Below are 288,358 nucleotides of genomic sequence, written 5' to 3'. Positions count from 1 at the left end.
ATTCTCCACATACTGATCCTGTGTCTTCTCTTGGCTGTCTGAGGAGAGAAGAGGGGAAAAAAACCAAAAACAAACTTTAATTTGGTTTTATAGTTTTATTTGTCTGACCTGTGGGCCACAAAATGCTTCCAACTCTCATGAGTATTTTGGGGTCCTCATTCATGTAAATTTTACAAATACACTCCACTGCACTCTCTCCCTTGAAAAACAAAACAAAACAAAAAAAACCCCACACCAAAAACATCTAACTGATTTCCAACAGGCTTGAAAACCATAATACCAATTGAATTTTAACATGAAACTTAGAAACAACATAACTGCGGTGTATTTTAAAGTCCAAGTCCTTAATGTATGCAACTACCAAATGCTACACTCCAAACCTCATGGACTTCACAAAGCACTGCATGTACGGTTTTAGCAATACCATCAATGTCCACCCGAGACACCTACAGGTGTCTTTGACTTTTTGATATTCATTCACTGAATTACCTCAAAACACTACATTAAAAGAACAAAACCAAAAACTTGTAATGAGAACTGAACAAATTTTGTGCACCTTTTGTTTATCTTTTTAAATGGGGTATTACAGTAGTCTTATCCTAATCTCATTTCAATGATTATTCCAAATAAAACCTGACCACAACAGAACTCAGCCTGAATACTGAAAGATTTCTGCAGATATGTGTGTGCTTTGCATACCAGGAATTTATTAATGGTTAATAAAAGCATTATCAGAACTAAATTTTAAAGTTCATTTTGAGTCTTCACATGTAATAAAAGCCCTTCATAGTGAAACAAGTGTTGGAAAGAGTCCCATTTGTGTTTCTATTAGAAGAGCCTTAAAACAAAAGCTTTCTGGCTCTATAATTACCTTTTATCATCTGTTCCAGGTGTTCCCACAGAATATCACCCACATAGTCAGGTGCCAGTTCCAGGAAACGCTCCTTGCCCAGGTTGCACAAGTCTTGGCCACTCATAAGAAACTGATGGAAGTTTACATTTACCAAGCTAAACTCATTAGTAGCCCATGAAAGCCACTGGCAAACTTGCTGTTCAGTCCACAACCAGGGATCTGCAAGACAAAGTATTGCGCATTTAGAGATAACTCCTGACCTTTGTGAAATAATCTTAATTAGAAGGCAGTGAATGGACAAAACTGTTTACCCAAGTTGCTTAGTTTTGAATGAATACAGAATGAAACTACTGAATTAAAAAAAAAAAACCCAAAACGAAAAACAGTCCTCTATTGTTCTTCTGCATTCACTTGTAACCAGAGATGTCCTCAGCTTACTTGATTCTCTCTTATGCTGCCAAAGCATGAGCTCTTCATGCACCCATTTTTAATACCAGCAAGTCTGGTCTTTCCAAGTCAAGCTGTGTCAGATTCACATAGGATCCATTCTTGTATTTCCTACTGACATCATTCTTTCTCTTTTGAAAGAGCCGCTATTCAGCCTCCTCCTTAGCATTAAAACCAAAAATGCTTATAAATAGAAAACACTTACTATTTGGGATACCCAGCCGACACTGTTCCTTTGTGAAACCACTGAAAGTATCTTTCAAGGCCTGACTCATCACAGCCTTACTGCATGGGGTTAACAGAGGCAATTCACAGTTGTTAGACTCTACAAGAAAGAAAAGGGGTGGAGGGGAAAAAAAAAAAAGATACATTAACTTTTAGGCCAGTGAAAGGAGTGACAGGTTTTTGCTGCACTATCTGAAGAATAAGAAAAGGATGCTGGAAACTAGGTATTTTAGACCCAGAAACAGCTTTCTGATATATTCTTTGACTTAATATATCAACGCTAAAATCTCTATGCTACTAGTTGGATAGAAGTTGCATCACGCTAAATTAAAGTTCTGCAGCTTTCCGTGATCCTCCTTTACTCTTAGTACTTACATAAAGGGCCTTTTTTGCAGGGGAACTTGACTTTTTCTTTTTTAAGGAAATATAAGACTGCTTATTCCCATTTTGTCATCTATAGCTTGACCTCAGACTTCCTTATAACACCAGACAGTCCTCACTTAGTTTGAGAGCTAAGTAACTAATAGTGGGGTTGTGAAGAACCAGCTTGCACTATTTATTTCAATGGAATAGAAAGCAGTGTTTCAGATTAGGAAGCCTTTTACTGATACTTTGTGGTCAGGACCATTAAGCTAAGGGCAATTTGAAGACAACTTCAGCAATTCACAACTGCATCCCTGAACATTCGAGAGCCTCTGAGAACTCGCACACAAGGTTGCATTTGGAGGAGCTCTGCTGCACCAGCGTCATGTAACGGTGGCAGGGTATAAAAAGGTGATGAACTTGCCAGACTCCAAGTCAGTTCATAAAGCTGTGCAGCTCTTCTCGTTCTCCTAGACTGTCTACATGCTCCACTTGACCCAGCAAGTGGAGCTCATTACCAGCCTGTGCTTAACTTCTATTTTTACCACACCCATGCTCAATATCTGCTGGGACTTGCTTTGCTGACCAGAGCGGGTGACTGATTAGAATCACATTAGAACAAAGGACTGCTTTTCAGAGGCTTGAGGGTTGGGTGTTTTTCCTTCCTCAAGGGGAGATAAAGATAGTATAGGGTAAAATGTCTACATTTCAATAAGCCCTCATGTTTTGTCAGGGATTCTAGGCAAGGATTGTTAGAGAACTCTTGATAGGTTTGTCCTACATACAGACACAATAAAAAAAAAAAAGGATCTGTAAACATCCCCATCCCCGGGTTTTAATGTATTGAGTAAAACACCCTGGGATTTACAACCACAGTTTTCAAGAAAGGACCTTGCAGAGTACTTGCATTTTGATTATGGTTGAGATGTTGCAATTTTAAATTATTATATAATAAAATTATTTATCTATTTTTTAAATTCTCTTAGTTCTGTTTTTATACCTACTAAGGCTTCTTCCATGGACAGTCAGTCTATTAGGGAACTAAACCCCAGTTCCCATTCCTTTTCAGTACAGAGAATAGCAACTATCCACAGAACAACTCCCATGGGCAAAATCAAGCATGTACACAGAAGTCTGTGTACTAAACTACTTCTTTTTTGGGAAATCCATGTAAGGGCATAGCCATGAATTGGTAGTTAGACCCCACAGATTTCTGATCTGCTGACTGGAATAAGGAACCAAGCGAAGAGTTACCGTAAGAAGTAGAATCAAATCCTGTTGGCACTTCCTGAAGAGTTTGATCTTCATTTAGTGAGAAGAAGTATCCAGCAAAAAGAGAGTTTGAGCTATCAAAGGTGTCAAATGCTGGTTGACGCTGAAAAGCAACACAAACAAAAATATAAACAATGTGAGCATTTTGCTAGAGCACTATCGACTTCACGGCTGGAAAGTGCCTGGGTTAGGTTTCCTAGATTTGAAGATGATGCACAAGTACTACCTTCCATCAGCTAACTTGTGCCCTTGAAATATAAACACAATGATAGCATAGCTTGTTGTACGTTAATACAAAACACTTGATGTTCAGACCACAGTGCTAGGTGGGTGCCATGTTCTGCAGGTTGCAGTAAAGCCAAGTAAGGATATTCTTAGTTAACCTGCAAATGAGGTTTTAACAACAGGGAATGCACATGCGTGTGTACAGCTATTTATTTCTTTATTTCTAGTTATATTTTAAAGAAATCCTTATTTCCTTAACCCTTGAAATTGACTATTCACTTGATGAATACTTGATGGCAGAGGCAGGATCAATAATTATGGGAAAACAATTGCCAGTGCAAGACCTTGAGTAGATTTACTCTGTTTTGGGTTTTTGTTGTGTATTCTTTTTTTTTTTTAATAAAGGAAAAATTTAATCTGAACCGTATCACTTGAAGCCATACAGTCAGCTTTACAGGACCTGCAGACAGATACTACTCCTTTGATGTGACTTCTATACTTCTGTGTTACTGCATTTGCCAGCTACCACATTCTGCAGCCTTTCAAGTGCTCAGTGAAACACTGCTAGTTTGATTATACACAAAGGGATGAACAGGACTGATAAAAATGTTCCAGATAGAGTGGATTCTACTAATACTTTGGCAACATTCAATAAATATTGCTATATTTTAGAAACCTAATTTCTTTCAAACTTGACTTGTGTCAACTGTGTATGCTAGAAATACTAGCACTTTTACTAGATACACCACCCAGCCACATTAATCTTCAGGGGACAGAGGGAATGTTAACAGAGGAAGAAATAAATTTAAAAACAACTTATGCAACTTTCCTGTTCGTCACAAGAAAACTGTATCTGTAGTATCTAGAGGCATGGACAGATAAAAGTTGCCACTGAGATTTGTAAAAGCACCCGAGGATAGAATATTGTTCTGGAAAGCTACAGTTTGCTCATAGCAGCTACTGCAGTTCAGGGAGCTGGAGACAAAAGCAACTTGCAAATGCTTATTTGTTTTAGGCATCCACTGGTCTGCCAGCTTATGCCAAGGTAGGAGATTTAAATGAGGACAAGGTGAAGATTTTTCAGGGCAGTATTCATTTACGATGCACAAGCAATCTGAGTTATGTTACTGGAATAATAAACAAGTATTAACATTTCCTCACATTCATAGAATATTTAGGATTGGAAAGGACCCCAAAATCATCTAGTTCCAACCCCCCTGCCATGGGCAGGGACACCTCACACTAAACTATGTCACCTAAGACTTCGTCCAACCTAGCCTTGAACACCGCCAGGGATGGAGCATTCACAACCTCCCTGGGCAACCCATTCCAGTGCCTCACCACCCTAACAGGAAAGAACTTTTTTCTTATATCCAGTCTAAACTTCCCCTGTTTAAGTTTTAACCCATTACCCCTTGTCCGGTCACTACAGAAACTAATGAAGAGTCCCTCCCCAGCATCCCTATAACCCCTTTCAGATACTGGAAGGCTGCTATGAGGTCTCCACGTAGCCTTCTCTTCTCCAGGCTGAACAGCCCCAACTTTCTCAGCCTGTCTTCATATGGGAGGTGCTCCAGCCACCTGATCATCCTCGTGGCCCTCCTCTGGACTTGTTCCAACAGTTCCATGGCCTTTTTATGTTGAGGACACCAGAATTTTACACAATTGTACTCCAAGTGAGGTTATTCCCTACCTTTGCTTTTTATCTCACCACAAAATTTCAAGTGGCTTGGAGTCTTTTTGCGCCAGGTGCCTTTAATGTGCCATGTGTCATCCCCCTCCCCAATCTTCCCAAGTTACATTAACTCTAGTAAGAAATAAGGAACCATATTTTTAATGGCTGTATTTTATAACAGGCTGCAATATGTCCTAGTAGACACATTATGAAAGCATGCGCTCCACAGAAGAAAAGATAAACAGTACCATGCCTCAGCTAACTGGGTTCAGAAATCTCCATTGAACACTGTCTAACCAAGACAAATTGCGTACAGTCGATACCCCCACCACTAGAGTCAAAGCCAACCCGCAAAAGGCTCACATCTAAATGAAACATGTTAATAACAATTGCCAAACCTCCTAGTAAAAGATTCTTTATACATTGCTAGATAAAAAGCACTGACTCATCACTAGTACCTAGAAGAAAGGGCAAGTTCTTTCAACACCATCTGGAAACTCCTGCTTTTTGTGTAAATAGCTGACCCTTATCCTGAGTCACTGGAAAAAATGCTGTGGCATGTGAATGAGTAAAATCCATACTGTGCTAGTTTCATATTTCAAAAAGGAGAAAATTAATGTTTGAGCAGGTTCTTAATTTAATACTAAAAAAAAGGGGGAAACCCAATACACAATAAATTCTACCTGCCCTGCAACCCTACTATTTGGTTTTTCAACATATGTAAGAGCAATTATTACAGAACAAAATAAAATGTGAAAGCTACAAAAGAGTAGAATACAGGACTCTACATTGACTTAATTATATGACAACTGAATACTAAATAACTGCTTAGAACAACCACTGTGTTATAGAGCACACAGCTGTTAAGTTGGGGATCTCTTGTGGATTTTGTTGTTGTTGAGGGCAGGAGCATAAGCTAAGAGGGGACGTAAAGCATCAGAGAAGTTAGCATATCCATCTCACTAACTCATTCTTCAAAACATGAACATTCCTCAAAGTTAGTCAGAGTGGAAAGTGTCTTCCTAATCTTCATCTGGTTTACATTAATCAATGTCATGTAAAAAAAACTGATACTGAGATTTAAAACAACTTGTATAAATGGGGAGAAGGGAAGCCCTTAAGGACCTGAGTCTTTACGGTCTGCCTCTCCTTAGTCCTCAGCTGTGAGTTCCTTTCAAAACAAGGTAACAGACACAATCTATTGAAAGATAAATATATTTAATAACTATCTTTGTTTTCCTACAATGGATTAGAATTCCGTTTCACACAGTTGCATACAGGAAGTGAATAACCAACTTCTTTTTCTTCAGTGAAATGAATCGGATCTAACCAGTCATATCAGGAGAGCCCTTTGCCACTCTCATCATGTTAAATATATAAAGACCACCCCTACTGCAGGTCCTGTAACTTTTATTTAGGCAAAAGTGCTGTGCCAACTCCAATGAATTTCTTATGTACCTCTCATTTTCAAATTCTTCGGATTTAGGGGATGGAAGGAGGGAATCTCCTTGGGGGAAGAGGGTTGGGGGCATAACATTTACATCTTCCTATTTCAGTTCCACTTTTCACATCTCTACTGGAAGCAGAAATACTCTAGAAGATTGAAGCTTACAAGTAAATAAAACCTGAACATCTGTGTTCACGGTCATACAATTCCTGTGATGGTTTAATAAGAACACAATAAATACATTACCCGGGAGATGCCCCAATTGGTTTTAGAAGGCAACAGCTCAAGATTACTCACCTTGAGCATTCCTCTGTACATGTTAGACACAGGAGCTACTTGATCCATGCTCCTGATCCCAAATTCACTCATCTGAAAAAATAAGAAAGGTCACATGAAAAATCTTGCTACGTAGGAAGCAAACTTATTAACAAACGTATCCGACTGCTTCAGTACAGACTACAGAACAGCTCTCAGAATGAGATCCAGAGAAAGCTTCCCTTCTCATTGCTCACATCCCGACCACACAGGGCACAATTCCCATCTTGCTTACACAGCTTTTTAACTGGAAAATCTTTCACAGGCATTACTGATGTCAAAATGCTATGAAATGAGCAAACAAGAGGACGGTTAGCCTCTGATACCCAGTGTGAGGGCTTTTAGTACCTTATACTGTTAGTCTGAAAAGCCTACAGAAGTCCTTTATCCACCAAGAATCTATTGCTCTGTTTTCCAACTTTCACCCATTATCTTAACCATTCAGTTTTGTGCTATTTTTGCTTACTGTATTCCTGCTCACACACCATGATTCACTTTGGACTTTAGCTTTCAAATGAAGCAAGAAGAGACAGAGTGCTCACTGTGATACACCTTCATGTACTAACCCTTTCACCCTTTCATGAATAATCACTGAAGCCAATACCCACTATTAGCAACCTCCTTCCTTTACTAGGCAAAGCCTCACCCAACCATGTTATCTCACACATTTTGTAAACATGGGATTAGCATATTTATAAAGCTTTAGAGGGCTTAAGTTTTAATTGAAGAGGGCTTATTCAGTAAAATATCCTTTTTAAAGTGCTGATAATTGCACCACCATTAATATGTTCGTATTATTGAAGTTAAAGCTATACTGGATTGCCTGTATTACCAAGAACAGTGTTGTGTGAAGGCTGTATAACTTGTTATCCCATATATCACGTAAGGAAAAGAGTGATAAGATTCATATCGTTTTACTGGCCTTTGGGAGAGATCAAACGTAAGGAATAAAGCCAGTTTTATGGCCATTGTTCAGATTTATCATGATGCTGTAATTCAGGTGTTGGTGAATGATACCTTATCAGACTACACTGCAGCAAGTTGTCTTAACAATTTTTCTTCTCCTTTTTCACAGCACTGGGCTAAATTATCTTGCTCCACAGAAACTGCCTGAAAATGTGTGCTTGTATTTAAGCAGTCACATAGGACACCAGTAATATTTCCACAAAACTGTGATCACTTATTACAAACAAGTTCTCTCAGCCATATTAACACAAGGAGAAATAGAAATACAATCTTAAACTCAGAAAAAGAAGGCAAATCAGGAGCTTAACAAAATAAGCTCAGCTTAAAGTAACAGCACATTCAAAAGCTGTCCATATAAATAAAGAGGAAAATAAACACATTCAACAGCCAAAGACAAGGAACCCTTTTATCTTTTTATATAGCTGATCACTTGAAAAAAAATCAAGAGTCCTTAACCTGAGAGGCCCATTTCAACTTCACTGTTATCAGATGTATGGGGCTCATCATCAAAATAAAATATCAACTGACTCTGAAAGGAACATTTGACTTACACTTCATTAACGCTACCCCAAAAGCACAATCTACTGTAAGCCGGTTTTTGCCTCAAATAGCATGTACAAATATTTGATCTAAATTACACATCTCATTGAGCAGCAAAGAATTTTACACAGCATGAGTCTCACTCAGCAAGCATCCTAATCTTTTCATTAAATTTGCCGCAGTTTAAACAACTGTTTATCCTTGCATTCGGCTGGGTTTTAAAAAAAAGTATATGGCAATTTCTAACACTCTTTGCTTTGCCTTCGAAATCTGCCCTGATGCCTAGGGATAACTAGCTGTAAGCCTTACCAATCAGAAGGTATTTGTGAAAACATCGTATGTGTTTTCAGTGATTTTAGAGCTGATTCCCAGTGAGGGCTACAAATAAGATTTCTGACACTTTCATGTGCAGTCCTGGCCTCTACATCAATCCTGTTAGGGACCTCCCCACTGCTTAGAGGGACTAGAATTCTCTCCTTCCTGGGTTTTTTTGTTTCTTTGGAAGTGTTTTAGGGTCCTAAGACAAAAGGTTCACACAAAGTCTTCATTACACAACATTGCTCATTAACCCAAGGCACTCTACGGTAGCTTTCTCTACGGTAGGCTGCTTGTCTGTTCTGTGGCCTTGCCTGGGCACAACACAGCTTACGAAAAACTAGACACCAAGCTCCTTTCTCATAACACATGAAGATCTTTAGTATGTTCTGTAACACTCCTTTTTCCTTCCTCCAGCCAAATCCCTCATGTTTTTATGTATTTCTATAGCCCTCACTCATCGTACATCAGTTCTCTCCCCATCTGCAGTATGAGCTTCCAGTCCCAAGATCTGAAACCCTTACAGAGTATCACAAGATGAGTGGAGCTGAAATGTCAGGATGTCTTTCTGCGACACAAAGGATTAAAGACGGCTTTCTGCTGGACTTCAAAAGCTGCTGTTTTAGTTCAGAAGAGACACTAGGTCAGTGACTGGGCCTCACTTCCAACTCCTCCACTAATGCTGATGACTGCTACTTGCCAGCTATAATTGGTTTAACTGGCAGGACACCTTCTCCAACACCCCCGCATAGCTGAGTGGGTGAAGCAGAACAGGGTCAACAGGATCAGGCACTTATTAACTAATACTCCTGAATTCTGATCAACTTCTTTTCAGCAACAGCCAGGTGCTTGCCCACAGCTGGATTCAGCTAGGAACCATCCCCATGGAGAACTAAACCACACTAGTGCCCACAATGCATCTCCACTGGTTTTTGGTTGTTTTTTTTTTTTGTTTGTTTGTTTGCTTGGGTTTTGTTTGTTTGGTTTTTTTTTTTTACCCTTAACAGAGGTGTCTGGTTGGTGTTTTGCTTTTAAATGGTAATTTTCTTTTAGCCAAACCACCTTGGTACCAATAGGTTAAGACACAGCCGCGCTGCTCCTCCGTGCAGCTCTCGGGCTCCCCGAACAGGGATGAGCGAGATAGCCGGTATGACTTTTCGCACATATGACACACTCGCCCACATTAAAGTTTGATGGGGAAATCATTCAGCCCAGCGTTTTTCTGAAGTCCCTTTAAAGTACTAACCAAATCCAGAGCGCGCTGCCCATTAACCCTTCCCTGCCCGCCGCGCAGCCGCCTCAACCCCAGCATCCCGTTTCACCGCCGCTTCGGACGCGGCCCGCCCGCCTCCGGGATAACCTCACGGGGTGCTCTCGCCACCCTCTTAGCCCGCCGGCTCTCGCCATAGCCTCGGGAGAGGTCGCTCAGGCCGCGTTCCTCATGATAGGAGCCGAGGGCCGTGCCCGGCTCTCCCAGGCGGCCGCCAAGATCCCCCCATGGCCAAGATCCCCCTTCCTGTCGTCCCCACCTCACCTGGTCCCCGGCGCTCGCCTTGCTCCTCGGCGTCCCTCGGCGGCGGCACCGGCACCGTACAAGAGTCCAGAAAGAGAGTGGCCGCTGCCTCTCAGGGAGCCAAAATATCCTCGATGCGGCGGAGCCGGCCAACAACAACAGCAGCAGCAGCAGCGGGCTGATCCCAGCTGAGTCCCGGAGGAGGAGGAAGGGGGGCGGGAGGAGGGCCGGGAGGCGGGTGCCCGGCGGCGGGTGTGTGGGCGCTGGTGGCCGAGCCGCGGATGCCGCCGCCCCGTGCAAAGCCGAGCCGAGCCGAGCCGCGATCACCCGCGCTACGCCGTGCAGTGCCGCGCCAACCGCCCTCGCAGGCGCTCTTCAGCGGGCGGGGGGAGGAGGCAGCGGCCGGTCCCGCCTCCCCGCAAGCCCGGCCCCTCTCGCCGCCGCGGGACTGGTTGTTGTCGTGGGTGTCGCTACGGCTGCGCCGCTGGAGGCCTCGGTACCGGCAGGGTGCCGTTGTCCTGACCCTGGCGGTCGATCCTCCACTCGGCTGGTGCTGCGGGGCTTGAGGACAGGAACAGGCAGCCTTAGCTCGTTGAGAGAGACAGATTTAATTACGTTTTTTTCCTGGCTATATAGGAGATAAGTCACGCTGAACGTTTTCCGTGGTTATTTTTTATTAACACGCATCCTCGAGATAGATAAGGTCATGAGAATGAACCCATAAAATCCAAGTATCTGTACAAATAGTCTGTTTCCATAAGTAAACTGTGGTTCTTGCTGCTGTGGAAATTCAGCACTTATGTCATGTTGCACCTTCTACGATTATTTTGGGGAGTTCTTAATATAAAACTGGATGCAATGTGAAAGCTGCACTGACAGTTTCATCTTGTGAATTGCAGATCCAACTCCAAAACAGTGTTGGCGTTCCTCAGACCTTGACAAAATCTGGTAGCCCTTGGAAAGCTGCAAGAAGCCCTATGCCATCAAAATGAAAACCAGCTTTCTGTAAATGTGTTTGTCAAAGTGAGCCTCCCTTGAGAGGCTGGAGAGATGGTAGGGAGGCAGACCAGAGGCGTGGGTTGCTTGCCTTATTTGCTCAGAGCTCGTTGGAGCCATATGACCTTGTGGATGGACTCTCTTGTCACACTGCCTCCAACTGACTGCTTTTATGTGCTGCTGAACACTGTGTGCACCGAGCTGGGGGGACCCGTGTGTCTTTCCCAGCTCCCCAGCCTGGCTGCGCATTGGAGCCGGTTTCTGACAGCGTCTTGGTGTCGGACATGCCGTGTCTGCCAGCTATCAAGCTGCACGCTCCAGTTGGGAAGAAGCTACCGTGTGTCCATCTGTCCAGCAGCTCTTCAGCTGTGGGTGCTCAGGGAAGCTGTATGGCTGTGTCCTGCAGCACCTACCTCGCAGGTTCCAGATACAGCCCTTGGTAAACCACTGAGCTGTAAGGAGGAAACAATCTGGAGCTGCAGTTTCTTGTTGCTGCCACCCTCGACTTCTCTAGATTTACAGTGAACACCAGGGACCTAAACTGTGTGTAAAAAGTTGTTCTTTAAGCTTGCTATTACACCTTGCTTTATTTAAACTAACTCCCATTTCAAATTAACACTTGTGTCATATGGTTGTAACTTTTCTTGTAATAGGAGCCCAGCAACTGCTACTTTGCAATTCCTCACCAGGTTTCAACTGACCCTTTACCATATGCCTAAACTGTGATTATTTTTGCCATTAAAAAGCTATTTCTGGCCACAGCCAAAGCTGGACCATGCAACTTGTTACCCTGGAGAAAGATTCTCCAGTATTTCTTCCAAACTCGTCAGAAAGCTTTCTCTTTAGAACACCGGGATGTATTTCATTCCTTAAGGTCAAATGTTACTGGGCAAATTGTGACAGTCTACTTCGAGAGAAGTGTCTTAATTATGCCAATGGCATATCTTACTTCAGGAGAGTCCTGATCTAATAAGGCACCATCTGTTATAATCCTAAGGGAAACCATTAAAAACTGTATGTCAGCTGCATAGCAATTTTAATTATAACACTGACAAAAACAATTATGCCACCCTCTATATAGGGGAAACATCTGTCGAAAAGATAAGATGAAAGGCTGGGAGTTATTTATTTCTTATTAAATTCGTGTTCTGGCATCCAGAGCAAAATTATTAACGTGGCCTGTTTTTTCTCTATTAAGAGTCCTTATTTTTAGAGTAGTTCTTCTTACAGAAGAATATTTAATTTCATTACATACTACTTATAGTTAGTATACAAACACAGTTTTGCTCCCTTAGAAATGGTGCATGCTTTGTCGGCTGGAGCACGTGATGGATGAGGAGGGGCCAAGGGAGCTGGGTTTCATTAGTTTGGAGAAGAGCAGGCTAATGGGGAATCTTGTTATTTTCAACTACTTAATGGGAGGCTAGAGCAAAGAAAGAGCCAGGCTCTTCCCGAGGTGCACAGTTGCAGCAGGGGAAATGACAACTGGATATTTGGAAATAAATGTTCCCAGTGCGAGTGAAAGCTTCATCTGTGGAGAGTCTCCGGTCTAGACTGGCCAAAGCCCCAAGCAACCCAGGCTGAAGGTTGGAATAGAGGCCTGCCTCACCCCTCTCAGCCCAAGTTACTCTATAATTTTGTGATCCCTCTGCACTGCTCATTTTCAAAACATAGCAACTTAAAGCTAGAGAGTCAAAGAAAAAATAGGTTTGGTTTTGGTTTCCCTCTGTTTCGTACCTGTCTGGTTTGTTCTGTTTTAGGAATTGTCCATCCCCTTCACAATTTCTTTAGCTCTTACCTGTGCGTTTATGCATGTGTGTGTTGGCATACTGTCAGCCAGAGAGACAGAAGTTCTGTATGACCCTAAGAATAAGCATGGCATCAGCACCATGCTGCAAACTTTCAAGGTTGTTTGTTGTTTTTGCAGACCTACAGGTACTTTCTTGGGGTTTTTTTCAGGAGTGAGGGAGCACTAACTGTGGTACTCAAGAGTGAAGTGGCTAGAAAGGGAAAAGGAAAGAACAGGGGTAAAGACTAAAGAACTAATAGCTGCAAAGTGATTGCACTGGGGTTCTGTGGTAGTCCAGATAGGTAAGACTTTTTTCAGTCCTTCTTGCTCATCTATCTCTTGTTTAAAAGAGGCCCCACGCTGCAAGTGAGTGCTAAGTGGTTGTTTCTGGTTTTTTAATGATCTTTTTCTGTAATGGTGTCTCAGAAATATGCTGGAGAGTTACCTTCTTGTAGGGAATTAAGGCAAAGGATCTTGTTAACTTTAAGTATTTAAGTACATGACAATATGCACTGAAAGCAGTGGGTGGTTGTCTGAGGTGATAGTTTGCCCCCATATTTCTGATCTGAACAGCTGCAGTGCTAATTTGTGAGTTCACTGGCAAAGAGAGGGAGGAGAAGAGCAGCAGCTGATGGTCAGGGCATCTCAGGGGAGGGCTTCACTCTGTGTCTGCACATCACATTCTCACTGTGGCCACCAAAGAGGGGGAATAAGATCCTAAAAATGTAGAGGTTTAAAGCATAGACAGGGAATGCAAGTGGCAGGTATGTGGAAGAGCTGCATTGCAGCCAGTGCTCCAGAGCACCTATGACTTACTCCTCCAGAATTTCTCTTGCGCCACAGAAGAGGACACACAGGAGTGAAAACCCTGTCGTGCTGTCAAAGTATGTGTTGTGCGCTCATCTGCATGTTGGCTCAGCTCCTCCACCTGAGTATGTTTGGGGTGCACGTGTCCCTACTCCTCCTCCTCCTACTTGTTTTTCTCCTCCACCTTGTCCTGCTGTGGCCATGGGGAGCAGCATGGCTATGCTGTGCTGTAGCAGCCCTTGAGAGGGGAGCCCCATAGGTGTGTGGTGGGCACTCAGGGGTGCAGAATGGCTGATAGGCCAGCACCTCCTCATGCTCTTCCTTGCATCCCTACAGTACTGGGGACGCCTCGTTGTTCATTTGCATTCAGTGATATAAATAAACATAGTCATCCTGAATCTGAAAGAAAAGACTGTATTTTTGTGCCCCTAAAAGACAATTAACAATGAAGCTCCAGTAGTGACCGTCTGTAAGTTCACAGCATAAAGAGTCTCAGGAAATACCACCTTTGAAAAATAAAGGCCCAGCTATTTTGGTTTGAAATAGCAACTTCAAACAGGACGCTATTATGATTGAAACAAAGGATGAAACTCATTGACTATGCCATTCAAACACAATTAAACCAAAATATTTATACAGGGTCCAGGAAAGGGGGGTATCAAATGACCTTTCACTTTGGTGGATATTCTTTGCTGCTAAAATGAAGCCTTGCTGACCTTCCCCACTGAAATATTCTCCCCATGGTGTTTGGTGCACAAAGTGTGACCAGGATAATTTCTGTGAAGGCATCTCAGTGAGTCACAAAGTGTAGCAAGTTATTCATGTGCGTGTCATTATTCTAAGCACATGCAAACCAACATGAATAATTACTGTGGAGAAAAAAATACTATGTCAAAGTTGTCAGCATGTTCAGAAATTGCTACCTTTTGCCCATAAAGTGCTGCATTTCATGTTCATAAAACTCAAGGAAATTAAGTATACTGCCAGCTCTGTAAAGTATCAAAGTTTGAAGCCTTATGCTTCTGATTTTTTAGTTAAGTGAAAATGTTATAAGCATGCCTCAAATAATGTTGCCAGCGGACAGGAGAGATGCCTAACACATGAACTGTGGGATGAGGTCTCATATGACTGAAAAATTTAAGCCTCTACCTTTCATGCTAAAGCAGACGATTAGTCGTTAAACTAGCTAGTGCTTAAGAGATTGCTCATACCATTTTGGGTGTATTTAATTCATTTCATGCAGTCTGAGGCATAAAATAAAAAGCACATGTTAATATTTTAAGGCCAAGTGTATTCAGAAACAGCAGAGTTTAATAATTGCTTTTGGATGACTGTGTTCAAAAAAGTACACTTGAGCTTCCTTTAGCCTTTTCTTTTATCCTCTGCATTTCATGTACTGCTGGTTTCATGTAAGAATTACCTTGCTTGTGTACAGACGCCTGCTCAATGCTCTGTAACGTGCCCTTTATCACTACATTTGCTCTCCCACCTATGTGGGCAGCAGCATGCTTCTCTTACCAGTGAGGGCAGTACTTCATCTTGTGATAAGTATAGTTCCTCTCTTCTCCTCCACCATTACCAAATGATACATGAGTTTTGCATCATTCTGTGGTGGCTGTGAAAGTTTATGCTGGCACTTGGCATTTGTGATTTAAAATTTTACATTAGCCTTAGGTATATTGATAATGGTGTTTTTACCATGGAGTGGAAGACCCCATTGCCAGGAAACCTTGCTTGTTGCTGCTGCTCTTGTACTTCTGTTAAGTGGGAATTGTGTGAGCACTGGGTATATTTTTGGAACAGTGATTTAAGATTATTTCTTTTGTACTGACATACCCTAGAGTATGTGAGTGCCCGAGACCCAGCATAATTGAATTTCTTCATTTTTTATGCTTTCTATTACCTTCTTCATTATTCTCAACCTACTTCATTCTCATCTCTTACTTCCCAGAGCAAATTCCCCATTTGCTTTTTTATCTCTTTGTGTAGCTTTTTATCTTTGTGTAGCTTTGTATCTTTGTGTAGCAAGCAGTATAAGCCAAGCACGGGGTGGTGGTAGAACTCGTGGCACAGAAAGTGAGTGCAGAGTCTTATCTAACTGCTTGTATCTTTCTGGCAGGAACATACTACAATTTCATCCCTGTGTCCCTCTTACTTCATGTTTAGTGTGTATATACAGCCTTACATGAAGAGGAGAGTCTCTTTCTGGTCAGTGAATAAGAAGAATATCTCCATTTACACAATACTTTGAAATTCCTTCAGAGCCTGGCAGATGCTACGTGTTGGGACCTACAGGACATGCATTTTTCAGCACTAAGAGTGAGGGAGAAGTTGCTGGCCTCTTTTTTGACCTAAGCAAAAACTCAGGCATAGACCACTGTAGTCAGGATCATTCATCCCAGTCCATGGTGATGATCTCAGCCTGAAGCGACCAGAGCACAAAAACATCTATTGAGCAGCCTTGACTAAAATAACATCTATGTAAGAGCAATATCACATATTATTGACTTACTCTTCTGCTGGAAGACTGTTCAGGCCTTCCTATCTCAATGAATTCTACCGCAATCTCACATAAGTAGGAAAAGGAAAGGCAGTGCCAGCTTTAGCTATAAGTGGATGTGTCCATTGTGTCCACTGGTGCATACATGGGTAGACTTGGAAAACTGCCTGTCTTTGATTCACACACATCTTCTCTGTGAAGAATTGCTCTGTCTTAGCCAAGTTGGCTGTCTTTTTGCTTTTACTTCCCCAGGGGCATAATGTCAAATTAGTCATTTTTACAAGAGAGGGAAGCTTTATAACAGCCACAACATATATTCTCTGGAACACTGACAAGATAAATTCACTTCAAACAAATATAAGCAGTTGCTGTATTGTTGTATCTCTCCTGGTTTCTTTTTTCTTTTTCATTTTCCTTTTTTTTTTTTTTCTTTTTACAATGGAGCAGGTGCAATGCCTATATCTGTTATCAGTATGTAATATGGTTTAAGCAAACACTGAATTGCTCACGTTGTCTAGGTGTTGCATGTAGTCTATTAGTCATCTCATCTAGCGCTTATCAGAATGCAAAAAAACCATCATTTGAGATGAGTCATTAAGATTCATTAAAGATTATCTTTGTCATAACAGCAAATGAGGAAGAGATACAGAAGGGACAGGCGGGGGTATGTCTAATATTTGTGGGGAGCACGACATATGCCATATACCAGAGATCTTGAAAACAATACTTTTTGTAAGAGTATTATTAGCAGAGCAAAAATGCAATCTTGGGTGTGCTGATCGACCTTAGTCAACAAATTCTGTATGTGGAGTTTGAAGTAATTAGCTGGGGGGAGGAGGAACTGGATTATAGGGTATCAGGGAAGCTGATAGCCTGCACCAGTGTCAAACTGGGGTCAGACTGTAAGTCTTGCTTTGCACCATGTGCATCTTTGTTAGTGGCAGAAACCCCAGGGCACTGTGGTCCCTTTGCCCTGTTAGCAAAGTCCCCAGCAAAACAGACATTCCTGCAGGTTGTGACATGGCCACTCATGTGGCCGCATGTCCCCATCCTATGTGACTGTGGCTGTCTGGCCCTGCATGAAGCCCAGATGCTGCAAGCACTCTGCAGGTGCTTAATGACACACAGTACTGAAACCACCACCTCTGTGTCAACACTGGCCAGCAAACCCTCTGAGTGGGGCAGCCTATGCCAGGCTGGCACAAAACAAGGGGGAAATAATTTTCTCAGCCCATTAGAATCTGCTGGAGCTTAGGCAATGGTGTTTTTTTTTTTCCCCACAGGAACAACAAAATCAGTCTCAAAAAAACTTTGTGAAATTTATTTTGGAAAAAGAAAACCTATACAAAAGCAAAAATTAGCCATGATTGGTCAAATCCTTGCATTCTTGTTGCTCCTGGCTTTTTTGTTTTTTAATATGTTTTTATTTTATATCGCCTTTTTTACAAACAGTAGGGTTTGGTGGAGTTCAGGACACATCAAGCAAAGGCTTTATCTTGTGGGAAAGCACTGTAGGCAGTTTCACTCCACACAAATCTCCCTGTAGCTTTGTCCCCACCAGCATGAATTCCCGTCTGTGGGCCAGATGTGCTTTTCTCCTCATACAGATGAGTGTTTCCATAGCTGAGGAGTTGGTCCTGCTGACAGCACTGAGATTTCTGGAGTCACTGCTCATTTGCAGGTGTGAAGTGGATTGCTCTCTGACCTTGGGCAGATAAGCAGCCTTAGGAATTTGTTGCTCTTGTGCCTTTTCCCAGCATTGGAAATCTTTTCATTAGGGAGGAAATAAATTGCCCGCCTAATTTCTTATTAGGTGCAATCTCTTTACTTTGTCTTGGTACAAACTGGTTTTCTTAACGTGGCTGATGCTTGCCTAGAAGTCTTAAAATGAGCATATATATTCTACTATGACGTTTACAATAATAATTCTTTTGCTTTTTTATTGATGTCATCCAAATGATTGCTACCCACATCACAGCTTTAATGCTGTTCACATATGGAAACTGAACTTTGGAAGCAATACGCTCTTAGGTCTCACTTGGGCAAGATCTACTGATTTCCGTCAGGTTTCTTTAAGCAGAACCTGTATTGCTTTTAATGCTCCTAAACCCAGGAGAAACAAACTGTTGTATGGAGCTCTTATCTCAGTGGAACACACGCTTTGGCCATGCAGGAAACAGACTGAACAGATTTTAAAAGGTAGGGATTTTGATCTCGCCTTCACAGAAACCTCTTGTTTCTGGGAACCTGCACCCAGTGTGTGCCAGGGTTCAAAGTCGGCAATCATCACTGAGTATTTGTTCCCTGCACTTGGACCCTCTGTCCCTTCACCATGTCTTTGCAACTTGCAGCCCTGCCTCAAGCTGGTTGAGCTTTTGCTGCTTGCCGCTGGCAGCTTCCAAATCAAACACCAAACACATTTGGGGCAGTGCTGTGAAGATGCCTTCCATAAGAGACTTGCTGGAGGGCTCTCACCTGCAAGGGCCAGAATCCATGTAACAGCAGTGTCTCCTATTGTAAAAAGAAAAAAAAAAAAAAAACAAAAACAAAAAAAGAAACCAACAAGAAAAACCCGTTGAGGATTGTGTAGAAAATGTCCCATAAATTGTATTTCATCTGCTTCCCACATCAGACATTTTGAAGTTAAAATCTTCCCTCTCTTTAGGTCTCCATGTCCTGGGTCATTATACTGTCTAGTGGAGAGTTGTTACTGACAAAGACATGAATAGCTCTTAAATGAGAGCACTTCACTCATTTTGTGTTTTCAAGGATATTGAAAACACCTAAAGAAATTTAGTTTTTCTAGGATATTTCCTTCTCCAAGGTCTGCATGTATACCCTTCTCTTCCCTTGAAAGGAACATGTCCCTAAAGAAAAAGTTTGTTTATCAAGTATTTGTTACACAGGTTCATGCTGTCTCTGCAGGGATGTGTTTTAGCTTGGATTTAGCTTTCGGAAATGAGAGTCACAGAGTCACTCAGCCATTTTTATTTCTGGCTTCCTGTTACCCCAAACAACTTTTGAACCCTTTGGTCAACTTTAACCAAATCTGGGAAGGATCTTATGATCTGAGGGAAATACAGTTCTTACATGTTTTAGAAATAAGAGGCAGCAATGTAGATAAAAGACACCAGAGCTAGTGCCCCCATGGAGATAAAGGCAGAAACATGGTCTCAGCTGTATTTTTCTCCAGAGAATCACATAGGAAATAAATGCTATTCAACAAGAACCTTTGATCAGAGCTCACATCTTACTAGTCTTCAGATAAGAGATTGTATGTTATTTGAGATGAGATAAGCCACCCTAAGACGTAAATCACGGAAGCCAGGCATCATTTGTTCTCCAGCTCGCAGAACGAATTGTTGCTTTGGTGAAGTGTAATACTTGCTTCTGCTCGGTGGCTTCTCATCACTACGTAGGCCTCGTTTGAGCCAGCTCTCTTGGGATATTTGGTGAGATGTGAGAGGAGACCTGTTTCAGCTTTTTCTGAAGAGCAGAACTGGTAGGATCAGCCTTAAATCTGCTGCCAAGCCTACAAGTGGTGGGGCTGGGTGACTCCCAGGCTTTGGCTCCCAGACTTCACAGACTGATGCCAAATAGACTTGTTCCTGCCTAAATGAGATCAATAGTGACTGAAAGTCATGACTGTTTGAGGGCTATTCAAACTCTATTAATTAGTGAGTTGCCAGTTTAATTTGGAAGCTTATTTGGCAAATGGCCACTGCTATTGATACGTAGGTTTGCCAAATCTTACCAGGAACAAGTGAGCAGACACTGAAAGTGGGCACCTCTCCATCCCTAGAGAGTGAACCAGGTATGTTATTTCAGGAAGGTCGTGAGTGGCAGAGCACCTTCTGTGCTCTTCTCCTTGCTGTGGTAGTCTTCTGAATTTCAGTGCTCTCTACCTAATTCTTACCAGATTGCCATGCTTCTGATATTTCAGTATGGATGGTCTATCATATATATTCATTACAGAGAGGACTCGCCATATCTGGTAGTGGTGGGGTAGGAGATACTTTCATTTTTCTGGTATTTGGGGTACTAATCATCCAGGTGATATGATCTCATGTCTTTTAAGTGTGTGTGCTTAGCAGTGTGGAACCTGGGACACGCACATCTTTTGTCTTTGGGTTTAAAAAATAAATCTTTCCTGGTTATCTTTTTTGACATCTTTTGTAAACAGCAAATTCGAGAACAAACTTTGTAAAGCTCTTAACCCTAAATCTTCCTTATAAGCTGCAAAGGTCAAATTACCAATTATGCTCTCTGTTTGTTTTCATCCTCTGGATCTCAATTTTCATGCTTGCTTTTGCTCCCAGGGACTCTGAGGCTTTTAGTTAGGTCAGGTTTTGTACAGCAAAGCAATCCGTTCCTTTTCCAGAGGGCTGCCATCTGGTTTAAAGAAGGCAGTGAAGTGCAAGAATAGCTTGTTCTTCATAATACATAAGTGGCAGGTTTCAAGCCAAGGTTTACAGAAGGAGAAGTGAATTAATTTGCACAGGATAGCAGCTTGCTCCTGAACTCTTTTATTTAAAACACATTTTTTGTGCCCTCCAGAAGAAACCCAGTGGATAACCAGCTGCTTTGCATTTTTCAGGTGGAAGCAGCAGCAAAGTCATTCCGATCTGTATTGCACTGGGGGCTGTGGGACCAGGTGAGAAGGTACAAAAGCAGGCATGTAGGAAGGACTAAGTCTCATGAATCATGTCTTTGGTAAAGGCTGGAAGCCTGTGGCTAATGTGATGTAAAGCCTTGGGGAAAAAGGTGTTGAAGTGACAAACCGCGAGGATGACTTCAGCGGCAGCATTTTTAGTACAGCTTGCATGGGGAAGGGTTGAAGATGGAAGAGATGGAGAAAAGACTGCAACTGTTCAAAAGGAAGAGAAATGTCCCTTTGAAGAATTATGTCTCCTATTGCTTCTTTGTGGGATACTGGTTTAAAGCCTAGCAATAGTTAAATGAAGCATGTTTTCTGGTGTCTGTCCCTCATGGATTCCTGACTAATTCAAATTTTCTTCACAAGGTTTCCTTTTCAGTGTGGATACTAACAAAGTCTCACTCCTTTTCTTGGTTGCTCCTTTTCAGTAAGGGTATAAATGTAACACATTGGAGACCTTTGTCTTCTGCCAAATGTGACTGCAGTTGGCTAGGGAATAAAAATATTAAAGGTAAACAGTCACCTCAAACATTTTGTGATCACTTGTTTACTTATAAAAACATGATAAAAATAGCAAAATATCTGAATTAGCTGAACAGCTTCTAAATATTAGCTCAACACACCTTAATAAATTATGTACTGCATGTTTCACTTAAAAATATAGCATATTTAACTTTACTCTTTTGAGCTAAAATCATGCCAGAAATGGCTTTTGGTGAGTCAATAATTAAGAGAAGAGCTCTGATAGATACTATTAATGTATTGTGATGTTGGCTAAAGTTTTGGTTCCCTTATCGGGGCAATACAGTGCCTCAGCCATGGGAATGACTTCCCTGAGAAACGGTGGTATTCTGAAGTGGGTATTTGGATAGATATTTTGAATATTTGATAGCCTGCTCCAAGGTGTTTGGATGAGCTTGCCATTTAAAAACAAAATCAATAGTCATGCATGTCTAGGGAATAGTAAACAAAGTTGGAGTCATTCCTAATTATTGGGATACAGCTCTGTCATCAGCTCCTTCTCTAGATACTATTATTTATAGAGATAATTATTATGCAGTATTTAAATTTGGGATGTACACGGTTCTTTAATTGGGGACTGACCGTGTATTTGGTGATCTGGATTCCTATCCTTACTCATCCATCTATCATTTATAAAGATTATATATCTGGAACGTGACCTGTGCACATAATTACAATTAATTAAGTCACCAGCAGTATGCTGAAAAACTTGCATTTAAATCAGGGGTTGAATAATTAAACCAATTAGTTAGAACTGACTGTTTGTAATACGGCTTCTTGAAAATGTGGAATAATTGCTAATCTTCTAGACAGAGATGGACAGAACATCAGCCTGGTATTTAATTTTGTAAATATGAATTAGGTGAGGTGGTGCAAGCATGAACTCCATTATTTTTTTTGACTTTTCAGAAGCCACATGAAATGTTAAATGATGTGCAACCCAACGGATTGTTTGAGGGCATGGTAGGTTTAGGATGTCCACATGAATCCTCAAGCTATTAAAACATTTCCCTCTCTTGGCTTTCATCATTTTTGTTTATAATCCTTAATTTTTCTGGTTGGGACACTGACACTCAGAGAGTAACAGTGCTTCTTCCATGCCCTGCTCTTCTGGACACTGCTGCTGGTGCTTGTCTGTATGGCTGCATACAAGCTGCATCACAACAGGCTACCCATGGGCTCCGTGTATCCCTTAGCAAGCTCCCTGTTGATTATTTATTTCAGGGAGGCGGGAGGGAATCTAACACCCACACTTGTCAAACTCACCTCCCTGTCACCACGCGCTTGTTTGCAGGCTGTGGCTGGAGCAAGCACGCCACGTGTGGGGCAAATCAAGAGGAGGAGATCAGCTAGTGTGAAGAAACAGGACCCAGCCTCCCCTTGCTCCTCCCCAGCTTTGGTCAGGGCTGAAGAAAGGGCTCGCTGAGCCCCAGCCCAGCCCGCCGGCACTTTGCTTCCAGGTAGATGGCATAGATAGGGCATCTTTCCAGCATGAAGTGAGCACCCTGCCTCTACCTGGAGAAAGGCAGGTGACTCAGAGAGGGGTGTACATGAGGAGGTGTCTAAGCAAGCCAGCTCCACCGGGGGGGGAAGAGAGCCTGCCCTCAGCGGCTCGGTGTCTTACTCAATGATGTCGTCATGCAGTGATGGGTGATACTATCTGCATCTTTCCCAATGCAGTTGCAGGAAAAAAGTGTCATGATACCGACAAGTATCAATTGGGCACTCTTCAGAGGAAGGGCTGAGGACTTCCAAGGGCTGTGGTGGCACAAGCCCCTCCTCTCACAGTATAAGCCCAGGCACAGAGGAGGTCTCTGTGGTTTGAGGCTTCAGGCGTGAGCTGAAGGTCCACGCTGAGGATAGGTAGCTGTATTACTCTTGCCCCAGCATGTGCTGTCTAATGCCTTTTGTGCTTTTCCTTTGTCTCTGTAGCTGAGCCGATGATAGGCTGTACCTTGGACTGGTGAGTTTTTGTCTCTGTTGTCAGGCACAGAGGGTAGGATGTGCAGTGGCTGCACTGTTGGAAGGTGAACTCGCTATAAAACAGCCTTGATTTTACACAGATTTTAGTTTTCTGTTTTAAAAAACTGCTGTGGTTGTGGAACTGGAGACCAGTATAAGAGGTTCTGCTATGTAATTGAAAGCTCAGTTAAATAATTTATTGCGAGAACTCAGCTTTGATGCTTATAGCCCAAGAAAGTTGAGAGGATATTGCCAAAGTTTGCTCTCAGGAACACACATGCATTTTCCAGAACCTGAGTAACAGCTTTCTATGTTTTTCCTATGTCTTTTTTTTTTTTTTTTCCTTCAAATCATATTTGAATGAAGCACTCTACAAATTGCATGGAAGTTTTGTGTGCTTAACTTCAGGCATATGCACAAAGAAGCATTGGTGGGACCTTATCAGGACACCAAACGCACCTTTCTGCCCCAGGGCTTGGCTAAAGTAGGCTTTGTGCTCTTAAAGCAAACAGAACAATTCAGTGTCCTGTGGGGGATGGCTCCTAACCAATTTGGAGATATTTTTAGAAGTTGATAAAATGACTCCTCATAAAACAACACTTGGGCAGTTCAAAAGAGGAAATAACTGAAGAGACATTAGGAAAACCTTACTGTATTTTTAATTATCAGTCCTTTTGATGTTGTCAGCCCATACCATAAGCAACAGGAATAATTGTTTAACTTCCTTCCTATTTAATGTGGTCATTTTATGGCTTACAGAAATGGCTTTTGCTGGTAACACTTACCATTTTTGGCCATGGCTGTGATACTCACGGAGCCAGCACCCAACAGCATGCAGAAGCATCCTTCCCAGAGTGCGCAGGAGGATCCCTCCTTACCTGCTGTCGGCCATGGGCAGTTCCCCTCCATCTCCTCCTCCTGGCCATGCTCCCTGCAGCATGGCTGACACCAGGCTTCCTCCCACCCCAGCCCTAGAAAGGCTTTGCCCAGGTCCCAGCAGAAGTGGGAGATGTGGGAAGGCAAGGCGAGGGGAGAGTCTCTAGCTTCTGCTTTTATGCAGCCATGCATTTCCGAAACCTGTATCCTCACACTGTCACACAGTGTTTCTTGCAAAGCACTGCTCATTTGTGCCTCTCTGCTGCTCTCTGTTATTTTTAAGGAGAAATTGGCACTTATTAATAATTATTGCCGTAGCAAAGGCTCACTTCATAAAGTTGAGCTCAGCTTCATTGTCATTAGAGGTAGGACCTCAGGACAAGAAGAGCACTGCTGGGTAAATATTTGGCAGGCTGTATTTCTCTGGGCTGTAAGGCATATTGTTTTTCACAGGAAGTGTGCCTTCACCTCAAAAGAGCCCACTGGAGTTTCCGCTTGCTGGGGCTGAAATGTTCCCATGTACAGTATTGGCACATAAATAGCCAACTGCTGAGCTAGAGAGGGAGGCAGAACCCTCTGCTCCTCTGCTGGCTCTCATGAGGGTGAGAGGTTCTCTTTGGGATGGGACTTTGCAAGTGCACCTCAGAGCTTGCTGATGGATCTGGGAGAGGATCGCCTTTCTCACAGTGAAAGAAAAGGAGGCAGCAAACCCAAGTTTGCACAAATAAATCATTTCAGTGCAAATGGGAATAAGGTCTCAGAGGGTACAGGGGTACTAAAATGTACAGAAATGCAGGCCTAAAATTAAAGCAAGATTTCATCAGCTTCTACATTGTATACTCAAGACAGTTCAGTTGGCCTGTTCTCACTGAATTTGTCTGGTCCATGCCAGCTGAAGGTCTGGCACTGTGAATGAAGCCTGAATGTATTGCTCTTCTTTTTTTTTTTTTCTCCATTTTAATAGTCCTGATGGCCTGGGGCAAGATGTGCTCAGCTCTTCAGATAGAGTTGTCTTAGGTCAGTGTTATCCCGGAGTCTTTTTACATCACTTACGTACACTCACAAAGCAAAGGAGGACTTGGTATTCTTTCAGTTGAAATTCTTGCCCCTTCATGAGTTAAATCTTCTGAGAAGACAAGCAAAACATGATGCTATCTGCATATGCTTTCTGTTCGGTATGGCAGTTTGCAGGTCAGCACAGGGAGAAACCATGATACTCAATAGACTCCCAGCATACCATGGGGGTGGTCCTTAGGATATGGAATTCTCCGCCACAGTGTAGGGAAGATCAGATAAAGCAAGCAATTTGGTTTCCTTTGCCACTGACACCAGAACGGTGCTCTGAGGTTCTGACTTTGTGCTGGGGGGTGATGTGTCTGCTCAGCCAAGGAGATTCACATTCATCCTCAAGGCTCCATTGAGCCTCAACAGAAAGGATAATACTTAAAGCGTGATATTCCTATACATGCAGCTTGCTCAGAGAGGGAATTCAACTCCTGAAAGAAAGCTGGGGAATAGTGTCCTGCAAGAAGTCTCTGAGAAGGTTCCTAGGTATGAATGGGTTAGAACTAGATGATCTTCAAGGTCCCTTCCAACCCAAACGTATCTGCGATTCTATGATTCTATTCTTAAACTAGGAAGGTACACCACTCCAGCAGAACAATGTACCTGCTTCAGCATCCCTTCATTATTAACAGCAGCTCTGGGGATGACAGGCCAATAAAGACTGGGAGTGATACATAATGGAGAAAATTACCTGTTTTGAGAGACTTTGACATTCCTTGTAGCTTTCCCTTTTCCCAGTGATGCAGTGAAGGACATCTGCTACGGGAGAGCTGTAACCCCTGGAGAATTCCTCTGCATGCTAATAAACTCCAGCCTGAGCATTCACATCTCTATATTTGTAAACATTCTTATCTCTTCTTTGGGATATATACAAGCTGTACTGTACTAAAATGTTGTTATATTACTGCTGGCTGAGGCAGTTCATCATAATTTTTTTGTGTTTCACTCGTTGTGATTGTCACCAAATAACTTTAAATGAGACAATTTTTTTATTATGATAGCTGGTGAATATTGTGTTGGGGAAAATAAAAGCTAAAGTGGGAATTTTCTAATCAAAGTCACTGTTCCTTTTTGTTTGTAATCTGGCAAAAGACAACACACAAATGAAAAAGGACAGGTAGATGGATGAGTCAGTGTAAATAGTATCTAATGCTTTTGAAAGAAAGACTTGTATAAACACCTCGGTGTTATGATGAAATTTGCTACAGGTACTCATGATAAATGATTTTGTTAAACACTATTTAAGAGTCTGAGCAATCTTTGGAGATCTTCTTCTATTGTTACTGCATTAGTGGAACACATCTTTCAGATCTACCATGCAAACTGGGATGAGATTTTAGTATGGGTTCCTTTTTTTTGTTTTTCCAAAATGGAAACTATTTTAAAACTGCAAGTGCTCATTCATGCTTAGCACTTTGTGTAACTGGATTTAGAACAGTAATCTTGGCAATGCATTTTCTTTCCCTTTAAAATTCATATTTTCCCTTAAGTGGTGCAGCTTATAAATGTTGCTACTTGTATGAAGCCTTTTTTCCAGGTTACCAGTGAATCACTCCAGGCTGTGACCTTATCTGCTCATGCATCTAAACAGGGCTGAGACTAATCAATAATTGGTGAGATTTCATCACAGGGACTGTGGGTGCCGCAGGAAGCAGTTTGGTGATTAAGAAGTCGACACTCTTTCGCTCAGCCATTAATGAAACTCTGTGCCATCGAAGCCCTAACAGGACTCTGAAGCCTTTTGGATGTGATGTAAAATTGAGATCTTCACTGCTCATCATTCATAACTACCTCATGCCATTTTTTTATGTGTGGGAGCAAGAGTAGAACTATTCATCCAGGCAGTCCTGGCCAAACTTCAGTTTTGGTAATTGTTTTCTGCCTAGCTTCCCTCAGTTTCAATTTAGGCTGTTATCCTTCGCTTCCTAAGCCAAGGTGTCAAACTGCTGGTATGAGTGTTTCCCAGGCCAGCGCTGGGAACTCTGCCTGGTGGAGGGGGTTGCAATCACCCTGCCTCTAAACCTTATTGAGTATTTTGATGTCTTCTGGAAAGGCTGTTTCTGTGAAAGGCTGATAGCGTCGTGTGGAAACATCTGGACAGGGTGAGCTTTTCGGCTTCCTGGGCCGGAAAGACCTTAGTTATTGAGGTGCACAGATGTAGTCTGATCTGCAGTTTGATGTTTAGATCATAGACAAAACTCATGGGTTTTTTTCATCCTGTGACAGCCTCTGGGAATTATCAGTGTTGTTGTTGAAGTGCTCTGTAAAACACAAGAAGTAATGTCTGAATGCCATTCTTGTTTGTTTGTCTGCGATATATGTAAAGACAGCCTGGAAAGTTCCTGGTGTTTGTTCTTAGTGGCATTCTCTGATTGCCTCCCCCTCCCTGCTCCTTGTAGAGAAAATACAGGAGATTTAGCAGCTGATCTGCTGCTCCACCTCTACACTTCTGCTTCAGCATTTGCCTTCCAGGCACAGAGAGAGTGTCCGGGACATTTCTGTGGGATAAAAGGGAATTGGAGGTTGTGGGAAGGATGAGGAGGACAAAGACTTGATATTCCTGGTATTTCTGAGAATCACAGACTGAGTTGCCAATCAGGAATGTGGGCTGCTGAAGTGAGCACTAGGCTTTGGGAAGATTGCTGTTCCCCCACTCCTCAAGTAAACTAGTCAGGTTATGAAAATCCTTCTGATTATTTCTTTGCATCACAAGAAAGTCCATTTCCAGTCCCCCTTCTCAGTCCAGTTGCTGGTTTTGCCTGGGTTGCTTCTTTGCAGCAGGAAAATTCAAAGGTGCGGGAGAAGTCACTGCATGTCTTGAGCTAGAGCTAGAGCTACTCAGACAAAACCAGACAAAATCAGAGCAAAATAAGCTTATCAGAATCAGATTGGCTCAAGATGATTTAAGGGGTTTTGAATTCTGTGGAGAAAGTGAGAATCCTAAACACCTGGCTGAAGCCTGGGCTATGGATGCATTCTTTCTTCTGGCTGCAGCTCTGCCAGATGGAGCTCATCACTGCTTTCCCCATCCAAAATTATCCCTAGTCACATCTCCTGGTGGACCTGTTCCTCAGGCAGGGGTGGGAGCACTAAAATCTGGTGTTGTCAAAATGAGCAGGTTGCCTTGCACAATACATAAAGAAGGTCTTTGCGAACTGGATTCATGTGGTCCTCAAGGAGAGTCTACCTTGCTCTCCAGGACCTTCAGCGTGCTTCATCTTGAACTCAGTGACCTGACACTGCCATGCCTTAATTGTCCTTAGGGTTATCTTGCAGATAAGCTCTGAAAGGCAGATTGCATTTTCTTCTGCCAGCTGACGTAACTCACTGGTATGGAGAAGGGATGGTCCCGCCTGCCTTCTGCCTGCGTCAGGCAGCATCTGTGGTGCGGGAGTGCTGCTGCAGTCAGCCCCTCACCAGCTGCATTGGATGGATTTACATACTGGGTATCCCTGTGCCTCAGCCACCCAATACCTCCATTCAGGGTTGTCCTGTTGGGCCTGTTTGGGCGCACATTGTTTTTGTGGAATAGTGTCACCTGCAGACTCCCAGTGGAAATTTTTGTTCCTATGTCCTAGGTGCTACATAAAGAGATGAGGAGAAATAGACCCTGCTCAGACCTTTAAATATTGAGCCAGAAAAAGGCCATAGCTCCCCAACTATAGAACACATGTAACCACAAATAATATGATATAACCATACAGATTGAGGGCAGTGCTGAGCCCCATCAGAGCAAGTCCACATCTGCCTTTACATGGCCAGGGAAACACTCTAGAGTTGTGAAATTAAGACAGCACTGTGTTGTGTCTCGATGGGAAATTGAGGTAAAAAGGCTAAGCAACTTGTCTGTTTGCCTTATGCAACTGAGAAATGAGGCTGGACCTCTGTCTAGTACCCCTACAGCAAGCTGTCCATCATAGCTACCCAGGGTCTGAAGATTATCAGCTGCCTGAACTCATCCCTGCTGCTAAGGACCAGTTACTCCTGGTACAAACTGTAGTTTGAAGTCACGGCTTTATTTTTAGATCAGCTCAACCTCAGCCATAATTATGTTTATACCAATCAAGTATGTGGTAATGCTCACAGGTCTCTGACTAGTCCTTTAGTGTAAGAATTAATTTGCGGGGTTGGAAAAGGCAGAATGGCAGGTGTATCACGGTAGCATGTCACTGAGGTTTCACCCACCCGGTAAGGTTACTAAACAGTGACGTTCCAAGTGAAAGACAGCAGCAACAGCGGGTGCTTCATTTAAGAGTGGTGGTTCAGGCTTCTTCTGCACCCTCTCGTTTCAGACGGGGTCCTCAGGTCCTGACCATATCTTAGCCCAAACTTGTCAGGGAGCACCTTTTTAATGCTGCTTTATTAGAAAGTCAGAAGCATTTGTGGGATTGGTGTGGGAGTACAAAATTGTTTTCGGATGAGGAACTGAGTCAAAGTTTGTTGGCATCTCCTGTAGTGGCTGTTTGTGTGTAAACTTGAAACCAAACCAAGCAAAAAGAGTGAAACCGTCCAAGGCCTAAAATGTCATCTGGCAGTGAGGAGCACTGCAAATACCAGATTAGGAGAGCCCAGAACCAGCTGGCTGCCGTTCGTGCTGAAGTGTGTACTCACCAGACGTTCAAAAGCTGTCCATAAAGCCATTCTAAGCTCACTTGCTTAAGCTCCTATGGTCACCGCCACTCATTTTAGGGTCACAAGCAAGCATGAAGGGTGCTTCTGTTTAGCTGTAAGGAGGAAGGCAGGGAAAACAGCACAAAGTCAATAGTTATAGTGTCCTTTCTCCTGTGGTCCACAGCGAAGGCCCGACTTCTGCTCCCTCTGGAGTCAGTTTGCAAAGTTTATGCTGGTTTTCAGCAGGACCATGGTGAAACCAAAGTATAATGACAAGTCACAAAGGCTATATTAAAGACTGACGCATGCTCCCTAAGAAAACAGCTGTAGTGGCTTAAGAGGTTCTTGCCTCTTCTAGCTGTTTTGTTCCTACTCCTCTGATGGAGGTTACTGCTCCCAAAATGGTGCCAGCAGAAGGGAATGTGAGTTCATGCTCTGCTTTACAGCCTTCATATAAATCCGCTTTCCTGGAAAACAAGCCTGTTCGCAGTTGCAGGCTGTGAACGGGAGCAGGCAAACTACTGAGACACACACACACATGGCTTCTGGCACCTTCACTGTGGGGTGGCCATCTCCAGCACAAAGGCAAGCCAGCCAGATGGGGCTGATAAGAAACAGCAAGGTTTGTCAAAGCCCATTGTCAGAGCCTGTCATTATCCATTGTTCACTTTATTGAATGCAGTTGTGCCTATTGTGTGTCTCCATACTTGGTTTGACTTAAAAATTAGACCCCACATACAATAGATAGAGCTTCTTGGTCAGGAAGTGTTTTTTGTACATTCAAACACATGAGGCTTTGTTGTTGTTGTAGCAGCAGTATCCTGATATACTTGCTGTGATGATGGGTGAAGGAAGTTTTATTCTAAATATAGCTAATCTCACATTGGAAACATATCACTTTGAGGTGTGGAAGTAGCCATCACATATAAAATCTCAAATGTCATATGAAAGGGTGAATTTTAAAAGCCACCTTTGAAAAATTATCATTAAACCAAATCATACACAGCTTTCAACTCAGAGATATCAGTTTTTACACATACGCAGTTCCAGTGACCTTGATGGAGCTGTTTCCCAGTATAAGTAAAATCAGAAGTGGAACTTGCAACTACAGCAAATATGTCTTTGCACTGTACTTCAGAGAGATTAGTAATGTAACAGCCTCTGTCTAGTGTAGCTCTATCTCCTTTAATGTCTTCGTAAGTTAGAGTTTCTTCAGCTAAAGAACTCTCAGCTCTTGGCAACCTGCCCCATGACACTTACCTGGAGCTCTTTCAACCTTCGGTGACATTAGTTTCACTGTTGAGTGTGTAATTGACCTTACCCAGTCCCAAATGTGTTTATTATATCACTCATTGTGGTTCTTTTTTTAACACTGGTATTGCCCATCTCGGGAGGTCTATGCAATACATATCTCCATATACTTTCTTTAGTTGTGTGGACCATGACCAGGTGCTTTGATTTTTTGAGTATCCAAGGGCAAAGTGGTAAAAAAAAAAGGTATAGGGAAAAATATTAAACAAGAATTGCAGTCTCTGTGGTCTTTGTGAACTTAGTAGACTGCATAGGGTTTTATGCACATCTTTTCTTCTAGTGGTGCTTTTGCCATCTGGTTAATTTACAAGTCAAAGACTTCAAGCATCCAGTAGTTCAGCCTCTCACTTCATGAAGTCTTATTCTATCATGCTAATGCAGCTCACAGAAATTTACTTCAGAAGATAGACTCTTTAGTAGAGGGACTGGGAGATATATCTTGGTACTCATTTATTAGTCCTACTGTGGGTCCCATCCCAGTGGCAGGGTCTCCTGCTTAATTCACATGAGGTGGGTGGAATGTATAGCAGACTACCTACAGAAAAAGCAATCCACATTGTACATGGTTTCGGGTGGGTGCATTTATAGGAAGAGGGGAATTTCCTCCACTTGTGTCCAGGATTTTGAGACATGGCTCCATTTTTCTAATAATCAAGAGTGTTCAGTAAATAGCATAAACATCACAACTGAAGTAGTACCTCATCAACTACTGTGGAAAGGATGAAGACATTTAGATGGCACATAGATATAATCAGTTTTCAGCCATGGTATACAGTGAACTATTTTCAATGTAAAATCAAGGTTTTTAATGCAAGGAGGCATTTGGTATTTCCATTTTAACACTTCCTCAAAGTCAGTTGCAGCAAAAACCAGAAATCACAGTGTGCTTCTTCAAACCAAGACATGAAATAGTCAAGAACTTCTGCTATGAAGCAACAAAATCTCTCTGGGACAAAAATGCGACCTTTTTGTACTGCAACTGATGACATGCTTAAGGGCTTTTCCAGTTTGCTGTCAAAGAAAGGGTACATCTTCACTGCCGATTTAAATTCAACGTAATTAACAACAGTTTCATTTAGTTTATGTTTTCCCTCCCAAGTTACTTCAGTGTGGATAAAAGCAGGCCCTCCATGAAATGAAATGTGGGCAGTTGGTCCTGCACTCAAGCATGTATTGTGCTAAGGTTGCTGAGAGGTTTATCCTGCGGGGCCTCTGCCGGAATTTGACTAGTTTTATGATTTTTGACAGGGGTATTATCTCAGCACACAGGGTAGCTGGGGGTAGTAGCCATTAGTGAGTAGTCATACCCAGAAAGAGCAAAATTGCCAATATTGTTCTGTTAGCAATTGAAACTGTGTGCAAGGAAGCTAAGATTGGTTTGAAAGGTATTAAATGCAAGTAAAGATCTTTACATCTAAGTAAGCCTCAACTGAAAGGCAACACTCAGACTATATGTTTTGCAGTAAGGACAATCCCCAAGTATTTCTTTCTGAGCTACTTATTTTTGTTTCATTTATTAATGGCTTCACTGAAATTCCCTTTATAAGCAGATTTGGGGGGAATAATAGTACCAGGGAAAAGCCAACATAAGCAACCTCTCATCCTGCCTTTTAAAAATAAAAAATTAAAAATAAAGTCCACCAATAACAGTTTGTTCTTTGGTAAGGGGCTAATGGGATACAGAACTTGGCATGCTGAAACATCAACTGGAATGAAGATATTATCATAAAAAACACCTAAATCTTGACTTCATTAAAACCTATTTAATAGGTTCAACATTTTTTTCCTGGCCAAAATTTCTTGAGTTATGTAGTAAACTCTGCGTGCCTTATCCTCCAGGGTTATTTCCACACTCCATTAACAGGCTATAGCAGGTTTTTAAAATATGCAGCATGGTTTGGTGTGTACCTGGGAACAAGGAACAGAAAGTTCTTTTAAAGATTGTATGTACATATGTCTGTAGGCTGCATGAGCTTGCCTAAACAATTCACACCATTATCAAGGAGATCTTGGCAAAAACAAGAGAAAAAGAGATTCAGTAGGTTACATAACAAGTACATATCTCTTTCCTTTTTAAGCAATGACTGCTTCCACTTAACAAATGATATTTGAAGCATTTCATAAAAACTGCTAACAAAATCAACTCCCATGGCCTCTTCAGGAATGGAGTTGATTGCATGTGGGATGGTAAGACATTGGCTTCAGTTGCCTAATTTTCTGGATAATTCCAGATATTCACATTCCTGCAGATTTCAAAATTTGTGTTTATAAATATTAGATGGTAAGAGGCTGATACAGAAAGCATTAAGTCAGGAAGAAAAGTGGAAGGGCAAACAGTATTTTTTTTTTTCCCAGACCGAGACAGACTTAAGCATACTGTAACTTCAGGGAGAAATCTATTTGGAAATCCCCCCAGACAGCTACTGAACACGCACAGATCCTGTATTTCTGGATGTATGTGAATATTTCAGAATATTGGAGATGGTCAGATGATCAGATGTGGTCACAGGGTGGATGGAAGTGGGGGAATCAGAGTTCCAGTCTGGCTATCTTCCCCAGAAAGCTTTTGCCACTTATTTCTTCACCCTCAAATGCAGCAAAATCAAGATTTTTGGTAGAACTTATAGAAATGAAGTTTCCTAAATGCTTACAGAAATTTTTCACTTCGGGGACCACTGGGTATTGAATTTGACTGGAGTTCCAGGGTGACTGAAGGTTTTGATCTACACATTTGGTCTACTGTAGAAGAAAAGCCCTACTTCTAGAGGCCAAAAGCCAGTTGAGTGTTCCTGGACAGTGGACACAACTCAGAGCAGGGCGCAAGAAGGGGGCAGGCACATGCTCACGTTTCCTCCAATGCATCCTCCCTGCTCCTGGCAGTCACTGCATAGGGACTTCCTGGCCCAAAGGCCGTATTTGTGTTTTTTTTGCATTTAATAGCTCACAGTGGACTTTTCTTCCATGAATTGGACTAATCTTTCCAGTTATATTTTTGGCTCCCATAACATCCAACGGTAATGAATCCCACAGTGTAGCTATGTGCTTCCTGAAAAAGTATGTGTATGCATGCATGTGTGTGCATGTGTTTTAAACCTACTTCCTCTTCTCTCTGCAACACTCTGTGTGAGAAATGATGAAGGGGCATCAGTGTTTGCATCTTCCCAGTCACTGTCACACTCTCTCACTTGAACTAGACATGTTGTCTCTTGTGCAAGCCAAGGACTTCTTATCTACTGATAGCTATTCTTACCCACTTTGCACAGAAGCTGAACTTCCCTAGTTCTCCTTAATGTTGTTACAAAATCAAAGATGTGGGTGCATTTTCATTAACATGCCCTGGTTTGTATTACCTTAGGTTGTATGGCTGCTTACTGCTCGGTGCTGCCATACTTTGATTCCATAAGTGCCATTATTTTCCCCTGATAATGTAGCTTGTCTCTGCTCCTTTAAGCACCATCTCAGAATAAGAGCTTTGAAAAATGCAGGGCAGGCTTGATAGGAATCTATATTTTAAGTGCTGAGTTAGGTCCTCTGCTAGCCAAGACAAAAAAGCTCTGGAAAGAAAGTGCTTTGTCCAGAGGGGAAGAAGTGTCTTCTATCCCTTTCCCACAGTTAAGAAACAGCTTTTGTTGAGTTACAAGGAAAGTCACTTACATAATCTATGGTCAGAAAGCTGGGCTGGCATGCCTTTGAATGACTGGAAGTAGAACAAAGGCAAAAAAATAATATTGACATTTCCCAGCTGACCCCGAAATGAAAACCTCCCATTATGTTGGCACTTACTGCATGGCTACTGTGTAATTTGGTTTTGTTCTGGCTTCTGAAATTGACATTATCTTTATGTAATGGTCATTCTGTATGGGTTGCCTCATAGAAAACGCATCAATGTCACAGTTCTCATTTGCTTGGAAATACATCCCCCTGTGCTCTTCCTCAATCTCTCCATAGAGACTTGTTCTGCTTCCCCCCACTACACTGCTCTTTGCTCTGCCCCTCTATTTTAGGGGAGAAAATGAGGCATTCACCTTCCTCTGCAGAAAATGGCTTTCCATCCTTTGCCTGTTGGGCCTGGGTGGGAGCCAGTGCTGCAGACCTCTCAGTCGACAGGGTTGCATGGGCAGCAGCAGATCCCAGATCAAACTGGTCTCCCTGAGGTTCTTGGTGCTTTGTTGTCTTGGCAGTAGGACTGGAAACCCCACCGAGGTGCCAGCCAAATACAGTTCTTTCTGCTGCTTTGATATAAGCAAGCTTTCTTGCTGTGAAAACCAGAAGGAAGTGATGCTCTAGGGATGGTGAACTCCCTCTAGCCCAGACCTGCTGATGTTAGCACCTTCAAAAAGGGGGGGAAAGTCTGACTTGTTCTGCATGTGTGCAGTGGCTCTTTGGGGGATTTCCAGGTGGGCAAAGCACTGTGTTGTCTTTGTTGGCTATGAACTAGTGGTTTTAAATTTTATATATATATATATTTATATATATATTATTTATTTTGTGTGTGTGTGTGTGTGTGTGTGTGTGTGTGTGTGTGTTTACTTCATGCCTGGCAGTCCTGAGGAACTTTCCAGAATACATATTGTAAAACACAATCTTGATCTGGGTGGTCAGCTACCTGTGTGCCATCACCTCCAGGAGCTTCTGAAGGTGTCTGGAAGCGATCCGTGGGTCAGTCAGCGTGTCTGTGTGGGACAGGCAGGATAAGGTACATTCTACAGAAACCTCTGTAATTACTCAACCTTCTCCCGGAGTCTCTTCGGAAGGAATAGGATCCAGGAATCACCTGCTTACTCATGACCTGTCCTTAACAGTACCCTAAAAATCCACCAAATTCTAGCACTGTGCATATTTTGTACAGACAGACTTAAAGCTTTTGGTTTGTGTTAAGTGAAGACATGTCACAGCCCCAAGAAGAAGTATATTATGATAGAAGTCTGGGAGAGCAATTCTTCTGATTGTTTCAGAGGCTTGTGTGGGACTAATCCCAGACTATAAATTGTAGTGGTTACCTGGTAATTGGGAATATTTGCTTTGAAAAAGCCTTTGGGTGCAAGTTCTACACTGTGTTGTTATGTGTTTCAGCACCCCAATGGCATGATCATATATCTGGTATATTAACCTAACAAAAAGTTGTAAACCTCATTTCCTTAGTGGTCAGAATTTGAAAGCTAGCAAGCTATTTTCTTTGGTTCTGTGTAAACATGAAAGAAATGAGTATATCAGACAAATACAATAAAAAGTTTAGCACGTACAAATTTGTGTTAGTATAAATGCAAGGAATAGTACAAATGCAATAGGAATACATAAAAGTACATATGTGCATATGCTTATATATTTAAGTCTAAATGCATTAGGTGTATTTATATATGAAAAATATGGTATATAAAAATATTGAATGTTATTACATTCAGAAAATGCTTAATTCCACCATATTAATGCTTAAGTCCATCATATCTGAATAATTTGAAAAATGTCCATCATATTTGAAATATTGTCCATCATATTTGAAAAGTCATGGCAGTCAGGTGAAGCTCCCAACAACTGGAAAAAGAGAAATATAACCCCCCTTTTCAAGAAGGGGAAAATGGATGATCCAGGGAACTACATACCAGTCAGTCTCATCTCTGTGCCTGGCAAAATATTGGAACAGATTCTCCTGGAAGGCGTGCTAAGGCACATGAAAAACAACAAGGTGCTTGGTGACAGCCAGCATGGCTTCACTAAGCGGAAATCCTACCTGACCGATTTGGTGGCCTTCTATGATGGGGCTATGGAACTGATGGACAGGGGTAGAGCAGTTGATGTCATCTACCTGGATTTGTGTAAAGCGTTCGACACTGTCCCACATGACATCCTTGTCTCTAAATTGGGGAGACATCAATTTGATGAATGGACCACTCAGTGGATAAAGAACTGGCTGGATGGCCGCACACAAAGAGTTGTGGTCAATGGCTCAATATCCAGCTGGAGACCAGTAACGAGTGGTGTCCCTCAGGGATTAGTGTTGGGACTGATCCTGTTCAACATCTTTGTTGCTGACATGGACAGTGGGATTGAGTGCGCCCTCAGCAAGTTTACCGACAACACCAAGCTGTGTGGTTCGGTTGATATGCTGGAGGGAAGGAATGCCATCCAGAGGGACCTGGACACACGTGAGAGGTAGGCTGATGCCAACCTCATGAAGTTTAACCATGCCAAGTGCAAGGTCCTACACCTGGGTCGGAGCAATCCCAGGCACAGCTACAGGTTGGGCAGAGAAGAGATTCAGAGCAGCCCTGCGGAGAAGGGCTTAGGGGTGTTGGTCAATGAGAAAATGAACATGAGCCGGCTTCAGTGTGTGCTTGCAGCCCAGAAAGCCAACCGTATCCTGGGCTGCATCAAAAGGAGCGTGACCAGCAGGTACAAGGAGGTGATCCTACCCCCTACTCTGCTCTTGTGATACCTCACTTGGAGTATTGTGTGCAGTTCTGGTGTCCTCAACATAAAAAGGACATGGAACTGCTGGAACAAGTCCAGAGAAGGCCCATGAGGATGATCAGGGGGCTGGAGCACCTCCCATATGAAGATAGGCTGAGAAAGTTGGGGCTGTTCAGCCTAAAGAAGAGAAGGCTGCGTGGAGACCTCATAGCAGCCTTCCAGTATCTGAAGGGGGCATATAGGGATGCTGGGGATGGACTCTTCATTAGGGGCTGTAGTGATAAGACAAGGGGTAATGAGTTTAACAGGGGAAGTTTAGACTTGATACTTATAGCCAATGTGTATATCCAATATTTAATATACAAATTATAAATTTTTATATCTTACAGAATATATTATTAGAAAACATATCATATCATATGTAATTATATATTATAATATATAATACAATAATGTAATAGCAATATATAAGAATATAATAATATATAAGATGATATAAAATATCTAGAATGACAATTATATCTATTATATATTATATTTTATATATTATATTATAATATATAGATAAATATAAATATAAATATATTATAAATATAAATATATTCTTATAACCAATATTTACATACTTCTTATATCCAAGGAGGAAGTTCTTTACTGTAAGGATGGTGAGGAACTGGAATGAGATGCCCAGGGAAGTTGTGAATACTCCATCCCTGGCAGTGTTCAAGGTCAGGTTGGATGAAGCCTTGGTTGACATGGTTTAATGTGAGGTGTCCCTGCCCATGGCAGGGGGGTTGGAACTTGATGATCTTAAGGTCCTTTCCAACCCTAACTATTCTATGATTCTATGATTCTAATTCATCTTCAAGACTTAAAGAAATCTCTGCATAGAATTATTATTGACAATAAAGATTGATTTCTGCTCCTGATGTGAACCAGAGGAGAGATTTTCTGAGTCTTCTTAGATTGCATCTAAACTGTGCTGTTGTAGAAGGGAGAGAAACTGTCCTCAGTTTGCACAGCAGAACATGTACTTGATCCCCAAATTCTCTGCTTCAGGAGCATGAGTTGCTTATGTAAACTCCCTGTGCCCCTGCATGAGCTAATGGTTCCTAGCACCCCAGCTTTACCCCTCATCACACTATGAATACCTTGCAGTGGAATCATGATGTTCAGCTCCCCTAGCCCGCATCGGCACTTTGTCCAAGGGATCTCCTCAGGAGAGTCCTATGTTAGACAGCTTTCATGGGGATGCCAGCAGAGCCACAGCCTTCTCCTTCTCCCCATGCAGGATGCACGCTTGCCTGACCATCCCCAGTTTGGCTTCTGCCTTGCAGGGTCTGTGCTGTGCAGTGCTAAGCACTCCCGTGAGACTACAAGGAGACAGACCCACTGCATGGGAGGTACTTGGTCATATATGAGCTTACCAAAGTGCTCTCTCACTTTCTTGAGTGACAGTGGCCCACTGTCTGACACATTTGGGAGAAGTGTGATTTTCGTTACTCCTGCCTTCAGCTGTGTTCTGGATCATCACTTAATTTAGTATGTTAACCTCCACAAACTCATCACGAATCTTGGCCATCATTCTTCCTCTCCTCCTATTCTTCCTCTTTCCCTTCCCCATCCCTAAACTCCCTTATTTGCAATTATAGTCATCTTTAGTGAGGAGCAATGGCTTTTTAATTTTCCACCAGAAATGGAAGTGTGCAGTTATTATGCAAAGCAGCTTTCTTTTAATTCCCCAAAATTTCCGGTGTACACTGTAATCAGTCATTTTCTACTGTACATTTTACTGTCTGAAATTGTAAGCTTAGACCATTAGAAAGCCATAATAAATAATTCAGTGATTTCCTTTCAGCTTCATATTCTATTTTGCTGAATATGTTTGGAGGTGAAAATATCTCTCTGGAGGGGGATAATTTTAAGTTTAGTTTTCTAATTTGATTAAGGAAATGGCGCCTGCCTGTTTCATCTACAGGCAGGAATCTGAGTGCACCAGGGAGATGTTTAGATATCTGTGTAGGTGTGTTTAATATGTTCCGCCTAATTGTGTTTCCTTTTCACTAAATAAGAAAAATTGTAATGCAGTGGGACTAATCTTCCCATTTCCCCCCCACCTCCTTTTTCCTGGCTTTAATTGTCTTGCTCCTCACAGCACCAGCAGCACACCCTGGTAATGGATTCTGGTGGATCAAGGCATATCCCAGCATAGATGGCTGAAGCCAGCACTGAGATCCAGCCCTATGTTTTCATCCAAGAGGCACCACACAGCTGTATTTGACATAATTAAATCAACTCACCCATGTTAGAAGGAGGTTTTTCTGGTCAGGACATAGGTGTTGGGTTTTTTGAGGAGCTGTGTTATTTTAATAGTTTAACCAACTGGTTAAATGCGAAGACAGAAGTTGTGCTAAAACAATATGGCATGCTCTGATACTATTTTTTAAGGGTCTCTGTTTTGTTTTCTTCTGAAATTTATTTAATTCTGAGCTTATGAGGCACTGGCACAGGTTGCCCAGAGAAGCTGTGGCTGCCCCATCTCTGGCAGTGTTCAAGGCCAGGTGGGATGGGACTTTGAGCAACCTGGTCTAGTGGAAGGTGTCCCTGCCTATGGGAGGGGGGCTGGAAATAGATGGTCCTTAAGGTCCCTTCCAATCCAAACCATTCTGTGGTTCAACCGCAGGGCTGCACATGAGTTACTTCGTCAAATGAGATGTGATGCAAGGGACACGCTTGAAAACAGGCTGATTTGCCTTGCACAGGCTTCACTGCCTCTGAGAAGGACAGAAAAGTTACCTGCATCAAGGTGTACTGTCTGTTCTCTCCATCCCACGAGTAAAGGAGGGACCATCTTACACGAACGAGTCTTTAAAGACAGCAATTTTCTTCTGTTTCCATATGGAGTTGTGGCTAGCAATTCACTGTAACAAAAGAACAGATTTCACTTAGCAGCTTTTGGGAAATATTTCAGCATATTTTGAAGAAGTGAATGTGATAATTCATTTGAACAAAAACGGCCATGCGAGATATTAAAAAAAAGGAGAGAAAACACAGTGTGTAGCTACATAGAAGTACAGGTGGGCTTAAAATTCTGATTTTTTTCTTATGTAAGCTAAGGGTTCTTGAGTTTTCATTTAGATCCAGTGGGATGGATTTGCTCTATCTTTTCAAGCTGTTCTTTGAAACCATGAGAGCTCTAAACCCCAGGTCTTCAAAACAAAATGCAAAAATGAAAATCCTCATGTGGTCTCTTGGTTTCTGTAACTGGAGTTTGAAGGGGAGTAGGGGAGAGAGCAAACACTGGCATAGCTGCAGTGAGGCTGCAAGTATTGGCAGTGCTCTTCAGTGCATGGCAGGAGGGGGTGCCAGTGTGGGTAAGCACCTTCCACAAACTAATCTAAACTAGTCCTTGTTCATCTCTGTTTCTGCAGCAGTTGAAAGAACAGATGTGCCTAGCCTATGCAGTTCATACTTATCTATGTGGTCCTCCTGGATGATTTTGTTGCTATTAGTATATGCAAGGTTTATTGGCCTATATGTGTTTTCAAATGTTCGCTCTTTCTGCTCCTGCAGATATCATGACCACAAGTGCTCCTGTTTGTGTTTTGAAACATAAAGGTGAAACCCAAATTTTGTAGTGATGCTACTGATACCTGAGCACACTAATTATACGTACAAAACAATTCTGACCAATTCCTTATTTCGTTATGTAGCCTTGAGAATCATAATTGTGTTAATGCACACCTAAGCATGGTTTGTGACAGCTTCTCCCCAAAACATCCCGAGCTTTTCAGAGACAAATCAGTGCAATAAACAAAATAGTGCAGGTGAAGTGGCGAGGGCATCACAGTCAGCATTCAATCTGTGTTCCAGTTACTTTGCCTCTCCAGCTCATGGGGTTAACCTTGTAGGGCTGCCCTGAGGCTGAATAATCCAGTTGTACTTATATTGTTAAGCCTGTGCTGTGCTCAGTTTAGCAGCATCCATCCACACTGCAGCTTGATGCTCAAATGACTGATCAAATGACAGAAAGACTGTTGCTTTCCCCCTCCATTTTCTGTCTTCAGTGGCTGTACTGATAACAAGCTAGTCACTACTGACCCAGGATAAACTTTTGAAGAGTAATTAAAACACTTGTATTACCTCTGCCTCAGTATTACCCCAAATGTAAAGAAAGCCTAAAGGAGACCATTTTGGAAAATGCCCAAATTCTGCTGCAGGTAGAATAATTTTTTTTTTTGTCTTAATAGGTTATCGAAGGGCCTGAGGGCTTAGAGGAGACTGTGGCCCTAGGCCCCCACTTTATTCTGTCCCCGAGTGCTGCATTATTGTTTGCTCTCATGTCTCAATGCTGATGGCTTGTACCTTCTTGGGTTCACAGGTGCAAAATGTGAACAGGAGAGCATGGTGTTTCTCACCCAAGATGACCCATCCTGCAGATTAATGTGCTTTTGGGAAAGTGCTTGACTCCCCACAGGCTGTAGTCTGTTGTTTCCAGCTCTTTCATTTCTGTAGCACTGTCAGAAACTACTCAGCTGGGCACCTTTACCTGCTACAGTAGGTACCTTTGGTGAGGGACCTGGGCCTGTCTGAGGTGTGCTCTGAGCACCCTTTGCAGGCGGGGCACTGCAGAGGATTTAAGCACAGTGTCTGGAGACCAGTGGAGTTTTCATGGAAGCTAAGGACACCAGAGTGTGGTAGTGCTTGAAGCAGAGGGCACCTGGAAAATTCAGACCGATTTGAGGGATGGGCATCCTCTCTGGGGGAGGGAGGGGAGGTGTGGAGGAAGGTATTATTGGGCCATAAGCTATAGGTGGTCTTAAATTCTTTTTGAAGCCAGTCCTTTTTCAAGGAATGGTTTACCCTGCAGCTTTTGGCTGTTTTCTGAGGAAGAGAACTTCCTTCAAAGCCTCATCCTTTGTTCATGTTCATTGTTCCTTGGTTCTGCAGAGGACCAAAACCAGACATGCAAAAGCACCATGAAAAAATACAACTGGAGCATTCTTGGCATGACTTGGCATGTGGGAGCAGGGAGATGGGAAACCTGATAGGCTTCCAGACATGTTCTGCAGACTCAAGAAGTGCAAGCAGTTGATAAGCATCTGAACTTCTGTATGTTTATCTGAACTGAACTCGAACTCCAAGCCATTTCAGAGTTTACCTAGCAGCGGCTAATAATTACTAGAATGCTTGTTAAAATTGGAAAGTAATCCCAATAATTACTAAATAATTACTTAATTGGCAAAAAGACACAAGCTATATCCCTTATTTAAATTGTGCTTGCTCAGAAGTTTGGAGCAGACATTTGTCTCAGCAGACAGTCTAGAAAAACCTTTGAAGGAAAAAAAATTACTAATTCTCCTGTGCTTTAAAATTGTTGGGGAATTATCAAGCTGAAAAAACCCTACTTTATAAATAGAGAGGCAACAGATCTCATTCCATTTCTTGTACATCTTCTTATGCCATAGTAATACTGTGAAGTTACCTGCTGTAGTGATGTGAATCCAGTATTGTGCAACACCAGATTGTGCCCTGCACTTTAAAAGGTGGAGTGATATTATAAAAGGAAGGGCAGTCAGTAGAGGCTCATTCCTGTGAAAAATGTGTTTAGGATTCTGCCTAGGAACAATGTGGTTGGCTTTCTTGGTAAAACAAGTTATTTAATTACATAAATAGAACCTTTTTGGTTATGTAGGCTTAGTTGTCATTTACTACCTCTTTGGTGACGTTAAACTTTAACACGGTAACAGTGCGGTGAGCAGAGAGAACAGTTTCCACCCACATAGACAAACACTGATCTCTGTGATAAAGAAGAACAAACATTCTGATGGAGCAGTAAGAAAGAAATTGAACCTGAAACGAGAGGGTTATTTTTACTGAGCAGTAAAAGAAAATTAATCTTTCAACTAAGAACAGGGAAGGGCAAGGGGATGGCTTATCAAAATATTGTTTACAGGATAATAAATTCTCTGACTTCAGTCTGTAATATTTGCCCATTGGTTGTGCACAAAAACAACTCACTGACTGAGGTGAAGTTCTGGTCACAGCCGAATAAGTGGCAGCTCTGCTGCTGACTTCAGTAGAGGCAGGTATTTATAGCTGGAGAGCTGCACAGAGGCTCTGATGCCTTGTGGAGGTCTCACATGAGCAGACTGCCTCTTTAAGTCCTTCCTTGGCCAATGTCTGCTTGAAACTAAACGTGCGCTTCTGTGCTCTGCTGAACCTGGCTCTGAGGTTGACGACTAGACTGACATTTTAGAACAGTTTGAATCACTAATGTACAACAGGCTTTTGTTATTTAAGATGATCTTGCCTGTTTGGATGCCCATTCCCTTACCTAGAAGGGGCAGCCTTCTACAAGGCCTCCTTCACGTTGGTGAGCTCCACGTGAGATAGCATGTCCTGGGCTGAGCAGCGATGCTAGGAGCAGGGAGGGTGATGTGACCTGCATGATAGGGTCATGTCCCCACGTCACATGGCATAACCAGGCAGTGCTAACCTCTGGAAGGTAAAGGCAGATGAAAGCCTTTATATCTTTGGAACACCAAAAGATCGAGGTGTGTCAGTGGATCGGACGATGGGGCCATAACCAGCAAGTGTGATTTGTACTGTTGAAAAGAGTTAAAGTACTAACCATACCTTCAGTACTGAGGTACGTGGGTGCTTGGGAGGTGGTGGTGAGGAATAGGAAGAGATTAATCTGACCAAAAGTAGGTGTCCTCAATATCTGTGTCAGAGTTAGTCATCTAGGCTCCACTTACAGGCAGTGGGGAGGTTCAGACACCTGTAAGGTATGATTCATCTTCTTCTACTGCATGTATGAATCAGGTCAGAGGAATGGCCTCCTGCTAGCTTCTCTCCACTGTCTGTGAAAGGAGCTCTGTGTGATGTGCTATCTATGCAGGTATCTTACCTGTTGGCATGCAGAGGTAGGTCACGTGAAAACTCTGCCTTTGTTCTGGAAGCTAGCCATTTAGGAAATACATAACACACTTGTAGGACCAAATAAACAAAGCTCTGATGTGGTGTTCTCAAAGTGTAAATTCTCTATTCTTGCTATGTCCTATTGTGCGATCTTCTAGACAAACCATATCCATAATTTTCCTTATCAATCTCTCTCATCAAATCTGGCTTTCTAACGCTCAGTACAGTGTATGACAGCAACATGCTGCTACACATGATGTCATGATGCAAACAGATCTTTTTATACAGGTCATCTAAGAGGTGGTTACAGCCACTATTCCCATAATATCTTAGCATCTCATATATCTCCATACATTTGTCTTTTTAATATACAGATGTTAATTCAGTCTCCTCTACCTTCTGTCTTACTGTTCCTCTTGGCTTAGGAAGGACCTAGGGAGAATTATACTTACAGAAAGTCTCCCTTGGCTTTGAGCTGTTTCCCAGCAGGTCTGTTTGACTGTCTTCCTAAATCTCTATATGAGCAGTTATGAGTCTGTGGAGGAGGCAAGCAAACTCCATCTACTCCTGACCTTTGCCTGTTAACTGTGCCTCCTCTACATGATACAGAGAGGTTTTCCAACTCAGTCACTCTCAGCTACCAAGAGGTTTCTGACAGTCAGTAAATTACACCACAACTTCTACTCTTGCTTGGAGCTGGCTACTTGCTGCAAATATTCAATGTTGCTATTACATTAGATGAGGTTTTAATCACTGCCATAGGTAGTAGGGCAAGGCTTGGGGGACTTGTATGCCTTAGAAATAGATTTGTGTGGGGATAGTAATCACATGTGCATTCCAGAAGAATATTTCCTTCCTGAAAGGTGGCAAATTGAAGAGGGAAATAGTGGTTTGGTATCAGTGATTCTCTGTATAACAAACAAGCTAAGCAGCATCTGGCTTTGATGGGATTACCTGGAAGATCTTATCTTTGGTGGAAGGTGTGTGTCCTGCCTCAGGAAGTTTTGAAATGAAGATTTTTTTTTTACAGCTGTTCAAAAGTCAGTCAGACAAGTGCAGAATAAAATAATCACTTCTCATTCCAGCTATCATTCTACCTAGCTGAGTCTCATTCTTCCTTAATCTTTCAGGCTTTTATCCCTGGAGGTAGGCTCCCTTTGAAGAGCAGTAAGAATTGTCATTATTCGATTCATCTTTTCAAAGAAAACATCTTTGCATATTCCTCTGCCTGCCTCAGTTTAGATTGCCTCTAGTAAGTCTTTTTCCCTGGCTTTTCCTGGGATGTCCTCAGTTGTCGATGCGATGCAGCTCCAAGGCTAGGATGAGAGCAGTGTGAGTCCTCAATGCTCTCTGCCATGGTGGGGCAAGGTTCTTCTCTTCCAAGAGACACCATGGCCATCGTGCTTTGGAAATGTCTCCCTGTTGAAATCAGCAACATCAGAGTGAAGATGCAAGTTGGAACATTATAAAATCCAGGCTTGCTTAACAACCTTCCTGTGACATTAGTGACCTATATATGGAAAAAAGGGGAATGTCCCATGACAGTCAAGGAGCCTTTTGGCTTGGGAGCCACTGTAGTCTTTAAAAGCTACAGTGGAGGCAGGATTGTGGCCCCAGGCTGTGTGGACCCACTCTGTGCTGTGAGGGGTTCAGCTTGGTTCAGTACTACATGTGTTCCCTAAGTGCAAAAGGCAGAGACCCTTGAGTAGCTGCCAGACTTTGCTAGCAGGGTTTCAAGCACATCCATTCATGCTGGGATTGCATCCTTTATGTCTGCTTGTCAGTTCCCAAGTCTTCATTTGACACAAGGCTGCCCATCTAGCAAGAAGTTTATCTGCTGCCTCCCTCTCTTTCCAGGACCACATACAGCTTTCCCACATACAAACTTTTTGATTAAAGGTCTGTCATTTTTCCCAGACATCTCGAAGAAATGATTTTGTCTTGGCCTCCTTCATAGTTTCAGCATTCAGTCAGAAAGCAGCTCTTTGGAGCAGCCTCTGCTCACTCACCACAGACATGTACTTGTTCCCCTTTGGCTTCATAGTGGGCTTTATCTTTCTATTTTTGCTTCTAATTTGTTGACACTGAGAGCCTGCCTGGGTTTTGCAGGCTTTCCTGTAATGAGGCAGCCAGATTGTGAAAGACTGTGTCACAGCCTGGCTTGCTCTTGTCAGCAGCTTTTGTCTCCCCTCTGCAGTCAATTCTGTACCACTACTTTTGATTTTTGCTTTAGTTATTCCGGCTGGTTTTAGCTGAGGTTGCTTTCTCTGTTAGCAGAAAGATGATACAGTTCTGCTGAAGCCCGGCAATGGTAGCACATAATAGCAGTATGTATTTTTAATCTAGACTCAGTTTCTGTGTTTTACAGCACCAGGGAGAGTCTGTTCCTGTGTCTGAGGTGCCACTACAAGATGTGTATGATTTCCTGAGTGTTGATGATTGCAGTGAATTATCCCAGTTCTGTTTTAGAGCTGTTGCTTAGAGAGTTTTTAGTATTTATGTACAAAGCTAGCAAAAAAAAAGTCATCTTTCCCAATTCACAAAATATAAATTCTAAAGTTAGGTTTGCATCTAGAGTGGGCAGAATCAACTCCCTTCCCTCCCTGAAATCTCTGATAGATTTGTGAAATAGGTGCCACATGCAGGTGCATAGGTCTTACCCTGGTACAGTTCAACAAGGATGTCCCCTTGGCAAAGCTTGCCCAGCATTGCAAGGGCTCTAGGGAGTCATCAACCACCAAGGAGTCCATGCTCCCCAGTAGCCAGGGCACTCCATAATTTGAAGGGTTCCTGACTCCAAGGAAGACAGGCCAGGAGTCATGCTGCTCCTGAACCAGAGGTTGAATAAACACCCTGCTTCAGGCTAAGCAAACCAGCCTTTTTACTGAGAGTCCCTTTATATTGTAGTACTTCTCTGAAGAAGCACAAGGGGTAACTTTGGCCCTACTTAGTGGCAGAATTTAGTGCTAAGAGCGCACTCCAGGCAGATGTAGTGAAATAAAGCCTGAAGAAATTCATGTCTTGAGCTTCTTATGTTGTGAACTTCTGGAGCCCCCAGATTGCCTGATTTTGAAGCAGTTTACTGCTGGGTGTGTTTGTCTGCAGTGCTCTGGAATGAAGCACCAGGGATTTTGGGGTTGTCTCTGGGTGCTTTTTGAGGCTTTACAGACACTCTGTTCTACAAATCAGCCGATGGAGCTTGTGCATTACAATGTTTTTCTAGGAGACAGGCGACTCTTGCATGCTCACTTTGGCTCCAGGCAAGTTATTCTGCCATCCTCCTGAGCTCTCTTCAGAAGGAGCTCTGCTCCCTGCCCGGCAGTGTGTGCTGGAGAAGCATCCCTTTATACAAGCTTGCTGTATAAATCATGTATCATAAAGCAGACAACCAGACAGTGTTTTCTTCGTCTGCTCTGGTTGGGGCTCTGCATAGGAAGAGAACTTGCTCTGACAAGAGTTGAAATCTTAAGTTAGGGGAAGCACTGTAAGTGGAAACTGTTGAGTTTGTTCCTCTTTCTATGACACTATGTGGATTATCCTGAACTATAAATTGTGGTAAAATGAGGGAGGTAATGACCAAATCTGGGAAAATAAATTACTGCTTTTGTGTTACTGATATGCCAAAATTAGCAGGTGAAGTGGGTCTAAAAGAGTGATTTGGAGCTCTTCCTGATGAAACAGCCTCCCACTGAAGCCAGTGATGTCAGCTGGGGCTGGATCCAGCTCCTGCTTGCAGGAGTGGTGATCGTGCCTCTGACCAGCAGTGAGAGCATGTTGAACCCTCAGGAAAGCACACACATGTGAGCAGGCTAGACTCACAGAGCAAACCATGATTTAATTTTGCTACTGAGTGATCCTCATTACTATACAAGCAAATGGGCCAGAGTCCTATGTAAGTCTTCCTTCTGGGCTTCTTTTTTCATCTGATCACTGCTGGGAAGGATAAAAGATCCAGCAGAGAATGTAAGGAGTGGGAGAAATTACTCTGACATGAAGGATGCTTAAACTGTGTGTTGAATCTAAGCTTTTCTGTATAGTGCATTTCTGCACAAAGACCTTAGAAGAGGTTGGCTAATAAGACATCACTGAGTTTAGAGCTGTATATTAATTTATCACGATTTTGCCCCCAGTGTTATGACTGAGGATCTCCTGTAAGACTGCTGAAGGGGTTCTGTTGAATGGTTTGTCTTCAACTAGTAGAGCAGTACAATATCAGAGGGAAAAGTAAGCTATTTGCCTACTGCTCTAGCAGCCTGATAAAGTCCCATTGAATTTATTTTCCGTAAGTTGAGCAAGGATAAGCTATTGAACAAGAGGAACCAAGTGGGAATGACTAACATGCTGGAGTGTGCAGAAGTGAGCTCATGTCCCTGTGAGGATATTCTCTGTGTGTGTGGTTTTGGTTGTTTGGTTTGGGTTTTGGTTTGGTTGTTTTTGATGGTTGTTTTTTTTTTTTTGTTGTTTTTTTTTTTTTCCACTGGGAAACCAGAAGTAAAAATAATTTTTTTTTTTTTTTCTGAGCAATGCAAGAACCAAATCATGGTAACATTTCCTCATTTTCTGTTTCCTCAAGGAAGCGCTTAGTCAGTCTGATCATTCACTCTGAGACTTGTCCTTCGCTTCCTTTGCATTCTAGGAAGAAAATTATAAAAACTAAAAAGAAAAAAGAGAGTGTATGTATACACACACACATATCTATGTATCTATAGGTTACGTTTGTGGACTGATACCTGTTTGCAGAATGATAGCTCTTTCTGATCCAGAATGTTTTCATTTCAGTGAGGGAACTGATCAAAGTAATAATTAACCTCTTATAAATCTAAGGCAGGGTAACTGCCCATTTTTTCATTAGTCCAGGACTAAAAAAGGTTCTTGTAGAAGCTTATGCCCTTTGGAAGTGATTTAAGCTTTATGGAGGAAATTTCTCTAATTTCAGAATGGCTTTTTCCAGGCAGTTTAATGGTGTGAATGCTTCAGGTTGTCCAGTCATTTTCCTTCTGTGGAACTCTAGAGCTCTGTTTCATTTGTTGCTACATTTTGTTTGAACCAGCATGGAAAAAACAGGCAAGGTAGGACAGAGCAAATTGCCAATCAGAGTAATGGAAGATCCCTCCTAAGAGCAGGATTTGGTTCAGTGAATATGCATGGTAATGTTATCACTATTAAGGAATCTCTCTTCAGAGATGGCACTGATTATTTTCCATGGGAGGTGGGATGGGTCATTTTCTATGCTATTCACAGAAGATGCAAGTCCCAGGAGGTCTGGAGCAATAGACCTGTCTGAAGGAAGTCCAGGAATGAGAGGAACATTTTTTACACTGATCAGGCTTTGGCAAATTGTTGCCTCCCCCATGTTTGTCATCTTCCTCTCTATCATGTATGTATAGGTTGGAAAAAATCTTTCTTCAGAAGAACTGAAAAATTCAGCCTTTTCCTATGCGTGCTGTGTATCTGTAAAATATGGTTGTTGCTTTGGCAGTATGGCTGTTGGCCTTCTGTAGTTTGGTTATACAGTGTTTCTCATTTGTGGCCTTCTGTAGTTTGGTTATACAGTGTTTCTCATTTGCAATGCCGTGAATAATAGTGATTTTGCTATGAACAAAATATCTTTATATAATCGAGACAAATCCCTGGTATTAGCCACATCTCTCTGCAGCTGGAATGTCATGTGTCGACACCTTCCGTGTAACCTCAAACATGCTGTTACTGCTACCAAACTTCAGAAGTTTTTGGCAATACGATTTTTGATTTTTCAAGGTGAAAAAGACCAGGGATTTTTTTTATTTTATTTTATTTTTTTTCCCATGGTTAAAAAGGAAAACACTTTGTTTTTAGCCTGGACTGTTTTGCAAATCAGAATTTATTTTTTTACCCCAACTGTGGGTTTTACTACTTTCCTCCCTCTTCCCATTCTGAGGAGCTACTGCTAAAAAAAAATCTTTCAGTTGAGAATCACAATTTCTTTCAAGGTAGTTGAAGAAGGAGAATAGAAACCATCTGTGGCTGCTGTTAGTGAATAAGGACTCGGTCCTCAAACACTTTTGCACACAAATAACTTGATGGATCTAAGTAGCCACATCAAATGCTCTTGTAAAGTTATTCGTATGATCAAATGTTTTCATGATCAGTATCTAAATCATTGCTCTAGTTCTGAGTTCTTGCATGTTTCCCCATCTGTAAATCAAGGATATTGCAGGTTTCACTTGGTAAACACTTTGAAATCAATTAATTTAAAGCAGTATATATGAATGTGTCACTTATTAATGTTCGAGAAGGCATACTGGCCAAGAAAATGGGTATTTTCCACTTTTACAAGAAAGAATGACAAAGAACAATAGTTGAGAGATTAACTTGGAAAGCAATAAATAGTTCTTAAAAACAAATAATCCCATAAAAGTGATGCATGAAGAAAGGCAAGCCTCTAGAGAAATAGCAGAAAATGCAATTAAAGCAGGAGAAAAATGTTAAGTAACTTTATTTGTAGCAGGGGAACTTGCTTAGTATGATGTCTGTAGGGCTGCTTGCTTTTCTTTCCCTCCAACAGACAGAGCATCCATTATACTTTCAGGCACATTTTCTTGTTGATTCTCCTGCCACTCTTCCCCCTGTAAACCAGGAACAGCTCTGTTGATGCACATGGATTCACCCCTCTGTGAAAAAGTCAGGCCCCGTATATTTTGGTGTGACCCTTAAGGGGAAATCCTAGCCATACAGAAGCCAATGGCTAAAGTGCCACTGCCACCAGAGGAGCCAAGTTTTCCTCCAGGATTTTTTATCTTCCTGCTTTATACCCCATAACAAACATGTAACCTTTCACAGATTGCTGCGGCTGCTGTATTGGATAACTGATTGCTGTCCTGTACACCCTGCAACTTAATCTGCTCAAGAAGCAATTTCAAGTTCCGTGCCCTGTACTTTCTGTGTTCCATATATTTGATATCCATGCGTTGATGCTAGTGGTGCGGTGAGAGAGGTCACCCGGCAGCCCACTGGGATTTCTCCCTGCTATTTGAGAGTGGTTTGAAAAACTTGGTCTAGGAGGGCAGTGAGGAAAGAGAGGGTTTGGTTTTCTTCTGAAAGCATTCCAAAACATGTCGTGAGACACTATTGCTTTTCAGCTTGCTGTTTGTTAAGGTGATGGTTCGGGCTCAGTAACACAGGCAGCTCATGTATGTTTAGCCATCTGTGAAGGTCTCATAAATTAAAAGATGCAGGGCTGTAAAATGATACTGGAGTTGTTACCCTGCCTTGGGTTGTTGTGGTTTGGGTTTGTTTTTTTTCTATTTATAGTGCTCTTATGATAGCAAGTGCTTATAGTGCCACCACCTGGCTGAGACAGCCACTGTCTGCGCGGTCGGGTTTCTAATCTTGAAATGAGGGGTTTGCTGTTACTACAAGAAAATATGAGCCAGCCTTGTGGGATCGCTAACACCCCTTCCTCTTCTTGGCTTTTTGTTTTTGCTGTTTTTAGTGGTGGAGAAGGGTAATTTGAGGACAGCAGCTAAAATGACTGGCACTTGAGAGGGACTTACACCATCTGTAAAGGGTATGAATAGCTTAATTTATCCACTTGGTAAACTGTGAATATCAATCTTTGTTAATATTTAAAGCTATGTTTTAAGCTGGGATTCTTGGGTTTTAAATTTGGATGTGTTCTAATGTTTATTTAATATAAAATCCTTCTGTTTGTATTTAGCAATTCAAAAAAGGGTCTCTTTTCCTTTGCTTCACTGAATCAGTTAAGCTGAGCAGTGACATTACTAACTAGAATTACTTTTGCTTTCCAATTTTTGTTTTTTCTGTAGTCCAGTCCTGCAGGTGTAAATGCCACATGAACAATGATTATGGAATCAAGCATGAAAAAATGTATACAGTGTTTGTGACACCCTCCCCTCTTCAGTCATATGGCTTAACATGGAAGCCCTGCAACAAATACTGGTGGGGCAGGTAGTCCACTTGGCAAGTAAGTGTCCTAACAGCCTGGGCTGGTTTGCAGTTCCACTTTTTTCTGCCACTTGAACCCCCTTTGCACAAAGCACAGGGACATATGACAGTAACTGGAGGACAGAGTGGGTCCTCCATATGGGTACGTAATCTCAGTTCTTTTATGGGTTTCTTCTAAACAGCTACGTCGTGCAGGTGCCATAAGCAATTACCAATTTTATAGGATACTTGAATGAAACATTTTCAGAGGGGGAGATGTGGGTAATCTCCAGGCCCCGAGGAGTTGTTTCGTTTTTAATTGTGCATTTTAGAGTCTATGGGGCTCTGATATTTCAAGTTCTGTGCAAACAGCAAGCACACTGCTATCATTGTGTTCCCCTGCTCAGGGCTTGTGGCTGTATTACCTCATGATAGGCTTTTTAAGTCTTTTGGCCTCCTTCTTGGCCTCATATTTCAACACAACATGTGAAAGAGATGAAGAACGAGCTAAAACTCCCTTCCAACTTTCACAGAGTTATGGGCTATTTTATTTTTCATTTCATGTGTTTTTTAGCAACCTTTGGCTTTGCTAAAGCAGTACAAGCTAGGTGAAGATGGCGTGGAGGGAGGGGGTTTGCCTCCTAATGTCAGTGGTTTAACATATTTACCTTCACCTAAAAAGGTCGAGTTTTGCTGCCATTTGCTGCAAACAAAGTGAAGGTCTCTTTTCCATCATCCCTCTCCCCTTTGCAAATATCCATTTGTAAAGCATGGCCCACATGTTTCCTCTAAAAGAAAAGGCATCATGAATTGCCCTATCTGCACTAAAGGCTTTGTACTGCTTAATGTCAGTCAGTTACTCACTGCTGTAATGTTCTCCCAGGTCCTGCCCAGGCCCCTGGTAGAGCTGTCTGTGCTTGTGCAGGAGTCCCTCACCTCAGTCAAGAGCTGCCATGGGCTGAGGTTGGAGAAGCACCATTCACAGCGCTCAAAACCTGCCAGAGCTGGTGCCATCAGGGGTTGCAGTTCATCTGCCATGGCCTTTACAGCTTTTAAGGAAGTTTTTGGATGCCTGGATTTCCCTGGCCATGATTATTCAAGGAATAAAAGGGAAATGGAGCTCCACTGTAAGACCAAGACTGCTCCCTCTCCACATACTGTCCTGTCCTGGGCACTGCATAACTGCCAGTATCACTGTAGGAGAGCTGCCATGTCCAGCAGAAGGTGGGCAGCTGCTTGGGCTTCCCAGCCCCCCGCCACGGGCAGGAGTGGTGCTGGGGCTGGCAGGGATGCAGAGGAGCAGCAGGGCAGTGTGCTGCGGCTGCAGGACCAGCAGCTTCTTGCAGGCAAGGATGTAAAGCAGCAGAGCGGTTGAGCACATCAAACTGCTTACTCTCCAGTGCAAGTGCAGCCCCAGGACTGGTTACAGCCTGGGAATCATGGAAGCCCTTGAAAGCAAACTTAGTTATGACTTCACGTTTGGGCAAACCTGGGTGTTCATTTGTGGGTGACCCAGCCAAGACCTTCCTGTTCTTGTGACTATAGCCATCTGCTTGCCAGATAAAACTTCACACCTCCAAATTATGAATATTAAACCTTGGTCTTGAATGGAGAAAGGCAATTCCCATGGAAACAGTGATCAACATCAAAAGATGGGGTATGAGGGAAAGAGGGAAAAGAAATGACTGAATTTGTCTTGTGACCATTTCATCAAAGTATATCCCCGTGGCACGCTGCCAGGATGTTTGAGTTACAAGGCATGTGCTTGTGGACACCACAGTGCAGAACCAAGGGAGGCAAAGACAGAGGATGGAGCTGGGAGCGCTCAGCAAGCCTGAGGGCTGTGGGGCTACAGGGCAGAGGAGTCAGCTGATAAATGATGCAGTGTGCAGGGAAATTAGCGGACAAACAGAGGGGATCTGAGAGAACGAGACCTCACTCCACAGATAAGGTATGGAAGGGCTGGGGTCTTCACAGGATCTGTGAGGAAGGGCCAATTTAATATGGGGAAAAGCAATATTGCTGCAAGAAGTGCTTACAGCACAAGGCGCTTTTACAGTACAGTAACAGGCCAGTACAAACCCTGAAGCCTGTTCTCCATAGTGCAAATCAGCCCAGGTATACAGGAGAAGGTGGCCGTATAAGCTGGAAAACTTTCTTCCATGCTGTCATCTGGAACTGGTTGAAAGCAAAGTATATAAAGATGAGGAAAGGATGAGAGACTTTGCTTCTGTTGGGTAATTAAAGGGGAAAAAAGCCTCACCATCATAAAAAGGAATGGGATAAATCATGTCACAAAGAAATTTGTTGCTGTGGTTATAACAGTCTTCCCCCTTCATTAGAAAAATAAAAGCTAATATGGCTGAGATCGAGTATGACTGCAGCTTAGCTCCACAAAGGAAATAAAAATACAAGCACTGTAGCAGTCATAGAGGAAGGGGGGGGGAAGAGATAAAGGAGAACCCAGAAATGAGATGTGGGCAATTTGTTACTTGGTATCACATTTAAAAAAGATTTAGAGAGCCGGTACCCTCTCAAAGGAGTTCAGGCATATCATTAAAACCTTTAATATTGCCTTGACAACTCTTCTATTACTTGCATGTAGCTGGCTGATAAGTCAATATTTTTAACTTCAGCATTGCCATCTTTTTTGTTCCTTAAGAAAACTGTAGTTGATCTTGCACTAAAAAAGGGACGGGGAAAAAGAGAATTAAAATCCTGGATCCCCGAGATGCTTATTTATTTAAGATCGGAGCCAGGAAGCCTAACAAAGCATTAGAGGAGCCTACAGCTCCTCTCCCTGCTCTTCCTCCCCTTCCCCAGTTTGCTCCTGGAAAACATTTCTTGAGATTTGCTGTGTAGCTTTGCTGCAAAACCTGACTGCACATCTGTGGGTCCATAGGTTATCTGCCCAGGGACAGAGTTGAGCTAGACTGTGAAACCCATGCTCGCGACTTCAGGTCTGGTAGTCTGCTGACTTCAGTGGGGCTGCTGCCGTTATATGCTGTGTTTCAGCATGAGTAATGGTGTCATGATCTGGCCCATAAATTCTGGGTAATTTGTAAAATGCCTGTCACTATGTTATCTAAATAGCAATGGCATGTTGGAAACTGTTCTGGGCTGTTGCAGAGAAGAGTCTTCCCAGTTTGCCTCTCAACTGCAGCTCTGCTGTTATACATTGTAGTATGTTCCTTTCTAACCTTATATTAAGATCATCTGAACACTGTTCATGTTATGGTAAGCCATGATTCCTGGAGGAATTTTGATATTAAATGTCGGCAATAGACATAATTGAATAGAATAATAGATGTTGGAATAGGTATTAGAGAAGTCAGCAATTACCTCTTATGTTCTTGTGTGGTTTCCAAATGAATTAGTTTTCCCCTTCTTTACAGTTTTCATTTTTTTGTGCTTTTTTGGAGACTTTTTTGAGTGACTGATTTTCACTGGCACAATTCTATGGAAATCAGACTTCAAAGCTGTTATTGTTGTTCCTGGTTGTGCCCACAGTGTCTGTGCTTGCACAAACTCAATAGAAAATGCTTCCTTCACCATTTCCTGGTTTTCCATTCACGAGAGCATTCATGCCAGAAAACTTCTTGTGCTCCCCCAGCCTGGTGAGCACATGTGGTGAATTACCTGAGCAATTAAATGAAGGCACTTGTGTGAACCATGCACATGAAATATTCTTTGAAGATGTTCTGTGATCAAAGCAGAGAAAGGAAATAAAAATGAGTATGTTTGCTAAATATTGAATAAATTAAATGTGAGGGTACTGCAATGGAAAGGGAGAACATGTGTTCATGGAAAGAGGCTGTATCCGCTTCATATTCATGACAAAATATTTTCTGTTGTCCTGTTAACGTTTCTTGCAGGGGTTCCTGGTAGAGGAACTCAGGGATAAAGGAGCCTGAGACTTAAGGGGGGTTGTGTGCGTATTGTTATCATTAATTGTGTAATTGCTGGGACAACGTCAAATTTCTTTTCTCTCCAGAAGAAGAAACAGAACTAAGAAGGCTGCCAGGCAATACAATTGTACAGCACTGAAGGAACAATTGTTCTGAATATGTAGAAAAGAACCATTAAGCATATAAAATTTCTCTTTAGAGTTACCAGACTGGCAGTAAAAGGGACAAGTAAAAATCAAGGTAGGCTAGGTTTGAAATTGTTGATGGTTTAACCTTTCACCACAGATACACTGCCAGTTTGCAATCCCTTATAATTTACCTAATAAGTTTTCCCTGGATTGAAAATCGAGCTTTCATCTTTATACATGAGTTACAGAACTAGCAATAGCTTAGTTCTTACTGTTCAGTAGGTGTTCATTGTAGAATGAAATACTCTACAATAAAAACACAAAGCCCTCAGGTCACAGTTTCTATCTATTGTGAAGAAAGTCCCTTATAGATGTTGGAAAACAGGTTATAGTGGGGAATACAGCAGCACAATAAACAGTGAACTGCAGAGCACAGACTCAGTGTCAGAAAGGGAAAACCCCCTTGGGTATCTTGACTTATTCCAGTAAGTATCCTGCTTAACAGTGATAAGGTCCTAGTCTTGTTTTAACTACTAGTGGGCAGGCAGCAGTTCTTCACAGGAAGTGCAGTATTATTTGGCATTTCTTAAAATATCCAGTGGCAAGTTTAGTGAAGAATGTGATGCTGACTGTACATGGATATGAAGTTATGCTCTTGCTCAGATATGTGATTTTTCAAAGTCACAGTGAATCTAAGTGTGTGTGAGTGTGTGTTTGTCCAAGAGAAACTCAGTAGTTAATTTTCCAAAGTAATCTTTCTGGTTTCTTTTTATTAAATCAAAGTTAATTTCCAGATGTCCCTGTGTAAAATTCTGAATTAGGCTGCCTATCTATTAGGCTACCAGATATAAGTTAAAAAAGGCTAAACTTTCAAGTACATTTTATAGGAATAATAATAACTGCCTGGTTTTTGTGATTCCCTCTCATGAAAGATGAAAGGTGTGCTTCTCTTCATAAATAAGCTGGTGATTATATTGATCAGACTTCCATGCATGTAAATGACAGCAAAAGAAAAAGTGTAGCTTCTCTGTTTTCATAAACTACTTTCTGAATAGGACATGTTTCTCACCTTTTAACATGACCCTATTTGGTTTCACTTCATCAGATTTCTCGGTAGGTGACAGAGTCCCCGCAGCACAGAGACAAGGTGCTCAGGATTCTTCTGAACGTGAAATTCTGTTACTTCTTCTGACTAATCGGGGAGTTTCAGATTTTCTAATCATTCTCTTTTAGGTTGCCCCATTTATTTCAACTAAAATCTCCTTTAAAGAGGTACACCTCAAAATCCTTAATTTACAAGAACAGCGCTTCCTTCTGCTCTTCATATGCTGTATACATTAAGTACAATAATTTGCATGGAACCATGCTGTACCATTCTTAGAATGTGGTATAGTACTATCAATCAAGAAGGATCATCAACCAGGATTCTCAGACCTTGCAATTAAAGCACAGGTGTTGGCAGTAAAGCACTCCTGAGGCAGAGCTTTAACTTCATTTAAGACATGCTTACCTCAAACTGCCATGCGGGGTTGCTTGGGTGTGGAAATAAGCTGAAACAAGGAGGATAAGGGAAGGGAGCACAGCCAGATGGGATGCTTTCATACAGAATTGCCTATCAGGAAGAAATGTGTAAGCTTTCACAGTAACACTGGTGACCTCAGAGAGAAACTGGATGCCAGGGTTCCCTGTGATAGCTGCCCCTGAGCTCTCCAGGACATCTATTAGGGCTGCTTGTGACATGGGCACCGGCTGCCTTCAAGGGGGACAAGCTGTCAGGGAACTGCTGGGCAAGACCTGCTGCTTCATTTTTATGCCCCTCCTGCAACAAGCTGTCCTCTGCTGAGTCCCCTGAAATCTGCACCCTGACTCATAAAGAGGGGGGGTTCTTTTTATATTCTCATTAATATAAAGTAAGGTCTTTGTTTCCAGGACTCATTTTTTTTATGGTGGAGCACTCAGACCTGGGATCTAACCCTAACCCAGACCTGGCCATGAGAGATTGTGAGAGACACAGTGGGTGTTCAGCCAGTCTTTTATACCATTATATAGATATATTATATATCCATTTATATCACCACAGTGTTACTGACTTGAACCATCTCAATCAAGTTTAAAGTTATTAAGCTACAATCTCATGAAATACAAGGTGATGTTTCAAATAGTGCCATCTAAGGCTTATTATCCTAAATGTACATGCTTTACAACCCACCTTTTTATTTAAACTAACTAACCTTTAATTGCTGTGATTAGACTTCACAAGTGTGAGAAATCCATCAGCTGTTCTCAGTAGGTGCTTAGTATGCCTCCAAATCTGGTAATTTTGCTCTCTCAAAAACATTGTGCTTTGTTGTGTACTAATTTCCTTATACATTTACTAAACTACTCAGGAAGCATGAAGAATGCAGTCTTTGATTCCCTTAAGTGCATTCCCACAGATGGTAGAAATCGACGTATTCCATTCACAAATATGTGAGCATACTTCTTTATGAAATGATTGCGTATTATCTGCAAACCCTGTGGTGTCTGCACACATGCCTTTAACCCTGTTCAAGTAACTTCAAAGAATGAAAGCACTGTTGCTTTATAGACTACATTAAGTGGAGATTTATTAACATGTCTTAGTTGTGGACCCTGTAGTTCTTAGGAGAAACGGCAATTGTATGAAATCATGGATGGGAAAACTTCTCTGGAAAATAATGGTTTAAATATAGTGTTCCTTTCTGTTTTGGACTCAAATATTGATAAGCACATGTACACCTTCAATGACGAGTTAACACACAGAAAGCATTTAGTCATAAATATATGCTGTCTCTTCAAAGTACTAAACCTGTTTGCAATATTTAACAATAATCACAATGGAAAGTGGATAAGAAGATATATCATCTTCTAATTTAAACAGAGTAGAAAATAAAGTAATACCTATTATCCCATTTTAGAACTTGCACTAAATAGGTGAACAAGCCTGTTCTTTAGGGCCACCAAGATGATTAGGTGCTTGGAGCATCTGACATGCAAGGAGAGACTGAGGGAGCTGGGACTGTTCAGCCTGGAGAAGGGAAGGCCCAGAGTGGGTCTTATCCATGTGTATAAATACCTGATGGAAGGTAAATAAAGAGGATGGAGTCCAGCTCTTTTCAGTGGTGCCCAATGAAAGGACAAGAGGCAATGGGCACAAACTGAAATAAAGGGAATTCAACTTAAATCGTTTTTACTGTTAGGATGAAAAAACACTGTGAACAGGTTGCCTGGAGAGATTGTGGACTCTCCTTGCTTGGAGATGCTCAGACTCAAATTGGACCTGCTCTGACTGACCCTGCTTTGAGCCCAGATTTGGATTTGACAATGTCCAGAAATGCCTTCCAACCTCAGCTGTCTTGTGGTTCTGTGTTTCACTTTATTAATAGAGAATATTGTACCTAGAGGTCACAAAGGTCAAATGTGTGAGGTTTTCAGAAGATGAACATATGCAGTGTCCCCTCTGAACATGCTGTATGGCTGTTTTGGTCTTGTTGAGGGCTACATGAGTGAGAGGAGAACCATGCTGTGGAAAGCCTTCACTGAGGCAGTGGACCCTGTACTACAGAAACCTCCTTATTTAGGGGAAGTAGAGAGACCAGGCAAGACAGGCACTCTTTCCCTTGCCCTACTCCTGTGGGGAACAGAGATTCTCCCAAGTGGTTTCTGGGGGTAGATGCACTGTTTCGTTCACTCAGACTCCTTCAGTGGACTACTTTATCCAGCTTTGCAAAGAACACTTTTTTTTTTTTTTTTTCCATTAGGTCCATTTAACAGAGAGGAAAAGCTTTTGACTACTGTTTTTCTTATTCTGTCCCTGTGAGTAGATTACTGGCACACAGGTGGGAACCTGTGCAGTGTACTGGGACACGCTCTGCACTTTCTGTTCTTTGGTCACACACCAGGCATATAGTCCCCAGCAAAGCTTCCTTATTACCTGCCACAGTGGACATACCTGCAGGAAACTGTGGCTGACAGAGCTCATCACTCTTAATGCATACACAGATGTAGTCTGTTTTTTAATGCTCTTTCCCTCAGGCTTTAGTTCATGTGATAGCTTAGTTGCAACAGCTCTATATATTAGGGGTTTGGTGACCTTTCCTCCTCCCTTCCCCTGCAGTCTAGTCTTCAGCCACTTGAGATCCCAGCCTTTGCTTATGTGCTAAATGACAGAATATTTCTGTGTGTTTGGTATTTTCTGTCCCAGAATTTCCAGTCTCAGAGCAGCTATATCAAGCAGCTAATTCTTTTTTTCTTATTACCTCCATCTATTAATAATTGCAGTCTGCAAGAATTGGAACATTCAGTGTTTTTCCTAATGCAACACTCACATTCAATCCAGATTAGATTCCACCCCCACCACCCCTATTTATTTTAAGGTGCAGGAGAAAAAAAAAAACATGTCTAAAATAAGAGACTGTTTGTTTAAGCATGTAGCATATTTTGTGCAGAAATCTTAATTCATGCAGAAGAATTCTTAAAGACTTCTTTGTTATTAAGGTAGAGCCTGAACAGTTATCATGTCCTAATCATTCCTGTTCCCTGTCCCTGTCTCCTGTCCACAATTACTTACTGGGGATAAAGATTTTTGTTGTAGAAAATAGAAACCCTTCTTCCTATCCCACTTGTCAATAGCTGCCTCAGCCCCCTTCACAATGTCTTGCTTTTCTGATGCTGTGCTTTGACTTCAGTAAAATATCTGCTCAAAATGTTTTGGGGGTTCCCGTTTGCTCTGCAGCCTTTTTTTCTCATTTTATTTGCCTGGTTTCAGGCTGTATGAAATAGGAACCAAAGGGACTGATTGAATCATAAGGTTTTGCCTGACGTTGTGGGCAGTCGCTTTCTTAGACAACTGTGAGCTCAATTCCAGCTCAGCTACCCACTTTGCTGACCATTAGAAGAGTGAAGTTCTCAAATGGCTTTTGGATAGAAGCAATCTCATTCCCTGTTTAAATTTACTTGTAGCCAGTTCATATTTATTTTCTCTTTTGTCAAGTCTATCCTTTGCTTCAGTAGCTCAAATATCTCCCTAATTTCCTTGCAGAAAGCACTTATGCCTTTTCCCCCTTAGATCTGACTTTAGACTAAATAAACCCAGGTCTTTTAGCTTTGTCATCCTAGTAGCCATTCTTCACATCTGCTCTTATTTGGATGTTACTCTTATAGGAGCACTTGTACAGCAATGTTTGCAATACTGAAGATGAGATCTTAATATAAACATGGGAGCATTAACACTTCACCCTATACTGGCAGAACCTTCTGTTTGAATTAGTCTATTTCTGAGCTGTATCACAGTGCTGGTTTTTGTGAATTTAACACACCTGGGTCTATTTCTTGCTTCCCACTCATTTTCAGCTGAGAGCTGCCCAGCACACATGCTATTTCTGTGGATATTTCTTGGTTACTTGAGGGACTGGAAAATGTGGGACTTGTTTTCCTACATTGTGGTCTTTATTGGAGCCAAGCTGAGTTTGGAGACACCCTTACATCTAATGTAAGAATAGCCAAATGGGATCAAGTTTGAAGCCAACTTGTGAATCCTTTGTGCTTCATGCTCTACAGGCATGTATTCAGTAAGGTACTTGAAAATATCTCAGCAATTATGGGCATTTTTATATGAAGTATTTTATCATTTAAACATAGTCATTCGAGTGGCACAGCTCAGAACTACTACTTAAAAAGCTTCTTAAATATTATTGACCTTTTTATTTGTCATGACTGGTTTTGGAATGCTTATCCTTAACTATTCAGTGCTTTGGCCTTTAGCTAATACTTAAATATTCATGGTTCTTCCCCAAAAGAGTTGCTGAGATATCAGCACAGCCCAGAAAAGTCCTGTTATTTCTGAAGACTGACATAAATCAAGTGGAGTCTAGACTGGGTGTGATGCAGGATTGGAGAGTATAGGAGCAACTGTGGAAAAAGAAAATCTTACCTATCCCCATCGTACATTGAGAAGAAAATTTGTCAGGAAGAAATGTAAGCAAAATAAATCATAGCTTCACTATAAAAAATGCCTACAGTAAAGTGATTATTCTCTTCACTAGTATGATAGAGGAGCACTTCAGACACAGACAGAATCAGTGCTGATGTCCTGCATGCTGTTGCAAGGGCTCAGTAAAGGATGGAAAATTAAATAATCCAAGGGATAAGGAATTTCTTAGCAGCTTAATGGTGTAAGAAGTAGTGAAGGCAAAAAAATTAACTGAAACAAGAAACATCATGAGATAGATGTCTAGCCTTGGAAGTGCTAGAAGTCTTCTACAGTTGCCAAGATTTCTAGTTAGTCAAGATGAGATGTAAACTAGATGTCACAGAACTCAAGTGAGTGTGGCTATACAAATGACTCTGCAGTGACTGTGTAAAGTAGCACACAAAGGGCAAATGCTGCATAACAGCATGGCTAGTTTTCATGAATTTCTCCTCAATCTGCTGGCTACGTCTTCTCTGTGGCAGCTCTGGAATAACCATTCAGGAGTCCCCAAGACATCTAGAATGGCAGTTCTGAGAAGTGGGGCGGCAGGCAGTAATGAGTTATGCAGCATTTGTCTAACAACTAGAAACTAGGCAAAAATCCTTTATAGTAGGGTACAGAGGTGAAAGAGGCACTTTCTGCAGGTTTATTCTAGGCTGCGTTTTCTCCCTGCCCTGGCAACTTGTGATCTGATAGATTTGCAGAACAGGAACTGGAGATTTGTTCTCCTTGGTTTCTTCAGTATGCTGGATATTTTCTGCAACACAATACTCTCACAGTAGCTGGTCTGGTACGCAGGACTGTGGATCTTGCATTATTTCATAAGGGCTATAATTAAAGAATAATACTGATCTATTAATTTTATCTTTATGTTTTTACATATGAGGTTTTTACAGACTGAATTTTTATTTTAATATCTACGAAATAATGTTATGGGAATAGTCTGCAGTGGGATAGTGTTTTGCTACTCAAAATTTAGGAATACAGTATTCTATTTCTCAGTAGAGTCATCAACACCAGCTAGAGAAGGTAATCCTAAATATGTTGTCTGTATAGGATTTTCATGGACGCATTAAAACAGTTATTTTTAGTTCAACACTGTAATTTAAAGAAATTAGAAAGCATTATATATTTCTGCAAATCTCAATGGTTCACACAGCTTGATAGGTTTTAATTGTTTTTTCTACAGTATCATTATAGTAGTATGTGCTTAAAATAGTGAAAATACAAGTCAGAAATTAAACTTGAAGAGAATTTGTTGGCTTCGACAGGCAGATTCAACCTGAGGAGCTGTCAAATCTGATAAGCATGTTCAACATATAATGAAACTGAAGCACAGTGGAGTAAATTACATGGTTTTTAGACACTTCATGACATCTTTGTAAAACGTGTTAATGATTCAGTTAAAATAAAAAAGAAAAATAATCAGCAAACAAAAATATAAAAAATAAGGAAGGAAAATACTTCATCTCAAACAGTATTTGTTGGAGGAGGAGGAATACAGAAGAAGCGATAATGAGTGTTTATACTTGAGCATGACTAAAATATCAAATATGGAGATGTTTATACCTGGTAAAGCCATTTACACAACCAGCTGAATATTTTGTATGCATACAGTTTTTTACATAGAATATAAGAAATGAAAGTAAGCCAGGGCATTCTTCACAGTGTGCCTGTTCTGTCTTATGGCTTGAAAGAAGATTGAATAACTGAACACATCTCGCTGAAGATTAATGAAAGGAGAAATTACATGGACTTCTAATCTGAGTTTTAATGGAGATACAGTTTGTGGGACCTCAGTGGACTTAATATTTGTCTTTGTCATTTTTCCTTTTAGTTCTTGTGTTAATCTAATTAACACGAATAACTTTTTAACATACTGTATATTCTCAGTGAAATTCAACTCTACTTTTTGTTGAAGTTTGTTACAAGTTTTGCTAAAGTAAATGCCTAGATAGAGAAGGGAGACCCAGTTGATGCTGCAGCTGAAGGAGAGGCTTAAGCATTGGCTTATTCCATGTTAGATATCAGAAAACTGGCACAGGAAAGAAATCTTATGAAGCACCCAAAACCAGAAAACCCCTCAGCCAGACACACATTTGTTTGGGCAGCAGAGGATAGTAAAATGATAGAGGAGAGAAGCCCAGATGTCATTAGCTGCTGCTCACAATTCTCCTCTAAGGGACTGCCTGGAGGAGGGTCAGCACTTCACACTGCTGCAGTAGGAAGAGATACACACTGGTGACCAGCCATGGTCTAACCTAAGTACTGAGGTGTGACACACAATACACAAAAATCTGTGGCAAAAGGACCTTTCAAGATCAAAACGGGAGACATAGGAAAACTTGTGTTAGCTATACAAGGTAGAGTTTTCCACCATCCTCACCCTGTGGTATAAGTTTTTGGTGTTTGGAGTCAAATGAGCCCAGAGCTAAGTGAATTTTCTATGCTAGGGTACAACGGTGGAGTTCACTACTGTGCAGATAGACTGGCTGAACCCAACATGCTTGCTCACTGTGTTATTTTACTTTTTCTGTAGATTAGTAGAGGGTGTCTGAATTCACCTAAAAAAAAAAAATCTTGACTATTTATTAGAGGTTACCATAAACTTATAGACAGGATTTCATTGGCTCTTGTTCCATTTTGAAGGAGAAATGGAGTCAAAGCTCAGCTTTCATTTCACAAATGTGTTTATTGCTCCTGGTCTGTTTCTATGTGACCTCAGATAAAGTAAGCCAGAAAAAGTGGACATATCTGGTTAGAACAAGGTGAAGGTTTCAGCAGGTCTCACCATCCTCTAGTCCATATATATTTCTCATGTAAATGGACTCAATTTGGTCAAGACATCACCTTGAAACTTCTCTCAGCATCCTATTTCATTACGTGTACTGTTCCTGCAGCCATGTAGCATGGCTACATGATAGGAGACACACTGGTTTTTGGTAGGTGAGGCCGGCAAGTGCCACACCAGTAGCTTAGTAAAGCTCGTGGAAGAGTGCTAAACCTGTATCTATCAGGGGTATACTAGTCAGGGAGATAAAAAAATGGCAGGAATTCTTCAAGGAATTACAAATTTTAAAAGCTGACTTCCATTTGGTTTGCCTTTAAAATGCCTACTTCAACTGTTCCGTGTCTTGAAGATGGGTGGGAAGGATCTTTCCAAGCCAACAATACCCAACAAAACACACATAACTTCACTGTGAATGACTTGCCATCCTGTTCTTTAAGACTCTCACTCAACAAAGACCTCCCGTACACACTTAAACCTATCACTGTTGACTCAAAGTGTGTGCTTTAAGGTTGTCCTATATTCAAGTCAGTGACCAGTGCTGTCTGCGCATTCAGCATGCTCAGACACCACAATCATGAGGCCAGGGGAGAGAGGGAAATCTGAAGGACAACGCTTATGTGCTGGAGGACGCACTTCAATGACCCTCCTGTCAGTCCTGCCCCTTGGTCGTCTTCTTAAAACCCACAGACACCTAAAGCAAAAGGAGAAGACAGGGGCCACGCAGGAAGACTCAGCGTGTGGCAGTGGCCCTTCGCAGAGTTGGGGGTGGCAGCCAGCCAGAGCCGTGTGAACAGATGAATTATTGGTGCAGCCACGAGATCCAAGATGGGAGATGTGTCACACTGCAGATCTGTGTGACTTGGCAAGCACCCACTTGACAGGAGCTGTGGGGCCTGCTGGGTTTTCCACCACCCTTCAGATCCCTGGTTGTCACATTAATACCCTTTTAAATCAAACCTTCCTTCTCCAGTGATTGACTCTTACATCTTTTTTTCATCTCTCAGAGCAGCCAAACAGCATTCTGCACAGCTGAAAGCTATTCAGCTGCAGGACCAAGCACACGCTGCGAGGGAAGCTCGTGGCCTTTCTTGGTGGTGATGGCCAAATATGTGTGTAATGTGCTTAGTCTTCGTTAGCCCACACAGAGAGAGACCCTGCTCCTCTCTTGAACTTGGGCGTAACACGTTCCCTCCACCATCAGGCAGGCCAGATCTAGACTAATATTTTCTGTACAGTTAATTATGACAGGACAAGTGCTGTACCCCAGTGGAAATTTGCCACTTGAAAAATTGCCTAAAAATATATCCTACAGCGAATGTTTCTGTGCGTGATTAAGTGTGCATGTGGACTGTACGGTGCAGAGGGTTTCCCAAAAACAAATGTCTCGTCTAAGTCTGTTGGCAAGGTCGCACTGGTTTTTTAACAGTTTGTCAGCTTTTGTGTTATTTACTAATGGCTGGAATTACTCCATGATTCCTTTTCAAAAAAAATCCTGAAAACCTGCAAAGGTGAGGGGCCACAAAGGAAGAGAGAGGAGGATGGGGTGAAGCCAAGAGTTTTGTTTGCAAAAACGCTCCAGGGGTTAAGATACATTCTTTGCACTGCAAAAACTGGGGTCAGCTACTTGTTTTACCTCAGCCTTCATGCACTCTGTTGGAGCACCATTGCTGGACTGCGATCACTGCACAGAGACCCAAAGTACAAATCACAGGGAATGAGTGAATTCTGAAGCAAAGGTGATATGACCATTTCAGGCTGTCATCACTGAGCAGCAGGTCAAACTACTGCATGTTTGCTTCCATGAAGATCTGCCTATCCTGCTTTGAAGCATGCTCTCCAACACAGTGTTGAGGCCCCAGTGCAGAGCAGGTTTGAAGTAGAATCACTCCTTTCAACAGCCCGGAGCTGCTGGCTTAGTCCAAGTATTGTGTTAACCTGCCCTGTGAGGCACAAGGGGAGCAGGAGGTTTTTTGCATGTGCAGCACTGAAACAGGGTCACACTCCCATCTGGAAAGTGGGCTCCTGCTGAACATTCGGCTCAGCTCCTAGCAAACGCAGCCTGGGCTCTGATGCATTTGATGGCTTGCAGATTTCTCTGAAAGAATACTGTGTGGCTGGCAAACGAAAACACGGGAAAGGAAGGAAGGAGCATTGATTGCTTTTCAGTCCTTCTATGTTTGCCTCATCTCTTCCCAAACATGCAAAGAAATCTTGCAATGCCAAAGACCCAATGGGACATAAGGACGGAACATCACTTGGACTCATGGAGCAGATTTCAATGTAGACCTTTTTGTTTCCTCCTCAGACAGACTGGTGCAATTTGAAGGGCATAAGGAAAGCTGTGTGAATAGGAAAGCACCCCCCTCTGAAAGCATGTTCCCGTAAAATGTCTCCTGGTGTGCACCATCTCAGTGCTCCGAGCTGGATTTCTCTGAAGACGAGAAAGGACTATTGCAATAGCATCCTCTGAGACACATTAACACAATTCCACTCTGTGCTCATACAAGACTTACAATTCTGTGATCTGCCAGGGTTGAAGCATAGTTAGTCTTAGAAGCAGAGTTTTATAAAGGTGCTAACTGGTGTTTCATGGTGCCCCTGTGGTGTTTCGTTTTCATACAAGGCCTTATTTGGAGAAATGCTGCGTGAGCATTTAAAACAGTTACAAGGGCTGTTTGATCAGCCAGAATGGTTCCTTTGGGCAGTATTTTGGAAAAATAATATTTAAAAATTGCACTTTATAAAAATTCCGAGGACATATACTGTGAATTGTTGAATGTCAGCATAATACCAGCTTGAGAAACATTCTCTTCTTTAAATTGTGACAAAAGAACACAGAAATTAGAAGGAAGCCAAACTGCACAACTTCATACAGTGACACTTTTTAACAGGGCTTACACAGTTTTCTATATATCCCAGAACTAAGATTTTGAGGTGGGACGTTTTTTTATTTGATTGAATCCAAAGACACCTCCTTCTAGAATTAGATGTATTAGGCTTTCATGCATAGCTACTGCCAGGGGGAAACTGTGTGTTCCTTCAGGGTAGATTCACTTGGAGCTTTCCGAAAGGATTCATAAGAAAGACCCTATTTGTGTTCAAGCCCCAGCCTGCCTCACACCTCAGTGCTGTAACCTCTCACAGTGGATGCACAAATGTAATCTTGCAGGCGTCTATGTATTTTAGGAAGTGTGCCATGGCAATTGGGAGGTCCACAGACTTTCTTTTCCATGGCTGCAGAGGTGCCATAGGTTGTGCAGAGAGGTATCCAGGAGTGCAGGGGGAAAAGAGAAGGAGAAGCTGTCTGTATTCCAGCTTGTGTGATTTTTCCTTCTGACCTACAGCCATTCTTCAGTTCCAGCTAAATAATCTATTCTTCGTTTTCTGTCTAGCTTTTCTGTATCCTGTTAGGACTCCATCTGTGTGGTATGGTGCACTTCTGTGATATCCCACATGGAAAAAGGTAGCAAAAACCTTCCAGTTCCAATAAATGTTATCAGAAGATTTTCCCCATCCTGGAGCTGGAATATTAGTGGAATAGGAGCAGGGATCTCCCCTGCCCACCCTGGCAACAAAGTGCTATCAAACCAGTGCTTCTCTGGGCTGGATGAGAAATTTCATCCCAAATTGCAGAGCGCTTCCTGAGGTGGCATTAGTAAAAAGGGGACTTTCTTCTGAGAAGTTTTGGTGTGAATAGCTTGCAAAGGTTTAAGCAAGGGTTTCTGTCATCCAAAAATGGCAGTCACCACAAGCATTGAACTTTCTTTTGACTTCACTAGCAGCAGGCAGCTTTCCCAGCCAAATGGATTTAGGTCCTTAAACTGCTGCTGCTCTTCCTTTGACTGATGATCTGCTCACTTACTTCAGTGGGCTGTGTGCCACGTGCAGTACAGCTCTCTTTGGTCTAGGCTCTCTGTACACATGTCGCTGTGCTCTGCAAAGGGTAGTGTTCGCTTCTTAACCCTCAGATATCCTTAACTAACACTCAGTTGGAGATTAAGTTAGTTTTCCTGTTGAAACGCTCCCTGCCTTTCCCTTTTGCTTCATTCTTGAAGCTCTGTGTGATGTCACTTCTGTGGTTTTTGCTTTTTTTTTTTTTTTCTTTTTTTTTAAGTCTGCAGTTAGGTCAGTGTCAGGACCCTAATAGCAAAGAGGCCTCAATTGGTCAAACCACCCTCACCTGGTACCCTCCACCCATGAACCCTCTGCCCACTGGCCAGGAGCTCTATTTAAGCTCAGCCTGAAAAGTCCTCTCTCCTGCTGCTCCTCACTGACCTCTTGAGTGAACCCTGAAGCTGGTATGTTACTTGCCTTCTTTCAGATTGTTGATGGACCCTATTCATAAAGGCTCTGCCTGCCATGTTCAGATGCCATGGGGTGGTGCTCTGTTGGTGAGGGCACAACCTGTCCTGGGGTTCCCCTGAGCTCCTGGGTCATCCCTTCTGCATGGAGCAGTCCCACTCTTGCTGCTCTGTGGCAGTAATTTCTCCTTGTTACCTCCTGATCTTTCAGAAGAGAGCTCCGTTGCTGTTATGAAGCTAGAAAAAGAAAACTGGATTAAAATTCTGAACCAAATATGACCTTGAGATCATCTGGATTCAAGTATTTCCTTATTCTTTCGATAGATCTCTCCCAGCAGATGTTGGGCCCCTTACCATTAGTGTCTAAATGCATTTCAGATTTTTGTGGAAGTCTTCATATGGGAGCTTTTTACTTCAAGACCTACAAGATTTCCTTCAGGATTAATCCATGGTGCTTATCTCAGATCCAGGATCTTACAGTGTGTAGGCACTGTTCTGGGGAACCACTGATCACTAGTGCAGCATTCCTGTTTACAGAACTTCTAAATCACAAAAAAACAGGATGTGAAATGCATTTTCAGGAGAAGAGCCTTTACCTACTGGTGTTGACAGGGAGACTCTCATCTATTGGTGTTGACAGGGAGACTGTCATCTTTGCACTACCCTCAGAGCTACAAATGGTGCATTAATGAAACTGGAGCATGCTAGTGCACCTGGAATGGAGCACAAGTTGGTAGTTCTTTTCTAAACCCTGATGCCCATAGCTCAGTGGCACTTGTTTCTAGGGAAACACCCTTGTTACATAGTCACTGGGACTATGGAGGCGAGCGTCAACGATAGCTGCATCATCTCAGGTGCCTTGTTCAAAAAAGCTGTCTGCTTAGCTACTCTCACAAATTTTGGACCAATGTGGGTTGTCTTAGGGAAGTGGTAATCTTCTGGGAATGTGATCTGGAAGCAACAAAGATGATAATTAAGCTTAATATCCTAATAAGCCAAACCTCATTATCTCTTGAAGTCACTGTAGATTGAAAACAGCTCTGAAGGAGGAAGAACCTGTTTCATTCGTGAATGACCTATGAAAGTCTGTAGGAAAGAGGAGCAAGGAAAAAATCATTCTGGATGAAATACATGGTTGAGAATCTAAGCTGTCTCTGACCTTTGATCCCTAACAAAAGAAGAAATGAGCCTTAGCCAGTAAAAGCCATACAAATTATGATTCTCCTGAGGAGAGAAATATGGGATTGCTTCTTCCTGTATTTGTTACCATGACTGAAATAGGTTCAGGTATCATGGTGAGATTCCTGGGGTGTCTCTTCACAGACATGTGAGAGTAAGTTGTTCTAAATATTTTTGTTATCAGGAGATACGCATCTCTGCAGTTATTCTATTATCAGTGATATTTTTCTAAAATCTTGCAAAATCTTTTAAAATATCTGTCTTAAGGCGTTCATATGTAATAGGTTGTAGAGTTAGCAGAACAAGGGTCAGCAGTTAGACGCGGTTTGGTTACTTTAAGGTCTTCATTTCTGGTGTTTATTTTGCTGCTTTTGTTTCCAGCTACAGAACTAGATGGCAATAGCAAAGCACAGAATGACAGCCAGGTATAGAGTCATCCCCAGCCGAACACTTCCTGGGCTTCAGAGGACAGGGGGACATGACTGGCATCTTCTATAATAATTGCAATGACTTACTTAAAAATGTCACTGACCCATGTTTTTACACAAATGCACATGTGTATTCACAGTAGAGGAGAAACACTGTGGTACATCAAGATCTATGCTGGTGGATCTCAAGGAATGTAGAGTCTTTCTAAATTAATCTGATCCAGTTCAATAACAGATTAGCTTCCAGACAGGCAATTTTATTTTCTTGAAGCCTAAACAAGATGCGTAGGGCAAGTGCCTTTAGTACTTAAACGACCATCATAATGAACCCTTATTCGTAGAGGTAACATACGGAAAATTCCCTGCTCCTTGCCCCAAACCTATAATGAGATTCCTCCAGACTAAAATCACATATTGAAACTCCCCTTGCTCTGTGGAGCAGTGCCTGAGTCCATGCTACAGAGATGTTTTCCTTACATGTCTTCAGAGAGGTAGGTTCAATTAAGTGTGCTTTTGCAAATGGACACAAACATTTTGTGGCTGGGAAGAGCTACAGCCTAAAGGACATCCTTTTTTTCTCTTGTAGTGAGGATATCTGTTCATGGTAAATAGTAATACTTGCTTATCATGATACCTGGTAGTTTCACTTCTGATGTAGAAGAGCTCCATCAGGCTCTTTAGGCACCTAATCCCCACGGAAATAATTTCAAGTTGGGCATACAAATCTTTTGAATAATTGGGGCCCAAACTTCTGTTTGCTTGCAAATCTGTCTTCTCGATTCACACGTAATCTCTCAGTATAAAATCCAGTCTTTATACGTGTAGGGCCACATCTTGGCCCTAATGAAAGTCAGTAGTGGCTGATAACGAATAGTGCTATCTTGGTGACAATGAAAGATGCGTGAGTGAACAGAAAGCTTACAGTTCTATTAAGACCATCTAATCATCAACCTCACCTCTTACCACTGGAACAGAAACAGCTGCAAGAAGATAAATTTTTCACATTTGTTCATATGATTTCCAAATGTATTAATTATTTCTAGATGGTAAGACAGTAAACGTAAAAGATCGGGAACCTTGAAAAACATCTTTGAGAAGAATTTCCCTCTGTCTAATGAAGGGTCTAACATGCCCAAATCTGGTGGACCAGTTTAGCTCCTTCTGCTAAGCACACATCCATGGGTTTGATAACTTTCTGAAAAGGCACTGTTTAAAGCTGGCTGCATCAAGGAATTAAACATATAACATTGATAATGGGAATAACCTCAGAGACAGTGTATTTTTTGGTGATTGGAACACTCAGAATAATTTACTATTGTATGAAGTGATGCAGCTGGTTAGCTTAAAATACTCTCTTCCACATGGACAGAGAGATGGCCGCAGGAAGCAGTTCTAGAAAGCCATTTGCATTCCCATGTGGCTTGTTTTGCTAAATCAGTTGCAGCAAAAAGAGCTACTCCAAATGGTGTGTTTTTCCTGTCTTGGTTTATTTTGTACTTGTTCAATAAAATAGATTCCAGAAAAGACAGTGTTGTATAATTTTTAATAAGATTTGTTAAAAATAGCATGGCTGTGGTGAGAGGAATGACCAAAGGAAGTGATTTGTTTCCTGAAATCATTCCTTCTCCTTTACCAGTGACCTTTCCAAACACCAGCAGAAGGGAAAATAGTTACTTTATTTAAAATTCATCGCAAGCAGCAAGAGGGTAGCAGGGCTACCACAACTCTCATAAATTACACGCAAGCCTGACCTTCTGGAAGATGGGGCCTTACTTTGCTGAAGGACTTCCAGAGTTTGGTGCTGCTCCCTCCGACCGCAGCAGCACACAAAATATACAGTGGGGAGATACCTGGAGGAAGGTGGGGACCAAGCCAATTGCTCAGTGCTCAAGCCCAGGTCTGTCCATCTGCTTCAAACCTCTGTAGAGGCTAACTCAGGAAGGAAGCCCTTGCCCACAACGGTTCCTGCCTGTTCAGAAGGGGAACAGCTTGTGCCTTAATGTGGTCATGGCTCCCACTTTCATAGGTATCCCAATCCTCCATGGCAGCTCCAGTGTGCTCCCCTGGGAGAGTTTCCTGGCCTGCATGCCTTGGGTAGATGCTGCAGAGCCCTTGTCCTTCCCTCCCAGGAGGGAAAGCAGAAAAGCTGCCCCTGGCAAGAGCAGAGTGCTTTCAGATTTGTATTCTGCCTGAGGCATTCGGACATCTTTTTAATTCTTGTGTGCCCAATATTTCTCATGCAGGATTTCAGCAGGCATGGGCTGTGCAAACAGCAAAACATCTTTTTTTTTGCAGCCATGCGGTGAAGGGGAGAAGCCAAAGAAGGTTCTGTGGTGTACAGTGGTAAAATAATCAGCACAACAAGCCATATATTGTGACTAAAAGTGGCTGGTTCAGTGCAGTTCATCTCCCTAAACTGGGGAAGCTTCCTCCCATATCCAGAAATTATCATTTTTGTTCTAAAAGACTTTTCTGCAGGTCATGTTTGCCAGATAACTTGGCCAGTTATTCTGTGCTTAGTCCGTTTTAATAATAACAACAGCAACAAAACTTTACAAGATGTTCTTTCCTCTTTGTCTGGCAGGATTAACAGTTCAGCCAAGGTCTGACCGGCCCCTGGCTCCAGAAGTAAAGGACTCAAAGGCACTTGGAGGGAGCAGTCACATATCCTTGTTACTGGAGTGGGCTTTGAGGATTGCTTTTTCCTCTGTTCTCACTCAGAGTGGCACTGACCGCAGCCCATAGTGCCGAACTGGGCTCTCTTGCTGTTGGAGGAACTTGCTCAAGGAGTCTTATATGAAAAGCAAAGTCTGGGAGGGAGACAGACATACCAACAACATTTTCCCCTGAAAATCCACTTCTATATGTCTTGTTAGCACCGAAGGATTTGAAATAGCAAATCTTTGGAAATAGCTTGGAAAACTGTTTTCTCCCTTCCAGCAGTTGTCTTTAAGACAAAAAGAAGAGCATATGTCATTCAAACTGACAGAAACAAAAGAACAACTCCATCAAATTTCCTTCAGAACAGTTTTAGTCCATCACTGAAAGTGGTGAGCACGTTGCAGGAGCGGGGCAGAAAATGCACCATTAGTAGAGCCTGGGGAGAGAAGGTCAAGAGGAGCTGATGACGATGACAAGAGCTTCATCCTCAAGCCATGCAGAAAATTACTTTTTTTTTTTTTTTTTGGTTTTGGCTTTTTCTTTTTTTTTTAACCTTGCCTTGTCCATTCTAAACATTTCGTAGACACAAGAGTATAAACGCACAATCTCAGGGCCATGGGTCCTGCAAATACTCAAGCCTCTGCTTATCTTTACTCCCAGAGGCAGTTCCCATTGAAGATGGAAAACACACCATTTGCTTACAGCAACCACATAAATGCTGCCGGATGCATAAGCAAAATGAAGCAGGTGAGCCTGCAGACCGAACCACACTTCCAAGGAAGCCTGATTGAATTTGCCTTTTTTCTCACAAGGAGTCAGGATTAGGCCCTTGTTCTTCATGCTTACATACTGGATTTTCACCTTTCACGCTCCTGCAGTGCAACTGCCTGCTAAATTTAGAATACCTTTTTTAGAGGTTGTTTTATGAACACACACACACACACACAAAATAATTACATTTTATAAAAAACAAACGCAGGCTTTTGAAATGCCATTTGTGAAGAGTTCCAACTATGTATCACTGGCTTAGTTTCTAGTTCGCAGTTGCCATCTGAACATCTATTTTTCCAATCATTTAAGAAAAGTGATGTGTACATTTTTCATGTGTAATTAGGCAGCGTAATGTGATCTCTTGCTGCAGTCAAGCTGCCATGTGCCGTAGCCTCACTGAATAGCTTCCAGATTTCAACCCAATCTCTTCTGTCTAGACTCTACGTTGCTATTTTTTTTCTTTTTTCTTTTTTTTCTTTTTTTTTTTTTTCGCCTAGCCTAAAGCAGACTCCAATATAAAATGCCAAAACCAGAAGGTTTTGTCCCTCTTTCTCATAAAGACGTGGGACAGATCTGGGAGGCCCCGCCGAGAGCTGGGTCCCAGACTTTCATAAGACATGTGTCGTCTGAATCTGACATTAAAGATTGTGCAGGCATTTCAACAGGTCATGCACATGCGGGGGGGGAAAAATGCCCAAAAATATGGTTTTCATTAAGAAAGTGAGTATTTTTAGAGAGGTGTGGTTCAGTTCAGATGAAAAGGAAAGAAAGAAAAATGAAAGAGGCACAAAAGATCCCCAACTGCAACATTATTTATATTGCTGTTGAAATGCAGTGTGTTCTCCTTATAAAGCTGCTTTTGGGAGTGAAATAATATAGACTCTGCCAGAACCAGGTGCATATCATGTAGATTGTTTATAATCCAAGTTAAAGGATAGCAGATTTATACCAGAATGAACTCTCCACAGGGACTTTGGAGTTTAAGTGTACTGTCTTAATCTATACATTACCTCCTCAACAAAGTGGTTGTCTCAAACAAAAAAAGTAAAATACAGTTTCAATGAATTCACAGATAATTCCAGGGAGTTTTATCTAGTGTGATACAGTTTTAGACTGCTGATTGTGTTTGCAGCTTTTTATTTGACTCCAAGTTATTTTATTTCTGCGTCGAGAAATGAAAAAGATCAGAGAGTGATCACTTCCACAGAAAGATGCTTTTGTGCAATATAAGCAAAAAAGCTTTCCCTGGCTTGCACTTCTAGAGCCTTGTCCTGGGATTTGCTGCAGTTTGCATACACTGCAATGGCTGTTTCTACCCAAAGCAGAAAAGGCTCTTGTTTTTGTCAAGAAACAGAGTTGTGCAAAATTTTCTCCACTTTTTTTTTTAATTATTTTTCATTTTTAATAAACCCCCACCTTATATTTTCATCTATACTATTGTAACACCACACCTTAAGTTTTCCTTTTGCTTTCAAGTAGATGGCTATTCACCCATTAACAACATGTCCTTCTGTCCACTTTTTGTATTAATGGCAGATTGGTTGGACAAATAACATTTTCACTCCTTTCTGAAAGGAAGCACGCGGTGCTTGCTAAAAATGCCCATGCTTCTGCAGAGCCAACTGTTCTTTTCATTAAAAACCAATCCTCCTACTTTAGCAAACTTTTCAATACATTGGCCCATTTTCTCATTACAGTGAAATATGCAGTGCTTGAAATGTTTGAAATAATTGTGCAAATACTTTATCATATGTGTAAAGGAAAACTAAACTGAAAAAATACCTGTCCAAAATGAAGCTTCCTGTGAAATTCTAAACGATGGCAGCATTAAGTGCAATAATTTGATGATTGTTGAACTTTTAAAATTTCATTTTAAGCAAAATGAAACTTTTTTGTTCATTTGTCTGACATCTAAAATGATCATGGGAAGCGGTTTTCATCCTTCTGATTCAAAGAGAGCTTTGCAGAAATAATGCTAATTATTACTACTGTGTTTGGGTAAAAGGGAAAATGAAGCTTAGCAATGAACAGCCCTTCCTTTAGGATGCAGGATGGGCCAATAGGTACCTCTTGGTCCCCGTGGTATAGCTGTCCTGTGACACAGAGTGACACGCAGAGGCTGCTGCTGCGGTAGCATCACCCCAGGCAGCTATGCGCTGCTACTGCCGAACCTGGCTGCCTGGCTCCCTGTTAGCAATCTTCTCTCAGTTTTTCCTTTTACTTTCAACACGGTAGTGGTGTGGTATTTGCCACTGTTCAGATACTAAGAACTCTCTTCACTAAAACAGGGATTTTCTGAGCTGTAAATCAGGTCAGAATTTTGACAAAGGGGCTAAGGCAAGTGTTTGCAACTTTGCATTGGTAACAGCTTTTTTTTACAGTTTCTATCCTAGACTGTATTGATTTCATAAATCTTAATGCCAGATGGGACCGATTATGATAATCTAGTCAGCTGAATGGTAGTAGAGACTGTAGGATTTCTTATGGTTGTTTTGTGTCGCTGTCTTGCTATTATCTGTTGCACATTTCTGGACATTTCTCTTAATATTTTCAAGAATATGGAGAGCCTTGTCCTGATTATCATTCTGCTCACGAGTGTCACCAAATGTATGTGTAAGGTGAGCAGCAAAGGCTTTCTTCAGCCTTCATGCAAAACCATCCTTGCCCTGGGAAACTGACATCTTTTAGGAGCCACATTATGACAGATCATTATGTCCAGCACACCTATGCTATGTGTGTAGTTTGAGAAAATAAATCAGTTTTTGGTCTGAAGAACCTATTCTCATATTTTGCTCTAAAACCTCAGTGTCAGAAGCATATTTCAGCAGTGAGATATGTTTCTGAATACTTTGCTTTTTGCAATGAACCATGCATGTGAGCCTGGTCCCCTCTTGACCTACAAGCATCTTTCAGTGTTCACTAGTTAATTCAAGGGCTCCGATATAAAATCTAGGAAATCATGTGGGATAATCCAAAGTTTTCTGAGGCTGTAAGTCAAATATTGATGGGGCTCCAGCATGTAATGTTGGTTTTTTTTTTTTGTCTGTGACAGAACAAATAGACTTCACTTAATCCAGTCCAAATGGCTGTTCTGAATAAAACATGTTCTTCATTTCTCATTATTTCAGAAGATCACATCTGAAAGAAATGTGAAACATAAATTGTTTGTGCTGAACAACACTGAGAGATGTGGTGTTGGGACACACAGAGGGGATGTGCCACCAACCAGCCAGTGATGGGGACCTCAGTCAAGGTGCTGTCGTAAGAAGCATCTGCAGTGGCATGCCCATCCCCACACACAGGTGAGTTACCTTCATTACCAACTGCTGCAACTCCAGCAGCTATTTTAGAAGAGTAGCTTTAGCAGCCGAAAGTAGGGGGTGGGTCTCTCCCTTTGCTGTCTCATCCAGAGGGTGATTCAGTGTCACATCCAGCGTTGAGTCACCTTCTGCAGCAGCCTCTCCCTTCCTCTCCAGCCATCAGAGAGGGAGCCTTTGCTTGGGCACCTGCATCAGTGCCAGGCAATTCAGCAGAGAGAGCTCTGACCTGCCTGCAGCTTACATACATGTCATTTCTAGGGTATGCATCTAACTTGCTTGCACTACAGCCACAAGGTAGGTGTCAAAAGAAGAGTGTGTGTGTCCATGCATGTCTATGTGTGCACATAATTGTAGCTGTGGAAAATCAAGTATCTCCTATTTATATATTGATGAGCTTCAGGTTCCAGGGGAGGCTGTTTTTCTGCCACTGACTATAGTTTCAGATATTACTCTGTTTTATGACACAGACAGTGAAGAGATGCTAAGGAAAACTTGTGCTGAATTATCAAAATAAAAGAGAGGTGTAAAATTAGCTGCACAGAGATAGGTATAGGAAGACTCAAATCTGTATACTAACATCATATTTCTTAGAATCACGTATGTATGCAGGTCTGCTAGTCAAAGCCATGTGTACAGCTATACAGGTATTTGTGTATGAGCATAGGACCAATTCCACAGACCTGGAGGAAAAATTTAGATTTTTCCTGGTATCAAGACAAATGCAGGAAGTAGAGGAGCAGACTAATGTAAAGAAGAGAGACAATTAAAATAGTTTACAAATTTAAATCCTACAAAAATTTTACATATCTGGATAACGATTCTCTATTTGGTTACATTTATATTAAGCAATAGTCTCCTCAAGAGATCATTACACACCAGATAATCAAAGGGAATGCAAAAATGTAAAGGCATGAGTAAATAATAAGCAAGTAACTTTATGGTATTTAAACTTATTAATTGCTTTCTATTGAGCAGTGTAAGCTCTTTATCTTTGGCTGGTCCTTTCTTCATGTGTTATTTTATCTACAGCTTTTTATACTTAAACTCCCATTCTGATCCGAGTCATTTCTGTATGCCAGCTGAATTCTTCACCAGTTAATGTCCTTTCCAACCCTAACTATTCTATGATTCTATAAATAAATGCACAATTCAGAACTTATGACATTTTGTCACGTACCTTAACTTTATCTTTCCGGTTTTAAAAACATTTAAACTTTCAGCTTTCTTATTTGTAATTTTCACCATGGGGCTGAAGAATTTTGCAGTCCTTGCAAAGATGTGCTGCTCAGCAATTCTGTGTTGATTCACTAGATGAGTTATTATTCCTTGAGTTTAGGCAGTGACACAGAAAAATGCCCATTTGGAGAGGGGAGGGGATAAAACAGGAAAAGGCACAAGTTCTGCCCCTTACCTCAAACTGAGAATGAATCAGAAGTTTAGCTCTCGATGTAGAAATTTCCAGTTTATTTCATCATTACTCCCATCATAAGGCTGATCTTCAGCTTTATCTAATTTGGGACTTACCTGCCAAAATACAGGGGAAAGGGCTCTGCCTTACTTTGGAGAGTCATGACGATCAGGAGGGAATCAGGCAAGCATCCCAGCTCTCCCGTCACTCAGATCACATCTTTGACATGTTTTAATTTCTTCCATCACCACTTGTGGCCTCCTAAAAGCCCTGCTGAAATTCATGGGAGTCTCAAGTGTTCCCTGCACCTTCCCTGACAAAATACTGTTTTTTTAATTTTGGCTATCAGTTTAAACAGAAAAAAGAAAAAAAATGCACTAAAAATAAAAAACCTGAGCAAACAACAATTTCCCTTTCCTTTTAGCCAGTTAATTGGGGAACAGTGTGGATAGTTTTAGATCAGTACAGCACTTCCAAATATTGGTGATGAATATCCTAGTGACCAATATCCCACTGATTCAAATACCTTATCTAACCACATATTTAACCAGGTAAATTACAGTGGATCTCCAAATGAAATCTTTTCTTTTGGTGCCTTAAAGCTTTTAAGAAGAAATGATCTAATTAAAAGTGGTTATTATTATTCCCTAATTAAAAGTGATTCTCTCATAGAAGGGACTCCAGTGGTCTTCTCAGAGACTGACAAAACACTGTTGGTGTCCAGTCAGTGAGAAAATAGATCCATTAATGCCATTAAAAAGTCATTCTTTCTGGTACTTGAAAAATAGTTGCCCGTTCATATCTAGGCAATAGGATGTGTCTATATAACTGCCTATCTCTCTTTGTTTAAATGTCATTTTTACATAAGAGAACCTTTATTAGTGAATGTCATCCACACCTGTGAGAGATAATATTTGCAAAGGTGTACCCTTTCTGTTGCTAGGCTAGTTCATCTTAAATGGTATTTTCATAGGTACAGTGTTAATCCTTTCTGATTTTTCTGTGAAAATGGGGTGCTAGAATTGCATTTTGCCGAACAAAAATGTTACACAGTGTAAAAAATAAAATAGCCTCCCCTCTACTCATCCTCCTTTGTATCATAAGAAATAAATATCATTGATACACCCTATTGCATTGATAATAACTATGATCATAGATGTTACAAACTTTTCATTAATACCCTTTTTTCTTCAGTTGTGTTTCATGAACTGGAGTTTAAATACCTCTAAGATAGATAAATAAGTGCTGGAACTGTAGCCCACAGAGTGCAACTGGTTTGTTCAAACCCTTATGAGTTTGTGACCTGCCTAGAGCACAGTTTCCATGCTTCATCTTTTCTGTGCTCCAGTTCACAGCCCATCCCGCTAGCTTTTAAACACAGCAAACACCTCTCTTCTGTTTGTGTATGGGCATCCCAGACTTAACAGACTGAAAGCACTAGTGGACAAAGCACTGGGTTTTGGCATATATATTTGCAGGAAGTCAAAGATCATTCCTCCTGGGTTTTTTAAAACAGAAAGTTCAAATTTCTATGAACCTCAAATAACAACACAGTTAATGCCCAAGAGTAATGGAAACACAGGCATGTTGGTGAAAAATGAGGTTTAGGTGGACCCCTCCTCCAATTTTGAAATCCCACACCACTTGCCATTGCCTTCACCAGAAACTGCAGCAACCAGGCTCAAACCATGGCAAGCTTTGCAACCCTGAAGTGGTCCAGTCCCCAGTGAGAAGGTGGTCTCCCATTAAGAGACAGCAAATTATCCAAGACTGTGCTACGTTACATGATAAATGTATTTCCACAGTCTCATTGCTCTGAAATAAAAATGGGAAAAAAGTTGGTTATGAGTTGTTTTTTTTCTTGTCCCAGATGTGAATTTAGAACTTTTGATGGTGTGTTTCAGAGTTGTATTTTGAAAACTGTGTTTAAGGAGGTGGAAACCGATGTGAACGCTTTTTTCTTTTCCCATGACACTCCTGAATGAGAAGCAGTGCTCGAAGACCCACGCTTCATCTGCTGCTATCTGCAAGTTTCCTCCTTCCTCATGAGAAAAAGCTCCAAGGACAGGACTGCAGAGGACCCTGCTGCACAGGGCACTAGGGCCAGCTTTGGGGACAACCACCGAGACAGAGCAGCTGGTTGTGAGTGGACAGCTGCAGTGCAATGTGAACTGGGGCTGGCTGCAGGACGGGTTTTCTTGATGCCACCTTTGCCATGCAAGTTGGTGGTGCAGCAAGGGATGCTCCTGCCTCCCAGCTGGCTGGATCCTTCTCCCCTCCCTTTCCTACCTTGTGCTCCCATTGCAGAAGGAATGTCTTACTTTCTGCAGAAACATCACCTGAGGATTTTAGGTTACATGTGTAGGGTTGAAAGGATCAGCAGAAGATTGGTTTATTGGGCAGAGCTTTAAAACTCAGTCGCCAACTGCAGCTTGAAATGACAACACAGCAGCTTTGCACGATGAAGTACACCAGATCACCTCTTGCCCTCTGTGGTGGTGATTTGTTGGCACTGGGACTGCCTGCCCCTCAGCCTGAGAGTGACTGCACAGGACTTCGCATCTGAAGGTGATGCAGGAGAGATGTGGCAGCACCAGCACATGACCCCCCTGCTGCATCTCCTCAAGGAAGATACAGGACCTGTGGGCCTGACCATGGGTACTGTTCCTGCACCCACATTCCCCAGTGTGCAGCAAGAAGCTGACAGCATGCTCAGCATCCCCCTCTTTGTTACGCTATTCAAATTAACAGGAATTAGGCATTACAAAGTTTCAGAGAGCAGTCTATGCCCATCACGTTACTGAGAGCTGGTGCGTGTACACTATGGCAAAGTGGTACATGATAGGGGCTGCAGGACCCCCAGCAGCCCAACTGACCTGTCTGCTGCCATCCGGCCAAGCATTTTCTGTCCCCAGGTGAGGGGCAGCTCAGCCCACACCTCCTTATGGTGGTATCTAACTGCCCTGCTCCTCCTGGCCTGGGGCATCTCAACACAGCACTGCTGCTCACACCTGCTGCTACCAGCACATCATAAGGACAAAACCGCTGCTGGCCATACTTTGTTTTGGGGAGAAACTGGTTTGGGGGCTGTCTCCCTGCTAGATTTATGTTCTCTGAAGACTTAAGTACATTAGTGCGGGTAATCTCACTCCATTACCTTCTATAAAACTGAATCTGTAATTTCCTCCCTGGTGAGCATTTACCATAGCGAAATAGGCTACTATTTTCATATTTAACTCATTGGTAAGTCATAAAACCAGCTCAAGTTGTCTGCCCAAAGAGCAGAAGCTGCGGGACGGGACGGTGGGTTGGAACTTTTACGAGGCCTGGCAGCGTCAGCGCATTGAGCTCGGCATCGCCTCTCCGTTGCCCTGGCATCCTTATCGCATCCCCCCCTTCTGCTTTGAAATCGACAAAATTCAGCAATTTACAAGGCTTTTTAAAATCTGAGATGAAGCAATTAAATCTCCAGACTGGAGGATGTGAACCTTTAAAGGCCCTTTGCAGAATATCAAAAGAAAGAGAGGATTATATTTAGCAGGTGTGACAGCCCACGCAGGACATTTCATTGCGAAAGGAGCTGACATGAACCAGGAACCGATACTTAAATTAATATAAAACATCTTGGGGGAAAGGTGTTTTCTTTTCTTTTTTAAGCATTAGGAAATCATAACGTTTTCTGGCTTCTTCAAAAGCGAAAGGTCCAAATATACAGGAGTCATCTGGCATGTAAAATAAAAAGGAGGGGCAGAAAGGGGAGTGGGACACCTAAAACTGCTTAGGACAAGGTGGGGAGGTGAGTGCTGGGAGGCAGGGGTGCTATGACCAAATACCTGGCCAAGAAACCCAGTTGTGGTTCTTCCTCCCCTGCCTCACTTGAGGCTTTGCATCTGTCCCAGGGCAGGTTGCTCACGGCAGAGGGGCAGGACTGGGATGTGGGATCCTTCCCTGCCTGGTGCCTCAGCTAGGTCTGCGCCTGCTCTTGTGGCTCTCGGAGCTGCAGCAGCATCCTCTCTGCCACCACCTCCTCTTGTCATTTCCCTAACTCTGTGGAGACACAACCCTTCATTACAGGGGTGCTTTATTCTGATCACTCCGTTTCTATTCATATCGTAAACCTACCAAGCCTTGGAGTGGAAAATTCGAGTTGGTATTTTTGTGGGGAGGTGTCCACTGACTTCTTGCTTCATTCACTAGTGTGTGTTCCTAATTTTAACCAAAGTGCTCTGTTTTGATTTTCCTAAGCTGTGGATCAACTGCCCAAAAGCTCCAGTTATTTTCACACCCACTCAGTGAGGTCCACACAAGTGATGATGCCCATCCACAGCAGCCAAGGCTGTGGCGGTGGGGAAGGTGGGGTGGGCAGCAGCAGGGTCCCCCCTCCACACCATGGCCTGTTGGGGTCCCCAAGAGGTCTCCATAGGTAGGTGCTGCTGTGGCAGGTCTACCCCTCTTTTGGGGTATTTTTTTCTCTTTGCTCTGCTAATTTGTGGTGGAAGTGCCCCAGGTTGTTGCTCAGGTTCTTAGTCACCCTAAAATTCACAGTGGGAATAAAAGCCATCCTGCTGCTAGGGCCATTTTCTGAGGGAGGGAGGCGGGTGTGTGGTTGCTTGGACCAGTGCATTATTGGGTACCCTTTGGCATCGAGAGAGTTAAAGGTCCTCGACACCCACCAGCCCTGGTCTAAGCAGTGTCTAAAATCCGTCCTAGACCCGCTTTATTTCTTCCTTAAAAACAGGAAATGGAGCCCTGAAGGCTTTTTAACTGGAGAGAGAGTGAGGAGGGGGTATACTTACTCTGCCCATACCCAGCCCTGAGCCTGACCCAGACTTGGGGGTCTCTCTGTGTGTTTTTTTTATTTCTTCTCCTTTTTTTTTTTTTTTTCCCCCTATTATTTTGGCAGACTTTTTGGAATGTCTGGGAGCTAAGGGCTTTGCTTCATGGAGCAGAATTCTGAAGCAAGAAAAAGAGAAAGTTATAGACTAAACCACAGAAATGTAAACATGTCTGCAGCTAAAATAACTCCACTTTCATTGAAAACACTCCTCGCTCACAATCAGACTTCTGTGTGCTATGCTCAATAAAACTGCATGCTAATAGCAACCAATTAATACATTATGTAGTTCTGCTTTAAAAAATGAGACACTTTTAATTATTTTTTTAATTTTATTATTATTATTTTTAATTAAGGGACTACTGGCTTTCCTGCTTCATACGCCCGCTCTCAGCGCTGACCGCGGGCTGAGAAGCGCCGAGGATAGCGGCGGGCGATGCCCGGCAGTGCGGCGGGGCCGAGGCGTGCCCAGGGAAGGCCGGGGCAGCGCGGCGGAGGCGGCAGCGGGCAAGAGCTGCGCCCCGGTAAGGAGCACCGAGCCCGCGGGAGGGAGGGACGGGACGGACGGGACGGGGCTCACCGCCCGCTTCTCCCCTGCTTGCGCTGCTCGCCCGCCTCCCGTGGGTACGTGGGAGAGCGTGAGCGAGGTGAGTGCCGGTGTCACGGTGGGGACACATCCCTTCTCTCCCTTATCCCGCACAGCCGGGCAATGGGTCTCTCAGCCCCGTTTCGGCCGAACCAGTCTCCCCTGCCCCTCCCCTGTCCCTCTATTTCCGTGCATTCCGTTATTCATCTCTCTGTCCTCCGGAGCCCCGCTGCCACCTGGTTGGGGGCCAGGCTTTGACTTCACGTCGGGTCCTCGCAACAACCGCACGTTTGTTCTTCCCCTTAAAGCGCGTTCTTGTTCCCAGCGCCGGGAGGAGAAGCGACCCTCCGAGCCGAGCCCCCGCTAGCCCCGTGTCCTGCCCGAGCAGGTCCTGCTCACCTCCAGTTCCGCCCGGCCCCTCCCGCCTCCCCGTGCGGAGCGGCGGTGCCCTGGGCAGGGCGCGGGAAGCGGGGGGGCGGGGGTCCGGTGCTCCCAGGGGGGGTGCCAGTGCCCGGCAGGCGGTGCGAGGCCGCCCCGACGGCGGCGGGGGAGCGCTGAGGAGCGGCGGCTGCCCCGCTCGGCGATTGGCGAGAGGAAGAGGCGCACGGAGCCCGAGGCCAGAGCGATGGGCTGAGCCCGTCCCGACTGAAGTGACTCACTGCAGTCGGCAACGCCGCCGTCCCCTCGCCCGCTCTCTTACTCCCGCCCTCGCTCCAGCCGCCGGCGGCCGCTGCCTTCCCCCGGCGGCGCCCTCCGCGCCCCGACCCCGTCCCCTCCCGTTCCCTCCCGTCCCCCCCGCCTCCCCAGGGACTCCGGACTCGCCCGCTTCCCAGGCCTCGCCCGGTAAGTCCTTTCTCTCCGGGGCAGCGATAGGGCTGGGGGGACGAAAGGAGAGCCGGGCGCGGAGGGGGCGCGGCTCAGCCGTCGGGTCTTGGAGCGACGGGGAGTGCGGGGCAGCAGGCGGCGGGGCGGGCGCCCCTCACCGCGGCACGTCGGCGGCCGGAGCAGGACAGCCCCGAGGGCTCGGCCGGGTCGCGGGGCGGCAGCTGGAGCCGCGTATCTACTGCAGGCGCTCTTTGCCAGACTTCGCTTGTCCGACTTTCTACGGTTTTTAAGCATTAATGCTGTTTGTTTTAAGGATAGCTGATGTCTTTTCGGGCATCAGCCTCTGGAATTGTATCATCATCCCCACCCCCCCGCCTTCGCTTTTTTCCCTGGTTCGTAATAGCAGCGGTAGTGTGTTTGTAGTTCTTTCAGCAATTCATTGTTCAATTAACTGGTATCTCCATCAGCTTCACGAAAGCTGACTACCTCTTGCGCGTAGGAAACCTTTCAGTTGCCTGAGTTGATCTGAGGAGAGTTAGAGGTGTTTGTGGTACTTTTCAGAGTAAGCGCTGTGATACAATACACGGAGATCAGTTTTGGTGACCAGGTTACTTTGCTGTGAAGTCTGGAGTATACGTAATGATATTTACAAAAGCTGAAGTTGCAAGTTCTGGCTAACATAAACTTCCATTCATTGCTGCCGTTGCTGAGAAGCCAGGGTACAAGTAAACTGGCTCTTTCTCTGAGGAAGTTTTTATTTGTACTGAGAGTGTCATTCTGTGAATTAACACTGTTCTTTAGTTCTGAAGTAATAGTTTGGAAATTGCATTCTGCCCATGTAATTTTGAGTCCATTAGGAAAACCAGGATAGGTCTATGAACTGCACATGGAGAAATGTCACATTCCTTTGGTTTAACCCTTTAACCACTTCCCTGGTTTCACTGAAACGAGTGAAGTAGACAAAGACAGCTTCTCACTACGGTATGAAATGTGAACTTTCATCAGGTTATATGTATCAGGTATGCTATTTCAAGCACACCTGAACTGGTAGGAAAATGAAGGATGATAAATGGATTGTTTGACAACTTTCTAATTAAAAAGAAATAAACGTAGTAAAAAATAAACTAAACTGTACATAATATGGGACAAATATATTTTAATGTTGATAATTTTGCCCATTGCTTAAAGGACATTTGTAAAACCAAAGATGTGATATATTGGATTAGTCCAATAGTCAGTTTTTATTTTCTCTTTCGTACACATACATAGGCAAATGATGGCAAACCTGCCATGCGATTCTTTGAAAAACTAAAAGGAAAAAAATCACTACCTCCAAAACCATTTCAGGGTTTAGAGCTTTGACCAGCGTCTGTCCCCACCTCCCACAATTTAGTCCTAAAGTTAAACAAGTCATATAGTACTGGATAGAGTTACACATTACAGGAATTTTATAAATGATCTGTCAGTATAAGTCCTAGGTGTGATTAGTCAAGACTTTTTGCTCCTAAGGTGTTACTGCATTTGGATTGTAATTTATGTAGCATTTGGTTCTTAAAGATATGTTCTAATAGATATATACTTAGCATATTTTCCTTCTGGTAGTTTGTAAGTGGTAGTGACTGTGGCTTCTCTCTCTTTCTTTTAAGCAAATTTGACTTCTTCGTCAGGTACCAAATAAATCTGGGTGTATGGGTCCATTGAGGAGTCTCCGTGATAGGAACCGTGAGCTTAAAACAGATTGTTACTTGGAGGTAGTGTGTCAAGTGTACTTGTGTGTTAATAGACCTTTCCTATCTGAAATACTAGGCTGCACCCCACAGTTGTTAGCGTTCAAATGATGACTCCACCTAAGGCCTGTGCTTTCACCTTCACAGTATAGATGCATCTTTGCTACCTGCTCTCCTGTGGAAAGTTTATTTTCTGTGTGTGTGTATGGAGTTGTGTAAATGAATACAAACCCCTGGGGCTCCTGTTGTAATCCAGTTGATTTGAATAATGCCACATGGGCAAAATAGCTGGCTACTGAATGAGGCAAATCCTCCCCCATTGTGCTTTCTCCAGAACCCCAGTGCTTCGCTACCAAAAGGTGAGACTCACAGCATTGGTTCTCCCTCTGCAGAATACTGCACTGGACCACTTCACTGAGGTTCCTGTATAGAGCAGTTTTCTCCTCTTGGTTAAGTGCACTCCAGTGAGGATCAAAAACCATGACAAGCTTTTGCAGTGCTGTTGGTATCTGGTAGCTCTGAAACGTTACATGTTTCATTTCCTTCCTTTCCTTGCCTCTGCCTTACTAAATGCTCCAGGAGTTACTAGCAGGTAACAACAAAATAATATCAAATGTTTGGGTTGAAGTTAACCCTTTCCCTGAAATATCTATTGTGTTGTTTTTTTTCCCACTATCGGGAAGTTTGTTGTTTTATTTCAAGTGATTTTTTTATTATTATTTTTTCAGGAAAAGGCAGCCATAAGTTCAAACTGTACTTCTTTAAATCATGCAAGTAGCTCTGTGGAAATGGGTGTCCTGAACTGGAGGTGGAAGTTGTTAACAGGGGCATTGTGAGAAAAGGCCCTTTGGGCCTGATCCATTATCATCTGAGGTCGGTGGTGCAGGCTTAGCCCTGAGTGTCTGATGGTGCCCACTAGTTTTCTGTTGTACAGCTGGGAAGGCCAGGGACTAGTTTATACTTTGTGCGTCAGCTTTCCTATGCAGTTGGTTTAAAATGATTTTGTTTAGAAAAAAAGTTCATGTGGGTAAGATATTTTCAACCTGAATTATAATGATGTTTGTCTTGGGTTGAAATAATTACCTTTTGTGCAGTAACACCGCACTGTTTGTTATTATACCCACGACTGGCCACTTTCACAGCTACTAGAATACTTTCTGTTTCTATCCATGCACTTTTTGGCAGGCAGATTTCCCGGTAAAGTCGAGCATCATTTTGTCTTTCAGTTGAAGGTTTGTGTCGCGAGAATCTGTATCGCATTGGTGTTTTGGAAGGTAATGATATAAGTGGAGAAAATCTAATGTATTTCCTTCACAGCATAGTTAACTAGTGTAGGTAGAAAACTGGCTGTCTAAAATTACTTGGCTAAATTTAAATGTAAGTAAGAAGTAGGCAATAGGAAAAAAATTAAAGGGTATATCTAAATATGGAGTTGCGGACGTATCTGTTATATTTAAACTGCATTTTAACCTCTTCTATTTATATTTAGTGGTATGTGTGTAATCTGGAGGGCTTGATTGAATTCAAGAAATAGTAATTTCACAATAAAAAGCAAAGAATGTATCCTGCTATGAATGTAGTTCACGTCCTCGTCAATCGGTGTATATATCAAAACCGAAATGTATGCAGCGAGACATTTTTTATGTTGTACGAGAGGAAGAGTGGCATTTGATCTAAAGTAAGCATGAATGGATTTGCAAAAAGCCTGCTTCCCGTACTGCTATGGGAAGCGTGTCTCCTACTGACTTCTGTGGCACTTTTTCTTGCGTGGAGCATGAGGCTGCACTGCAGGGCTTGTTTTCATCAACTTACCATCGCCATGGCCCATTCTGAAATGCCGCTTTTTAATTTAGAAAGCTATCCTGGTAAGTGGATTGTCCTTGCATGCTGCTTGCATGAGATGAAATCCCTTCTTGGCACAACTTCATTCCAATAAGAAAAAACATATTCCAGGAACAAAATACATAGTTATTTTTGTTTGATAATGCATCATATAAATATTAATTGTCTGCCCAAAGAGAAAATGATAAACGTATGTTTTCATTTGAGCTGGAGATACAACAGGCTTTGACAGAGGATGGTTTAAACTAAGGGCATCGAATTGTAGCTGCAGAAGCTGTTCAGCAGAACTCTGAGTGACCACTTGTGTCTGGGAGGTTGCTGTTGTGCACAAGTGACTGGAAAGCTGGGGTCTTGGTTTTGAATTGAGGTTTTCTGGTTTGATTAATTTTAATGTGGACACTAACTGATATGATACCCAGGTGCTTAGTAAGGTGTCTTGGCAGTAGCAAAACTTCCAGCCTTCTCACTGTCCGCTAAAAGGCACTGGGCTTTTGCTGGTCCTTTTAGGAAGAAGGCAGCAGCTGCCTGGATGCTTAGACACTCTGTAGGATTGGTAGGATATTAAGAAGCTGCTGCCACTTTAGATGCTGCTCATGCTAACAAACATTGACTTCTGCTGTATTTCATATCTTCTGAATTTGTCAGGTAGTCTGCAGCTTTGAACTACACGTGCCTAATTAGCTGCTGATTTGAAAAGGCTGGCTTGTAGGAGATGATGAGCACCGGCAGGCCCAGTACTGCAAGGGGCAAGTTAAACAAATCTGAGCTTAAATGTGGTTTCAATCAGCTCCATTTAGACACCCAAGTTTTCAGCTTTCTCCAGGAGGTCCGTAATGAAACAGGCTTGTTTTCTTTTCACCTCGCAAAGAAACAGCAGCAGGAGAATTCTGATTGAGCTCGCACTGGCTGAATGGCTGGCGGCTGCAGGAGACCCATTCGGGGTGCTAGACTGGATGGGGCAGCGTAAAGGAGTTTGACTGGGAATGCTGCCTATGGCTAACACACAACTAGGTCTCTAATGAGAGGTGAGTGGGTCACAGCCATTGCTGCAGCACCTGGGCTGCTAGCTGGGGTGCAGTGGGGTGATAGAGGCAGGCCTGATTAAGACTCTGCAGGTGTGAGGGGGGTCAGGAGTAGGGTCCCTTCCTTCTTAACCTCTCCCCATCCCAAATATATTACCTGCTGAACTAGCAACTTTTCCATCTGCTTTTTACTGTCTGCTACAAGCAGTCAGTAAGGGTCTTTTTTTCTTTGCTAGTATTATGCTGTTAGTAAATATGCATTGCTTTATTAAGTTTTCAGGTCTTTTTCAGTTTTTTAGTGGTGGCTTAGGAGTAGCAGCTTGCTGCCCTATAAACTACTTACAACAAAATGGTTTGCGAAATCTGATTGATTTCTTCTCATTTGTAAGTCATGTAGGCTTACCAGTTTGAGCTTTTCAAACCTTCTGGCCTTACATTGAGTTTATTACTTTATTTTAGCTTATGAAGTATGGCTGCACACAGTGTATTCGACCTGATTTGACAGAAGCAGACTCTTTCAAGAGTCTCATTTTTTTTTTATACTCAGTAGCTATACTACATGCAGTGATTTGTTTTGGTGCAATTAAGCGCATATCTGAAAATCATGTAGATTTAGGAAATTGCACAATGTATCCTTTTCTGTAAATTACTTTCATTAAATGAGAACAAAAAATGAAATATGGCAATCAAACAGTTCACTTGAGACAAATTGTATTTATCTCATGGCTTACATTTTACTGTGTAACTAAAAAGAGCTTTATAAAGAAAGAAGTCCAGTAGCTATGCAGAAGGAAAGTCTTCTAAGCAAAAATTAGCTTTCTAAGGAGGCTTTGTCAGTTCTGAATAAACCCTGCAATAAATTTAAACCTGGTGTTTTAAAATTCTGTTTATAAAATACACTGCTCTCTGCAGAGTGCACAAATTATACACTAAGGATTTATAGTAAACTACCAAAGTAACATTAATAGGTTGCATCACAACGCGCACTGAGACGAAACTGCAAAACCTTGAAAAAGCAGCTGATTTGCAGGACGCTTGCAAAGCAGACATGGTAAAAGATCTCCATAATTTCTCCAAAGAACTGCTGTTACCCGGATTGTTCTTCAAAGGCTTAGAGAAGTTTTGGGGTTTTTTTTTTTATTTGCACAGGCTTGTGTCCACGGTATTCAAAGCAGGTTTGAAAAGGGAAAAATGAAAGATTTAATATTCAATTAAGATAAAGGATTTGACATCAGATTAAGATCTAGTTTGGTTCTGGTGGGTATCTTGTGCCTTTTCTTGAATTTCATTAGGTTTGCCCAGAATGAGAAGTTGAGAATTTGGGTTAGTGCTTTTTATTCCTTTGCTACATTTATTAGCTCTTTAGTACTTTCATGTATTTATAGCAAACAGTCTGTAACATGCTCTGTATCTCTTGCAATCAAGACAAGCCAAATTATCTGTCACCAATATGTGTGTCAACATCCTGAAACCACAAGGAGCACCTTCCTGGTAGGCACAACCAAGGCTTCATGTCAGCAAAGCCATTTATCACCCTCTGGAAATGAAGAGAGAAGGTGGAGAAATCTGAACCTGACATCTTGGTTCTTCTGTGTGAAGATGCCAGTTCTATGTGATGAGGCTGAAAAATGGGGTTTTTCAGGAGGTAGGTTTTAGGAGGGTAGGATTCACCTCACCTAGCTGTAGCCATCTAAAAATCAAGCATCTAGCTTGCAGTAGTTGTGTGATTTCCCTCCCTAGTCAGAGGACAGGTTTATCCTGCCAGTCTGAGTTTGGGAATGTCACTGAAAACGCAGACTCTGACCACCAAATTGGATAGGATTTTGGGTTGCAGGACTTGGTATTTTGGCTTTCAGATGGCTGGCATTGACTGCACTGAATTATGTATCCAGGGACCAACCCATGCCCCTGCAACTTATCCTAGGGAGCTACAGGAAAAAAAACATAAGTAAAAGTATAGCAGAGAGACCAGATGAATGTTTTAGTCTGACTGGGAAGGAATCATATTGTTTATTATTTTCATTTTAAAGTTGACCCAGTACATCACAGTTTCATTTTTACTGTCAAACTACCTTTTAGCCATCCAGTTTTATCACCAGCAATAGAAACATTAGGAATAGAAACAGAAAGTCTTTTTATGCTTTCTGCACTGCTGTCTCTTTTAACTTCATTTAAAAAATGAAAAAATGAAAATATTAACCATCTTTTTTATCATTAGGGCAAGATAGGAATGGATTAATACTGCTGTCTTTCTGTTAATATTCTGTTCTGCTCATAAAGGAAACTGTAATGTGTTTTTTTAACTGGTCCACTGTCTCATCCTGCATAAAAGGGTTTTACTAACCACATAGACAGTACTCCCAGATATATGTGTTCTCAAAGCACAACTGCGGAAAGCTTGCTTTGGGCTCAGAAGCAGTTTTTTGCCCCTCCTTGGTGTCTTGACGTGAAAGTTGTCCCTGCAAGGGGTGCAGCTGACCTCTGAGGATGCAGTCTGCAGGAGCCATCAGAAGGGAGGGAAGGGCCAGCTTTGTGTTTGTTATTTGCTTGTGATTTCCATGACACTTTATAGTAAAGACAGTAGTAACTAAATGTGGGCCCAGGGAGCTCAGGCTGTGGTTGGTCTGTAGAGCAGTAACATGGGGTGGGAGGTTCAGTTTGCTAAAGGGCTTAAGAGTCAGGGTGAAGGGAATTATAGCTCTCCTCCTCTCCTCTCCCTCTCGGTTAACACCACCCTGTGTGATGTGATGTGCCTGGAACGGAACAGGGAACCCAGTGGTCATTCAGCCACTCATAGGGGCACATCCAGCCCTTGTTTCTGCCTCTCATACTTAGTTAATGAGCCCCAATGGTTTTTGGTCTAGGGTAGGATTTATATAACTCCCTCTTTGCTGTGTTGGTTCCGCAGGACTAAAGAGGAGTGAGAAGTAGTAAAAGCCTATTTTTGGTCACTAAAGTAAGCAGACATGACTCAGAATACTCACTGGGAACAGATCTGCTGGATGAAAAGGTGCCATTTTTACATAGTCACTTTTCTGACCATGCCCTTTAAACTCTTACAAAAATAGAATACTTTCTCTGGCACTTCTCTTGGAAAGCAGAAATGGGAGTGAAAGCAAGGATGTTTGCTGCACTTCAGCCCTGGCTTTGCAACTGGACTAATTGTGTATCAGTTTTGTAAGGCATATGTAACATATGTTTAACACCAGGAAAAATAAAAAGGAGGCATTTGAATTTTGTGGGGAGGGGATTTGAACTTGGATAGCTTTACCATTTGTAGTGGAAAAGTGTGATTCCTAGTTCCTGCCTGTTAACGGCTGGATGAGTTCTGGGTAGCTCTCTGCGCTGATTTCTGGCATCCTCGTGTCCCTGCAGGAGTACAGCTCAGATCAGTAGACTCGTCCGAAGCACAGCGAGGCTCCTTTTGGCTGTTGACTCTGGGTTCCAATTGGACTATGTGAGGTGAGCAGTCTAAGCTAAAAATGAGCCTGAAACCACACTGACGTAATCTGTGAGTGTTTATGGACCTGTGAGGAAACAAATCATCCCTGGCAACCAGCATCCTGAAGTGGCAGCGTTGACACTCATGTGAGAGGCGAGTACCCCGCTTGCTGGTGGGATGAGTGTTTTGTTGGGGGATTTTTTATGGTTTGGTAGGAAGCTAGAGCCTGGCTGGTGGTCAGAAACTCAGAACCAGTGGTGTACTCCACCACATGTGCTTGTGGGTGTTTGTCAGTCCTGTTGTCCTCCCCTGGACCATTGGTCTCTTGAAAAGAAAAACAAGAAAACCATTTTAACATCTTTACCACCTTCAGTTGGTTTTACATGGAAAAAAACCCAACCCATAAATTCCTTTTCCTCCTTCATTCCAGAATAACCCATGAAAGGGTTTGAAACCTCTGAGTTTCTGTTCAGTGGATAAAATCTTGAACTTGCTGAAGTGGTTGAAGCTTCTCCATTGGCTTCTGAGAGGGCAGAGCTCTTCAGCTTAAGTGTTTATTCCTCATGTTTCCACTGGGCCTGGAAAGCCCTGGAAGTGTTTTCACTGTGGTGATTTCCTAAAGCCTTAATTCCCCCAGTTACTGTGGCATTTAAAGGCACTGTCCTTTTAGCATAGGAAACAGGCACTGCTTTTTCTCTTGATAAAATTTCCCTTGGAGGATATCAGAGAATTTCCACTTTCTCCGTGTGGGCTCATCTTTCATAGGGGAAGAGACATGGGTCATATACCTGCAGGTCTTATGACTCCCTCCTGCTCCATCTCTCACCTCCTCCCAGTCCCTGGGCAGCAAGAAGTCAGTGAAGGTTTGCTGTCAAGGTCTCTTGGTTTAGTTCCTCAGAGGGCCCGGTAGCTTCATATGGCAGCAAAATCCTACCTTTTCTGTTTTAAATTTGGAAGGCGTTTTGGATATGATGACATTTACAGCTGAAGTACATCACCTTTTATATATCAGCTCCTTCTCTTGCAGTGAGACAGGTGATTTCAATGGCCCAGGATGGGGAGGAAAAGCCCAACAGGCTTGGGGGACACACAAGATTGTCACTAACCAAACCCCAAATGACTGTGAAGATGGCTTTCAGCCCTGTTCGCATAGTGTCTAGCAGGGAGCTGAGACCACTATGGGGAAACCTTAAACCCCAGTTTTGAAATAGAGCTGGTTTAGAAGCTTTCTGTCTTCAGAAAACCTGTGTGCTTTCTCTTACCGGTGCTAGAGTTCCAAAAGACAACTCACCCAAGGAAGAGACAGCATGACAAAACACAGGGTGTAATGAAGCATGTTCATTCACCTGCCATCAGACTGGGTTTGGAGGTAGCACTCGGGTGCTGAGGGTCCCAATGCTCTGAGCACAGCCTGCCCTAGAGGGGTGCAACTAGGGCTGTGTTAGGGTTAGCCATGGGGTTTGGTACACTGGCATTTCATAACCACAATAAACTGAAGGGCTAGCTACAGTTTTTAAAGTTATACCCTCCTCTTTTTTTTGTGCATGCCTATCTGGCAGTTGTTTGCCAGGGGCAGAAGGAATGAATGAGGAGCTTAGCTTTTAGGTAAACAAAATGTTATTGTTGTACTGCTGTAATTACAAGCATTTTAAATTAGGTATCGACAGCAGCTGAGAACCAGTTCTCGACTATGCCTGCTGGCAGGCAATGAGTTGTCTACCAGCTCCTAAGGGGAGCCTTATTGCAGGCTGTGAGAATAACTCGTTAACCAGTTAGTCTATGGTGGTGTTACTCCACATATGGTCTGCGGGATGCTGGTGGTCTGGAAGGCATTAGAAAGTGGTCTGAGAAATGGCTGCACAAAAAAGGCAGAAATAGCCCCACATAGACCGATTTGCATTCCCACATCGCTAGCAGGTATGTGCCCATGTCAGCAAGTCACCCTCAGTCAGCAAACTGCGCTGGGATATAATTGCCTTAGCCCCCCGGCATGAGCCCAAATGGATGGATCTTGAATAATTGCATGTGAGGGGAACCTTTACTTGATCACACTGATGTGGAACCAGTCTTCCTTCTTGAAGGAGGATGAATACTTTGCCTCTTCTTTTTTTGTGTTTTTTGAAGCATGGGATGGGCTGAGGGATGCTGCTTCAACATCCATGCTGCTAGAGGTAATGAATGCTGTGGGGAAACGGATGGCGGCGAGCCCATTTCCTTCACAGTGGGAGGAAAGTAGTAATTCAGGAGACCATTAAACATTAGAAATACCTCTACAAGGTCCCTACAAAGATACACTCCATTTAGATTAAAGTCCCACAGGGCCAATTATCCTGGAAGAACATAAGAACTTAAACAAAAGCTGAGTTAGGTATGCTGCCCACCAATGGATTGGAGCAAAAATGGATGCAGTGAGAAAACACTCATGTATATTATGAAAGTGAGAACATTTAGAGTAGGTCTGTGTAATAACCAACTTTTAGTGTTCCCCCAGGATCAGTGTGCACAGGAAATATCTGTGGCATGCTTGCTTTTCCTGGAGATGACAGCAACCCTTTGGCAACCACTTTGTAATACGTGCTTCATACTTTTCAAAGTGTTGGGCTGTTGTTTCACGAATGTGCTTTGATTTTTTTGGTGTCAGAGCCTTTATGCTTGGCATTCTACCCTTCCTAAACTTGCTCATTCCCATTCCAACCCTGAACATTTCTCCCCTAGTGCCATTTGGTAGCTGTGATGGTGCATTTGTTTTTCTCCATTGGGATGGGACTTGAGGAAAAAGAGAAGCCAGCAAAAGTCACTTGTGCTCCTTGTGTGAAAGTAACCTCTATGGTCTCTGATGTCTGGGTAGCTTTGGACTCCTGGAGATGGAGGGCTAAGGCAAACAAATTTGAAACCCTTTGCTTCTGTGAATGTTTTCTAAGACTGGGCTGAGTAATTTGCACAAGACTACAAAGCAGAGCTTGATACTAGCATTGCGGTTAAAGTCTGACTTTGCTTCAGCTGCTAGACCACAATTTTAATTGAACATTTATCTATTTACAAGAAGACCTGAGCATTGGAGTGCACTGAACCTTCAGGCAAGAGATTTTGAAAATGAGTCAGAAGTGAGACACTGGAACAACAAGTTCCTAAAAGTGTTTACTGATGCAAATTGCTGTCTGATCTTGAAATGGCCTCTTCCATTTAACACCATAAAAGAACGTTCTTAAGAGAAGACACAATAAACAGTCTGAGGTCTAATAACTGAACATGCAAGCCTGAAAGGTTTTAAAATACTGCTTTCTTAAATAAGAGTCATTAACATTGTAACTGATAATGAGAAAAATGCTCATGCCATTAGTGGTTTACCACTTTGGTTCCGAAAGGATAAAAACAACTTCATAAAAGAAACCACAGACTGTCCACTTTCAGCCTCAGCATAGGGCAAATGCTTCAGAAAATACGAAACCCATAATTTAAAATAAGAATTTACTATTTGTATTTGGGAAACATGGTCAAAATACCCTTTGAACGCACAAGAACCCTGTGATATGGGGCGAGGTGGCTGCAGCTGAGGGGGAGTGCAGCTGCGGCTGGCTCTAGTGTGGCACGGAAGCCCAGCACTGAGTGTCCTTGCCCAGGCACCAAGATAGATAGAACACTGACTTATTCTCCCAATGGGACCAGTATGGACACAGCCTCTGCCTCCTAGCCTGCTTTTGGGATCCTTGCCTGTGTGTGGAAGTCTTTCTCGCCTTTGGTTGGTGATGGTGCGGGGCTCAACGGGTATGTGAGGACATCCTGGGGTCCTTTCTGCATTGACCCTGGCATGGCCTGCTGCCAGAGTAGTTAAATTTTCCAGAAATGGTTAAATGTCAGTGTGCTGGTGGAGGAAATAAGATACTGTGTCTGGGAGGTGCTTGGTCCCTCAGGGCAACACTGGGACTTGGTGGCTGAAAAGCAGCATCAGTGGCAGTGGTATGACCTCGTTTAATTTGTCCATCTGGGCCAAAGGCTCTTTTCTTTGAAAATGGCCCTTTCCTATTCTTCTGTGCCCCATTTCTCCCTGGGCAAACTAGGCTGGACCTTGTCTCCTCCTCAGGTTAGTGGAACGACTTATGTTTGCCTCAGACAGGCCTGACTCGAACTCTCAAGAATACCTGGTGTTTTCTCCTGGGAAAGTTAAGTTTGGGACTCAGCACGCTGTATTAGAATCATAAAATCATAGCATTCTAGCTTCATCTTTAGTAAGGGCAGCTGGAGGTTGAACTGTTTTCTCAGACTATATTTAATTGTAAATATAACTACACTGGGTTTTATTGATGCTTCATGCAGCCCTATTACATTGACTACAGCATTTACTCTTATGTAAAAATGGAAAATTTCCCCAGCTCCCCCCATGAAAATGACTGTTGTGCCTTACTCAAAATGAAAAATCAATCAAGGAAGGAACACAGCTGGGCAAATGTCAAGACAAACAGAACAGTGCCAGGGTGAATTTTTATGGAAATGCTCTCTGAATAGTATTTCCATGAAAAGGCAACTTACTCGCAGATGTAGGCTGTGTTTGCATGAAGGAGTGTGATGTACCACACCCTGAATCTGTCAAGGTCTGTAAACTTTTCAGAGATTTTAGTTTAGGCAACAGAGAGGCCATATTTAGCACACAAAGGGTTTCTTTACTTCAATGTAACTATGTTATCCCCAAAGGTGGAAAATGTAAGCCAGGGGAAAATAAAAAGAAAGTTGATGGAACAGACATTTCAAATATAAAGTAAACTTCAAATATAATTTGAGATATAAAGTAAATTGATCTATAAAAAAGGAAATTTTCAGTATCATGAAAAATACTGACATGGCCTTTCAACAGCATTCTAGCCGTAAGAATGACTTGTAAGTCTGTCTGTGTCAGGCTGTGGTGGAGGAGCAGGAGTGGCTTTAAAACTGCAAAAAATCTTTTCCCTGCTGATGGCAGTGGGGTTTTTCTCATTCACGTCTGTAGAATCAAGATTAGGAGAACAATTTAAAAAGCAAGAAATAAAGGATGATTGATGTTAGTGTTCCAAAAAAAAGCAAATGGTAAAAACATCAGCCCATACTTGAAATGCCACACTTAGATCTACATAAACACCTTTTTTGGAGATGTTGTAGCCTTCTCAATGGGCTGGTTTCCAAATGGCCTGACTGATTTTAATGTAGACTTACTGCCTATCAGCAGGGCTCTTGCAAAGGTTGATTTTTGGTATCCGTTGATTTTCTCTTGTTTCTGATACTTTTTTTGTGTCATACCAATCAAGTTTGAAATGTGCTGAGAGAAACTTTTGAGGCTGACTTGAAATCTTTCAGCCTATTCCTTCATGTCTCTTTCTGAAATAAATGGGAATGGGAATACTTTTTTTTTTTTTTAATTTATGTTAGCTTATAACTTAATGCCATTGCTATTCTAAGAATAATAACCAAGAATTTCTATGCTGACTTGATTGTTTACATTTCCTTTTGACACTGCCAGTGATAAGCTAGAGGTAATAATACTAGGCATGTTCTGTCATCCTCTCAAAACTTGTCACCGTTGAATAGACATGTGACTGTGCTTGGGGTTTAAAGGTAAAGGCATTTGCCAAATGCTATAATGTTTTCATAAAGGTCTGCAATGGAGATCCCATTACTGAAAAATGTTGGAATGGGTAGTCCTTGGCTCTGGTAGCTGGGAGTAGAGATGAGTGACTGCCATTTTTAAATAGTATTAGGTTTGCCAAAAAGGAAAAAAAAAAAAGTAAAATGGAGTCTCTGCAGGAAATTTTGGAAACTGTGAGCAGATTTGGTCATGGTATTAAAAAGAGTTAGGAGATGTGCTCTGAAAGGGGTAGGTAGGTGTGTTGCTTCCCGGTACTGATGTAGGTCTCTGAATTCCAGTCAGTTATGAAGTTGAGGATCCATGCTGTTTGAGGACCTTATGACAAGTAGCCATGGTGAAGTGACCGGAATCACCTGCCAGTGGCATGTAGGAGTGCATCCCCCCTTTCTAGGTGATGGTGGTCAGTGTCCGTGCTCCTCTATCTGAACCTCCCAAGCTGGCATGAAGACCATCTAATAAATGCAATAAGCCATGGAAAATGCATTGGTAGCATTTGCTAACATGGGTGGAACACACATGAGGATGGAGAAGGGGATCCTGTTACCCCCTGTTCAGCTGCACAACCTTTCAGCCAGCAGAGAGCTAAATGTTAACCCTTTCAAAGCTCTCCTGGTGAACAGGGAGAAGGCAATAAAGTGTTACTTACTTCACTGAGGTTTGACTTTAAAAAAGTCTGTATAAGCATTGAAGTGCCAAGGGGAAATAAAAGTACAAGTGGCTCAGCAAGTATTGTGGATGTCAATGGCTGTCCTGGGGTGAGTAAATACAAGGCTGGGTTCAATCTGCTGCAGTCAATAAACTTTGTGCTGCGCTTTCATGCTTTGCGATGTCAGAAGAGCACTGGAGTGAATTGCAGCCTTCTGTTTACTCTGGGACTGTTTATCATCCCTTGTGTAGTTGGAGACATGTTTCACTATAAGAAGCAATTCACAGGGCATTCTCCTAAAAAAGAAGAAAAGTCAGTTTATATCAGTGCATGACTTCCTACTATCTCTGGTTTACCCCTACCCCCCATATGCCCACAAATATATTCATGCGTCTCCTACTTATCAATAGAAAAGGGATATTTCATCTCTAGGTTATTTCCTCAGTACTTTTATTTTTCAGCCCACTACAGTAAGGGTTCATAGAGTATATCCAGAAAGATGTTTTTGTTCCCCCACCTTGGGTTTCAGTCCCAAGACTGCCAATTAAATTATCCCATAAATCCTCCATTATAGGTAGTAAAACCTAATTTTAGATTTCCTGCCCACTCTAGTGTCCTGCCTGATTGCTACCAGTTGGATAGAGGCTCAACCTGTTAAGCAGACAATTGCAGTGAATTGACTGTTTCTTTCTGTGCCACATGTGGAGAACTTTTTAATATGTGGCATTTGGTCATAATTCTCTCTGGTGATTTTCGAGCTTTCAGTTGCTCAAACGTTTTTGGTCTTTTTTTTTTTTTTGAAGTCTGTAAAGTAGACATCTGTAATTTATTCTTTTGTCAAAATTTTTGTTACAGAAAAGGTTGTTACTCTATGGATTAGGAAAAATGTTAACCTGTCTGCCGCCACTAAAACATTGTTTAAAGTCAGGTTTTAAACAGTTCCTATTTCAAAGAAAACTGCTGAATAAGTGGGGCTAACACATTTCTGTGCAAGCTGAAAATATTTCAGGTTATCTGTATATAAATGTTTTCTTCCCCTTCTTGTTCAAATACATTATTTAGCTGCAAACTATGCTAATTTTTTTGAGGGCAGCTTCTCCTAACCATATTCTGATGGAGCAGCATTTGTTTCACATACAGTATCATTAAAGATTCCTATATTATTCTGAGTATAAATGACCCCTACCTTGGCTTTTTTCTTCATAATCTTCACTAAGGACAAATAATAAATAAAGTCACAAAAAGTGGGTTTAACATGTGAATGAGGTGTAAGTATTGGTGCAGAAGTCTGCTGGTCTTTGGGCAAAACGGTATTTGCATTCAGCATGGGGCACTTCTGTCACTGAGATTTATGTAGCATTCAAAAATGTATATGTAAGGAAAAACTGGAGCCTAAAATACTATGAGAAATTTACAGCTTTCTTTGGCTCTCTACTAGATTCCTTGTTTTTGTTGTTAACCTGGTAAAATTGTTGACCCATCCAAATCACAGATTTGGATACTGTAGAGGTTCCTGAGTGTATCTTGTACCTCCACAAAGGACTGTCTGAGTGTGTTTCCTGCCTGAATTAATTGGTAATGTTTTAACGGCTCTGTGTCAAATCAGGAAGGTATGTGGCAGTTGGCAAGGGACTTTTTCATCTCCAGTGACAGGAAGTTTAATTCAAGATACAGGGTGTATATAATCTTACAGCCATTTGCAAAAAGGGGAAAAATGCTGCTAAGAGATGGTATGTGGAAGGAGCAAGCATTTCTTCTCAGACTGACACATGTGTCGGACCAGGACTTTCCTCTGAGATCCAGCTTTGATGATCCATCAGCTGGCTTGCATAAGTAGTCGTCAGCTGAACCTATTGGTGACAACCATAGCATGTGCTGGTAGTGCTCAGACGATGGCATGAACTCGTCACTTAGGAAGCATCTGTCCTTGCTGGCAGGCAGGACCACGGGCACAGGTGGGCAAATTCATGTGTTTAGTGATCCTGATCCACAGATGCCAGCAGTCTGTGAGCTGTGAAGTGAATCATCCCCCTTTGGCTGTGCTGTCCTGTGTGGGTTTTCTGAAGTCTAATTAAGGCTTCTCCTTTTTATCTTTTCCCTCAGTGGAGGCATTAACAACATTTCCCTGCTTCACCCAGCTGTTTGCTTCCCTCGCTCTTTATGCAACACAGTACTTTCAAGTCTATTAACCCCGTTAAATCTGGGGAAAACCAGGCAATGATTCCTAAGCTGATGGAAGAAAAAGTCAAGAAATGTTCATATACATGCACAGTTTGATATCTAAAGTCTTGTTGCTCAAAGAACTAAGCTAAAAATGGAATAACTGTGGTCTCCTTGCTAAATGGATCTTCTCCACCTAGCTTTGTTTACTGTAGTGTGACTTTGTGTGGGGAGATTATCATTTGTTGAGTGATGCCTGAAGTACTGTATAAAAAATAAAACATACACTAAGACTAACAAAGAAGAGAAGAAAGGAATTTAGGCCTCCCAGTCACAGCACTGTTCCTTTAATGGTTGATGAAATATTATATGTATTTTTACAGTCATTTTTTTTGTCTAATTTAGGAACCTGGAGATATGAGATGGGGTGGTCATGTTGGTGCTCAGGAACAGAACAGACAGAAAGTAGGAAACAAACTATGTGTTTTCTGTACTGAAGTTTAGTGCAAGAGTGACAGACAGTGCCCTTTGGGGTACAGAGCTCTATGAACTGCTGCTGAATTTCTTGGATGTGTAGCTGGCTCCAGAAATCACCTCTTGTAGGAGAAACTGTGCTGCATAATCAGAACTTTAGGCCCCTAGACAAAGTGCTAATAAAGGAACCCTTGAAATTTAATCCGCCTGACTCAGTCACATCTGTATATCTGTAGACAGGTTGGGAAGAAAATTCTTTGAAGCAGAGAGCACTTGATTTATCCTTGGGGTATAATTCTGAAACCTAATCCTAGTGTGTAAAAAGTCAATACTGTAAATTATGTCCTAGTCAATGTTTGGTATGAGGACTACCAGCAACACCTTCATCTGTGCCAGAGATTCCAGCTCTCCACTGTATCATCATCATCTGCATTTAAATGCATGATTGTTGTACTCTGAATTTCTAACTTAGGAGCAGCAAGAAGTGGAGACAGTTTGAAACCCAATCCAGTAACGAGTTCTACACTGATTCATTGTACTGGGTGCATTCATACTTACCTCATTTAAAAATATTAGCTTTTTACATTGAGCTAATAATTTTGCTGAATATCCAATATCTTGCATGGGAATGCTCTTAATTCTAGGTATTCGGCTTCCAGATTTTAACTAGGCTTGTGTCAATCCTGTGCTGTCTTCAATATGCTACTGTTACCAGAAAAAAAGTCTCCCTGGTATGCTATGAAGAGGGGACGTGCTAGGGTTTGCAATTTTAGCATTACAGATTCTTTATTATTAATAGATTAGTGGGGATTTTTCCAAAGCCTCCTATGGGTCACAAGAGCTCCTGTTACTATATTTCATATACCCATTTATTTATACAACTATACGTGAGGTCTTATGGTCTTTTCAGCCCAGAAAGAGCCAAGGTACTGTAAGTGTAAATGCAGTTTATTGAGTTATGGAGATCATAAATATCTCCTTTAACATCTGATTTATCTTGAACTATGTGCATTGAAAGAAGTCTCAAAATCAGGAAAGAAGGGGCATATGCTACTTCTTTGGACAGCCCATGTATTCATACACAGAACGAAACCTTGGCAGAGTAGGTAGAATTAAACTGTCACCACCAGGGCAGTTTTACTTTATGTACTGCAAGGTTATATGAATTTTATAGGTTCGTTTATTTTGCTGATTAACAGTCCAGTCCAGCTCTTGACAAAGTCTCCTGTTTTTTTTTTTTCCATTCCTGTGGTTCCCCCAAGAAGAGCAGAAGAGATAAAGTCTCGGGCAGATGCAAATGTAAGAACAGGAATTTCAAGGGAAAAAATTCCTCGTCCCAACATAAATTTGTCTGGACTTTATAAGAACTTTCTGTTTTCATACTGTGCAGAAACCATCCAGACAGATCTCACCAACACAAGACGTCATGCTCCAAACAGTGAGAGAAAGCCTGCAAAATTGAGTGGCAGCATAGCCATTAAGAAGAAAAGGCTCAGAAGGAATGTCCAATTTACTGATGTTGTTGAGGACTTACTGCTTTTTATAACAAGAAGAACTTAGATATATAAACCTTATTATTATATATATATGTTGATATGTATATGTATCAAATCAGAACTGGAAGAAATATGTGGCATGAATTGGAGAAAGAAATTAGGATCAGATGGGGGTCTATATTCTCTCAGTCTTTCAGCTCTTTCAAGTTGTTTACTCTATGGGTAACAAGCCTGCATGTTTAAGGGTGTATGTGTCAGCCTGAGTTTGTGTGCTTCTCTACTAAATTATTTTATTTCATGATTTGTTCATGATTCTGGATGCCCTATCCTGGCAGTCTTCAAGGTTATGTTAGATGGGACTTTGAGCAACCTGGTCTAGTGGAAGGTGTCCTGCTTGTGGCAGGAAGGGTTTGGAAATAGATGATCTTTAAGGTCCCTTCCAATCCAAACCATTCCATGATTCTATAATTGCTTCATGCAAAGTGCAAGAAAAATACAGCTACATTCAAACACAAATTTATGTAAACCAAGTGGGTAAATATTAAGTAGATCATAATAATATTAATTTTTCTTTCATGAAATGTAATTCAGCTATTCCAAATAATTAATGAGCTTGGGTGTTCCTTGTTTCCTTTTGAGTCTTACTTTTAGCAGATGGACACGGAGCAGTTTCTGAAGATCTGCTCTCTTCCTTGTTTTGATTGGGCTGACAAAATCACTAGCCTATTTGGAAAACAGTTGCCTGTGCTTCTTGCTGTCACAGGAAGAAACAATATCCCCAGAAAATATTTCTACTGATGTTATCCTGGTCTTTCCTTACAGTATCGCCACTGCTGAATTGGAATGACAGGCAGACATTGTTTTTTTGAAAACTAAAGGTGGCTAAGGAATGCTCCTATAGTATTTTTTTCAACTTTAATAATAATAGAGTGAGAATTAAGAACACTCTGAATAATTGAATGACAGCAATATGAGTATTTTCAACAAAATGATACATTTTCCACAAGCAAATGAAGGTGATGCATCAAGACATGCAGGTGATGGTGATAAAGATGAAGAATGGTGTACCTAAGGGTGAAAAATTCAACGGCAATATAAAAAAAAATGGGAAAAATTGATTTGGATCAAAATGATAATAAAACAACCTGAATACATGCATGTCTGTAGGTAAAGGTGAGGCAACTTTGTCTTTTCTTGCAAACGGTCTGCATGAACATAGCTGTCTGTCCACCCTGTTTTAATGTGACAGGAAACTTCCTCCGATGTGCTGGTAGTGCAGAGCTGCTTTTCTACTGTATTGAACTGTATAGTGACTTCTGTCATGCCCTCTGCTATGCTTCTTTTCTATGGGTCTGCCATAAAATAAAAGTTGTTTTCCAAAGTAGGAGAGGATTTAAAAGGTCATAGTGATCATAATAACTCTTTGGCAACCTGGATATACAGGACAGTGTGTGCTGTTGTTACTTTATTCTAAGGGGTATAGTAAAAAAGGAGACTGGTACAAAGTAGGATATTGGTTATCCTCCTGTATCTTTTACCATGACAGCTGGCCAATGTGTTATGCTGCTCTCCCTTGGCTGTTATCTCTTCTTTCCTGTGGAAAGCAACATCTTCTTTTAGGAAACCAATTATCTTCTTACTTGCCTCTGTATTCCTGTTATGCTCTTTGTGCACGTTACACTCTTTTCCATTATTTGCCTTTCACCTGATGACTGTTAGAGGCAGTCTGTATCCTGAGGGCATGTTAGTTGGGCAGGGAACCTGCCTATGAAATTACCCCCAGAATGAGTTTTTTTCCAGTGGTTATGGAAAATAACTATGCACTGTGGGTGCACTGTTTACCTGTAATTTGTATGAGTGCTTGCAGGAAGAGGTTGCTGGCTGGTGGGGCTGGGGCATCACCCGTGTTAGTTTCCAGTAAGCTTGTAACTGGTGCCGAAGGTGTTGGTTTAAATCTGTAGACCTGAATAATTTGAGATTCAGTTACAAGAAGTATCACATTTTTCCACAGTTGAGATGAGATGAGGGAGCATTTATAGGGGCAGGAAATACTCTGTAAATAGTTCTTGCTCCTAAGCCCAAATTATTATTTTTAAATCCCTTTCATTTGTTTCACAGACTTGCACAGCACTGGGTGGGTGTCCACAATCATGTTTTAAAGCAGTTAGGATAATAGTTTTTTCTTCTCCCTGCTTCCTCAACAGTGCTGTGAATCTGACTGTTGGAAGTGTTGGCCCCAAGCTCTTCCTGTTTCATCCTTAAAACTTCACAAATTTCATTCCCTTGCTGGTCCATGGAAATGCATTTTTCAGGGTGCTGTGAAACACCTAAAACTCAGTTCAAATCACTACTGTGATTTAAGTAGAGTGCATATGTAAAATACAATATTCCTGTTTGGGATATCCTTGCTATAGTATTAAAGGGTGCTGTCAGATCGGTTTCCCTCCCCTCTGTAGGAGTGGGTCCTTTCTTGAGTAAAATGTTTAGGCATAGATTGAAAAAAACTGTAGCCCCATGGTTCAAACATATGGAAAGTAGGACACAGCCATGCTAATCCCTGCTACAGCAAATGTCTAATTATTTATGTAAAGCAAAATGTTGCCAAAAGGAGCAGTTAAAAGGCTCATTGTGCTTTTGACTATCCCGTTGCACGTCCTGTGGAGTGTGCTCCCGTGAAGTTTGGGCTGTGGCACAAGGTAGAGCAGAACCTACTGGGATGGGAATATGCTTATATTTTTAAGTAAATATCCTTCATTGTATTGTCCTGTCTCAAAGACAGTTCTTTTTGTACTTTATCGGAGTGATCCCACAGCTTGCAATGGAAGATTTGGGGTTTTTTTTGGGGAAGATATGAGGGGTTTTAAGCTAAGTCAATGGAACTTAGGTGCAGGACAATTGCAGCTCAGATAAACTTTCATGTTGAGACCAGCACCCATTTCCAGCCCCAGTATGAGTAACAGCAGGCATCAATTAAATTCATTTTACTTATTTAGATGCATGTTCATGTGCAGACCCTTTCTGTAGTTAATACCTAAACAAAAGTATGACTGAGGGGGAAAACTATACTTTGTAGCTAGACATTAAATATTTATCTCTTGAAGTGGCATTTCATGTTTTCTTGATATTCTGTGGCAAGAATTCCATGGGAAAAAAGAAGTCTGTAGATCAGGGAGGGAAGCTGCCCAAATGTAGTTACGAAGATGCTGGATCCCAGCTGGGGATTTGGTTACTGTTTTAAAATACTTTTTTCCCCCCATTTAGTAGCTCTGATCCTGGCAGAGACCTGGGGTTTTGTTGCAGATGGTTGTTATACATACTGAAAGGCCTGTATACTTACAATATGCTCCATAAGCTATTAAATGCTGTAAAAGCCTGGCAGACTTTATAGTTTGCATCCTGCCATTAGAGTTCTCTCTGAAGTCTGTCTGAGGGATATAATTCCACTCTAATTAAAGCTATTCCCCTTTTCCAAATGTGAAACTGGCCTAATTAATGACTAATTGTTTCACAAATATAAAGTAGGCCTAATAGTTCTTTGCCTCCTGACTACAATGCCCTGCTTAGTTCCAGCTAAGCAGAACCCCTGTGAAGGGTGCTTTGTCTCCATTAAATTCCATCAGGACTACAATCTGTAGCCTGTGGAAAAGGGAAGATATTTGGAACATATTATTTTTCCATTGGTGGTGACAATGGTCTCCCTGAGATGGTATTATGTGAGTCCCCAGCTGCCCTACGGACCTCAGAAGTGGGATGAAGATTTTCGAATCATTGTTCACTTGTGAAAACTCCAGCTCTTATCTCCTCCTGCTTTTCTGCAAGGAGAGGAGAAAAAGGATTTTGGGGCCAGTTAACTGAGGTGAACGGAATTAATGTTATACCATCAGAGGTGTTGTGACATTGCCTGGGGGAAATCCTGAGTAAGTTTTTAAGTTATCTGGCACTCAAAACCCAGCTCTTTACAACAAATTTGTGTGTACCACTGAGTCCTTAGTACGACTTCTGTATACCATAAAGGAAGAGCATCATACCCATTACTAATACCATCCTAGTTAACATTCCCTGCCATGCGCATACTTTTGCAACAATGGAATTTGTTTCCTTTTTTTGATTTCCTCAGTTTTGTGCATTGACCAGTCTTGGAGTTCTCTCCTTCACTGTCATTTCCATGTTAGCTCAGTTCAAATCCACAGCCCACTGACATGAATGGGAGCTGAGCAGGATCTAGGCCTTTGATCTTTGTAGTTCATATCTGAGACTGAGTCAGTTAGCCACTCAAGGGTTTCCTCTGCAAGGTATGAGATGCTTGAAGATGAAGCACATGTATAATATGCAACCAGTCCTGCGAACCTGCAGAAAGTAAACTTCCCAGTTGCTGTGTTTAAAATTACAGCACACTGCAACTTCAAGCATCAAAGACAGTGGAAGCAACAGTGCTGATTTGTTTCCTTTTCTTCCCAACTATGTGTCATTAGCAGGTTGTGCAAAGATGAGGCAAAGCTTGGGGTGTAAAGAATAGTGCTGTACTTTTTAAATTCTACAGACAAAGCAGAGTTGTTGCTGTTATAGGTCTTGTAGTTGATATTTATACACACCTGGCACATAAAAAGGTGGAAGAAATTGGATCTACATTTAAGGGAAATATTTTGAATCGCTCAGTTAAATTCTTTGAACTTGCAGCTTGCTTTTCTTTTCCTTTTAGGAGTACGTTTGTTTAAAGGAAATGCAAGACTGATGTTACAGAAAACATAAATCTTAATCTACATGCTAGCATGTTTAAACCAGCTCTTTAATACTGACATATATGACTTTTTCTAATGGTGGATAAATTTAAAGAACACAAAATGAACTTTTAGAGCCACACCAGGGCTTTGAATACTTACTGAACCTATGATTGTACATCGGTTGTAACATGGCAAGCCAATGGTTTGAAGAACATGCTGCTACATGCCTATTCTTTTTACTTTACTGGTGGATGGCCAAAAGGAATTTTGACATGTAGTCAGTATGAGACACCTGCAATGCCTATTTGACCCTCAAAAATGAAACAGATCCTAACTTCCCTTTATAAAGGTTCATATGCTCTTGAAATAATGCCTTCATTTGTAACACTACACACAGCTACAGGCGCGTCCACAGGGATGGACGAGAAATCTCTTGCTTCACTGAACAGAACTGCCCTAGTACCAGACTATTGTAGCAAGCCAGTGTAACTCTAAGCAAGCATGGATGAAAAAGGTCCGGAATTTGCAGGGTAGACAAAAATAATACCATTGCAGTCTTTGGCTATGTAATGGGAAGGTATAGAGAAGATGGAACTACACGGTGCTCAGAGGTGTGTAGCAAAAGTCCAAGGGATTGCTGTTTAAGTTGCAACAGTGGAAAGTGTGGCTGGAAAAAAAAAGAAAAGAATGATTGCTGGAAGGGTGGCCACGCACTGGAATGGATGGCCAGAGCAGTGGTGCAATTCTGGCCTGGGAGATATTTAGAGCTCAACCATGCTGGCTCCTGAGAAACCCGCTGTAATTGGTCCTGCTTTGGGCACAGGTTGGGCCCAATGACTCCACATGTCCCATCCAACTGCGGTTGTTCTGTGGTTCTCCTGCTTCAGAGTTTACCTCCACCAAATGAACATGGAGGTGCTACAGGGAGCATGTGGTAGAGTAGGATGCATTGCCAATTGAGTACAGCATCTTCTCCCACATGAGGTGGGATTTTCTTGTGTGCTCTGGCAGGTGGAGATGAACTTGGTACTGTTTGCTGTCTTGTGCATTTGTGTTATCTTGTGGGGAGTTTCCATTCTTGCGGAGTGGGAGGGGTTCTGGAGGACCATATTAAGAAGATACAAGGAGAGGTAAAACTCAGCCTACACTTTGTGTCGAATAGAAAACAGTTTAAAGGGTCACAGTTCAACACCACAGTTATTTTGGTAGTCTCTGCCATCTAAATAATTCTCCTTTGCTAGATCTCCATGATGGGTCTGGAGTTTACCATACTGGAGACCTCAGGGCAGCGCTGTGTTTGGAGTCCCAGTGGATATGCTGTCTCTGTTGACAGCATCTCTGTAGCTGACGCAAAAGCCACATGCTCGCATCACCATCAGTACTGTTGATTGTTTTTGGAACTGGTCAGAATGAGCACAGGATAGTCAGCAGGGATTTGGAAGAAAAAAGTGTTGGAAAAGGTTGAATAAGTTTTGGATGAAATACTTGTCTGCTCTTTCTGAACATAGGAATAGGACTGAGATCTGGAAATTAGAGATATTTTAGACATAAACAGTGGAAAAAAAGTGCAAGCAGTTCCTAGGTGTCATGGGAGCTGGGAAAATGTATAGAGTGGTGGTGAGGGCAGGAGGAAAAAAGAAAGGGAATTATTTGTTGTATTCAGACGTACGGATCGGTCTTGTTTAAGGTTACACCTTTGAGGAAGAGTGACTGAAATCCAAACAAATGTGTAGAGGAATGTAAAATGTATTCTAAATTTGAATTCTACAGGCAGGTTTTGAACACCATAAAATCTCACAATTGTTACACGTCTATGTCTCATCAACTTTTAGCAGGAGAATTTGAGATGGGTTCTGTTGCTTTCAAGAAAGAGAACAAAGGAAAAGCTTTGATTGCAAAAATACTGTAAGAACCTTTTCTTGAGAGCTAAACCATTTCAGGTTAGGTCTGCGGTGACAAGGTATCTTATGTATGGCTGAACCAAAATAAAGAGTGATGCCCAGCCTGGGGTGCAGGCAGTGTGTGTTAAATTCCCATGCAAAGGTAGCAGCCCTCAAATACCATCCAAAATATACCAGTTTTGTAGGGGCAAGGCATTATTTGGCCTTCACTTCCTAAAGAAACAATCTGAATATTCCTATCTCTTAAAACTGCCATCTATTTCTGCTGGTTCTGGGAATTAGCTGGTTTCTGCAGCAACATTTTCTGCTATCAGAGTTGCTGCTTCCTTCCTGGTGCAAACCCCCTCAGAAGTGGGTGAAACACATGTGTGTGCCCATATAGTGGTGGGAGTCTGATCCTTCATGGCTGAAATCTGTGATAGTTTTGCTATTTAATGTAAATGGAATCGAGTCCTGCGCTAGTTGTGTGCTTTTGTGAAATGTCTTGATAGAAGGCATGGCAATAAATGTAGTAAGATAATAAACTTTGGCTGTATTCCTACAGCTATGTATAAGCCCATCTGTACACCGTATGTCAATAAAACCAACTGATTACAGAAGAACTAAGTATGAAGGCCCCCACTGCTTAAGAAAATCCTCCTGTATCTCATTCCCAAACTTCCTATTACATCTATGGAAAATCTGGTCAATAAGCTGTATTTGTTGCATTAAGTCCTGATTTTGAATCTAAGCAAGAAGATAACTGCAGCTTTATCCTTGCAAAGGCCTATTCATGTCTTTATACATTAAAACTAGTGCTGTTTCCTTTGGTGGAACTACTTCCAAAGTGCAGACAGAGGTGGTTGTATCTGTAACTCTTAATTACACTGGGGCTTTCCAAGGTTCTGCTGGAAAAGCACACCAGGTAAGTGGAGCCTTCCTTAACCCTGCAATCACTTTTGTTTGCAAGCTCTAAAGAAAATGCATCGTAATTGTTAATATTTCTTTCATTTATCCACATGCAAAACCCCATGTGCTACTTTTGCTGCACTTTTTGCCTCTGTGTAATCAGAACTGGTGAGCTAAATGTGTTCCTCTTCACTCTGTTTTTAAATAGTGTGTGAGGAGGAATACAAACATTTCCTTTGCAATATAGAGAAATAAACATTCTATGAGTTTTCGGTTGACCTTAATGAGTGTCTTTGCTGTGTGAAATTTGTTTCCTTACATTTCTAATTCAAACTTGCATCTTTGCTTAGCACAGGTTCAATAATGTGTTGTAAATTTTATGTTACAGCTTTACACTCACTATTAGGAAACATATTTAGATCCACCAAATATTATTTTTCTAAATACTTAACTTTAGACTTTATAGTTTCACAAGTGACAGGTCTGTGTTTCATCTAGAAAACTACTGCCAAATCCAGATGCTGAAATAAGACCCTAAAATTATACATTTAGTCAGTATTAGCTATTTATAGACATTCTTCAAATGCATTTGAAATAAAAACAAAGCTGTGAAGGTCACAAATCAAAGCATTATTGAAGATGACTTATATCCTTCCAAGGTACTTTCTTGCTAAGGATATGTTGTATTTCTATTTTTATAATGCTTTATCATTTTTTATTGATAAAGCAAGATTCAAGTTGCAGTGGAAGTGCCAGCCTTTCTGATATGTTCTTTTGAAGCCCTTTTTGCAGGGCAAGTCAACACTTAATGGAAGTCACTTTATTTCTTAAATACCTCATGTTTATACAGCTGTTCCTGTTCTTTTTCTTTTACTTCACAACATCTGAAATGAAAGTGCCACAAGTAAAAAGAGACATTAAACCAATAGAAAAAAGGATTTTATGCCAAGGACATACAAAAGGAATAAAAAGCATTTAGTAACATAAAGGAAAATTGGTTAGAAGAACTTCAAAGACTCCTTAGTTTTGTTCTGTATTCAAATGATCATTTCCACTGGAAGCTGGTGGAATTTACTAATTTACTAATATGCTGCAGAAGGATCACTAGATGTGTTTATACTTTGTCTTAAGCATACTCTAGGATAAAAATGGTGTTGCTGGTCATGTTGGTTGCGTTAATATTGTTCCTCATGGAGCCCCTTTACCATTCTTAGGGTGGAGTTTCAAAGCAAGAGAAATCCTGCAAGGGGTAATTAACGGTGATCCACTGTTGCCCTCTCTATCATGTTTTGCTTATCCCTAAATAGAGCGCTTACCCATTCTTTCTGATGCTGACATCCCATGAGCTTCTCCCCACTTTTTTGCTGATGCAGGGGTTGCCTGTACATGGCTGTAGAAAGAAAGCAGGCACCACAAATGTCTTTGAAAACAAAGCTCTGCTGAAGAAATACGGTTCAGACACCTCATCTGACTATTTGGGCAAGTGTTGTTTCACTTTCAGTGAGTATCCATGTCTAGGTCAGGCCTCCCTGTGGAAAGTTTCCACATATGGGACCATATTTCACACTCCCTGGAACACCTTAGGTCTGCTAAGCTAATGGCTTTGATGCACCCAAATCTTTGTGGGCATTTTCTCTGCGATAAAGATTGTTAGTAGACTTCAGAGAGTGGCTGTGCCACGTAGTTTACATTCAAACAGTCTGCTTTTGATTTATCTTTCTTCAGAAAAGTTCTTATCGAGCCCACCTTAGGGCTTGATGTGATCTTTGCTCTCCCTGCAGGCCCAGCATTTCCTGCTTCGTGGGTGGAATCAGTCTGGGCAGCTGAGCGAATTTGGCACTGGGAGCCCCACAGTGAGGTGCCACAGGAAAAGAAAAAGGTTGATGGGTCATGACCGGGGTGTACAGGAGGAGGCTGGGCAACTACAGCAGTTTCTTCCCACTGATGCTCAGAGACAGCTTCAAAGAGGGCAATCAGTTGAACTGTCTCATGGGTGAGTTCCCCAGGACACATAGTTGCCTCTCCTCTTGCAGCACCCTGGACCAACAAGAGTCCATACACACGGGAAAAAGACAGTAAAATGTGCATTTTACCGTTTAAAATGCACATTAACATGCTTTTAATGTGAATTAAAACAAAGATTTTCCTCAATTAGAAGAAGCCCCCTCCAGGAAACCTGAGGGGAGAAAAAGGAGGACAACTTCCCAGTACATATTACTGAAACATTTCTTGCATCCCCAAAGTAAGCGCTTGCATGCAACAGATTTGTTGCCAGTACATTCTGTTCCTGAACAGCATATATGTTTCTTGAATATGACAACCGAAGAAATTTATTGAAAGCAGAGAAAATGTTAACTCTTTTTCATTTCTTGCTCGTGTATTTCTAAGCTAAGTGGCATTACACTTCAGCTCTCCCAAAAACCTAATTTAAGATTCTTCAGATTTTAAATATTGTTTTTAACTGTAACAATTCAGGACTTTTATAGGTTTGGCAGAACTGTTGGATAATCTACAGTAAATAATGTATTAGTCTAATGTACTCAGTAATTATTGAAAGCACATGATGTATGCAATTTCTGTTATGCAAATTTAATCAAGTAGTTATCCTTGAAAGATTCGTGAGGTGTTCACAGAATTATTGTGAGTTTTTAGAAACACTGCTGCTTTCTGCTTATGATGTATGTTCCGTCAGTTTGTACTAGATGCTTACATGTGTTTGAAAATACGAATGTCTCACCCAAATGCTGTGTGTGGTGCAAAACTTACACTGATTCTTGCCTAGCAATAGTCCATGAGCTTACTAGAAACAGATCTCTTGTGAACAAAATAGAGGCATTTTTGACAGCTAGAGGGCAGCTAGAGCATCTAGTCTAATCTCCTGTACATTATCTGTCCTTAAGGTTCTCACAGCTAATTCTTACCTAGAAAGTTCAGGCACCTGAACTAAGTGTAGAATGCCAGCGTTAGGTAATCCGCAAATCTTTCTCAAAACAAATGGTCTTAAAGTCCAAGAGGCAATGGCCAAGGAAGGGCTGAAGGAGCTGGTAACATGCACCAAGGGAGATTGATGTGTAATTTGTTATTGAACTGAATCTTGTTTTACTTTCTAAGATACTTTCATTTGCTTTTCTCTTTCTGAAAGAGATACTAGTTTTCCTTAGCTTGTGACTTCATCCTCAGAGTAACTCGTTATTAATTCTTTCGATAACAGTGACCGCATCTTTCCACAGATGTAGTTTTAAGTGGATCATCAGTAAAAATGTTTGAAAGAGGCTTGGGCTTTAACAGTGGAATGAATGTAAATTAGAAACTACTATTCGTCACCATATATCTCTTCTGATGTTATCCTGTTTTTCTTCAGAAAGCCATATTTATGTAGAGCATTAGGGTCCAGAATTATAATCTCCAGGCAGAAATTATGTGGTAGTTACTTTGTGGCCATGTGTTTTGCTCTTGCAGAGCTGACTGGTGGACACCTACAGTTAAGCATGGAGTTGAACTGAGTTTGAATAGTTAAATGCATAAATGCAACAAGGCAGCTCTAGCATGAAACCAAAAGGCAGCAAAGTACACCAAGCAGCAATTTGACTTGATATGGGACCTTTTCTGGTGACCTCTGTGGTTTTGCATTTGGAGAGCACAAAGTCTTGAATTCATTCATTAGCTCTCCTCTTCTTACCCTGTGCATGTGTATAAGTATCCTGTAACAGGATAAGCATCAGGGAGTAATCATTATCAAACACCCCTGCATGGTATTAAGATAGTCAAAACCATGAGCTACGGAAAGTGGTCAGTGTAGTTAAATGTGTCAGACGTGACTCAAAAGTCTCCTTCCTTTCTGAAGATATTACTTCATTCACGTTAACCACATTTGTAAGTGGCCTGGACTGAAGAGATAGTGTTTGGGGAATTCCAAACTCTTTTATATGCATTTGGGAGTTTCAGGAATAGCTGCTCTGCATTCCACATTGATATATAATCCTCATTATTGCTTTGAATAAGAACATGGTAATTCGCCAAAAAAATAAATTAAAAAGTTATTGGTCAGAGGCGTACTATATAGGGAGTACTAATAAAAACAAATATTTTTGGCTGTAGTCTAAAGTTCCTACTGTAAATGAGCTAATTTAGGGCTGTATCCTCCCATGAGATCATGGGCTGGAACGTGAGATAAGCAGTAGCTGCACAGATACTTTTGGGTGGTAGCAGTGCCTTCTCCACCAGGTCCGCATCCAAAGGGAAGGAGGGGGGGAACATTTTCTGTCTTTTCCCTGTAGGAGGATTGATGCCTCCAAGAAAAATGAATGCAAATTAGGTCTGTATCCTAAAAAAATATCCTTCTTACAGCTTCATTTTTCATGAACTCCAGGAGAGACAGACAAAGACACAGATGGCATAGACGTATCTTAAGACAGATGCATCCCTTTGCCCCCGCAGACCTGGAGTATTGCTATTAGTATACAGCTAACTGTAAACGCCAGACATCTGTGCCTTCACAAACAGGTGGTAACACATGGCTTATTCTTCAGTTACTGACTTGCTTACGATATTATTCAAGTTGTGGTTTCATGGTCAGCTTGAACCACACCAAGCCCACGTCCGCTGCCGACAGAGGCAAGCTTTACGTACCCACCACCCACCACCGAGCTGGTACGGGTTCCCTCCTGCTGTGTATTACTCCAGAGCACCATGATTTGCTGCATTGGAGAACCTGGGCTACTGGAAGGGAGTCCCATCATAAAGGTGATTTGCTGCCAGTTAGCCCAGCTCTCTGATCTGACTGACAGAAATAGTGTTAAAATTGTGTGAGGGAGAACTTATCAGCGTGAGCCGGTCATAAAACCCAAACCTCAGAAGGCATTTCAGGAGGAGGGCTGCGCAGTGGAGTTTTCTTTATTTCCAGAAAAAGAACAGTGAAAAATCTTTATGTTTCTAGCTGCCAGAATTCAATCCCGTCAACCAACCAGCCCCACTCAGCTGCTGTTTTTTGCACTGATTTTTTTTTAAAAACAAATAATGGCATGTTATTAAAAACTATCAAGGAGATGTAACTGGAAAATTATCAGTGAGTTATTCTTCTATTTAAATTGCTTCTAAAGAAGTTACCATTTACTTAATGTGCTCTTAAGTACAGAAGTGTGCTAGATTCGCAGGTTAGGAACCTCTCCTATCCCAGACCTATTAATCCTAATTTACTACTCTACCAGCCAAGGCCACTTTCCATCACTTCACTCCTGCAGCTAAGCACATTGGATGGTGCACACCGCATCCATCTATTTCAGTCTTGCAAGGACTGGATAGGTGCAAAAACTTTTCATTGAGAATGCAAAGTTGTAGAGAGGTTGACTGACACATCTTTTCCTATTTTGGTTTTCTTGCACTTTACTGTTGTTTTATTCATGTTATCCACCTGCAGTCATGAAGTTTTACCCAAACAGCAAATACTCACTGACTTCAGGTGAGCTGCCTTGGCAGTAAGCAGCATTTTGTGAGTGCAGCAGGATCTTTCCTCAGGGTTTTACTGTTGAGGCTGTTAAAATGCAGAAAGGTTAAAACAAAAGAAGGGAAAAAAAATACCAACCCCAAACCCAAAACCTGAAGTGTTTATACCCAACCACAAGTTCCACACAAAAGCTTTAAGCCCATGTCACGCAGCTCTGCTGTGTAATAGCTAACTGTCCATATTGGCCCTCAGGTGGAATAGTTGCTATTTCAGAGTTTGCTCATGGGAGCCCTGATTTATAAATGCTGAATTATAAACACTCCTGTGACTTCAGTTCTGGCCACTTCAGTTCTTCACTAGGTACTACTGGGTTTTGCTCTTTGAGCCATTTTCCCCATGTCTGCAGGGCAGAGTGGAGCATGGTCTGCCCCAGCTCCTGGCAGGGCTCCCCTCAAGGCCCACAGCAAAGCCCGGGTACCGGTAGGATCTGCCTTTAGAGTAACTTCTTCTAAACGTGGAAGTACTATAGAAGGGGAGGCATAAGCTTCCAGTACCATGCTGTGCAAGATGCTTCTTGTTTTGTTTGTTTGTTCAGCAGTGTCCAGGTTGCATACTTGTAACAATCTTGTGCTCCTGAGTTTTTCACAGATCAGCTAAGGCGGAGTGTGTAAATTACTGGCCTGCTTCAGACAGTGGTAAAAGTCCAGTTTATTTCAATGGATGAGGATTTCACCTCTTCTCCTCTTAGACCTGTTAAAGACTTAATTTAAGAACCTAATGACTTAAATTCAGTAAACCTGTATGATAGGAATAAAACAGCAGCAGCACCAGGGAAATGAATGATTGCACACCGGTTTTCAGTTAATGGTCCTTGCAGCTCCTCAGATTTGTAGACTACTTCTAAAGTGCAGTAAGCCTAAGTTTGGCTTAGATTTGCTATACAAAGGCTCCCACCATAACTGAAATGATCTTAGGTATCCACAAATTACAGAAATCTGAAGATTATATCTGGGGCATTCATCTACCAAAGAAGTGCAGCTCTAAGCTACAGAAGTAAGAGCTTACACTGTTTCTACACACCACTGAGCGCAGGCTTATAGTCCTTCCTTTGATCACAACCTTTCACTCTCTTACACACTATCACCAGTGCTGGTAGGACCCAGATGCACAAAAAGAGATTTCCTGAAAAATCAATCAAGAAATGGGTGTCTCAAAAGTTCTCCAACAGCTGAAAAGCATCAGTTGGTATAAAATATGTGATAAGTACTGTTGCATGACAGTGTGAGAGGTTCGAAAGTCCTGCTGGCACTCAGTTGGGATAGTCTGCATAACTGTTCCGGGATTCACCTCCTGTGAGTAATGGTAAACATCCTAAAGTCACGCTGGTAGAAATTCACCGCAATGCCACTCTGTATTAGTCATTGTAGCAGTGTGTGTGTGTGTGTGTGTGTGTGTGTGTCAGTGTGTGTGTGTGTGTGTGTGTAACTCTACAGTGCTGTGTGCCATTCATAGCTTTTTGTGCTGTCTAACATTCACAGCTTTTCGTGCTGCCTAAAATTCACATATTTGTAAAGTGCAGGCCCTTAGCATCTCAGCAGGAAGTGACACAGGGCTCTGGCAAGAGCTGATGCCCTGCAGGCAGAACATCGGTGCTGCTTTCTCTCATGCAGCCGGTGCTTGGGTAACCATTTCCTATCGTCCTTGGTTTTGCTGCACCAGGTATCTAGCCCAGCAATTCTGGCATTTCATTTGCCATTGATTAATCAGCCCTTCATTTTCTGGTGTTGGATACATACTGTGAATGTATTTTCAAAAGCATTCTCTTTGTGTATGAGTACCTTTGGCTGCATTCATCCCTGGCAGAGCAGCAGCATGGACCATGTGTCTTTATTAGCTGCAGCCAAGCTGTGCTCCATGTGGGCATTGCTTTGCCAGGAGCCTTGCCTGGAGACTTTTTCTGAAGCTGATGGCCCAGTCATGCTCTCTCATAGGGCTTTAATGCAGGGTGTAGGACACATCACAAGGAACCTGCTTTATTTATTTAGGTAAGCATAGAATGCCAAATTATGGAAAATGGAACTACATACCTGTCTGCAAGGTGACATGAGTGTGAAAATATATGAGAGAGGTGTGTGCACTGCTCCCCATATAGACGGGATATTCAGCTTCTCAGTAATTTGGCAGTATATGTGTACACTAAAAGTCTAATCCTTTGGATATGACTGTGAAAAACAGTGTAATCACATCTGGTGAACTCCAAAGCTGTACATAACTCTGTGACCCTTTGATGTATTTACATAACTCCAAAAACTTGGGTTGCATGCATGTGTGCACAGAAAGGCAACAGACTCCATTGCTTATCTGTGTCCTCCTGTGTGGGGTAGCACAGGCATACCCAGTTCTGGCTGATGTCGTAAAATAACAAGGGTTTATCTTGATATTTTAATCTTTCCTGAACACCGGAGAGGATTTTGTGTCTCCTGTCTCATGAGCAACATTGCTACTCTTGCTGTTGTTCTTGTATCATACTTTCAATGGGTTAGGCAATGGAAACCAGTACCAAAAGTTATATCCTGTTGTGAGTAATTAGTACTGTCCACAACCTGATGCCAGCTACCCTCTTTTCCTGAGGATATTGTCAGGGTATGTGAGCCTGGTCTACTGTCCCCGCAGTCTGTTGCCTTTCCTCTGGTGCCTCCTCTTCCAGCGCCCTTGGGGCATGCTCAATACATGCTCTGTCCCCACATATAACAAAAACACAGCTTCTTTTCTCTTGGTGGGAGTGCACATACACTCCGACTCCAGCAAGAAGCCATTTTTTGCCTGCGCATGCTGCCCTGCAGCCCACAGCAGCTCTGCAGCTTTGGCTGGGTGAACCAGGAATGCACTGTCCCACTGGTTATACTGACCTAATGACCTACTATTTGTTTTACGTGGTGGGCAGGTTTCCTTTTCAACAGGAAAGGGGGCCTATTTCCTTTTCAATCATATGATGGACTTGCATCTGGCCACATACCAGCAGGAGCAGCAGGAGAGTCCATCCTTTGGGTGCTGCTCGGAGGACTGCTGCTGTTTCTCTGCTCTCTATGGCTACAAATATATCCTTCCAGGGCTAAGCCCTAAATCAGGAAGGCACTTAATGAAGAGCTTTACTTTCAGTTTGTGTTATCATTTCCTTGCTTCGATTTCCTGAAAAGAGATGTCTTCGTAAACCAGGCTTTAGTGTCATTTTGGCCCTTGCATTAGAGTCGTGCTAGCCAGTGGATGTAAGGCAAAATCTACAGCCACGTGTAGACTCTGTGACAAACTGTCAAGCACAAACATGATCAGCATGAAATTTGGGCTGGGGGTGAGGGAGGTTCTGGCAATAAATACCATCTGGTTCAGCAAGTGAGTACCAGATGTCTGTAAGCTTTCAATTCCAGCCAGTAAAGATGGAGCTGAAATAATTAAAATTATATTTCTGCTTGGAAAAGGCAAGAAAAGCGTTTTTAACAATGATTTCCAGAAGTAAAAGGGCAAAAGTCATGCTTTTTGCAAAGTAGAACATGTCCTACTTTAGAGTAGTTATAGATGAATATCCAGGTGAAAAAGAATACACTGCCAAAGGTTGTGTTTAAAGCAGAATTCTCCCTTTTAGGATCACTGCTACACAGCAGTATGGGGAAAACTCAAGTAGCCAGAACAGTTGCATATGCATCTTTCCAACTCATATTGACTAAGATTTGCTTGTCTTCGATTCCCATACCATGTGGTGTAGAGTTGGCAACTGTTTTGCAAATGTTGTCCGTCATTTTCTCTTCTATGAAGAATCCATCTTCTTCAGGAAAAGATGCGATAAGAGTGGGCCTGGTGTAGCTCAAACAACTTCTCTTACACACCAATAGCTTCCTAAGAACAAAATCCTGCTTTTGTCGGGTGGACCACCCGGGCAGGGAGAGCTCAGGAGAGGCAGAAATCCCTGCAGCACTGTCAGGTGTTCCCAGCTCAGTGGCTGTAGAAGGCTAGGAGTCTTGCATGCTCCATCTTCACCACAATGCGAGGTGGCACGTAGTTGGTCCTGGTAAGGCGACAGGCTTCAGGACAGGGTAAACGCAGCATTCTGGGGGGACAAAAAGTGGTGGAGGTAACCAGCCCTGCAAGAAGCATAGGAGCCCCTTCTCTGTGTCTAACTGTTGTGGGAACTGTGTCTAAACCCACCTCTCTTCTGAGACCTGGGTTAATGGAGTAAAATACATCAGTAGGGAGGAGAGACATAGTGCATACTTGCACGCTGAGCAAAGACTTAGAGAGACAGAAATAGACACTGATGAGGCACAAGTGCCCACTTCCCTGGGTAAGCTTCTTTGCTGGGGGTGAAGTACCATTATGGCAAGACAGTGATGAAAGTATGCAAACTGTGAAAACATGATTTAACACTGGGTTCAAAATGTTTTTCTGTTAAGTTTAAATGAAATTTAGTAGTTTCCAGATCCTGTGCATGATGTTTTGAAAGCTTAAAATATGAATCCCATAAATCCAATGAATAACATGGCAGGCGTGGATTTACTAGAGAAGAGAGGAAAAGAACTGAAAGGCCTGTCAATGCTGTCTATATGACTTAAATCTGAACAACATAGCTGTTGAAAGTTTGCTTTTACCAAAACAAGTGTCTATTGCTTTTGAAAATATTGAAGTCTATGGAAAGAAAAATCTTCCATTAAAACCGTTACATCAGTATTGCATTTGTTACTCACAGGTAGCTGGGGAAAATGGGAATTTAGCCTGTTTTGGGGTTTCTGTAACAGGCCATCAAATTAAGTACTTACTTTTCATGGATTTGAAGGGGGTACAAAAAGCTGGCTTTTCTTAGTATGGGAGAAGTGTACCAAGATCTAAATGGAGATACCTTTAATTGCACTGTGTAGTGCCATAGTTTATATATGGCTCCCTTGTATCATCAAGACTGCTTCTGGGGCAAGCTGCAACTCAGTGTTCGTCACCTTATCAGTATTTCTCCTGAGTAAATAAGTAAAAGCTATCTGTAATTTGATTTGTAAGCTAGTGTAGATGTGAGGACAGATAATGAAATAAAATACCCAATGCTGAGGAAAGAGATTTTTTTTTATCCGATAGTGGCTTACTGCTTTAAAACATGAAAGAAGTTCAGGGTCATGGGCAAAAGGAAACCTCTTGCATGAGAAATGGGAATTTCCAGGCTTTTAGGGAGAATGCAGAAAAAGCCAGATTACTTCAAATGATATTCACGTTCCTACATTTTTTCACGCTTTCTAGTTCCTTATCAATCTCAATTTTTTAGCAGTTATTTGATGTTCTAGTTACTCAGTAGTACTCTATTTATAGTGCATATTGTTATTAAATTGTTTTAATGGTCACCCACCCTTGCACATACAGACAAATGCACCCTGCCTGCCCAAACCTGTTGGTATTTTATGACCGGACATGGATAAGGAATCCCAGAAGATTCATGCCCTAAGTGCTGTTAATTAAGCGGATGGATGAGATTTGCAGCTCTTGTAAATGGGCACAACTTCAGTGAAATATTTATTTATATTAGTTCCAGATCTATTCCAATCCTGCTGTGTATTTCTAAGTTCGGAAGAAGGGATTGTGGAAATTTCTGGTATCTTGAGTGAATAGTGGGGCTGTGCAAGGCAGAGCACATCCCAAAGTTCTTATTTTGGGAAAATCCTGAATTACAGACAAAGACCAATTTTCCAGGAGAATTTCAGGGCCAACTATTTTCTCCTGTATGAAATACATGCTAAACAGATGGTACAGAAACAGAAACACCTTGGAGTTTCAACTGTACTGGTCCTCAAGTAGTTCTGGGGAAGGAAAGATGCTTATCAGTCTATAAAAAGATAAGAGATTTCTATTGAAAATAAGCTTTTAAAATATAATCATATGACTTCTGTTTCTTTGCTTATGCAGCTGCCTTGGGATCTGAGCTCCTGGTAAACACATTGGCCTGTTAAAGGACATGATTCAGACTGTCCCAGATCCAGCAGCTCACATCAAGGTTAGTTTCCTGTTTATTGTGAGTCCTCAGAGTCATAAGATTAAAGAATATGTATACATACCGTAGATTTTCTTGCATGTTTATAAATTGTGCTACTGCACAAAACTGGCTCTTTCACTGCTCAATATTAATGTTATTGTCTGAGTCAGTCCTGCAGAGTCTGTTGCTGACACCTGTACTGACATGCTCTGAAGTATGTGGAGATTTTAAGGATAAGTTCTAACATTAAAACCCTTGATGGTCTTTTAATATTTAGTACGCTTGATAAAATACACCCACTTGAAAAATACTAAATTCATGTCCCCAGTTCTGTGCCATGGAAGCCAGTGGCAAACATTAACTTGAATTGGAGAATGAAAATGAGCATAATGCAACAATTCAAAGGCAAACAAGCATCCCTTTGAAAAGATTCAGTGCATCATTTTATATAAATCATAGGAGAATAGATACTGAACTGTGCTATTGCCTTAAAAAACACATTGTCCTGCTACATTTCAGAAGGTGTCATACTGTTTTTCTGTATCGTTACTATTACTTATGTTACTGTGCTTTTCCTATCATTCTTCAGTGAAGATTACGAGCCTGCTAACCTTAGCAGGTGCAGCTAATGTTGTGTTGCTAAGAACAAAGCATTTTGGGATCTTGTACATAAACAGCATCTGAGCCTCACAAAGTGACTGGTTTGGGGGTCACTATTCCTGACTTGCTATTTCATCATCTAGAGATTTTGTTTGGAAACAGTTTCCTGACTGCTTCTAGAAGAACAGTTAATTTTCTTTTGCAAAGTAAAAAGACACTCGTATAGCAATGTCTTAGGTGGGAAGAGCCATCTGATCCTTATATACGAACTGCATGCTTCTCATTCACATGGATTTTGCCATCTGAAGATACTGCTGGTGTAATAAGATTGCTGTAATCAAATAAATAGATCAGCCATGTTAAGTGGGCTGTAAGTGAAAAGTTTGCTTTTTTTCTTTCTGACTGCCTTTTTCTCTATCTTTCTGTCTTTTCTTGAGGTTACATTTTCTCCAATTTCTAATGTTTTTTCATGGAGTTTCTTTTCAGTTGATTTCTATCTACCAGCTCCGTACAGAAAAACTTAATTTTACAACTTATATTTAACTGAAAAAGAAATATTATTTTAAACAACTCATTTTTCCCATGAAAGGGTAGTGAATGAAAGAAGCACTCTGTATCTTCCTGCAACATTTTTGGATTGTGTTTAGATACTAAGATGATTGGCAGCAGTGGGAGAGCTCATACCTTCCCTCTCTCCAAAACCCAGCACTTTCACAGCCTTCTGGTCCTCAGTTGTTTTTGTGGGAAGAGCAGAAAAGCGTACACACTCCCTCCACAAGAAGTCTTTCTTCAAGATGTCTCATCACCTGGATTTCAACCAGTAAGACTTCAAAAAATTGAAGGGGATTTAGTACCTCTTCATGCTGCATGTCTCAGTACCAGAAATAACATTAAGAAGAACTCACTTTCATGCTTTCTGCCAAAACTGGTGTCTGAAGTAGTTGGGGTTTTTAAGCATGGGAGATAGAGTTTGAGAGGGCAGGGCTCGGCAGTGCATCTTATTCCAGCATGTAAAAGAGCCTCATAAAAATCTCTGTAATGCTGTGTTCAAGGGAATTTGCAGAAACCTGTTTTCAGCAGATCATCACACAGAAGTTGCTCTTACATTGCAAAGGGTGTGAGGAAGGCAATTACTTTAATACTGTGTTTGGAATAGGAAAGCTAGACAACTAGACATCAAATCCTTCACGTTTCTATTTATGTCATTAGGGTCCACTTCAGTGTAAACACATTCTTCAGAAAGCCACCATGGATGCTCTGTTCTGGCTTTAAGAGTGAACATAACTGTGGTCTTAAAAATAAGTCATGAAAAAGTATAGTACATAGGATGTGGGAAAGACTATTTGGTGTGATGGCCTTTTCTTTCTTTCGTTGCTGTGGTGATATAGAAGGGACAGACTGGGTTCATTGCAGTCATCCTTGGTATGGTTTTGTTTAATTAACTGTACTGTATCAGGTCATATGGTATTGCTTCTTCTGTTTTCTCAAATAAGCAGACACAGCCTCATTCATGCACACTTAGAGCTGTAACACTGAAGACTGCTTTCTAAGAAGTGTCTGAATTAGTAAGATTTGACGTATTTTAAGATTTCAGTTTTCTGCCTGAACATGTGCAGAAAATTAATGTGAAAGAGACATGAATATGGCAAAATGAATATTCAGAGACATCTTTCTTGCAGAAAGGGTGATTTCATTTGCATTTATGTGAATTTTTATGTGTGCTATATTCTGAAATCAGCCTTTCCCACTATCAGAAGAAAATGTAACCACTCACAGGTTTTGTGTTCCATTCCTGAATGAGAAATTATAATAGCCAAATTTCAACACCCAGGCAGATCCTGTCCAATTTTGGGAAAATGTTTTGAAAGTCTTAATGTGTATGTCCTCATTCCGGTTGGGCAGCTTCATTCCATAGCTACTAAAGATTACACTTTACATTCTTCAGCTTGATTTAAGCATCCATAATTGATACGGTGAACTCGTGTTCCTGTTGCTCCCTAATGTACAGTTTTCACTTTAGTCACAGTCTCACGTTTTGCCCAAGTGTGAAGGAAAGAAACATTTGATGTGGATGAGAAAAAAAAGGACTTTTAGTTCCAGTTCAGCAAAATGTGGGGAATTTTGACCCTCATTTTTGATCAGTTTTACACATTTAGTGCCTGTGAGAGGGCTGATATTAGCAAGACAACTCACATTAATAAAGTTCAGTGTTTGTGAGGTCAGCACCTTAGTTTAGTAAGATTTGCTACTCCTAAGGCTCAAAATAGTGTCATTAGTTTGGATTAGTGGCAAACTGTTAAGAAAAGAAGAGTTAACTTGATTTAAAGCAAGACGAATTAATTCTTGTTATCCAGTATTCCTAATTAAAATGAAGAAATTATTTTGGGGCAGTTTTTTGGTAGTTGAAAGGGCTTGGGTACAAGATGCTCACATTTATACCAAGCTTTGTGTATTCCCTCACTCTTCCAGAATGGGTTTTCTCTAAAGAGTCTGCACACTGGAGAGGAGTTTGTAGACAGGACTTTTCTACCAGCTCTGTCCTCGCCTCTCACCCTGCCCATGCCACTGAAAGGGGATATTGTTTTAATTGGGAGATTAAAAAAAAATTCAATATTAAGCATAATAATAAGAATTTTGTTTATGGTGTCAGGGGATGGGGGTCCTTTTGTCCCTCAAGTTTTCAAACACTGTTTTCATGACAAAGTTGATCTCTATCCTATGTACAGAAAGGATCACTTCTAGAAATGCACCTTTGTATGGGCAAGACTGACGTTTACACAGGTTTTAATGTGTTATTTTTGTTCTGTTACTCATCAAACTAGTTCTTACAACAGCAGTCACAGAAACACTGTGCAAATGCTACCTGAGCTTTGCATGGTTTGTTTTTAGTGATTTATGCTTTGTGAATACTCACTATTCAGTAAGACTTTTAATTTTTTTAAGGGTTAAAAATCTGCTTTCAGCAGCATTACTTGCAAAGATCAAAAGCTTGTGTGATTTTATTTAGCTTTTGCCATCACTGTATGGGGATTCTGTGGAACCATTTCTCAGGAAAATACAAGTTACTGCTATTCCTTTGCCCCTCACTGGAAGAGAAAAAAAGAGTCCAGGCTACAGCTTGTAAGAAATTACTGTGTTTATTAGAAATGGTGTCTAACCTGAAAGATTTGGTCTGTGTATATGTCGATGGTCTGATTTTTCTGTTCCTTCATAATGATTCTGAGATATGGGGAGACTGAAGAGACAGGTGAAAGGTAGCAGCTGAACAGATGCCTTTGCCTTCTGGAAGTTGAAGAACAGGGACACTTTATGTCCCAGAGAGCTTAAGCAAAGAGGACAATTCTCATATAAAATTCTCAAAGGGCATCAAGCACTTTGACCCAAATTCAGCTGGTTTGTATTTGTAAAACCTTATTTGTTCTGTGAATGTAACTAGAGATTGTTTCGTCTGAATCTATAAAATAGGGGTACCAAATCTGAAAGCTATACCTAATATTACAGTGAAGAAAAACCTGGTTTCTCAGAAGAAATAGAAGAATTACTCCATAGCTGTTTCTGAAAACTACTCCTATATTTAGCACTTATGTGCCTGGCCTGTTAATTGGGTGGCATATGCACGTTTCCATGCACAGCATCCTATATTGTCATTGGAAATACTACAAAACCTGATCCTAGAGCTCCTTTGTTGGCCAAAGAGTATGTTGGATTTCAAATTGTGGCAGTTTAAAGATGCTGCTGGATGTACCTAATCTGTTGTGTTATGGTTAATCTGTTTGGTTTTTGTTTTGATTTGTTTTGGTTTATTTTGTGTTTTTTATTTTAACTGGTATTATTCATTAAGGAGCATAGTCTGGGTCTGATATAATCTGTTATTTTTCCTGGAATTGTAGAGCCTCTAAAAAGGATCCAATACTTCATTATGCTGTGAGTTTTGTATGCACAATACAGTCTCTGCCTGAATAGGCAAGGGGGACAAGAAGGGAAGGAGGATAGAATTACTATTATCCACTAGGATAAGGAGGATAAAGCCAGGCTTTTCTTCCCACCTCTTTTTAGAGTCTCGACTAAGCTAGGAGCCTAGACTTTGTGGATTCTTTGCATTGCTAAAGCAGTTCTTTCATTGCTTATAAAATTATATTTGGGCAGCTCAGCTGAGAGTGAGAGCATGGAAATCTAAGCCAAAGATGCAAAGGGCTTTGCCCGAAGTCACATGTGAAGTAAGCTAATGGCAGACACATTGCAGCATAGTTTAGTAGGCGATCCATATGGAGTATGTAATGCTACTGTATGACTGTTTGTCACCACTGGAGTCAATTTGATAACATACTCCCATCCCCTCCAAAAAAAAAATGGAATAACTCCTCCTGATAGTTGTTGGCTAATGAGCCAAACTTCCTACAGCTAGGAACTGGTGATCAACCCATGGACGTATTGCCTGCAAAGGCCTTTGGGCATGAGAAAGTGCCTTTAGCACCAGTGCACAGAGGTGAACAAGCTACTGTGAGTTATCTGGGCTGCAAACTTGCTGCCTGACAGCTGCTCTGGTATAACTGCTGCATGCAGGCTGTCATCTCATGAGTTACAAATGTCCCTCGGTGACAGATGTGAAAAGCATCAGTATCAGCAGTCCCCAAAGCTGAATAGCTGTAAGTCCCATCCCCTTTGCTTACCCCTCACTGTGTACTTCATTCATTATTCTGGCAAAACTTTAAAAGCTCTTCCTCTGCTTTTGTACTGACAGGGTAACACCACTGTTTCAATTTCTTACTAATTATGCTAGCTGAATCATAGTTGCTAAGTCTTGTTTGAATGATAGCCATGCTTTACTCTGGGTTCCTCATAAAATAAATGAATTGAGTTTATCACGAATGTGGCTGACACTCCTCCACGCTAGCATTCATGCACCACGGCCCCGACCCAGCAGGCTTAAAAATCTGATGCATTATTTCCATCCCCTGTCAGCATACATCAGTTACCTGTAACAATGCCAGAATCACTACTGTATTTGAATGATAGAATCTCCTGATAAGCAGAACTTGTGATTTACTTTTTAGAAATTTAGAATTCTGGACTGCAACAAAATGATTGTCATGGAGTTTATATAAGTAAAGGGCTTTTTTTTTTCCTTTTCTCTTGAACATTACCTCTTCTCTCTGCCTAAGCAAATACCTCCTTGCTAAAGGAAAAGAGAGATAATGGTTTCTGTGTACTATAATTAATGAACTTTCAGCAATTCGGAGCAAATCCAAGATTGCTGCCAACAGCCAGATGGAAAACAGTGTTAATGACATGTTCAAAGAAAAGTATGTTGTTTTGATAGGGGATGGTTTAGAGACTTTAATCTCTATTGTTCTGGGGACTAATGGCATGGATAATTCCTTAAGTGAAGCCATTTTTAAACAAAAGTTATCTTTTTCCATAAGCAGGAAAGAACAAACTAAAGAGTACCAAATGCATTTTCAATGCTTCGGCTGATATATATGCTTTATGCTAACCCTTTGTTATGTGGAGTCAGATGTGTTTAAATCTAATTTCTGCAGTCTGCCAGATCATTAAAAGTCTGGATATTACTACTGCTGATGGGTATAAATCAAAAAATTGGTGGTCATGGAAACTAGAGCCAGAGTGGCAAGATGAGGGTGGGGAGAAGTTACAAAAAGTTGGGAAGAACAGGCAAGACAGACAGGTACAGAACAATGAGTTAGGTTTTAGAGAAACTGCAAAATATGATTCCTTCATTTCCTCTTCCTCTGCTAAAGAGTCTGGGTTGGGACTGAGGGCTACCAGATTTCAGGCTTGTTTTGCTGCCTGTAAATCTCTCAAGCCACTGCCAAAGTAGGTGGTCCTTAAGTCCTGGCTATCCCAATAGACAGGGCCAGCAGCTCCATGTGTCTGTGTCCATGCTTCATTACATGCCTCCAAGGCCCTGCCTTTTGCATGTGGCCACAGTGAGAGTGATGAAGGGAAGGGGTGCAAGAAAGTCTTCCTTGGGAGCTCCACCAGTGCGGTACTTCGACAGCCTTGGGACTCTGAGAGGCTGTAATGGCAGTTGCCTCCTTCTTTGACAAGTGGTTACAGAAACAACCTGCCCAGGAATATCCTCAAACAGATCTACAGTGCGAATGCTAAAGATGTGTAGAGATTATCTCCCAGTGAGTCAGAGATTACTGTTTAATGTGCATTTTCATTTTCCCTTGATCTGGTTACAAATATCCCAAACAATGGGTCATGTTTAACCTTTCTTGAGACATTATTCCCTATGACTCATTATTGTGAAGAATCTTTTCATATTCAGCCACCCTGCTCCCCCCTTTAACCAGCTTTTTTTTATCTGCTTTGTACAGATCCAAATTCCTTAATTTCACAGTACTTTTGTTCCTCCTCACCTTCCTGAAAAGGGAGATTTATAGAGAGAGCTCACAGGAGGTTGCCAAGCATCCTACAGCCTGTCCTCATTAGTTCTGGTCACAGTCTGTTTCAGGTGATGGGGGCCAGGCAGCCTTCCCCACCTCAGTGCTGTAGCTGCATTCAGCCGTGCCTTTAGCTGTACTTGTTGCCTGGTCATGAATCACCACATTGTTATCCTTCTGATAATGCCTTCTAGAGCTAAAAGGCATACTCCAGGGGCTCTTGTTCCAGTAGACTACAGACAGGGAGAGAGGCTTCTCCAGGGCTTGGTGTGTGTTTTGTGTGCTTCAAAAGGGATCTCTTACCTCTCTCGCTCTTCCTCCCTTGCCTACCCCCTTCCACTCCCCCCATTAAAAATCTCATATCAAATACTTGTACTGACAATCTATCCCCTTAAATCTGAAATCTTATTTCATTATTTCCAGCCCATGTTCTAGTCTCTTCAAGTCCCTTTTGGATTATTTCACCAATCCCATTGGTGTCTCAAAGTTGACTTTAGGGTGTAATATCTTTTGCTGATGTGTTGTTTAATCCCCTTCTTTAGATTTTTAATACAGACGTTACCTCATAAAGTTGTGGGCATTTGATTAGATACTTTCCACAAACTTGCTGTTTTATCATTTGCTGTAAATCTTTGCCCGTTATTCTGTAGGACATTTTCAGACTCTTAGTCTTCTTTCCCAAGACAATTCCAGTTCCTGTTGTGAAAAATATTTCTTCTTTGGCTCAAGTCAGTAGCTAATATTTGGGTACTTCCAGGCATGTTTTATTAGAAAAGGAAACTGATCCTATACCATATGTATGTTCTTGGTGCAATTTTGTTTATCAGAAAGTTCATCCTGTCCTTTTTTGTCCTAGAAGAACAAAAGGACGACAGGACCACTGCTGTTCCCCTAAATTCCCACATCTGACTTACTAGCAAGCTCTGTTCCCAATAGGCTCTACAGTGTGCTCCATTTACTAGCAGGGCATTCTCTGAAATGCAGTTTTTTTGATGCCTAATAGCCTGCAAAACCCGAGTGTTACTTCCATATTTACCACATGGCTGAATTCAATGTGGTTGAGTTTTACTGTATTACATCCCTAGGCCAGTACTTCTGTTGCTTCTAGTGCTTTTTTTGTGACATGAAAGGGATCAATTTATTCTGCTGCTGAGGCCTGCAAAGAGCATTTGGCATGTGCCTTGTATGTTCCATATATATATGTGATTACCTACCAAATAGAAACTTGATGGCAGTCATTATCACGTCCTTGCAGAGCAGTAAAGGTTTGGTAGGATACTGTAACCTCCTGATTCAAATTCAGCAAAGTAGCATTCAAAAGGAGGTAGATAATTCTGCAATGTGCTGTGAGCCTTCCAGGGTGAGCTGACATAATTATTTGTCCATACTGCCTTGGTCATATATAGAGATTTTCCAAGAACCCAGAAACCTGGCATGTCAGGGCTGTGAATAATGCAGGAGGAATCCTGCAAACGTGAGAAATCCTGTGTCCAGCATGGCCAGCCTGTGGGCCGAGCGCTGCCTGCGCTTCTTGGGTAGGTGTCAGAAGGAGCAGTGCGCTATGTTGGCTTAAATCAATGGCAGTCTCACTGCAGCAAGAAATATAAACATGCACCAAACGTTGTTGCTGCTGTCCTTAAGAGAACAGCTGGGAATAGGAAAGAAAGCTTTGTGCAACCCTTTTGACCTCTGTTTTTTTATGTTTTCTGCTCTGCCATGAGGCCTGGCGTTGTGAATGGTAACGCTTGCTTCATGACATACGGGGAGGAAAAATAGGATAAAGTGGTATAACATTAAAATGGAAGATTTTAATGGGAGAGCCTGAGGATATGCTGGATGAAACACCTAACTTAACTTTACATGCTTTTTGGTTGGTTTCAAGTTTAAGCAGTTTCTGGGTCCCCTGTTTAAAAAATAGGGGAGACCTATACTGGGAAGGGGCGAATTGTCCTTGGCAAGCACCAGTATCTTTCCACTGCTTACATGGGGACTCAGAGTCCATTAAACACAGGGGGACTTGTAGGTAGCTCTTCATTATAAGGGCTGAATCCTGTCTACATGCCATATCTTCAATATGTAACAGAGGACTAGGGGTACATCCAGGCTTTTTCAGAATAATCCAGCTCCAAATCCAAAAGGAATACAATCACATCAAGATGACATTTTACACAAGTGTAGTAATCCTTTGGAATGCAGGGAGCAGATGGCAGGCCATGCAGGAGCAGCCGTGCCCCAGACCTGAGTTAATATCTCTGGATGGCAGGATGGGACAGAGGTTTTTGTGGTAGAACCACAGGTGATGTCTGAAGACACTTGGGACACAGTCCGTGCTTCCTTGTTGACAGGAGATGGTCTAAGCTGCCTTCCTCCCAGCCTCCAAGCTTCCTTGCAAAGGAACCTGCTTAGGTGAGCAGGTGGTTCCTGTAGGACTCCTCTATGGAGATCTGGGGAGAAGGGCTACAGAGCACAGCGTGCTGCATGGCACAGACCCAGCTGGCACACGTATCCAGGTGTGGGACAGCAGAGATTCCCTGCCCAACATTTAGACTAAGAGTCCCTCAAAATGAACACAGAATGACCAAAAAAGGTTTAAAACTTAAGTAGAGGCCATCTGAGAATTCAGATTCATTCAGTTAAGGGAAGCCACTTATTCCTCAGTTATAGGTTCAGAAAATCTTTCCAGTTCTGTCTGAGTTGTCCCAGACCAGCAGCCAGTCGGCTAATAGCATGTCCGCCATTGCAGAGAAGTTATTAACTTGGACAGAGGAAAATATACTTTCAGTTATTACATACTAAAAAAGCACAAACTAAACAAATTTAGGCAACAGAAGCAATTATATCATTAAGCATTTAACTACAAGATTGATTTTTAAATTGCTAATAATTCAAACCAAAACATGCACAAAAAGAGGAAGGGGGAGAAAGGTAATTGAAACAATTGAATCTAATCAGTGCCTCAGTTCAAATGCATAGCTATAAATGTCAAAACACGTAAGATCTCATGCAAGAACAGAAGTGGAACCAGAATGGATGAGCATTCCTCACTTGACCAGATTCTTCTAATTGGGAGGAAGTTAAACACATGGAGCAGGGAAAGTTTCTGAGCTGGGTTACCTCCAGAGCTCCCTTTAGATACTAGTCTATGTTCCTGAACAGCCTTTCAGAGTCCACAGGAAGCAGGGAACTGAGGCACAGATTGCAGGCTCGGCCTCATGCTTGCATGAGCCCTTCCACATTCTGCTGCTGTTGCTTGCAAAGGAGGGTAAGCTGGGTCCTTACTGAATCAAGAGAGGGCTGCTGTGGAGGAATGGAGAGGCTCCTGTCCTCATTTAAAAAAAAGCCCTGTTTTCTGTTGCTCTTCAAATTGCTGGGGAAGAAAGGGAGAGACTGTCCTGGTGGGTTTGATGAAGCTCAGTGCTGCTGGAGCAGGGTGGGACATTCTCTCGATGGCAGGGCTGTATTTGTTTCCATGGTTTAGGGTAGGGCTGATCCCTTTAAAAAGTGTAAATCTTAATCAAATAAAACTGGTGTGCTGCCATATTTACCCAGTCTCACTGGTTGTCCTACATCATGTTTTAGCATATAAGTTACATGACAGAGTTATCCAGGGGTTGCCAGCTGACACAGAAACAAGCCCTCGTGTTAAATTGCCTGCAGATGTCCTCTTCCAACTCCTGTAAGGAACTTCTACCAGTTTTCTCTCTCTCTTTTTTTTTTTTTTTTTTTTTGGTTAAATAAAAGCAGCAGAAGAGGGGGAAAACAATCTCAGTTGAATCTCTGTGCTGGTGCCTCTGTTTGCAGGACAGGAAGCCTTAAGAAGACAATGCAGTTTATAGGCAAGTGCATCAAAAACCCCTGTAAGGATTTCCATGAACTTTAGTGGACCAAATGACTCGTGGTTATTTTTAAGATTGGAGCTGACAGAATAATGCCAAGTCTAATGCTGCCAAGGTGGGCTTTTCATTCAGGCCTGACGAGGTGAGAAGATCTTTATGTTCTGTTGGCTGTAATTTATTTGATATTATTGTGTATGGATGCATGGCTTAGAGGTTTGACTAGGCACCCCTTTTGGTTTGATATTTATTTTGATACTGAACTAAAGGAATCAGGATTTTATCTGACAGACTTAAACTCTTGTTCTGCTGGGCAGAAATCTCCAAGTAAAAGTGTGACATTCTTGAAAACATTCACTGTTTTCATTTACATAATTAGGAACTTTTGTTTTGCTTTTGTTTTCATTGTATGAGCTTACTGAAGTTTGTGAACTTTTTGCCTGGCTGTTTCCCTTGGTTGGGGAAATCACAGAATGCTGTTGTTTTTTTTTCCTGGCTGGAGGAGTATGGGCTATTTATACGTAGTTTTAAAATACGCTTTCTGTGAGTGCTTCCATTGCTCTTTGCAGTGTGATATTTCTGGATGATCAGTCTAGCCAAAAGCAATTGCAAAAGGTTAGTGAAGAGCTCCCACTTAGACACCTACATGAAATATCGGCCCTTCAGAAGTTGTGAGTGCCAAACAACTCCCACTTAGAACAATGGAAGCCAGGGCGTGCTGACAGCTTCTGAAAATCTGGCCTCACACGGCTTCAAAAAAGATTGATTAGCAAGTCTAGCAAACTGTGTTTTTTCTGTACTTGCTTAGCTCTGCATTTGAAGTGTTCTCAGCAGTTGCAGGTGATGCTCTAAGAGGAAGGTTCCTCCTGGGAAGGTGGAGGTCCAGGTGGGTCAGGTAGGCAGGTAGCGAGGTGGGCAAACAGCTTTTTTGCCAGGTTTGCTTCAGGAGAGCTTTGGCCTGGAGTGTTGAACTTTGCTAGGCAGGTAGAAGGAAAGCCCTGGAGAGCTACCTCTGTAACTCTTCCGCTTGGGTCTTTTTTCGGTAAGAAAACAAAAGCAGTTTTCCCATTTGTCTTAAACTGCTTTGGAAGTGACATAAACAAAACCAGAAAAGGCCACTCTGACATTACTGAAATAGGGATGTCCAGATGGGAAATTATAGTAATACAATTCTTGCATTCAAACTTCACGTCCTATGTAAATGTGTGGGCAAAGGAGATAAATTTGCTCTCTGGAGCTACACATGCGCTTCTTTTGGTTAAGCCTGAAAAACTTTTCTCTCCCCCCCCCTTGTGCTGATGGACTGAAGTCTGCAGGAAGAGCAGAATTAGCAATTAATGATTTGGGAGCTTTATTTCTGAACTAAGTTATTTTTGTGCCTTTCTGAAACTTTTTTTTTTTTAATTCTATCACACATCACAAGCCACCTTTTTTCAGTAAAGCAGACCTTTCAAATACAAGAACAATAGGACTGTGCTAAAATGAGGAGAGATTAATTCTGAATATCAAATAATGGGTTTTGGTTATTGTTGCTTTTTAAACATGGTAAACAGGTTGGGGACCAGTATGCTTGCAAATGGGCTTTCCAGTGGTAATCCGTATTCTTTTGAAAAGCTAATAAAAGTGGTGTATGAAAGAAATTCCTGGGGCACTGCAGAACTCACCCTCCTAGGGAGAGAGCCAGATGTACTGGTTAATAACCTAGCAAGCACTCGAAGCCAGGGCAGTAACCACTTGGTATCACCTAAGCCAGACGTTCTGTGCTGGTGCGAGGCAATATCGCATACTGGTCACATTCTCAGCAGAGAGCTGTAAGACATGTGCAATCTTATTAAAGGAAGGAAAAAAAAGAAAGGAAAAGAAAAGAAAAGGAGGGGACAGGCAGAAGGAGAGGGAGACAATGTGTCTGTCCTGAGAAGCAGCAAAGTAGCAGACACACTCCTCCACATGTGCATTAGTCTGTCAGCCTGGATTCTGTTATCCAGATGTTGGGACTGATCCTATGGCAAGGACCATGAAGGAGAAGGCTTTTAAAAGAAATCATATTTCAGTGGTGAAATTAACGTTACCAGATTTTTCAAATGCAATCACTAGTGTAATTTTTCAGAATGCTTTAGTAAAATAACAAGCTCTAGATGTAATGCTTTTTACAGGCTTCTTTGGCAGTGCCTCTTCCACACACAAGCGTACATGTGCAAAACTTGTCAATTGCTTTTAGAACCAAGATGCCTTAGAGTAAACAGCACATTAAATTTGATCTTAAACCAGTCCTACTGAGCTGAAAATTGTTTGTGGAGGGGATCCCGAAGTCCAATGGTGACTTTCTGAAGGCACCACTCCTTTGCATCAAACCCTGAGAGATCTTTAGAAATCACATCAGAATTGTGCTTGTGCATAATAAAAGCATATATATTTGCAGTGGCAATCAGAGTACATCAGCATCAAATAAGAATTTTTAAAAATCCTAAATTTACTTTCCTAGGCACAGCAGAAAAATAAATTACTTATGGCATTTATGGTATATTTGTAACTTGAAACTGATGGCTTCATGTTACTGGGCATAACGTGTGCGGCATATAAACAAACACTGCACAAAAAGACAAGTCCCAGCTTTGTCTTTCTGACACTTTGCCTCTGTGACCGGGATCCCACAATGAACGCCACATGTGTGTTTCTGCTGAGCTCGTGTTTACGTTGGGCTTGGCTGAGCCCTGTACTGATCTTGCCTGCACATGGCAGGATCAGGGTGTCCGATGAGAAACTGGGGTGCAGTGATAGGAGGCACTGTGCATGCCTGGCCAGCCATGGTCATCACAAGGGGAAAGGCAGAGCATCTGTGAGCAAACATTTATTTGTATGTTTTAAACAATGTGGTTGTTGTTCTTCCTTGGAAATGTTTCATGAAGCCTCAGGAGTGCAACATTTACATAAAAAGATGGTGATACACAAATGTTACTAAACCTCATATTCATGACTGATAAGGAGTCCCTTTTTTCAGCTGTAACAGAAAGCAGAATGTGGGTATGTGAAAACTTGAAGCGTGGATTTGTGATTATGTTGCAAATAGAAACAAGGCAATTTTGTATCAATATTAGTACAGCGCACTTTGGAAGCAGTCTGGATGGTTTCATACATAATTATAGGTTCAGTGAAATAGTAAATTTATGGAGACAGTTGGTGTGTCTTTTCCCATGTTGGAGTAGTATCAGCTGAGTAGGTCTTGCGAGAAATCTCAGTTTGTAGTTTTGGTAAAAGCCAGACTCACAGATGTAGATTTCTTTGTGGCGTTTCACCATTGGATAGTATCTTGACTCTGCTGTGAATCTCAAAAGTTAGAGGACCTCTGGAGCTCATTCTTTCATCTGTCACACAAAGTACATGGGGAGGTGCAGCACCACTTAACCGGGGTGAAAAGAAATAATATTTTCCTTCCTGATACAGGCAGGGTGTAGCTCTGAGTACCCAGCAGAGATAACCAACCCAGGCACGGACGGGCCAGCTGTGGTGCTGCCCACAGCAGAGGCACGCTGCTGTGATGCTGCCAGCTCGCTAGCTCACCCTGCTCGGCAGTCACACTCTGCATTCAGCAACCCCTCTTGCCCTGGGACAGGGGAAGACGGGGCCCATGGCTGCCAGCCCCTTCCCTGCAGGTCCTTGAGGAGCCAAGTGCTATCTCAGACACCCGTTAACCTCACAGTCTGCCCTGGCATTGAGCACATGCTTCAGATGGGGTGGGTTTAGAGCTGCTGGAGCTCCATGGGTGAGAGTTTTCCAGGCTAAGCAGCCTGTCATTGCACACTGCAGTTTGTCAGAGTGAGAGCCTTGGAGCCAGCAGGGTGTGATTCATCCATCCCAGCAAGGTCTCTGAGGCAATCTGACATTATTCGGACTGATATCATTAATTAATGAGGGCTGAATGTTATTCTTAGACACTGGATTGAGTATTGGGTAGAGAAGCCTATGAAAGGGCTCTTTGATTTTGGAAAATTCCTATGGCACTGTCAAATTTGCTAACAAGATTAAATCATCTGCCAACTTTCCAAGTTAAGGAGCACATCCCTTCTGGAGGTTTGACTGTGTCTCCTCAGTGCCTTACTGGGATCAAGGGATTATTTGATTTATATTAATGCCAAACAAAAGTGACATACAGCCTTCAAAAAACAGTCATATTAAATCTATCAGGCGGGCTTTGGAGAAAGCATTTTTCTATGTTTGCTCAGCACAGATTTGATCCTCCCCCACCTTTGTTTGGCTGTGGTTGGTTTAATGTCCAAGGTGGAAGGGAGCCAAAGCCCAGAGCTTTTGTACAGATTGGTCACTAACACCAGGTTGTGTGCCTGGGCTCTGCCCTGGCCTGGGGTGACCCACAGCCCCTGCAGCAGGAGTGAGGACCTGTTCATGCAGCTGTGCCTATCTCAGACTCCAGATTTAATGAGGTTTGGGTCTGGTCTTGGAAAACATCAGGGTGCTCTCCAAAGCACTTGGGTCCTGGGGCTGGCGCTGCTCTTCCCTCCTCCCGACACTTCCTCCCTGGAGCTGCTGCTTGCCCTGGTGTCGGCAGGCCACCCTCTTCACGGACCTTGCAGGTGTCCAGAATTAGCCAAGCCTTTGCGGGCCTCTGGCGGCAGATATATAAATATAATGCTGTCATTCAAAACCCCAGCTCCGGCAGGGCTGGGAGCGCAGGAAGCGCGTGCACATGTGGGCCGGCCGGCATTCACACATGGATCCCATTGCAGCCTTAATAACACTGTGGTGGGGGGAAAAGGGCGAGGGTGCTGCCAGCAGGTCAGCTCCCCTGGGTTCGTCTGTCTCCAGGCAGCTCTTGGTTTTCATGTAAACAGAGAGGTGCCCAAGCATGGCTGGTGCCTCCATTTGCTCTCACTGGTGTGGTTCTCGGGCAAGGAAGTGGCATGCATGGCTAGCTGGTCTGGACTCCAGTGTGGTTGAATTAATGTGCGTGTTACCTGAGGTAGGTAGGCGCTTTTGGGATTATACATAGTGACAGTAATGATGTCACCAAGTGTTCATCTGCATTGTGGGTCAGATTTGTCTGCAATATGTGTACATGTGTGCACACACACACAGACAGAGCTCACACACACAGCTGGGAGCATATCAGCAGCCACCTTATCTGAATAAAGTGTTGGGGGGGGGGAAGTCTCTTATAGATTGTGCTAATTATAAAGAGGTTTGCTGTGGTGCCATGCGTTCAGCAGCAGAAGACCAGGTTATTTGAATTCTCCATTTGGTCTCATGTGGCTTGTGTTCATGAACCAGGATGTAATCTGTAACTCTGGCTGCTGGAGTGATGCTTTTTTAGGGGATGTGTGTGAGAGTTGCTTTAGATATCTGCACTAGAGGCGCCCTTAAAGCATTTTGCTTCTGTTCCAGGATCAACAGACGAGGTGCTGGAACAAACTGATAAATTAAATAGCAGCAAGTTACCCAGACCTGATGGTATTAATCCAGAAGTTGTGAAAGGCCTGAAGAATGATGTGCTTGAGCTGCTCACAACGGAAAAGTAGGAACTCAGGGGAAGCAGGGAACTTAGGAGTGACAGTCTTTGTACTTTTAAAAACAAACACAAGCACCTCCAAGCCTTACTGCAGGGCAAAAGTAACACCTACCTTGTTGCAATAATAAATAATGGCAAAGTTATAATTACACCTCCTACATCAGTGATTTGAAAGAGATGAAGTGGGATGTATTTTCTAAAGGAAAATTAGAAGACACCATTGTACCACAATTTTTAGAATGCACAAAAAAATCAGATTTGGAAGAACAGGTTAATTAAAAAAGAAAAAAAGCTGGAGGAGTTTTCTTGTCAAGGGAAAAAGTGACATTCAGTCACCCATTAAAAATGGATAGGAAAGAGAAAATAAGAAAATAATAGTAAATATTCAGTTTTCAGCCTGACACCCCAGATCAGCAACAGGGTGTCTGTCTGAAAATGTATCCTAAATCTGGCATTGTTTAATACATTTAGTAATGAGCTGGAAAACAGGAAGTGAGGCCCCAATCAGATTAGAGATGATATTTATGTTCGTGTGTTTTTTAGGTTATTCAAGACAAGCCTAAGGAAATATGGAATGTTTCACCAAGCCAAGTGGAAAATACTGTGCTATGACAAACTGATATGAAAATGCATATGAAAAAGTAATGTAGGTAGGGAAAAAACGTATGCCATTGACTAGCACTGTGATTAAATATACTGATTACCACTTTTGAGACACACTGCATTAATCTTCTTCCATGCTGAAAATTGGCCTCCTACTCTTTGCTTATCAGTTTCTAATTTCTGCTGAAATATGAACCTGCATCCTATGACAACTGTTACTCTTTGATAACTTTCTTAAAGTTACTCTGGAGAAAGTTCTGAGCTCTGGTACATTTGTATTCTGTGTAGACTAAGAAGTGATCCGTGTGGTGCAGTGGCTGACAAATGCCAGTGATGGTAATTAATACCATAATCAGCTGTTGATGCTACTATGATGGGCCTCTGCTCTTGTGACTGACCATGGTGGCTGGGGTTGATACAGGATTAACGTGTGTCCTGGTACTGCTTCTCCACAGAACATCCTTAGTGCTGCTGCTGTTGGGTTTGGTAGAGGATTTGATATCTGTATTTTTTTTCCGATACCTGTCGAAAGCATTTTTAGCTGGCTCATGTTTACTGTCTCTTGCAGAATAAAATGTTAATTTTTCAAATTCCATTAAAAGAAATGAGAGAAATTCAGTGATTTCAGGAATAGGGAAATGGAATATGAAAAAGAAATACAGAAGAGTTGGTGCTTACTGACATCCTAGAAACCCTCTCTATAACTCTTCCCTGGCCAAGGAAATCTCACTTGTTCTGAGGCCCCTACAAATATTGCTGAGTGATGTCCTTGGGAAAATGTTTTTAGTGAGGCTCAAGGTTGTCTGTGGCCCCTTCAAGATGTTTTATTATTCTGTGAATTTTCTACTCGGGCATCATGTCTGCATTTGTGTGAGGATTAGGCACTGTAAAGGGACTGTGGGTCCTGGTGGCTCATGGCCCATTTTGCCCAGGAGAACAGTACGGAGCAGGAGGAAGCTGGGTAAGCATTCTCCCCATAATGCCCTTCAGGCATGGCCTCAAATGTTCACTTGCAAGATGAGAGAATACATTGGTCTCTGTCCTCCAGGAAGCATTCTCCTTTCCAGAGGAGACTGCCAAGGTTAATAGCTGTGCATGGGTGTAACCTGAGGTGTGGTCAATGTCTTATGTTTTGGGACCTGGATTAAAACCACCACTAAATAACCACCTGTCTGGTAATGACGACTTCTGGTTGTTCCTGAGCTGAGCTGGATTTAAGATGGAAATGTGGATGACCCAGTTTCTATTTACAGTTTCCCTAGCTCTCCCATGCTCCCAGACATATCTTGAATTGGGGAACTACATAAAGCTGTTGCCACATACCTCTTTCAGAGTTTCCATTAGTATCAGTTCATGCAAACCTTGCCAAGGTTCAGTTCTCGCTTATGTCAGTAAGATCCCAGTGCTCTTTGAGTTGCCTTAGATCAGGGAGCTGGTGTGGCTGGCACTGTTTGCCCAGTACCATGCATTCTGCAGGAAGTGTTTCTGCCTTACCATCTTCCATTATTTCTATCTTCCTGATGTCCTGTATGTATAGTCTATGAAATCCTCCTCTGATGTGCATACCATGTCTTCATTACTTTACGTCACTAGGGTCAAAATTCATCTCACCTAACTTTACTTGCCTGAAAGCTAGACCTTTCTTCAGAGCTAATGAAAATAGAGGCATATCCTGAGGGTATTTAATCCCATTTTAAAATAGGAGCCTTGGCAAATATTTAGTCTAGATGTCAAACTTTTGGATAGGTAATGTAAGTAATTTTGCTAAAGGATTTGCATACATTGCTGCTTTTTGATTCTGCAGTGAAATGGTGCATTCACAGGCTTGAAAATCTCCTGAAACTTAAAATAAAAATCATGCACCAGCTTTATAATAATGGATCAGATGAAAAAAAAGTTCTACCAAATATGTTTCAAACTGCTATCTTGGGTAGTTCTAGTACCCAGTTAAAGGCATCAGAGGTACAGGGATTAGCAATTTGGATTTTTTTATAGTTTCTTTTGGGGGTGGGAGGGCAAAAGTGGTTCATGGCCTCATAAGATTGTGACTTTTTGGACGTTTCATAATTCACTTTTGTTGTTAGTTTTTATTTCACAGAGTTGCACATAATTTAAAGAGTATATTTAATCCTATCTCTTTAGGAGTATGGTGAAATATTTTGCCTGATTGCTTTGTGTCTGCTTGGCTCTGCCTAAAAATTAAACACATGCTAATCTTTATTTTTCCCTGCCTCAGTAAGAGGTTCTTTTAAAACAGGTTTAGACTGACAACCTGTCCTGGGTTCAGCAGTAGCAGTCATTTTTCTCTTTCTTAGTAGCTGGTGCAGTGCTGTGTTTTTGACTTTCGGCCTGGGAACAACACTGATAACACCAATGTTTTTAGATGCTGCTGCTGCTCAGTAATGTTTACTTGACCAAGGACTTTCTGAGTCTCATGCTCTGCCAGGGAGGAGGGGAAGCTGGGAGGAAGCAGAGACAGGACACCTGACCCAAACTGACCAAAGAGGTATTCCATACCACAGCACGTCATGCCCACCATATAAACTGGGGGCAGTTACCCAGAAGGTTTAGATCACTGCTCGAGTCAGGCTGGATATTGGTTGGCAGGTGGTGAATGGCTGTATTCTCTTCCCTTGTTATTTCCCTTATCATTACTATTATTGGTGGTAGCAGCAGCGGTTTGTGTTATACCTTAGTTACTGGAATATTCTTATCTCAACCCATGGGAGTTACATTCTTTCTATTCTCCTCTCCACCCCTCCGGGAGCAGGGGGGAGGAAGAAGGGGGGAACTGAGTGAGCGGCTGCATGACTGAGTTGGCAACTGGGCTTAAACCATGACACGACCCTATTACCCTAGTTGATACTATCATTCCTAGCTAGGATCCCAGTGCCTCTGGCAGATTTTCACTTACACTGGCAAGGAAGCACAGCATTCCTGGCTATCTGCACCATACAGTAAATCACAGAATGCTTGAGAACCACAGAATGCTTAGAGGCTGGAAGGGACCGCAGGAGGTCATCTAGTCCAACCTGCAGCTTCTAGCATGAAGGAGTCCTGTGCACTTTTCAAATGATTTTTGTAGGAGTCACTTCAGTCATCACTGAGGTGGAGCCAGTGCTGGGGTAAGACACAGCAACCATTCAGTGGTAACCGGAGTTACCACTGCAGCACTTGTGAAAAACTGGGGACCGTTTTGCAAAATATCAGTATTTTTTATGACGTCAGTCATGGGAGACCAGGTCCTCAGTACAAAAATTGATGTTTTGGCTTTGCTGGTGTTTGCAGAGTTGCCATGATTTCTACCCGTGGTAAACCTGGCCCTGTCTGTGCACTTTTCACTCTCCAAAGCCTTGATTATACAAAAGCCACTTCTCTGTGATTTCCCACTTTCTAAGTCTTGAAGCAGCAGCTGTCAGAGGAAGTGTCCAGCATCATCCAGAGGGGACACCAGCACTGCCCTTCCGTGCTCCTCCTGCTTGTTGACCTCCCTAATCCCTTTGCAGAGCAATAAACTATGGTGCAGGCCCTGCACCCTTCTCACTTCAGGGTGGTGGCAAGTAAAAACAGCCTGATCCTTGCTTTATCCTTATAGCCAGCACCAGGTGGAGGTAACCGCCTAGGTGGCCTGTGTTTGTTGGTCATCTGATAGGTGCAGCAGTTCTGCCAGTCGCTTGCTCAATCTGAAGGGTAGCATGAAGTCCCCCTCTGCTACAGTCTCCTGCTCTGCAGTGGGAAGATAGCATCGTACCAGCAACAGAGGAGGCAGCAGTATTTTCCCACTCCACTCATCCGTAATGAGGGTAAATTGGTGAAATAACACAGGCGAAGAGCCACAAAGTGAATATGTAAGTTAAAACCAAGCAAACACCAGGTAAAATTCCTGAGGTAAACAATACAAGTCCATCTCAGATGCCTAAAGCTAGATATGGTAGCTTTCTGCCATCACTTCAGTCAAATAAAATTAGAGATTTTCTCTATGAGAAGTTTTAAAAGGAAATTATCTTCTCATGCAGTCAAAAGCCCCTCTTAAAATCTGTGGGGTGCTTGCTTCACTCAGAGCTGTAGGATGTGTCCTAGCATGCATGGCCCTTGCAAGTGCAGCACCCTTTGTCAAAGGGAAATCTCACACTGAAGAAATGAAACAGTAGCTCCAAAATAATGGGTTTTGTCATTAAGATATGCAGATTCTCATGATCTTAAGAGTACATGCCTTAACTAGAGGCTCTCAAGACAGGTTTAATGTGAACCCTGGGATCCGGTAGTGCAGGACTTCCCATGGCATCAGCTGGGCTTTTCTGAAAAATATGGTAAAAGTGAGGGCCATGACGTTATGGGTGGAGCTGTGAGGGAGAAAGCATGTGCCTGACAGCATTTTTTCCAGGGAACTGGGCAGTGGTCTTGTGATTTCAGATGCTTTACTAGGTATGGCTGGTGATCATGATGAACAAACCAGGCTGCCTTTCTGCTGGGTGAGGTTCAGATAACGCCTAGTCCCCCTGTATGCTCTCATGTGGTTTAGATAAAGAACATTTTTATTGTTTTGAATGAGATAGACTTTAATGAGAAGGCAGTTTTGGAAGCGCTGGCTGTAATAGCAGCACTGTTAATATTACTGGTTTTGGCATGGCCGACACAGGAAAAGTGTTTCTAGAGCCAGACGTCTGACAGGCTTGAGAGGGGGTAGCATCTTTTCTATCTGTCTTGCTCTGCATGTGGCTATAACTTGAAACCATTATTTCCTCTGTGACAGGCAAACAATTTGGGCTTAAAATTGACTTGGATGGGGGAGACAAAGATCGGCTTCGCACATGTAGGCATAAGTTATTGCACATCACATTCCTTCCTCTTCAGAGAAAAGTTGTGAGGGAGTTTCCTGAAATATTGCACTGACAGAAGCATGAGAAACTTTTATTTTGTAAGGAGAGCTGCTTAGAAGAAAGGAAGGAATCCATAATTACATGACTTTCATTATGTAATTTTTTACTTACATCCATTTTTTATGATTTTCATATTCAGGTAGCAAATCAAGAATCCATTTTCAAATAGTGTGTTGCCTGCATTACTCTGAAGCATTAAAATGTTTCTGTGTCCATTTGTATTTACATTTGAAAACAAAACCCTATAAGAAATATCTTTACATTAGGGTCTGGGTTTTGTGGTTTGGGGCTTTTGATGGGTTTTTTTGATGTTTTTTGGGGGTTTGTTTTTTTTTAAGAAAAAAGTTACATATCATTTGGAAGAAACAGAGTATATGAATATTGCCATTTTAAGCTATATATCACTGAACACATTGAACACAGGAGAGCAATACAAAATGTTGTACTTCCTTGCTTTGGGGAGTTCTGCTGTCTGAGCAGAATAAAATTGCAGTAATGCAGAAGAAATACCTTGGAAGCCTATCAAGGAAATAAAAAAAGATGCAAAATAACTTCACAATTCTTAATTTAAGACATTTCATAAGAAAGCACAGTCACATGCAATCTACTGTAATACATGCAGTCTTCTGTCTTACACACTGGCTTCATACTTCTGAGATACAACCACAAAATGACAAAAAACAGAGCAGAGGCACCCTGGAGAGGCTGCCAAGCCTGCACCTGCCCTAGGTAATGAGCAAGGTTGCTGATGAGGTGCAATCCACATAAACATCACCTCCATGCACCCACAGGGGAGCTCAGCACTAATATGTCTTGGAGCATATTGTGTGGCCACAGCCCAGGGAAACCATCCCAAGGTTGCCTCTGACCAAAGACTTTTAAGTCCAAAGGCCGCCCTCTTGGGTGCAAAGATCTAACATGCAATAGTGGAGCTGGGCATGTAACAGTCCAGTTGCAGAAGAGCAGGGAAGCAGTGGCACTGGGGAGGGGAGTGCTGCCCCATTCCAGAGCAGAGGACTCTGCACCCAGGCTGGTCTAAAGCAGAAATGTTTCTTCTGGGAGAAGTTGCCTAACCTTAAACAGGTCCTGATCTCTCATACTGTTTCAGGGTGGGAAAAGTATTCTCCCAGCAGGCCTGGATTGCTTGTCCTTCTTTAACATGGGGGCATTTAAATGGTGTCTGTTACCCTCCCCAGAATATTGTTCAAACCACAGGGTCACAGGAAAGCTTAGGATGTGGTGGAGAGGAAGGCAGGGTGGCAGGAGAAACGTTTTTCTTCCCAGTGAGGTTGAGACACCTCTCTCATGCAGGGTTTATCCATGGCAATGTTCAGGGCCACACTGGACAGAGCCTTGGGTGACATAGTCTAGTGTGAGGTGTCCCTACCCATGGCAGGGGGTTGGAAGTAGATGATCTTAAGGTCCTTTCCAACCCTAACTATTCTATGATTCTATGATTTAACCATTCTCACTGCACCTTGTGGCAATGATCAACATCAGTGGGTACTAAGTGTCAAAGATAAGTTTTGCAGCCAGATCTCACAGACAGAGATACAGTCATTGTGGATGTGACTACAGGTTCAGGACGACCCAGTAAAGTTTCTACCAATAGGAAATGAGGAAAAAGTTTCTGCTTTGTGGTATAAAGTTTTTTCAGAATCATGTGAAACTAGCTCTTTAACAGTATATATGCACATAAATAGAAATCATTTTCTCAGTGAAGGTCTCTTATGTGGCTTGGTGGCACTTGTCATTTTTTTTACATCTGGGCAGCCTGAACTTAGCATCTTAGAAGATTATTCCAGAGGGACTCCACTGTCTTCAGAGGGAGCCAGTCTGACTAGCCTAGAGCTTTCAGATAGCTAACATAAGCAGAAATGTATCCCCTACTTAAATGTAGATTTAGCCTGGTAGGCCAAAAAATCTCAAGACTGCCAGAAGTTTACTTTCAGCACTGAGACTTTTTTTTTAATCTCTCCCCTCTCACACACACACGCATTTTGGCTGCAATTTATCACTTTAAATTGTTCCCTATCAAATATGAAAAGTGTTATGAGTAGCTAGGATGAAGTGCAGGCTCTAAGGAAGACAGTGACAAAACTCCCCTGGCTTCAATGGAGACAAGATTTAACCCTCACCTTTTATTTTTTCCCCCATTTTTTAAGCTATATGTATACACTTGTACTGGTTATGAAATGTATGATTTTTTGGTATTTTGCCAGATTCTAATACTTAATGATAGTATGTATTTTTTGAAGTTGCTAGCTTTGTAAAAGGAAATTAAATACTGGCATTTATAGAAAATTAGTCTGTTTTAAAAAATTGCTGTATTGAGGTATTAGAAACAGGGGACAGTAGAGCCATCCAGAGGGAGATGGCAAGATAAACTGTTAAGTAGGGCTTTCCATAAGGCAAAGCATTTGAGTTTTTTAACAAACTATTCAAATTCTAAATACTATTTGGGGCTTGGTTTTTGATTTATTTTTTTTGTCTGGGTTGTTTTTATTCTTTGATAGCTTTCCATGAGCATAGAATTGTTTTCCATGCATTTATATGCCCTTTGAAGCAATTCACACATTGCATCAATGCACTTGAGCTGTGGCTTGCTCACAAGCTCTGAATTTTACTATGTTGATTTAAAAACCTATGCTGGAACTGTATGACCAGTCTGCTCCATGCATTTCCTGTAGTACATTTTCTGAATGGATAATCAAAACTGTCTAAGCTGCAGGGCCAGGAACAAATCTGGCAATGCTCAACTGTCTTTCACTGCAGTCATCCTTCAGTACAGAACCTTCAGGAATACACATCGGAAAGACACTTGTATCCTTAGCTTACAAAGCACCACAATCTTGTCATAATTTCATGTCAGTAACTTTACAACCTCACAACTGTAGAATATATGGATTAGCAATAGGTATTTTGGAAGGTTGATGTAGCACACAACTGGGTAATTACTGCCTTGAGTTACAACTACAGTAAGTAGTGGTACTACATTTTCAGGGATTTCATAGAAAATCCTGTTGAATTATACTAGCAGTTGCTATTGAATCTCAAAGAGAAGTGATTACAAATGATCTTGTGGTGTGCCAGAAATGCCAAACAGTGAACATTTTCAGAAGAATGCAAATATTTGCATCAATGCTTGCATTAATCTAAGTATTTTGACACATAATGAAGAAAGCATTAGCATGAGGAACACATTATACAAAACCACAATAATCACTGAGGTTCTATGACATCTTGATGGCCTTTCAAAATCTAACTGATGTAAACTTTAAGCTAGTAGTAGCGCTGATGTAATTTGCCTTGTAAACAGATTAAGAGGTTTGGATGAAAAGCATCAACATTGCCACTCGAGTATTTAGAAAAAGCCACCAAAAAAAGTATACACAGCAAAGTTACGTATTTCAGCTTTTTAGATGGGCTTCATCTCACCTAACTTCAGTGATTTGTATGTCTGCATTTAAACTCCCTTTACTCTTCAGTGGGTTGGAACCAGCCATTTTTACAGGCAAAAATAATCTCAGCTGAAAGCAGTTGTTGAAAATTAAACAGAAAAACATTCATATGGATTACAGTCCTCCCGATTCCCACAAGATCCACTAGAATATTGTCTTACTGAAAGAGGGGACATCTGAAAAACGTGGAGGCTTTTGGGAGGAGGGAAGGGTTGTCCTCAGGCCCATGTCCCCAGAGAAGTGGAGCTGTCCAGCAGCGCCAGCACTGCACACCGCTTCAGAGAAGACAGGCACATGAGGAGAAGGTCCTACCTATCCTTTCCACCCGCAAGTGAGCACTGCACTTGCATGCTTTACAGCTGCAGCCAACATTGCTTTTGAAGCCTCCTTGTTTGCAGGGGCTAAGAAAGTACTGAATGTGTCTGACATCATCCACAAATGTTAAACACAAGTGTAGCTGGGTCGACGGAAGTTCTCTTTTGAAACATGCTTTTGAAACACTGCAGCCTTCAAAGCTGGCTTACATGCCCTGTGCTGTGATACACAGCCTTTTGTTTTGCATAAGTGTTTGTTTTAATGAGGTAGTGCAATGCAGCTCATCAAAATCAAAAACATATGATGCACCCTAGGCAAAAGAAAGGCAATAACTATACAGATTTTTGAAGAGGGCTAGTCATACCACAGGCTACCATTATAACAGAAAAAACAACAAGAATTTTAATATAGCTGTCTGGCCAAATATATTAATTTAAATTGAATGGCTTTTTCTGATATTATAGCTGTGAGGCATAATGTTCTACTGGCAAGCATCTTCAAAACCTTTTTTAGAAGATTTGCTTCAAATTATTTCTGTGCACCAGATCTTGATGGTATGTACATTTGGAAGTCTAACCAAAGGAAAAAAAGCTTTTGATTAAATCAATGACCTTTCCTGGAGGTTGAATGAAATGAAGATTGTAATACAAAAAGCTACCTCCTCCAAACAGGGTTTTCTTCAAAATATTTACTCTAAGCTCTCCTCCATTAACTTTACCCTAACTTTTTAACAAATATTCATATCCTTGTGACAGAACAGTAATATACTTTCCATTAGCAAATCCTTTTAATAAATTTTAGTCATTTCCACAATTACTTCCCCAAGTGGCTTGCTAGCCACCAATTTCCATTCTTTGCCAGATAAGACTACTGGCTGCTGTTTACTCTTGCAAACTTGGTCGTTGTTGTGGTCATACTGTGTTGTGCTTTGTCAAAATCTGTTTCCCTCAGCTAATTGCATCTCTTCCCACTTTGCAAATTGGTGACATTTTTCCTCTGAAGTGGAGAAGAATGAATGTGATCACTTCTTAAAAAAATATTCTGTATTGATTTCACTTGATAAAAAAATGGTATCATCTTATCCTGGAAAATACCTTTGCACTTTATTATTCCATGAAGCAGAGCTCTGGAAATCCACTGAACCTGAGAACAGCATGTAACATCCTCTCCACCGGTTGATGTTAATGAAAATTGAGTCCCACAAAGAGACAAGCAACTTGTAGGCTGCCTGCTATTAGATTAGTCTTCCTACAAAGCCATCATAAATTTCACCAAAAGGCACAGACAATAACAGCTACTGTGCAGAGCTGATGGAGGAGTAAGATTACTTTCGTGCTCACCTGGGTGTCCTCATTTTCACTTGGGTGTGGGGCAACCTACAGACAGCCCTGACACAGCTTGAAGTGTTCTCAGAATTTCTTCTCATGCTGTCTGGGGTGGACACTGATTCTCGGCAATCCAAGTTGTCTTCTACAGCAAAAGAAATCTTCAGTGAAGCCTTTAGGGAAGGGTTTTTTTTTGGACTGTGCCTATCTGATACATTATGAATGACCTGACCAGGATCTGACAGTCTGTCTCTATACTTATAATGCAAAAATTATTTTAGAACATAAAACAAGCTTTTGCTGTATACTTTAGAAGACAGTCTACTGTTTTTCCCAACATGCTTTCCACAATTTTGAAGCCATAAGAATTAAAGCAATTCTGATACAAATCGGTTAAGAAAACAATCTTTTAATAACATTTCTCCCATCCCTTTTGCATTACATGTTAGATTGTGCTGCAATTCTAGAATGTTGGTGAGCAATTCTGTGCTCCTTACAGGAGACAACAAAATTCTTCAGGGTGTAAGGTGACAGCAACTCGCTTTCTCTTACAAGACACCTCTATCCACAGAGCATAAGAAAACTGCTAATGAAATATTAGCTAATATTATTTCCATTATAAGAGCTCTGCTGCCTTGAAACATGAAGTACTTCCCTTCTCTCACCTTTAGCCTGTGGTACCTTTCCTGAAATCCCCATGCAATCATCTTCTGCAGCTAATAGGAGTGCAGCACTGGGGCAGACCCAAGGGGCAGCACCCTCCTTCAGTGTACTGTGGGGAAATAATTGTAGCGGCAGAGGTTAGTGGTTCTGTCTTGGTTTCCAGGTTGCATCAGCTGTCTGCTTAGGAGTGTCTGGGTGGAAGTCTTGCTTGTGGAGCATCGCTCCTGAGAGCCACATGCAACCCCAAGGCATGCAGGGATCATATGCATAGTGCTGCTGGGCTGAGCACATGCTGCTGCCTCAAGTGTATAGTTTCACACTGTTTACTAGCAGTGCATATTCATACTGCTTTATTTTGTTTTCAGTTACTTTATTTGCCTGTGAGATGTTTCCTTGTTGGCAAGTTACTGGCGATCTTTGCTTGTCCATTGCCCAAAAAAACATTCAAGATCTGCAATGAAACCAGGTTTTGCAACCTATGGGTTTGAAAACAGAGTTATGGTTGGTCTCCAGAAGAGCATAAATGCCCACTCCATCTTAGAATGCTGGAAAGCCTGAATCTAGAACTTGACAGCAATACTCAGGACTGGTTCTTTCAGCTGCTCTCACACATGGGCAGCACAGGGCCCTGATCAGTTGCATGAAGTCGTGCTTAGCTAAGAATGTTTCAAATGGGAACCTTTCTTCTCAAGGCATAATGCTATATTTTAGCATGATCAGCATTGCTTCTTTAGCACAACCAGATAAATGACAGTTTCCCAAAATAATTAAGTTTTTAATGATACCAAAATAATTTGACCCTTTTCATACCCAGACATTTTTTGGTGAGTTTGTCCACTTACCTGAATGCTTCTCTGAGTTTCTAACGCTAATACTGGTCACCAAAACTGGTATGGTTGGAGTTTGGCAAACCTATTTTTCTTCTGACTTACATGCATTTGATACCTGATTTGTTGTTCTGTAAGCACTGGGAAATGTCCAAACCTGTCTCAGATTTGAGCATTTTCCAGCAAAATGTTTGCATATATGAGCCTCACTTTTATAAAGAAGAGATGTACTTTTCATTTATCAATGCTTCCAGCTATAACTCTCTCAGGGTCAGACCTAGAGAGGTGTTAAGGCCTCAGGATACACCCTGATTTCAGAGATGGCATTCTCAGCACAGCTTGGAACTGAGTCTGCACCATGAAAGCCTTTTTATCTCTACTCAAAGGTGAAAGAAGCAATAAGCACCAGCTGATTGATGGGTGTGATCAGATATCTCCTACAAATCAGCTTGTGGCAGCACAGTACATCTCTGTTCTGCTGTTCTTTTAATGGCATGTGAATATCACATGATATTTGTGACTTTGGGTAGGAGACCACTTTCCTTTCAGTCCTGCTCACTTGGGTTTTCTTTCTTGTTTTTTAGAAACTTTCTTATTAATAACTGACATTTTATTAGTTCCCCATCTGAGCTGTTGTGTTTTTTCTTCCACTAGTTTCTTCATTTACCAGTAGCAACCTATATTTCTACCTGTATTTGCCTACTGACCTTGGATTCAGGAAATTGTCTAAGTGCATGCTTAACCTTGAGGATAAGTTTAAATTTTACTGATTTTAATGGGATTTAAGCATGTGCTTAAAGTGAAAGCTAAAATTAAATGTCCTTCCTGAATAAGGATGTTCCCCTGAGTCAGACCCTGCATATGTTGCCTTAGAATAGATCCTGGCTGCCCCTCGAGTATGTTAGACATGCCGGATGTCTTCAGAAGTGGTTAATCTGATGAAAGAATTCATCTCAGAGTCATAAAGAAACCACAAGTTTCCTTCACTTTCAGTCTGCTGCTTTGATATTGTTAGTCAGCTGCTTGTGCTGCAAGAGCATTTGTGTCTTTTTTCATAGTCTTTTGGTTGTATAGGTAAGAGGTCTACCCAATTGCTCACACGTAAGCTGGTGACTCCATCCAGATAACCCCCTTTGTGAATACAGGCTGGGCTTGTGTGCTAGCTTTTTGAAAGTGGAAGCTGTCAGATGAAGCCTCAAACTCCAAGACTCAAGAAATAGGCAGAAGACAGAAAACCACAAATACCGTAAAACAGAAAGAGGACAAGAAGGGCAAGAGACACATACATTCCCATGACTCTTCTTCCTTGGGTGAGCAACACACTGAAAACGTCAAAAAGGGAAGAAATACAGTGTCAGTACACAGCATAGCACCATATAAGTGTAATATGGGAGATATGCAGTTATTTATGCTTGTGGCACATTATTGTACATGAGATGCAGCTTTCTGACTATATAAAATCATTTTGGTTTAGAAATGTGCAATATTTTGACTTTTCCTAATTTTCCCCCTTTTGTAATTAGTAATCCAAAGCAATTAATGGAATTAAATGCAAATGTGCAAATATTTCAGATGTCTCAGAACTGTATTTTATAAACGATATATTATTCACTTCTCCCTAAAATGTGGGAACAATACCCCCATTATGAGACGTTTTCAGTTCTCCTCAAAAAATATTAACACAGTAAAGTCCTACTCCCTAACTATCTGATTTACTTCGCTTAATTTATCTAGATCTGTGTTTATCACCCTACTGTATCCTTTGCATTTCCTTAGTACATCTAAATATTTGGAGAAGAGGGTTGTTTCCATGTCTTGCCCAGTGAATCACCATGCAATGAATGAGATTGAAACCCAAAATAGTATACTTTAATGCATGAGATTTATTTTAACCTCTAGGTGTTCCAGCTTGAAAGTGGCAGCATAACTTAAAATAAAAAAAAATAAATTAAAAAAAAACCCAAACCAAAACAAACAAAAAACCCCACAAACAAAAACAACTGTAAAAAAACCCAGAAAAACAACAAAACCACAATTAAAATAAAACCCCTTGAATGAATCCTCAGCCATAGCAGCTGAGTATTTTGTTCAGAGCTGAATGAACTAAAAATATTTTGTTAGAGCTGAACACACAAAAATTGCCAATGTAATTGAAAAGTCAACTGTTTTAATTTCTTTTGTACAGTCTTTAAAATTAATAACATAATTTACCATGTATGAACCTGGCTATCCATACTGCACAAAGTTCTGTTGTTTGGTATAGGAAGCTTGCAAAAGCAATCTGCTTGTTTTCCAACCTTACTTGAACTAACATATTTTACTTGTTATTAATTTTGTTTCAAAGGACTATTTCTAGAATGACATCTTAGTAACATAAGAATTGCTGTAACATTTGCATTTCTATTAGAAGCTCAAGCCAGAAAAATATCCCACTTCTTGGCAGTTGATTAGAACCATTTACTATAATTTTTGATACTGCAATTATATGGTTCTGTGTTCAATAATACATTCCAAATTCTTTCCTCATGGAGGGAGCTGCGTGGCTGACAATATCTCGATGGACTTGCTTGAATCCTACTTGTGATATTGGCAAATACACAGCTTTCATTCTGCGTATGTTTGGCTTGAACAAAGCCTACACAAACATAACTTTGAGAGAAATATTCTTTTCTAACATTATTTTTATGTGTTAGTTGTACTCCAATAGCAAACAAAGCTTCCCCAACCCACAGATATGGGACTGCCATTGTGCAGGACCTGGGAGGGGTTTATGATTGAAGGTCGTGATCCAAGAAAGCATCTGACCAAGTGTTATATAGCAGTTCAGTGGCTTGTAATTACTTCTGTCCCACTTTGCACAGGACAATTAAAGAGCAGGCAAGAGGCTGAGCTGGGGAATGAGTGACTGAACGATGAAGCGGCTGCCTTGGCAAGTAGCAGATCCCACTGGTGAGGGATGGAGGTGATCTGAGTCCTGTGTCTGGGCACATGCTTGGCTCCCATGGAGAAAACAGCGATGGCTTTCCCTCCTTTAAAATGTCAAGAACCATGCTTTTTCCTTCCTTTGCTTTCATGACATGAAAGTGCCCTGAAAAAAAAGCATTGAAACTACTTGAAATACCTGTTCAAGGGAATGTCCAATGTTTTCAAAGCCTGCTACTTTTTTTTTGTTCAGGCCAAAACTACTCAGCAAGTTTGTCCTGAAGTACCAAATGGCTTCAGCTGTCTCCCAGCCACATTCTTTGGCAAATAACTGCATTGTCCATAAATAAATATAGTTTCATCGAACTGCAATGGAAGTTAAGCATATGGTAAGAGATCTTTCCAAGACTCGAACTGTAGCTTGGCCTTGTAGGGGAACAAGCCCTGTGTTGGAGTGCTAGGATGTTAAACCACCTGACTATCTTAAATACCTCTGGTTAGGTGGTGAAGTAGGTTGATATGCTAAGTCCTTATGGAGTACTGATACTACTAGGAGTGTCAGCTGCTCCCACTGTTGGTAGGAAGGTCAATCCATCTCTACAGGACTGTTCTTCAAGTAACATTTTTCTGTATTCTTTTTAAGACCATAATCAGTATTGTGTCTATAAGTAGTCTGTTGAAGACTATTTTCCACATCAGACAGGAAAGTCCAAGTTTTCGGAAAATTACCTGCATTTTTTTCACCTGCTGCTTATGTCTCCTAAAACTCTGGATATTTGACTACACCGGTAAGTCTTGCAGTTGACCTACCTACATTGTACATGCACACCAGTGGCTTCAAGCGTTTGTACCTACAGTATGTGAAGGCATGAATAAAGGCATAGTTACAGATAGAATTAAACTTCTCAGAAAAAGTAAAAATGAAAAAAAAATGAAGCCTCAAGCCTGCAAAACCACATTCATAAATTTGTTTCTTGCATTTTATGTAGTCTTCATTGAAGTCAGTGAGAATGTGGGGTTCAACTGTGTGAAGGTCAGCTCATATATAAGTCTTTGCAGGACTGAAGTTCACATCTATGGTTTAAACCCAAAATGAGATCATTAAAAAAAATCCAACAGTTCTAGTTGCTAAGTGTCAGCAACCCTGGATCTGGGGAAGACTGAGGCTCTCAATGACTTATTTGCCTAGGTCTTCACTTGCAAAGGCTCTGACCACACCGCCCAAGTCTTGGAAGGCAGACGCAAGAACTGTGAGAACGAAGACCTTGGCCCTGCTGTAGGAGAGGATCCGGTTCAAGATCGTCTTAAGAACCAGCATGTGCACAAGTCTGTGGGACCTGATGAAATCCATCCATGAATCCTGAAGGAGTTAGCAAATGAAGTTGCTAAGCCACTGTCACATACATGGAAAATCATGGCAGTCAGGTGAAGTTCCCAACAACTGGAAAAAGGGAAATATAACCCCCATTTTCAAGAAGGGGAAAATGGATGATCCAGGGAACTACAGACCAGTCAGTCATACCTCTGTGCCTGGCAAAATCTTGGAGCAGGTTCTCTTGGAAGGCATTCTAAGGCACATGAAAAGCAATGAAGTGGCTGGTGACAGCCAGCATGGCTTCACTAAGAGGAAATACTGCCTGACCAAATTGGTGGCCTTCTATGATGGACAGGGGTAGAGCAGCTGACGTCATCTACCTGGACTTATGCAAATCTTTTGGCACTCTCCTGCATGACATCCTTGTCTCTAAATTGGGGAGACATCAATTTGATGAATGGACCACTTGGTGGATAAAGAACTGGCTGGATGGCCGCACACAAAGAGTTGTGGTCAATGGCTCAGTGTCCAGCTGGAGTCAGTAACAAGTGGTGTCCCTCAGGGATCGGTGTTGGAACTGATCTTGCTCAACATTTATGTCAGCAACATGGACAGTGGGATTGAGTGCACCCTCAGCAAGTTTGCCAACGACACCAAGCTGTGTGGTTCGGTTGATACGCTGGAGGGAAGGAATGCCATCCAGAGGGACCCTGACACGCTTGTGAGATGGGCTGATGCCAGCCTTATCAAGTTTAACCATGCCAAATGCAAGGTCCTACAGCTGGGTCAGAGCAATCCCAGGCGCAGGTACAGGTTGAGCAGAAAAGAGATTCAGAGCAGCCCTGCGGAGAAGGACTTGGGGGTGCTGGTCGATGAGAAAACATGAGCCGGTTTCATTGTGCGCTCGTAGCCCAAAAAGCCAACCGTATCCTAGGCTGCATCAAAAGGAGCATGACCAGCAGGTTGAAGGAGGTGATCCTGCCCCTCTACTCTGCTCTCGTGAGACCTCACTTGGAGTATTGTGTGCAGTTCTGGTGTCCTCAACATAAAAAGGCCATGGAACTGTTGGAACAAGTCCAGAGGAGGGCCATGAGGATGATCAGGGGACTGGAGCACCTCCCATATGAATATAGGCTGAGAAAGTTGGTGCTGTTCATCCTGGAGAAGAGGCTGCATGGAGACCTCATGGAAGTCTTCCAGTGTCTGAAGGAGGCCTACAGGATGCTGGAGAGCACTCTTCATTAGGGACTGTAGTGACAGGAAAAGGGGTAGCAGGTTCAAACTTAAATCAGGGAAGTTCAGGTTAGATACAAGGAAGTTCTATACTGTTAGGGTGGTGAGACACTGGAATGGGTTGCCCAAGGAAGTTGTGAATGCTCTGTCCCTGGCAGTGTTCAAGGCCAGGCTGGATGGAGTCTTGGGTGACATGGTTTAGCGTGAGGTGTCCCTGCCCATGGTAGGGGGGTTGGAAATAGATGTTCTTAAGGTCCTTTCCAACACTAAGTATTCTATGATTCTAAGATGAAAAGGAAGCCAAACTGCTTTAATGCCACAGCTCCTTTTTGAGAAATGCAGTAGCACTTACATAGAAATGTTTTAACAAGGAGCTTCTGTTGACTAGTCACAGTACGTTGTGGGAAATACCAGGCTAATTCTAGAACAAGATCAAGTCACTCAAATTCAGATCCAGCCCAATAAAAAAAGGGATAGTTTAAATATTTATCTTTCAGTTAACACAGTCTTTTGAGAAGATAGAGATGAAGTAGACACCTCTTGCAGTTGAGTGCCATGAACTGGAAAAGTCTGGCATCTTCTAGGGCCAAGCCCAAAATACAGCTCATCTTAAAATAAGTGCCCTGTGCTACCAGACTACTGCTGCATACAAAACTTAATTTCTGTTTTACTGGATCCCAGCTAATTGTGAATGGTTGTTGGGTAAGTCACATGCCATCAAGGTAATTCAACACACATGTTTTAGCAAGTTTTTCACACATATCTGGCAAGCCTTTCATAGTAGGGAAATGTTTTAGGGATTCTTTCCTGGACCTTAAATCATGCATTAAATCCTACCAATTATTGGTTCCTTCCCTGTTTCCACTTCTGCTGATTTTTTGTTATTGGACAGTAATTTTTGTGTCTTGTAATATGACCTACTTAGGGCCCTTTGAAACTCAGAATTTCCAGTTTGCAGGAAACTGTGATAATGTGTAATTTTGTTTAATTCTCAATGGGTTGAAACTTTAGTCCCATTGAAGCAAAATGAGTTTTGCCGTGCATGTTGGTAGAAGCAGGACATTCTTTATTTTTCTTAAAAGACTGTGAAACCTACAAAGTGCTTTTAGATACTGGTAAAAAGATTGTGGTGATGATGATGACAAATTCCAGGTTTGTAAAAAATCTGAGTTGGAATTATAATGGCAATTAATTACATTCAAAGCTTTTTTCCAATGTGGTAAGCATTTTATGCCTGCAGTTTTTATCCATTAATATAGTTGAGAACTCCTTTGCTTTCTTTCTTGCCAGTGTGTTTAGACCCCAAGAGAAAATATTTGGTTTATCATTGCCAAGTCCTGTGATTTCACTGTAGTAATTTTAAGATAATAATCTAATTTTCTGGTATGTTGTTGGAAATGCATTTCTCTAAATGTACTGAGCTTTAGAAATGTGGTCAAATGGAAATTGGATAAGGTAGGACTTTATCAACTTGGCATTTCTTGGGTGTTGGAAATACTTATTATTTGTCATCAAGCTTTAGAGATCCAAGGTACACTGTTACTTTTCAGAAGAGTTCTCAGGCACGTTTCATTCCCGTAGTAAAAATTTAGTTTATAAACTGCTTAAATAATGCCAAAGGTAGAGAGTTCCCAATAGGCAGTTCCTGGGATCACCTGATTTCCAAACAAAGGTACTTTCTCCTACTCAGACAATCCTGCATGACCAGCACTGCAGATAAAGCTCCCAGACATGGGATTTAGCAGAAGAGAGGAATGAGTGGTTTCACTGCCTGAGAAATAAGTGAGCTATTTGTAGCACATCATCATGCTGTGATTTGAGACTTATGCTCTCTGCTCTTCAGAAAGCCACAAGAAAACGGCAGTCTCTACAAGCATTTTTGTTATTTCCTCTCAGCATATTTGTTCTGCTCTTCAAAAAGGTGATAAATATTTTTTTGCTTAATTGTATAGCTGAGATTCAAGACCAGTGTTAACAGTGATTTTTTTAATTTATTTTCTTTTTCCTCACAAGGCATATGGTATTGCTGGGTCTTAGAGAGAGACAGAAATATCAGACAATTACAGAAATGTGTAAATCTTACCCTTTTTGGACCACACAGCCTAGCCTTTGGAGTACTCCTGCAAGATGTGCTATCACATTTTCCAAATGTTTGATTTCTGTTTATTTTTTAAAATCTTATTGCAAAATAATTTTTCACGTATTATTCTTTTCATGTTTTCAGTATTTTAAAGAGACAGCAAAATTTATTCTTCTGTCCTGGACAGAAAAAAAGCAAAGCAAAGCAAGTTACCTGTGGAAGTAGTTTGCTTTTACTATACATGTATGCAGTGTGCATTTAGTGTATGGAAACAATGACAGAAATGACATCTCCTGCAACCTGAATTTCTTCTTCATAGCTGACAAAAGAAGAGCATTCTTGGAGGAATCTAGGTAGTGCATTGCTCCATCAACCCCCACCCCACTGCTCTTCTGACTGTGCCCTGTCACACATAGCCAAGGGTGACTGGAGTAGGCAAGTGTTGCCTATTCCAGACAGGGCAGTTTCTTTTCAGTTTTAACATTAGATACTGTGAAATACCTGACATGAACTGAGATGAACTGAGTAGACCAAAGTTTTGTTTGTATATCTATAATTTCTTTTGTATTTCCTCTCTTCCCTACTGCTGAAGAATTCACCTTCAGTGGAAGATAGCTATCTAAATGGAAGGAGGCTGACTGATACTAGGGAAAATGATCAATGGTCGATCCTTGGTTTTGTTCAAACCTTGAACTACATCTGAGTTCATAATTAGCATAAGGATGTAGAAAAGTAGTGAGGGTTTCTATTTGTGTCTGTCTGCTGGGGGGGATATTTCTGAGTGTGTGCATGTATCTCAAGGTGGTCAAAGTGTGGCAGATTTCAATTATTAAGAATGATCTGGATTAGCCCTGGTCTTTCTGGGTCAGTAAGTTTTAAACTCAGATATTTCACATCTGTTTCTTGTTCACAGCCACAAACAAAGAGGTACAATACCAAAAGAGTCCCAGTTTTAGATGTCTGGTCCCTTAAGGAATTCAGCTAGTTACTTAGAGGGGGCTAAAAAAGGCACAGCTATACCTCTTATTCAAATTTGCAGATTAGGCACAAGCCCAGAGGTGAAAGGCCATATAAAACAGTTGAAAGCATTTTCTATAGACTTCCTGGTCATGGAGGGGAAAAAAAGACCATGCAGTCTTCCAGAGCATGCTATAAAAGCCAGAAGAGTGTGAGAGACAATTTAATAGGTTCCATTCTTGATGAAAATCTTGAAACAGCCTCACTAATATGGTGTAGAAATCCAATATGCCAGACATACTTGCTGTGTGCAATGGCCATCAATCTAGGGATGGTAGGATCTTGAAGGATAGTGTTCTGTAATAACCAGTTCAAACTGTTGTGTAGTTCAGTTAAAATTACCTAAGACATTTGGAAAAAAGTGATGAAAAACTTTGGCTTTTGCCCTCACAGTTACTTATTTTTTCCTTGCAGAGAAGTTGCTTTTTTGAAGTGTTTTGCTTTGTTGTTTTGGGTTTTGGTTTTGGTTGGTTTGCTGGTTTGGGGTATTTTTGTGTCCTGTGGTTTCATTGTCACTTACCCAGCTTTAAATTAGCATCAAATTTAAAACAAATAGCTGTCATATCATTGGCAACTTTCAGCCAAAGGTTTTGGTGCACTTTAATTATTAGTCCATGCAGCACTTCTTTGACATTTGGTGGTACTACTGTTAATGTGCTGCAGATGGGAAGACTAAGGAAGAATAAAAGGAATGTTTAGGTGAGATTCATCTGACATAAGTGGAGTTAATCTAAAAGCTGTGTATGTCAGGTAATTGTACAGGTTCCCATTGTACGTAATAGAGTGAAGTACTTTAAAGGTGCAATTTATCTCACCTCTTGTAAGTAGCTGTTATAGGTGGGACTGATTGACATGATGAAGATAGTTGTATTGGGAACTGCAGAAGTCTTGAAGAATTAGCTTAGTCTTGACACTTGCATTTAAAATCGTTGAAGCCTGATAAGTGAATCCTACTTCAGCAGACAGTGATTCAGTTCCCTGTCTGCAAGTAAGGGTGTCAGCACTTCCCTGTTACTGACTATTGCAAAGAAATCCACTGTCAATAGAATTGTGACTGTGCCAATATAATTCATGGCAACAGAGCTCCTATTTAATTTCCAGTTTCTGTGGTATTTTGTTTATGTAGAGAGTATAGCTGGTCTCCAAATTTGATCAGAACAGAAAAGACGGGAAAACAGTGATGTAGTCACCAAAAATATTTTTGCTGATAGAAGCTTAAATGGGTTCAATAAGGGCGACTCAAAGTCAGTAAATTAAATACTTTGACTTTCACTTTGAAAATTTCCAACATTTCGTTTCTGTAAAACTTTGTCTGTTGGGAAACAATCCACAAAATGAAGTTTACATAAAGTATTGCCCTTGAATCAGGCCCTTTCCCAACTTCTCAGCTCTGTTAGCAAGTGAAATGAATTCATTCCTATGATAGGAAGAAAGGTGGGGATAGGGAAAAGAGATGCAGAGACTAACTGGCCAAACAGCTTGGAGCAGCTGAAGATAGCACACAGGGTGATTGAAAGAAAGAAAAGATGGGAAAGTGGGAAGACATAACCAGCCCTGAGGGCAAAGCTGACAGTGGGTGCCACCGCAGCACGAAGAAATCTCTTTTATCTGCTTCTGTTAAAGTACTTTTTTAATGAAAAGAAGTAATTTCTGTTTTTGGAATGAGCTGTTCATTGCATCGTGTTAGAGGAAACACTGCATCCCGGCGAGCGAGCAGCTCTTCTTTATAGGTGCACGGAGCACCCTCTAGTGACCACTGATGCCAAGGTGCCCCTGGCTCCCAGGGGTGCTCCCAGTGCTCAGCACCAACTGGGGAACGTCAAGGGGATGAGGACATGGTCCTGCTACAGCCACTGTGCTGCAAGACCTGGTACTAAGGGATAAAACAATCACAAAATCTTGGAAACAGTGCTGGAGGAAAGGGTGCCTTTCATGAGATGCATGCTGCGTTGTGCCAGTGGCCAGGTAGTGATAATAAGTATTAATTATGGTGCTTTACATGGGCTGCTTGCTTTGATATAATAATTGGAGTTTGACATCAGCAAATGCTCCACTTCACGGAGAGCAGCACCTTACTCCTGCATTTGCAGCCATGGGTCAATGGGCAGAGCCAACCTCAGAATTGGACCCCATTTTTCCCAGGATGGAATCTGTCCTGTGCCCTCAGACTTGGTGCGGTGTCAAACCCACTCGGATGTGGAAGAAAGAGGTCCCTTCAGCAGCTCTGAAGGCCCAACAGTTCTGGGGATGGGTAGTAAGAGTCCCTTATCCCAGAGGGCAGCACCTGAGCTCCTGGCCTCACAGCCCCTTGGGCCAGGTTGTGAAAATGCATTCTTTTCTGAGCGTGCCTATTGGTTCCACTCTAAAAGCCTATTTTTGAGAGCTTTTTTTGTGGTGAAGGAAAAGTTTCCCTCTCTGTGAGCAGATTTACTGATGTTTTCTTCAGAGCCAGCTGAAAGCTGGGAATTAAAGGGAGGAAGTCCTGCTGAAGGACTTGCTGACAACTTCTAAGAGTGTATTTGGCCCTCACACTGGGCCAAGCATGGCCAAACTGATGTATGGAGCTATATTTAAGCAAAATGCTGCATCTTTTTTTTTGGTGATTAAGACCTTTACACATGTATCTTCATGTTCCACGAAGCAACCTTAATTTGCCTGAATTTCTTAAAATCTGCTTCAAAAAAACTGCAATGTAAAGTCTTATATTGCACTCAAGTTCTTTGACTTGTAGCCTAGCTCTACCTGGAGGAGAACCTCCTTTTTACCTGCAATGTTGGTAAAAGGAACAGAGCTCACCTTTTCTCTTCTCTCTTCTTTTCTTTTAATACCCTCATATTCAAACACTGTATGTACACATACTAAGCAAAACACACGAGGTGAATGTGTCTCCAGCTTCCCAAATTATTTATTTGGAGTTATTTATAATGTAAATAAATTTGTACAGTTAAAGGGATGAAGGCCACATTATTAGCAATACTGTCAACATTTTGAAAGCAAAAAGGAAAGAAGCTATCCAAGCAGACTGCTGGACAAGCATTGTGAAAGTAAAAGACATAGTGGCGCTAGTGACAATAGCAAAATGCACCTCTAGTCTCCTGATCAGCCTAGGCTGGGAGCAGTGCTCTTGGTTTGCTTTGCAGACAGCAAGATGGATTGCAGATCTGTTTACCGGGGGAATATTGCAATATATTTCCTACAGCCTAACACCCTAGTGGATATGATATGAAATATCTGAGGACAGAATTGCTTTTTAGAGTTAGTAGCAGTGTTTCAAATAGCATGAGAAAGTCTCTTTGGAAATATTTCTAGTATATCCTGGAAAGGGTGCAACAAGCAAAACAACTTTGGCAGTTCATCTTTTTTTTTTAGGACCTAGTCTAATCACTTCTTTTGCATGGTCAGACCAAATCTTTAGGTCTGTACAGGGCCCTGTTGGTTTAAGCAGGCTGAGAGCAGCATAGATTGGATCCTTCCTCTCCAGTTTAGAAGACTCTTTTCTAAAGAGGGAGCTCTTTAGTCCCAAAGGTAGAAGGCACTTAAAGCAATGTTTAAGCCTGTCTGTATGCAGGAAATAAGTTAAGCGCAGCTGTAATTCTAAAGCATGTGCAAACCCCACCCCCTGTTTTCATCAAGAAACTTCAGCACATGTGTGAAGTTAACACACTTGGTAGTGTTTTGTCACTCTTTTATTTCAAGATGCAGGCTTGAATGTAGAAGAAAATTCCAACAGAAAGGAGCCTAGACAAATTTGGGTTACAAGCTTGAGAGAGAAATTGAGGGAGAAAGGAGTGTTAGGTGACTTGTATGGAGTTTTAATACTTTTATGTGTTTTCATTCTGTTTTTTGACCAAGCCACATTTTTTCAAGCTCACACAGCATTATTTCAGACAATAGCACATAGGTGCCTAACATAGCAAAAACTTATTTTCTTTCTATTTAACCTTACCAAAATGCAGAAAAGAGAAAAATAGTAGAAGTGTTTCTACTATTTTTCTTTTGCAACTGGATGATGGTGATTTGATAACCCAATATTTTCCTTTTCTTGCAATAGTAAGGCTCTGTCTTGGAACTGGAGAGACAGAAGCATAAGCGCTCAGAAAACTGCCTGTAGGTATTAGTTTGAAAGTCAAATAAACTTCACCGAATTCTTTGGCACAGAATATGTGCCACTTTAAAATGGCAAAACCCTTACTGGGCTGTAGGCTCTGTAAGACTTATATAATAATGATAACAGAGCTCAGCAGTCTGATACCACCTGCATTATGCTTCCAAAAGCCTGGTATAAATCAAGAGGAGGTATGTCTGTATGGAGGTAGGCTGGAGAAGAATCATTACTAAAACGTGCTTGTGAATGAATTTGTTATTTCCCATCCACTGGAGAGCTGGAACTGATACTTCAAGCCTCTCAATATATTTGAGATAAAAACCCCAAAATATCATGGACTTAACTGGAGTGGAAGTCACCCAACTGAAACATTATACAATGCTTTGAAATTTCAAGAAAAAGGTTCTAATCTTTTGGCTGCCTTGCTCATTGTTTGGAGATGAAAAGGGAGGAAATCAACATCCCCATGAAATACAATTACTGTAAATTGCTTTCTTTTCATACAGTTTGTAATGAAAATAGGAAAGTTACCAGAAGTTACCTGCTCTGCAGAAGCACAGTAATTTGGTGGATGCAGACTGCAACAAGACATTCACCAGTGGAACACCAGATTTCTAAATGAAACAACTCATGGATGATATAAATTATTGTACAGCAGTGCTGACTCTGGATTGCGCCGAAGTGTCAGAGGTCATCTTTACAGTGAAAAAACCCAGATGTCCTTAAAACGAACAATAAAATCAAGCTAAATTTGCACACAAATCCTGTAGCACTTTAGGATTCAGAGCAGGGAGGAAAAGTAGGGTGTTTGCTCTGCCCTTCCCAGTGTGTGATCTGCTTGTGAGGCAGCTGGAGATTACTTGAGACACAGGTTCAGCTCGGTGACACACCACCAAACTTGAAACAGGGTCTTCCCAGGGGCAAATCTACTGGAACCCAATTGCACTTGTTCTGTGTTGTTCTGTTGTGTCCAGGTATTTCCAGCTCTGAAGTCCCTGTGGGGAACTTTGAAATAAGGATTTTGCAGGACCTAGTGGATGGCAGAGCCATTCATGTGAGCAGGGGTAGGTGGTAAGGCCTCTACCCTGCCTTGGGTGAAATGGATCAGCGCCTACAGGACGAATACCCCAGGGTGCACCTCTGGAAAAGTGTGTGGCTGCTTTTAGCCTTTTTTGGGTCAGGGCAGGAGGGGTAGAGTGAACTGGGACTTACCGCTGTCATTGTGCACCACTTGGAAAAAAATGCATGCCAAATGCCAGGAGTCATCACCAGTTACAGAACAGTGCTCCATTTCCTTTCTTTTCCTAAGGAGCAGGAGAGGAAGGCATTAGGAGAGTGTGAGGTCACCTGCTTCCACTAAATAATGCTACAAGCCATCACTATTTCTTGTTCTTTTTATCATACTAGAGTCCCTGATCAGAGAGCAGGGCCTTATTAGAGTGGGAATTATCTACCCAGTGCTGCAGTGCTTTCAAGCAACGTGTCCGTGGTTTGATGTTGTTATAGGAAGCATTGAGAAATCAACTGTAATTACAAGGTTATTAAAAAATTAATGCATTCTGACTTCTTTTATTTTTTCCTTCAGTTTTTGGAGGTCCTATTTTCAAGTTCTTCTCTTCTAGCTAATAGCTCAGAATCTCTTGACACCAAGAACTATGTATTTCACCAAAAAATAAAACGTTGTGAGACTCACAAGAGCGAGAGGGTTGTGCCAGCATTGGATCCTGGGTGGTTCTTTACATATGGGTTTTTATACTGGCTGATACTGTGGAAAAACTGCCTTTCTTATTCCCATCCTTTGGGATTTTTTTAGTTCAGCACTCCTAAGCACGGGGTGGGACAGGGACGGTGTTTGCACAGCTGGTAGTTTTGGGGTGCCCTGTGACTGCCAAGTGCTACAAAAGGACAAATAAAAACATAACACTGAGTAAAAAATGACTATCACACTCCAGCCAGGAGGGGAATCGCCAGTGAAACCATCTCATTTTTATGCATAGATGGAGCTGTGAAGTAAAGGAATAGTGTGGAAAATTTAAGACTCTTTATGGCATTCAGGCATTTGCTTTTGAAATGTATAGTTTTTCATGACTTCCTTTCTTCAGTATGAAAGAGGCATCATGAAGAAATTATTATCCCAAATCCACTTGCTTCTTCTCTAAGACAAAAAAATATGCTAGATCCCATAGGCGAGAAAGTGTCAATAGCTCAAGAATTCAGGAATGAGGTTAGTAGACAAATATAGATGTGGTATAAGCGGGGCTAGGCTTCATTAACATATTTGGAGTTACACCCGCTTATACCAAGTCTGGCTTCAGCCCTGAATCAGCAATTCCCCAGTGAATAGACTGCATGAAATTAGTGCCGAATTTGGCCCATTTCATCTGACATCTGCATCCTGCCTCAAAGTGGCATGTCACACTTACAGCACATCAGATCACACCTGCCCAGGCAGTCACAGGCAATTGACTTTTTTGTTAAAAAAAAAAAAAAGATTTAGTCACATATCATCAAGAAAAACAACATTGTTTTAGGTCTCTTATCTCTTCACTCCCAAATATCCTGTTTCTTCGAGCTGCAGTGGCCAGGACCAATAGAAACCTCTTCCTGCCATTGGCTGACTTCATTTCCCAGAGTTAGCACAATCTCATCCGCTCTAAACAACCTCATCAAAACTTCTTTCTGGTCAGAGCGAAGCAATAATTATTATTAGCAATTATTAGCGATCAATAATCTTGATCACATTATGGCAAGCACTATTAAGGTAAGAAAGGGGTACCTTTTTTGTTGGAATTTTTTTTCAGTGGCGTGTTCTTTGGTTTCCTTTATCAACCTAGATAAGTTAGAATTGGGCAACACCCCCACTGCCACAATAGAGGACAACAAGATTTCCTTTGTACTGCCTAGTAAATTTCCTTTTTCCTACTCCAACCATCCGCAAGGCTTAAAAACTTCAAACTCGGAAAAAAAATTGGGTTTTTTAAATTCACTGTTCAGTGCTGTGGATTGCATATGCGAAGCCCTTTATGAGAGCTTCTGAAATTTCTTGTAGGTATCATTCTGTCAACTTGGATGTGTTTGTGGACTGCCATAAGGGGAGAGGGTGTGCACTGGAAGGAAAAAACCCAGTTCCTAAGAGCACTAACCTTTTGGATACTTTTAAACGTTTCTGTTGCTGATGGGGACACAAATATTAGCAAGCGGGATTGAGAGGCACCAGCTCTTGTTTCTCTTTTGTACAGGTGTTAATTATGTGCTTTTCTATAAACTCTTATACTTGGGACCTTTCTGAATGTTATTCTAATGGTGGCGGCAAGATCTCATGGGTGTGTTCTTTTTTGTTTTAATTTTTTGGACAATAAAATTCTCTTACTGGCTTATAAATTGATCTCAGTGCATGGTTTGGTTTTTTCAAGAATGGCTTTGCTGAGTTTTTCAGGTTGTGTCACTTACAGCGTTGAATAAATCTATATGTCTATCTGTCTAGTTTTTGCTTCGCTGTATGTTGCAATAGATAGCAGTTACAGATATAGCAATAGCTGTGATTAATTGCAGAAGTATAACTGTAACTAAACACTTTGTGAGAGTGAAGCTAATTTTACATAAAGAGCAAAACAGCATGTACAGTGAGGACTCTGCGGCGTTGTATTACCAGATTTGGGATCAAGGTATTTGTTTTCTTCATGGTATTGTGTATTTCTGTACTTTTCTAATTATGCCAGAGATTTAGTAAGAGATACGGAATAGCAGCAGTGCCTGGCCATTAGCTAAGTGGAGTTGCAGTTTGATTTCTCAGTAACTTCTGCTTAACTGTTTACATTTGAAAGATCATTTGATGCTTTTTGTTATGGTTTTTGGAATGTGAAAGTCTTACCTGAAGACAATCGTATTTAAAAGACTAATGAACCTTCTCTTTTTGATGCTTTCTAAAGGCTATCTATAGAGACAAAGATCTCAATTGCATCTGCATTGCTGACCAGTATGTATTATATGCTGAGCAGCTCCTGAAATAGCTGAATTCCCCTTGGTTTTGCTGCCCATTTCAGAGCACGCAGGATATGACAGATGTTCTATGAAAATCTTGAGGTTCAGGGAGTGAAGTTTTGCATTGCTAAAAGAAGGGCTATGTGCTGATAGTAACACTGGTTCTTGTCTTTATGGATGGGAAAGAACTATTGATGTTGATGGGATTTTTTCCCAGAAATGATGGTACAATGAGATTAGATGTTGCATGCATTTTGAGTAGCTCTTACTTATTTTTTGATGTTGATTTATTTACTGAATTATAATAGGGAAAATGATTGTAAACAATACTTTATCATTGTTATCATTATACCTCCACCTTACACTTAACAAAGGTGAGAAGAGACTGTGTGCAGCTGTGTGTATTGTATAGCCCGGTGATGTAATGCAGTCAGCAAAGGGAGAAGGTCAGCAAAGCCTCCAAAGTGGAAAAATGTACATTATTGTCTCCTTACCTGGGAGTGTAAAACTTGCAGGGAGAAATAGGCACCCCAAAATATTGAGGATTTTGGTGCCCAAGGTGCTGGGAAGGCTTTATATGCTGAAGGAAAGGTTTTATATATGCAAGTGCAAAATGTAAAATCACTGGAAAGAAATGACAGGTGCTTTGTACTCTAGATGCAGAAAATGTGCTCCTACGTGAAGCTAAGCTAGTCCAAAGAGGTTCAATTCCTCATATATAATGAATATATAAGGAAGTCATTTAATCTGGAGGTTTCTGAAATAAAGAAATTGTATTTGACGGCCAAAGGGGTGTTTGTGCTTTTGCTAAACATTTGTATTCAGCAAATATTTTTTACAATTTCAGTATAATGGCCTGTGTTGTCTGGTGGCAATGAATAGCCTAGCTATCCCGATGCAGGTGACAAGAGACACTAGCCAAGGAAGGTAGAGAGCCTTATCTAGGGTCTGTGTGCCAGGAATTCACTTTCTTCTTTAGGGAAACTCTGGAGTCACAGAATGTCAAAATTGGGTTGCAAATGGCTATATATCTGTTGATAACCAGGTAGAAATTGCTCTAAACTTACAGTCATGCAAAGGTATAAGTTTACTTACAGTTCGACTGTTTGATTCGTCCATTTTCCTCTCACAAACCTGCAGACAGACCCATGGGACTCTGGGGTCATGAGAAACCAGGCTGGCTTAACTGGGGCTGATTGGCAACTATGAAGGCATTTGTGTAAATTTGATGCTGCTGGGTTTGACATCACAAATGTGGCTTTACTGGAAGATATGTCTCTTCTTGTCCCGTTCCCTCCTTCTGCTGCCCCCTTCCACCCCTTTTTCCCCATGCTAAGGAAAGCACTGCAGTGGAAGGTTTTTTCTAAGAAGGACACAGCAGTGCCTTTTTCCTAGGCTCTAACGTGAATGGCTTACTTTAATTCTGACCTTCATGCTGTAAGAGAGGCCTCCCTCACTCAGGCCAGGGACCTCTCTCTCTGACCAGGAGCAGGGTCGGCTGCTGTGGAAAGCAGCATAAGAAGGTGGTGAGAGTGGTGAGAGAAGGTGTGTGCCTCCACAGTCAGAATTTTGGTTTGGGTATGCAGTCAGGCATCTGATGCTTCTGATGCATTCAGTTCTCTATACCTGGTATGCACCAGCTGACCTCACTGCTATGTTTCTGGGTGTTTGAAGGATAAAATGTTATTTTCTAGTGGAAAAAGTCTCCTCACAGTCAGGATTTCAGCTCTAAGGTGATTACTATTAACAAGTAATATCTGACAGCTATATGCTGTATCACAATGGTGCAGAGCACTGAAGATGAAAATATCAAATCAAAACAGCACTTCTAATTATAGGCATCCCACTATTTACTGTAAATACAATTTTAGAAAATATCAAAAGCATCTGAATTAAGCATCTGTCTTTTTTGTGTTGGTTTTTGGTTGCTGGGTTTTTTTTTAATCGAATGGAGAAAAAATTACTTAAGTATTACCTTGGGATGAAGTAAAAATACTTATCCTGAAGGTCATTTTGTTTGTTTTCCCATTATCCTATAGTGGGGGAAATAACATTAAATAGAAAAACACAACTAGAATCATACTTCCTTGGCATGTAGCAAGCCTTGTTACATTTCTCTCCCTGCCTGTGAATGCAATTAGACTGCTCCTTAGACAATCTCTTAAGTTATCTTGACTTACAATGGCTTGATTACACTTGTTTTTGTTTCTTTTACTCTAATTTACTTCTAAGTATGTGCATGTCCACTTTTTATTATTGATTTCTAAATTGCTGTTTGTATGAAAACCATGATTTCTGTGAGAAAAAGTCTATGTATTTGATAAAGGACGGGAGAATCTTTGTGGTTTCTGAGGTTTGAAATAGTATCGATGTACTGATTAAAGTGGTGTGTAGTGGCAAGATATTTTTCTTCTGTGAAGAATATTAGTCTGTGCTTCTCTCTATAGTATTACTTTCCTCTCACTTTCTTTTAGAAAATCTAAGCACTCCCTCAATACTTCTAAAGCCAGGGAAAGCTGGAGACAGTTAAAAAAAAATCTGTTCTTGGCATATGGAAATGTTTAAGTCTTTGTTTAGAGGACTGCATCTGCACTGAATCCAACAGAACTAATACAGTAATTTGTAATTCTGTTCCTTGCATTAAAAAATTATAAAGATTATTCTCTTTTTGTTTTCATCTTAGTTAGCAAATGATCAGTGATGTATTCAACTTTAAGCCTATAAATGCTTCCATTGGCTTTAGTGATACGACACAAGCCTCTTAAAGCTAAGCACACACCTGAGTGATCTGTTGAATCAGAAGCAAGAACAGCAAGAGTGCCTTAAACCACTTAACCTGATCTTGCACTCCGTAATTCAGTTTCCAGCAATTTCATGAAGATCTTGTTCCAATAAAGTCAGCGTTATCAGACCTATAATTATTTCCAGGTAAAATAGTATTTCTGACTCAAACACAAATGTACAATTTAAAGGAAGAAATAGTCATATAAAAGCAAAAGACATTTGAGTGATTTTTGTGTTGTTTTCTTTTGCTTTTAATCATCAGTCATTTAACACAATCTGGTTTGTGGCTACACATGCCAAAATGAAGTCAAATATAAGGATTTTGCTTTCTAGAATTAAGTCCCCAGGCAAGGAACAACAGCTGGAAAATGCGTATGTTTGACTGTCTGAGTTGGTTTGTTTGTTTGCTTTTTCTTAACAAGAGCTGTATTATCTCTTAACAAAATGTTTTTCAGCAAGTTCCATGAGTTACAAAAGGCCTTTCAGAAATAATGTTTAAAGAATCAAGTGCTCTTGGAGAATGACTTGCTGAAAGATAAATACAGAAGTAGTTTTGAGAAATATGGATGCCAAAATAAGGTATTATTTTCCAAATGACAATTTAGAATCCAGTGAAAATACATAATGCTGTTCACTCAAAAAAAAAATGGAGGCTTCGTAATGCAAATTTCTAAGGCAAGCCAAGACAATTATTTTGAAGATCAGCCAAGTAGAGAAAAGAAAAATTGGGTTTGTGTCACTTGTATTACCAATTTTAAGAAAGTAAAGGTGATACTGTAGAAGATATCACATTCAGTGCCAAACCATGTCAAATTAACAAAATCTTTTCACTGACTGCAGTGTGGTTTCTATGAGATTCATCATTAACTATGCATTAGTTATAAATAATTCATTTTGATAGATAATCATACAGTAGAGAAATACTAGCAACTTTTCAAATTGTCAGTAATAAGAAAACAATGGTTGGACAAAATGGCATGGGTTCTGCAAGTCATCTTGCTGTCCTTAGCATATATTTGTGTGTTACAGAGGAAATGTTGACTGTTCAAAGTAGAACAGCAAAATGCAAACTTTGAAACACTCATACAAAAATGGTATCAATCCTTTCTTTAAAAGGTGGATGTGTTTTTATGGTCAAAGGGGTTTATTTCAAATGTTGTAACCAAGCCTGCCTGAGGCTGGGTAGTGCTGTGTCCCTCAGCTTATTTCTTCCCCCCCTCCCAGCTCCCCTTAAAAGAAGGGCTGTGTAACCCTGTAAACAACTCATCACAGTGAATAGAGGGAGCAGTTGTGCCAGGAAATCTGGTGAGATTCAGGTTGCAAGCCTGTTATCACAGGGAAGTTACCTCTCTCCTTGGCACGCATCCTTAGGCACTGGGTTGTTAATTTTTACTATGCATATAGGCATCCTATTAGAAAGCTTAGACATTGCTTTCAGGAAAGGGATGTTAGTGGCTGATACCCAAGTAGTATTAGTAATAAGTTTTAATACCTACTGTGTACAAACCAGTGATTACCACTTCTGGTAATTACTATGTCATAAATCAAGTTTGCTGCAAAGTAAAAGGAGTAAAATTACAATTATTGTTATAAAAATATCATTGAACATTAAAAGGTAAAAAAGAATCATGACTAACAGCAAATTTTTAAGGCTAGGCTGAAGGACACACCAAGCAGTCGCCAACATACAGTGGACTAGGCCAATGGTCTTTTGGAATGGTGGATTTTGGAAATTAATGAGTGGAAGGAATGCATGTGATATGCCTCCCTTCACTTGCCATGTATATTTATTTGGAGTGTGTATCTCAGCTGATGTGTGGGAAATGGTGCCACTAGCTGGCGTAACCTTTTCACACTAGGAAAAGGTCTGACTTGCTTAGTTAATTGTGTGTGTCGCCAGGTTAAGTAGTGCCTGATAGATGGGAAGGAAATGCAACAATTTACAAGGCCTGGGTATATGCAAATACCTGCAGGAAGGGGTGGTTCACTGCTTATGGGAAGTGGCAGAACTTTAAAATGACCTACCTGCCTGAAGAGAGATGAGAAAGCAGGGTACAGGGAAACAATGCTGTGACTAAGAAAAAAGCCACAGGAAGCTGGAAATGTTTTGTTTGACAAATGCCTAATTACAGTTATGCTGAGAGAAAAGAGTAGCAGCAGATTAATTCTACATGAAAGATTTTGCATAACAGCAATGAGAGTCTATAAGATTTTTTTAAACCTCATTCTTTAGAGTTGAAAAACATCCTTTTTTAGACTTTATGTTTATTACCTTGATAAACAGTAAAATGCTGCCACAGCAATTACCTTGATGATAAAGAGTCTGTAGACAGATACTTCCTGTGTTCATTTCCTGCACAGATAAGTCGCCAAAATCAGGGACTACCAATACAGGAAATGCTTTCAATAGGAACTTCCTATCTGTTAATATCTAATTCACTGAAAAGATCTAAGCCCTTCTTGTCTGATATAAAGGTAATGTTCTACCTGTTACTATTTAAACATTAAACAGCCACAGTACAACACATCTGTTTGTGTAAAACTTTAAGGCCAAAGCTGTTACACTGGACTATGAAATAGCCAGGTTGGGGTATTTTTGTCACATTTTCTGCTACTGCAAATCAGGATGCTTCAAAATACGTTGTCATTCTGTCAGATGAAAAGCAGGCAACCTACCTCCAAATCCTTGTTGTCTGCGTCCTTTCCTTATCTCTATGCATCACCAAAGAAAATACATGTTTCACTAGCCCTTGAGGAAAACTACTCCAACAAATAGTTGAGAGCATATTCTAGACATATTTAAGAGTCACAACCATCTCTTGCAATCCACAGTGACATGTATATTCAAGCAAAATGACTGAAATGGAAATTTTCCCTTGCTCTACAGGGAAATAAAACCATGACTAACCTGTATGTTTGAACTTCTGCTAGGAAAAAGAGAAACCTAGAGCAAGATAAAAATAAACAAAGACAGAAAGCTTCCATTGCTAATCATAACTTCAGGGTAATTGCTTTCAGGCACATGATAGAATGAATGAGGATTTACAAAACCTGAAGTGAAACTGGCCAAAATGAAGTTTAAAGTGTTTGGCCAATGGCCTGATTGGAGCCAGGCTTTTGCCCAAATTATTCAGGAGCTTCTCCCAAATTTTGTGTGTTGTTTTGCCACTGATTCCTTTAGAGCCATTCCAGTTTTCTGCCACCATGACTGAGATTGCTATCTTGGCCCTTCTGCATAGAGTCGAGTAGTCTTTGCTATTCTGGCTTCATATATGTTGCACCTTTTCATATTTGAAGAAGAGACTCATGTTCAGTTATCTTCCCAGACTACTGTGCTACAGTTGTGTTACTACAGGCTTGGAATCTGAGGCTGGATTTACAGACCCTTCCAGAGACAGCAGTGAATACATCACTTGGAGCGCTGGCTGTCAAATGGGAGAGCAGGTCAGGTGGGGACTGGACCCAAAAGCCAGTTACTGCAGATTGTTTCTGCAAGTTGACGTTAGTTTTGACAAGTAACTTCCACAAGGCCATGGATGAAGAAGCTCTAGGAAGTAGCCCCTTGGCTTTGGGTTCACAGAAGTGTTGGGGAAACATACGCTTTGTTCTGAAAGCAGTGTTCCTCGGACATGGTTAGTCAGCTCTTATCTGCTTGCATACATTTTTGTTATTGTTAATCTTTGTCTTATTCACATCAGCTTCCCTCATGCGTAAGGTATTCCCTTGGAAGTGCTCAAACTTGTTGCTTTTTATTAATCAGATCAACTCACTAAAGTGGTGGCCAGAGACATTTTTCACTTTATTTCCATACAGCCATTACCTTTTAAAAAATTTTCCTGCAATTTGTCATCAAGGCACTGTTACACGTACGATTTTCATGGAATTCAGAATCTAATTGTTTAGTCTATGTAAAGAGGGAAAAAAAGAGGGGGATCCTGTGCCTTTAATGTTGTTTATAACGGTTGGACAGAGCTTGTCAGGTGAAGGTTAATTGCTCTCCAGTTAAAGCAGTTCTTTGCACAGATGGGTTATCAGGGCTGAACACTCGTTACAAGATTAATCTCATTTCCGACAAGACTTCCCTTTCCTTCAACTGATTTTTGCTCAGCCATTGGACCTGTCACCAGCCGTTAAAAGAAGGGTGGGTTACCTCTGGGATATTAATGCTTATGTGCAGTGAAACAATAAAAAGTGTGTGTCATATCGGTAGGGAACATCTTTAGGAGACAGCACATTTCAGTGCTGTTCTGAAGGTCGAGATTCATAAACAACAAGAAACAATCAGGACATTTGTATTAACCCTCTTAATGAACACAAACTGCAGCTAACCATCTGCAGGCTTACTTTTCATGCGCGTTCTCTTCTAAATGCAGTATTTTTTTAGTTCCAAAGGTATAATTTCTGTTGAAAAAGTAGCCACTTGTGGATGTGGAATCCAGGACACTTCTGTCCGGTTGATTAACTGATGGATATGGTCACTTTGGTTAACGCTTTTTTCAGTGAGAGGAAATATATCATGGTGAACACCTTGAAGAAAGTTCAAACTTTGGGAGTTTTCTTTTGGACTCTATAGTAAACCTGTTGAAATTTCCTCTTTCTCTAAGCTGGTGTAAATCAGAACTGGATCCACTATATGCAGTGGGCTACAGAGGTATAAGGTGGATGCAGAGTGAGAGGAGAACCAGGCATATCATGTTCTTAGCAGAATATTGTCTTGCTATTCAAGATTGAAGCAGATCTGCCAGTCTGGTCTATTCTGACCTTGAACGGCTGGATGGACTGAGTTCAAGGAAGCTACAGCATGAACACGAACGTCTCACTGGAGTTCTGGGTTTATTTCAGGAGTTCTGGTACAACCAAAATAACACAACTTGGCAGCAGTTTCTGGCTGCCAGGTTTCTTCCATGCAGCTTTAGTCAGTAAATTCCAAAACACTAAACAAATATTCAAGGCAACAAACAGGGTAGCTCTTACGTTTCCTCAGTTTCCTGTCCTGGCTTTGGATCAGCACAATTCTGTTGGTGGTGCTGAGTCTCTCCATTGACTTCAGTGAACTTTGAATCAGGCTGGGTTGCCTCAGCCAAAAAATAAAGCTCTGTGGAGGGTCGCAGGCAGCACAGTATTCACTGAATGGTTGTTGTAGATATGATCCATCAAACTGCACAAACACTTGCTAAACTCCAAGTGTCTGAGCTGTTCCACTGATGTTTTAGATTAAGAGTGTGCAAAAGTGCCTTATTGTGCTGGGCTCTTCAACGGTGGGGTGATGTCAGCCACTTTATTTTTGTTGAACTAATGATACAAATCCAGCACATTTCATATACCTGTAAGGGCAAAGGTGTCTGCATGCGTACAGCATTAGACAGGTTAAATAGTGAGGAGATATTTGTCTAAGGAGACACTAGAAAATCATGTTATTTCTTCTGGCTTTATAATGAGAATATAGGAAAAAGATACAAAGAGGGAGATCATCACCTTTATCTGATAAATGCACAGCTAAAAATTTGTCATTGTTCCCATGCATGGGGCTCCTACATAATGAAAAGAGTAAGTTTGTATTTACAATATTGGTCAAGAAACAGTTATTCCCCTGAAAATGTTTCAGTGAAGGACTTAACTGAAACTGTTTATTTTTTAATTTCTGCTTTATAAACATTTTACAAAACTAACAAGTTATATAAAAAATAGTGTTTTGTTAGAAAATGTCTATCATCAACAAGCTTCTGAGAATTTCTTAATTTTCTTTTTTGTTTTCTTTTATCATCAAAGTGGTCTAATAACCTTACTGCTGAATTCTAAGGGTTTTTTAAGTACTGATGAGACTAAAAATAGATTCTCCTTTGATTTAGAATCCACAGGTTTTAAGGAAATGTACTCACTACAGTTATAAAGCTGAAATGAAAGATAGACAGGAATGTAACCTCTGGATGTCATACGCTTCAGCAGTATGCATTCAGAGCCAAAGAAACTCAAGTAAGTGGATTCCATTACTGGTTCTAATAAGATAAAAAAAGTGCATAGTAAATCTTTACAATCCCAACTAAATCATTAGTGCTTTATGCCAAAGGAGGCAAGTTTAACAGAAAGTCTTTAAGTGGACCAGGTTGAAATTTACAGGGCGGGAGGGGAGGGGGAAGCCCAGGAAAGTACCTAAAGTAGGTTGTTAAATCTCTGTTTAGAGCCCTGAATAAAGATCTTGATTTTCCAAGGTGCTGATCAACTTGAGAGTTCCCACTGTTTCTGCTGAAAGAAAACAGAGACTTTGGATGGATCTAATTTAAAAAAAAAGAAAAAGGTACTTGTCAATGCTACCTTTCTAGAAAATTAAGGAAAATTTAAAGTGGTTAGATTTTATTTTTTTTTCCTGAGGAAAAGTGCTTGTTTAGTAAAATAATATAATTGAAAGTTGAAGACAGTCAGGAGATGAATTTCGGCAAAGTGGCTTTACTGTACTTACATTTCTTGTTACTTCTCCCAACCTGTAGTTTTAACCAGCTGAAATGGTAGAAAACTGCAGTTTTTCAAAACCTCTTCTTTATTTTCCCTCCCACCTTTAATATACAAAACACGGGTTGGTTCTGTTTTGCAAAGTAGCAACTGTTCCCTTTTTAACTCTTCAGACCTTTTATTTGATGATGTTAAGTTTTCATTTACACATTTATCAATTACATACTTTTGGACAAAAAATTGCCTATAACTATTGCTACTCATGCGATGCTTTTGCATTTTGTTTGCTTGCTTAGAATGGGAAGCTTTAGCTCCAAGCATTCAAAAATGGGATCCTGGTGAACAATGAATTGCAGAACTGCTTGGTAGGCAAATGTATCACAGACTTACAACTGTAAAGCCTTTTTTGAAAAGTGCATTAAAATAGATGTCACAAATCTGTTGAAGTAAAGCACAGTCTACAAAATGTATGTGTAAATTATTCACTTTTAACTCATTTTGCATAAATGCGTTCTTTGTAATGGTGCTCAGGTCCTTTCCAGTTAATGTGAATGTTAAATCTTATCTGTCTTTAGATTCACTTTTTTCTCCCACATCTTCATCACATACTTAATCTAACATTTTAGAAGCCAGATGAGACCAAATTCAATCTGAAGAATATTTGCCTTCTAAGCTTGGGTTTTCACAGGGCTGTTTTCCTCTTTCCTTTCCTTTTGTTTGGCCTCAATATCTGTCAGTCTCAGCTGCTTTTTGGAGGATACAGTTCTTGCCAACTCTCACAATTTTTATCAGGAATCTCGTGATATTTAGCCGTTTTCTTAAAGGGCAGTTTCTTAAATTATATGAATGCATTTGGACTTCAGTTTTCATTGACAAAAGACTCTCTAGTACTAAAGAATCTACACCAAAGGCTTAAAAGCCAGGAGGCAGATCCAAAGTGCACTGCTTTTAAGTGCTCTCTGTTTCTGAGGCCTGACTTAAAGACTTGGAACATTTTATGTAATAGGGCTTAACTCAGCACAGGATAGAGAGACCCTGCCGAACTACACATTCTGCCTGGACATTGTTTACGTGCTTCTTAAGGGCCTGCATGTCCCGTTAGTACCACTTAGGTGTTGACCTCATCCTGTGTGCAGAGTTAGATGTCACACAAAATGAGCACCTTGCCAAAGTGTCTGATGAAGATAAACAGTCAGTAACTTGGCATTTTAGGGTGTGCTTTTTAATTAATAAAAATAATGTATCTATACATTCTTGCCATAGAATTGTAGAATCAACTAGGTTGGAAAAGACCTTTGAGATAAGTCCAACCATTACAGCAGGACTTCCAAGACCACCACTAAACCATATCACTGAGGGCCTCATCTACACGTTTCTGGTTTGTAAGCTGGGATTCAGATGGATTCTTGTCATCAGATGTCCAATATTAAGTCTTAATCCTGAAGCTGTACAGAAATAAAAGTGAGAAATGTATTTTCTGTATAGTAACAGACAAAAGCCTCAGCTCATTTTTTAAAATATGAAAATATCCAATATTTATAATATCACAAGTAAAAATGCATATCTATATATCTTAGTAGCAATTTTCTCTCCAAATATTGCAGTTTAGGGGCTTGAAAGCTTTTGTAACACTGTAAAGGGTCAATTAAGGGGGCTGGTAGGTTGTTTGAGAAAGGTCAGTGTTACATGGGGTGTCTGTGAGCCCCAAGGCATTGCTTTCATATTTTTTTTTCCCTAGCTGCCCTTCTGTTCCTTTCTTTAGTGAAAAGAGGAAGACTTGGAGAAATTCAGAAGGTTCAATAAGAAGACAAAATCTTACAAAAGGTTCCATATGAAAGTTTCAAGGTGGAGGTAGAGAGAATGAAATTAATGAATTAATGAAATTAAGGTGACAATAAGAAATGTTTTGTGGGGTTTTTTTCAGTAAAGATACTCAGAATTCATGAGATGATAGCTTAAAAATAATTTCAGGAATTTCAGGGAATAATGTATTTTATATTGCTCGTCTTATCTACATTCCAAGCCTTGAAATTCACAATTATTTTTTTTAGCTAAAATAATAACAGCCTTAAGTTTTCAGCTGACTCTAGAATTTAGGTCAAAAGGAACTAAGGTTCAGCAAGATCATGAAAGCTGGCAGCTACTGTTGTTAAAAAGGGAGCTTGATAAATCCTTAGAATTAACTCTCTTAAAATCTTAGTTACATAAGATAATGTAAATAGGATTGGAATGATGCTGTAAATGAAACTTCTAAGTCTGATAATGACACTAAAACTAGAAGCTGAGCAGAACCAGGAATAACGCAATTGGTTTCAAAACAATTTACAAACTACGCCATACACAACTGGAGCAATAACAGTCAGTGCCAGTCAGTGCTGAAAAAAGCAAAGTGAAAGGTGGGAAAAGAAAATCTGTCAAGGAAGTACTTTGCATCATGAAGTATCCTAAGGAAGACAAAGTTTTAGGCTTATTGAAACTATCCACTTAGTATACAAGGGACACTAGCAGAAAAAACAGTCATACTCTGAATTTTCATGATGGTAAGTATAAACTGTAATCTCCAGTACTTCAGAGACCATTTCCAAGCACCAGACTTCTATAAATAAATGAGAATGTGGCCAAGCAAAGAAGAACAAGCAAATGCACAGAAAATCTAAAGCCCAAAGTAAAGCTGTAAATTTGCATTTGCTTTTACAGAACAGTTGGCTGTTACAGAAGACTTTTTTGTGCAAAGACCCTAACCTTCTCTTATTTAATATGCTGGAGCTGAAGCAGAGAGCTCTATTGCACTCTTCAGCCACGGAAGCTGAGCAAAGGCCACTGCCATGCTATGGGAGATCACCACTGCCAGCGGTGCTGCCCTTTGCAATGAGGAAATGCCTTAATTCCCAGGCACATTGTATCAGGACAAAGGCAAGCACTTCCCTACCTGCCTTGTCATTAGCAAATGGTAAAGCAAGTAATCTCTCTGTCCTAAGGGATGTGATGCCTGTGGTGGTCCCAGCACAACAATGGAAATAATACACAAGTGGTCCTCAGCTGATCCATGTGAATGCATTCTCCTTATCACGCATATTGCTTACAGGGAGGCCATTTTGCAAAAGGCTTAGATAACATGTCAGAGATTTATGTAAGACTATTTGTAAACTCAGCTGGCTCAGAAAGAAACCATTGTGATTCCTTGGTTTGTGCTACTCCTAAAGAGCCCCAGCAGAGCTGGCACGAGTAATGTATTCAACCAGCTACTGTGTTTTCCTAAGCTATATCTTCTGTATTTGCTGTAGTATGAATGTGTTAATATCCTTGCTTTGTATTCCAGTCTGTTACCCAACATGTCCCCTAAATAACAAACTCTGATTCTATCTATCTTCTTTTAGGTGACACAGGGAGTTTAATGCAGAAGCTTGCAATAAAAGTGTTCAGTTCCCTGACCTTCAGTATCTTTTTATTTCTCCTTTCTCTTTTGGTATTCCTTTCTGATTCACTTTCTAAGCTTCCTACAACCTGTGGGTTTGCTGATCAAATGTCAAAACATATCTCTGAGCTGAAAATAAAATTAAGTTTTTTTAAAGTTAGTTTCGTATACTGCTCAAAAAAAAATCACACCTCATTTGTCTCCATGTATTGAAGTCTTACAAAGCTAAGTGATGGATGCTCTGTCATAAAAATGGTAAGCACTGTGGATATCTTCAGCACACCAAAGTCCTCATGACCATTACTTTGATTGACTGACTTTCGCAGTTTCTCTGGTTGACTTTGTTGTACTCCAGCCAACAGCAGAATCCTCCAGTCTCACAGACTTCAGAGTTTTTTTAGTCATCCATATTCTTTCCTTCCCTAGATTTCTTTGATCTCCTTTAGTAATACTCCATCTCTTCCTCTCTCTTCTTTTTCACTCAGATTGCAGTTTCTCTGCTTTATGTAATCCTCAGTTGCCTTCAACTTCTAAACACATTTCTGAAGGACAACACTGGTTTCACACCGATTCGATCTTCACAGAAACATCTTACACCCCTTTCCACCAGAAACACAGTTACCTGACTCTGCAAATTTAGGTCTTGTTGAAATGCTTGTAAAAGTAGCTTTCTTGTATGGGAGTATCTTTCCCTCTAAATAATGATAATAAAGTATAGTCAGTAATCTGCTAATTACTCCTGTTGTTGCTGGCTAAGTACAGGGCATTTTACCTTTTTTAATTCTCATGTTGTAAGCCCAGTGGGAACAGAAAGTTAGGTACCACCAATGAATCACAGCAAGTTTTGTCCATGCATGATCCTATTGCTAATGACTTGGGCAGAGCACTAGAAAGGAGGCTTTTCAGTTATATTCAAAAATCCACAGTATACCTTGAAAAAATTGCTATTTTCAGAAACAGCTGCTTTTTTTCAGGTTTCCATCTGAGACACTTTCACTATGATTTTCAGAGCTTTTCTATTTCCCACAGAATTGGTGTCATTACTAACCTCTCTGCACTTTTAATCTGGCATGAAATAGGACATTATATTACTCAGTTGCTAAAATTTCATAGGCTGCCACAAAGCTCAGTTAATGCTGAAGTTATTCTAGTGCTTAGAAGAACACCTATAAATTAAAGGCTATTATCACTTACTTGCAAATAGTTCTATTTATGTCAATAGAAGTGCTCGTATTAAAGATCAATGTGGAATGCAAAATTTTCAGCTAAGTTTTCAGTGCAAGAATTGTAGTTTTCACTGCAAGAATTGGCAATTTCACTGAAACCTAAAAAGTATTGAAAGAGTCAGAAAAAATATCCTCAGGTATCTTACTAGAAATAATGAATCAGAAACTCTGGACTTTGAGAACGGCGTAAATTGGAACTGAATTTTAAAATAACTGATTAAAAATTATTTGTGACAAATGTAATGTTTAGTGTACTTAATGTACAAAGCCTATTTGTAGAAAAAATAAAATACAAAAAGATGCAGCAGGAATTTTAGCTGTTTCTAGCAAACATTTTTTCCATAGTCGTGACTGAAGTCTGAAGCCTCAGAGGGTAATAAACAGCTTTAAAACATGCCAGGTCAGTGATGAAATACTGAATGAGGAAGCAAAAATTTTCCTGAAGCCTTAGGTCTGTTTTCCATATCCTTACGAAAGAATTGGTTTCTGAAGATCTGGTTTAGATTTTTGTCTCTCTGGAAGTGTCTTATAAGAAAGATTTTGTGTATTTATAAGACATTCAGAAAAGCCAGAGTTCTCTTACTAAAACTAATTATGTGTTTCTGTTAACCCTGATGGAGCAAAATTAGTTTGCCTTGAATAATAATTTTGTTTGGTAAAATTAGTGTTTGAAATCCTCAGTTTGTATTTGGCTGGCTGCAGTATTAAAATCTTCAGAAATTCATGCTTTGAACAGATGCCTAGTGCAAACATGGATGCTTGAGGATGGGCACTTACGTGTGTAATTATTTGCTTGACTTGCAAATGTATTGAACACCTATCACTACAAAAGCCTCATTATCTGGATGTGTTCCAGGTGAATCGAATGATACATTAAGAATATATAAGAAAATATATAAGAATTTCCTTGCTCAAATTCCAATCTTCAGTCTGTCAAGCTCTCAGAGGGAAAATAAGGAATAAAAGCTCACCTTCCTGTGCTCATGTCAAGTGCTGTTACCAGCTTACTGTTGCCTTTGGCTTACCTCAGCTGTTGCCAGCTCCTGACATTATCAAAAGCCAAGCCCCGGTGCTGCATTAGGGCAGGAGGATTCTGTACAAGAGGGATGAGATCCATCTTCCCTTTGGTGGGATGTGCTGCATTAAGGAATTTGCCACAGCAGAAGCCTTCAGGGATATTCCCTCCCACCCTGTACAGGTATCTATAGCAGGGAGGGTTTGCAGCTGACAGGGGCGAGCAGGAGGGCACCATCACTATTGCACATTGCATATTGCACTCCATGTTCTTTCCACTGTGAGGTCCAGTAGTGGTCCTGGGCCATCAAAAGGCATTTAAACATGGAGAGATCCATCCAGTTCCCCCTTTGCCACCACGATGTTGGTACAGAGAGGGAGATCAGCTAGATCTGAGCCAAGAGAAAACAGCTGCAGAGAGAGACAGGGCAAGTATAAGTCGTTCGTATGGTTTTAGCTGGGTTTGCTTCAGACAGAATAGCTCTTTGCTTTTCCCTCCCCCTTCCTCAGTCTCTTCACCTCGACTTCACTTCTTGCCTGACATGCATAGTAGCCTTTCATTTTTTGGTATCTTCTGTGTAGCTCATTCTAATTGAAAAATAACTTCTGGCACAACTGTGACAGTCACACTGGTCACACCATGCACTTAACTTGTGCTTTGTATTTATTGCCCTCAACTTGTGTCCCTTCTGTGCTAGCTGCCAAGTGTTTTATGACAAACTCTAACTACTGCTTTGCCTTAGTTCTGCGCCTAAGATAGCAGTTCATTTATTTCTTGCATCTAGCACTGCATAACAGTCATGGTTACTAAATACTATTGAGGCCTTTGAAAGATCCTTTTTGCTGCAGTCCTATGGCAGTTTTTAAGTCCGCAGTAGGAAGTCATTATACCATGACATGAGTGTTGCCCCATATCTCCTTCTCTGTGGAGCATACCTTTCATAGTAATGCCAGGTCTTTCTGACACATGGTAGTGTTTTGGACTGTAAGTTTTACTTACAAGTGACTGCAAAGTCTGTGGTTTTGCATCTTTTACCAACAGAAAAAATAAATTTACTACTTTTTTTTTTTTTTTTCGATGCAAAAGCAGTGTCTCCCTACCCAAAGATTTCAAAGCTGGTAGATTCTTAATTTTGGGAAAAGCATTCTAGTTGTTTTATCGGTTCTTCTTACTTGTGTAAGAACTTGTGTAATTGTCTTGAACAGCAAAGCTGACATTATTTGTTCCTGTCTTACTTTTATTCCTTCTTTCTGCTTTTATATCCTTGACAAGCCCAATATGGAAGCAGGATTTAAAAATGGCATAGTGACATTTATCATTGACTTCTACCACGTGTGTTTCAATGAGCATTATGCACTACACCTGTGGGAGTTTAGTGTATGGGTTTGCTTGGTTTACTGGATACTGGGAATTTTGGAGATTGCTCAGGTCAGACAGCAACTAAATCAACATGAACTTCTGGTTTTCCCTTCTTACAGAGCGACATGTATCATTTTGCTTTATTTAGTCCATGCTTTCATTTTATTAGATTGCAGAGAAGCATAAATGGTGTCTGTTTACATTCCTTACTGATTCAACTTGAATTTATGACCAAGTATGGCTTGAGTAGTCTACAAAAAGATATGGTAGTTTCTGGCTTTCAGGCATATAAAGGTGTTCCTGGAAGCTCAAAACCCACAGTGCAAATCAGTTAGTCTTCTCGATGATTTTGAAACCTCAAATCCTTTGAAATAGTTGGCAACTTGCCTGTTGCATATTTACAGTTACACAACTCTTCCTCCCTGTGACTTTTAAAAGTTCCTCCTTCCTTTCTCCCTAAAGTCCTTTGGCAGCATCAAAACATCTCTCCCTCTCTCTCTTACCCCTCTCCTCAGCTCTCCCCATTCTATCTCTCTCTCTCCTTGGTATGGCACATTGTTCTGTGGAAATGGGTTGTTTTGAGTTCACACTTTGTTTTCCTGCTGTTTTTCTGGAAGCTGGATGTGGCACGAAAGATACGGGAATAGCTTATAGGAAATGAGTTTGTTTGGGGAAACAGCCAAAAAGAGAAACAGCCTGCATACCTCTCCTCTATGTTTGAAGGCATAGCATACAGTATATAAAGTCATTTTGAGGGTCATTTTTTAATGCAGACCAAAGAAAAATAAATCAAAATCTTGTCTTTTAGCATACCCTAAGTTTTGCATTCACACAGCTTCACTTCCTGTAGTAATGCTTATTAGACACTTGGTCTTACTAAAGAGGTATGAAGAAAAACATCTTAATATTTTCTACTGCTGTAGTAAATGCATCTTTCAGAGTTCTGGACTTGAGACTGTCTAAATTTCATTGATTTCTCTGCTTACTTTTTGCCAGTGGCAGCAGGTGGCCTTTTCCTTCTGGAGCTAATGTTGGTATCAGTGAAAAATGCAGTCAGTATCAGAGCTGCAGGGCATGGTTTTCGTAAGAGTGGTAATGTTGGTAATCACTACTTAAGAAAAGATACTGCTACAGGGAAGAACTGCAGGATTTTTCTTGTTACCACATCAAAGTTATTGCCATGTGTGTTTTCCTTTTCTTCTTCACATGTACAATTAAAAATTGGCCACAACCTGTTTCTGCTGCATATGCGATTTAACAGAAAGCATGGTTGCAGAGCCAGAAGTTGCACAATAAAGATGAAAGTTGAATTTGTGAGGTAGTTCTCATAAAAAAAAAAAGGAAAAAAAAAAGATAAAGTTTAATTTTCTTCAGTAATTAATATTTTGTGATTTTTGGATTGGTGATTTTGTCTAGAAAGACATTGCTTTAAATTGCTTAAGTGAAGCAATAAGTTTAAAAGCAAAACCACAGGTGTATTTGGGATTAATTTTGTTTGTACTGTCACAAAGCAATTTTTTCTTTGCATGTGAGGTTTTCTTGTTGTGGTTGTTCTGTTTTATTTGTTTTGGGACAAAGAAAGAACGTTCACTTCAACCTTTGTCTGTCAAAGGTATGAAACAACTTTTTTCTTTTGATCCATTGATTTGGCTACCTGTCTAATTGTGATATATTGAAAACCATACCAGTCTCTTTGACTGAACTCATAATTAATGTTTGAGCTAAACGTAACAATATCTTTACCTTATACTGGTTCAGCAGAGCAGGTAAAATGTGCTTAAACATAAACACACACTTTATTGTTATTTTACTAAGCACTCTTCTGTGTTAATCTTTGCATACACAGAAATGACATAATACTCTGTGCGACATTCAACCCCACATTAATTTCATTAGTCATGCTTTGTGGCAAATGACTAAAATAACGTATGCTGGAGTATGAAGCAAGATATTCATTATAAACAATTACAGGAAGGTATGCGAGGCTATACACTGTAAAGGTTATCGTGACAGGAAGTCATATTTTACATACACAGTGGGCATACTTAGAAAGTTCATTCTGAATTTAGAATGATTGCCCATCTAAGCAATATTCTATGTGTTCATAAAATGGAGATTACCATGAGAAACTTATAATACTGTATATATATATGTTCAGTGTACACGTGGAAGATCCAGAATAAAAGGTGACTGAGGAAAGGGAAGAATAATGTAAACAAAACCACTTTCCCTTAGTGTTATGCAAAAGTGGAGAGCGCTCCTTAATGTAGTGAGTTTTTTAAAAGCAATAGTAATTTGTATTTTAATTCCAGTTATCTAATGCAGAGAAGTCAGCAAAAATATCAAGACAAATACACTTGGAAGTAAATAAAAGCATCCGTACACATAAAGATGGCTTAAGCAGTTTGCAAAAGCTGTCAAACAAGATATTAATAACTGTTGGATGCTATAACTGTTCTTTAAATATGAAGGTAAGAATTTTAAATATGTGTGAAGGTGAACATGGGGGAGCATCTGAGACCTTGTCAGCCTCATGCAGCTGGCCAGAGGCTCTCCAGCTCCAGGGGGTCCCTGAAGAGGAAATTGAGTTTCAGAAAAGCACCCCTACAGATGCCCAAGAAGAGTTCCCCCTCGCTCTCCCTAGGTTGACTGCTGAGCCCAGCTGCTGGTTTGAGAGGACCAGCCAGACTTAATGGAGAACATGCCCAGTTTGCTTTCCCACTATTTCTTTGGGATAGCTAAAGGTACATTTGGAGCTAAGGTCCCTCATAACTGCGGTCTTTCCGAGCAGAATGTGACTCATCACACACGCACACACGTGTGCGCACGTGCAAAAACACCACACACAGAAGCACTACAGGGAAGTGATGGGTCACCTGGAAGCTCAGTTCATGGCCATAATCCAATTGTTATTTCCTTAATGCTGTTAGACACTTGTAAAAAGCAAAGGTTCACTGCAAAGGAAATTAATTTGTATGCTCTTTTCAGTTTTACCCAATATTTAATTATTTCATCGATTCAGTGGCTGTAATGATCTATTCATTCCTTCTATACATTTCTCATCACTCTGCTGATGAGTTTATCTTTGGTACATAGTGTGCCTTATAGAAAAGTATTTTAATACCTGAATTATTTTTACTTTAAAATTTGTTCAGAAATTGAGGACGGATTATCTAAAAATGTGTGTGTACATATACTTATGTGTGCATACATATATATACACAAAATAGGCATATATAATTTTGTATAGAAACAAATATGTGGTGGGTCAACCCACCACAGTTAACAAATATTGGATTTAGTATAAATGTAACGTATAATCTTGCACATTGAGCTAAATGGCAGGAAAAAGAACTGCGAAAGTTACCCTTTTGTGATAACACTGGACAAGTCTTTTGAATAGGGCAGAAAATAATCATGTGGTACGTTTATGTTAAGAGTTTTCTCAATAAAGTTCCAAAACCAAAGAGCAGTTACCATGTTCAAGCAAAGCCTTTAGTTCTGAGCAAATGACTAACTCCAGTAAATGCGTAGTAATCCTTGAAGACATCCCATTCAAACTGCCCATAATGCCAAAGATTTTAACAGGAACCAAGGACAGGATAGGCTTGCATGCCTAGTGTGGGATCTGTGTCTTGTTTTGCACAGCTGCTGTGGTCCCAAGACTCTTTCCCAATAGTATTTTGATCTAATAGCAAGAGTTCATAGCAGGTGTGGCGTGCAGCCTCATATCACTTCCAGTAGGGCTGGTGGCTACTTTAGAAACCTGCCACCTGTTTTGCCAAAGAAATCTTTACTTGGAAAAGCCCCCAGATGTTTATATTTTTTAACAAAGTAGAATATTAGCTGTTCCTTCAGAGTAATGAAGTCCTGTACTAGAAAGGCAAGGTAGAAGCAACAGGCTAGCCCTGGGCTGAGGCAGAAATGGAATTTTATATCCAAGTTTTCCCAGTTTTCTAGGCATTTTGAAGCCCTAGAGGTTAAGAAGGAAAAAACTTTAAGTTCATAATTGCCAATACTATCAAGATTAAAAGGAAGAAAAGTCTATTGTATTGACTGAAAAAAGTCATTCAAACTTCAGTGTTACAGCTCTTTATGTAGATGGAAGTGCTAAAATAAGCATACAAAGCTACAGTTTCTTAAAAATGTGCATACAATATACAATCTGCAGGGTACAAGTGTATTGTTTTTACCACTGTTGAATTAAAGTTGACGTAATTATTCAGGAATATGTATTCTGAGCCCAACCAATCTTTGTGCTGCTCCAGCCCTACAGCCACCTAACCTTGTTCATTCAGCTGCTGGTGCAGCAGATAAAATGTGGTGTTGCCTCAGCATTTGGGTAGTTTGCCAGCACTCTGCTCATGCAGAAGGAAAATCAGAATCAGATTCATCATTGTGTAGCGCTTGTTTGCTTCATTTTCTAGGCTTTTTGATAGTCTTGTGAATTTTGAGGTCCACTTTCATTCAGAAGCCTGGTGCCGTTTTTTGGTGGTTGTGCATGGGCAGAGCTGCTTCCAGCCATACCCCTCTTGAAGTCACTTGGGCATTGAACATGCACTGAAGTAGATGCAGGGTGGAGGCTTTCATTACTGCATTTGAACAAGGCCACTGCATTGCTTTGATTTTGCCCAGGGCATGAGACATATATGAAAGTTTCCTATTTCCATTTGTTAACTCTTGGTTAGGGGTTAAACTATTCATTTGCATTTTACTGCTAGTTAAAAACTGCAGATGAAATAATTATGAAATGACAGCTCTTTAAATCAGATGCTCATGGACACTTCCTGATCTCTGGAAGTTAGTGTTTCATCAACTGTACTTGGTGTGATAATTTTAGTGTGTCAGATGCAGGGTAGTCCCAAATATGGCTGGAGCTTGGAATTAAGGGGATATGCTTTCTAAGCAAAAACCCAATTTTATCCATTCTTACAAAAGGTTCCTCATCTGCATTAGTGAAATGATGATTTTTTTGTCTTATTTTATGCAGCACTTGAGCAACTGGAGTGAATGCCTCGTGCTACAGATATTACCCTATGATGAAAAGAGGTACCTAAAATAGATTGGGCAAAAAATAGGGTTTGCTGACATTTCAGTAATGACTGTATATTAGAAATGATGATAAAGCACCACAGTCTACATTTGAATTTGTAATGTTTCAGAATTTGTTCATTAAGACACAACTTGTTAAACCTTTGGGCTTAGCCGTGAGACCTCTATTCACGTTACTAGTCCTGGTGAAGCCAAGAGGATGGCTTACACACAGGGCTGCAGGATCAGACCTTAAACATTTGCTATTGTTTCCCAGAAATTAATCTAGCCTGCAATTTCATAACATCATTTTGATGGATGTTTGATTATTCCTTTTTTCAAGAGGGACTGTGGCAGTGTCTCTCCTTTGCTTCCAAATATCCTCTGTATTTTTCTCAGCAAAAGGTGAAGATAGTCAGATAAGCAGCAGCACTGGGCCTGTGTTTGGATTAACACTGACTACCCAAGTGCTCTTTGCAAATACGTGAAGGATGTTAGCTGAGCTGGCAATAAGATTCTCATGGGTGGAGGTGAGGACAACATCTGTCTTTCCTATCTTGTACTTGCCAAGGCTTTTGTTGTTCCTGAACTCTCTCATGAATATAATATGTGGATTTTTGTCTGATCTAATGAATCCAAGACTCAGAAATTTAGAAGGAAAACATATTCCAGATGTGTGCTACAATTCCTGACTCAGGTGACTGCATTTTAAGTAGTAACCTTTTCCAGTACGTTCCACACACCATATTGAGTATCTTACAAAGTGAATGGTCAGAAGAGAGTTGTAAGAGCATCATGATTAATAAGGTATAGTAAGGCTGAAACATCAATCATTTGCCTGTTGTTTCACTGATTATTCCTAGATGCAATGAATCCAAGGCTTAAAGACTTGGCTTTAAAGCAGGACTGCAAATTTCAGCTAGAAGCTCTTTAAGTAGTTCAACCACAGCTTGCTTTATCATGCGATGCCTGTTGCAGATATGAGCAGAGTTTCAGACTGGAAGACTGCCTGCTCTGTGAGGTTCTGGTGTCCATCCTCACATATGATCTCTGCCCCAGCATGGAAATGACATTCCTGGCCTGTTTGAAATTAGGCTTTCACTCCAGATGACAGCTTCCTAGAGCATCAGAAGATGAAGTCTGGGGAAGAATAGAAAGAAGAGTAGCAAGCCAGAAGAGTGACTTTGTAAAGTGTGGAGTGGCTGTGTACCAAGGTGCATACCATGTGCTCTCTTACACACTTCTGCCTGTTCTTTTTCAATTACAAATGTATGTAATTGGATCGCACACAATTTTAACAAGTACACAAGGGATAGCGAGTGCACAAAAGCATGGAAACGCTTACTAGAACTAATTGCCTGATCTTAATCAGAACAATCTTCCTTCAGAAAGTGCAGGTCCTCTCCAAATATAACTGTTTATTAGAATATTTTGACATCTGCAGAACACACACCAGTGTGTTACAATTCTTCCTTTTAATAAATGTTTTGGTAGAAGTTTTCATATAACAGGTTTGCGTCTAAGTTAAAATGAAAATAAGTCTCAGTATATCAGAGTTCTTCGTAGAACGGAGAATTATTTTTCCTGACCAACCGTAGACATCCGACAAGTGATAGGAAACAGCCTGTGTCTGAATGGGTAGTGGCTGTGTGGAGGTCTAAACTTGTGTTTGTGTATATATTATGAAATCAGATTACAGAAGAACTAGAAGCTGATTACATTAATGAGGAGAAATATCATAAAACTATTGTGTTTCAAAAAATATAAATGCAATGAGAAATATAGATTGTATAAATGCAATGCCATATGGCGCAGCTAATTAAAATTTCTTAATTCCAGTGTTATTACGAGCCCCTCATAGTCAAGGGTAACAGGCCTGTTTTGGTGTGTGGGATTGCTGACTCTAACAAGATGACACTACAAGTAATAAATGTGTTTTACTGTCTGCAGCATCTCTCAGTGCACAATGAGGGTTGTTGCTTTATTTGTTTCTCCTCATGCATCCTCCTTTTTATGTGTAGTTCATGCCCAGTGTCCAACTTGTTTGCAGTCAATATTTTTCATCCTACTACTATGCTATTTGCCTGCTAGGATTTTGACAGTGCTGGCCAGTATGCTCCTGATTGTCAAAGTTCTAGAAACATTTTTTTTGAGCAGCAAGTCATTTGATAGATTTTGGGCAGACAATTGACATAAATAAAGACCTACTAAACCTTTTCTGTTACAGGGATTAAGCAGTAAACCCCCCAAATATTATAAGAAATTAAAAAAAAAAAAAAACAAAAACCAAAAAACAAACAAAACCCAGAGCTTAATGTTTTGAGATATATGTATACACACACATACGAATGTACCTCCTGGAGTTACCATTTGCTGTACAAACAAGTGGAAATGCTATCATGTCTAAAGTGGAAGGGACAGCGAGCAAATGTATGTCATGCACAAAATGGCATGTTCCCTAGTCAAAATTAACTTGAGAAAAAGCACCTCCAGGTTAGAATGGCCTCCAAAATCTTTTAAAATACTGCTTAAGTATTCTCAGCCCAGTAACCATCAGCACACACAAATTATGCGAGACAACTGCAAACCCTATTGCCACCTTTAATCATTTCTTAAGTTTGACCAAACTTTAGGAAAAAAAGTTTTTGCTCTTAAAGCCTGACATTGCATATAAAAGACAGGCCAGCCTTCATATAATGATGGGAGCTACTTCAGTCACATTTCCTGTAATTTCATGCTTGTAGGCCAAGTAATCTTGCATTTGATTAAGTAAACACCGTTGTCCTCATGACTTTATGCCTACTTTAAAGGCGTTGCTGTACCTATTGTTCTACAAATTGTCAGTCCATTATTATTTCATTTTTACTTATCAGTGAAGTATAGGTCAAAACCAAACAGAGAAGTCATTTTGTTCTTTTTATCATTAGTACGGAAAGTCCAAGTAAGAAGTACAAGTGATGAAAAAAATAAAAAACTCTTAATGAAGGAAAAGATTTTTATGTTTGGCTGGTGATGTCATAAAAGTATATGCAGAAAGGAAGATGAAATAAAGAAAATCCATGTCCAATATTGAGCTCAGATAATACCAACAGCTCTCTACTTTACTGACTTGCATGAAAGACCTTCCCCAGCTGCCAGTGTAAGTTGTATGTGTTGCTTTGTTCATATAACATTGTCCCAGACACTGACTACTAGAAATGAAAGGCTTCATTTCTGAGCTGCCATAAGAATATATTATTGTCATGTGAAATCCAAGATCACCCATCCACTACTAAAATTATTACCATAAAGGTACAAAACTTGGTGAGATTAGCATCTATTTTATAATATTTATAAATGTTTTCCTTGCTTTAGCCCACTTACTGCTTAATGTTTCCAAACTGCTCCAGAAACAGCATTATAATGGATGATAAAAAAAGAGCAAATGAGCAATGAAAAGTATTTGCTAGAAATAGAACTGGTATCCATATGTAGAAAAACCTTGCCAAAAAAATTGTCAGTATTGATAGTTTTGTCTACGTTTATATATGGCCAGATCATGTGACTATTCTTTATAACAGTGAATACTGATAGTATTTATAATACATTTGGTCCAAAATCATGAATTCAGAATCATAGGAGAAAGCACATTTTTAAGTCCCTGTGTTTAAGAAATAAATATCCATACTGCTTTCTGTCAGCTGTTCAGTAAAGTAGTTTGCTGTTATTGCTTTTCTTTCATAGCTTATGTAGGGTTAAGGCTTGAAGACTTTAATTACTAAAAGGTGAAATCAAGGAAAGGCAAGATGAAACAATGCACCCAAGGAGCAGCTGAAGCACATTTTCTGTCTGTTTTGGGGGATATCATATTATGTCACATTCTTGTATAGCTGAGAAATGTTTTATACTTCTTCATGCTATTTTTATGCTTTTCACAATACAAATTTCACATGAGGTTGTATTGGGTTGCATGAAGTCTGATGGCTCAGCATCACCATGCCTTGCAAGGTCACTGGATTCAGAAAAGCCTGGGCCAGAAATCCTCAGCTTTTAAGATCACTATGAGGAAGACAGGCAGCAGCTGCCAACCATGGACACATGGCTCCCACCTGTCTGTTGCAGAAAATGTTTTCCTTGAATATTCAAGGACCACATATATCACCTGTAGGGGTTGTTGGTAAATTGACATCAGTGGTTCTAGCAGCATTTGAAGGACAGGACAGTTGGTATGCCTGAGTCCTGGCTGGCAGGATGAATAGCAGAGCAGATGTTACACATAGTTTCCATGTTTCCCACATTGAAACCTCAGTCGCACTTATGTGAGAGAGGAAAGATGGTTAAAGAGGAAGTAAGGCTAATTCTAGTTTAGACAATGTTCTTCGGTTATGCTGACTCCTCAAAATTGTGCAAAAGCTTAGATGGCCAGTTCAGCTTTTGTAATGTGCTCAAGGGAGGGGTGATGCAGAGGGGTGATGCATGTCCTGCTGTCCTTCAAGACTGGACAGCAAAGATCAGTAAGCACTTGCAGTAAATTATCAGAGATACTCATTATCGTAGAGTACACATTAGTAAGTCTTCCACATAAGGACCAACCCAACAGTGTGCAAAGTTGGCAGAAACTCAGTTATTCGTACAGAGCTTTTACAGACCTGTCAGCGTGCACTGATAACTAGCAGGATGGAGTACAGATGAGTGTTTGCTATTAAATCAGAACAAAACTCCAGCTAGTAAAGTGAGCTTTTTTTTTATTTCTCCATGAATAATGAGGCTTTTTTTTTCCTGAAATGTGAATGAAGTCTGAGTCTGTGTCTTGGGTTAATTTATGCTTGTCTTGTTTTTGTCATAGTCTTTAGATATTCACATAACCCTTATTAATTGGGATCATATTTGCAGCATTTGTTGTCCTCCTGTGGAAGTTAAAATGTGTGGACTTTACCTATTTGTGCAACATAATAGGCATCCATAGCACAAGCAATATATACTGGCATTAGTAATTCAAATAAATAGAAAAACCTTTTGTTGTTGTTGTTGTTTACAGTTATACTTACCCTAAATACTCATAAATTAACTTACATTAGGCAGAGTCAAGTTTACTAGGAACCAGAATAAATTTGCTTTGTTTCACATATGTGTGGGAGGATGAGAAATAATATCCATTATATAGTGACTGAAGCCTGTTCTGAAGAGGTCTATTAGTAAATGGTTTACAGAGTAAAATAGCATTCTGCCTGCTGTATTTGCAACCTTGTGTCTACTTCATCCTGTATAATTCACACATTCATGCATATACTCGATCTAGCTCTTCCAAAATTAACATTTTATTTTGTGGGGTTTGGCTCACGTATTAGCTCTACAGTGGGGCAGAAAAGAGGGAACTGTGCAGTAAATAGTCTCAGTAATGGGATGCATTGTGATCACCTGGAAAAACAGTCATGAACTGCTAAGAAAGAAATTTCTATTTTCTTTCTAGTGTAACATATTCTTTCTTTGGTTCTTGTGATATGATCCGTGCTACTTTACTACCTAAGCACATCAAGTCCTCCTGCTGTCTCTCAGGGCAGTTTAGCCAGGGAGCAATCTTTGGGGAGCAAGGGACCAGCAGCCACCTCACCCTGCTCCTCCTTGGAAAGCAAGAGCTCTCTGCAAGCTTTCCCAGAAACAACTTATCATAAAAGCTCCAGACCACCACCAGCAACAGTTTTTAGCAGGCCAGAGACACACAGGAGTCTGAGAGGCACGGGAAAAAGGAGAAGTGTTGTTCTGGCATCCCTTCTGTCTTACAGAAGCACGTTCACGCCCCCAGAGACCCAAGAGGCAGTAGTTCAGTAGCTGGGTGCAGGCTGGCAGAAGAGCATGCAAAGCAGGGGTGTTAACTGGGGAGTTAATGGTGACAGCCTGGTGGGTGACCTTTGCACTTGGACAATATCTGAAAAACACTAATGAAATGGTGCAGATAGCTGCCTGAATTTTGCATCCTGCTCTGTAGCGGGATGAGTTACTGTTAGTGATTCAGTCACAAGTCTTGTGGTATTTGAAGGGCTGCTTGGGATCCCATTCCTCATATCCAGAGGTTAAGGGGTGATCTCAATTTTCATCAGAAGTAATAAGAAGAGGTTGCAGAGAAAACTTCATAGGTCATATTAACAGAGTACGCCCCAAGGGCTCACAAACCAGGCAGGTAAAAGGAATGATAAACGTGTACCACCTTAAAATGAACAAATACAACTGCTGATTTTTAGGGCAGCGTGCAACTGCTGGAGCTTGTGCAAATACTTTTCTGGTAGCCAAGGAAGGCAGCAGCCTGCAGGCAGCCTCCCAGCTTCCCATCACTCTCTCTTTCCCCTCTCCCTTCTCCACCACGTCCTCCTCTGCTGACAGAGCCACACAGTTTTATTGTCCTCCCATCGGCTGTCAGCGCAGGGCTGGCAGCAGCACAGGCCCACACAAGCTGCCTCGCGATCACCCTACCCCAAATCTGGCTTCGGTTCACACCCCTATTCTTGGCCCCTGCACCTCCAGCCATGGCCAGCTGGCCGCCTCCATGGCAGCTGTCATCTGGTGTGCTGCACACCGAGCCTCCTCCACCAGCCTGGTGCTGGAGCTTGCACCACAGTGCTGGCAGGGGCCACATTTGGTGGAGAGGGAAGTGTCAGCCTGCACTCATGTTCCACTTCATCACAGGGCAAAGCCATAGCACTAGGGTGGGAGGAGGGAGTCACTGTTTGGGTTGCTGTCTGTTTAGACCCCCTATTTCCTATGTTCACCGTAAGTAGCTCCTAGAGAGGGAGGCTTTCCCTGAAAGGCTGCTTTCCGAAGGGCGACCCCTGAGCCTGTCTTGTGTTGGAGGCAGGAGGAGGGTGGGAGCCCAGACTAGTTGCATGGCTAGGGAGCCTTGGCTCAGGCAGGAGGGTCCCTTTGGCAGCATCAGACCTTCCTGTAGCTTCCCAATGGCATGCATGCTGGCTGCCTGAGCCAGGACCAGGCACTGCCTCACTGCCTTAACTTGGCTCCAGATAGCATGGGGAAGGAATTGGGGCCAATGCGAATGCATGGTGATGGGGAGAGAAGGTGACCTTTTCTCTGTCTGGCATGTAGCCATGACGGCAGCCACCCTGCCACTGACAGGCCTGCCACCCTTGACGGTCATAACTGCAGTGCTGCCGCGGGAAGGCGGCTAGGGAAGCCCTTCCCACAGTGCCAGAGTGGGATGCCCAGCCAAGGAGGTGCACCAAGAAGGTTTGCCGTGAGAGAGAGGGAGGTGGATGGTGGGCAATGGTATCTCTTCAGGGCTGGTGTCAGGAACCTCTGCTGAAGCTGGCAGCTGATACTGGCATAAAGAGCAGGGTCCCTGGACTGGAGGATGCACCCATCCGTCTTGGCTCCCTTTCCAGAAGGGACTTGGCCTGCATCCCAGAGGAAGGAAGAGGAGCTCCCAGTGAGTAAGCAAGGCCTGGCTTTGGTCACTCCTTGAAGGGGCAGTTAATGCAGAGATGGCAGCTTGCTTGTTACCCCAGCGTATCTGGCCCTCTGCATTCCTACCTGGGATGCCAGAGGTCTCAGTTTTGCTGTCTGTCCTGCCCTCTCCTTCCTTTCAGCTCCTATCCTAGGGCCACTATTCCCAAGTGTTTGGTAGTGTGTGTTTGTGCATCTTCTCAGCCGCTGGTGGGAAGGGTCTCTACAGGGGAGAGATTGTCTTCCTGCCGTATGCTGATGGCATATCTGGCATCACAAATCCTTACCTCCACTGACAGCAGCAGCATGCCTAAAAAGTAATGAGCATTTCAGCAGATGACCAGCTGTTCATCCTCTCATGAGAGAGACAAGCCCTTTACTCTGAAACATGGTCGTGCTGACTTCTCATCTCTGGTTTTCAGGAAGCATTATCAGTGGTGAGTGAAGACCAGTCCTTGTTTGAGTGTGCCTACGGATCACCCCACCTTGCGAAGACAGAGATGACGGCCTCCTCCTCCAGTGAATATGGGCAGACTTCAAAGATGAGTCCGCGTGTTCCCCAGCAAGACTGGTTATCACAGCCCCCAGCCAGAGTCACCATCAAGATGGAGTGTAACCCAAACCAAGTTAATGGGTCAAGGTAACAAGGCCAGTGTTAGCGTGGCTCAAGTTTACTTTTTCTAAAGATGGGTCTAGTTCAATTGTCTAAATCTGAATCTAGAAGCATTTTAGATGCCCTAAGGTACCCCACCTAACCACCAGCTGCTGTACTAGAAGCCTACAGGTCTGCTGCACGTTGTGGGTCATGCCTGCCAGCCCTATTCAGGTGTTGTGAGAGTTTCAAATGGTGCTACAGGCAGCGTCTTTTCATGAGCTTGTGCAACACCTTACTGTGTTTCTTCTTACTGACGATAATTTTGGATGTGAACTTGCATTGCATGCCAAGTGAAAGAGCATGTATTAAAGTTAGCAAAATGTGAGTTTGCTGTAATCTGGCCCGGCAGCACTGATCCATGTAAGGGTGTGGTGTATGTGAAATAACACTCTATGGAAGCTCTGAAAATACAGTAACTTGGGCAGTCGCCTTTTGCTCTAAATATAATCAGGCAGAGAAGCACAGGAAGTAAATTCTTGTAGTGGCAGAGGGAGTGAGCTATCTATCTTTACTTTTATATTTAATGTAAACAGTGCCAAAAAACATAACCCTGGAGTTGGATTTAAGAAGAAAAAGCATATGCATGGAGACAAGCAGGGGAGTAGAAAGGAACAAGAAAAGAAATTATTCAGTTCAGCAGGCAGCAGCCACAGCATGTCAGCGCTTTAACAGTTACCTTGGGACGTTTTTTTTTTATCAGTTTCTCTATGGAGAATTGAATCGATTAAGTGGAAAGTAATGCAGTGAAGCTGTGTATATTGACTGGTATCTTCCTCAAGCATAGGAACACTCTATGGATTTCTTCCATCTGAAAAGCACAATGAAGATTTTTATTTTTTTTTTCCAAGGAAATTATCCAAACAAGTGCTTTCCTGTTGCAAATGCCTCACTGTCAAAACAGTTTTCCTTTGGTGTTGCTGAAGGGCAGAGGTCCAGAGAGTCGGTTGCTCGCAATTGTTGGTGATGTACCAGTAAAGGCTGTGCTTCACATCTCTCCGCCACAAACACCTGCCTACTGATCTCATCTCCCAGGATCAGTTGTTTAGAAAAACCTCAACCATGAGCACTGTGGTTACTGTTCGCACTTGCTGTGCTAATGTGATGAGCACCACAAGCAGGGCAAAGTGGTTGACAGCTTATCACACCTACACTTTTTCACCAGTGAGGATGGAAATTGTGCTGGAGTCAAATCAGGATTTCTAGTGAACAGTCAAAGATTTGAAATACGAAGAAATAAATGGTGATCTGAAGTTACAGAGAATTAGAGAAGTCTTCTTGTAACTCTTCTTATTCATAATTCATTTACAGTTTCAGTGAGTGGGTTGTTTTTCTTTTTTCTTTCTTTTTTGTGCTGAGTAAATGCACAGATTTAATCACAAATGGAGTATTAATTCAAAACCAGGTTCGCCTGCTTCCTAAGTATCTGTGCTGGCATTTATTTAAGACAACTAATCATAGTTTTTCACAGTATAAATGTCATAAAATGCATGGGAGTAGATAATATTAATTGTTACTGAGATTAGTGGTAATAATTTGCAATGCTATACATAACTAAAGTCAGTCATTCACATAGTCCTATTTTGACGTACTGCCAGATATTAAGGAAGATTTGTTTGCAATTGTTGCAATCACATTTTTAAAATCATCAAGCCAGAATCTTGAATTTTCTGTCTTGGATTCCCGAAATACATACCTAACCTGAATATTAATGCTCAGCTCATGAATCCCAAGTATTTGGCTGTTTCTGTAGCAGTTTAGGGACAAAATTGTGTGCAGTAATTCTGTCTTTTATTAGCTGAAACTGTGTCCTGTCTAATCCTTGGTAGCGACACTGGTAAGGATTACATTCTGATTTAAGAACTCAGACAAGTCCTGCCTTGCTATCTAGAGAGGCCTGAAAGTGTTGTTGTGGATAGATGTGTGTTTGGGTGTGCAGCAGGAAGAGATCCTGTGCTTAGGGCCTTTGCTTCTCTCCTGGGGGCTGTGCCATTGTTGAATAAAACCAGAAGTAACCCAGAGAGCGAGGAGCTGCAGTGGAGTCACGAGAGCTCCCCATCTCTCACCTGAACCCTCAGTTTGCATTTTGCTGCCTGCCTGGCAGCTTGATTTCAGCAGGCAGGACAGGGCAGGCTTGTGTTCAACATGTTTTACAACCTGCTGGCTGAGGTCATGAATCTGTGGGGGCCAGGAAGGGGATTTGCCACCCTTACCTCCCCAATCTAAGATATATTCACCTTCCATATGTGAACTTTTCAGGGATGGATAAGCATTCAGAAGGCCTGAATTAAACAGGCTATTTGGACATATCTTCTAATGCCTATAATTTCTCCTTCCTTTGTGCTATTTTTGATTAGTGTATGCTAGTTTCTATTAATATCACCTTAGGGTGACACTCTGGCTACCTGCACAGTCAATAGACAGGAAGTGGCTGCTGGTTTAGACTGCCTGAGTTGCCCTTTGTGGAGAGAAATATCTGCCTTTCCTACAGAGGTATCCCGGTCTTCACACTATCTGTTACTAGCAGAACAGGCATCTATTTTTGAAGGATGTATAATCTGAGCATTGGGGAATTGTCCTTAAATCAATCTATTTTGATTAGTCATGAGGCATAATTTTAATTCCTACTTTTCCAGCAGAGCTGTTAATTTTATAAAGATGTGATACCCAAGAGTTACCAAGGCATCTGGACCCCCAGTAAGATGGTTTTGCACTATCCTGACCACTTTTACCACCATTACAGAAGTAAAGGGATGAAAAGAAGCAATTCTGTGTGCCTCTTCTCTAAAAAAAAAAATAGCATTAGGTCTATCTACTCCATCATTTGGACTTGGAGTTTAGTTCAGATCAGTTGAGCAGCACATGAAATCTAAAAGTTCTTCATTTTTCTCTGGACATCATCACTCAGAGATGCTTAATGTGTTCATCACTAGAAAATGAACAGCCCAGGTGTGGCCGTTCTTTCCCGATATGAACAAGCATATGAGCTGGCACATAAGCTATGCTGCTGGAAGAGGCTGTACAAGTTACTGCTCTGAACTGCAAAATGGTTTTGATCAGAACACTGGTTTTTCGAAAAGGCATGTCCTGGCTGAAAATATAATGGGAAGAAATGTAATTCTTTCTATATTGAATTTAAAATAACCTGCAGCATTGGAAGCAGAGGTTTGTTTATTAATCTTGGATTTGACAGCCTCCCCTATTGACAGATCAATGCAGAGTTGTTAACTGGAGAAAACAAGGAAAATTAATACTTCACTATAATTCCTAAGGCTGAAAAAAACCAACATTAAAAAAAAAAAATCACTTACAGACTACCAAAAAAAGAACAGATTAACAGAATATAAAATAAAAAAGAATTAAAAAAATACATAAATTGCATGCTTGTACATGACATAAAAATAAATAAAAAAATAATTAAGATGCACTATTTATTCCATCAAAGAGCTATTATTTTATAAGGTCTAACACATGCCTAAAAAATAGATCTAGATATTACATTTTTAATGAAGAACTAACAATACCAAGTAGCAAATGTAAATATGTTGTGGCATTCCTAAATCTCACGCACATATGTGCATGTAATATGTACAGTGTTATACTTTGGGAATTGGAAAGCTTCCTAATACGTAATATTCCTGCTAGTTGCAAAAAAACTTGTGTAGGACTCAAACATTGCATTAAGAAATTTTTATCAGAAATAAATTATTCCTAACCATGTAAAATATTCTGATATGATACCGATGAGTACTGTCAATATGGATGTCAGTAGAGCTCAATGCAGTTTATACATCTATTACAAATCTAAACCCATTTATTCCATCCTCAGGTCCTGCTAGGTCTTTGCCATTTGATGTTGGTGTTTCACTGGTTTCCTGGCAGGTTATGTGCTGTCCATCACATACATAGTATTGGTCACACTTTCTGTTCACAGACTAGAGGTTCCCTGCCATTCTGCAGGTTACTTTGCATTTTCTTTTCTGCAGAAGCCTTCCTCACCTTGCTTATTTGCAGTCCATAAATGTATTTCCTTGAATGAAATGCTCAGTTCTTAATAATGCTTCATATGTTATAAGTTAACACATGCAGTAGCGAGAGCTGCTTTTCATTTTTAGTAAAACTGTACCTGATCTGTTCACACCTATTTTAAAATCTGGGTTGTCCCAAAGGAGTCTGAAATACTACAGCCACATTGCAGAGCCAGAGAAGTGCTACCTCTAGGATCTCTAGAGTATCCTCTGTAATCATCTTCCTACGTGGAGCCTAGGTCTGTGTAAAAAGGATACAAAGCACGGTAACAGACCCCACAAAATAGCAACCAGAGAATAGTTAACATTGCAATTTTTTGCTGTCCAGCTCTACTTTCTCAGTGTGTTAGGCTACTTCCTGGCCATATATTTTGCTGTCTGGAAAGGCATATAAAATTTTAGGAGCCTACTGAACCCCTTACACATCAGCAATTAAGTACCTACTCAAAGCAGAAATGGACTCACTTTGCTAGGACTTTCCCCAGATACACTTTGGCTGTAATTGCCCCACATTAGATCTCAAAACATAACAGTCTCAGAACTGGCATTCCTGTGAATACTGAAGCAATAACATTAGAATGATATTAAAGGGTTATTTTCAGTGGGCTGCAGAGGGATTAGCTACACGCGTTTGTTTAACAATAACAGTATTTTTAAAGCTAGACACTGTTGCACAGCACCAGAAAATATAGCCTAAGGGCCTACCTTAAATTAAATAAAGCAAGAAAAGTTTAAATTCAAGCTGTCATTTACCTTGCTGTTGTTGTATATATAATGCAGATTGTCACAGATGGTATCAAATTGAGTTTCTTTAAATCCATTACGTTGGTACAGCCATTATATTTCTTTCAGGTACATAAATCTAATGAGCCCTTTGTGCCACCATATTGCCAATCTTTCACCTGAATGTAATAATATTATTTCCTGCTATTTATTGCTCTTGAGTCAGACCAAAAGATTCACCTTGTTGTAGTAAGGCGCTATAATATAAATCTAGAGATTGCATATGTCATACTGTTTCTTACTTTTCTGTTTGTTGTTCTTTACATATTTTATCAAATTAAGTATGAGCGATTCTATAACAAGGGAGTACAAGTCATGTTATGCAGTTACAGTGGAATTCACTCCTGTGAAAATACTTTCACAAGGCCCTAGGTACTTCTTGAACAACATTTAAATCCTTGGATTTCTCAGTGGTCTCTGAATACACTCACCCATGTGACTCCATCATGCCCGTGGGTGGGACTAAAAGAAGGTAGCTTGGAAGAACTACATTTACTAGTTGGTAATCAATCTTTTTAAGGGAGGCTGAAGTGGAACACAGGGTCTTATTCAGGCCACAGATAAATTTCGCTTGCCACGAGCAGCGTGATGATTTCATTGAAAAAGCATTTTGAAAGTTAGCTGCAGTGAAAGCACAGCAGAATTTTTCCAACATCAACTTGGCTGATACTGAGTTTTAAAGAAATGCCAGAAATAATTAGTTGCCATTAAGATTTAATCATGTGCAAAATGTTGATTTAAGTGCTACCAATTGTTGCTCGAAAACCATTTGAGAATGAAATTGCCACTTAATACATCTTTTGTGCTGGCTCTTTTGGGAAATACCATTTTTCTTTGCATGTTACTGTTCTACGTTCTCATCAAAGAGCCTCTGTACTAGCTGGGTTGAGTGCTTCTGACACACAGGAGGACTTTTAGGAGTCCCAAGTGACCTCAAGTTTTTGTCTTTCTTTTTTTTTTTTTTTCTTTCGTTTAATTTTGCCCTTGTTGTAAGCCTCCTAAGTAGTAACTGGTTTTTGCTATACAAACCAGCAAATTTGAATGGGTAGCGCTTGAGGTACCTTGCACTGTCTATCCATGTGCCAGTGGATGTGCAGCCTCTAAGGAGGGTGTATTCATTCATATGGATCTCTGTATTGCCACCATGACAGAACCATCCTGCTCCCGGGAACCAGGCTGACATGCTTTAAGCTATATGAGGCACCTCTGCATTATGCTCCAGTCTGTGGTATGATACTGATGGAACTACTTAGAGCACTTGCACACCTTGTGTGTGTCTAACACATGCATAAACAGGCTTGATCTGCAGTAATTACCCTGACATCACTTGTTTTTCAGGGGCATGGCTTTTTCCATCCCTGGTGCACAGCCCCATGGCTGAGGCACAGTGCCATCCCTTCCACTTCTAGTGGTGTACCACCGGCATGCAGCCCTGGTATTCTTGGTAAACCTCAGCTCAGACTAAACAACAAGCATGGTCCAAAACCCACTGCAATCAATGAGACACCTCTGGCTCCAAAAGGGTTTGAGTCAGCCCCTGCATCAGTCCTCAACAAAGCTGGGAGATCTGTCTTAAGAGGATGACTTTCCTAACTCACATATTGGTGCTGCCTTTATAAAGTAACATAAATCTTGGGTAAAAAGCCATGATGTTAGTTATCTGAGACTCATAATCTTTCTTCCCACTGACTGGGTGGTTGGTGAAGTGGCTGCTTACCAAACTGGAAAAACTACAAATTCAGGATCTTCTCTGAATCAACCTCAAGAAGTCTCTTTTTGCTCTGAAAATACACCACCGTAACACCAGTGCATGTGTGTGTGTGAGTGTGTGTTTGTGTGCATGGTTTGGCTCTATTTTTGAAGCAAACATGTTGCCAAAGACTAAAAAAACACTTTTTTTTTTTTTTTGCAGCTTTTTTTGAGGCTGCTGGACTGGCAACTACCAGCTAAGAAGCTTTCCACTCTGGGATAATGGGTTCATTCATAATTGGCATGGTTACATTTTGGATTGACAACTGATGGTTTAATTGTGTGCTTAGCTTCAGGAGTTTAAGAAGGAGGTGAGGATAGCCAGTTTCAAAAGTGCTAAGCAGCCAAAATCAGTTTCCAGATAATAACATAGGCCCCCACAAGAGTTATTATCACTGTCATTATTTCTGACTATTACTATTATTACTACTTTATTTCCAGTACAGTATTTACTATGTCTAGAGCATTTAGAGCCACTGGTCATGGTGTTTCCTCGGGCTGGTATGACACAGGCACTGTCAGTAGGTAGGTTGTCTCTAACCCAGCACATTTGAAGATGAGTCTTCTCCTCTCCCCCTTTATTAGAAGTTTTATTTTGATCAGGGTAATACCAGTGGAGTGTTCAGTATTTAAAACTTGGGAACAGTATTTTAAGACAGAGCAGAAAGTGTGTAAGAAAAGGAAGAGTGGCTCATCATTTGCTTTGCCATTTGGCACCCATCAGCCTCACAGCCCAATAATGCTAATCACAAAACTCAGCAGACATTCCGTAGACATAGGGATTATGGTTTCCATGCAATATGTCATTTTTGTTTATGCCTGGCATTCTCTACTTTGCTAACTTTCTATATAATCCGTGCCCACAAAAGAAGACATATCTGCTTTGTGGAGGGCCCTGTCTCCTGGCATTTCATATTTTATGAAACCACAAATACAACGGTCTTACAAGCTCTTGAAATGAAATGCAAGTTGAGAAATGTAATCAATTACCATTATAATAGAATTTCTATAAAAATAATAAAAGAAAAACAACAGAAAATAGGTCCTGAAAGTTGTAGGCCAACTGGGAAGTCATTGTGGCTTTGGCCTAGCTATCACCATGTCAGACTTCAGCCTTCTCCCAGGCAGCAATCTAATTGTAAACTATGTATATACAGAACATCATTTCTTAGCTTTGGCTTTTAGTGACCCCCTTCCCTTCTTTGCCTTTCTTCACTCTAACCTGACACATAAGAAATATTGAAGTGTTTGCACTAATGGAGAAATGACAACGTGCAGTCAAACTTAAACCAGCTGTTTCCCTGCACTGTGAACACAAAGAGCCAGGCTGGTGATATTTATAGCTTGACTGGCCTCTAGTGAGCCAGATGCTGACTGCCTTAATTTGCCATGTTGGCCTTAAGGCTTGAAGCAGCTGTGGACTACAAGATAGCCAGGGAAAGTTAGCAAAAACAAAAAGAAAAAATGGAAAAGATTGTTTCAATTAGCAGAAGTTATTGTTTGATTGAAAATGAACGGCTGCTGCATATACAACTCAATAAACAAGAGTCTTTTATTTTGCTTACAGAAAGCCAGCAACGTTGCATGTGTTGGCATGTGGTGTTTGCTTTTTCCTTTCGCTGGAGGAAGGAACTGGACAGGCTTCTAAGTGCCACACTGTAACATATCTGAGTGACCCCTGGGACAGCCCCGTGTGACCCTGAGCACCTACTGAGCCCAGGGCACCCCACAGAGTGGTGTCTGCCCCTGTTCTGGATGCTGCTGGGTGTATTAGCATGGGACTGCTCCAATCCCAGCCTCTCCATAGCCTTGGTCCGTTGGAGCTGTTGAAGACCGTTTTGGTTGCCCCTGCTTAACCCCACATGAAGTCGCTTCCATGACTGCATGGCTCAGTGAGGACTTGAGTTTTCCCTTATTTCCTTTTCTTTTGTCTTCTTAGGACTGCTTTTGACGTTCACCTTACAGCAAAGATAAACAGACTGTCACTGGGGCTTCAGCATCAACTTAAGTCAGCTTCAGCTGGTGGCACAGGTCCTGAGGAGCTTCCCTCCTTTCCACAGACCTCATCAGCTCACTTCCATACTGGCTATCCCCTTTCCTGTGGGCAAGCATCGCCTTCACACAGCCGCCCCACATTGGTGGGGGAATGACTCAGGTTGTAGCTAAACACTGAGTTACTTACCCACCCAGTCATCTATTTAGTTATTTGTATACTTCATGATTCTGTGATTGTACTTGCTAGGGAAACAGCTTCCCAGTCCAGTTTGCTAAGCAGTTGCATGAAAACCTGTATGAGCACTACAGGGATATTTCAACCTCTGTGCGTTTTCTGGCATTTTAATGCCTCTGTTATGCTGAAGCTCTCTGTGGACTTGCACTGCTTTCACAAGAAACCTTGGAAGGGAAAATAAAACCCGTGTTTTCCTTTCAGCAGGTTGAGTGTGGCAGTGCTCACTTGGCAGATTTAAAGGCAGGTGCCTGCACAGAAGCAGAGGGCTTGATGTGCTTGCAGGGCTTGGCCTGGTGTAGGCACAGAAGAAGCTGGGCAGCCGCATCCAGCTGTGATGCTGGGTGATGAGTGTGTGTGGTGGAAACTGAGCTCTGTCAAAGCAAGTGTTGGAGCCTCTGATACCACTGCTGAAAGCGCTTTTCAGAGTCTCACTTAGCAACCCCGGGGATCCCTACTGGTGCCAAGGAAGCAGCCCCTGGGGGCCTGCGAAGCTGGTGGTGCAGCCGCAGTCCTGCTCTGGCAGGTGGAAAGCCTGGGCTTCTTCTCACCAGGGAGGGTTGAGCTGTCCCCAGTGAGTGGTGCCGGGGGGAACCCGAAGGGACAACTGCAGGACCCCTCATTGCATGTCACTTCTGCAGCAGGTCTCAGCAGGTGTGAATCCCAGTCATTCATGAAGGTGTGGAGAGGGGCAGGGAAGAGAATTTGGGGCTGCAGCTGTGTAACCCTTGGAACTGATATTGTGGAGTAAAGTATGTCAGATGTGCTTTAGGAAACAGCAGTGTACCTCCAACTCTCAGGGGTTTTATATTTTTTCCTTCATGGACCACTTTTTCAGTGACTTTTTTGAGACCACATCTGAAATACTGTGTCCAGTTCTGGGCTCCTCAGTTCAAGAAGGACAGGGACCTGCTGGAGAGAGTCCAGCGCAGGGCAACTATGATGATTAAGGGAGTGGAGCATCTCCCTTATGAGGAAAGACTGAGGGAGCTGGGTCTCTATAGTTTGGAGGAGATTGAGGGGTGACCTTATTAGTGTATATAAATATATAAAGGGGGAGTGTCACGAGGATGGAGCCAGGCTCTTCTCAGTGGCAAACAATGATAGGACAAGGGGCAATGGGTACAAACTGGAACACAAGAGGTTCCACTTAAACTTGAGGAGAAACTTCTGCTCAGTGAGGGTGACAGAACACTGGAACAGGCTGCCCAGGGAGGTTGTGGAGTCTCCTTCTCTGGAAACATTCAAAACCCGCCTGGACACGTTCCTGTATAACCTTATCTAGGTGTTCCTGCTCCGGCAGGGGGATTGGACTAGATGATCTTCTGAGGTCCCTTCCAACCTCTAACATACTGTGTGACTGTGATACTGTGACAAGCCATCTGGGGGGGGGAAGTGCTGACCAAATTCACCACAACTTGAGTAGTTGCAGCGAATGGAGATTAACATGAGTATGGTTTGCCATATACTCACTATGAACTGACCTTTACATGATGTTGTTCTGGTTAAACATAAATTTAAGTATCTTGGCCCAAATTATCTGAAGGCGCTGGCTTTGCAGAGCTCTCTCTCTTGTACATAAGGACAAGGTGGGACATTGCAGGCTTGCTTCCCTCTTAATCACCTGCATTATGAAGTGGGAGAGAAATCTGTGTCCACTAGGAAAGTGTCATGTTTTGTTTGCCAAAGCCTCACAGAAGAAAAGTTCTGATAGCTCAGCATGTCCTCTGACCTAACCAGCCATGTACTGGATAGGGGCCATGCATGGAAAACTCCAAAGATATCCTTACAGCACTTTACTCTCCTGAGACCTCTTTTCTATAAGTAGCATCCGTAAGGAAGTTATCCAATCTTGTAAGCTGTGCTTATTACATAAACTTATAAAGATATGTAAATATTTGGAAAATACAATTTTTCTCATTTATTTCTCTCTGAAATTCAGAAACATCAAATCTAGGGGGTTACGTTATGGGAATTTCACAGAGATCATGTAAAATTTTCCTGATTCCTAATCTGCGTTTCTCTGACACCTTGCATTTTAAGAGAACACAGGTGTTTTATATCACATGGGGAAAATAGTAGCATAGTAAAGAGGAAAAATGTGTTTCATACACTTATTTATGAACTTACATCTGCTTTCATCACAGGCAATGGTTGGCAAGACTCCAAGGGACTTCAGTAGGAATGGGCGCTAAATTTAACCATCAATTCAGGTTGATTCTAAATAACCCTGAACAAAGGCAAGGCTTCCAGGTCCAAGGACCTATGGAGAAATATTTTCTTCAACAGTCATTTGTCAGCAATCAGAGCAGAATCAGATCAGGACTGGACAAAGTGCTCTTGGGTAGCACAGCTGTAGGATTTTCACATTTTGGGGGGCTGTTTTTCTTTTTTTGTGTAAATTCCAGGTATAATGCAGTATATTTACAAAGGGTAAAAATAACATGCAGCTGTGAAGAAAAACATCTTGGGTTTCAGTTCATACCTGAGGATGAATCACTGAAAAGCTGCACCCTTTATGCTGGGTGCATTTTCTGAAAGCTGCTTTTCCACTGCCCCTGTTCCCCTGGTGGTTCAGAAATAAAGCAGACACACAGCAAATCCTAAAAAAAAAGCCTTTGCAGACAATCCCTCTCTTGTTCTGGGCACTAAAATTACCATTTTCTAGTGTCTGCTTCCATTTTCAGCTTTGCTTTCTATACCGTAGAAGTTGGTTCCAGCCATTTGAATTAAGCCTTGCTTCAGTGGAATGCGTAAGCATGCATAATTTGAAGTACCTGAGTAGTCCTGTTAGCTGCCATGGCGCTGCTTCCACACATGCTTGAGGTCAAGCGTGGTCTAGAAGATTTGCTGAACTGGGGATTTGCTTGTCCACCCAGTAAGCTAACAGGACAAAACCCTTGACCATCTGCTTCTGGGTTTTTATGAAAAGTTATTACTTATTTATGATCTTACCCACCCCCATCTTTGTATATTCAGATCAGAAAACCAGCTCAGAAGCCCTGTCAGATTGCCAAAAGCAGTGTGCTACTTGATCTTTCACATCATTTACTGTTCAGTGTTTACAAGAATGGTTTTAATGCACAATTGCCCATAACAGTGGTGAAGGCTAATACTGATGTGATATTTCATGTCAGCAGCAAGATATTCATCTCCCTACATGCCAAGTTCCTTTTCACAGGAAAACAAAATAAAGCAACTGTGCCAGTTAGGCCAAAGGATGCTGCTAGCTCTGTTTCCCAAACACGTCTCTAAAAAGTCAGCAAATGGGCCAAATGTTTCTTTCTTTTGTCTTTGTAATATAACTGACCTTAGAAATCAGGGTGAGCATCTGCATAGGTGTAAGGTCATGAGTTTGATGATGTTTCCAAATATATGTGATTTAGTATGCAGACTCACTTTTACATATATGGCATTTGTATTTGTTAAGGGTAAATGGAAAAAGCCAACATTCTAGTCACAAGCAATCATCACAAAAGCTCTTTTCTCTGTTTGAAAGAAAAAGTTATTTTTTTTTGCTTATCTCTGTGTAGACAAGAAATAAGTGCATCCCAGAATTATATTTAGGGGTATGTAGTGGGATAGGAAAGCTAAACCTGAGAGAATAACGCCCAAGTACTCTAGTTCTGAGAAGAAAAGGTAAATTCACCACAACTCAATGACAGGCAAGACCAGGTGGTGACTCATTTTCCCCTGTGGTTGTTTTTTGGTCCTGTGCCTGACAAGGAGTTGTAGGATCTTCACACAATGCAGATTTCATATGTAATACGTTATGCAGCACCCAAGATATTTTATACCTGAAAAAGGTATGTGAAGCCAACATTTCCCAGGCAACATTTAAGGACCTGTTCCTTCTTCTAAAGCAGATGACAGTACCCATTGAGTGGTTTCTGTGGTATGTTTTGTTTCTAAACTGAAAGCCATCAGCAGTTAATTTTGTTTTTCATACATACTTTAACACAGCATGGTAAAATTATTAGTAACACTGAGTGGAAAAAAGTGATAATATGTACTTCTGGTATTTAATATGTATTTTAAACCTTTGCAGCTTTCCAAGTGCTAGTTATTTTTTAAAACACATATGAGAATTATAACTGGTTTAGCTCCTGACCCATGGTAGTGCTGAGGGTGCAGCTCAACCAAGTCACTTGGGAATTGGATAAAATATCTGCCACATGTTTTTCACCTGTGCTGAGCAGACAGTGGTCCAAACTGTGTGTTATTTTTCCTCTTTTGTCCTTAAACAATAGCAGAACTCTCGTCGGGAAGCGTCTGTATTCTGACCACTGGTGTACTTAGAGTAACACTGCTGCCCAAAGCTTGCAGCAGAAGCTGGGATTTCTGAGCTGCAGAGGGCAAGAGGCTATGGGTGAAACACATGTTGCAGGGCAGGGGATAGATCCAGAGTCTGGGTCTTGGAGGATGTCTCAGTTCTCCGGACTGCAAATTAGTCAGTTTGCAAGGATACTAAATGAAGCATTGCAACCTGACTGCTTGCCTGTGTAGTAAGACCACAGTACAGTTTCAGGAGTTAAATGGCAGGACAAAAAGAAAACTTGTTAGCAATTTAGTTTCACTAGAGAAACCAAAACCCAACTAACACCCTCTTTCCCTTGCCAAACAGCCTCTTTAAATTTAAAGGTATTCCCTGTAGCTCTGTTCTTTATTTTGATTTTTGTAACAATTTTTCTCTCTCTGATGAAACACGTTGTAGACATTAAATTAAGGGACAAATATGTCTGTGTCTGCCAGAAAGAAAACTGTGATGCAATTAAAATGCCATTAGGGAACCCCCTGTGGGATGTTAAACCAAAAGACTCTATTCAGAAAGCAAAGCCAAAATTAAAGAGGTGTCTGGTTGCAGATCCTCTGCAGATTTCCATTTCTTGACTACAGTACCATGGAGACTGTGCTAGTGAGGAGCTGAAAGGTTTTTCCAGTCATGCGTGTGGTATTTTGAATCATGGCTTTGGCAAATGTTCCTTTTCTGTAAGCCATACATAGAAGTATGTCTACATTGCATGACATAAAGAGCAACTGAGCATGGCCCACATGAAACAATGACAGCAGTGCAGATGAAAAGCTGCCCAAGGCTTGGACAAGCCTTGTCCAAGGCTTGGACAATGACAGCTAATAATAGTTTTCCTAAGTGTATCTTTATGTTTTCTGAGTTGTCTGTGAGATGTTTGGAGAGAGAAGTGCAAGTACTTGCAGCCAGCAAGCTCAGCAAGCTCATGAGCAAGCCTCCATTCTCGTCTGGTTGCTGGAAATAAATCGTTAATGTTTATATGTTTGGAGACATATAAGAGCCTGATCCTTTGAAAATAACAATAAATATATAGTCCACTGGCTGGTCATTCTTTCTGAGGCAGCTGAAGAAATTAGCAGTCATTGGGTAGCAGGTGCTGAGTTTTCCAGTGATAGCCCAACCCTGGTACTTGAGTCTTGTTTTTTCTATTTCATTCAGTGTGATATTTTGCTGAGGATATTAGTGGGGACTGGAATAATAATAGAGCCACACCTCTCTTCTCTTTCTAGGAATTCTCCTGATGACTGTAGCGTGGCAAAAGGCGGGAAGATGGTTAGCGGCTCAGAAAATGTTGGGATGAACTATGGAAATTACATGGAAGAGAAGCATGTTCCACCCCCAAATATGACTACCAATGAACGAAGAGTCATTGTGCCAGCAGGTTAGACCCTCTACACAAAAATTCAAAGCAAAAAGTACATTTCCCCTAAGTCTGCTAACATTATTTAAGAGGATTTGGAGAACAGTGGCAATGCAATACAAGTTATCAGGAAGAAAAGAGCAGTAATCTCTCAGGGTTATTAAGAGAAAGAGCTGAAAAATATCATAGTGAAGCCATCTCCCCAGCCTGTTCCTTCCATTTCAGCAGCATAACTGGCAGATTACAGGCACTCAGATGTTATCTGACTTCTCTAGCCCTTAAGTGGGCAAAATGAAGAGTCACTTCCATTTCCTAACACTATGGACTAGCTGGGTGCAAAGTGTGTGGGAAGAGAAAGGCTCACTGTACCGCATGATATTCCTGCAAATACCAAGTGCAGTCTGGCCCCCAGCATGCTAAAACCACAATTGCTTCTGTAAAATCAAACAGTGCATGAAAAGCATTTGTGTAGGTTATCCCCTGAGTTTGGGCGGTGTAAAGTATTTTAATAAGCAAGCTGACAACTCTTCAGCAATGTAAGAGCACAATTGAGAAATTCTTGGTTAGTCTTGGCAAGCTTGGTTGTGGAATTCAGCAGTTAAGTGAACATGAAGGAATTCAGTCTTGTGTGCCTTGTCCTCCAAATAAACCCTCTGCTGAATGGTTTGTTGCTTTGGTTTGCAGAGTAATTAGCATGCCTATTTCTGAAGTCAAAGCATTAGACCATCATCACGACCTATGTGAGTTTATAAACCACTGGCTGTACACAGCATAGACATACCACCTATAACCTGCAGACAGAAAGGAATGTTTTGCTGCTAGTTCATTTCCAACAGAGATGTGCCTATCTGAAACATTTCTGCTACTGCTATGTTGCCTAATATTCTTACAGTTTTTCAGTTGCTAAGATATGCAAGAGTACTAACTGTGGCCACATTTTGCAAGATGTGATTATTTCAGTTATTTGTCAAGATATGTGTGGACAAATATGTTGCAGTATCCTCTGCAATGGTATTGACAGTTCTGTTCTGAAGACAGAAGAGGGATGCACTGAATAATGAAGTATCCTGCCAACTGGAAGCAGATCACACTGGCATTCATGACATTTGAAAGTTCCTCTAAAACATTTGTGGTTTTGGTGTTTAACACTTTTTTTAGTCTTTTAGTAACCCTTAGTTTGGTTAGCGCACACAGATCTTTCTCTCTCAGTGTGTTCCTGGAGGTATGTCTACAGTAACAGCTTTCAGGTGGATTTGAGTGACATTCAAGGAACAAGATGGTCACAGTAACAGCCTATTTTGAGGCTCCTAGAAGAAATGTATCAGTAAAAATCGTTTGGTTTTCTTTGACTACCGTGTAGCACTGTGCAGCTCAAGTGGCAATGTTTAGGAGTAAAAAAAGTAAATTTCTCATTTCCAGCTGTGCTAATTTTCTAGATATCATAAATAAGAATAATTTAAAATTATAAGCATAATCAATTTATTTTTTTAATTCCTGGTGCTTGCTGGTTTACTTCAAACCAAACTGAATGTAATTGTTGAAGTTCTCTGTTGTAGGTGTGGGAAATCTTATACAGACCCTACCTAGGTTTACCACCTCACTTGCATCCCTCTAGTTTGCTACATATTTCATATGAGATTGAGGTGTTCTTTTAAGTGTTTTCTGGTACACTTCAGAGAACAGAGGAGACGTCTGAAGCTCCAGAGGATAAACATTCTGATTTGCCAGGGCTTAAAATGTCAAGAGAAGCATCAGAAAGGTGAAGGCACTGTTGGGTGAAGGATTGGGAGTGAGCAAGAGCATGACAGTCTCTAAAAGCCTATGGAAAGAGGTTCCCACCTCTTTCAGACCAGCCTGAAGGACAGACAAAAGAGAGGGAATGGTGCTGAAGCTACATCATAGAAAAGCTATTTAGGCTGTCATTCAAGTCCCAGCCCTTCTACTGACTTTCATATGATGGACTATAGCCATCTGACCTCTGTGTGCTCAGTTCTCAGTCTTCAGGATATCACAGAACCACAGAGTCATTTAGGTTGGAAGGCACAGACCAAACTCTCCAGGAGTTCATTTCCCCTTGGCTTTAATCTTTTCTCTGCATAAAAGTATAAATTCTTCATGGTAAGAGTTGTCTTACATTATGGGGATGTGCACTGCAGGTTCTTAGGGACAGGTTCAGGTTGATGAGTGCTAACTGCAGCTCAAGAAGAGGGAGAAGTAGAATGGAAGAAAAATAGGAAACAAGGAGTTCAGAGGAAAAAAAAAATAAAAAGAAGTTAAAGTTAAATCAAGGATTCATCCAAAACAACAAGGTATTTGGCTCTGTGCTTTGCTAAAAATCTGGATTTTTTTACCAGGTCGTTATGCCAGTACTTCAGGTACTAAGTAATCATGCAGGTGTAGCAATGTACAGGAACACAACACAGCAGTCTATCAAAGGAAGTGCAGAATATTTGAATATGACCCATTCTAGTTTATGAAATAACTAACCAAATCTGTGAGTGCTTACTTAGCCTGTGCCCAAGGAACAGTACTTCTGACGTGAGTGGAAATTTGACTTGAATAAAGATAAAAATTCAACAAAGAGCTTTGAAAATTGTCCAGATACAAGTTACAGTGCTGTTAGTGGGATTTCTTAAATCCTTTTCTAAAAAGGATTCTCTGCATGAGGATAGAGACATAAAAGTAACAAGAAAAAAAGCTAAATGGTAGAAGGAACTCAACATCAGAGGGTTTGTTGTTAATAATCAGAGCTCACAGCTCTTCCTTAATAGGTTTTCACAGACAGTTATTCTCCTTTACACTCAACAGACCAAATTACTTTGTCCTGTATTTCCAGCAGTCAGTAAACGGGATTAAGTTCTTTCCAGTTCAGCTGTGGTCTACATTTATTTTGTACTGGTCCAGCGCATCAGCACTCTCCCCTCTCTGCCTAATTTTATGCTTTGTGATGCCACCAGATCCTACGTTATGGAGCACAGACCATGTACGCCAGTGGCTGGAATGGGCAGTGAAGGAGTATGGTCTCCCAGATGTGGACATCTTGTTGTTCCAGAACATCGATGGGAAGGAGCTGTGTAAAATGACCAAAGACGACTTCCAGAGACTCACCCCAAGCTATAATGCAGATATCCTCCTGTCACACCTACACTACCTCAGAGAAAGTAAGCTAGTTTTCTGTCGTTGTGGTAGTGGCTACAATCAGTCTGCAGATTGTTATCTAAGGATATCAGCCTTAGACTTAACGGTGTGGATACAGTCCGCTCGGTTTTCAAATGTCTGTTGGAAATTTTGCTGTTCCTAAGAATCCTGATCCAAAGCCTTTTGAGTTTGATGGAAAGACACCCATTAATTTCAGTTGACTTTCACTCACGTTCATTGACGAAAACAGGGAATATTTCTTTATGTCCATCTCAGAGAAAAATAAAATTAAAACCCAGCATACTGTAGGAAAAGAATCATATGGGATTCAGTACTAATGTTTTTTCTGGTCACATACTCATTTATATAATGAGAATGCTAAATGAGAGTGCAAATAGTGATTCATAAAGTGAATTCCAGGCATGACTGTAAGGACTCACAGCAGTTTGCTCTACTCTGAATAGAATCAGAAAGATTTCACTGAATTTAATAAAATTTCTGTAAATTCATGAAAAAAAAGAACAGTCCCTGAAGTCCGAATGCAAATTACTTATAGTGCATGGCTAGTATTTCAAAGGGAAAGAGGGGGCTAGCAAATTCCTGCCTTGAGGACTTTCATTTAAGCTTGAGGAAATTTTTCAGGTTTGCCTTATTTTAACGGAGTTAAAGCAAGCATGGTTTTTCAAAGAAAAGAAAAACAAGCATTGCAACACCAGTGCGGTGCAGTCTTCTCCACACGCACACTGTCAATATCAGTCAGAAATATTATACATTCATAATGTTGAATACATGAATGCCCTAGTTTAAGTTGTAGCACACACGCCTCCCTACAAACTGCAGGCTGAAACTGTCGGTAGACTCTCATTCACACAATCCTGGCAGGGGAAAATATGGCTTAAAAAGATAATTCACAATTTTTTTTTCATTTTGGTGTTGCTTTTTGTTTTGTTTTGTAGCTCCTCTTCCACATTTGACTTCAGATGATGTTGATAAGGCCTTACAAAACTCTCCACGGTTAATGCATGCTAGAAACACAGGTAATATTGGCACTGCTCCCATTGCTACAGTCATCTTTTAAAAGCACAGAATTCCTTTTTATGGTTTGCTTGCTAAAAATGGAAATGGTAAATCAGGAAGGAGACAAGTATATCCTCTCCTTGATGTGTGTGTGTGTTTTATGAAGAGACACACAGGAAAAATGTGCAGGGCCAGATGGTGCAAAAATGGTCTCCTTACTGGTATTTTCTTGTGTTCTACAAGAGAAAGGGGTCCCTGAGCCAAGATAAGTTGCAACCTTTGAGCCTTTGTTTCTGAGGACTTTTTTTCTCATTCTATCTCATTGTACTGTCAGACCTACTCCATAAATCCATAGAAGGTTTGTGGAGCTCAAAAGTGCTATAGGACTTGCTTAAGTATTGCAGGCTCTGTTGAATGGTGACTGTCTTCCCTCCCATGCCGTATATTGTATAATTCAGTAAAATTGCTATTTAGGCAGTTAGCTCATCTCCTTTGTCAGCTGTATGGGACTTAAGCTGTAAACTCCACTAAGTTAGTTGTAATATCTGTAAAAAGTCTGAACTGAATATTCACCCCTCTGTTAATTTGGCCCAGGAAAGTATTAAGTGTAGGTAGGAGAATGATACAGTACATGCCTCTAAAGCACCTTTCTTTCAGAATATGACTGAAAATATTTATGAAAATAATTCAAATACATTTGATCTTACCTTCACAGTTGTGCAACCAAAGATGGCATGAAATTGTATACGTAGTATGGTGTACATACTAATTAAAGATGTTTGGAATATTTCATGATCATGCCTAAGGGTATTAGTTACCAACAGTGACCAGAAATAACAATTCTTTATTAGAAATGAAAAAGATAATACAAAGGATAATAAAATAAAAAAAAAAAAAACAATAAAACCCAAACAAAAATGCAGAACAACAATAAACAAAACAAAAAAAAACTTAGACTGTGATGCCTCTTTCATATTTCATTTAGTTTTTCACTGTGGTAAATAGCAGTGAGTATCCCATCAAAATTAGCTAGATTAGAAGACCCCTTCCTGAGATCATATGTTTTCCACTTGACATGAAGTTCTGCTGCAACTTGTAGGCCTGCTGCAAACCCCACCAAAAACCAAGGTGTTTTTTTTTTCCATTGACTTTGATGGTGTTTGAAATAAGCTTTAAGCTCTTTTTAAAAATAGATGGACTTGATGGTCTTTTCCATCTCTGGCTTTCCAGATTCTAATTTGCCAAGCAGTTTCGATATACAATTATCCAAGTGTTGTTCAGCAGATCTATATGTTACCTTTTTCTATGTGTGTGCACTGACAATGATAATTTGAAATTCATTTCAACGAAATGACATTGTCTCCATTTCTGTTGGAAGTTTTCATTGGGAGTGTGAATAATATGATGCTGTTCATCAGCATAAGGAAAATTAGTTGTTCCTTTGGCATAAGATCTTTGGAGTGGGGTTTCAAAGGACCCAAACAGAGTTAGGAAAAAGTTCTTGAACTCAGCAGTAACTGCACAAATCCATATGACCCTTTTCATGTTCTTAGAGATGGTCATTAGAAGTCTGCTGATGTAGTGAGAGCAGTTTCAGTGTGAGAGATGAGATACCATTTTCTATATCAACCTCAATATTTTTATTTTTTTTTTACTCTGTGAAGAGAATGGGATTTCTGAGGGTCTGACCCAAAGCCCACCAAAGTATTTGAGAAGATTCCCACAGACACCAATATGTCTTGGCCCACACCTGCAGTCTCTGTTGAAAATATGAAGCTGTTTGGGAAGTGCATGCACTAATGAAAAGAATGCAAAGAAGTTTTATTTCAGAAAATACGAATCCGCTTGTCCTGGTGGAGGTGATTGTGATGAAGGTAGAAGGGCTTTCCTGAACTTGACTGTCTCCTCCCTTAACATGGATTTTGCAGACTTTTATCCAGTGATTTGAATGGATTTATACAGGTGCAAAAGATATCGGAATTAACTTTTGTATATAATAGTCCTAAGATAAAAATTAGTCATTCATAGTCTTCATTCAGACACATTACAAGAAGGAAAATATCAGTTGACATAGGGGTTGTGAATATGAATCTTTAGGTGTTATGTCATCTTCTTTCTCTTTAGGAGGTGCCACTTTCATTTTTCCAAATACATCAGTTTATCCAGAAGCAGCACAGAGAATTACAACCAGGCCAGGTATGAACAATGACCACCTTTTGTATGCTGTGATCTTGCTCATTTCATCCCTTGAAGTATCTCATTCTTTTTCTCATTCAACTCTCTTTTCAAAAATATTAGACTGTATTTTGAATGCACACACATATACATGTATTGTATATGTGTCTATGTATCATTGTGTAGACTGATATAATTAAATACAATAAATCTATTTCTTCAAGAATCATCTCTGTATTTGAAGCAATGCTGTCTACTATTTAAAACACCAGAGAATCAGAAGACCTGAGTTCTATTCACTGGTACTGTAGCACTCTCCCAACACAGTCACTTTTCTATGTGCTTCAGCTCTCTGTAAACTGAAGCAAGAACGCCCTCTTTTATCATGCTATTTGACATATATTGGGAAAAAATTCTCTAAAAATGCTATCTAGGTTTTATATATGTTAGACGCAAGCAAACGCCACATATGGCTGTAACTTTAAAAAGTTAAGGTAAAATCAAAACATAAGAAAATTCTTATTGTTCAGAAGCTTGAAGCCCATGGAAGTATCGTGGGTGTGCTGATATGTGAAAGGCTAAAGGGAATAAAGAAGACGAGGATATTGCTATGAAACAAAGATTTTCTTAATATCACATTTCACCTCTAAAGATGCTGGAAAAATTACTCATGTGGACATTTACTTTTCCATTAGTAAGTGCAAAGTACTGTGAGACATCAGAAGGATTTTCAGCCAAATCCTAAATTTAAAGGAAATCAATTACTAAGCCAGAGTCATACATACAAGTGTACTAAAAGGACACTTGAATTAACTGAGCTCTTGCGAAAAGGTACACTATCTCATTAAAAACAGAGGGGGTTTTGGATAGCAAATATTATGCATATCTTTTGTCAATGCTCTAGGGTATAATCCAGGACAATACATTTAAGTAACTATTTTATATACACTTGTATATACTTCCCTGTAGATTTCTTAACTGACAAATTTAAAAAGATAGGTAGGGAAACCTACCAGGCAATTACATGACCAAATCCACCCTGTTTAGTTTCTAGGAAAACAAACTCTTGTCCTACATTTATTTGTCTATAATAGTGAATACAAAAGAAACCATTGATCCAGTGTACACATTTGTCATTTGGTTTTCATAAGGCATTTACCAAAGTGCCCCAGCAACTATTTACAATAAAAGTTAAATCAGCATATCATAAGAAAAAGATTAAGAACTAGCTAATTAACCCATTACCAAGATTAAAAAATTGACATCTTAAGCCACGGGTGCTTTAGCATTCTCTGCCAAGATTTGTAGTTATTAATAATTGGGGAAAGGACACAATATATTTGGTATATCACATAGAGATGTTATGTGATTTTGTCATTACTTAGAGCCAGAGGTTCCTCTGAAGGATTGCTGTTCAGGTGCCTAGAAGCTTTAATAAGGAAAGGAGCTGGCGATATGTTAACAGCTGAAAATACAAGTTGATAAAAAGACACAAGTTGCTTGTCTATCTTACTGGTTTAAAATTAACCATCTTCACTTAAGAAAGAAGAACTTAACATCGGTGTCTTTCTTTGTGGCACAATGAAAGCCATTGCTATAGTTGATTGACAAAGTATAAAAAAAAAGTAAACAGATGAAGAAGCACAGTGGAGGATCATGTGGGAAATCTGACTGTACCATTAAACAAATCAGCAGTGTGGCCTTGTACAGAAACATGTGTGAATTATTCCTTGTCAAAAAAGCCATTTGCAGAATTAGAAGGTGCTTAGAGCAAGCCATGAAAATATGGAAAACCTTTTGAGCATGTTGAAAGATACGATAAGTTTAGAATTGTTCAAGTCAGGGCCTGGGAATGAGGAAACAGGATATAATTATCAAAATAAAGCGTGTCGCAGAATAGCTGCTTAATCTCAGTCTTAGAGGTCAGGATATTCAAAAAGAAGTTAGACATTTTCATGAAATATTAAGGCAGTTTTCTCTGAAGTAAAATTTTCTAAACCACGTATCAGACATGGTGAATTCTTTAATTTCATTATTTTTATCTAAATCACATTTACAGTGACACTTACAAAACTAAGTGTTTTATGTCAACATCTTCCTGTGTTTACACAATTACTTGTAAGAGTTGTAGTTTTGATGTCGGGTGTCTCTATTCTTCTGTGTAAAAGGGTATATCCTAACTAAACATTTCTTACAGCAAACTATCATGTGAATTTGAAAGTATTATTTTATCTTTTACAACTGAAAGTCAACAAACATCTCTAAACTCAGAATTTTCATTCGTAAAGAAATAAGATCTTTTTTTGCAGAGTTTCAGTTTTCTCTCAAGAAACTGTTTTGTTGGCTTATTCGGTAGCTTTCCTTTTAGTTGAATGTCATATTTCAACTAGACTGCAGAGCAGCTTTTCCATTATGAAGTTCTCTTCACATGAGAGCAATGGCAGACCCCAGGGACAATCACTTGTTGACATGAAAAAGGTCAAAACTGAGGGGTGGGAATGCATAATGTTAAATGGGAATTAGCCAAATTCTGGTAAGCAATTCTGGAGAAAATATTTAAGCACTGCCATTGTTAAGGCACTACAATATAAAATAGGAAATGAGAAGGGCTCATAAACAACTACAATGACAAGGGCGTATTTCTTCAGTCACCTTTACAACAGAACATGAGGTTTCATCAAGCTGTAAGTAATACAGTGAAGCTATCTGGAGCCCAGGAAGACCTAATATGAGTTTGTCTACATGTCTCATCAAACAGGAGCATTCCCATCAAAGATCTGTCCATGATAAGGACATGTTGTACTAATATCTCAGGAATAAGGACAGATCTGCTTATCTAGGATAGCAACTTGTTTATCAAGACACAATACTGAACTAAGAATGAAGTTGGAATTTGTTGCTATTTCAAGAAAGGCTGATAGCTGGATTTTTCTTTCAGTGAAGAGGGTGTAGTCAGAAAACCAGAAGATCCATCGAGTTGAAAGGAGAAAGTTTTCTCACAGTCTTAAATTTGTACCAAATACATTTCGAGACACAAGTGCCACCAAGTACAAGCTCACAGCATCACACAGCCCTCTCTGTGTGCAGGTGTCTGATAATTTGGAGACCTACCAAAAAAGAGCAGAACAAAGGAGACTTTTTCTAGGGAGGGAGTGCATGGGGGGGTGCGGAGAAAATAGGTTCCTTATGTCATCAGAACCTCCCTGGCAAGGCTGCCATGGAGGTAGAGTATTAGCCAGGCATGGCAGAATGGGGCAAGACACATGCAAGCATCCCACAGCCAAGCCCTGTACCCCTCTGTACAGGCAGAACTCAGAACCCCCTGGAAACATGACCAGAGTAGTTCTGATTTTTTTTTTTTTTTTTTTTCCACAAGGTGAATTCCTCAGACCATGAGTTATCTCTAACTGCAACAGTTAATAACAGTGCCGATCTCAACCTGGTCAGGACAGCTGCATGTTGCAATGATTCACCTGCACAGCAGTATTCTGCTTAGAGATGGGCACTTGTACAGTTCACTTAATTTTTGCCAGGTTTCTGAAGGATAAGACTGTGGTATAGCTCTCAAGAAATCAGGGATAAAAGATCACAAGTTAATCAAATGCAATGCAAAGATAAATTGCTTATCTCAGCAAAACAAAAGTTTTCAAAGTGTAAGATTCCATGAGACGACAGAGATGGTATTGCCAGTCTGCTCCACAAGCCAAACAGACTGAATAAATTAAAGGCAATTTGGTTGTGAATTTCACATTACACTTTATTTCCATTGATATTTTTGCTCATAGAACTTGGGAATGGGCAGAGATACATCTGTTTCCACAGACCCAGTCTGTGACTCTTTCTTTGCTTCATAAGTGGTTTCATTTCCAGACATCATTTCTAAAATAAAGCACAAGCATTGTTAAGAATAAAGTCATCCACAACAACTTAGTACCAGGTGGGTACTGCTGCCTTCCTGAGATCCTGGGCAGTCTACAGAAGTCTCTGATTTTGGCAGTAATTTTAGCTAATGTATTAAAGCCGGCCATAGAAAAGCACAGGCAATTGTAGAAGGTTTCAAAGGGTAAAAAAAAAAATACTTGAATTTATTACATATACTTTATGAAGAAAGCTTTTCCTTGCAAGACTCTAGCATAAATTGTCCATGATGTACAGACTGTGTCATTCCTTGGTTGCTCCAGGCTGAGGAAGGGGACCAAAGGGAGAACTCTGAGCCTTTGGAAATGATGGACTCCATGAGTATTTTTACCAGCTATTTCAGTTCAGTTCAGACTTCTAACAAGAATGGGCTTCTCTAAAGAGCAATGCAGAGGACTTTGTGATGCTGTTATTTTTAGAGACAATAAAGACAATAAAGGTTCTTAACAAGGAATATCTTTCTTATTTCAGTATCTTTTTCAATTCTGTGAGTCCCCTAGAAATGTGCTCCTCATGGACATAAAAGCTTTATTCCATGTCTGCATTAACCAGTGCATCTTTCCTTTGCAGACTTGCCTTATGAGCAAGCCAGGAGATCAGCATGGACGAGTCACACCCACCCCAGTCCTCAGTCAAAAGGTAAAAGCATCTGTAGGCGTCTAGCCTGTGGGCCTAATGCACATCTGGTGCAACCTCTGAAATGAAGTGAAAGAAGCTACCTCAGCATTCAGCTCTGAAGGATTTTTACCTGTGCCTTGGCTGGAAAGCCAGTTGACTCTGTATAGACAATACTGTGTAGAGTCACTGGGGCAGCCACATTCTTCCTTGAGCTCAGGCTTCATCAAGTCCCTGACCCTGTAGTCTTATAAAGCTAAATCCTATTGTGACCATCATTGAGTGGTGAGCAGCAGGAGCCCCTGGCCTGTAATCTGTCACAGGTTTGGTGACCAACTTCCAAACTGGAAAAATAACTACACGGTTTTTCCATTTTCAGCTACTCAGCCATCACCCTCAACAGTTCCCAAAACAGAAGACCAGCGTCCTCAGTTAGGTGGGTGTTATTTTGTTTGAATTATGTCCGGATCTGATGGAGTTTGCTGAGCGTGATGAGGACAGCTATCATCTGCCAACCAAAAGCAAATTGCAATGTCTGATTTAGACCACAAGTGGTATCTCCAGCTGGTGGCCACTAAGTACCCAGATGTGTGTGAGTTGACTCTACAGCTGGATCTGAGATTAAGTCTCCCATCATCACTGACAAATGCTTTTAGTGATGTTTAATGGCACTGATGACTTTGCAGAGCGAAAAAACTGTTAAACAAAGTACAATGGTCTAGTGTGTGGTGTGCCTGCCCGTGGCAGGGGGGTTGGAACTAGATGATCTTAAGGTCCTTTCCAACCCTAACCATTCTGTGAGTTTGTAAAAGGTAGAAGGTAAGGATGTCAAAAGACCATCTACTCTACAGTAGCTGAAGGCTATAGCAGCTGTAAAAACGTGCATGAGCAAAGAAAAGAAAATGGATTACAGCACAGAGAAATTTATTTGCACTGTGCTTTGGGATATTAAACAGGAAAATTAGAAGGATTCTCAGTCTTATGGGGAAACTGAGGAGAAAGTAGAAGTTTATGAGTTTGTAGACTAGCAGTTTTGCAAAATGGGTGCATTTTCTGTTTTCAAAGCAGCTAATCCACGGGGTAGGACCTAGTCCTTTTATTTTGAATTTGACTGTGTTTTGGACAGGTAGCTAGAAAGCACTTCAGAGATTCTGAGTCAATTATGGATTCTGTTAACAGCAGAAGGGTAGAAGTGGGAAAAAAAGAGATTTGGAGGATATTCTTAGCTCAGAAGACTCTCAGCCTGTTTTTATAACACGGATTTCAAATCATTATTCTATTTTTTTTGTCATATCTAAATAAGACTGTGTGCATGACTACATCTCATTAACTCATATGCATGCTGCCTGGGAAGTATTGCACTGCTTTTTGCCCAAATAGTGTTTTATCTAATCTGGCCTTCCAACCATGAGAATCTTTCAAGAAATATACTGATGATTTATGTAAGTCCTTAGGACCATTTAATGACTCTGTGTGAGCTGCACACATCATTTAAATGTATAAAGAATGTAACCTTTTACATGTATAACGAACGTAACCTGATTATCTTCTTGGCTGTAAAATGGGCAGCCATTTGAGACCATCTCTCCAGAGATGAGGCAGCCCAGTGACAGGATTGTCCAGAGAGGCACTGCAGGCTGTGCTTGCAGCCCATCACTTTGGTTTTTGTGCTTCTGCCACAGCTTCCCCTTTTATTTCTGTTGTACTTCAGGAAATTAAGTTCTCACTTCTGGATGGAATCCTTTGAGGAAAACATTGAGATGCTGTGGGCATTGTGTGGCTGACACAGGCTCTTCTGAAAATCCTGGTTGCAAAGTTAATACAGGGATCTCTTACTGGACTACAGTGACAAAGAACTGACCCAGCTACATTGCCTGGGTTCGCCATGCACTCCCAGCCTTCTTCTTGAGGCTGTTTTGGCACAAAAAGAGTTAGCAATGATGTGAGAAAATAACTGTGGCCTCACAAGAAGAGAGGACACTGTCCTTTCTGAAGGGGACTTTTACCCCATTACCCATCTGTGCCTGTGGCCCTGGCACACCACAAGGGTCGATAGTATCAAAGGGTGCCTGTTGGTGCATCTGACTATATGCTTGTGTACACTAATACAGTATAAAAGGCAAATGTTTATCCTTGCAATTGTTCACTTGCATACCCAATTTCAAGGCAAAACATGCAAATATTGAAATGCTGAGAAAGGAACCCCCTTCCCCAATGTTGGACCTGCTGTCCCATCAGGCAGTATGCACTGCCCCTTAAAAGGTTAAAAAGTAAAAAGTATCACCTAAAATATTTAACATCATTGCTACATGATTTTAAATCTTTCTCTTACAATTTTGTAGATCCATATCAGATTCTTGGACCGACCAGCAGCCGACTTGCAAATCCAGGTGAGAAGAGATTTCGCTGATTTAGGAGATTTTGTTTTCACGGCTAGTATCCCCAGTTTTAAGCCAGACCTGGATGATGATGTGGCAGATTTTGCCACTCTTCTGTATGACACAGTGGAAGCTGATTATACCCAGTGTGTTGCAGGTTTCTAAATTAAACAATGGTGGAACTGAAGTCACAGATTGTGACACAGAAGGTCACGTATCTTACTGTAAGCTTCTACATATAAGCTAGGTATCTTATTTCCCATTGTCTTCATTAGAGACATAGTCAATATAGCTCTCTGTAGAGAGCTGTTCTAATAATTCTCAAGTAGATGGTTACATTCAGTCACTCAAATACCTCATTAGAGGTATTTGAACTTCTCATGTCAACAGGAGTTCACTTCAGTTGCCTAAACATCAGGATTTTGTTAAGTGCTGTAAGATACCCCATCTGGCCTCCAGCTACCCCTCCAGAAGGGCATGAGTCTTTTACCAATCTGCATCATGTGTCCCAGATTTTGTTAATACACAATACAGTGCCATAATGACCTTGACAAATAAAAAATATTGAGATTAATAAATTATATAGCGGGGAAAACAGGAAAGCATAATCTATTTACAAAGAATAATTGGGTTAAACATTTAAAAAACATTCTTCCCCTTTAAGAAGGCAACAGGGTGCAGTCTGGACAGGGACTTTTAGCACATTTTAGCTAAAGATGACTGACCTTCTTGGTGAGTTAATAACACTGATTGTGAACTGTGCATATTTCAGTGTTTCCGCTCTGAACCCAGAGGACACACTGTGGCTGTATACCACCATAATCAACATAATAATCTGCCATAATGGCTTGACGCTGTACATCCACTTCCTATTTGCCTTGGTTTAGCAGCCACAGGGCACCATGTTCCTTGTTCCACATTGCAGGTCTCCTCAACCCCCAGTAACAATGTGTCTTCTTACAACCATTCTATACGGTTTTTCATGGCATGAAATTGCCAAAGTAAAGTACTCAGCCATTTCCTTTCACTTTTCCCCAAGTGATATCAAGTACAGTTCTAGATTAGCTTATCTGTAAGCTAAAACAAACAGTTTCGCATGGCATAGCAAAGCAATTAAGTATTAACAATAAAATTTTCCAAATGGCATAAAGCAGTGGGTTTCTAGGTGATGCTGATCTTAACTGGAAGTGGGGGCCTCCCTCCCTTTAATGTGTTCATAAACCCCAGCTTTTACAATTTTGTCAAGCATCTGTTTGGTAGACTTTATTACTGTGGAAGACACTAGCATGATCTGGATGAGGATACTTATTTAACATTTAGATACAGAGCTCTTACACACCATCATTCCTGTGCTTTAACATGTTTTCTGTGTTTATAAATTGGTGGAATTACTCTCTCATTAAAAGGAAATTGACAGCAACCATTTATTTTCATAGGACTATATATTACATTTGGAAGGCAAGTGTTTATGTTAGAACATATGTTGGATTGCTTATTCAAAAAGTTGTGTTTCGTCCAGTGTTGAACTGTTTATTGATTTTCAAAGGCTAATCCTCTTGTTATGTTTTGTGTATTAAAACTTGCATGCCTTGCTCATACCATGGATTCTTTTGTTTGTTTGTTTACTTAATGCATGTTAATGGAACAGAAGAAATTCATTAAGGATAGTTTGGATAAATATCATTTAAAAGAATATGGGTTTCAGTTGCACTGAAGTATAAATTGCTAATGGATTTCAGATGCTACTCTAGCTTGATATTATAATTTGCTACTATAAGCTTTCTAAAGAAAAGCATGTTTATTATACCCACATATCTGGTTTGGAAAAGAAAAAGAAACCCAACCTATTCCTGGTCAGAGATGTACTTAGAAGTTAGCACATACAAGCTGGTTGGCAAATTCTGCTGACATTGTGCTTGTGAAACAGATTGCCTTGCAAGCTGCTCCAGCTGTATTTTGCATCATTTCAGTGCTTCTTTATTAAGAAATGGTAAGCTTTTAGCATGAATATCAGTGGCAAGGCCCTTTGAAATCTACTTTCAATTGCTTAAAATGGTCACATTTCATTCCTACAACTATGGGCAACACACTTCTGCAAAGATGACAGCAGACTAAACATCTTCTTTTTAAGATGAAATTGGCAGAAGAATGAGAACAAAAAAGTTTTAAGTCTTAACTTCAATAATAATTTAAACTTATTTGACACAAAATGGTGACAAGAATGTATTTTATAGACCTTTTCACTGTTCTTGCAAATGTTTTGCCCTATGGTTGTATGCAGTGCAACAGCAAGCTAATAAGTTTCCGTTCTGCATTTCCCCAAATGCTGCAAATGGATGATATGGTTTGGCATGAGCCCAGCTTTCTCTAAACTTCTCCATTTTGTGTAGGCTTATTCCATAGCAGAGAACATTCAGTTGCAACATAATGCTGTGAGAACAAGCTAAACGTTACGCAAGTGAAAGCTGTTTGTCCTGAACTTTAGAGATTAGTTTCCTAAATAAGCGCCCTATTATTTCCCCATCAGTTGTCTACATGGAATGACATTAGGTAACTATCAAATCTCCATGTAATAGCATTCTGCCACTCAGATGAGGGAAAACATGACACATTACCATTATATCTGCTCTTCAGGATTTCATGAGACAGGGCTGGGAGAAAGGGGGCAACTATTTCAGAGTAAGAAATCAGAATGACATTTCCTAATAGGGTCCTATATGAGACCTGAAGTATTAACATTATTGGTCGATAGTCCTGACATTTCCTTTTTGTTTCCCCCCCCCCACACAGGGAGTGGGCAGATACAGCTGTGGCAGTTCCTGCTGGAGCTCCTCTCAGACAGCTCCAACTCCAACTGCATCACCTGGGAGGGCACAAATGGGGAATTCAAGATGACTGACCCGGATGAAGTGGCTCGGCGCTGGGGGGAGCGGAAAAGCAAGCCTAACATGAACTATGACAAACTCAGCCGTGCTCTTCGCTACTACTATGATAAAAATATTATGACTAAGGTTCATGGTAAGCGCTACGCCTACAAATTTGACTTCCACGGAATTGCTCAGGCTCTCCAGCCTCACCCCCCGGAGTCATCCATGTACAAATACCCATCAGACCTCCCCTACATGAGTTCTTACCATGCACATCCTCAGAAGATGAACTTTGTAGCTCCCCACCCCCCTGCTTTGCCTGTAACATCATCCAGCTTTTTTGCTGCCCCTAATCCATACTGGAATTCACCAACTGGAGGTATCTATCCCAATACCAGGCTGCCAGCTGCTCATATGCCTTCTCATCTTGGCACCTACTACTAAGTGGAGTAAAAAGAAACATCAGAAAAAGAAAACAAAGACACTTCTTGTTGGGATCCTGTCCCTGGTGAATTGCAATGAACTCTATTGGAGTCCATGAATTAAAAGTGCCTAAAGAGACAAGTGAAGGTTTGGCTGGGAAAAAAAAAAACAACCACAAAAAAACATAAAAAAAATAAGACTCTTTGTAGTAGGGATTTAAAGGAGATATTCAAGAAGTATTAAGATACTAAAATGTAATGTATATGGGCATCGACTCTGTGGACCAAACAGCAATAGACTATTGTAGGTAAAAGCATGAAATGATGAGGAAAACCTACGAAAGCTAGTGGTCTTAAAAAGTTGATAAGCTTACGTGTAAAGTTTGATATCTTGCTAGTGCAAAACTGGGACAATACTACAGCAATATAAGTCTATAGTGACCTAACATACAATATATGAAACATTACAAAAGAGGGAGGGGGAAGGTAAATACAAGGGAAAAAAAACCCTACCTGTATTTAAAAAATGTAAACATACCAACGAAAGAGATTAGGTTTGTGTGGAAGCTGATTTGGGATATAACGGCATTGTTTTAGTTAAAATAAAACGAGTTCCATTCATGAGAGTTTTATCAGCTACTCAAACTGTGAAGACAACCCAAACTTTAAGATTCCTTGACAGTATTACAGGAACCCTGAGCCAAACATTGGAAATGAGAATGTGCTGAAGGGCAAGTGTATGATTGTAGATCAGAGGCCTGCACCTGACAGAGGAAGCAGAAAGGAGAAAGAGGAGGACAAAGGTGGTGATAATGAGAGACAAGAAACTTCTTTACCATTTGAGGCTGAAAAGACTGAAAATTTAGTAGCGTTGGGACTATGAAGAAACACTTGTTTGGACTTGTGAAACATATTGCTCAGTATCATACCATTCCCAGTATTACAGGAGGAACAGACTTGATTTTATAGTAATAAAAGAAAGGTGGAAAAAGGGAAAAGCAAGAGAATTCAGAAATCAAAATATGCATCTCTTTTTTAAAAAAAGTAAAACTGGAATTGTGTCTGATATTTAAAATGTTACCAGTTAGAACCTCATTGTTATTAAGGGAGTTTGTTTTCTATTGGTTAAAGCAAGAGACAACCCTTGACTGCCAAAATCAGAAATCATCGAAGTATTTTTGTTAGGCGGGCGCCAGTTTTTCTTTATTGAGTCGCGAACGCTGTGCGTTTGTCAGAATGAAGTATACAAGTCAATGTTATTTTTTCCTTTTTATATAATTATTATATAACTTATGCATTTATACACTACGAGTTGATCTCGGCCAACCAAAGACACAAAAAAGGGACAATCAAAAATATTGTGGCCTTGAATTTTAACTCTGTATGCTTAATGTTTACATTATGAACATATTAGTACTTAGAATGCAGAATGTATGTAATAAAATAAGCTTGGCCTAGCATGGCAATTCAGATTGACACTGTAGTTTGCATTTGCATTTCCGTTTTTAGCTCCTGACGTGCCTATTGGATCTCCTATTCAACATGTTAAAATATGCTAGGCATTTTGTTTTAAAAATCTGTTTTACCAAATCTGGCAATCATTAAAATGTAAGACAAAACAGCAATGCTTATCCTAAGTTCAAAGTGGACAGGTGCTGTGTATCTTCTTTTCCAGACAGTTCTGCTGAAACACTTGCCACCCTTCTCTAACGGTGCCTTGCCATTCCTGTCCTGAGCTTCTTTTGCCCAGAGATTGCAACCATGCCCAATTCTTTGATAACTTCATGGCCAAGTTTGAAAATGAAGTCTAAAGGAGGCCTCTAGGAAGAATACCGATACCCAGAGATCATCTTTTGTTGCCATCAGATTATGCAGTATAATCTCAGCCTGAGATGTATTTTCATACTGAATCATATGTTCAATTACCATGCCTCCTTGCTATTAATACATACTGTATAATTACTAGTAAATAAAGTGAATAATGAATAACTTCCATTATTCCTCACTTTAGAATGGAGTGTATGATAGCTTGTTAATTTGTCATTGCAGTCCAGCCTGGATGTTTACAAAGGGCAGGATGTTTTCTTTCTCTTCTAGATTTAGAGGCTTCCCATTCTGTACCCCTGGCCCCAGAACTACATCTGGTGCCTAATGGCATGACTCCATTTTTTTTGCAACACCAACTGAAGGACTGGTCTGGAAAATCAGCACTGACATTTATGAGTGGCTCTCCGCAGCAGGCAGCATTTTACTGCAGAGACCCCAGACAGATCAGACCTCCAACTGTATCCTGCTTTTTTGCTGTTCTTTCGTCTTTTTCAGACAAAATGGGTGTGGTTTCAAGTTTTATTGCAAATGTTCTGCCTATCCATTCTGTGGAGCATTAACCAGTGCTGTGCAGTGGGAGCCTACTTGCCAGACTCCTGTGTTATGGGTGTCTTGGTGGCAGTTTGTAAACACAGGTTTATATTACTAATGTTTGAGACCTGAGCAGTGGCATCATAAGCCTTGTGGTAGTTTGGAAAATAAGCACTGCAGGGTCTATATCTCTTAAAAAATAAAAACTTACGGAAAGGTTAGAAAAACTGAACTCTTGGAAAAGGTTAGTCACTATTTTAGAAAGTTATGGCAGACACACCTACATGCTGACTATCAGAATAATAGTTTGCCTTTCAGTGGAAATACCTCTACACATGCTTGTTATCTACTTCCAACTCAAAAATGGTAAGTGTGTTGTTGAACTGCCTTTAAATTAAACACTTAAAAATCCAGATAAAACAACCATCTTTGTTTAGATTGGCAAGGACATGTCTGAAGGCCTCCAAAGCATCCCCAGTGCTCACAGAGCTGACTGCAGGATTTCCAGATTGTGTTGCCTGGCTGCTATCATGTGCAATGAACAACATCCTGACATTAAAAGAAAGGGTCCAAATCCTGGGACCGAGATGGCGTCACAGCAGATGGTCTGATACAGACCCCTCGTGATGAAGAGCAAAATCATACAGTAGCTCATGGGTAGCTCACAGGCGAATCAGTCCAGGACACCTGTCTTAGAACTGCATCTTTCCCCAGGACCAGCTCACAGTTTTACAACAGCCTTGGTAAACCTGGATTTTGCAACCCTTAGGATGAAGAGGAGGGTGAAAGATGGAGGTATCCTACTGCTGCTGCATTGAAATGGGTGGCTCTCCTACTTGCAGGGCCTTCATTATGCATTGAAACGGGTGGCTCTGCTACTTGCAGGGCCTTCCTTACCCCATGGGCAGCAGTTACCCCACAGGGTCTTCCTGCTGGAGGGCAAGGACCAGCTCAGTCTCTCAGGGCACTGGCAGGGGTAAAACAGGCAGTGGACCCACATTTGCATGAGTTGGCCATAAGTCTCATACCTTATTACAGCACATTGAGGACTGCTTTGAAAGTAGAAGCTTTATTTTTCCTGAAATTTAGAGATATACATGGGTGCTTATCTTTCACCAATAAATACGCATCTGTCTGAGAAGAAATACGCATCTGAGCTGTCCCACTAACATGGGAAGTGAAGGTGAGAAAAGCTTTAAAAGTTAAATTAGGAAGCTCAGATTTCTCTGTTCTCAATATTTCCCCGGATATAAAATTGGTTTTGTTAAGTATACACAAAATGTTTTTGAAAGATGTATTTTACAAGACTTGTATTGTGAGTCTTAAGGAACTTGAGAGAGATGAGAACAGCAAAGCAGCAGCTGTACTGAACTCCTTCATTCCCCACACTTTCCACATTCAGAAGACTCCAGATCGGATACCTCAAGCAAAACACGCTTTTTAAACTGCCCACAGAAACACAGGGATCAGCAGTGATTTGGACTTGTTTTATCTGCAAACTCTTCTTGCTCAAACTGTTTCTAACACCAGGATTGTTATTTACAGATGCATAAAAGGAAGGTAAGAAAACCACTTTACCTTATGCTATAAGCTTAATGATCCCATGACCTTTTTCTGTGCCATCTTTTCAAATTTTGTTCACATCAAGGGAATGGCCCTGAGAACAGTCTTTGCTTATCTAAATCACTAGTAAGTCAGATTGGTGCCTCATCCATCCAAAGGATTCAGGTGAATCATGCCTAAATTTTAACTGCCTCCTGATGTAGCGCAAGTGTTTCGTTCCCTATCTGGTCTGCGGACGGAGCCTTTGAATATCTTCATGGCAGAAACTGCATGCCCTTGCATCCTTACTTAAGGAGATGAGGTGCTACCTTGAGGGCTCACTGGAGTTGTCACATCCCTCATTGTGCTGGGCTGCTCAAAGAGCCCTTCCTCATCAGACCTCTGCTAAGAGCTCAGAGACCTTAGGGTTCAGAGAAGGCTACCCTCTACACTTGGCATTACACCAAGGGAGGCAAGGGCTAAAAATGACATGAATCTTTCCCCTTGGATAATTACCACTGTGGCCCTCCCTCCAAAATAAAGACTTCATATACACACAACAGGCCAAGGCGTGAAGCTCTTGGCTGTGCAGTCCCTCACTCCTCTCACCCTCTGGTTATGTCGACCTCTGTGCAGACCACATGAGAGGGTCACACCAGGAATCTGGCAAGAGAAAACATGAAAATGAAGCCACACCATTTTCATCAAGCAGATAAGGCTTCTCAGAAGGCTGTCCTGGCTCCTCACTTGTTTCCAGCCTTCAGCTGTAACCTCTGAAGTGGCTTTACTCCACTACTGCCTTCAGGGTGCTGTGACCACTCCTTCAAGGCACTGACAGCTGAGATTACATCAGAGGCATGACCCAGTGAGACCCTGTTGAAGAAGGGGAACTACTTGGTGAGCTGGTGAATGAGGATATTAGGCCAATTGGAATGTGGAAAATTGTTTCAAAATGTAATGGCTTTCATTGTTTAAAAATGCACGTATTTTCAAGAAGACTGAAGAAAACAGACAGGATGGTTTAGTCTAGGAATTGCCCTGAGATGTACTTTTAAATCAGTGGAGTGAGGACTTCTCAAAACAAGGTTTGTAAGATTTCTTGACTTGTGTGCCAGAATATTGAGCCATATATATTTTACAAACAAGTAAGGGACGGAACAGGTTTCTGTGTACAATCCTAGGAGCAGTAGTGAGGAAGACTACTTGAGAAACCTCATCCATGCCCCTCACTATTATGGAATTATTTTCTATTGTATAGTTACTGATGTTTCTTTAATCTTCTCATTTGAAAAGGTCTCGACTCTAGGGTATTTCTACCCATTCCCTTAACACAGAGGTTAATACACGTCAACATCAAAGCTTTTTTATGTTTGCACTATTTTTGTATTTTGCAATTTCTTCTGATTACGCTCCCCATGCATCATAGTCCGGAGTTTCCAGCCTGCCTCAGTGTTTACAGCTTTCCAAATATTTGTAGTTTGTTATCACGCTCCCTTTGACTGGATGTTAGCCAAGCTTAGACGTATTCCACTTCACAAACTTATCCCTCTTCTCCTCTGATAATTGTTAATGGGCCCTTCTTATTTTTCCTTTTTTATTCTTTTCCTTTTTTTTTTTATTTTTTTTTTCTTCTCTTTGCACTTGGGCAGCCCAGATGTCTCCTGCTGCCTAAACGAATTCTATCTATGATTTCTCTGCCTGCCACTTCCTTCCCACTGGAGTCTGCCACTCACCCCACTTAAGCACCTAATGTGCTTGTAGCCTCACCTGGCTGAAAGATCTTCCTTGAGCAGCTAAAAAAACCCTTCAGCTCTTCAGCTCTGGACCGACATCCATGTCCTTTGGAGCAGCATCTTTCTCGTGACATGAAAACCATCCCTTCCTCAGATCTCTCCACTAACACACCATCAGGGAGGTTTTTCCAAACTACTGTTTTGAACTGGCTGTGCTAATTCCACCAGCTCACCTCACCCAAATGTGCAGTGTTTATTTTGGACTTGTTCTGTCTGTGTCCCAGGCAGGCTGAAAGCTGCTTCAGACAGAAAATGCACATCCACAGAGCACCCAGTAGTGTGATGCTCTTAATACTAGATAATCATGAGTAATACTGCCAAAAACAGTGCCTATGCATTTCCAGTTTTCTTCATTATGGAAAATTGAAAGCTGCTCAGTAGAAAACGGATACAGGGTTCTTAAAACAGGCACAGGCACTTGAATGAAAGATTGCAGTGGCACTTTTGGGCTTCAAAGCAGCCCTAAAAGGAAATGAAAGACAAGTATTTAGATATGCCTTTCACTCAATTCTTTAGTGCAATTTTTGCAGAATTAACTGATCGGCAAACAAGCCATGTAGACCTGTAGTCACCTGAGACATGAGCTCAGGACTTCCAGGAATCATATAGGGCTTCAAAGTCTGCCTCCCCACACCCTCCTGAAGGAGTGCTAGAGAGCTTGTGAAGCCCTCCAGTGCATCTGCAACAGCACTGACCACTGAAATGGTGGTTAAAAATAATATTTGTTTTCCCTTGCAGTTTGGGGGTATGTTCACCTGAGTTACTGTAGTCAAAATACAAGAGGAAGACAGAAAAAAAGAGGGGGAAATTCAAAATATTCATTTGTTTCATGGCTGAAAAATGATCCCATGCTGTCTGGTTCTCAGAAACACTATTCTGACACATCAATATATTTCAGTTTCCTGGGATGAGAATGGCATTCATATGACCCAGCCATGAGTCGGATCCTGTTGTGCTGGATATGATAAATAGAGATCATGACTAACAGATGTTGCTTTGAAGTGCTCATATCTTTAAATACACAAGACTAATAAATGCTGGAAGAGGCTGTATTTTCTTCCAGGACTAGCTGAACATTTTCTATTTCAGCTCTTTCTTCATGGAGGAAGGGTAGGATTGTATTTTTTCTTCTAACATGTTCTGAGGGTAAATCCGAGAAATGTGTAGAAGGTGCTTGGACATTGCAATGGGATCATATCCTGACACAGGTAGACAGCTCACAGCCTCACTCCCTGAGGGACTGAAGTGTCTGCTGTTGCCCTGAATGACTGCTGGGTACAACTATGGAAAAGTTGTAAGTAGCTCTGTATAGTTGTAAGCAAGTTGTAAACCTCCCACCGTGAGTTTCCAAGGACAATACAGAAAATCAGGAATGAAGCAAGTGTCACAAAGCTTTTGGAGCACAGCAGGGCTTGATTCTCAAAACAGGTGTGAAAATACATATCGTTACCTCATCTGTTCTGGAAGACTGAAATGGAGGAGGTTGCAGGAACGGGGGAATGCAACCAAGGATACATGGAAATGACAGAGTTATTATCAATTGGGCTTGGAAAGGGGAAGGAAAATAGGAGAAGGAGCTTAAAATCAAGAGGGAAAGAAGAAGAAAAGGAATTATGAAGTGCTGTCAGAGGGGGTAGCAAAGTGTGATGACACTGGTCCCCTTAGTAGGAATTTGTGGAAGGGGATGTAAGTGTACATTTAGGACATTCTTGCAAGGATTACTCAGTGCTAAGTAATGGTGACATGCGATCAGATCTGAGTTGTCAGTAAACAGATAGCCAACCAGAGGACCAAAATATGGACTGAGGATGTCCAGGCAGTAATCAAGGAGGTTGACTTAGCTCAGCCTCCCCTGCTCCTTAGGGAAATGGGAATTGCATGTGATCAGAGGATGCCAGGGAGGCTTCAACAGAGGGGGAAACCCAAACAGGTTTTTCCTGTATAGGCATGGAAAGTGAAAGATGGATCTGAAGAACGTGGCAAAGAAACCAGCAAATGGATATCAAGAGGTTAGCAGAAAGAGAGGTGAGAGTGGAGAAAAAGGAGATCGTAGATGCTAGGGAGTGCAGAGAACCATAAAAGGCTTAAATAGAAGTTAAGGTCAGGTTAATTCAAAGTACTAAGCCAAAATAGATGCTGGAGAGCAACTGTGATGTACAATTTGGTAGGAGGAGGCAGGTTAGCACATCTGGGCTAAAGTAACAGCTGAAACCGCCTGAGCTGAGGAGACAGTGAAATTTGTAAATGTTATACTTAATTTCTCTTTCTATATTTACCACTTCAGTATATTTTCAGCTAACATTTCATCACAATTTCCACAAACATTTCATGTCAAGACTTCATTACAATGTAGACTGCACACTGAACAGCTGTAAAATAGCCTTGCCAATGCTGGTAATTTGCACCGGGAATGTAATATCCAGTTCCAATCACTGATGAGTGCTGTGCAAAATGAGCTAACCAGCATTTTTCATTTCTTTAACCACTTACCTCAACAATTAAATGTATTGCAACGCTAAATGTGTAGTACATAGTAAATCATTCCAGACTGCACAAAAGCATGAGACGATACATCTCTGTTGTTTTGTCATAAGCTGTATAATATGCTGGCTTAGCACTCTGTAAATGGCTTTGTTCACTCTTGTTATTTTAATTGCATAACAAACCCCAGTAAATTTTCTTGCATACAGTGTGTGTCTCCAGCTACGTGCCAAATCTAATATGCTCTGCTTTTCCTACTAGATGCAGATCACAGTGAAAGGTTTTAGCACAGCAGTCTGTGAGGTGGGAAAGCAGTGATTACTTTAACGTTTTTGATGTTCCACTCTTAACTACTGGAATAGCTCTTGAGCTGAGACATGGTAGATGCTCGTAGTTGCTGTTGCATTGTTACTTTGGCTCAAAGCTGAGACATTTGGTTTGTGCCTCAGTCATCTATTTCTCAAAAATGTCTCACGGGCTTTCCTGCAATTATAATTACATTATAGAGAGTCAGTGGGGCCTAACATGCCTTTTTTTTTTTTCTTTTTTGGCACAATACAATATAAATTGGAAGAGGTAGAGCAGCTTTATTTAGTCAGAATACCTGGCTAAATGTAGTTAGTTGACTGATGGTAACTTCCAAATGACCCAGAATAGCTTAGGCTCTCAAATCCCAGAGATTTGTGATGGGCTTTGGGTCTCTCAGTCCCTCAAAAGTTCCCGAAGTCCTTCCTTTTGTCATTTAACAAAGTTACATTTGTTTGGAAGGACTTAAGCTGAGTGCAGGGCCCTGGGGGTGACCCACCCTCCAGTAAAGGCAGCCATCAGGGGGTAAAATGCCACCATACAAAATGCTTGCAGTTAAAGAAAAAAAAGCTCACCAAAGCACTTTCCAAAATTGTGATCGATAGCTTTATTTCCCCATGGTGGGATTTGGAGTGAGCTTCCAAAGAAAAAGAGTAAGACAACAATGCAGATTTGGGATCATGTTTGAGTACCCTTGACTGTGAATTCTAGTCTAGGTCTGACACTTCCATGTTGACGTGCAAATGTAACCTCTCCCCAGGCAAGTTCTCCCACACAGATGGAAATAGAAGCCCTGGGGCTCTTGGACCTAAACAAAAAATGTCCATGTGTTTTCTAACCCATTTTGTGGAGTTGCTGGGGCCTCTTACAGCCTTCAGGGTAGTAGCAGCAAACATGAGTCTGGGCAGTTACCCATTTCAAGGCTACTGAGTGTTGGTGGGGAGAAGCACTCGCAGAGACTGTGAAGGTGCTAAGAGTTTCCTGAACCATAATGTAGTATAAGACCCTAAGGAAGGTCTGGGTGCTCATGGCATTGCCTGACCATCAAGTGACCTGGGCAGGGTTGTGATTGATTGTGAACCATATTGAGAATTGACAGGCCTTCAGGGAAGAGGCAGAGCTCCCATACACCTGTTGGGCCACGTATTGTTTATACAATTATCCTTATAATGATGCTCCTGGAGACTCTCAGGCTTAGTCCCCTGCACCTGCACATAGAAAGAAGTGACCTGAGCATGTTTTATGGGGTGTAGTACAGGAGTGTATGCTGGGCTTAGCCTTCAAATGCTTCATGCCTCCCCTTTGAGCTTCTGTCATGTTACACAGTGACTGACTGATTCAGCTCCTGAAATTTTCCCTGTCGTTGAGCTCAGGCTTTGATACCTAAAAGCCACACCTCCAATGGCAGGTGGACACCCAACTGATCAGTCCCTACAGGCAAGGATGCTCACAGAGTGGGGGTGCAAGGCACAGGGCATTTTTCTCTTAGGCAAGAAAAACAAAAATTCTGTTTTAAACAATACAAGAACTGGTAAATGAATTTGAATCCTGTGTTACTGGTTGCAGTGTGCCCAGGCTGGACCACTGGAGAAGGGCTCCTTTGGCTGTGTTCCTGCCAAGCATTGGGCAAGATGGGATGCTAGGCTGGGAACAAATCCAGTGCCATGTCCAGGCCAGCAACCCCAGCATTCAGCATCTCTATGCTGTGGACAAAATCTTCACAGGGAACACTGGGGCAGAGGGACATCAAGACAAAAGCCCCTGCTTTGTTACCCTGCATGGCTACTGTGCTCCTCCTACGGTGGGGTTCATCTTGGGGCACAAACTGTGGGACTGGGTTTTTGCAGGCAGTGATCTGCCAAGCAGCAGTGTGTACTTTCTGCCTGTCACCGCTTTCTCTACAGCCATGGAGGGAAGACTGGGCAGCTGTGAGCATGCCTACATGAATCCCAACCCCTCAGCAGGTCTCTGTGGTGTGGGTGGCACTGCGCTCACCCCAGGGACAAGTGGTCACCAGCCCAGTGCTCACCCTCTGGGCAGTAGCCATAACTGAATGCCACACTGTCCTACTTGGCCTGGGATGCAGTCCTGCTTATGAAAGCCAGCCCTGGTTAGTCTCCTCAAGATCACAATAGCAAGGGACCCAGGACACCCTGTGCCTTCATCCCTGCCTTGTGTGCACATCAGCCCCAGTGACCTTCTGCTCCCCTGGGAGCCAGGTGCCAGCAGCAGAACAAACAAAGCTGCTCAAGTGTGTCAGGGCATATTTGCTGGTCAAGGCATATTCCTATTTCCCCCAAAAGATGGCACTAGGATTCACCAAAAGTGAATCACTCGGCACCCTGAGCATTTTACATCTGTGAAAAATGCCAGCAGGACCTTCCAATACAGTATTCACTCCTTGCTCCCACTAACCAAGGGATGGCCCCTCCACAGCATGGAGACACTACCTTCCCAGGACAGACCCTGACGGGACTCTAGCTTATGGGCAACTGGTTGCCACTTGGGCTGAGAGTATGTAGCAGGAGGGGATGTCTTTTGCTAGGGTGAAAATACTCTCCCCACTCCATACACCCTCTGGTTTATTTCTAAGGCAATGAAAAAAAACCAAATATGCTATATTGGAATTAATCTTCTTATATGATGACATTATCTGCTGTAGCAAAATTGACATCATTAGGATTTTTACTGAGAAGTTAATTATTTTTTCATTTGATGCAACACAGCCCATAAAGCTATGAATAGAGAATCTGTCTGGTAATTTAGGCCACATTTTAAGATTTTTTTGAGTGCAAATGTTTCTACATAATGATAATTATAGAAATATTTTCATGATTAAAAGAATAAAACTAATGAAAATAACTTTTGTTGAGATTGTTTTTCCCTGCCGTTTTTATATCATGTTGAAGAAAGCTTTTTATCTGTCAGTGAAGAAATTGGTTTTTTTCCTGAAATACAATCCCCATTCCAAGATAATGGACTTTTTGTATTCATTAACATGTTTAATAGAGCTATCACCTGAATAGCTGGAATTTTTATTTTCATTAAAATATTATAGGATCATAGCTCTACAAATGAAAACAAGTTAAAGTGTGTAGATGAAGGTTTTTCTAAAGAGAGCAGAACTCCAAGGCTGAAAGTGCTTCCGTAGTGCTTTCAAAATGAAGAGAGTGCCTTGTCAAAGCTACTCACTTCCTTGGGTAGCTCATCAGCCTCAAGGACTGTTGGGTCCCACAATTTCCCAAGCAAATAGTATTCATTAGCATTACAAGTTCAGCACCCACACTTCTTGCAAGAAGGTCTTTTACTTTACAAATGCAGGTGTCTCCTGAAAGGTAGATGTTTGATTCCCATGTGCTTCTGATTTTTCTGGACCATAAGTTAACATACTCCTAGCAACCAGAAAGATGCTTTTTTCCTCTGCATCTTACTATCACTAAAGCAAGATTAAAAACGCAAATGTGAAAGGCAGTCTGAAGACTGTACTTACCCCTAGCTGAAGACCCCACATGTTGCAATGCCGATGTTCTTCTAAGGACATAAGCTTGGAAGTGTCTGTTGAGCATGTTGCCATCCCCAAACATTACCCTATTTAAACAGTGCAAAAGTATAATCTGTATTTCCCACTTATTGCATTGCCCACTCTTTTTGTTGTGCTTAGCAGTACACTTTTGCTACTCATGTCTTTGAGCAGGACAGTGTGTTCTTTTCAGTGGTTTACAAATTCTCATGCACCTTTACAGCACAACTATGCATGGAATAGTGAAGTGTCAGCCTCACAGAAGAGTACTGCTCTGGCCTGGATTCACCCATAGCCCTTCTGGAGGGCAGCAGTTTGCTGCCTTTCATAAACTCAGGAGACCTCAGAAAAACTAATAGCAGCAACAGCAAAAAGACTACAAAGCAGCCCTTATTGTGGAAATGCACTGTGTAAAGAGTATACATCTAGGATCATAGAATCACAGAATCATAATCATACAACAGTTTGGGTTGGAAGGGACCTTAAAGCTCATGTTGTTCCAATCCCCCTGTAACAGGCAGTCAAAGCCCCATTCAACCTGGCCTTGAGCATTTCCACGAATGGGGCATCCACAGCTTCTTTAGGCAACCTGTCCCAGTGCCCCACCACCCTCACAGTGAAGAACTTATTCCTAGTATCTAATCTAAATCTACTCTCTTCCAGTTTATAGCCCTTTCTCCTTGTCCTATCACTGCACGCCCTTGTAAAAAGAATGCTTTGGAACGCTACACATGGGCATGGGGGACTTGGGTGCTTTAAAATGTCCTGACACTAGATGGTGTGGTGGGTTAGAGCAATGCCCTCTTTGCTGGAGACCCTGTTACGAACACATTCCAGGCCAGTCCTGGGGCTTGGCAGGACTTTGCATGTTTGTCAGCCTCTGCTCAAGAGGCCCCAGGGTCTGAAGGAGCCGCGTGGTTTTGGGTCAGGACCCAGGGAGGTGCTCAGCTGCTTGCAGCTGTGCCAGCCCACTCCAACTCCAGTTCCACCTCCTTTTCACACACTTTCTTTTAGAGCATCATTGCCCAGAAATTACAGAAAAAGCAAAGCTAATTGCTGAAATTAATCATCCCCAAGACGACAGGAGCCAAACAGGCACTGATTCGAGTCTAGCTCTGCTGCAGGAACTATTTCCCTGCAGCCTGTAAGCACAAGTCCGGCACTGGCAGGGCTGGCCATGGGTGCAGAAGTCAGCACGTGTGTGTTTGCGTGGCTGTACCAGGGCATCTGCACTTCATCTGGCAAGTGCTGAGCTGCCACAGGGAGCCGTGGGTGCCTGCAGCACTCGCTGATGTCAACGGCAGCAAATGGGATTCAGTGCTTTGAGGATGGCTTGGCACCTCGAAGGCAGGAGGCTTTAATGTGGTTTCTTGGGTGTAACTGAAAGCAGCTTTTGGCCCAGAGGAATGAATATTTTTTCCCTTTGTATATGCCCTGATTTTTTTTAATCATGCTGTTAAAAATGTTTTCTGGGGAGTGGTTATTAACAGAGGATATATTTTAGTTACTTCTTCAGAAACCATTGATTAAGGTTGTTCAAGGTGCAATTTTTTTTTCCTTTTCTGAATAGGTGATTTGCTTTGCATCAGCACATGTACCAGCAGCATACTGGGGGTCAGAGCAATGACTTCTGGTGGGGTTTCCTTTGTGCCGCCATGGATTAGGAGCATGAAATCTGACAGACCTGTGATGAACTCTTTGGTCTTGAGACACTTCAGTGGTTTTGGTCACTCTCCCATTACCCCAAGAAATATTCTGAATGCAATTTAGACCTGTCCTGGTGTTTGATACTTACCTACTTATTAGACCTTTCATCGATTGCATGCATTAGTGGTCAAAACTGGGGCATCATAACAAAGCAAATGGTGCCTCCATTGCTTTATATCTCATGAAGAACTGAAAAGGAAGAAAATGCAATTCATTATAATAACTGAGGCTTTCAGCACAATCCATCATAACTTTTGTTCCTTAAGTAAGTGTCTCTTTCTGTGGTCCTTGAGATGAAAACCTGAGCTTAGCTTAGAAGAATGATATTTCTTTTAACACATGAAAGAGGTTTTCAAAGCATAAGCATTTGAAACCTACAGAAAAGTAGGCATTGAAATAATAAAGGAAAGTAATAAGTTTTGTGAGGGAAAGAGGTATAAGATAACCATCACAATAAAATGGTTCCGAGCACGGTGTCGTTGTTAGGAATGATACAGCAGGAATTTGAGAATTTTTATCATTCATCAAGAGGGACAAAACCTAAACAATTGGCTCAGGAATATTTTTTTGCGAACAAACAAGGCAAGTGTAGTTTGCTGCAACTCCTGGGTTCAGTTTTGAGATCAGCAAGCACCAGTTTCTTATCTTGCCTGATATCCTTCATTAGGAGAAGTCCCACAATGAATCTGACACTAGGGAAAAAAGGTCTTATTTTTTCATTAATATCCAGGAATAACTACAGGAATTCTGTCACTTTCACCAGTTTTAGCACAAATGCGTGTTTCTGCCAAACCTTCAGCCACTTCTGTCTGTTGCTCTTTAGTTCCTTTATTTGTTTACTGTCTATAGCAAATATTATGTTCTCTCCTGTAGAAGTGCCCACACGTCAGTCAGGGAATAAGAAACAATCCCACATCCCTGAGGTGACTCACACACCTCGTGGATACTGAATCACCATGAAGACGAGGTGAACATGTGGTGTGCAAAGCAGAGGCTGGAACGTTTTCAGCCAAAACATTCAGAAAACACTAGTACGCATTAAGGAATTCACAGGAGGGGAAGAGGAATAGCTTGTGAATGATTATTTACAACCCAAAGGACTAAACTAACAATTCCCAAATGCCTCTGGCTCTCACCCCCATTACAGACAATTCATTTTGTGTGACCTCAAAACCAGAGAGAAGTATAGAAAGTTCAGATGAACTTGGTCTAGCTATAGTCCACAACCCCTCCTCGGCAGTCCCCAGTCCAAGTTTAAGTACAGTTGGGCTAAATTATTATTTTCTTATTCCTATAAGTATTCCTATAAGCACACTGTCATACACCATATGCCAACCAAAACTCTCTTTGTGGGCTTAAAATGGGTCTCTGTTGTCCCTACCTTCCCCAGGAGGGGTCTGGAATGCATGGCACTGTCTCCCCAGTGGAAGATGCTGCAGAGGTGGGATGGGCCTCTTCCTTCAGAGTGTCCACCCGTATCTAAGTTAAGGAGGAACAAGGATGATCCTCCATAGCTCTCAGGCAGACACATCCACTGCTTGGATATGCAGCAGGTGGAAGTTTGTGTGCATGTGGTCATCATGGTGCCAGTCAGATCCAGCTACTCACCAGGGTCTCAGTGTGTGAACTTGAAGGCAGTATCATGTTGAGAGAACCACTGGGCCCCCAGCAGCACTGAACACTGGCAAAGGTCAATTGTGACAGCACGGGAAAACGTAGGCACCCTGCAGGGGCTTTTGAAACTCCATTCTTGAGTGACTTGGCCAAGGCTATACTGGAAGAACACTGAAATTATAGGAACTGAGTCACAGATCCCAGCACACACATTTGCATTGGATGCTTTTATAGGTTAAAAACAAGTCCTCTTCAAGAGGCTTTTTTTCTCCCCACCACATGAAGGTAATTTGGGGTGAACGCTTTATTCAGAGTTGAATTCATGATGTTTTGTTGTTGCTTGAACTGAGAAGCTCCTGTGTTAAATACTGTTCCAGAGCTGTACCCGATTGCGTCCAGGTTAACAGACAAGCCTTTGTCAAGGACATTGTGCAAACACATTTCCACAAGACATTATTGTCTGGACACATGAGCAAATATTTGCCTAAAAAGTGTAATTGACTATTGTTCAAGAACTACCACCTGCCCCTTGGTTTTCTGGCACACTTGTAGGAGGGAGTGCGCTTTAACAGCATTGCCTTCAGCCAACATTTCCACAGGAGCCAACTCTTGTCCAACAATTAAGTAAACATTTAGCTTGCTGCCTTTTTTTTTTTATTTCCCCCAAAGCTACACAGTGCTTTCATAATAAAGGAAGTGTTATGAAGACAAGGAGAAGAGACAACCAGCCTTTCTTCAGCAGTAGCTGAAGTAGCTATGGGGAAATGATGTACATGGGAAATGATAGTCCAACATGAGGGACATACTGGAGTAGTCATGAATGAGATCAAGCACCGACACAAAGGACAAACTCATCTGTGTTATCAAGTTCATTGTGTCAGCTGGAGCTATGAGAAGTGATGACAGTCACGATGCCAGGGGAGGAATGGACAAAAGAAGACTGTGCAGCTGTCTGGTAATATGTGGTGCGTGACATGCCAAGCGGTTTGAGCAGGAGCTCTGCAACTTCCTTTTGCATCTCCAGTAAAGCTGCCCCAAACAGCAAATAAATTACTTCAGAGAAAAACACTTGTCCACCTGCCTCAGTCTTGAAGATATATTTATATTGAGTTTTATTTTGGAAAGCTACACTCAGTTTCAAAGTGGAAAATCAAATTTTTTTTTTTGGAATCTTGAATATTTTGTTAGTTAACCATTGTCTTCTCAGTCCTTCCTGGTTGAATTAGTTTAACAAATTTGATGGGAATTCACCAAAACATTTGGTCAATTAAAATAATTATTATTCTGGTTTAAACCATTTTGTTAAAAATGGTTTCATCCAGTCCCACCCATGGAAACTGTATGAATGCCCAAACTGATTTATTTTTTTTATTTATACCAACTTTATTTCAAGTTCCTTCTCCCTAAACCAGTGATATACTGCCAAGCTAAGCTGCGCCACGGGATTTGTGGAGGTAGTGACTGGCTAGAAACATGTAATTTCACTAGATGCATTTTTTGTTTGTTTGTTTTCTCAGTGTAATGAATCATTTTACTACCAGTATTAAGAAATTAGTATTTCTTTTTGCGTCTATCAGACTTCCCAGCTAACTGGCCCTTGTGACCATGGCTGCTGCAATTCTGCTGGCCTCAGAGCTCAGCAGCTGAGTTTCCTTGCCCCCTACTTTGTTTCTTTATTTCAGCCCCCCCACTACCTGATGAAAGAGTACTTCACCAGAATCATCTTTATCTTAACCCTTATATTCCCACTTGTCCTTGTCTTACTGCAGAAAATATGCCCCATGAAATCCCTGTTTGGTTAGTACTTGACTGAACACTGACTTCACTCCCTACTCTTTCTTCTGCATTGTCACTACTATCATAGCTCTTCAGAGACGTACCCCATGCATGCCATTATATCCATGAGGATTTGTGACATCTCTGCACTCATAATCTCCATCCTTTCCCAGAAAACATGATTGTCAGGTAAGGGACAGCTGGCCCTATCTGAGGATGACAAGAGCTGCATAGAGATACTTGTGTTTGCGTGGTGGGACAGACATACTGACCTGAGGCCACTAACTATGATCGTATTTTCCCTTTGATCTGTCAGTCTAGTTGTGTTTTGGTAACCACTGATGTTGTTGACAAGAAGAGTAAAATAATGTTACCAAAACTTCCCCAGAATAGCCTCCTCTCCATCACTTGAGAAGCCCTTTTTCAACACCAGCTGTCAACTGCCCTCAGCAGGAAATGCTTCCTCCGGTGTGCTTTCCTCCTGAGGAACTGCTAGCTCTGAAACATGTCATTGTGCAGAGCATGGATTCAATACACAAAAGGCTAAAAACTGCACAGCATCCTGTTCTTGCTATTCATAAAGGGGAGTATTTCTCTCACTCTGCAGCATGGTGAGGAGCCAAAAAGAAAACCACAGGTGCCTGACCCAGTACACTGGTGTATAGCAGAGTCACATCCCTGAAGGCTGGGTCCTATACCAAAGGTGAGCACACTGAAAACAGAGCAACAGTTAGAGAGCTGACGTGCCTGTCACTGCCTGAAAAGAGAGGGAAATAGGACGCTGAACTATTTCCTTGCACAAGGACTGCACAATCTGCTAAGCTGATGTGAAGAGAGGTGATGATGAGTTATAATGATTTCTACTAGCAGATTGCCATCATTTCCTTGCCTACCTTCAGAAAAATAATCACTCTTGCCCTGTAGCATGTAAGCAGCTTTACTGGCATGGATCTCCAGGTTTGGTATGGCACAGGCATTGCCTATGTCTCTGCTGTCCAACCCTTTTGGAGAAGGGAGCAGACGTGACTGAAGGTGGGCTGCAGCAAATTGCTCTTGAGCCATCAAGGCTTTGAATGGCATAAATGCTGAGAACTGTCCTCCTGATGCTTACATTTAGTTACTGATGAGGCTGCATTGGGCTGCAGCTGGTTTTGCCCTATCTTGAACAAAGGTAAATGCAACAGTGTCCTTCCTGCCAGCTCAGAAGCCAGAAGAGGCTTGTGCAAAGGTTTCACTGATGAAAGAGGACATCTTTTATTGATACATGCCAAGGTTATAACTGGGGCTATTTGCGCAACTGGGAAAAACCTAGACTTTTCTTCATCTCTCATAAGGAAATTAAGAAGCTCAGTCACCAAATATCTGTTGAGAGAATCAAGAGGAAGCAGAGGTGTTTATTCACCAAAGGAAATGGGAGGGCTCAGCGCCCGCAGCAGTGACATTATTTGAACACAGGGCATGCACAGGGCTGCACTAGGACTCTCATCCTGTTGCCTTGGTGGAGCAGGAAGCTAAAAACCCTGAGTCCTCCATCCTGCTGGTGCCCATGCTACACTGAGCCTCAGGGGGTTCATGAGCCCCATGGGATTTTTTATTTTATCCTCTGTTTCAAAGACCACGTGCTTTTGTGTGTGTGTGTTTGTGTGTATGCGAGACTTGCTTCTCATCCATGCCCTCTGCAGCCCTCTTATTTAGCTTTTCCTGTTGACCAAAGGTTTGATTACACTCTGGAGAAAAAACAGACAACATAAAACCACCAGAAATACCTCTCTGTTCATCTCACCCATCCCCTACTTCAGCTTAATAGAAATGGCTCTCCAAGTTTAGTCAACAGTGATGTTCAGGATGTTCTACTACCTGTAGTTTGTGTTGGGTTATTTTAAATAATGCTGCTTTTATCTTCCCAGAAGCTTTACATGATTTCAGAAATACATTATATCATATGATTAGTATACGGTGCATGTGGTTTGGTTTTCTTTTCCCAGAGGTAAAATTACATGCGCAGCTTTGTGTTTTGATTTAGTGTTTTCAGGATTTTTAGGATGCACTTTTTTTTTTTTTTAATATCCTTATTCCTCTGTATGTGTGTATTAGAGGATGACGAGGGCTGAGATAGCCCACGGTTTCTGTGGGTAGATGATTTCATGGTCTAGGACCACTTCCAAAACAACCGTTTCTCCTGGACAGAGGAATATTAAATTTATGGGAGGAACTTACTGGCAGCGGTGAGGTCCTTCTCCGCCTCAAAACTTGAGGCAGTTTTTAAAAACTGCTGGGTTCAGGCCTTTGACATGTCTGTGGCAGCCGGTATTGCAAAGCAGAGAAGCCACAGCTTTCTCTTGCAGTTACTGTTCCCATAGGCTGACAGCTTCATGGTTTTGCTGTGGGCTACACAGTGAGTGAGGAAGACGAGTGAGTGCAAATGGCCATGTCAGAAAAGACTATCAGTTCCTAGACACTGGGATTTGAACAGAAGTGTTGTTTAATTGTACCATCATGCATTACTTAACACACGTGGAGGATCCAGGCTGCGGGCTAAATGGTTCTGCTGCAGTTCAGCAGATCCCTCAGCGGCTGCAGAAGAGCTGCAAACTCTTCCAACTGGTGCCCTTGGCCAAACAATGCCTTCACCCTCTACTTTGGCTCTGAGTCAAAAACTGTGCTTTTCCCTAGTTATACCTGCCCACCTGGTCTGAAGAACAACAATGCTTACCCATCACTGGAACACCTCAAAGACCTATTAAATAAAATGTAAATGTTAAAGAAAGACAGACAGCGATATGGCATCCTTTGATGGTCTAATTCCCCTCTGGAGAATGTCAACGCTCTGTGAGGACAGAAAGGGTAAGGGTAAGTGTATGGGGTGTAATTACCCTCCTGTTAAATAGGGAACTAGAATGACAAAGTCCCTACGATACTGAAGGCCTCATCACATTGTTGCAGATACACTGGTGTTTGGTTTTTTCCTGGGCCATCCCAGTCTTTGAAACCCATGAAACAACATGGATGTGGTGACCACTAAGCTCAGACTGGGATAGTGTGTGATGCGCACCCAGTCCTCAAACTGAAGGTGCATTGATACTTTCAGCACAGCTAAAAAAAGCCCATGAAAGCAGCCTGTGCATTACAGCCTTGTATGGGGCTGAACTACTACCCAGAACAGTCAATGGGCAGCTCACCCATGAGCTGTGTACATTTCAGATGAGGCTCAGAGTGCTCTGGATCAGAGACCTTTTCTTCATGCATGCATAAAGATTTGTTGCTATCAGCTGCCCTATGCTGACTCCTACAGAGGCTTTCTAGGAGAATCAAAACAGGCTTTTGAAGTATCTGCCCATTTGCACATTAAAAACAGATGACATTGGTGTAGCTCCTATCAAAGTCCAGGGAGGATGTCCATAGAGCAGCATGATTTGGCCTTTAAACAGGAGCCCTTTTACTAAACTGAACAATACTGCAAAGACAAAGTCTGTTGTAAATAATTTATTTTACTTGAGTAACCATGGGAAAGGAGAGAGAAGAGCAGGAAGGAAAGGGTACCTGCATTTACAGCCAGTAAGATTGGTATCAGCCCTGGAAAAATAACTGAGTAGGGATCAGAGAGAAACTGACAAAGACTTGTCCTTTTTGTGTGATCTGCAATAACAAAAGGGGTGTAAATGCCTTCCAAACTAAACAGCAAACCTCTCCTCTTTCAAGACATGGAGCTGTGTGACCAGTGATGGCAGCAGCTCATGCCTGAGATGATGGTGAGGAGAGGGACAGCAAGTAAGGTGTGTGGCTGCCAAGGCCCAGCTGTGGCTGCCAAGTTGACAGGGAACAGCATAGACCCAGAGCTGCTGTGGCAAGGGCAGGTCCAAGTCAGGATGCAGGGCAACAGGGAGCACACTTTGGCCCATGAGATGCACCTTTTAGAGTACTATTTTTCAGTATACAGCCCGACCACTACCAGTGTTAGCAAAGGAAAACTCTCTGAGCCAGAGATACCCACATGTTCTCTGAATCCCTGTCCCGCACCCTGAAACCCACCCCTTTGTGTGCTGGGGGAAGACATCTCCCAGGCCTCCCCAGGTCGCCCTGGTCCTCAGGCACTGCCAGCATTTTCTGTGCCCACTTTCAGGCACTGTCAAGCACTTTCTGCATTGCCCACATCACCCCAGCCAGCTGGGCTTGTTTACGTCAGCTGCTTTAACTTCAGACCCACCAGAGCTGTGACAATGCTGTTCAGTAGCAGGCACAACCACCAGACACAGTGACTTCTACTTATACTAAATCCACTTCTGAGAAAATGAAAAAGAGAAAACCTGACTCTAGCCCCTGCCTGAGGTTTGACTGGTCTCTTCTCCCGTGGGAGGCCCATCCCTTCCTCTTCCTTTGCAAAAGCAAACCTGTCGCTTGCATGTTCTTATCTCTTACCTCATACCAGAAAGAGTTTTTGTTTCTATAATCTCCTTTTGATCCCAAGTTCCACCAATATATAGTTTTCAATGCACTGGAGACAAGACCTTGCAACTCAAGAACACTACTGGTTATCTTTATATAACCTTAAATCACCTTATCCAGAAAACTGGCAGGTTACTTCCCTGTTTGATTCCCACAGACTCATTGAAATGAAAACATACAATACCTATTCCTGGATCCTTACACAGTTTATACAGTTTCTTTTAATAACCTTCATAAAGTCATTATGTTTATTACCCAATAATATACAGTTGGAAGTCATAAAATGTATTTACATTAGATAGTTCTCCAAGTATGCGAAAGGCAAATCAGCACCCCCAGCCTGTGTTGTGATAAGGTCAGATGGATTCCTTAAAATACAGGAAGCTTACTGGCAAACCATTATATTATTTTAATCAAAGTAATATTCCTGCCAGCTCTATTTCTCCATAATGTGTTGACTTTCAAGAATCGTGTACTTTGTCCCTTTGTTCTCGTCATGCTACAGTAAGTGAAGTTATTCATGTTTTTCTTTCCTCTTAGACCAAAACAAACCACCTGAGAGCCATCAGCCAACCATCATGCTGGATGGTGCAGGGAGCCTTTGGGAGGATGGGGGTCACTGAGCACTGCAGTTCATGCTGTGCATTGACACCAGTGGTGTCTCCCCATGCTGTGTATCAGGACAAGTCCTCAAGTCACCCTCAGGTCACAGTTCACCTGTCATGGTGTCTGCTGCACGAACCAAGCCCTTTGGTGCCCAGGGACACCCCCTTTCCCCAACAGGAACTCTGACCAGCCTGGGCATCTCCCCTGCACAGGCAGTGGCAGCTGGTGGTGGGGGCAGAGCAGAGCCTGATGACAGCTCATCTGGTGGCAGGTCACCTCAGGTTGCTGTCTGAGTGTTACTGCTCTCATTTCTTTGGCTTCTAGTTAAAAGGAAGGCTTTGCAAATACGGCAGTCCCCTTGATATCAGCATCTAGGTTCAGTTTTGAGCTTTGCCATGGACTTCCCGAGATGATAGCATGTGAAAGTCACTCCACCTCATTGTGCTGCACAACGTCTGTCTGCAAAGGGGAGAGGAGAGGGAGAGATAATCTCTCATTTTTTCATCTCTTTGTTCATTTTGTCCTTTAAGAATGTAGCTTCTGAGTTTAATGGCTGTTTCTCATAGTATGCGCAGTAGCTTAAGTTTGACCAGAGTCTGTCGGTGTTACTCTAATATAGACAATAAATAGTAATAAAAGTAGCCATGATGTTGCTCTCACCAGATATGAACTAAAAAGAACTGACATAAACAGCATGTAACTGAGCTTCTTTGCCAGTGGAAACTCTGCTAGTTCTCTTGGCAATGCAGAGCTCCTATGACAGGTCAATGTAGCAGGTTCTTGTAATGGCACTAAAAGTCTCCCAGTTTTGGAGTTTTTTTCTGAAAATTTCATGTCCTAGAGTCAGGTGGTTACAGCTGAGTCACAGCTTCCACTGAAAACCAAGTTTCCCTACTTAAAATGGTCCAGAGAAAAGCTTTGAAATATCGTGGAGCAAGAGGGAAAGGTAGAGAGCAAGAGAAAAATTAGGCAGAGGAGAAAGAGAGAGAGGAAGAGAGAAAGAAAGAGGGACACATACAGATAGAAAGAAAGAACCCATTTCTTGTTTTTTAAGATCTCGTGGTGTTTATGCCAGTCTTAAGATGTCTAGTGGCCTGATTTGTGGTTTCTGAATGGATTATCTTTGGCAGCACAGAAATCTCATTTAAGACTTTAAACAATTATGTTCTCAGAGTCTCCAAATAAAATGCTTGTGCTTTAACAACAGTGGAAAAGTGAAAGGTTTGGCTTTTTTCCCTTTTGGATCAACAATGGAATGAATGGAAAACTGGTGCTGTGTGCTGCACTGATAAAAGAGTAAACAGATTTGTTTCTAGCGACGCTGGAGCACATGAGCTGGGAGGACCTGATTCATATTTCACCTGACTATGCAGGTCTGAAGACTTGTTGTGTTGATCCTGCCAAAAAGCGTGTTTCCTCTAGAAGCTGTGACCCTCACTAGTTTTGAAGACTCCAGATTGAGTGTGCTGTTGGACGTCGTGTTGTAAGATGTTGGGAAAGGAGCTTTCTCAGCAGTAAATAAAGAGCTAATGATAAACATCCTCCATTTAGCCCTGCTACTGCAGAATCAAGTTCAAAGAGTGAGCAGCAATGCATCTCAATGGTACAAATATGCCAGATGGCACAAGTCTCTTGGGCTAATCTCAGTGCTCTGACCAGTGCAGCAACCATGCTCACTTCTTCTATAAACTACAGCAGTGGAAGTGCACTCCCTCCAGATAGATTAGGACAAAGCCCAGCCCTAAACACAGTATAGGTATCATATGGAGGCTGAAGTCACAATATCTTTTGAATATCCAGGGCTTTGAAACCCATAAGCAAAGCTGCTTCAGTGAACACTGTTCACCATAAGAATTAGAAGACCATAAGGCTCATGTAGTCTGGTCTTAGGGGTTGACTGAAAGATCATTTGGTTATGGCATGGAAGTGAGTGAATGCTAAGGGGATATTCTGTATGCTCTGCTTCATATGTGCTCCAAATCCAGTGACAGAAGCTGTTTTGGTAAGAATCTTCATCAGACAAATCCATAAGTTTTCCACTCCTCAATTATGAATATAAACTCTAGCCCTGGGTCAGCTTTGAGCCACAAACCAAATCTAAACTTAATCTGGATTCAGACACAGCCCCTTCCCCTGTTCAAAACACGCAGGAATTCCAAAGGCGAAGTTTTGAATTTTCCATGGTTTGTGATAGTCTCTTTGGAGCAGCATGTGGGCAGCAAGTACGTAATATCGCTATTGAGGGCCAGATGAGTGGAAGCAGTTGTTTGCTTTGTGGGTAATACCTTGGAAGTAAATAAGGCGGCTCTCTGGGGAAAACATGGAAAAATCAATGGCAGAATCTGGCTCCGTGTCTCTAAACTTCTGTAACTATAATATTCAGGAAATGTGCAGGGGCTACAACTGGTGAGGAGCACTAGGGCCTGCTTCTAGCCCACTGCAGACCTGTTTTCTCCAGGTTTGAAAACTTAGTAGGAAAAAAGAAAGGGAATGTTAGCAATTTCTGTCTGAGATTTCCATCTTTTGGATTGCCCACCTCTAGGAGAATTTGCACTGTGAACATCCACCAAAGTGGATCAAACTATTCAAAGTAGGTAAAAACTATGCCCTGTTTAGAGAGCTTACACAAAAGGCTTACCCATTCACTGAAACTCAGCAGGTACTTGAAGCCTACTAGGTGGTCTAAGTTACTGGTTGAGTGGGCACAGGGTTGCCTCATTGCCCAGGAATGCCTGTTAGCCTGTGAATTCTCAGCTGTTTGTAACCTAAATGCCACTTCAAGTGTTTTTTCCTGAATATACTTTGCAAAACTTGAACTTCAGACATGCAAGTGTGTAGAAAACCCAGTGGTGCAGTTGGTTTGGGAAACACTGGGTAAGTTTGCCTAGCAACAGTTTCAGACATATATTCCAGTTAGACAGCATAAATGTTCGAATTCCTTGGCTGTTTTCTGGAGCCCCAGGTCTTTACCTTGGCTTGAGAGCTGGACCAGACCAGAACTGCTTGGGAGTGATTTTCCTTTATCAGCTACTTTGCAGATAATTTACTAGCAGTCCAAGCTGCATATTTACTTTGAAGAGCAAAAACTTCATCTTTCAGATAAGATTACTCTCCTATGAGCAAATATCGGGAAGAACACAAGGAAGGGATGAAAACTGCAGACAAAATGGAAAGGAAAGGGCTGATCAGGCTGTTAGATAGTTCAGGTTGAAGTACCCTCAGAATCAGTTGGAAAGGAGATTAGAGGGGAAAATAGTTCATGTCTTTTTGGGACCAAGTGCGATGCTCTCCATGTGGCTGTTAATTGTAGCACCTGAAGTCTGTTGCATGCTAGCCCAAACTCTTGAACAGAAAAACTAAAGCCCTGTCTAAAAGCCTTTTCTGTGGAGGGGATGCCACACTGCAGGGAAGCATGTGCCAGGCTTGCCCTCTGTTCCCATGAGGGAGCTTTCTTTTGGAGCAAATGCCATGGGAAGCTTGCCAGGGGATAACCTGGGAGAGAGACAAAACGTTGATGAGCTGCATCAGCTGCAAACCTGGGTGCTGGGTTTCCATGTGGTGCTTGGCTACCCTGGTGACAGACACGTTATAAATACCTCAAGACAGACCCATTTTGGAGGGGTGCCTGCAGCTGTGAGGAAGCTGCAGATTAGAAATTCCAACCGACTTGTCACAGGCACGAAAAATATTTCCCAACGCCCCTTTATGCTCGGGGGGCCTTTCTTAACCAGATGAGACTTCAGTAGTCTCATCAACCTGCAGTTAGAAAGACTTGTGAGAACTTCATTTATCCCAAAACCCAATTACTGCTGTTGTCAAAGCTTGTGTGATCTAATGCTTGCCCTTAGAGCAAAATAATGACTAGCGGAGAACTGACGGAGGTTGAAAATGCACAGGCTTGACCTGGCTCCTTAATGTCATCACAGGGTTGAGAAATTGAGGGTCCAGAAGCAAAAGCCCACATATGCACCTAGCCAGCAGGTCACTCTGGCCAAAAAGTGCTTTTAGGGCTTATGTCACAAGCCATACAAGCCATATGATGCTTGCCATATGATGTCAACCAGCAGAAGACTGCAGGCAGGACTATGTCACTGCTACCCTGACTTATATTCAGGGAGAGTCAGTGTCCACCTTTACTACCATGCTTTAAATTACATATGACTTTCAGTACAATGTCAGAACCACCCTCAGCTGTTTGATCCCGTGCTTTACGCTGCTGAATAAGTGACCATCACACAAAACCTACTTCATATTAGATTATCCATGTAGGGGCCTACCTCATAGGTGGCAGGAATGTTTATGGCACGGTTCACTGCATAGGTGAAATGTGAGACAGGTTTTACCCTAAATTACGAACCTCCCAGATCTAAAACCTTTCCAGGATAGACTGACATTTCTACAAAAACAATTGTGAAGACTCTTAAGAGGCTGAAAACATTTTCATTTTTGAAAGATAAGCATTAGCATTATGATGTTCCAGCAAGCTCAGTTCCAGGCAGTACTATACCCAGGACACAATCAAGTCCTTGCTACTGTGCAAACAATGGGAAGCAGAGGAAATGATGCAAAGCCATGATGGAGTGTGTACCTTCCCCTTCATGAAGACATGAATGAGAACTTACCAGGCTGAATCATTTCTTTCTGATAAATGACTCTTTGTTAATTAAACCTAATCACTCTAACATAGCTCCTTATACAGATGTTAAATTGTTACCAGCTTACTGATGATTGAGTTTACGAAAAGTAATTGGGCTACCTTCTTTTTGGCATTATCAGAGATTTCCACCTATCACTAACTTGTTCCTTCCTCCACCAAAGACCCCTTAGAGGTGCCAAGTGCCAGATTAACTATTTACGGGGCTGCTGTCTGCCTGAAGGAGAAGAAATCTCCAAACTGAAGAAGGAGGCAGGTGCAATAATCATTTTTAATAGTGTTTTCCCTCCTCATTGGTCACTGATGATGCTTATAAGGACAAATGGACAAACAAGAATGAAATACTGCAATATTCCTTTGCTTCCCCATAAATTTAATTTTTCTGCACTACTACAAAACTCCTCCTGCCAGGACTGATATTGATATACGGCTTCTTAGTGCTTTTGGGGCCCTTATCACATTCACTGCCTCTCGTTGCCAGCATGTAATGTTATGGGTTTTTTTCCTCTATGTTTCATGTGTTCCTAAAAAGCTATACCCCACTTGACATCTGCTATCTGGATTAAGGCTATTTATTCTGATGGCCAAAAAGGGATGGAAATCTATGGAGCATTTAATTTGCCATAATCCACATGCAATACTCATTTGTCAGGCTGCTGATATGAACAAATCCAACAGAACAAGCAATCAGACTATGGACTTCAATAAAACATCAACAAGGGGAAGAAATACCAGGCCATCTTCTGTAACACTTTCCTATTTATTATTTTTGTCTGTGTGGTCTTGTAATCATAAATGTTTCTAGTACAGTCTACAAGACTTTCTTGCATGTATTACTGAGCAAGGGATTTATCACCAAGGCCTTCTAGTAAAGAGAAGACAAAATGTAATGCTTTGAAGGTCTTCTCTGAATTCAAATGCCTGGATTGAAAATGGCCAGCACTGAGCCAGCTCAGAATTACTGCTACATTTACTGGAGATAGTAATGTCCAGAGTTATTTCCGCTCTGCTCTTTTACAAGTCGTGTGATTTCATTTCTCCTCTATCAATACTCTAGCAAATGTAAACCAGGCTCATAATCATTCAATCAATTTTATTACATTGCTACTGTGTGAAAAGTAAAGTTTCAAATATTAAGCAGCATTTTATATAAGTAAGCAATTGGTGACTGTTTCAACAACAACAAAGAAAGAACATTTAAATAAATGATTGCAGAAAAGAACTATTTCATACAGTCAAAATGTAATTGGGTGCATAACATGGCTGATGCCCTGGTGGCCATGAAAATTTATTTACCTTCTGAACCACTGAATAAACCATGCAGTCTCTGATTTCTGCCTAACAAAGTTTTTAGGCCAGATTCACTGCTGGCACATCAAACAATTACACTGGTTTCCATGGAGTTGTCATCATTTGTTCTGGCAATGAGCTTGGCTTGCCATTCCTACAGCATGGATCTAGAGTCATTTGAAGTCAGTAGAAAGGGCCCTTGACTTCAAGGGACTTTGGACCATCTCTGGTGTACCAGGTGTTTTGACAGCAGCTGAATTAGTTATACTGCAGATCACCACATATATACATATTCAGTGTTGTGACACGTACTGACCCAGGAGTGGGACTGGAAATGTGTCCCTAGCAGCAAATACTCTATTTCTGTAACCCAAGTCTGCATTTGGAGATGGTCTCTTCACATTTAGAACATTTCCACTTAGTGCCCAGCCCCTCTGTTTGGAATTTAATTCCTTCTAGCATGTTATTCCATCACCCCCTCAAATCGCTCAGTAACTGCCTGAAAATTGAAGCTATTTTAGATGAAGCTTCATTGGAAAAGATGTGGTTATAAACTAACATATTCTTGCCCTGCACCAGCTGTCTGTTCTCTAAACCTAGCTGTGGAAATAATTTTCCGAAGAAAGCTTTCTGGCAGAAGTTAGGTAAGAGAAGGATGACAGAGATCAATATCAAGCATCTTAATCACCAGTTAGTAGTGCTAAGTTGCAGAGCCTGCTCTTGTCAAATATTGTCCAGCCTGGGTAGAGAAGGTACCTGTGAGTAGCGCAGTGACTCCAGCCACCACATAACTAAGAAACGCAGAGAAAGTCCAATGAAACATGAAGCTCTGCTTCCCAATGACTCGGTGGGTTAACTCAGATGGTATCTCTGGACAGGTTCAGGATGCATCACCTGGGTGGCTCTCAGACCTGTGTTCCATCCATCCAGGTCTCCGCAGCAGCAATCCACCTTTCCTATTGACAGGCTGCGGAAGTAAATGGATTGTCACTTGTGCATCTCAGCACAACAAAAACTTATGAGAGAAGGAAGCCAAGGAGAGAGGAAGCAAAAATACATACTCTACAGAAAAATAATGAGTCTGTCCTAACAGGAAGGAATAGCGGCATGAGCTGACCAAGGGAACTGAGGAAGAGAACAAAAATTGTGCCAGTAACACTGGCATTTATCTTGATGGATAATGAATCTTGAATTTGAACTATCTCCTGGATGACAGGAGGATGAAATAGAGTATCTGACACATACCACTTCTCAGGTAGCATCAAATGTATTAAAAATGTTTACATGCCTAATGTGACCTAATTGCAACCTCACTGAACTAAAACTCAAGTCTCCCACTATGACACCTGGTAATGCCGCCTCCTGCTGGGTTACTCTTGCTGTTTTGCTGTTCTGTGCCACAGATTCCGTTTCCCAGCTATGAAGAGGAATGATAGTAAAACACAATGACTGCTTTAATAAGGCACTAAAGAACCTCCTGCTCTAAAGAGAAGCAAAAACAAAACAGGCAGATTTACTGTTATTTAGTAGATATGTATTCAGGTGTGAGATGGATACTTAGTAATGGGATGGTGATATCAGATTGCAGGTTTAAAAGAGACACTTTCAGAATATGAAAGTCCACAGAGGAACTTGTGAAATACCAGTTCAATCACTGACTGTGGATTAGCAATAAAGTCTAAGTTCAAATTCCAGCTAAAAAGCCAAATTTATGGTTGTAAAATATAATGTTTAAACAAACCTGTATCTGACACCAACTGATGATCACAAAACAGGCTTAGAGCTGGCTAAAATTCTTCTGGGTTAGCACGAAACTACTGGAAGTTGAAAGCCTTTTCATGTTTTGTCACAATCTCGATAATGGGGTTATTATGAAGGTTGTAAAATTTCATTACAGCACATTCATTTCTTGAGCAGAATAAGGCTCATTTTTCCAGTGGAAATAGCCTGGTCTTGATGATGCTTCTCTCTGTGCCAGAGAAAAGGTTCAGCTGGCTTCTTGGATCAGCTTTACAGCCTCTTCAGAATGCCAGGCTGCTGCAGAAAGGGGACCTGTGGAGCCAAGAGTTTGGCCTCTGGATTTCAGTGACATTAACACCCAGAAAGAATTCCTGGGAAGGACCACTTCCATGAGGGAAACTGGAGCCATTCCTTGCAGTCTGGGGCTTGTCTGCACATGTGAATAAATGCATCTGGAATAAGAGAAGCTGTAAATTTAAAGTAGGAAAGTGGTAAAATGCAGTAAGTCATGTGGCAATGTGATTATTTCTTTTTATTTCTGATAGAATTGGTTATGAAAGTTAGTGAAGTTAATACAGGGAAAGACACCCGCATTCCAGTCTCAGTGTCCACGTGTACTATCACTCCAGACTGAGTCGCTTGGAGCTGTTAAATGCTTGCACTGGAATAACTCCAAATGCAGACAAACTCTCATTTTTTGTGTAGAAGAGGGGAACTGCAAAAGTCTATCAGGGAATAAATTCAGCGTGCTTATTTCCTCTCAGAACAAAAGAATTGCCCAGGTTTGTGAGGTTAGCATAAATAAAATTGCCAGGGTAAAGCAATCAGTGTTCCATTAATTTCAGAGCTGAGTAAACTTTTTTTCAACATATCAGCTGGAAGACTCAACCATTCATGTTTTTAAAACATGAATTTTGAATGTCTCTTCTAGCTTTCAAGCACTTTGTTTGAAGGAAAAAAAGATCTGCTATAATATTCACCCAGATATAAGTAAAAATACAGGTTTGGGGCAATTTTGTGGGGAAAAAAACCAACCAAATAACCAAATAACTTGCCTTATACTTAGGTGCAATTTATTTGAAGAGGAAACCAAATCAGTCACTTCTGAGAAGCTATTTATCTGTTCAGTTTTTTCTTGCCTCTCTTTTGGTAAACATTTTCCCTATTTTTTTGCCAGACATAAACTATCATAATATATGCCCAAGTCAGCAGCTTTTAATGGTTCTTACAGAATGTTTGTACAGAACCTGTAGGGGTACCATCTGTTATTCACTGCTCTTTCAGGGTACTTGTACAGAACAGATCCTCTCAAAATGAAGAGAGCAGGGAAGAAAGGAAAGGAGAAAAACCATTGGGGTATCATTGGGAATTATGTTTAACCTCCATTCTGACCTTCCCTGGCACCCGATGGCATTGCACTGAGACTGGAGTGATTCTATCACACAAATATCAATTGGACACACTTTGAGAAATAAACATCATTTAAATCATCATTTCTCAGAAGAAAGCAGCTATATGTCTCCATTTTTACAATTAAGCATCTTTCAACGTCCATTCTTACAATAAGCATCTTGCATAAGCTACTATTGCATATACTGTTCTTCCCAAATTTTGTCTACCATCAGGGTAGCATTTATGATACTTTTTTTCTGAAAATAACAATCTGGTTTTTTATGATAACTAGCAAGATTGGCCATTTAGCATGAATCACCTAATTCATTCCAGACCTTGGACTTTGATATTTATTTTGAGATATTTCTTATTTTGGAGCAGTGAGGGTACATTTCACAGGCCATTTTGCCAGTTTCATTGGGTAAAGAATGAATAACAATTCCCTAACTTGAAAATTGCTGTTTAACCACTGCTAAGTGAAATCTTACTCTGCTTATGATTCAAGTATATATCTTTGTTGCAAAGGAAAGATAAATAATGATTCTAACCATATTAGATAGTTAGATGCTTAACATGAGTAGTAGGAAGGAAAAGATGTTGAAATAGGTCTATGGGAGGTGAACAATTTGTACTGCAAAATCCATTAATGAGTACTAGAGCCATATGACCTTTGTTAAGTCTTTTTCTCAGACACCTCAGCCATTTTTAATGTATAGCTACTCAGACTCACTTTAGAGCCTATTTGAAGCTGTCATGCTCCCAAGAGAGAGCAGACATACAGTAAGGATGGCTGAAGACAGCTTAAGTTGCTGTACCCATTGGATGCTTCTGCTCTGCCTGAAAGTCAGCAGAACAAAACACAAGTTTTGCACCTCCACACTGCAGAATCTTGGCACCAACTTACCCCTATGAGCTGGTTTTGATTTTATCCAAGTTGCCATACTTTGAATCTCAGCAACAGCCTCAGTACTGCCAGGCAGTACTCCATTCTGCTGTTGGTCCTGAGAATGCTGATCTTGGGCAAAGGAGAAGAGCAGGCAGGTAAAGTCTTTGTCCCTTGTGAAAGATTCACCTCCAACGTGTCTATCAGAGCCATAAATCCCTTGTCCTTAAACACTTTTCTCCTTTCACTATCACTAATGTCAGTCACAATATCAAATTTTGTCTGGGTAAACATTTACAGGGATAGTAAAGAAGGAATTAATTTGTCATGTGATATGGTGAGGTTCACAGTGACCATTATGAATTTATTGTTAAAAGGAGATGCAAAAAGCATATGTATGTTATGTTACTTGTGGAATCATGCTGTTTGCTGTGTATATTATGTGCTAATGCAGGACAAGCAACTGAAAGGTCCCTGCCAAGGGAATATTTGATGTCCTGGAAATACCCCAAAAGTTCTTTTAAGCCATGTAGATACAGGATGTTCAACCAGTACCTACTGCATCTAAAGGGCTCTGTTATGGTAGTCTAATATTTGCAGAAAGTGTCTGCTGAAGGCTGAGCAGGCACGTTAGGGTAGCATTTCTCTATTCATGTAATCCCAACAACATAAGGGTGACCAGGACATGACTGTTTTACAGCCAAACAATGTATTAGCAATGAATAAACAAGAGCTAGAGCGTACACTATACTTTTTTAAGCTTCTCTCCTTCACGGATATGACAGTATCATCACAGTCTTACCTGTTCTCTTTCAAGATCAGGCTGTCATCAGACTAACACTGAACAAACACATTTGGAAGTCACCAGGAACTTGAGTTCACTTTTCCCAGTCCTTTGAGTCATCTCAGCAAATCTGAGAGTTGTAGGGTTTTTTTTTAGCCTCGCATCCTATAGAAGTGGTAAATGTTCAGTCATATGGATGAATATGAGTGTGCATGATTAGGGTATTTTTTTCTCTCTGTTTTTTCATTCTGCAAAACCTCCCCCAGTATCTTTTAGACCTAATGGCTATTTGCCTTCCTACCTCTATTCAGAAAATTAGAGAACCACATTTTTCTGGAGACCGCTATGCTCCCCTATCAAATTCTTGGCTTTCCACAAATATTGTCATCAGTTTGGAAGATGAAGTGAAACATTTGGGAAGGGTGGTGGATCTGACTTTGGCGCAGTCAGCCTGCAGTCTCTGGGGTTCATTTCTTGCCTTCCTCAGTCATGGCAAGGAAGCAAGAGAAGTGAAATTGTGTTTTTTCAGTCACTTACCTCCACAGAAAAAAAAAAAAAAAAAAAAAGAGGGGGAAAAAAGTGAGCAATGATATATTGAAACCAAAAGCCAAAGCAAATAACTCAGAAGCAGTCTGAGCTGAAATAAGTTCCCATTCAGCTGCACAAGTCCAAATAATTAACAAGACCCTAAAAATGTTCTGCTCACTCATATCTCACAATTGAAAGAAAGATGAATATGTCTTATTCCTCATTAAATTTAAAAAAAGTAAGTTTTAATTTACTGTGACTTTTTTCTTCTGAATGATCTAGTGATTGGAATGGAGGATTTATTCAGTGGACATACTCACACACTTAGTGCATGCAGGGACATGGGGCTCTACTGTTTTCTTTAGTCCCTGAAATTTTAGATTTAAATTTAATTTAAATTTATTCATAAAGTTAGTACATCTTAGAGACAAGTTCAGTAATCCAATTCAGTGGTACCCAAAGTGGTATCTTCCTTGTGGGGTAGGGAGAGGAGTGAGAAGATGCTTCTGTTGGCTGTGTAGCAACTTGACCTGCTGGAGCTGTAAATGCTCTGTCCTGAAATTCTCGGGACAAGTAGCTGGCAGACAATAAGGTTTTCACACCCTCCAGCACCATGTGAGCAGGACAATCCCTACTCATGGGTAAGGCAGATTTGGGATGGCCATGGAATTTTTGTTTTCTGGTTCGCCATCCTATGAGGAAATGCTGAAAGAGTTGGGGTTGTTCAGCCTGGGGAGACCTTATTGCAGCCTTTCAGTTCTTAAAAAGGGCCTTAAAAAAGATGGGGAGAGACTTTTTAGAGGGACCTGTAGCAGTAGGACGGGTGGTAATAGTTTCAGACTAAAAGAGGGAAGATTCAGGCTGGACATGAGGAAGAACTTTTTACAATGCAGTGGCTAGGGAGTTTTCTTGGATGAAGTTAAGTCTCTCTCTTTAGACAAAGCCTTGGATCTGTGATTTCTCACATGGAAGAGCTAACCATTTATATAAATGAGCCAGTTTAAGCCTCTCATGATCCTCTTCCCCTTGTTATCACCCCTGTAGTATACCCTCCCTTCTTCTGGACATTGATTCTTGGTTCCACAGGCATCTCTGATCAATTTGTTCTGTGCTTCTTTAGGCACAAAGCTAAATTCATTTACTGTATAAAATACTGTAGGCAGACTCCAGAGCTGCATTCACTAGGCCACATGGTGCTGGGAAGCTAAGGACAGTAACAGTAAGCATAATGACACCAGAAGTCATTTCCTCACTGCAGACCCTGGGGGATCTCAGACCAAGACATGACCCACAAACTCAAAATTCTTACTTAATATAGCTTTCTTTGCCAGAGCTTTAGAGGAGCAAAATCTCTAGAACTCAGAAAGCTGCAGAAGTAATGTAAGTCAGAACGATTTCTAAGTCACATTAGAAAAGCTGACGTATGTATAACAAGCATGCTGCATGGACACCACTGCTACCTGGTTTGCCATCCACAAGCTGACTGCTTTAGTGGTCTGCTGAGTCCCTAGGTTGTGTGCTAGATGCAACTGCCTACACTAAGCACCTGGCTCTTTATCTCTGATGTATCATACCCTCTTCCATGCCACAAAGAGATCAGAAGCTGCTCAAATTAAATTCCTTTATTAATGGAATGGTTTTGATTGACCAGAAATGAAATGGATGAAAGGAGTGCTTGTCCTTTATGGTTGCCAGAAAAAGTAAATACTGTCTACAGACATTATACAGCTTTCTTTTAACCAAATTAAATATGGTCCATAGCAAAGCAAGCAATCTGTAGAAATGTATTGTTATGCTGCTGTTACAAACTATTTACATTGGATGAAAAACAGGTGTCTCAAAGCCAGCTTTAAGCTTACTTGATTACTCTTAATGATTCTGTGTATCTTGCCCTCATCTTCTCTCTTTTGCTATTATATATAAATCAGACATTAACAAGGTTAAAAGAATAAGTAATCACAAAACAAGCTCTGGGTAGCAAGTAAACTCTCTTCCTCACCACCCAGCACAACTACTCTGTCACCCTCCTTCAAGATTTAAGAAGCTTATCAACTTCCTGCAGGCTTTTCCCACATCCAACCATTTGTCTCTCTGATCAACTTATTTTCCAGGTAAACCCTGTGAAGGCAATACCTGGTACAAGAATATACATTTTAAATATACATATTTCAAAGGAGCATATTTTCTTCTAGCAGTACTGTGTGCTGCCTCTGCGAATGCATGTTCACAGTAAAACCATGTCAAATAAATATTTGAAGGAATCAGCACAGTGCATCCAGTTTCGCTTTCCAAAGGGAAAGTGGTTTGTCTGCTTATAGTGGTGATATAAGGCAGAGACATAATACAAATCCAACTTGCCAAGTCACAATCATGAGCAAAGAAATCCTGGCTAATTACAAAATACTTGATTTATAACTGGACCAAACAAAGAGATAGATTTAATATACACCAAAGCTATTTGCAGAAAAGGGCTTCACTGCTGGTTTCATAGAAGATGTACAGCTCAGAGAGTATGTATTTTCAGTTTGCAAGAAGGATTATTCAGAATAGTTTGTCTATTCAATCAAACATTGCTCTGCTGTAACAACATTGTTCTTAGTTGCCTTTCTCTTTGATCCTCCTGTCTGTATTTCTCCTCCAGTTTCTGTTTTTCAGAGTCCATACTATAAAAAGTGGAATCTGCGCTTCTCCTAATCTTCTCAAACTGGCTGAAATCTGCAACATACTTTCCATTTGGAGAGAGAGAAACCACAGGCACGAACTCATAGCCCCAGTGGATCTCCTCAGGGATATAGGAAGTTCTGCTTTGGCAGACAGCACTGGTGGATTCCACTGTGGCATTGAGGAGCACCACAAGCTCAAAGTCCTTATCCTTGAGATTTTGAGGTGTGAGATCTCTCAGAGGGCTGCTTTCATCCAAAATATGGTAGAAGGTTAAAGGCAAAATGAGAAATGGACTCTCTGAAGAGGAGTCAACATTGAACTTGACACTGGCTTGATTCAGCAGGATCCGTTCCCCTTCTTTGGTTTCATAAGTCTGAAGAAGCTTCCCAGACAGCTGACACTGTATCAGAAGGCTCTTCCTCATATTTGCTACTCTGATCACCAGGCAAAGTTCGCCATTGTGTTTAGTAATGACAGCACAGTGGCTGAATTTAATAGTTTCTGCCCTTTTTTTAGGTCTTGCAATTTTGGCCAGAAAGGTACCTGTGATGAAGATTTCAATCAAGGTGGTGATGACCAGTTGGGCCACAAGTAAGAAAATGGCATGAGGACACTCCTCTGTAATGAAACGAAATCCATAGCCAATGGTTGTCTGTGACTCCAGGGAGAAGAGGAATGCCCCAGTTAGAGAGTCTACATTCTTGACACATGGCTCATGCTTTGGCGTGAACTTGTTTATTTCTAAATCACCATGAAGGAATGCAATAGCATAGTAGATAACTCCAAAGAGGAACCAGGTCATAACAAAGGTAGCAGCAAATAAGGTGAGTTTGTACCTCCACTTCATGTCTATAACTGTAGTCCACAAATCCTGAAGGTAGAGTAGGTAAATGCCATCGACTTTGTCTATCCGCACGTTGCTGTGACCGCTTTTGGACATCACACGGGGTTTGTGCGCTTTGAGCATGGCAGTATCAATGCCTTCGTTAACCAGTGGGACACGGGACATATTAATCTTTGTGGTTTCCATTCTCACTGCTTCAGTCCTAAGGAGAGAATAAAAGAAAACTGTTACTTACTGAAACCAAAACACATAACTCATTCTGAAAAGCATTTGAAAATGTCGATGGAGAGAAGGCACAAACATAATCTAAACACATCAGAAATGAATAAAAACAGTTGGAATATGAAGTTACTATAATACAATATCTGACATTACAAATAATTTTATATTCATTTTTTCAGGAAAAAAAAATCCATCTTTGATTCTGGTGACTGCCAAATACACAGAAATAGGTTTCTTTTATGATAGCCTGCAAAGGAAATTTGACAAAGTTGAAATTTTATATTAGTACTTTATTTCTGTAAAATGAATTAAATTTTTTTCTTACATTTCTCTGGAGAAGAGTCTCTTTTTGATTACTGAGCAGGTTTTCTTTAATGCCCTGAAGAGAGACATCTGATCAAAATTAAAGTCGCGTCAATGCTTGGTTTAGAACGCAGATCCAGCACACCACCTCTGTCTCTTCCTGCGACGGAGGCAAAATGAGCCAGACCAGCTTTCACTGTGAACAATTAACTTCCACAAGTGATTTACTCAATCGGATCTGGCTCTTTGTTACAAACCTACAACTAACCTAGAGGGAAACAAAGCAGACCTGAACATATCAAAGTTGAGTTTTGGAAAGGAATATTTACACCTGAAAACGCTATGACACTGTTTGCACTGTACAGTGCAAAATACTATTTTAAGCTGCCTAAAGAAAAAAAAAAAAAAGGAGGCAATTCACAAAGTCAGCATTCTAGCCATGGGCCCTGACCTGCACAAACCCAGCAATCATTGGACCACCCGATTCCTGAAGTTTGTTTACTGTGCATCAGTCCGGATGGAGACTAAGTGTGCAGACACTCAGGACTGAACAAAGCCCATGGAGTGAAGTAGAACGGTGCCTCTGTCAGTTTGATGAGCAAGTAACAGGACCCAGCTTGCAGGACCAGACAGTGATTACGTAGAGCAAGGACAGTACATGTTATAGTCGTTTCCAACAACAAAACTTCCTGCTGACAAAAACAACAAAGAAAAAAAAATCCCACGCATCCTTTGTGCTTTGGCAGGTTGCACAAAAAGCATTGTTTTGTTCTATTGTTTTCCTCAAAAAGAACCTTAAGCAAGTGATTCGTTTTCATGAACCACTGGAAAAAAAAAATAAAAGGGGGGGGGGGGGAAGAATGTCTTCCTTATAGCTACTTAAAAGAATTTTGCAGGAAGTACAAGATATATTTGTGGCACACACATGTGCCAATCCAGGACATCAGCATAATTGCTCACTGAAGTACTTTTCCTGTTATGTCAATTAAGGAGAATTTTTGTTTATGACTATACCCATCACACTGTTGCTGGTTTTCTGGGAAAGGGTAATTAAACTCAACTCCCATTAACACCTGCAGCTCATTCTAATTTTGTTTTAATCACCAACATTTCTGTTCCATAGCCTAGGAGCCAGTGCCATCTATATATATGTATATATATAAAAGAAAGGAATGCATCAATGATCCCAGTAGGAGATTCCTTATGTGACAGTCAAATCAACACAAAGTGCGCAGCATGTCCGGATAATAAACAGGAAAAAACCTTCAAGTGATCTGAAAAAGAACAACGGGAGGAAATGGGGGGATGGGAGGGGTAGGGATGGGAAGGAGCATACATGCAACTGCTCTTTAGGCAGACTCAAAATCAAGCGCTACTGTCAGTGCGTGGTAAATACATGCAACCTCTAATGGGAAATTTCTTAGGAAAATGCATGCCACTTAGTGAAGAAGCTCCATTCCCCACACTGAACCTCACCCTGGATAAGCCATGGATACAAAATGTGTGCAAAAATCTGTCCCAGAATAACTACACTTCTTCCTCTCAAGCACACTTGCCTTTAGCCATTACTTCCAGGCACAAAATATTATATTGGCAGAATAAATTTCCCTGTCACAAATTGCTAGGCCAGGAGATAGCTGACTTCTCCAGTCCAGCACCGGGGACACGTCCCCATCCCATCCCCCTGCACAGCCTACCTGGACGCCTGCTCCTGGGAGCAGCTCCCCAGGGCTGCCGACTCCTCCTCCTCTGGAGGCAATGAGGATAGAGACAGCCAAGGCTCCACCTTCCCTCCTCAGTGTTCCAGCTGGTGGGCTTAAGCTGGTGGGGCATGGACAAGGCTCACGGGCTTGGCAAACAGCAGACTTACCTGGTCAGGGTCAGGGGTGGCCCAAAGTTAGGGGCACATGGACACTGCACACCATGCTCACTATGGCTCTACCATGCCCAAGAAACACTGGCTTCTGCACAAGTGGTCAGCATGTGTGTAATAAATTTGGCGTATGTGGGATGCACATGCTGCACTTTCACTGTGGCACTGATACTCCTTTCATATGCAGGACTTGGTACGCATACACTGCACCATTAATCTACAGCACCAGCCCGATTCACAGTTTCAACCCACACAGGGGTCTTATAAGAATTCTTGACCCTGCCTCTGCTCTGCCCTGAAAAACGTTGTTCCCTGTCCAGGAGCCTTGAAATGAGAAAATCCTGACACTGCAGCCTGCCAGATTTCCACAGCTGGTGGATTATACTTATCACAGACATACTGAAATGCCATAGCAGAAGAGTTCACCCCACAAGATGAGAGGTAGGAAGGTAGTTGCAAGGCACAGTGTCTTCCCTGGGCTACACCAACAGAGGGACAGCTGCAAAGTTTGCCATTTCAGGCTTAACCTGAGAAATAAAGTCCTGCTGCAGCCCTAGGCAATGTCTGACATACTCCAGGCTGTGTTTCGGCTCACAACCAAAGCCATTTCTCACTCTGCCTTTTTATTGTCCCAATGTGTAAAGTGGATCTCCACATGTGAGGTCAGCATATCAGAGCTGTTAGTTTGGGAGTCTGCCATAGATGGAAGAAGCTGCATCAGAGCTCCTCTGTCATCTTTTGTGTCCTCCCCTGATTTGTATTTCTGTATGTGACAACGTTACTCAGCTTTACAGTGATTTCCTGAAATGGATCACAGCCAATTTCTGATTCTTTTTTTGGTGGTAGGGTATTTTTTGTGTTGATTTGCTTCCTTTTTTTTTTTTTTTTTCTTACATCACTTTTTCCCGTGTGATCCCAAATTCCTCTAGTGCTCTTTTCCTCTCCAGGGAAATTAATCTTTGTTTCCTTTCCCTGCAGAAATACTTCCCTTCTTGTCTGCCACACTGATATGGGAAGACAGGATCTGTCACTCCATCTTGGAGCAGCACTGCCTTTGCTCCCATCCCTTATCACTGTCAGCAGCCAGCAGCAGTCATCTTGGGGAAGAAGCTCTCATGAAACTGACAGTGGAACAAAACTGGGCTTCAGAGAAGTGATCTCCCCTGCCCTCCACTGCCCCACTGCTTCCTGTGAAGTGAACAGTACAATATCCCACAGTAATGATTTGTGGGTGTCTGTGTGTATAAAACCCATGTTACAACACCTTCATTAGTATTTTCCATCTTACACCTCAGATACTCTGTGCCCTGACAACTATCCCCAGCTCCCTAGCCAAAAGATTTTGGTTGGTTTGATTTCTACTCTTCTCCCTCTAAATCAGAAAGAACGTCTACCACAGCAAATTAATAGAAGCAAACAAGCCTGGATAATAATAGTAGTATACATCTTTTTTAATTAAAAAAATCTACTGTCCATTAGCTAACATTTTATAGTGACAAAGTAATTTTTAGTACTGTAAAATAACCCTGCTCAAACTGTAGCTGCAAATAAAAGTGAACTGAAATACAGTTAAGGAAGCAGGTACTTCAAGAAGGAAGAAAATCAAATTGTCTCAGACTTGTGTATCACTCTAATGTGCTACGAATTACCTCCTTTCCTCACCAGCCTCTGAAACAGCCAAAGGAGACTCCCCGTCAGAGCACACGCTGGTAAGGAAGTTTAGTGCAAAGTCAACAAAATGTAGAGCTACATACCAAACCACCAACCATGAGTACCTTGGTATTAAGGTAATTCCAGCAGCCAGGGATATAACAAGCACATTAACACTGTTTCCAGAGACTACATTATCAAGAAGTTAAAGCCAGCTTGCATTCACACAAAAATGTTCCCGTTGCATGAAGCTAGATTTGCTTGTGCAAGCCCTCTTTTGGCATACACAACTGATTAAAAGTGTACAGGAGCATGACTTGTTCAAATGGCCTCAGCTGTTTGCTTTTTTTCAGATCAGATATGCTTTGCCACTTGAGCAAGCCCTCACGCACGCTTCACTGGCACTCTGACACAGGGGCAAAACTTGAACTGTTTTTCAACCAGCATAAGCCACTAGCAGGCTTGGCATTAAAAAAAACACACAGGGTTGAGGAAGGAAAACATTGAAAAGGAGTACATAATCTTCAGATCTTTCCTAGGTCTGATGTGGTTCAGTAGGTTATAAAAGTCCCTTCTGAATTCTCAGTACTCTGCCTAGCATGAACATTGTTCTTCCTCTGGGCTATGCACCAGATTATGCTGAGCAATTATCAACCAGCAAAATCCTCCTCTGTAGCTGGGTTATGGAATACAAAAGGAGAGAGCAGAGGTAGAGGGAGCGAAGCAGTGGCTGCAAAAGGGTGCTTCACTTCTGCCACCAGCTGCAGCTTGCAGCCATAAAGCCGGACACTGCTACCCAGGACTTAAGAAGTCCTCAAGCACTAGGAGTAATCAGCGTTCAGAGTGCTGATAGGAAGGCTGGCAGTCAGTCATATTGTGAAATATGCTGCCTTTAAAAACTAAATTAACACCTTTTTATTTTCTTTCACAAAAAGACTGAGCCAACAGAGCTGTAAATAACCCCTCAAATCAAAACCAGCTCCCAAAGCTGTGCCTTTATCTCTCCATCCCTCCACAGAGCCATCAGTCAGGGCAGGGTAGCCCTGTGAATGGTGACTCTCCCTGGGCTTGGGCACCCAGGAACGGGTGAAGGCAGAGGCATGGGTGAGCCCTCAGGCAAGGTAGTGCCCAGGAGCTGCTGAACTGACTGCACCAGAGGTAGGGGCAAGCAGTGTGGTGCAGCGTGGGAGCCAGCTGCATCTCTGTCATCACAACAGAGCCAGGGCAACAGCCATTTACAGACCAGTGTTAAGGAAGTGAAAACCCAAATCCATATTTATCTCTCTTAGGCTGTTTGCCTGACATCTGGCATGGAAGATAAATTAAAGCTGAAGAAGTCTCATGGTGCACTGTTTCTGAGGGAGATTTGTACAGGAATCTTGTTCTTTCCAAGGGTAAGGCTTTGTAGTAACTATTGACTTGTGTAGATGAGCCTTGGAAACTACACTGATGCAAGCAAGTAGAAAAACAATCAAGCAGGCAGAGAGAAGGCAAAAGATGACTCAAAGCTGACTGAGGTTAATGGATAAGCTGCCAGTAAATTCACAGGTCTCTGGATCAGGCCTCCAAGTGGACAAAAAGCACATACTGCTAGTGTCTGAACAGCTAACACACTGCAAATGTGACATGCATCTCCCAGGAACATGCCAGCCGGTCTCTGCCCTGGGCTATGTAGATGAGCAGGGGACTTGGCTGTGCAGAGCCTTCAGTCCGGGAACTTTTATGTACCCCAAAGTCTTCTTTCAGAAAGGAGTAAGTAAATGGATCAGTTTCTGAAACTTACCTTTTTGTGTTCAGTAATAAGGCACATACAGTGCTGCTGGAAAAGAGAGAAAGATTCCCCAGAAATCTGTTCTGTTTCTTCAGCAGTGCAACATTCAGTATTTTTGAATGTCTCTCTTTCTGGCATATTGTTGTTTCAAACTCTTTTCAGTCTCTCAAACACTTCATTAGCACAGTTAAGCATTTAAAACCTGCCTCTGCTGTGATGCTTTTCCCACTCACTAACCCTTTCCTTGTTCTTGCAGTGCACACCTTTTCTGGCTCTTTCTACATGGGCAAGACTAAACAGATGCTTGAGAGCCTGTCCTTTCTGTTTCTGGGAAGCTGGGTGCCAGAACTACTCTGCAAGGCTGAAAGGGACATTATTGTTGCATTATGCTTATCAAGCTCATACGCTCTACTTCCACTTTCATTTACAAATTCGACCTGTTGTAGGAACATTAGTGACCCCTTATAGTAGGCCTCTGGCACAAGCAAACATCTCAGCAGCACCAAAGAGAAGGAACTGAGCTAAGGGAGGACAGGAGTGGTGTCCTGTCCCAATCAACTAGCACTCAATGTTAAGGCCATTAGACCTTCTGAGAGATAAACACCCACTGTTACCCTGTTTTGCGGTCATTGCCACTAATTCTTCACTCTTCCATTCTAGGATGCCTTTAGGGGCTTTCAGAAGCTACATCCTGTCTTTCTCCCTGAGGTATCTCTTTTTCCTACAGGGGTATCTTTCATTAATCTGTTTTCCCCCATTTTGCTCAGTATCCCATTGTTCTCCTCTTCCCCACTCTGTGAATCTCAAGACCTAGTTGTGCTTACTTGTGTGAATCACAAACTAGTTGTGCTTACACCACCACCATCAGAATGTGTAGCTGTGGCAGCAAAGTTGTTTCTCACAAGACTGCATACTCATTTATGTGCTGCAAGTATCTTGCCATAGATTCACAGCAGCTATTCCTGACCTCGTCGCTATATGACTGTTTCCAGTGATGTGATATTCCTGACCTCTTCATTATACCACTCTTGTTCCCAATGATTTTGCAAGTCTTAAACCTCTTGGGCTGAGGTTTTCCTCAAGACTGGTCACAAGTGAACACACTTTATTTGTTTACCTAATGTGTCAGTCAAAACAAAATAACAATTTCCAAAATCAAACTCATGAAAATATGTTTTGGGATGTTTCTGTATCCATGTTAAGACAGTTTTTGTGGTTTTTTTTCTTCAGCAAGTGAGTGCAAACACATAAGGAATTTTTGGTGCAGAGGCTGAAGCTCGTACTCTCCATGGCCAGATGAAAACCCTAACAGCTTGGCTATAGAGTAATATCACTCTTGGCTATAGGGTAATATCAAGGCCTTATAAGTCCTTGTCCATACACTGATTTAGCTTCAGTGTGAAGAGTCTCCCTTCCCTATCTCCCCAGTTCCTTATGAGTGAACTCTCCTGAGGGCTGAAAATGTGTGAACAAATTGCCGCAGACATGCGGAGAAGTCTCAAGTCCACCTTCAGTGGCCACATTTGGGAACAGAAGTGGTAGCAGCCACAGAGTTAAAGAAGGAGGAAGGAGGTAGAGAAGTTAGAGAAGGGGGTTTATTGGGAGAAGGTTGAAGAGAAGCCAAGGAATGCATCATTTTGGCTCTTTTTGCTTAGGTGCAAGATAAACTAATCCTTTTAGTGTCTTTCAGGGTGCTTTGTGGCATGGCCAAAAGCAGAACTGTTGGGTGCCCAGCAGCATGAGGGTCAGAAATGGAGACACATGTACACACAGAGTATTTACTGTTCAAAACAGAAGCTGGGCAGGAATTTTCTGCAAAATAGTTTTCCATTTAGTCAACTAAGGCTTACCTAAGTCCTACTTAAGTACTTAATTCCCTTTTTGGGAATGGGCCCTTTGCCAGCCGGCTGCTCCTGCTGCTGTGAGAGCGTGCTTTCTCACAGCTCCCACCACCTTCCCCATCCCGGTGTAAGGAGAGGCTGCCTTGCAGGAGCACTGCTTCCAGGGAAGCACCAGCTGGGCAAAGGCACTCAAAAGAGGCTGCACTGCTCTTGTCTCTAATTTCAGGGCTGGGGCTCAACTGGATTGAGTTGTTTGCCCAGAGGCATATTTTACCTCTCTTTATGCTTATTTATATACTGCCTCATATAAATCGCCTGGTTATAATCTGACCTCATGGGGTCATGTGCCAAGACAGTTTCATGTTTCTGTACACAACCAAGGGGTGGCTGCATCTCCTTCTAGCATTTTAGCTGGTGGCAGCTTTTATAACAATATAGAAAATAATGATTCTGAACCCATCTTCTGCTCAGGTTAAGTCCAACAAAGCTCATAGGGAAGGGAGTCCCCTCCCAGGTCAGTGCGGAGCACAAACATACTGTAGTGAGCTGTTGTCTAAGTTTGCTGAGACTTCCATTGCCTGCTCAGCATAGTTTGGCTGTATCCTTATTTCCCTTTCTTTCACAGCAGGTAAAGCACAGAACCTTGTTTTTAACCTCCCCAGTACTTACCCATCATTTCACAAGCAGTCAGACACCTACTCTACCACTGAATAATAGCAATAATAATAATAATAATAAAGCTAAAATCATTGCAACTGATTTGCTAATCTGCAATTCATTTGAAATTTGCTGCTTTTGTTTCAGACCTGAAGAAGGGTTAGTGGAACAAAAAGCTTGTCTGGATTCTTTTATTGTTTGTTTGCTTTTTGCTCATTTCTTGGTCTAATAAAAATCTGGTTTCATTTAAAAACAAACAAGCAAACAAAACCAGAAACAGACACTTCCTCTAGATTTTTAATTTGAATTGTCAGCAGGTGGCTGAAAATGAATAGTAGTGTGCCTAGTCAGGGTTATGCAAGAGGCAGGGAGAAAAGTTCGCACTTTGCTGATAGTTCACAAAAGCCAGCTAAAACATCTGCAGTCTGCCTTCCCCAGGGCCACTTCTTCTCACTGTTTCTCAGCAGCCATGGCTGGTACATGAAAGATATTTATCATGCAGCAGTGTGATGTTTCAGATCATTTAGACTGGTTCGTGCTTCTCTTTTCTTTCTTAGACTACAGATACTCTGAGCCTCAAACTCAACATTGGACACCAAGTCCCAACTCCAGCCTTGTCTCACTGAGGAGCAGAGGCATCATCTCCTACCTGTATGTCAAGTGTCCAGTATGAATACATCCAGTGGCTAGCAGCTGCCTTGTTAATTACCGTTTGCAATGCCAATTCATCGCATGATGCATACACTGTAACCCAGTCAAGCTGGGTTTTGTTTTTTAGTTAGTCATTGCACACTGGGGCTCTCACAGCTCAGCGTAGGTGTGGCTGTGAGCTGAGGCTCCCTGCAGGGTGTCAGGCTTCTCCTGTGGCAGGCTTTTTAATGTGCTCTCTCCATATGAAAGTTGCATTTCCTGTAAGTCACAGAACTCCTTTAGCCCATACCATAAGATACTATCCTGGTGGAGGAATGACAGTACCCCAGAAATATCCCACTGTATGTACACATTCCAAAACCCTGCCAAAATAAGCATCTTTGTAATTTTCCATCTCTATGCAGTCACTAAATCTCAAAACTGAAATACCTGTCTGTGAAAAGAATTTGCCATTAAAAAAAAAAAAAAAAAAAGACTGCATCTTTTAAATATGTAAAAGCCCCAATAGTATTGAAAATAATGGAAGGGCTGCAAAAAGGCCAAGAAACTGGCAAGGGGAAAAAAGCATTTTATTTAAAGGTCTTTATATTAGTAACCTTTTCTACATTAAGCACCTTTAGTGCCTAATGTAGACAGAATCAAATCTAACTGGTGAAATAGGGCACCTTAACCCAGCAGGAAGATGGACCCTGTTACAGTAGTAGCTCTTCTCTCTATGACAGTTTCTGGTTCTGTATTACCTATCTAGTGTAGCTGCTTAGTGCTGCTTCATTTATGCAGAGTAACAATAAATGCAGAGTAATTTGCTAAATAAGCCAAATTTATGGCTTTTCTGCATGGCCAGGACATAGCAGTGAGCTTGGCTTTGTGATATTTGCAATTCTACAAAGCTCATTTCCAAGAAAGAAGGATAGGTTTGTCACGGTTTCATCTTAAAACTTGTTACAAGGTGATTTTCTCAGGAAGTTATTTGGTTATGAAGAATTGCCCTACCTGTGTGAACAAGTTCATACTGTGCAAAATGTTTTCAAAGAGGGAGTCTTCTTTCTTGCTGGCAAAATGCAGCCTGTGTCTTCTCTCCCCCCAAACCTAATGACTTCTAAATGTGATGTCTTTATCTCTTAAGCAAAACACAGAGGATGCTACTGGCACAGCAGAGACACATACAGATTTTTTATTTATTTTTTTAATAATGAATTAATTTACTGTGAGTGACAGAGTGAGTATGGCCAGTATTCTCTTTAATGGCAACAGCCCTTAAAATGTTCGTTCTTACTCCATTTTCTCTGCACTACAAAGATTTCAAATTGCACCAAGCACCTATTTCCCTTGATTGTCCAGGTCTGATAAACACAGGGCAAGTTCTACTTGATATCAAGCAAACATTTTGTAGCTACTTGACAGAAACAAAATGTTTAAACTTTTAAATGCTGAAAAGAAAAATCAATAGTGACCAATAAAATCAGAACATGATATTTCACAGGCAAACATATATATATCATAAGTCCATTTTTACTACTAAAAATGTCACTTTATGGTATGTATATTTTCATAAATGAGGTGTTGCTTATTCTGTAAAGGTCAAGCAGTTGTAAATATCAAATATCAATGTGGGAAATTCTGGTGTATCTAGTCAGTTGTGAATGCATCTTCATTTACATATGTTTTCCTTTGTTCCATTGTTACCCTTAAAAAAGTCTCTAGATCATGACACAAGAGGATTTTCTCAAACAGCAAGTCTTGGACACATCCACAGTGATCAGTAACCACAATCTGTGGCTGTGGTCTCAGAGTAAAGTTCTTGCCCAGCCAAGTCTCCCCTTGAGCTTTGACAAAGCACTGCCAAAATGGTCACAACACAATCCCCAGGAAGCTGCTGGTGTCATCCTGGGGCTCATACCCCCTGTCCCTATCCTCATCTCCATCCCTAGCCCCATTCCAGGTCCAGCTCTGCTGCGGACACTCATCGAACACTGTCTTCTCACCAACCTTGCAGCGGGTGCCCACAGCTCCCAGGGGGATAGAAACGGTCACAAGAGGTGTTGTAAACCATTACAATGCTGCACTGGTGTATAAACCAGGGTATTCTACCTGCCTTTCTTAAGCAGTCAGGGACAAATTAAAAGCACCAGGGATGCTTTTATAGTGGTGTAGGTAGGGTTGCTTTATTCTCAGTACTGCCCAACAGTTTTATTTCAGGGCAATTTTCTTTTTCTTTTTTTTTTCTTGACCAGTCCATGGATGTGGTTAATTTAAGGTTTAAAAGGCTTTTTCTCACACATACACACACACCCATATATGTTTTCCACTGAAGTCTGTGCTTTTTCCTAGACCCACCCAAATTCCAGTACATAGCTCCCTTATGTGCCAAGCTTTCATACTCTCCATGCAATGAATGGAAAAATGCCCTTTTTTCCACTTCTGCACATTTCTGGGGGGAGGAGAGGGGGAGTGTGTAGAGGAGAGGGAGGAAAGACATCCAGAGGAATTTAGTTATACCTGTTATTTCAGAGCAGAAATGGGAGAGAGTCTATGGGAACAGAGCTGTCTATGGCAATACTCTGTTTCTGTCCATGGGTGGAGATACATGGGGTCCAAGCCCCATTGCTTGCTTGGGACTCTGAGCTGTGTTTATGGACTGCTAAGGAGATTTAAAAATTAATAATTATAAACTAAAAGTAGCATAAGCTGCTGGCTGTTATGTGTTTCCATTCTGTCTATATGAAGTACTTTATAACTGCTCTTGAATGCATTGATATTTTATGAGAGGGATAAAAAAAAAAAAATCAAAGCTTAATGGTGAGAAACATTGGGGAGTTTTAAATGGAAACGATGGCTTTCAGCTGTGTCATTTTATGCTCCCTTTAATAAGTTATTTCAGGCTATAAGCATCTTGGTGAAAGGTGGTGGACTGAGAGCAAAGGGCTCCTCTCTTGCCACCCGCATCAGCCTGGCAGAAGGAAGGCTGAAGGACCACCACATTTCCATCCCTTTTCACATCCTCCCTCCTACAAGGGCTGCCACTATAGCTCATGGGGTGGCAGGAGGGGGAAGAAAGCCCTGTTCCCTCCTGCTATTGCATCTCCAGGTTGAATCTCAGGGCTGTAACAACATATAAGCTTTGTGAAAAGCCTTTTCCATTGCACTTGCCTCTATGGGGATTCTCCGATGTCTGGTTAAGGCTGGTCCCCCTTGATTTCCTCTTTTCAGTGAAGGCATTAATAAAGTCTTTCTGACTTACAGAGCCACCTGGTTTCATGAGGCTTGTTGGAACGTAATTTCTGAAGCCTCTGTTCACCTGCCAAGTTAAGCTGAAATTAGCCCATGGATTTAAATGTGTGGGCTGTTTTGTATCCATTCTTTGTGAGGGGATGGAAATGAAAATATGCTAGGTTAATTATTTATCCTTTTCATCAGCAAAATATTATTGTTGCACACAAACTTATACTGCAAAAATTGGAATAAAAAAATACTATTTTTAAGAAAAAGCTGTTTCCTGAGTTCTTGACTGGAAGGTTACACAGCCCAGGATTATATGTCTTCCAGATAAACTCCCAAGGAATCAGAGGGAAAAGAATATTTGTTTTCCTCATGGCTTTCCCAAATTACTCAATCCCTGCCAATTTCCATGACACAGACCCCTCAGTCTGCTGCAAAGGCTGTGGCTTCTGAAAGGGAGGAAATAGCATGAATGTACTGGTGCACATCAATGTTTTTTGATTCTCTTGCCAAACCAAAAATATCAAAACAAACAAAACAAAAAAAAAGCTTCAAATTTTCTGGCGACATTAGGAAAAAGTAATCACTCTGGACTGACGATGCTGTTTGTTCAAACCAAAACTAAACCTTTCATTTTGCTTTGAGGTTTGCATAGACGTGTGTGTGTGTCTAAGTTAAATCAAGTGAGGGACACAACAGTGCCTGCAGTGACAGATCACAGCATCATGCTTCCAGAAAGTCTAAATAATATTTTTTACTTTTCAAAATTGTTTTCAGACTTCTCAGTCAAAGCTGCTCTGTCTTGTTCATTTTAATACATTTCATTTTCATCTGACCTAAACCTGCATGTTCGACCCATAAGACTTTTGGCCGACAAATCTCAGCCTTCTGTAACTGTAAAGACCACACAAGTTTCCTGGCTGGTCTGGTGACAAGTGAAGCTTGTGCAAAGAGCTACTGTTCCTCTAAGAGAATACAGCAGATGCAGTGCCTGTCCCCATTGGTGGACTCTGGGGACATAACTGTGTGATTTTCATCACTAGTCATTTTTCTTTTTGTCCTATAGTTTCTTGGGAGCCTCTGTAAAAGCTTTGTGGTTTTATGCTGCAACAGGCTGTAAAAAAAAAAGCAGAGAGAATGTGCCCAAACAAGAAAAAAAAGCTCATGCTGTTTTTCAAAGTTACTACGTTTCCTTATACTCAAAGGAGGTTATTTTGCTTGTTTATTTACACATCCCTTATCTTTATGACTGTTCCTTCATGATTCCATGTCATCTCAAAAGCTCCACAATCTTTTACAGTTGGGAACTTGGGAAGGTCTAGCTTTGATCACTGAAGGTAATTAGACTGAATAGAACATTGTTCATGTTCTGCTGAGAATAGTTTCCAACTACGTTCAGAGTACCGCAAACTTATTTTTAATATTCTACAATATTCAGCAACTTCTACCTTGTTTTTTGTGAGTTTTACAGATGCTGTGAATTTCAGAAGTTGCTTTGATGTTTTCCAAGCAGCCTGATTTATGAGAACAAAAAAATACCACCATTCCCCAATTACTTTCTGTCGCCTTGTTCTAACGCTTGATACATCAATGGAAATATAGTCTGCCTGAGAAGTCCAGGCACAAAAAGTAACTGGGGTATGAAGAAATCAACTACATATCCCACAAAAGATCATTCTTCCAGTGGAAAAATCAACCTTTTTGATCTCTAACCCTCTGTACTTTTCCTGTAATATTTAATTTAATAAAGCCACCATTTTCATTGAAAAACACACATGATGGGAAATGTGAAACTAGACCTAGTGGATGCTTAAATGTTATTTTAGTGCTGGTTATATGCTATTTTAGTGCTATTGAACAGAATTCATATTTTGTAGACAACTGCTAAAGAGAAGTGGTTGCAAAAAGTAGCTAAGCAGGACTATGAATATATCAAATTGTTGCAACAAATTTCAAACTGGGGTTAAGATAATGCCATTGCTGAAAGTCCCAGAGACTGTGACTCCACCAGCAGTCAGATGACAGCTTAATGGCAATGCAGAAAAATTCTTCATTCACTGCTCTGGTGACATGCTGTCAAACCCTGTCTTTTGCCAAAAGAAATATCCTTTATGAAGGCATTTCCTCTGCTTCACTTGCTGTATGGTTCAGACTTCTTGTCTGCAGTTGGCTTGATCCCACAATGTTGTCCAAAATTAATCTTTTCTTCATTTTCTTCATTTTATTAATTGTTTCCCAATGTGTCTTTTGTTCACAGTCCTCCTCTTACGTTCCATGGACAAATTACTCAAACTTTTAGGGTTAAAATCTTATTTCCTTTTTTACTATTTTGACCATAATTTTTTTTTTCATTAATGCAAACATGTCTTTCATTACTTCATACCCACAAAGCTCAGAGCCTAACTTTTCCACACCTACTGCCTGGCCTTCATAGCTCTTCTTTCTTTTGCTCTCTGTTCCATCTCATTCCTCTTCCTCATCAATGCTTATTCCCTCTGATTTTTTGCTCCCTTCATGTTTAAGACTTCTCTTATGCCGTTCCAAAATAGCTTCCATTTGACATACATTTAATTCTCCCCTTCACAAGCTTCCTATCAAATATGGAAAATACACCTGTTTTGAGATACATTACAACTTCAACAGACATCTGCTCATTACTATGTTCACCTAGCAAGTTCCTCCTTTATGTTGCATCTTGCCTCACTTGCTGTTATATCTGAAATAATTTAGAACAGATCTAAAATTTTCTTGTTTGTTCATCTGACTGCAAAGTATGTTGAGGACCTACAGCATGGTGAGAAATAATGATTATAAGCTATGTTCAGTATCAGCTTCGATAACAATTGATCTGTTTTCTTGGAGGCACTCCTTTCCCAGCATGGCTTTGCCTACTACACACCTTATATACCTTGAATGATGCTTCTTTATGTAACAGTGAGTTTTGTCTGAAAGAAATTTGGAGATAAGCTTTTCTTAAAATTTGCATGGGAATGCCAAACATCTGGAAACCTCACTGTGAGATAGTAGTTCTGACTTGGCTGCCAAGCATTTACCAAAACTGGGCAATTTCTAAAGGTACATGCACTGCAAGGCCAATTAGATTCTTTAGGTTAAAATTCCTCTCTGTTCAAATTAGTTCTCTAAAAGGTTTCTGTCTAGTCTGAGCTAGTCTTCTAAGGCACCAAGGTCAACGTAGAGAGCTAGACACCTCCACATAGTAAGTCTGCCTCTTCTTCTAATTCCTCATGGTGCCCATCTCCTTACAGTGTCTGATGGACTGAAACCAGATCTTTTAACTTTCAGACAACTGAGATTATCTTATCCTTGCACCTGCATAACAAGACCAGTTCTTCTGAGAGGTACATGCTTATTGCTTGCATGGTAATCACCTGTTCCAGTGTATGTGATGAAGGGACCCCCACTCTTCCTGGAAACATGAGGCTTACACATGTAAATTATCCAGTACATAGGTGTATTCTAAGTTGGAATGTCTTAAATAAATGTGTCAGTCTGACTTGCACTGATTAAGCCTTTCAGGTTAAATCCCATAGAAGATGCTGTGCAGTGTGGAATCCAATGTAAGATTACACAACATGATGCACTCTTTCCATTGTAAGCATAATTTGGTTACTGTAAAAGAATGTAAATTATGCACTGAAGCAGATAAATAAGGTTGTTATAAAAAAATAAGTTATCCAGGAACCTAAAACAAGATACAAGGTATGTCTGCTCTGTTTCTCTGTTTTACATGTTCTTGCCTATGACATTACCTGCCACAGCCCACCTTGCTTGTGTGTGTCATCAACATATACACTGCCACCATGTCTCTTACCAAAGCATGGATGCATTATGCCTGTGCTATGAAAGACTTCCTTATTTGTGATGTTTTTACCTATGCACATCCAAAAAAAAAGATTACATCTGCACCTGCTTGCGAACAACCTGCATCCTACATCTTTGTCACCACCACTTCTTTTGAAGGTTCCCCTTTTCACAGTACAGCTCAAATCTACCTCTGCCTTTCACCATGCCTAACCTGCCAGTCAGTGAGATGGAGCTAATAATAAGTCAAAAAAAGAAAACTAAACCAGAGCCATTCAATGGCATGTGTTGTTTTAAGCTGAGCAAAGCTGAAGATCAAAAGTAGTTTCTATTAATAGCACCTGGGGTTTTAGAAACTCAACAAATTCTGAAACTTTGATCATTGTTTTCTTCTGAGGTCGGGGAATGAGGATCTGGTCCTTCTCCCAGCTTTTTTGCAGATTTCAGTGTTGATGTTTGAGCTCATATAGCATGTATTATTAGAAACATTCTTAAATCAAAGTTTGTAGTGAGAACACAAAGGTCATTGATTTCTGTGACAGTCTTTATGAGACAGCTTGGGTGGTTTCTTAAGATCATAAAAAACAGTCAGAAACAAAAGCTTTCCCTTGATTATGTAATCATTATTTTTAAGATCTAAAGAAGCAATGTACCATTTAAAGGCATGGTGCCCCCCTCTTACATTTGCACTGCTTTTAAACCAGAAATATATCTGCAAAGGCAGAACCCCACACCAAAAGGGCAGTAGAAGATACATCACTGGGATTGCTTTACTGATACAATTACTTGGATTTCTGTGTATAAACACTAAGAAATGGTTTTAAAATAGGGTTTTTTGTTCCTCATCACCTGAGACCTTACAAAGGCAAGGGAAATTTGTTAACAATAAATATTACACTAAATTTTAGACATTTTTTGTTCCAGAAGTATATATTTAAGGTTCAGTACATATTTTATGGGTTTGCTTTTTGTTGGTTTGGTTTTTGGGGTTCTTGGATGTTTTTTAAACTGCAACAATAGAACAGAGTAAGAATGAACTTCCAGAACCAGAAAATCCTCAAGACTTGAGCGGAAGTACCAATAATGTTGTTATCTGTACTGAGGACACGGAATAAGGCTCATAGCCTTAATTGTGTTGGCATAGTTAGCTCAGGCATAGCAAGTTTATGAATTAAAATAACATACATTTTTAGGATTTCTGGCAGTATAGCACCCCTTTAGACAGCTGCGAAACTAACTATGAATTTTCCTTGTTAAAATCTGTTCTCACAGATGAAACTGAATGGACTTCAACTTGGAGTTCCTGGTGTGATGCCACCAGCTGAAGAGCTCCTTCTGGCCTTTACATTTCCCATAGCAGTATGAAAAGGCAACAATGGGAATATGAACCAGACATGAAGCCTTTTGTTTGCCCATTATACATAGATAAAAATTGCAATGTTAGCTTTCCCACACCTGCCTGAGTTGCATTCATTCACTTCTAGTCTTATGGAAGCATTTTACACTGAAGGCCATCTCAGCTTTTGACTTTTTTTTGTGCTGTGACAAGGGCTTTGAGCACCTTTTATGTAGCACATTTCACAACAGGTAATGGACATATTGAAGGCCAGCACACAATAGCTGATGTTCACTGTGTTAATTCATAACTCATAAATGGAATCCCTTGTAACAACTGACTTTCTGCCTAATCTTAGGGTGAGAAATTGTGATCTAAAACCCTTAATGTGGGAACAGAGAGGAGACCAACCAGCATGGACCATAGAGGCCATCTGGTGTACCAGTTAATGAAACTCAATGTGGAAAATAAAATCAAGTGTTGCCTTAAAAGTTTCTTTTTTTCTTCCTAAGCCTTTGCATTGTCGTGGGAATGTTTTGTCATTTGCTTAAGTAAAAGAATCAGAATTTCAAGTGCTCTGTATCACTCTGAACACCTCCTCCCATATGATGATGTACATTTTGTGTGTGAATGAAGCCCAACCTTGCTTAAATACTGTGAAAGTCACAGAAAGCACATCTTTACTCCCTCAGTCCTTTTATTCATTGCTGTAGTGCAGAGTTGTGGTTTGGCTGTTTATTGCAGAGAGAAGCCTGTTGATAGGTTTGGTGTTGAAGTGTTTGAGGAAGGAAACTTTCAGGAAACATTATTTCTGGATAAGGCAGCAGGAAACTAAAGCATGTTTGCTTCGGTGAGAGGATGGAGGGGGTTCAGAAGAGGACAGCTAGCATGGAAGTTTCCAGGGGTAAGGGTAGGCAGCTTTGAGTGGGATCACTGCCGAGCAGAAAACAAGGGGGCACTTATGGGGATCTTTACAGATAAGGTCAGAAAAATTCAGAAACACTTTTCTGGTTGACATTTTCCTTGGAAAATGTTGACTGAAATAATAATTTAAGCAGGAAGAATTTATTAACTGGTTAAAGTGTTGTGAACATTTATTTTATTATATGTTTTTGTCAGGCTTTGTAGTTCTAGTGAGGAAAAGGAGACATTTTGGTCATAATATATTTTTCCTTTTTTTCCTGATCAGCTCATGCTAAGAATAAACCTTTTAAGGCATCTAAGTAGGTGTACTGTTATATATATTTCTTCATCACGGATTACAGTAATTTATTAAACAGATGAATATTTTTATCATATAGCCTCAATGAGAGAATGCTAACTGTAGATAAGAAAACATTCATAATGTAAAGCCAGATAGGTATCCTGCAAGCTATGATCTAACCAAAAGTGAATCACCTTAGTTAAAGCAATAGAGATTAAATTAATCTAATCAGGCCATACTATTGTTCCAGTCAAAACTTTATCACTTTTGATTTACAAAGAGAAGGTGGCTTACTTTGGCTGTCTAAGCATGGACAAATGTAGCTGACAATCTCCATGAGAAAAACAAACCAGAAAGGAGTCAAGTGTGGTTCTAAAAGTACCAAGCTGCAGTTCCCAAGCCTTAGACCTTCCCTCCACCTTTAAAGCTAGCTAAAATGCAGTATGCCCTGAAGGTCAAATTGCAGGGACTAGTTTGAACCAAGTGAAAGAAAGACATTACTTAATCAAGTCCTCTCCTGGGACACAACAGAAAGGCAGCTGGCCCTCATACCTCAGCAGGCAAAGTGCAGGGAGGGAAAGGACTTTGCAAGTAATGAAATGCCTAGATCAAAATTATCAAATGCTCACCACCAGCACTTGCAAAGTGAGCCATATCGCCTCAGCAGGGAGGCCAAGGAGATTCTCAAGAATTGGTGACCAAAAGCTTGCAATGCTTCCCATTATCTCCAAGGATACCCTGCAAATACAGGGAATCTGAACTTCCCTGAGGTACATTCTGGGTCCAATCTGTGTCCCAGCAATTCAGTTTCAACCCTTAACCAAAGGCAGGCCAGGGTTTACAAAGGGTTCTACTGGATGATGAAATTTGCCACCTTTCTCCCCCGCAGGTAAAAATAACTGCAGATGCGTTAACCCAAAATTATGCCTACCGTCTTTATGTCCAGGCATTTATTTTGTCCAGTAAAGGATAATAATACTTAGAACATTCATGTCATTGCTTGTTCCTTTTCCCCCTGACCGTGACCTCTAACTTGCTGTGAACTTCAGAGTGTGCTAGTAATACAAAGAGAATTTCGTATGCTTAGGAAGAGAGAAAGATGCTGTGGTTCTTATTTGCCATTTTTCTTCCTTCCTTCATCACAATTAGTAAGGTATCCACTGTTTTTGGCTGCTTTCCATGTGTATTTCACACCATTCAGGCTAGCTAAGTTATAGAATGAGCAGACATCTCAATTCATGCACAACCAGTACAAGGGAGCTATTTTTTTTAGCTGTATCATTTACTTCAAGAGCATGCACATGCTTAACACCAAGCTATTTACCATATTAATGGCACAAACACACTGAGTGCTAAAATATCCTCAAGGCTTTAGTAACCCATTCAAGTAAGTCCTGAATGTTCTCCCATAGGAAGGGGTTACCGACAGCTCAGCAGGATATCAGCTTTCAGATATTTAACATTTAGTGAATTCATTTGGACTGAAAAGGTTGACTTTAACTGTTTGATACTCCAACCAATATTTCTTTTTCTGATTTTCACAATGCAGCCAATAAGGCAATGACTTTTCCCTCCATCAGAAAGGGAAAAATACCAAGAAAAAAAACCGTCCCATAATCTGCTTTGTTTTTCCTGGAAGCAAAGTGAATCAAAATTTATTTTAAAATGTCCTGGGGTTCTACATGCAAAACAGTTAAGTTTCTGTTTTTCTTGGCCACTCAAAAGAGTACTGCACGGTACTTTACAGCTTTGGTCTCTACCTGTTCCCAAAGAATGCAGCCTGTCCATGTGAACTATGTGTCTTAGGAGAGAGCAACAGCAGAGGAAGAGGGAATGATTTTCCAAACTGCTTGAATGAAATCTGGACAAACAAAAATTTCAGCTCTAATCAGGGTTGCGGGTTGATCGCTTGTTTGTTTCATTGCATGAGGAGCTGGGATAAAAAAGAATTATTTGTTTTCATTTGAAATTCTATAAAAAGTAACAAGACTGAAGCATTGTGTGTATGTTGGAAGACTGAAGCCCAAGTCATCTGCTGCTGTTTTTGTCTCTAGGCCATGCCTCATTTACTGGATGAAATTCTTGGGGAAGTTTTTGGTCTCGTCTACACTCTGCTTTACAAAAGCAATGCCAGTCTGTACTGTACAACCAGCACTATGTTACATTCCAGGCTTGTTTCCCCCCTCCTATAAGCTGATTGTTAGAGAATGCAGAGAGCATGGTGACATTTTACAACCAAGGAAATAAATGAGACATTTCTGTAATAGCAAATTGCCCCCTTTCCTCCCCAATTAAAAAAAAAAAAAAAGCAAAAGCAATCACAGGTAATAATATCACAGGAGAACACAGATAATAAGCTTGGCAAATAGGCACTGATCACAGGCACTATGCTCAGAAAGACCCTAGAAATGTCTCTAAATACAGCATAGCCAAAGGCAAGTGAGGAAACAAGGTTAGTTAAAAAGTAATGTGGATACTCTTGGTTCACAAAGTCAAGCCAGCTTTGTTCCTTTTTTATGATCAGCACGTCATGGAATAAAAAGGAACTTATCTGTAAATCTCCTTACAGCATGATTCCTATGTGAAAATAAAAAAGGAAGGCAAAAATGAGCTACACTGAAGTAGAGGGAAATTTGCATCACAGGTTCAGACTGATTACTGAGGATAAGCCAAACCTGTTGTAAACAAGTAATATGAAGACACATGCAAAAGTTGGAAGAAAATGCATTATGTTCTCCAACTCAGACATGTTTACATTCTTTACACCTACCACAGAAAACTTACATAATATTGTCTTATACAGATAGGTAACAGGGACTGGATAAAGTTTTAGGCAAGTTTTCCCACTATGTCAATGAAAACTGATTTCTGCATTGAAAAAAAAGAACACGAGCTTACTGAAAGATATGCTTTCTGGAAGAAATAGTTTCTGTCTGGCAGACCTTTACAAAGACAGGTTCAGTATCTGCCCCCTTTCCCAACTTAGAAAAATATCAGCCACATACATTATAAACCTCACATTTGCATCATTGGAAAGATCAAACCATGACAACTTTATCACCGTTAAGCTGCCTGTATCTTAAGGTTCACAAGAAGACATAAACACCATTCATTTACAGACAGTTTCTAAATCCTTAAACTACTAAAATAAGAGAAAAATTGAAAAAAAAACCCAACTCATTAGCTATCAGTTCCACACAGTTTTCAAAGCACTGATAAGCATGTATGCATTTTTGGCAAATACCTCTTACCTGTAAAAGAGCAATGTTCAGATTCCTTACTAGATGTTATCGTCATGACAAGTCAAACAATCTTTTTCATAAAAGGTTGAATGTCTTTTCAATAAGTCATGTGTGCATGGTTTAAGAACAAAAAAACAACAAACCAAAACACAACCCTCAGAGAGTCTCCCGTCACTGTCAGTAAAAAACAAGTTGGAATAAGTCTGAGTTGGAATTACCTGAATAAAGAAACTGGAGGAAGGGAGGGAGGGAGGAGAAGGAGGGAGGGGGAAAGAGAGAGAGTAAAAAAAATAGTTTGAGAGGAGACTCAGTGATGTCAGCAGTATGTGTTAAGGAAATCTACAGCTGAGCCCGGCAAACTTTATAGCTACATAGCGCTCAACACCCAGTTACGTGGTAAGCAAATACCTGCTTAAGAGGAAACTGATGTACTTTTAAAGAATGTCAGTTAATCTTTGAAGAAACTTTAGCCAGGCTGATCAAAGTCCTTAAAGGCCTTATTGCCTGAATAAATAAGGTTACATGTGGTTGTATAATGTTAAGAAAAAAAGAAGAATAAAAAGTCAACACTATAGATTACCCTTTTCCTGTTGGCAAAGGAAGGCTGAAATTCATCTGAAATGAGTTCTTGTAATGGTTGTAACACACTGAACTGTAGCAGCCACGGACACAGCTGAAATCCCTGACCACCAAAGCATCCAATCTGTTTAGCCACAAAACTCTTCCTTTGATGACTTATTCTGGGTTTGATTCAGTGCCTTTCTGCTCTTATTTCCTGGATGCAGAAATCACAGATAGTGCTGATGTGAACTAGGAGAAATCTGGTACCTTGAACAAAGCGAGGAAGAGGTATGGATGTTTGTTATCTGGAAAGCCTGTACACTGCCGTTGGTACCACTCGGTATTTGATGGGATTCCCAGAACTCAATGCAAACAGCAGCAGTGACAAGGAAGTCACTGCAACATTAGAAAGGCTAAGGTAATAGCCTTTGGATATAATTATTCTGTGTCCACATTCCCAAGGATACTGCTTCCAGGAATTACATATCTCAGCAAGCTAGTCTAGTACACCTGTAGTTCAGCATCACCTGCAGGGACATGCCATGGGCTAACTGATGCCAGGTGAATTTCATTCTCCTTTACTTGGGAGAAAGAGGAGATCAACACATGGGGAGTGGTTTGCTAACAAAATTCT

At 41.2% G+C, this 288,358-nt stretch overlaps 3 protein-coding genes across 14 annotated transcripts in view; 1 reads left to right on the top strand and 2 right to left on the bottom strand.

Moving 5' to 3' along the window:
- ETS2 (ETS proto-oncogene 2, transcription factor) overlaps positions 1–10,346 on the bottom strand; it is a 15,167-nt gene extending 4,821 nt beyond the window's left edge. The window contains exons 1-6 of the mRNA XM_061359173.1: positions 10,178–10,346; positions 6,805–6,876; positions 3,143–3,263; positions 1,506–1,625; positions 872–1,072; positions 1–38 (exon numbers count right to left, since the gene is read on the bottom strand). The exon at positions 1–38 is cut by the window's left edge and continues 46 nt beyond it. Coding sequence (XP_061215157.1) covers positions 1–38; positions 872–1,072; positions 1,506–1,625; positions 3,143–3,263; positions 6,805–6,876 — 552 coding nt within the window. The 5' untranslated portion in view covers positions 10,178–10,346. The remainder of the gene's footprint in view (positions 39–871; positions 1,073–1,505; positions 1,626–3,142; positions 3,264–6,804; positions 6,877–10,177) is intronic.
- Positions 10,347–122,946: 112,600 nt separating this feature from the next.
- Positions 122,947–230,440, top strand: ERG (ETS transcription factor ERG). Of its 5 annotated transcripts, none has more exons than XM_061359168.1 (10): positions 122,947–123,034; positions 197,232–197,449; positions 211,787–211,938; positions 214,875–215,078; positions 216,012–216,092; positions 218,197–218,268; positions 222,736–222,804; positions 223,160–223,216; positions 225,123–225,170; positions 227,949–230,440. In XM_061359168.1, exons 1-10 carry the CDS (start codon positions 122,996–122,998, stop codon positions 228,467–228,469), a joined length of 1,461 nt encoding a protein of 486 aa, XP_061215152.1. In that variant the 5' UTR covers positions 122,947–122,995; the 3' UTR covers positions 228,470–230,440. The 5 variants fall into 5 exon arrangements, with proteins under 5 accessions (XP_061215152.1, XP_061215154.1, XP_061215153.1 ...); XM_061359169.1 differs by lacking the exon at positions 122,947–123,034 and adding an exon at positions 166,697–166,881; XM_061359171.1 differs by lacking the exon at positions 122,947–123,034 and adding an exon at positions 167,677–167,785.
- Positions 230,441–263,468: 33,028 nt separating this feature from the next.
- Positions 263,469–287,553, bottom strand: KCNJ15 (potassium inwardly rectifying channel subfamily J member 15). 8 transcript variants are annotated; one of them, XM_061359161.1, is made up of 3 exons: positions 287,173–287,553; positions 265,920–266,057; positions 263,469–265,574 (listed from the first exon to the last, which is right to left on the bottom strand). In XM_061359161.1, the coding sequence occupies exons 2-3, from the start codon at positions 265,985–265,987 to the stop codon at positions 264,428–264,430; spliced, it is 1,215 nt and encodes a 404-aa protein (XP_061215145.1). In that variant the 5' UTR covers positions 265,988–266,057; positions 287,173–287,553; the 3' UTR covers positions 263,469–264,427. The 8 variants fall into 8 exon arrangements, 7 of the variants coding, with proteins under 7 accessions (XP_061215145.1, XP_061215146.1, XP_061215147.1 ...); XM_061359162.1 differs by having other exon boundaries at positions 265,920–265,987; XM_061359163.1 differs by having other exon boundaries at positions 265,920–265,973.
- Between the last annotated feature and the right edge of the window lie 805 nt (positions 287,554–288,358).

Source organism: Neopsephotus bourkii, unplaced genomic scaffold, assembly GCF_033783945.1.
Source record: "Neopsephotus bourkii isolate Nb327-2 ecotype Australia unplaced genomic scaffold, CSIRO-AGI_Nbou_v1 NB_962, whole genome shotgun sequence".
In the NCBI taxonomy this organism is placed as follows: domain Eukaryota; kingdom Metazoa; phylum Chordata; class Aves; order Psittaciformes; family Psittacidae; genus Neopsephotus; species Neopsephotus bourkii.
The sequence above is the reverse complement of the archived record's forward strand: the minus strand, read 5'-3'. Positions and strand labels throughout refer to the sequence as shown.

What these genes read in the sequence shown, in the direction of transcription:
- ERG (XM_061359168.1), top strand. Translation starts at nt 122,996, where the DNA reads ATGATTCAGACTGTCCCAGATCCAGCAGCTCACATCAAG. An exon ending in AAGAGTCATTGTGCCAGCAG is followed by an intron (nt 211,939 to 214,874) that starts GTTAGACCCTCT and finishes TGATGCCACCAG; the next exon opens with ATCCTACGTTATGGAGCACA. An exon ending in CAGCCGACTTGCAAATCCAG is followed by an intron (nt 225,171 to 227,948) that starts GTGAGAAGAGAT and finishes CCCCCCACACAG; the next exon opens with GGAGTGGGCAGATACAGCTG.
- KCNJ15 (XM_061359161.1), bottom strand. Translation starts at nt 265,987, where the DNA reads ATGTCTCTCTTCAGGGCATTAAAGAAAACCTGCTCAGTAATCAAAAAG. An exon ending in AGACTCTTCTCCAGAGAAAT is followed by an intron (nt 265,575 to 265,919) that starts GTAAGAAAAAAA and finishes TTCTCTCCTTAG; the next exon opens with GACTGAAGCAGTGAGAATGG.